The 252,396-nt window shown below is 43.0% G+C and overlaps 3 protein-coding genes across 5 annotated transcripts in view; 1 reads left to right on the forward strand and 2 right to left on the reverse strand.

Annotated features, from left to right (window-relative positions):
- Positions 1 to 5,458, reverse strand: part of sec22a (SEC22 homolog A, vesicle trafficking protein) — an 11,638-nt gene extending 6,180 nt beyond the window's left edge. The window contains exons 1-3 of the mRNA XM_041950861.1: positions 5,358 to 5,458; positions 3,050 to 3,260; positions 769 to 932 (exon numbers count right to left, since the gene is read on the reverse strand). Of these exons, the coding sequence (XP_041806795.1) occupies positions 769 to 932; positions 3,050 to 3,231 (346 nt within the window). The 5' untranslated portion in view covers positions 3,232 to 3,260; positions 5,358 to 5,458. The remainder of the gene's footprint in view (positions 1 to 768; positions 933 to 3,049; positions 3,261 to 5,357) is intronic.
- Positions 5,459 to 10,412: 4,954 nt separating this feature from the next.
- Positions 10,413 to 77,077, reverse strand: pdia5 (protein disulfide isomerase family A, member 5). Its single transcript, XM_041950608.1, has 17 exons — positions 77,005 to 77,077; positions 64,608 to 64,734; positions 62,102 to 62,189; positions 51,035 to 51,118; positions 50,841 to 50,886; positions 49,363 to 49,455; positions 48,400 to 48,460; positions 47,468 to 47,535; positions 44,487 to 44,578; positions 40,165 to 40,236; positions 37,718 to 37,854; positions 30,890 to 30,960; positions 29,973 to 30,136; positions 28,892 to 29,022; positions 24,608 to 24,678; positions 16,064 to 16,198; positions 10,413 to 12,902 (listed from the first exon to the last, which is right to left on the reverse strand). The coding sequence occupies exons 1-17, from the start codon at positions 77,068 to 77,070 to the stop codon at positions 12,822 to 12,824; spliced, it is 1,587 nt and encodes a 528-aa protein (XP_041806542.1). The 5' UTR covers positions 77,071 to 77,077; the 3' UTR covers positions 10,413 to 12,821.
- A 1,846-nt stretch (positions 77,078 to 78,923) lies between these two features.
- sema5ba (sema domain, seven thrombospondin repeats (type 1 and type 1-like), transmembrane domain (TM) and short cytoplasmic domain, (semaphorin) 5Ba) lies at positions 78,924 to 228,313 on the forward strand. Of its 3 annotated transcripts, XM_041950326.1 has the most exons (24): positions 78,924 to 79,090; positions 107,794 to 107,855; positions 138,177 to 138,404; positions 153,137 to 153,236; positions 153,751 to 153,796; positions 178,446 to 178,508; positions 179,338 to 179,436; positions 179,573 to 179,786; positions 186,170 to 186,455; positions 195,875 to 196,010; positions 197,256 to 197,463; positions 197,634 to 197,841; positions 208,913 to 209,030; positions 209,525 to 209,706; positions 210,901 to 211,044; positions 211,817 to 211,964; positions 212,852 to 213,077; positions 214,784 to 214,996; positions 217,984 to 218,154; positions 220,384 to 220,458; positions 220,973 to 221,110; positions 223,402 to 223,446; positions 224,161 to 224,366; positions 227,117 to 228,313. In XM_041950326.1, exons 3-24 carry the CDS (start codon positions 138,224 to 138,226, stop codon positions 227,291 to 227,293), a joined length of 3,384 nt encoding a protein of 1,127 aa, XP_041806260.1. In that variant the 5' UTR covers positions 78,924 to 79,090; positions 107,794 to 107,855; positions 138,177 to 138,223; the 3' UTR covers positions 227,294 to 228,313. The 3 variants fall into 3 exon arrangements, with proteins under 3 accessions (XP_041806260.1, XP_041806262.1, XP_041806261.1); XM_041950328.1 differs by lacking the exon at positions 220,384 to 220,458; XM_041950327.1 differs by lacking the exon at positions 107,794 to 107,855.
- The last annotated feature ends 24,083 nt before the right edge of the window (positions 228,314 to 252,396 follow it).

Raw genomic sequence — 252,396 nt, forward strand, 5'->3', positions numbered from 1 at the left:
TCAGGGTTAAAGCAAGATCTCAGTCTCAGATTATTTCTAAAATGGTTCATTAATGAAACTGAACAACACAACTTTTTATAATTGATTTAATGTTCAGTCATTTATAAACTTGCCACTCATTCTCTTTAGCTTTTCAAATGTAACAATTTGCTGTTTTTCCTGTTTTCATATCACGGCAAATTGAACGTCGTTGGGTCTTAAATTGTTGGTTGCTTATCCAACCAACATATCCACTTGCCTCTGAGTTTTTTAGGGATTAAAAAAAAGAATAAATTAATCATGAAAATATTAAAACATTAATCAAAAGTAGCAGTAATCATGCAGCTCCACTCATGACAAACTGTAACGTTTGGTAGGAATATTTGCAGTAAGTAATTGTGTGTTAAAATATTTCTTGTGTTTTCTGCAAGTTCGCTTTTTTACATTTACTACAGCTGTATTTCCTACATTTACCAGAATACTTTTGTTGAGGAGAATGTACCCTGGTCCATTTAGTTTTTTTTTATACATACAGGAAAAGGGAATAATTTAAATTGTAATGATAATGGGCAAATAAGCAAGAGCAACAACAAAAAGCAACAGTGGAAACTAAAACAGGCTTGAACATGAGGTTAATTTTGCAGGAGAGACTGGAACATCATATTCACAGAGGATCGATTCCCCGAACTACTGATGATCAAACACACCTTTGCCCTTTGACTCCGAGCTGACATCATATGGTTTACCATGTGATACCACTATGAAACATGCTGTAAAACTCCAACCTACCAAATTCAATAAAGGAGTATGGCCGCACAGCGCTGCTGATTCGTTTGGTGTCATAGGTGACAATAAACTCCTTCTGCAGCTCGTCCAGGAAGCAGAAGGCCAGCACGTTGGGATAGTTTGCGGTGCACACCATCAGGTATCCAACACCCAGTGAGCTTGTGAAACTGTAACACACACGTGCAGAAACATTACTACTTTTCACGCACCACACTCTTTTCTCTCAACAGAAACCCTGGGAAACTGTAATTAGGACACCAAGCTGAATACAGTGCAGATTATAGGGAAAAAAAAAACACAATAGCTGTTCTGATTTTGCAGGCTGCAGCTCTAAACACAGTACAAACACTATTTCAGCACATTTGTGCCTAAAATGTACGCGTTCACAGCTAATTAAACACAAGACCATTTTCACATTCATATGCACCTCGGCAGACGCTCTGTCTTTTGGTCCTGCAGTGCTAATTGATACACCGAGCACAAATTAAATTCCCCAGATACAAAGACTTCTACATTATCTGAACAGCTCGGAGCACAATTGGGGGGAAAGCCGGTTATCACAGCAACATCTAAATTGATGTGGAGCATAAATGTCCACAAACAGGACAGACTGATGTGATGATAATTATGTGGTTAGACCAAAAAAAACAAAAAACAAGCAAACAATAAAAACATAAGCATAGAAGATATGTGAAGAATCTGATAACCAGCATATCACTGTGTAGCTGCAATACTTCAGAAATCAAGCAACTGGCTAATGCACAAGTATGAAAGGCGAGGCCAGTGGAAAAACAGAAAATCTTCACAGTTAGTACACGCCATCACGGTGATGTTGTCAACACTGATGGGAGTGTATTACAAATATAACGCATACAGTAAAGTTGATTTATATCGTGGCTTTTAAGAGATAACATCACAAAATGCTTCAGAATAAAAGAGAGAACAAACAGACGACTCAAACAGTCCAAAGGGAATGACTTTCAAATTTAGGGGTCACAACTTTAAAGGCACTTTAAGTCTTTAAGCCTGCAAGGAATGAATACAGGCAGGTGCCTGACCATACAGAGCTCTAATGCTGATTCAAGAATCTTGAACTGGATTCTTTTAGAGGTCCTGTCAACAGGATACGTTCAGCATTGACTAGTGCGTAACCATATCTGACATCCTCTTAGTGGACAACTCTGTTTCCCATTATCTTGAAAGTCTCTTGACAGGATGCTCACAGTCTCCATAATATTTTACTGAAACCATATCAGAAAGTACAGCATAAAGTCACTGTTGAGTAAAAGATAAAGTTGGTCCTAAGGTACAGCATAACTGCAGATGTGTAAGTACATGGGTTATAGGATGAATATGTTAAAATACTATAAAATGTAAAATAGTCTACATAAAGGTGACTGCAAAGTCCCTAAATACTGACAAATACAGTATATTCTAAACCTCTATGAATGTCCACAGAGCTATTAATGTTACAGTTTACAATTGAGTTATTGCTTGCAGAATGATACAAGGAACCACTTCCAGCTTTCATGACACAGACATATAACAGAGGTAACTACAGCCTCTAAAGGGCTAACGCTATCACAGAATAGATTAACCTGTGACTTAAAACACTGCCTGCCTCAGTCTGACCTTCACTGTCTTCTGACCTTCTCTTCCTCAAATGCTTTAGGCTCTCATTGATTAAAGAGACTCTTATCACAGGAGACTGGCTATTGAACGGTATAGCTGGCTCATTAATGGTCAATTCTAAGTTTCTTTTGAGCCCATGTTCTCTGTCTTAATAAGACTAATTAGCTCCTAACACACAGTGCCTGAGAGAGTTTCAAAGCATTTCCCAAAGCACCACCGGGCCCTTTAGAAGCATTTTGACACCTTGAATGAAGGCCGAGCTGTCAAATCACTCAAATTTAAAAGCACTTTTCCTTCAAAGTTGTGTTAGAAGGGTCAAGAGGAGAGCAGAAAAACTGTCAGCAGTGGACTGTATAATCTCCCTTGACTGTCAGAGGATAAAATGCAGAAAATGATCTAAATCTCTAAAGTTAAACCTCTAAACTGTATTTTGTACCATTAATTGAAACTATGTTAAGTGAATGGACTCATACTCGTACAGATAATGCTCTTATCTGGGAAGAGTTATCCACATTTAACAGGGCATCATAACTGGATATACATGGCTCATTATGGCTGCTGAATTAATGAGTAGTTTGGAAGTAAAGGATCCCTTTGAAATAAAAAAAAATCAAACATTGGGAATTTCAAATCAAAATCCTGTATGACCTACTTGACATTGTATGGTCCAGTCTTAAGTGTGCAGCGGTCAGGGAACTGGCTGAGTTTCTTGGAGAGGCCTTTGAGGTGCCTCTTGGTTTCCTGAAGCTCTTTGTCCTGCTCATAGTCAGTGGACGCAGAGAGAGGCAGGCCATCCCCAACCCGAACCACAGAGGCAAACAACACCATCGACATCTTATAGCTGTGGCAATCTCACTGAAGCCCTGCAGACAGACGGAGAGAAGGGAAGAAAGCTTGTTGATATCTCGAGTATCTAATGCTGCTGTTCAGTACAAGCTTCTCAAATAAGTCCATATTGTGTGTCAAACAATTAACCATTCAATTTTGTGCAAATGCATCTAAACAAAGGATAGGTTAAATTTGACCGAAACATTTGCTAATTTCTGAAATGCTTTTTTAATGTTTTATATCATCATTAAATGAATAACGTGAGATGTTGGACTACTGGTGAGACAAAACAAGCAGTACGAAGGTGTTACCTTGTGCTCTCAGAAAACGAAAGTTTCCTGACATTTTACAGAATAATGCATAAATAATTACTTTAAAAAAAGTAAAAAATATCAATAGATCAATCGACAATAAATGTTAGTTGCAATCCCACCTGAGAGCATATGTTGCAATTCAGTCCAATGAATTTGGAGCAAAGTCTCTAACTCTGTTTCAGTTCTTGTTACTGTATTCATGTTTCTTTTTCAAGTCATCCTACATTGGTCAAGAAAAACTCCATTTCTACTTTTATGGCAAACTGAGAAATGAAATGGAGATCACTCAGGTACCATTTATTCTTCTGTATGGATAATGTAAAGTTAATTATTGTATAGCTGCAGTAACTGCTTATTTCATTGCTTACTTGAAAAAGGTTTGAGCAGTCACATATTTATTCTCTTATTAGTTAACATGAAATATTCAGCAGTTCAGCCAAGCACCTCAGCAATGAATGTGCAACATTTACACACCATTGTCAGTGGGTCCAACCACAAAATCCTGATATGTATATATCTCCAGAGATTTCAAAAGGTTCCTTTGGTTTCTTTTAAGCAAAGGTCCCCCTTGTATGTTTTGCAGTTCTTTCAGTTTCATGCCAAATAGACAGTTCCTCAAACCCTTTTGAAACCTGGCTGGGCAGTGAGTGACCTTGGTACACTGTCAGCACAAGTCCACAGCCAAGCATAATCCTCAAGGACAAACCATAGGTATGTCTTAACGTAAAGAAGAATATCCTTCATAAAGCCACAGCACTTTAATACAGGAAGAAGCATTCACAGCAGGTTTTGTAAGTAAATAAAGTTTTGAAAGCAAGAAATTATTAGACACCTGCATACAGCACATGCACAGTACAAGACCAAGGTGGGGGAAGGTTTTTTCAGAACAAAGCAGAACACTTCAAGAGAAAGCGCACTGACAGTGGAACAGCATGTTAGGTGCAGTTTTCTGTACTTTCTGTACTAACAGTCTGTACTTTTAGGTAGCAAACTCAGTTGCTGATCATGATGTTAGGTGAAAATGTAAAACAAGGTTTATGAAATGTTAATGTACTGGAGTTCAATAAATATGAGATATGAATCCCAGTTTTACGAGAACAGCATAAAATAGATGATAGAGTGAGAAGGGAGGGTACAGATAATATTAGTTGGGTTGCTGGGGCACATTACATTTCATTTTTTGACGTAACTAGACGAGCCTCTGCTGGCTGCTGTAGTGCCGAACAGAGGCTGTCGGTGGCTCTGGGGTCGGTCGTGCTGGAACCATGGACAGCTCCACAGACCGGAGGGGCGTTGAGAGGAAGCCCTTCTATCGTGACGTGCTTTCACCGCAATCGTGGCAAACATTTCATCGCTTCTAGGCAAACCCAGGAAATTTACACCTAGTTTAAAAAAATAAAAGAATGGCAAGACATTACGACGGCGGTGTGACAGAGGATTTCCCGTTTACGTTAGCTAGCGAAACCTCAGTAGCAGTGAGTCAGTAGCTAAGGAGTGGTTAAGTTAAAACTCAGCCGAACGCTTGGCGCATTACCTACAAGTGTAGTGTTTTCAAAGGTTTTCCTGTACTGTACGCGGCGAGTTTGTATTGTGGGAAAACCAAACAACTAGCTACACCAGACCAGGTTAGCCAGCTAGCCCCGTTAGCAGCTAACTACATCAATGTAGCTTGTACATCAGCACTTCCTTGCAGCTAATGTTAGTAGGCTAAGGAGCTAATAGCTAGCTACTTTGCATACTCAAAACTCAGGGCAAAGCTATAAGCAAACGCTAACAAAACACACGTCTGACAAACTGAGATACGTGTGTGTTTAATACCTGGCAAACGAGTGTAGCATCATGAGGACATCTGTGATATGCAGCTGTGAAACTGCACAGAGCAGAGGAAGCTAGCAGGGACAGCCGGCAGTGAGGGTTCTTTACGTTTACGTGGCTGTTTCGCTGTGCATTGTGGGTAAAGAGATCCCTCATCAGCATCAGAGAAAAAAACAAAAAAAAAGATGCTGTGCTGGAATAAAACATCTTGAATTCTGTTGGGTGCTGGACTTCTTTCCTGAATATCAAAATTAATGTTTGAGTAGAATTCAACAGGTATTTGGGTTCCTAATAAAACTGAAGACATTTGCTTTACCTAAATTAAATGTATTACATTTTTAAATGCTATCCCTGTCACTGTTTCTTCTGCTTAACCATTTATTAGTATTACTCACTTACTGGTCTGCAGGCTCCCTATATTTGCCACCTACACCCAGTTGATGATGTCTGTTCCTTCCACACCTTTTTCATGATGTAATCTCATTAACGTTTTAACCTAATCTTAGAAAGAATGGTTTTAATTTTTAATAAGTGTTGAAACTGACCACATAATAGATATCCCTCTTTTTAAAGCATATCGTGGACAAAATTGTCAGCTGATCTATTCTATATATATTCTTTATCCATTTATTTATTCCCTTCTGGTCTTAGTTTTCTCACTTTTTCTTCTTTCTTTCTTTCAATAAAATTGTTAATTTGTCTCTAAATTTATTGTTGTGATAATGATGATACTCCTACTACTACTGCTGCTAATAATAATAATTATTATTAGTATTGTTGCTATTATTATTATTATTATTGTTGTTGTTGTTGTTGTTGGTATTATTAATATTCGTAGTAGTAGTAGTAGTATTGATAATGATAATAATAATAGTAACAGCAGCACTTTTCTTTTTAATATTATTTTATGTCATGTATTGATTTTTGTATTATTACTTTAAATTATATTAAGTTTCTTTGAATTGAGAATAAAAAGAATTCCATATTTTAATCATATATCCCACAGACAATTAGTGATATGAGCAAGACAAAAAATAATTGTTATTTCAAGGTCAAAGATTTCTTTTGGAGCTTTCAGTCACATCTCAAGCTGGGGACATTGCAATTACATGGTCAACGGCTTAAACCCCTCGTCTACAAGAACACCCCATATAGCACTTTTCCACACAAAGTTACAGAATAAGGAGGAAAGCATGAAAGGAAAGGGTCAGCAAACAGTGACAGTGGGTAGGTGGTAAAAGAGATAATAAACATAATACAAAACAAAATACTACTAAATAAAAAGGTTGGTAGACAGTAAATAGTGTCCTACTGCAGTGTATTCACTCATTTCTCTTTAACTGAGATTGTTAATATTCATGAACTCATTTACTTTGTGATAGATATGATGTTTCATAATTTAAATTTTCACTACATTTAGGTTACTTGCTTCACTTGCTACTTTCCCTCTGAAAGCCAGTAACAAATTAGCTCTATTCCCAAGCTTGCTGAGATTTTTTTTTATGATAAAATAACATGAAAAATGAATAATGCGTACCCAGAGCCTGCCAAGCTTTAGTGCTCCACTCAGACCTGAAGTAGGCCATTCACTGGCATCAGCATTTTTCTCCTATTTTCATGCATTTCCTGTTAGAATATGGAAGAAAACACAACTTTGGCTAGAGGAAATAAAAACAATAATACAGACACGGTTAGTGGGGTCATCCTTCACACATACCTATGCAATCTCCGCAGAGCCTGTCAGCCTGAAGGGACCTCCTCAGTACCCTCATGGCCTGTGTGTGTGTGTGTGTGAAACAGCGAGAGAGAAACACACACACACACAGTGAAAGTGGATGATGGATGTCTGCTGCTGACAAGTTGATGAATAGCCACAGGTCTCTGCAAACGCTCAGTGCAGCGAATGTCAGGTGTGAGGAAGTCTGTGTCGTCATTCACGGCGACACAGTCTAAACAGATGTGCAAACACATCAGCATTCAAATGCATCAGTGCCAACTGTAGCTTTCCTCGGATGTCATCATTATACGTTTCATTTCTAAGCTCAGGAATCCTTGAGAACTATGGCACATCTAAAAATATACCTGCAGAGCATTCTCTTGGTTCAACCGCAGGATTTTTTGACATTTTTTACAGGGAATTCATGAAATTTAGAGACGACCTGTCTGTGGTGCGAATCAATCTGATAAGAAGAGAAAAAGCCTGAAGCCTCAGCGGTTGTCCCTGCAGACTGTGACACTCATCACATCATCAGTACAAGCAACAAACTGACAATTATGTTTGTTTCTCAGGGTAGAGCTAAAACGAAGGCCATGGGGTCACGAGAATTTAGGTTATATTTCATGAGGAGAGTGTGAATATGCCCAACAAACTCACTGGGGAACATTCTCATGCCAAAGTGTCCAGTGTCTGATGACATATCTTGATATCTCACTCTGGAACAAAATGTAGGACAAACTAACAAACACTGACAGGCATTACCATACAATGTGCCTTGAGCTGATATGTTTACATTACAAAGTTGGGACTTGGAGTTTTAATGACACGGGCATTTACAAGGCGGGGTGTGGAGGGGGTCTCACCCCAACAAAATGCATTATGGGAAGCTTATCTCAGCCTCTGCTACACAGAGTGCACTAAGTGTGTAGCTTTTATTTCTACAAACAACAGTATCAACAATACAATCAGACACTGGAGCTAATTAAAAGAATATAGAATTTGTATAATAATAATTTAATCATGTAAATTAACGTTGTGTAGTCTCCAGGGCTCAGCTGACTGCTGATTGGATCTTTACCTCAAAGGTTGTTTCCAGCAGAATGGCTCACAGACAGCCACTTGTTACCATTTAACACAGTTTATGGATTTCTGTAAATCTAGTTTACATTAATTTGCCCAGACATCTATTGTTTTTGGTTGTTAAACATGGAGGCCATTCATTTAAATGCGTGTTCATTTTCCCTTGATGGTTTCACCAGTCAATCAAGGGTAAGCGTTTGACATTTTCATGGTGCAGTTCTGATGGATTTCCTGAACTAATTTACCAATTTCTATCAACAATATAATGAAAGGGATGTTGCTCTTCTCAGTGTTGACTGACAGCTCCATTGAACGGCACAGAGAGTGAACATATGGATCTTTCAGCAAAGGATGCAAATCATTTTGATTACTGCCTCGTGAGAAAAACGCTAAGGAAAATCTTTATCTCCGCTGAGCAGATCCTCAGAGGTCTATTTATTTCACTGACTTCTTGGTGTTTGAACTAAGTTGTCCCTGCGTCGGCATACTGAACGGCAAAAAAATAACGGGATGGAACAAAAGTAAAAGCAAAATCAATAATAGGGAGAAAAAGGAAGGGTCGTGTGAGGTTTTGGAAAACGGAAAGAACAATGTGATGACACACAGAGGCAGAGGTGAGGTAGAGGTCAGGCCGGTGGATGATGGCAGAATGCAGATTGATGTCAGAGGGATAACATCCTGAACAGCTCAAAACACAATTATCCATAAAGGGGAAATGGCTTCTGTTAAGGGTGCTTGAGTCCGAGCAGACCTCGACTTTGTGTGAACAACCCTGTGCCCTCCATTTGTGCTGCTCATTTTGCACAAGTTGAAATGTCTGTTCGTCCCCTCTAAGAAAACCCACAAAGAAGCAATGAAGCAGTGACAGACTGAGAGGGTGTTTCTGCCAGCGCTCACAGGCATTAATCAGCCTGCTACGGCTCAAAGCTGCACGCGTCCCGACAACAGCGCTCTGCGCAGAGCTGCCTGACCTGTGGACTGCAAACACTGAACATAAGAAAGTTCAGTCTAAAAGTCACTCCCCAGCTAAGAGCGAGCCTTGAGGTGGGCGCTATGAGGACTGCATGCACGCCCAGGACCTTGATCCTCAAAGTAAGGATCTAGAATATTCATCAGGCCTGTCATCCTTGAATCAGAAGTTCAGACGGAGACGTGACACGATGTTCACCGACGTCACTGAGCGGGGTCACTTTTAGGTCCAGTGCCATTTTCCAGCCATTTCTCATAATAAAGCCATCAGTGTCAGATCTGCTGAGTGCTGCTCATGGTCCATTTGTTTCCCTTCTGAGAGGCAGGACTGAGAAATGTGTCAAAATAAACAGGCACAAAAACTGCTTTCACCAGGACTGTCCATCAGCCCAGCGACCCGACAAGGTCAACTTCTATTTGTTTTATTGTGGCGGCAGTGTAGCCCGCTGACGCAAACATGTTCTCATGCTCCGGACGTTCCTCAGCTGCGTTCAGGAACAAATGATCATATGTGTGTCTACAGAGTTTTGCTCAGTGGAGTTTGAACAGTGTTTTCTAACTTTCAGCACAGAAAGAGGCTCATTATCCAGAATAGCACAAAGATTTGTGGATACGGACAGGGTGGTAAACACCGGCCATTAAAGTAATCGCAGTGGCAACGACGGCTCTGACAATGACCGGTGATGATCATAGCAGTAAAAAATGTTGTTGAAACTCGTCTTTTATGGTTATTTTTTACCTTTCTGTTGTTCTCTTTATAATCGGCTTTACTGGGGTTGTTTACACTCAGTAAGATGAGCGTTGTTTAGTGCTTCTCACCCCTTTCCCTTGATGAAAAGATGAAGACTGGAGTCAACAGCCATGCTTGCTGCCCTCTACCCACACAGCGCTGCTCTGATCTACACGTTGCCATTGGCATGTTAACATATTCATAATGCCAGTCAAATGTTAAGGCTGTGATGTTTAGCATGCTCACCATCTTAGTTCACTATGTTAGCATAACTTTTTATTAGCACTAGACACAAGGACCTGAGGCTTACGGGAATGTAATTAGTTTTGCATGTATGTATTTGGCCATTAAATGATCATGGCACTAGATGAAAAGCTGGAGGATGACTTACAGTTGACCCTGTGGGGGACAGACTTTATGGCAATTGCTTGAATATGTGACATTTTACTCTGGATTTAAGTGCTGGACCAGCAGACCCTAATGTGTCTCAAAAATGACCGAATAAAGAACACAAGCAAATCAGAGATGTGTACATTTTATAATAACAAGCGAAAAATGTTTTGGAAATGTTTGACTTTATTTTCTTTTTTATCTTGCAAGGTCCTTACTGCATGGGGCAAAACTGTACGTATGGCTGGGCACAGAAAAATCAACAAAGGCAACAATGACTTCTTGGCATAAGTGTGACAAATTCCCACACAACATGGATACCTTTGGGATAAGACAGAGGTGGTCCTTCTATAAGTCAGCAAACATGGGATGTCACTGCAGAGGCTCCTAAACAAAAACTAATGGGCACGGTGAACAAAGCTTGTTGGTTCCCCTCGAGGGGAGAATGAACACCCAATGTCATGCTGTATGTCAACGTATAACTGTGAAGCACGCTTTCAAAATGCTCTTGCATATCATGAAATGTTGATAGTCACATCGAACACTGAACACAAAAAAAGTGTTTGGTGCCGGCCAGAACATTTGAGACCGTTTTACTTGGAATGAGTCCATTATGAATCACAATGATCATGTTTGACGGGAAATGGTTCAGTAACATCTACTGACAGTACAGCTTATTCAACACGTGTTGTCATGATATAGCACAGAAGCAGGAAAATTCCTTTCTCTTTTTTTTTTTTCTCGGGATACAAATGTAAACAATATTTAATTTGGTGACCTAAGGGCTCAAAATTATTCAGCTGGAATGCAAAATTACAAACAAACTAGTTCCCTTTAATTGTGTTTCGCTATCCCTGAGAACCTTATTCATAATGAAAGAAACCAAAGTCTTGAATAATAAAACACAAGTTCAGCTACAGATAAGCCTTTAAATATTTATAGTGTCCGAAGCGTGGGAGCTGAAAACACACAGCATAAAAAAACCCAAAAAACAAATTGCCACAAAAGTAATGATGATGGCTCTGAATCGATGATATGCTGCCAGAAGTGGGAAGGGGGCCAGAGCCTTCACTCACAAATTACTCCTCGGATGTACTATGAAGTCATCCCTGGGAATTTGACGGAGGCCATGGGAGAGCACTGTCCAAGCTGAACCTGAAGCCGAGCAATTCCAGGCCAAGGAAAGGCAGACACAGCCTGAGACCAAACTGCCCAGAGTGCTGTCGTTTTGGCTCCTTGGTGGCGATCAGTTCAGCGGGAAGTGGCAGACACTCGTGGGTATAAAACAGACTGGGTACCCTTAAACAAAAACCCTGAATGCACAAAGTGTACACCGCTGGCCTGAATTATTCCAGCATCTCCCTGAACAATGTGTGAGAGCACAGGGGATTGTGGGGTATTGGGTGGAATCTGTGATGGCTTCAGTGCACGGAGGGAAGGTGAATGTTTTAGACATTTCATCATCAACATGCAATATTTAGCCACCGCACTCGAGCATCTCCCATGCCTATGTAAATGAGCCCGACCCTTGTTAAAACATTGATGAAAATCCCATTCTGAATGAACAACAGAGGAGGAAGGACATGTAAAGCATCACTACAGCTGTGGATGTTGTTAATATTTGGAAATGTACGGAGCGTGAACATATCAAGGGCAATGCGCAAGAATATTTGGCATTTCATGTCATTGTTTTTCTTCTTCTTGGACTTGCTCTGGTCCATGACTTGAGGGAATTGCAAGGGCACCAGGCCTCTGATTCTCTGCAACATAACATTTTAAATTTCTGCAATTCCAGCTATTTTTTATTTTCATATTGTTAAGGCCACCATTATAAGCAAACAAATATTTGTAAGTCCTTTCTAAAAGCAAAACTAATCATGAGAGACCAGAACCATACAGAACAATGACCCTTTGGCCAGGATTTGACAAACTGCTACGGTACCTTATTGCCTACAGTAGCACTTCACATTTCACTGTCTAACTGATCTGTGAGGAGAACAAAACAATATTCTGGATGGTTCTGGACTTGAGACATGAAGGTTCTGTACAAAACTACTGGAACCAACAGATGTATGTCAATAATCACAATGTGTCTCTTCTAGAGACAGAGCAGGGTTGATGGGACTAGATTAGGACCCCCTGTGGAGTGATTGACAGTGCAGCCTCCACTTTTAACTAATGATGTCCACCACCGCCCACCATCACGGGTGTTAATCAGTCACACAGACCCCCACAGGGCTAAGCAGGGGTCAGTATTGCATAGATACAGTATAGGGTGTAGCTTTTCATGTATGCAGTCACAGTGTCTGGAAAAAAAACAAAACAAAAAAAACAACACTTTTTGTCTGTGTATTTTCTGCCCATCAGAATATCCATGAAAAAAGAAGTCTCAAGTGGTCGGTCTAACTGTAGGTACTCTGTTGGTATTATTACAAATGTGATCACCATGGTATAAAAAATAGCCTTTCGCTGAGGTCATCAAGTCTCCCACGTCAGTGCTGATAGGGCCCTTGCCAGGGTCAAGGGTCACAGTGCAATGACAATATGTGCAGTGCAACGCCCCCCTCCCTGCACGCCGCCCTCAGAGCTCCTCCTTCTTCTTGCCAACTTTTTCCTGATCACGTCCTCTTAGGCTGCGCATGAACCCTGTGAAGCCCGCCTCCTGTGGAGAGAGAGGACAGTTACAGAGTCAGCAAAGCACAGGCTTTAGTGATCATTTCACAACTTGAAGCAATTAATCAGTCTTGAAATGTCTTTCTAATCTAATAGAGATCAGACTCCCGTCATTAAACATTATCTCAACTTCGCCTGACGGCACGGAGATAAGAGAAGTAAACACAGAATGCAAACACTGTTGCTATGTTCAAGGTCAATCTGCTTAGCCCTATCCAATACATCAAGATCTGCCTGCATTATTCTCTGCTGCCAATTGTCTTCTGCTCCACTTAAAGTTGGGGTAAGTAGTGCGCATGACCCTGGCCCTTTCTGCCATAAATAATTCAGTTATTCAGTACAATATTTTTCACTTCACTTCACTTCTTCTGTCCACCCGAGAAATATTCTAGCTGTGAAACGGTAGAGCCAACATCCATCTACGTGATTGTTGCCCGTGTATCTCTACAGAGAGACATGGATAACTTCTGAAACGTGGAAAAAAAACTGCAACAGTTCTAATAAAGTGTGTCTTATTTACAGTGAAAACAACAGTGAGAATGTTTATGTGTTCACTAATATCACGTCACTTTGATGCATTTTCAGGATATGATCCTTCAGTGGAACATACCAGAAACCTGGCTCTGTATATATGAGGCTAGCGATATCCATATTGGGCTGTCTCCGTCTCATCACTCCTCCACAATCACCCACTCCATCACTTCTGTACCAGGTGAGCTCTCTCAGCCGTTAAGGATGAACTCATTTCGGTTTCTGGCTGCGTGGACACTGCTGCACTGTCATTTAGGCGCGTAGAGCAACATGCCATTCTTTCTCATTAGATTCAGTTTTACTAACTACTTTGTAACTGGATATGAGAACACACCTGTGCACATGGCAGGCCGTAATCAGAAATCTGGATATGGTTTTCACATGACACAGTGTTCCAGCACATAGTGTAGTAACCCACCGAACAAATTCATGCGCCTCAAAAAAGTGCTTATCCAGGTTTCTAAGTCAGTATATGATGTCTACATGCACAAACCATGAATAAAATACTCAATCATGACCGGGTATACATAAGCACACTCAGTGAAAGCAGAATTTTCATGCAGCATGATATAGGATCAGTTTAGTTGAAGCTGTGTTAGATGTGGCTTCAAACGGATTATGCACTTTATTTAGAAGACACATTGTTAATGTAAAAGACAATCAGGGCACTGACTCATATTACCAGTTAAATATGGGGACAGCCTACTAGCTAACACAGCTGCATGCTCATGATTAAATCTGGCTACAGGTGTATCATTAGTGTCCTAATGACATGCCATGATGTCCCTTACTCTGCTGTTTAAAGTGTCTCTAAATAACCGTAATAAATAACTGCGTGCCCACTCTGTTACAATCACTTTGCTACCAGCATGGGGGTCACGTACCCAAAAATATTTGAAACATGAAAGTTTGCCCCCCCCCCCCCCAATATTTGTAATTGACATGATGTCAGATACGCCCCAAAAGCTGAAAGAAAGCTGACATGTTGCTCTCAATATTCAGAGTTAAACCCAGTCCAAAATGCACTGGATGTGTGTCATGCATTGAACGCCTCCTGTGTCTCGTCTGGGTTCATGTTAACAGGGAACACAGGTGCTGCCAGTGCGGTGCCAAAGCTTCGGGTCCGTCCTGTTGGTCTTTAGGGCCACTGCTGTTTCAGTCCTGAAAGACTGGAGGCCAGAACTGGTGTTTTAATGAAACAGCGTGAGGGAAAGGTGGAGAGGATAGTGCTGCGCATAGCAGAGGTGTGCACACAGCTCCAACACCACAGACCTACTTCCATGCATTTCACTTCCTTTACTTCTCTATAGTACTGAAAGTATAACATTGCCACCAAATACAGCTATTAATGTGACTCGGCTTGGCTCTTGCAGGATTCAGCTCTGCTGTTGTGTTTGTTGTGCACAGCTGGCTGTGTGAGAGTTTATTAAACACCCGCAGCATCACACAACGGCTGAGATGATAAGTCCCCCTTTAAATTGAGATAGTGATGTGCACTTTTACGCATGTGGCACAGCAGCCATGGCTTTGGTCAGGATCTCACAGCAGTTAATGTACTTTCTGCTACACATCTACACAGGTCAGCAGTTACACATTCCAGCTTTATACTGTGCAATTGTTTGGAATAAAGCAGCCTTTATGGATGATTGCTGAGTTGCATCTGAGCTGCCAGGACATTTTTATTTTAAGATCAGCCTGCCACCCAGTGCACCTTGAATTTGTACGTAAGTACAGCACTTGAGTAAATTTGGTTAGTTACATTCCTCCAGTAGTAATACTGTTTGTTTTGTTTGTTTCTAGGAGAAGTAACTAGCAGTAGTAAGCTGTCACGATGAATCTCGCTCCTGTGTGCAACTCTCACGATCTCACTCTTCATGTGATTGCCACCTGACAAATATCAGTAAGATTTATACGGTGTAACAGTTTTATTAATGTTGAAAATAAAACTCTACTTTTACTGACATAAGTGTGGAAACTGGGAAAGATCATCAGAATTTCACATGACTTCACTTGACTTGATTCTCATCACAGTAGCTTGAGTCTTGGTTGCGACTTACACATATGAGACTTACTCCCACCTTTGGTGGAGAACAACAACTGTGGAGAGACTGGCTTCACACATTGCAGGACTGGTTTATAGTCAAATGTGTGTCAGCTCGACCTGCTCTGACTCTTGAGGCTCGGCTAAGAGGCAAAAACATTTCAATTCTGAACCCACGCACACTACAGGATAACATCGACTGACTGCCGGCAGCGACTCCCTCGTTTTAACTAACAGAACCTCCACGATCCTCAAAATATGTCTGATGGCCAAACCGGTATTTTAATTAGTCTTTGGGGACCTCTGGGTTAAACATGGAGCTATGCATGCCAGTCCCTTGCTTTAGCACACATGCTAATGCTGTATGTTGTATGTTTTGAGTAGGTAACTAAACCAGTTATGGGTTTTTTTTTGTTTTTTTTTTTCTTTTCAAGTGGCTTACTTTATTTCCAAAGACAGAAATGGGATTCTCAGTATGTGTTGAGTGTGTTAACAGTTTCAGAGACTGTAAGTGAAACACACACACACGCAAACATAAAAAGAGTGTTAAAGCAGGTTAGATATGTAGTACCACTTACCCCTCGATCTCCATTGTATTTTTCCACAAACTTGCCATAGTTGTAGTAGTTAAACGTCGGGTAGCCTTCCACCCCTTCCTGCTTACAAAGCTCATGGTTCTGTCCTTTTGTACAGTCCACAGCAGCATACACGATCTGAGGAAAAACAGAACAATCGCCTTCATTGTGATGTTATACAGCACGAAGTACAGCTTAGGATTTCACACGCTGCCACATCAGACGAGATGAGCAGGAGTTATCTTAATCAAATTAAATGGTAAATTGCAAAACATTAAAACAGACATTTTATACATTTCGAGTTATCAAATCTGACTGATTAAATTAACTTTCTAATAAAGCATAGGATTAGCATACTGCATGAACTGCACTGTGGGTTAAAACTCCCTAGAAAGCCTTCTTTAATCTATGTTTAAGGAAAGGTTACACAATGGTTACACAGGGTGGTCATTTACTTTGATAATACACACAATGCTAACAATTCTGAAATTTAATGTAGATACTCATTTGCCCTGCCTGTAGATATTAAAACTGGCAAGATCTGTAACATCCTACACCTCCTAAAACCTATTGAAAGCAGCTTTGTAGAAGATTTAGCTCATATTCTGATTTTAACTCACACCTGCCATTTTTATTGTTTGGGTTCAGGTCCCACAACAATCATTCCTACATAAAAACAACAAGGGAGATTTATGTTGCGAGGGTCTTGCATCGATTAGTGACAAGCCGCCCCAATGAGGCGTAAATGCCGCCTCACTGATACATGACTCACTCAGCGTGTCCTTTTGGACAGCTGAAATGTCACCCTCTCTCAGGGTGCTGAGCGCTGCACATTGAACTTGTCACTATCAAATAATCGCTGCCCGTCCATCTGTCTACTGGAGCTGAATGTGGAAATGACAGATCTGCTGCGGCAGGAGAACATATCAGACACTTTCTCTGTGTGTCCAATCGTCAAGCAACGCTCAAAACTTCTTGTCCTAATTACAAAATGCAAGTGCTTCTTGTTTTTCTTTTCAGACAAACACAAATACTCCAATGTGGAGAATCTGCATAAGCGCCCGTGTATTGTTATACAAGAACACTCCATGCAGCACAGAAATCAGGGAGCACAAAGGGAGGTTAGGGAAGAAAGATTCTTTTGCACACCAGTGGGGAAGACAGAGCCTATAAAGGGATATTCTTCTTGGTCTGTTGAGCAGGTGTCTTAAAGCAGGCCTCACTGTACTCCCACAACAAGAGAATTTCACGGACTTGCTGTAAGCTGTGTATATTCAGCAGGACTGAGGTGTTTCACCTTGGCAAAACCAAAACAGTCGACTGAAATTTAAGATGACAACACTGCATAAAATCATCCTAGTCTTCATGTTCCCCCCCAGTTCAGATCAGTGGTTGCTTTTTTTATTTGACCATCTCTAAGTTAGGACAGCTTGAGAAACAGAGAGTACTTAAGCAGCAGCAGCAGTAGCTGCAACAAGGGACATAATGTAACTACCATCTCCATCTGACTGCTCATCCCTGTGTGTAATCAATCAGAGACGCTGTGAATTGACAGGAGAAAATGAAGCCATAGAGTCATTGTTCTTCAAAGGTCTGCAGCCAATTCCATTATTGATCCATTTTCAAGTGACAGAGGACCCCACATCATGTCATTGATTCAATAATTTTCTCGAAAAACTTCTGAGGAGCAGCATATTACTAGCTGGCTTGGCCCCAGTGCACCGCCGTCACACTGAAGAGCAGAGGAGTAATCAAACTGTACTGTTAAACTCAGAACTGGTTCTGACTATGCTGGTTTTATTTATGTATTCCTGTATTATAGCACATATTAAAGTTGCCATACAGGCCTCATTGCATTCAATTAAAACCCAGGAATAAAGTGAATTAGCAGCAGGTGACTGAGCTCAGCATTACTTTGTGACAACAGACATTTTCTGTTGCACAGAAAACAAAACATAATATGGACTATGATTTATTTTATTCAGTCTTATCAGACAATGCTGATACACTTATAACAATTATTAAAGGAATGGCTAGGGTTTGTATACAGTTCACCTACAAACGCTCTTAAAAATAAGAAATGAATACTGAGTGATAATATTAATCTTAATGCTGTTCTGTCTGTTCAGGAAATGGGTGGATGGTTGTATGTTTAATGTGATGTAGCATCTGTTGAAACGGGATGTTGGGGTGGATAATTACAACTTTTTATTAAGACGGGATTTATCGTCATAGCCCTGGCCATCCTATGAATTACTTATGATAGCACTGCATGCATCCAAACTATTGCTGAAATCTAACTAACCTTTGTATATGGAGGTAGAAAAAATGCAAGTGAGCAATGTCTGTAATAACTGCTAATTGCACAGGAGGTGCACTCATCTACAGCAAGTATGTTCGGTCAAATCTGAACCAGGAACCCTGTCAGACAGACAGTTTGGGTTATATTTTTTACTGTTTGCTGTTTGTGTTACTGTTTACTGTTTGTTCTACCGTCTTGCTGCTTGTGTTTCTTGATCTGTTACCTACTAATACTAAGACTTAGACTGAAATAACATCATTGAACATGGCAGCTCAAATCAAAAACAGCTGTTAGGAAAAGTTGTATGTTCACAAGAAAGACATTTTTACTTGAGTTCAACTTAAATTTGCATACAGATATGAGTGCTGCCTTTGATACAGTAGATCACCACATTTTATTAAACAGACTGAGAAACCTGGTCGGCCTCTCTGGTACTGTTTTTAGCTGGTTCAGCTCCTATCTCACAGATCGATATTTCCGGGTAAGTTTGGATACATGTTCCTCCAGAACACATAAAACAAGTTGTGGGGTGCCCCAAGGGTCAATTTTAGGTCCAATTCTTTTTAATCTATATATGCTTCCCCTTGGGGACGTCATCAGGAGACATGGCATCAGCTTCCACAGTTATGCAGATGATACACAGCTGTACATTGCCGTGTCTCCTGAAGACACAGGGCCAATTGATGCTCTTTTTAACTGTATTTTAGATATAAATTCATGGATGGCAGAGAATTTCCTACAGCTCAACCAGGACAAAACAGAGGTCTTAGTCATTGGTCCTGAAGGCAAGAGAGAGAAACTTTTACCAAAACTACAAGATTTTAAACCAACACAATGTGTAAAGAACCTGGGTGTCATTTTTGACTCTGAGCTGAATTTTAGTCCACATATTAAAAATGTAACAAAAATAGGTTTTTATCATCTTAAGAATATAGCCAGAGTCCGCCCATTTCTCTCTCAAGCTAACACGGAGGTGCTGATGCATGCTTTTATCTCTGTCGTTTAGACTACTGTAATGCCCTGCTCTCTGGCCTCCCCAAAAAGACCATTTCTAACCTGCAACTATTACAGAACTCAGCCGCACGCGTGCTGACGAAGACCAGAGGGCGGGCTCACATTACACCGATTTTAAAATCGCTGCATTGGCTCCCCGTGTGTTTCAGGATCGATTTTAAGGTTCTTTTATTAGTTTTTTAATGTCTTAATGGTCTTGGGCCCACTTATTTATCTGACATGCTTTTATCATATCAACCCTCGCGGGTCCTGAGGTCCTCCGGCACTGGACTTTTAATTATTCCTAGAGTTAATACAAAAACCCACGGGGAGGCTGCATTCAGCCATTACGGCCCTCGACTATGGAATAGCCTGCCGGAGAGCATCAGGACTGCAGAGACTGTTGATGTTTTTAAAAGGAGGCTCAAGACTCACCTTTTTGGTTTGGCCTTTAACTGATCTCTTTTAAACTTTGAATTCTTCTATTATGCTATTTTTACTGCTTATATTTCTTATGACTTGTTCTTAGTTAAGCACTTTATCAGTATTACATCTTAAAATCTTATTACTTTTATTTATTACTTACTATTTATTAGTTATTTATTTGTCTATTTTTCCTCTACATTTTTAACTTTCTTAAAGCTTTTATTCTTGTGCATTATACCTGCTTTTATCTTTAATTTATTTGGTTATTTATCTATTTATTTATTTTTTCTTTAGTCTTTTAACTCCTAGCTTCAGTGTTACCTCATGTGGGGGCCTCCACACTGGGGTGTATGCCCAGTCTGCCCACGGGGGCCGGTGCTTGGAGGCCGCCTGGGCCCGAGGGACTTGGGTGGCTCTGCATTAAGTGCGGAGTCTGCCCCTGTCCAACGGCGTCTGGGTGGTCTCTGTGGCGGCGCTCCCGGTGCCGCAGGCTGTGGCGTTTCCCGGTGTGGATGGCTCCCATAGGTGTTTCCTCACATGGTTCCTCAGTGCCCTGCCATGTCCCAGCACTGTGTGTATGTGTGTGTATATATGTGTGTGTGTTTTGTGAGTGTTTGTGTGAGCGCATGTGTGTATATCTGGAAGTGGGATATTGTCTGTCATATTATGCTTTTATTCTCTCTGTTGTTGTATTCTTTTATCTTGTGAAGCACTTTGTGTTGCATTTTAAATGGATGAAAAGTGCTATATAAATAAAGTTTGATTTGATTTGATTTGATTTGATTTAGTAACTCAGTATTTACACACAGATAACCTAATGTAGTCTGCAATGCAGTGTTGAAATCTGAAAACATTACGTTAAGCTACAAATATAACTAAAGATATATCACATGGTGAATCAACAGAACAAAGCTGTACTAACACACATGAACATCCCCTATTACACACAGGAACTCTGACTGTAGCGGTTCTCCCATGAAACCACTGTCCCTGAGTGACCCATAATGACTGCTTTCTGTATGACATTTGAGTGACTACACCTGTCAGAAATATAACGACTCCATATCACAATCCACAGTCACGGGTACCAGTAATCCTCTGGGGTAGCCTAAAGTGGTTATGTGTTGTCACTACTGAACTACTACATTCGTCGACTGGATATTGGCATGTGTTACACCATCTCGCAATGATAACAAAAGTGAAAAACAACTCTGTGATTCTGATTTTGCAGCTAAGCAGACAAGGACACTTTCTGTTTACACCTACTGTACCTTTGCAAAATGAAGTCACATTAAACACGCATTGTTTTCCAGGAAGTGACACTGTTCGAGGACGACAAAGTCTCCATTTACTTAAACCTCCATTGTACAAAATGTGATGGTTAACAGGTAGAAACTGTATGTCCCTACAGGACATGTTCAATATTACATAACTTTCATTTAGGTCAGGACCAGGAATGAAAAAATGTTTTCATGACGGCGTTATGGTCATCAAGACAGGTCAGTATAGTTCTGTAGAGTAACTTCCCAGGTACTGTAGCAGTACCAAGCCAGGTCATATTGGGTAAATCCTTCAAATAAATAGAATTCTCTGATGAAACAATGTTCTTATTACTGCTGCAACAGACAGCTTTTGGAAACAAGCAGTTCCAGCCAATGTGGCCCTTTAATGCTGCTATTGATTAGAATTGGGGGGAAAAACAAACAGCTCAGGACAAGGCCTGTGCACAGCTCCCCCGCTGTCTATACAGCACAGAATGTGGAGTTTTAATTGTTTGCATCTTCAAAGCTGGAGCTAAGCTTGTGTTTGTCTTTGGTAAATGAGGCGAGGGCAGCTAATAGACTGTGATCAACACCGGCCTGGTACAATACACTGGGGCTCGGCTTTATAAATAGAGAGGATTGCCAAGTAAACACATGCCCAGTTCTCAGATTTACTCTTGTTCAAACACAACTTCACACCTCCACTGGCCACTGGAGGGACAACGAGAGGGAAGAGATCTTAAACTTCTGCATTTATATAACCTTCACAGATATGAGGGTCCCCTGGTTTGGCAGCTTGTGGGGGTTTCATCATAAGGATCCTGATCCAAACATCACAGCTGAATGGTGAAGCAATGCCAAAGTGCCTTAAGCTGTTGTGGCCGATAGATACGGGATCTAAAAAAAACTATTTCTGACTGTTCTGAAAGTTCTAACTTTTCTCTTCAAACACAGAGTCAATATTTTTCCCATTAGGTGGTCAAGGTCTCAATAGTTTTCGTTTTTTTTTGGTGGCCATTTTGAGAATCATTGCTCCATTAAGGATATATCAAAGCTTATGTTTGTTTGACTGACCATGTCTCATGTATCCCCTTTCATACATGCAGTCTATCCCTGAAATATTCACATTACCACCATAAGACCTTGTAACGTTTCAGAGAAAATACAGGTAGGGCTGTGTTGTGCATGAAAGCAAAACATTGTAGGGACAAGCGTTGAAAAGCTTTTGTCCGTCTGATCAAAGATGTGTTGCATTACAGCCATCTGCTGGACTATCTCTTCCCCTATCTACAGTATTCCGACATCGCCGTGGTATGTGTGAAAAGGTACGATGGAAATGCTCCTGAATGTAGCTGCATGTGTGAATAGTGAAATCACTAGTGGTGCCTGAAAGGCTGTCCTAGAAATTTACAAGGAACTATGTGTGAAAGAGTGAAAACATTTTTACAATCCTATCTTTACAAGATTACAACATATATTTCATGTTGTGGATTTTATTGCTCTTTGAGGAGTCAACAAAGGACTGGTTGAGTTCTTGAAGTTGCAGCTGAAGGGCAGTAATCAAAGATGTTTACAAAAACACTCTTAGCTCATCTGTTGAGGTTTTATGTAATCAAGAAATGTTACAAAGGATTGCGTCAGAAAAATGGATGAATAAATTGTCGAGGACACGTCACACTTTCACACCATCTGACAATGATTTTGAAAAATTCCAAACAAATGACAGAGCAGCGTTGCCTGAGCACTCTTGGCACAATGAACTGTTAGCATTAAGCAACTTGAGGAAACTTGAAAATCAAAATGTTGAAATATGACATTTTTTAAAGGTGAGCGTTACTTTGACACGATAAGTCATAGCTCAGAGTATTGCGAGGCAAGTGACCAAGTTTTTCAGTGTGTGTGTGTGTGCGTGTGTGAGAGAGAGAGAGAGTGAGTCACAGAATTACAGAGGTTTGGAAATACTGAGGCCTGCAGTCAGAGGGTATTAAGAGGAAAAGTAGGAGTGGGAGTATGTCGGGACATGGGTCCTGAGGGAACAGGAATGAGAGGGAGTAGAGATGATGGAGGATGAGGAGGAGTGTGTCCTGTTATGATTGCGCGAACATCCAATAACCCCTGAGCCCCAAGCGTGCCGAAGATTTGATGAGACTGTGTGGGCCTTAGCTAAGTGGTCAAATTCCGAACTGACGCGTGGAGACAAATATTAGGAATGAGGTGGAAGGGGTTGTAAAGTTTGAGCGTGAGCTGTCAGGATACCACTGTGTAAAGGTTATCAGCCATTTTGAGAGTGCAACATGTGGCTAAGATCACTCTGCAGGCCTCTCTGCTAATTTCACAATAGCTGCTTATTTTCAGAAGCTCTTATCTGATACCTATTGAGCTGTCAGCGAAGTCCAAAAATCCTGTGTGCTTTGAACAAAAGATAAAGGAATTAATCATAACATAATGAGACTTGACCATTTAAATCCAATTCACATTTAACTGCACTCAACACACAACTGAAAGTGTACAGTCAATAATGTAGATAATGCATAAGCACAAGGATATTAAGCTCTATGAACGCATGTATCAAGAATGCTCTGATATTTTGGGAAATTGCTTGTTTATTTTCTAACCAAGAGTCACTTGAGAAGATTGTTAAGAATTCCCCCACTGTGACTCCAGTACAGATATATCCAGGGTGTGTTGCCTAGTTTAACACTGTAACACAGAACACTGTAGAAAGGGAGAAAACTGCTAGCAACTTCAAAGCTATCTTATTTACACGCTCCACTGTGCGCATTTATAGTTATGTTAGAAACAGCTAGCTTATGACTGGAGACATTTCATGACCAACAGCTACTGGACAGCACGAGACATCTCAGACAGAGGACTGTTGGGTGTGAGTATGGCTGGAACTAAAGAAAAGCCAGCAGATGTTTGGGTCTATGAACGGTTGATCTACATTAGCAGGGGCACAGCTGTCTGTGTTATCATGATTTGGGGCATGCCAGGGCCACTATGGAAATAAGTTATATTCAAGTTTAGTACTTCTACCCTGTGTTATGCTTCGATTTGTTGCACCTTGTTTGTGTCATATGCTATTTAGAGTTTCTTTTGTGTTATGTCATGTTAGATGTTTTGCTTCTGCGTGCCCAGGTCCCATGTTAAATTGAATTTCTGCCTTTTGTTTTGGCTTCCTTCTCTTTTTTTTGTTGTTTTGTGTACTTTTGGAGTGTGTGCTACGTGTAGGTTGTTAAAAACAGAATATCACCAAACTAGACCAAAGGCCTGCGCTAGCTACACCTGAGTAGAATTGTTGGAAAGTGTGTCTTTTTTTTCACTTTTACAGTTTCTCCCTTCATCCAATCTTTTTGTGCTAAGATAGGTGACACATCCCAATCCCAACATTTCACTGGACACAGAGATGAAATCAATATTGAACCTCTCTTGTAAGTGTGGGTCATGACAGGAAACTAGTATCATTACTTTAAGTGCCAGCTTGAGTTTGAGGGATCCTTGCTACACAATACTGCATGGTGTAAATGTGCGAATGTACTGACTGTGTGAACGAGCAACACTAACCTTGCGGTCCTCTTTGAAGAGGTCTGCTGCTGTGGTGAAGTGGGGAATGGAGCTTTTACAGTGTGGACACCCTGAAAGAGGAGAACACAAAGAAGGGACATTATTATACCATAAAGGTCTAGCTTCATATCCTAAACCAGACCCGGATTGTCCATCGGGAGCATCGGGAGAATTCCCAGTGGCCTGACAAGCTGATTGAACTGGAGTGTGCTCCAGTTCAATCAGCTTGTCAGGCTAAATAAAATGAGTAATCAAAGAGAAAACAAAAAGAAGGGCAGCTACAGTCCCTCAGACCATCAGCACTGGACTGACACTGGACTCCCAGCCTGCATTACTATCCCTGTCCACCCATGTCCTAAACAGCACAGTATATACAGGCACTAACACGTGCACATTCACAGATACAAACAAAATTGCGTCCATACATCATTTACTCATTCTCAAACATGTCCATAAAGCATGTGGCCTCTTCACAATCCTGCAGTTATTCCGAGGTTTACGCCACATTAGAGATGGTTCACTTGCATGTTATGAGAGACTATAAATCTCATTATTGCTGTCATAAACACAACCACCCTGGCTCTTTCTGCTTCAGCAGCCATCCACATACAGGATGTCAATACTTACACAAACACACCTCTAGGTACCACAACATTTACAGACAGCAGGTGGACTTCTGGTGGGTGGAAGCAAGATGATTTAACTACATATGAGAGCTGCTCAGGTCATATGATAACAATCAATCTGTGAAGGAAGACTTTCTGACTCTGGCTGCATTTTTTTTGCGAGTGTTGTTGCACTGCACTTGGAATCAAGTGTAATAACTGCGATGACCTCTTTTTCCTTTGGATTTCTGTTGAAGGTTGACTTTCTGCAGAGGCTGGTCTTTTTCTTTTGTTGCTAATGTCGACTAACCAGTTCTTCTGTTCATTACAATCACCCGGTGTTGTTACTGCTGGAAATGGGAAGGGTGAAAGAGACAAATACACCTCTTGTGGGGACAAAGATTAGATAGATTTTCTAAGAAGAAAGAAAGCAGCTTCATAGTGGGGATGAACTCTTACATGTACAGAGTAAGGGTTAAATCCCCACTCAATCGGCCTGTGACAGAGTCACAAATAAAATATATTTCTTAGAAAATATTTGGATTTATTTTTTTCTTGCATGCCATCTGTGACAGTTTTTCCATAAAGTTACCAACACCAATTGTGTCGATGGGGTTGGGATTTACATATTCCAACCAACTGTATAAAAGGTACAGTGTTAATTGTTGAGCTAATCAACACTGACTGTATGTCTGGACAGTTTTTAACATGTCAATACCCAAACATTAAATTCATATGTGATTTTTAAGTGACATTCCATTAATCTTGTGCTGTAACAGCCTCCACTCTTGTAATTTCAGGCTTTTTAGCATAGCAGATTGTTAAAGATAAATTTCATCTTACAAATGCAGTTATTATGAAAATAAAACAAAATACATCCAGTTACCCATTGTTGACACTGGCCTTGTTACAACTGAGATCTCGGAATATGTTTCCAGAAGTCATTAAGAGCATTAACGATCTCACTGTGAATGGTTTCCAAAGGCTACATTGCACTAACGGATGGCAGCCACAGTTACACATATGTATTTTTACAGTTGCGTACACGCCCAGAAGCATCCACAAACACACCAATAAGTCTATCTTCAACTCAATTATACATTAACTCTGCATCTCTAAGTCAGCATTCAGCACGGCTCAGGAATCCATTACCTGCTGAAGTCGCCTTTAAGCCGCAACATTAAATGACCTTTTCTGTCACAATTGTGAAAGTGGCATATTAAAAAACCACAGCAGTGTGCCACATGCTGCCGTTTGTTCACACACGAAGAGAACAGACTGATCTGGCGGACCACTGTAACTGCTCAAAGTTTTCCTAAGAGTGGAAACGAGGGCAGATAAATGAACAAAGAGCAGGCAGCATCATGCCGCACACAACACCACACACAAGTACAGGAATATTTCACATTGTACAGTGTGTGCACCTCATCGCACATACTGTACCGTCTGTCATGCAAGCTGCTTAAAAGCATCTAAAATGTAGGTCTGCTTTTGATAATGAGACCTGCCACTCTCATATCTCTCCTCTATACTTCACAGACATGTGCACTGGCCTTTCTCATAAGCACTGACAGAGACAGACAGAGAGGAGAAGAGGAAAGCAGACAAATGAACACAGAGAGACTGTTCTGACTTCTCACCATTGCTAATTAATAAAAACAGAAGTAAGCAAAGCATCATTTAACACTACTTATACTGGTGGCTCCAACTGGGTATTCACTAAATTTGATGATGCATTAATTTAATGCTGTATGTATACAAAGGGATTTAGCATTGCCTGAAGTCAGGAAAGAGGCTAAAAGTTAATAACCCAAACCTGTTTAAAAAACTGATAGTTCTGTCTGAAATATCTCCAGCATCGATGTCTTCGTGAGCAGCTGTATTTCATCAAATGCTCTATTTAACGCAAGCTCCCTCACTGCGAGGAAACCAGTGAGCAGGGTGCAGATGGGGTAGGCGGGGTGGGAGGGCAGCAGGTTGTTGCTGCCTGATGTGCATCTGGAGAGGCTCTTTGTAGAAAGAAGCACCAAAGGGCCCAACAGAGACAGCAGCCCCACTGCTGTGCCCCGTCTGGCTTTGAAGCCCTCATCAGACACAAAGGCCAAAAAACAGGGACAGAGGTGCGTGTCTATGAGGGAACTGATAATTAAGCAAGTTAGCCACTCTGTATTCCTTCTGCATCTGTGTTGTGTTTGCGAACTCAGAGGACGAGTATCATAACTTTGGGTCCTTATATTTTAAGGACATTTTCCAAAGATAAGTAGTACAGAGACAACAGAGACTCTCACCTTTCTCTTAGTGGAGGGCTTGTTCAAAGGTTTGTTGGTGCTAACGGGTGTTCTAGAAGGTTGGCTCAAGATATTCTATACTTAAAACTGAAGTCTGCCTTCAGCCAGCCAGATGTGCTCAGTCAGACAGCAGATTAATTCAATTTCAGAAATGCAGTCCACGAAATCTCTGGATTGTTTGTGTTTGTTGTGTGTGTGTGTCTGTGTGTGTGTATGTGTTCATTAAAGCTACCAACTAACTCCAAAGCAAACACATCTGACATTATGTCTCGTTAATGCTTCATGGCGAACATGTTAGCAAGAAATTGCCCATTTACACATCCAGCATTCATTTGGAGTTGTCCTGGTGAATTTAAGTCTAATTAGCTCAGTTTTGGCATCTGCAAACTCCTGAGAAAAATGTCTTGCTCTTGAGCTTCTAGATTTCATTCATTTTGTCTGTCCACTGTGTGGTGCTGGGCAGGTAATGGACAGTGGGATAATCAGAACCTGCTGGAAACACTGAGGGGGCTTCACCAGACAGTAAATGTGCCGTAAAACTATAACATGGGCTAACAGAGGCTAAATTGTCGGCACAGATTTGGTAGAGTTGGTGGTAATTCTCTGTGGGTTCATCACTTTCAAAAACCTCTTTCCTATTACTTGTAATCATTTGATTCATCATCATTGTTAAAAACATCTATTAGTGGAGCTTTAAAAGCCATTATCAGTTGAATGCTTAGACACTGATCACACACAGTTTTAACTTTACCACGTCCTTGACCAGGCAGTGAATTAACCTCAGATGTTGCAGAGACATTGGGCAATGATACATTTTGACAGGTCAGACTATGACAGCTCATACTCTGTAGCAATACAAGGGTCATTTTGTTGTTAACGTTTCACAGGACAGATACTTGTTTCCAGGACATTTTCTGGACAATTTGCTATCTCTCAGGACTCAACTAAAAGCTGCATTATAGGAACCCTGAAATATGAGGCGGAACAGTGAATTGCTCTCTTTTTTTAACTTACACAAATCTATTCTCAGTCATGTGAATAGTTCCTGAGTATCCCCTAGGCTTAGGTGGGGTTTATATACTGCACAACGAGGAGTTTGACAGGCAGCTCTGAGTATCATATGCACACTGGATTAAACACAGGATATGACCGCACCAAGTCCAACAGCGCAGGGCTGTGATCACACTTGGTAGCAACAACTTCACACACACTTAAAATTTGAATCAAAATAGCCAACCACATGAAATTCAACAGTTTGTGAAAACTATCTAGTGCCATTGACAGAATATCCTCTCAGGAGTCATTCCAGACCTTTGTGTACAGGGTAACTTTCACACTATTTTGTTACCAGGTGTTAAGTAGAGATGATATAAATTACTGTAGACTCTTACAGGGAGCGTAGAACATAACCAGCCCATGTTTTTTCTTCTTCAGTGCCTCTCGAAAGTCCTCTGATCCAAGATGGCTGACGCTGGAGGGCTTGTCTTCCCAAGATTGCTCTGGTGGAGGAGGTGCCTGAGGACTGCAGACATGAGAGAGAGCAAATCAGCATTTATTATGTATGCTATAAGGAGGGAAATACACTGCTTTTACATGTATTGTAAGTGGTAGCAGTAGTGCATATAGAGATACAGAGAAGGCACCTATAGTATTTACCTGCCTGATTCTGAAAAAGAAAAATATAAACATGAAAACTAGTGATATAACAGAACAATCAAAGAGTGAGACTTTATTTCACTTTTACTTTAATTACTTTACTTATCTCACTTTATTGTGAATCAGTGCTTTACTTCACCCATTGTGTTTTACAACCCCATTTCCAAAAAGTTGGGACATTGTGGAAAACGTAAATCAAAAAGCTGTGTTTTACCAACAGCAGTTTCACAAAAATGAGTTCATGTATTAATCTCCGTTATAAAGTCATGCAATCACAAAGTGGTGAAGCTTGCTCCATCCTCGCTGTGAACGACTGAGCCTTTCCAGGATGCTCCTTTCATACCCAATCATGATACTATCACCTGTTACCAATCAACCTGTTTACTGGTGGAATATTCTAAACAGGTGTTTTTTGGAGCGTTCCACAACTTTCCCAGTCCATTGTTGCTCCTGTCCCTCCTGTTGTTTGAAATGTGTTGCTGCATCAAATTCAGAATAGGCAGATATTCACAAAAATCAATGAAGCTGATGAGGTCAAACATTAGATATATTGTCTTTTGCACTTGCTTTCAATTGAGCTTATGTCAAAAAGGATCAGCAAATGATCACATTTTGTTTCATTTATGTGTTTTTTGGAATCGGGGTTGTAAAAGTTTACAGTTAACTGTCATGCAGGTCAAAAGAGAGCACAGCCAGAATGTTTAAGCTTCAGACTAAATGAGTCTGTGCCTAAACAGAATTAAACTCTCACTGGCACTGTTTGTAGTAAAGTAGTAAAGAAGTGATCAAGATGCCTGTAACGTGTGTGTGACTCACTTGTGCATGAACTCGATGATCTTGTCTTTGTTTCGGAGCTGCGGCAGCGTGTACTTCTCCTCACCTTTCTCAAAGTACTTAAGAGTTGGGAAGCCAGAGATCTTGAAACGATCCCCCACTGCCTTGTGTACTGTGGCATCCACTGCTGCCAACACGCCCGGACTCTGTGGAGAAATACAGTAACAACAGAAACCCTTAAGTCATGTGGGTCTGAAGAAAAATAATAACTACAGAATAATCTGTCCAATTAGACCAATAAAGGTCCCTTGGACTAAGCTGTTACACAACCCCAATTAACACCAACTACTTTAGAAACAATCCAAGCTCAACCTTTTCAAAGCAGCACACATTGTGTATATAAAGGCGCTGCATTAGTAAAACTAGCAGAGAAGCAAGGAGGAGAAAAATAAATGATATGCTGGGTCTTAAGGGCTCATGGTGAGAGAGAGTCCAGTCCATCAATATTAGATAATGGCCCAGCTTTTCCCATTGACCTCCAGTGCCGGGCAGAGAGCCACAAGGAGAAGGTCCAAGCGCCGGGCCGGGGGGACGCTCGTGGATGAGATCATTGCTACAGTCACAAGGCTGGAGTTTTATAGGCCCTGCCCCTGGCTGGGGAGTGTTAGATTACCACAGAGGACAGAATGGCAAGAGGAGAGGCGAGGAACACACCCGACTAATCAGAAACACATCGAGCGCCGGGCTGCAGGACAGACCGACCAGTGCGTCAGCTGCATCAGCCAAAAGCCTTCAAGCCAAGAGGAGGGATTATTATGATCTGTTAACGAGGTGCCGCAACACCCGTGTAGTTGTGTATGTTCATCAGAGTGTGAGATATGAAAAATGAAGATAACAGACAGGCATGTAGAGATGCATGCCGTGTGCATGTAAACATAAGCAAAGGTCAAGAAACTTACGTCTGCGCCGTTGTTGAGTATTTCAGCAGCTTCATCATACTCTGGCTTCATCTTCTTGCAGTGTCCACACCCTAAAGGATTGAAATCACACATTAGAGGCGACCAGTGACGGATTTCTGATATTTGAGAGTCAAAAAACACTGAAAACTAATCTTACAGTCAGTTTTTTCAGCCCTTATTAAAAACTCTAAACTAAACAAACAGTACTGATAATTAATCTGGTTATTAAAATGTTGAGACAAAGATATGCACTGAGGCAGGATGTCTTACAGTTCAATATCGTACATTTTAAACAGTAAACTTCATTGTACATAGAAACTAGGAATAAAAATGCAAATACAGCAAACACATTTAAAAATAAGGATCAGAACTACTTGAACACAGCTGTAAAACACTTATGTACAATATTTTTATTCATACATTGGCCAACATATATATCAATACCAATTAATCTGTGATAAGCCAATATCAGCCAATAGTATGAGCCTGTCATCTAAAACACTCACATCACAGAGGGTAAATGAGACAGATGAGGGATTCACTTCTCAATCTACCAAACATATAAAAAAAATAACAAGCTATAAGTATATTCCAGAAGAAATTACTTCCATAAAACCTTTGCTTTTATGAGCTTTGATGGTGCAATCTTTGCACAACATCACGCCCTCAGAGCTGTCTTGTTGAATCAATACATCAACAGTTGTAATTCTCTGGTGTCTTGCTGTTTCACCCTGGTTTGTCAGCGGGTTTACTGCTGGCATGCTGAGGGTGAAACTATAAATGAAATGACAAGAGTCTCTCATGTTCACCAGGCGAGTTAAGTCATGTCTCATTACTTCCTACATGTTTCATTCTCAGACTTGGGTGCGAGTCTGTGTCTGACGAGGCATGTTAGAGACAAATCGAGTGAGCCCAACAGCTGGATATGAGCGAGTGATGAGTTCAACAGTGAAAGAAGAGAAGAGGACAAAGGTGGCAGTGTGGGTAGAGCTGGGCAATGTGGTCAAAATCAACATCATGACAACGATATTGTTAATGATGTGTCATATGTTGGCACTAACAATATTTTTATGTTCTGATGCATTTACATCATGACTATGTTTGGCGCTAACAAGCACAGCCGAAGTGGAAAGTAATGTTGCTGAACACTCTGCTGTGGAGGAGTTGGTTCCAGAAAAACAAGGTAGTCACTGTGAAAGTGTGAAGATGGTTTGGTTTTAAAAATATTTGTAATCTGACCTAAACCCCCCCCCCCTCAGATCTACATTAAACCAGGACAATATGGGAGCATTGGAAGGGGTCTGTGACAGAAAAGGGGGCTACACTAACAAAAACCATAGTTCACCATCTTCAGTAGAAGGACCTCGTTCAGTACAAAGAGAGCAAGAAATTAGTAAAAAGAAGAAGAAAAAATGTGAAATGTGCAGTCTACACAAGCACAGAGACAAACTGCATTGGCACGACCAAACATAAGCCAATCATTTGCAGCTTGTACTCTTTGACAGAAAAAGCGTGGACGGTGGAAAGAAACCACTAAAACACAGTTTTGTTTGGTTACAGATGTGATGGCAATCCAAATGGTTCAAAAGGAAGGCTTCAAACTTGGACTGTTAATACATTAACATCCCCCAAAGAAAATGTTTTTCGAAGTCAGCACTCCTGATATGAAAAAAGAATATCACAATACCTCGGCTGCGACATGATCTTCTGCAGACAATGTCTCAACTACAGACATGTGCTTCTATATCGGTGCAGTTTATGATACAATATTCCAGTACAGTACTTTGTCTTACTCTTGATCATTGCAAAAGTACCCTGCAGCATCATGACTCGATTCTAAGGCTAAACTGTCAATTGATAGGAATAGTTTTCCTGCATCAATATCTATCATGTTATGACAATAAGCAGACAGATGTACAGCATCAATTTCTCAATATGTGTAAAAGAAAAAGAGTCACTTAATGATAACATGAATTACCTCCCACCTCTAGACAAGGTTGTGGATTTCTAAACTTGAGTGCAAAAATTCAGACAATGAATTTCATTCATGACCAAACTTCACTATTAGCCAAATACTGTACCTCTCTGTCCTTTAATAAAGAAGCAGCAGGGCAGCAGTGGTGATGTTTTTGCTCTGTATAAGTCTGTGTCAGCTGCAGATAGTGGTGTTTGTATGCGTGTGTATGAGCACATGTGTGTGCAACTGTTGTGTGTGCAACAAATTTGTTGGAGCTTCAGGCATCAAGAGTGAACTCCCGGTTTGGTATGGAGGTGTGTTTAATATTGCATGAGCAGTGTGCAAACTGGCTAACATTTTATTTTTGGATCTAACGGGAATTTCAAATACATAACACAATACTTGTCTCAAACAATCAACTAGGTTTCTTGTCTTAACATATAATGAATATGCCGTTTGATCAGGGATGAGCCGTGTGTGTATGTGCTCACAGCGCTGTTGTGCACAGATGCATGAAACAAACTTGGTATATTTCCAAACCTGGTAAATTGCTCTTGTCAAAACAGTTCAGGAATTCCTTTCTTCAATATACAATGCAGGGCTGGCACAGGCTATAAATCAAGTGTGATATGACTCGTGGAAAGAAAAAAAAACTGCTTCTTTTTCAACTCAGTCACTGTAGTGTGTGATCATCAGATTGTGTTAAGGCTTACTGGAGAAACAGAGGGGAAGGCCTTTGTCTGACCCTCCAAACTGATGAGTAAGACGCAAAACCAAATGTCTGTCCTGTGCTATGCATCAGCCCTGCTTCACATTCAGAACAAGTGGTGCATGAGGGTGTGTGTGTGTGTGTGTGTGTGTGTGTGTGTGTGTGTGTGTGTGTGTGTGTGGGCAGGGGGCTTATAGAGATGTGCTGAAATATTGCTGATTCAGACTGAGTGTGGGGCAAAGAGCTCCAAGTCAAAAGAACGAACAAACTGGCCACACATCACTGTAGCTGTAATGAAAAAGGATAAAAGGTAAAAAGGAAAGCGGCTGCTGAGTTCTTTGCAGCAAATGCTAGGTTAGATGTCAGAATGTTGTGAGGTCATCTTCTCTGGGTCTGCTGCAGCAGTAAGCTGAGCCTGAGGCTACTGGCTAAGTGGCCGGTCAGGAGAGTTGTTAAAATCGGACCTAATAACTTCCTGATGCACCAGGTGCAGCGCAAACATTTAGGCAGCAAATATTGTCGTTTACAGCCAGATCTGCTGGAGCAACATTTTCTACTCAATATTTTGCTGTGCTTTCTTCAAGCAACATTGGCAGAGAGAAAGTTTTGTTTTGGTCTGGGACTTAATCAGATTCTGGGAAACAGAGCGTTCAGTTGGAGGGTTTGCCGCCGTAAGGAACTGCATGCAAACACCCCCTGCTGAGTGCTGCTCAGAGGACGGTGAGAGTGGCTGCGCAGAGGTGGACAGAAATGCTAGCTGATGGTTGTAGTCGGGAGACCATTAATCTCACTCTGACAGCAGGGCCATTAAGAAACTGCACTGAAGCAGCAAGACCGGGCATCTGTGTGTGTGTGAGACAGACAGGGAGAGAGGTGGTGTAATTGTGTGCAGTAAATGTTGTGTCACGGTGTGAAATATGTGTTTGATATGTGTCACTGCTATGCAGATATCTGTGTGTGTGTGTGTGTGTGTGTGTGAGCTGAAAAGATTTGATGCTGCTTATGTTAGCTGCCTGCCCTTGATTAGGATGTGTGGGTGACTGGCTGTTGTCTGCAGGGTGGGTGAAGTGCAGGACAAGTTTCTGTGAAGGTGTGGCGCCACACAAGGACAGAGAGGACCAGTCTGCTTCCCCCACTGTCCCAAACAGATTCCATTCAAGCATTTTAATCTTCGTTCAGTGTAAGGATCGTGAATTAATCGATCCTTAACTCAGTCATGACAACTAATCAACTAATGACATTAAAATAATTTCTGCAAATTTGCTCCTGGAGATTTTTCACTTTTTTGGCACCTTCACATCCATAGTAAGTTTATTTCATTTCATATTAGGACCTAAGCAAAGTCACATAATGTTTTTTGTGCTTTTGGTTTGACACAGATTTGAGTGAAGATGAAGACTGAATTTCCAGAAGTGATGAACCACCAGCGTTATCAACTTGTTTCACTGAAAATTAGGTAAAGCTTGCCTGTTAATTGAAGTCATGCATGGAGTAGACACGATATGATATCATTTATGATGATTTGCATTAAGCAATGATGCCTGTATTTATCTATATGTACCTATAAATTACTGGCTATCCATGGATCAACATTGGTGCATTTCTTCAAGAAAAAGTACGAAAAAAAAAAGTTTTGTGCTCTTTTTCGGAAAAAAAATGGCTAAAGGGGTCTTAAAAGTTGCCAGAGCTGGCGAGAATGTTACATTTGCTAAGAACTGAAGAAGCCTCCTGGATAAGAGGCAAAACATTTCCAAGTTTCTACAACCAAGTCCAGCTACCCTACATCCAACCCTCCTTGGATACCCATGACCTGGATGACTGAGAATCTGACACACACAGACACAGACACAGCTAGCTGTCCTTGTTAGGACATTGCTAGCTGGCAGGCTAACGTTAACCTAACCTTAATTCACATCTTACCCTAAACTCAATTAACAAGGACCTTTCGATGTTTTGCCTCATTAGGACCAGGCTTTGGTCCCCATGAGGACTACTGGTCCCCGCAATGTTGTTGTTTACACTGGAAAAGGTCCCAAAGACATAACAAGAAGCAACCACAAACAAGGGAATTCTCATAGATGTTGTCAACACCCACTTCTCTAACCATGATCTCACAGCAGTGAAGGCTGTTCGGGGGCAAGGGCCCCTTCCCTACGTCTTGCCCTCCTACTTCTGGACCAAGCCCATCTTTGAACTCTGACTACATTTTGATCTCAACTCCAACAGCTTCTGTGGTAGTTCCTGCTACAACTGGTGTCTCCAGGACCACACTCTGCCATGATGACACACACAGAGACTCATAAGGTAAAAAAACCATACCAGCCATGCCATCATGGCTGGTAATTATTATGTCACTTGTTTTTTCCTTTTCTGCAGCTCGTATTTACAGAAATGTGCATATTTTTTTCTTGCCAACTGGCAGAAGTTACTAAATATTAGCTCAAAATCAGGCAGGGAAGAATGAGGTAGTGGATATAGCTGGTCCCACTGCAGTGTGTGAGTGTTTGGGATGTGTTTTCATCACTTCAACAGCTGGAGAGTGTGTTTGCCCTCTGGGTGGAGTGCAGTGCTCCTGGCAATCTGGAGGTACAAAAGCTCTGCAGCAAAGTATGCACTTAAATTCTGAAAACAATGAATCATCATTATGGTGAAATATATATATGGAAAAAGACCCTATTGTTGATAATTCATTTATTTGTTCAGGATTGAGACTGAGATAAGCATTGCGGGGCATGTAGTCAGAGTAAAGAGGTGGCTATCAGAAAAAAAGAAAAAAGAAAAGAAAAAGGTCCAAAAATTGGTAGCAAAACGCTTCAGATTGTGTCGTGTATCTGTTGCACTCCCAACGTGCTCCTAAATGGGGTGAATCTATTTGCATGATTTTACAGCTATGGGTCGCATTTATCAACATGCAAAATCTCCCTTGGACAACTCCCTCACACACAGGAGGGCTGGACCAAAGCAAAGCAATCTGGAACTGGGAAAAAAAACCTAACCCACGGACAAAATCTGGCATGTTTACAAAGTTCTGCGTAACAATGGCAGTATGGTGCGTGAATAAAAATGACAGGCAGGCTTATGTGAACCATATGGCAACAATGAAGTATTCTGTTGTGAGGACGAGCTTGTGTGTGACTGTGTGATACAAAAAGCTAAAGTTACTGCAGCCAGATTGTCTTTGTTTTTCATTTCTTCTGTTTTTTTCGGTTGCTTTCTCCAGCTGCCTGTTAACACTGAGCATGACAGTGAAACAGTGATGACATTTGTGTGACTAAACAACAGTTTTACCCGAGAGAATCGCAAGAGAATGTTTTACACAGCAGGATGGAATGTGAAACTCTTCTCAAAAACTGCTGCAAATATTTTACAATTGAATCTGCTGAAGGCTATCTGTGTATTTCTGATAGTGAAAAGGGGTTGTTGAAGGACAAGGCTGGTGATACTCTATATTTTTTTATTTATGGACAACAAATCCCATGGAAAGACCAAAACTAACAATGAACTGATCCTTCTCATAAGTCTCGTCTATGTATCGAAAGCTGGATTTATCTTACTCCTCTGTGCCATGGAGCTGCACTGTTGTCCAAAAACTATTAAAAACATGTCAGTGAGCCACACAGTTGCACTGGGTGACTTGATGTTCCTTCATCCCATCCTACTACTGTACATACATACATGAGCACCACATATGTATTAATCTGCACTCCCCAAAAAATCCTAAAACTACAGTGACAAACTGTTTTAGGAAAATGTGGTTCTTCATGGGAGGTTCTGACAGTAGGAATGTATAGACTACCACAGGCCCTCAAATACTGATCTCACCTTCAACCAACATGCTTCTAAACTTTTTTTTATTAAAAGATGTATTAGCCAACAATTGTGGCAATTAATGATTTAAGTTATGCCTCAAAAATGCAAATATTTGCTGCTTACAATTTCTAAAATGTGAGATTTTGCCACTTTTCTCTCTTTTATATAAAGGTAAACTAAATATCTTTGGGGTTTTGGTTTGAAAAACAGCAATTTAAAGACATCTCTTGGGCTCTAGGCATTGATGTTCATTTTCACAATTATATGTAATTGCATAAATCAATCAATCAATAATTGACCGATTATGAAAATAATCATTGCTTCCACTTTTTCAGCTTGCTTTTTTACTCACAGGGGGCGTAGAACATGACCAGGGCTGCAGGATGTTCCCCCAGGAAGCTGTCAAAGGACTCATCAGTCAGGTGGAAGACCGGGGAGTCTGTCTCTGACCACGGCACCTCAGGGGTCTTTGGCTGGGGGGGCTGAGGGCTGAAACAGGAAGAGGAGACAGCAAGGGCAACATAGGTGAGAGACATTTTAAAAAGAGGACACACTGCAGCTGGCATGTAAACTGTATGGAGCAAAAATCAGACGCAGCTGTAGTCTACACTCCACCCAATATGTCTCATACACACAAACACACACACACACACACACACACACAGACAAACGTACGCACACACACACATCTGGACCGAAGCAGCCCCGCCTTGATGACAGAGCTCAGTGCTGCAATGCCAAGAACGAGTGGACACAGATACAAACAAGTGCACACTCCTTGCACTTGTGCACACATACACGCACAAATCATGTGAGAAGACACACACACACACACACACACACACACACACACACACACACACAGACAGACACACACACACACACACACACACACACACACACACACACACACACACACACACACACACACACACACACACACACACACACACACACACACACACACACACACACACACACACACACACACACACACCCCTTCCACAATCTTTTCTCATCTCACAGTCTGGCCAACATGCGGAAGCTGCATGAGATTGAATATCTTTAAAAATGTTAGAATTGTGCAACTGCAGTGCTAAAATATACTGCATCTCCTCCAGACACTTACCTTTTATCCAGAATGTCATCTGTCTAATGTGAATCTCTTTGACATATAAAAAGCTCGGAATCAGGGTTTATCAGGGAGTGAAGCTACACTTTTTTTATCAGATGACATGCTTGGTCGCTCATTTGCAACATAAGGTGCAGTTTCCTGCTGGACTGCCTCTATACAGTTATAGCAATTGTGCCCTACCCCATCATTGGTGTAACACTGCTGCAGAAGACCGATATGATCACCAAGGATACTGACTCTTAACTCTACTTCTGTGTCCACATATTGCCTTGACTTGAGTAAGTAAGGCAGGATTGAGATAAAGTAGATGTCAAGAGATGTGATGATGTGCAACACTCCAAAGCAAGGGACTCCACTATTTTAAAAGTGTGGCTCAAGAGTAACTGTCAGATTCTGACCTCAATTGCTCCTGTTGGCTAAAAAACAGCTGTAGTCTTTGCCATAGGTGTAGAATTTTCTGTCAGCGCAAATAGCAAAGGGCAGTTAGTCCCATGAAAAATGGTTAAACAAGCGAAATTGAGTGGAGAATAAAAAAAAAAAAACCAACCCTGAGACATATGAGAAACTTCATCAAATCTTGGGAGGCGAAGTAGGGGTGATAAACGAGGGAGAGGAGATAAGAAAATCGGAGGCAGAGAGTGCTAGAAAAAGAGCACAATGGACACAACGTCTCAAAATATGAACACAGCAAATCAGACTCTTCTGCAAAAACCTTTCAACACTGTTCACTGCAAAAGCCCTTTTCAGCTTTTCCTCATCTGCAGCATCTCCAGATGAAAAAGGGCTCTGACACGGCAAATGGCAGGTGTGATGAGGCTTGCATGACGCCAGGCTTCAACCTTTCTGTGCAACATATTTACGTGCAAATGAACAATCTAAATGTAGAGGTCTTAGGTCAGTCAATTCATGTTTAATTCTGATTGTTTTGTGCCAGAGGGAAAGTGAGAAACAGACAAAATTAAAAAGAAATTAAAACTCTGTTTACCAACTGCTAATCATGTTTTTTATGTAATTACACTCAGAATTATCAATCAAACATGGCAACCATTCTGTCATCTTGATTGCCTGATTGTGAGCCTGGCAACCACTTTTAGATTATACTCCCCGGTCCTGAATAAGCAGTGTCGTAAAAGTTTAGGACTGGGGAGGGAGTTGTTATGCTGGAACACATCCTCTGCCTGTCTCGCTCCGTTTCCTGTGATAGCTGTGAAAGCCCTGCTCTGTGCCCTCTGGCTGCAGCCCCATGGACACTCATGGCTTTCCTGCCAGGCCCTTAACGCAAGTGGAAAAAGGAGACGGAGGAAAAACGGTGGCAGGAGAGCCAAGCTGTGGTGGAAGACAGGAGGTTACGGCCAGAGAGTGTGAGCCAAGGTGAGAAAGAAAAATGAGACAAGAACGCAGCAGGAGTAGACTGATGACAAGGTGAGTCAGGGTGAGGAGAGGAAAGGAAAGGTGTGACGAAGACCACAACAGAAGGAAAGGTGATGCCAGACATTCAAGGTGAGAGGTAGAAGCAGTATACTTATTATAGGAGACAGAAAGCAGAATGCAGTTTGGCTCCATTCTGTCTTTTTACAAGCGAGACAACTTAGGACACAAGAGGTCTGCACTTTAACATGTCCAAATGCATCTTTAGTGGCTGAAGTGTTTAAGACCATGCTCACTTCTTCATCCAGTCGGTGATATCCTTGGCTGTGGCTCCGTAGTTTTCATAGTGGTGGAGGAACTTCCCCTTCCTAAAAAAAAAAACAGAACACAAGAACAAGATGAACCCAAAATCTGTCAGCTATATATTTACAAAATAAAATAAATATACTGTCTTTGTACTGTTTTTAATTGAGTGTATGGATTAGCAAATGATCGGATTCAGCTTCATTTGTTTTACATGGCATCCCAACTTCTGTACGTCAATTAACGTCTGTAATTGGGCTTGTAGTAGTAAAAAGGTGGATAAGACGTTTGCAGCTTTCAATTCACAGTAATTACACTGGATTTAAAAGTTTTGGCATAGAAACATCTCAAAGCCTTCACAGAAAATTTCTCCAACCACTCCTGTACTGCAATATAGGTCTCCGCTGATCCGTGTGTTCAATATGTTAGACTACTTCCTGCTCAGATTTGGAGCTATGAAGGGGCAACATTGTAATAACAGTGTTTTTGTCATCATAACAAAATTAGAATAAATAAGAGGACATGTCTGATCAAAACATAAACAAGCAAGCCCAAGAATTTGGCTTCGACCAAGACTTTGTGACAACTCTTAAGAATACAACTCAGTCAGTGCTCAAAAAGTATAGAGGTTTTATTCCTCATCGTTTCCTGCAGAACCGAGCAATCCATGCCGTGTATGATGGACAAAAACAATCATAGCAAACAATAACATAACCCAGTTTCCAGGACAAAGAGCTGGGTCAGACCATCAGAAACAGAAGAATGCAAAGCCAGAGGAAACGTTTTATGAGAGATGACAAAAGACTGTGATGAAAAGGTCTACAATGATTGATACGCTTTCCTCTGTCTGATTGTATTACATTAATTACAAAGTGCATAAAAGAAATGCCAGTGACCGGTCGATTTGGAATGACATAAAAGTATCTCCTCAGCTCCACAGCCTGAAAAGACTCAAAACATAAGCAAGTTTCTTCATAGGAATGAGTTTATCTACTCTGCCATCCGCTGTGAATAAATGAAGTCTGAGAAGCGGATCCAGTGGCTCAGCCCGGTGCTGAAGGATCAGTGTCGCTTGTAACTGACTCTGGGCAGTGTGATTCTGCAAACACAGAGGGTGGTGACGATCACAGTTAAAGCTCCTGAAACACAGAGCGGACACTATTAAAGGTGATACACGATCGCACACGCTGGATTTGGAGCTTAAAACTTGCATTTCAAGAGAACCGACTACCGTGGCGGAGAGCGGCTGCTTGGAATTCAATCAGTGAGATTTATGACCAACTCTATATTCGCTTGCTTTATCTCTGCTGCTGTAAAATAGACCGAAACCTTGTAAAATCAAGTTGAGGAAATGTGAAATAAATGTCATTTGTCCGACAGTGTTTTCTTTGGTTAAAGGACACTGCAAGGACAAAGAAGCAGAGGAATAGTTTCATTTTTATTGTTTGTGTAATTGATAGAAAGTTGAGGTGTGCTGCAGCGTTGGATAGGCAGCTTTCTTAATCTGCAGGACAGGAAAAGGTAAAAGACCTTGAGCACAGTTACAGCGGGTGCAACGGTGAGATAACTCCAGTGGTGTTGATGCCGATTTACCCTGCAGTGATTAGCTGCTGTTTATCAGTGAGGGGCTCATTACTGAAGCCAATGGGCCCGGATGGTCGTTAGCTAGCCCTGCGCTGACACTAATGCGCTCCCAGCTAACAGACTGGCTCTGGCTCAGCTACACATGAGTGCATGGGCGTGCACATGCACCCACACACACACTTACACAAGACAGAAGTGCAAGTGCACATACACCCACTGCCTATCCACAGAGACACTTAATCAGTCCCGGTCTAATTAAAAGGCCAGGCTGGAATGAGAGAGTGTTTAATGTGGGGATGATAAAGCTAGTGCAGGAGGAATAAGAAGAAGAGAACAAAGCACCAGCATACAGTTAACGACACTGTAAATATGAGGATAGTGCAGGGATGCTCAGGCTGGGGGGGCATTAACAAACACACTCACCCCTTACTGTGTATGTTGCTATAAGCTTTGGCTGTGTGTGTGTATGTGAGTCTGCATGCATATTTAGACACTAGGGCTTAACAGTACACTGAAATGATCAGATTACCAGCAGCATAAATTTCACCCAAACACAACAAAGAAATGCAGGAGCCAAGTGCTACATCAATGTCACATGTGGCCTTAAGGTGTTCTTGAAGATGAAAAAACTTTGGTAAGGTATATTAAAAGCCTTTACTTAGTCTGGCCTATTAATAATTAAAATCTCTCTGACTTGTTTTGAATCTACACCAGACAACAGCACTGCTTGAAAGCACCTCCAACAATGGGGCGACTGCGTTTGCATAGTGTGGCTCCCGAAGCAGAGTTGCAGCGAATAATGCATGGCTCGTTAAAAAAGTTTTAAAAAAAGTTAAAAAGTGCTCAATTTTGCCACAACATTGCTCCAGCCAATCAAATACGAGCAGGAGAACATTCCTGATGTTGTGAAAAGACAGCATCAATTGTGGTGACATAACTTTGTGGAATTGTAAAATCTTGTCAGTATCAGTATCTTGGTGTCTAATGAGCCTTCAAACTCATAGATCTATTACTTAAACAGGCATTCCTGGACCATATTTTATTGTTACATTATCACCTGACAAAACAACCCCTCCACTAAACCAGCCTCTTACGCTGTTTTCACTTTGCGGTTTTCAGTCAAAATGGCCAGTATTTATCCCATACGAAAACCGCTAAAACATCGAATGACGGCAAACTAAAACTTTAAACCAGCCAGTCCAAACTGCTCATTTTGTCCGACCAAAACACTAAAGACTTAAAGCTGTGATAGGCAGTTTATCTTTTCTATCATTGGTCAAAAATATCATAATAACTTTTCAGCATATTGTAATTCAAGACCTTGGCCAATCACATTTCAAAGAGAGGGCATTCCTATTGGCTGTTCTACAAATGCAGATGTGCGCGCACCAGGGGTGGGTGGTATACTGGTTCACCATCACTGGTGTCATGTCCTGTGAAAAGGATTTGACAGTGCCGTCATAACTGTGATATCAGTTTTAGCTTATTAAAAACCATGTGCTTGTGGCTGCATTATCACGCAGGTAGAGGGCTACACACAGACACACACACTCACAGACCTGGAGTTACATCCACTCGCTACTATTTTCCTTGCTGTGTATGAATGTGTGTGTGAATGCGGGAATGCTGGTTTGCTTTAAGTGATCAGTAAGACTAGTAAAGTTCTATATGCAGTCCATTCACCATGATATACTTTGGATATTCTGCTTAATAATTGCTGCTGAGGTGCCTAATCCTACCCCTTGTCTAAATCTGAAAATGAATCAAGTTACATTTACTAATTAACCTACATTATGGGGCAGGTTGCTCCCTCCATGCAGATGTGGGCCTTTACCTCATTTTTATTCCTATTTGAAGGCAATACACACATCCATCTTTAAATATGTTATTTTTTCCTTAAGATATGCTCCCTTGCATTGCTAACAGAGTGGAAATAAATAGAGTATCCCTTTATATTTTTGTATCAGTCTGATATAATATTGTCACCGTGAAAAAACAACAACCAAGACAAAAATACAGTGATATAAATTTTAGGACATATCGCCCACCCCCGGCGTGCACATCCCCTCAGATACTGAAAGCCTAGTGTTGCATAACCAGACCATCTCCACACTTTGTTTTAGCCCTGTGCCAGCGCTGGAGAGAGTGAAGGCCTGATTCAGTGGTGGAAAATCCTGCACAAAATCCTGCAACTTGCGCTAAATTTCCATACCTCCTTTGCCTATAATGGTGTAGAGTCCAGAACAGGTCCTGACTCCACACAGAGACTTGGGCTCATTATGTTCTATGCCATGGCACTCATATCAACGAATGGTTTAATTGTTGTCTACTGCAGCTACTTACATACTCAAAATTGTTTCCATCATTTTTTTTATGGGCTGTCAAATAATCATGTCAGCTGTACTTCATAGCTAACAATACAGCTCACCTGTATTCACCTGTATTTCTCCCTGAGAGTGACATCGCGCAACCTCCCATGAGTTCACTTTTTTTCAAAGGGAATACCAGAAGATCCCAAAGCTTGTTAGAAACTTCTCCTTTAGACCTGGTAGAAGTAAGTTCTGAACCTCGAGGGCCTCCATTGCAAGCTCTAAGTTTGTCACCATCATGTCTGTTGGTGCTTAAGAGGTCTGGACTGGACTTTCTGTTTGAAGTGGCCATACTCTGATGTTTTGAGTCTTGGAAGTGAGGGCTGAGCCTAAAGTGAGACGGATGACAGGACTCGACTCACTCAAAGTAGCAGAAGGTCGGGTAGCCTTTGACGTTGTACTCCTGCTTGAGGCCGTCAAACTCAGCTGGGTGCACATTCATCCCCGCCAGTACCTTAAAACAAGGCAAAATAAAGAGGAAAATGAGGCGTGGGTTGTTACGCAGTACAAGAAAAGTGAAGGCAGAGAGACACGAAAGGGAAAGAACACTAAACAGGTTAGTCATCATCAGGGGGCTACAGGAAAAATGTATCACTCCCAGTATGAAAAGAGACTACACTGACAAACAACATGGGTGTAGTGTTGATGAGCAGGCTGTAATCAAAAACGCAACACATAACTATTCATTGACATTTTAATTAAAATAACAGACAGATCATGAGAAATTTACTATAAACAATGGGCTAACACCTGACTATAGATGTGATTAAGGTACACTAGAACCAACTTTCATATTTGAAAAGTAAATGCATTTGTTTTGCAAGAGGACTACAATTGCACAGCAAAAGTGGCAATACAGCTAAGGATGTTGCCTAAAAACAAAGCATGTATCCACATTACAGTGGCCATGCTATGCTAATTCTAATCTTTACATTGTCAGACTCATTGACATTGTCATCATATAACCTGGATTGCTGTAGCCTAATCTATACTTGAATGCTAGAATGTTAGTGTTCAGCTCAATGTACTTCTAATGTTAGCATGGTAAAGTGCTAACAATAGAAGTGCATGCACATGGCTAGATGTTAACATTCTGACATTTAGCATTCTGAATTTTGGTGTGTAATCATGCCAATGTAATGCATGGTAAAAAGCTCAAAGACAGCTGAAACTCCATGTTAGGATGTTGGTTTGTTCACATTCTGACAACAGCCTGCTAATGTGTGCAGTTAGCATATTCCCCAATGTGCATATTTAGCATTTACTGTTCAGCATGTTACCACATGTGCAGTCATGTATCACTGTGTAGATGGTTGAGCAAGTTTGCTGTGAGAATTTAATATGGCAAGAGGTCCAGCTATTTGTCTTGGAGGCATGGACTAAAGTTTTGACATCTCCATGGGACTATATCAAGAGTCAGGGAATAACCAAGGCCATCCAAGAGATGAAAAATTTCATTCTGGACCAAAATGTTGCACTATAAGTATTATCAGTAGTATTCAGTCTACGTGTTGAAAAGTGATTTTCTGCAAAGGGAGGAAACACCTCTGCACAATGCATTTGCTTTACTGTCCTGTGACATGAGAGAATATTATAATAATATATGTTTCCCAATGGGATGTGGTCTCTCAGTACTAAAATAATACCCTGTGTAAGAGTAAGCCTCAGGCACAGCCCCCCCAACTTCTTGTAGGTAAATAAATCATGAATAAGTCAAAGTATTCTTCCAATGCAGACATAAATCAATCTTGAATAGAAAATCAAACAGCGTCTACTTCCCAGGTTCCCTTTGAGGAAGTATTATACAACATGCTGCTCATGACAAAAATAGCTTGAAGAACGTCCATGAGTCATGGCGGGCTCTCGATGCCTTCTCCACCTATTTCAAGTTGGCAGTGTTCTTCAACAATCACTGTTATATAGTGCATATCAAAACTGATACTGGATAGAGATAATACTGAAGAAACCAAAAATACAGAAATGATGCAATCACAACACATGATCAAAACAACTCCCACATTAATCTGTGACTTTTCAGCTATTTCAGCTTGACGAGATGCAACACTTCAGACATCCTTCCTGTGTCCATGACACAGAGACGAGAAATGTGTCGTACAACTTGGCTGACCACCAATTCAGTATTCAAACCTTTCACTTATCCGCAGCACAGTTAGTCTCTTGCAATAAGACACACACTCCCAGAAATCTATCTTAGCCTCTCTCTCACACAAACCCCTCTGTGTTCTGTACAGGGAGCTTGTATATGCAACAGTGTTAATTTCCAGTTGAGGCTTAAATTTTCACTTCTCATAAGCTTGATAATCAAACAAACATGCAGTTAATTATCCTTCCATTCATTTCCGGCTTTGTGTGAGGCAAACACGTCTTGCTACTCTACTTGACTGCTTCCTGAGGCAGCCTTCCTCTCTCTGCTCTCAGTGTACAGGACATTCTCTCCATGATTCTTCTTCTTCTGGCAGCGGCTATGAAGTTTCCCTAGCTGATCACATAGGCCTCTGGTTGCTTTTGTGTGAGCATTTCTCCAGTGCACTTAAACATTTCAACAGCTGGAAACAGCGCACTGACCGTGCCCCCTTACTATTGCTTACTATTGTAATAGCGCCTGTCTGCAAAAGACAACATGGGTCTTTAGGGGGCCCATGAGACCAGGGTGGAGAAGAAAACAGGATGAAAACAGGAGGGAGAAGAAAAGTTAGCAAGTAAACACAAAGACTTGGCAGGCTTGATTAACATTTCATCTATATAGAGGTTGTAAACTTCATCTGGAAGGACATTAGCCCTTAATTGTGGCTGCAAGTGCCAGCTAAACCAGAGGAAGAAACACATTTAATACAGTCACTGATTATGTACCTGTATGTAATAATATAAAGCCCTGAAAACATTAAAACAGAATGCTAGGCAAGAGTGTTAGGCCTTTGAATGAACTACTATAATTGGTCTGGTGGGTTCATGCAAACCAAAATACAGATGAAGTAAAAATCAAGCCCAGCAGAGAGGGGATCAGGGCTTTTGAATTGCCTTTAAAGGCCATCTGGGTTATTATCCTGCTGAATCAAAATCCATGGGGCAAAAGCTGCTGAGGTATTGTACTTGTGAGAAGTTTTGCAGGAAATACATGTAAGGAAAGCTTTCATTTAGGCCAGACTGACAGACTGTGCCTCTTGCAGATTGCCAACCATCCAGACATTCACTGCTGACACATCTCATCTAATCTGCAAACAGCGGAGATGTGTGGCGGCAGATCGGAGACTGTTAATGCAATAAGACAGTGGACCAAGTGTGTGTGTGTGTGCATGTGTGGCGGGGGGTTTAGCAGACTTACATATTTCCCCTTGGTCTCTGTGGCTGCTTGCTGGAAGATGGGCTGCATTCTCTTACAAACTCCACACCCTGCAACCAAAAGGCAACAAGGAATAGCAGAAGCTATTATAGAGAGCTCAATGGGAACCATCGCTCTGACAGCGTCGATACAACTGTCAAAAGATTTCCCATCATGTGCCAGGGGAATTGTTTTTTTTGTCAATAGCAGCTTGCAGTGTGTTATCTGCAGTGGAAGATATGATGTACTCAAAACGACTGACCATAATAACCAAGTACAACATTTGGAAAAGCTAATATTTACAGTCGCGCAACAATAGGGAGATAATGCATTGCTCACTGACTTGACACAATTAAGTTGGTGTTGAAGTGATCAGTAGGGTTAATCATTTAGCCAATCTACAGAATTTAATTGTCATCAATTTTGCTAATTGATTAATTGTTTACACCATTTATTGAGGAAAGATGTCAGCCAAACACTCCCTGTTTCCAGTTCTTCAGTCGTCAGGTTTTGCTGTTTTTTTCTGTTTCAAACTATTGCAAATCCAATATATCTGTCAATGGGCTGTTTGTTCAATAATACAAGCAATTTGAAAATGTGGTACAATTGCCACAATTTTCTGATGATTTACAGACCTAACAATGACATAAAAAAATCATCAGTAATGAAAATGCTTATTAGTTTCAGCACCACCTTTGATTATAAAACTGTTCAGTATATTTAAAGATGAGCAATGATGATTGTAGGAAAACTAATCACAGCATTGATTATTACTGCGCTGTATTGTTTTTCACATTTTCTGGACTATGATAACTGCTGTCACTTTCCCCTGCAAACTTTTTTCCAATCACAATGTGTTTAATCAGTCTAGCAAGGAGAGAGCCACTTGTCAGTTACTGCCAGCTACTGAACGCTGTGATAATGAAAAGACTCACAAGGAGCATAGAACATCAGGAGGACAGGCCTCTCCTCTTTCTTCAGCAGCTTCCTGAAGTCCTTAGGAAGAGAGGAGGTGCAAGAAAATCAAGCTTTATTATTTGTAAACAAAATATATATATAGAACATAAAATAGCTCAAAGTGTAAATGCTAAATAAGTCCAAGAAAAACATCACAAATGTTGATTAAAGCTTTACGTCAGTGATTGCATACAACACCTTGACTCCTCCGACAGCCTGCTCCAGGGCAGATTTCCCAAAGTATCTCTCTGTTTAGCATACAGAGCTTTAAAATAACTAAGCACGCTGTCATCTTTGCTTTTTCAGCAATTTATTAAGACTGTATATCACAGAGTCGTGACATCAGCAAAGAAAGACAAAAAGGACTTTCGTCCTTGGAACCCAGCAGAGCAGGCCCCATACCAGTTTCTCCTCCTCGTCATCACCTTCATGAGCTCAGCTACTTCCTAAAAAAAAACCCACTCAGCACAATCTTTTGTTGACACCTCCAACAAGCCTCCAGGCATGAGTGGACGAGCAGGCGGAAAACCGACAGGACTGCTGTTCATTAAATCAAAGACCTTTCAAAATGCTGTATATATCTACAGTGTCTTAGGTTGTCAGGCTGTGGGTGGATGTGCTGGAGTTTTTTTGACACGAGTGCTGTCTGACCTGGCTGGACGGGAGCTGTCGGGAAATGTTTCATGGTAAGTTGAAATATGTTGCTTTTATGAGTGGGATTCAGTGTTGCAGAGTGCGGACATGCTGCGTGTCAGCTTCAAAAGCTGATCAAGCCCTCGACAAGACAGGAGAGGAGAGGTGGACCCTGCATCACATTAACTGCTTCTTATAATCACAGTAAATGTCAACATCAGTGTTCTGCACGTGTTCAATTAAATTTGCCGTGAAAGCTTTTTTAGAATTTATTCAAAGCTCAAAAGGTTGTTTAGGTTACTACTTACTTTTTCTGTCTCTATGTGGACAACATCCTTTGCTTCAGGGTTCTCCTCCCACAGTGGGGGTCCTGATGGGTCTTTTAAGAATGCTACCATGGACTGAATCGAGAAAAAAAACAGAAAAGAATGATGAATAAGTGAGAGTCAGAACAAAGGCAACACTAAGATAACACAACAACTTGTCGCTTACACAAAATTACCCTGTAAACAACAGTGACTGGTAATGATTTACTTGAGCGTTGCAGAAGTCACACCTAGATTTAGTGCCGGAAACGCTGTAGGATGTGCCAGGTGGAAGCTCATATAGACCAACATGTTCATGCATCCAAGAGGTGTAAAAGCTATTTCAATACCTTTAAGTGTCGGGTAATGGGCTCAGTAAAGCTCCCTGTAAATATAATGAACCATATGTCTGCAGAGGTAACAGCAGATAATATTTCATTCAGCAGCACTAACAATGACAGCGTGGACATGAGCGGAATATTCAATGATAATGATGTTATTATCAGGACTACTTGGTAATGGTTTAAACTGAAACTTTTTGGTGTTTTATTGTTTCAGAGGGCTTTCCATCTGTCGGGGAAAGAAATGTGGGAAAAACACGAGCAAGCAGAATACTAAAATCAAAAACAAAGCAGCAATAACTGCCAGATGTCCTTACAGTGGGTTTCTCATTGACTGAAATCAACGGAAGAAGATGGTCCTACATATTTTAGAGGATCTTAATTAGGTCTCAGCAGTTTACCGGTTCCACTCTACTTCTAAATCACTGTTCAATTTTCAAAAAATTGAAATACCAAGACCTGCAATTTTGTGTCTTGTCGTGAAAGAGGACAATGTTTTAGTCGGTGACCATCGATTTCTCAGGCTTAAACGACTGCAGCCCAACAGGAAGTCCAATATTCCCTTTCTTTTCGCTCCATCTCCTTAGGGAAACAAGTACATCTTTAGCTGCTACATGCTTGTGTATAGGGGTGACCAGCCACGGGAAATCTTGGCAAACAGTGGGTGGGTGGGGGGGGGTCTCCATAAAGCCAAGAACTGCAGATTCATGTGATGATTCTATGCAAGTTCATCAATCATCACTATGAGCGTTCACCTTTCACATTGTTTTCATATCATTTGGCATTATATGCCATTAAATGTGACCTACATTGGCATTTTCCACTAAAACACAGCCTTGGTTAATTAAGATTTGACTCTGATTGGTACAAACCTATGTGGACCATCAATACAGGCCTGGAAATTTATTTAGAGAAAATCATTTACAATCACAATATTTGACAGAAAAATCACATTATATGTTTCTCTAAATTGTTATCCACAATCCTAATAAAACAGGGAGAGTGAAGTTTCTCTTATCTAACAAAATGAACAAATGAGATCAACATGGACACACTGGGCTCCACAGGAAAGTATAATATAATGCTACACTTGAGCTGAAAGCACTTCTAAAGGATGCAGAATTTCAGCTGCACACTCACCTTGAAGGTAGCAGGCCTGTTGTACTCTGTGTGGAACGTCCCATCTCTGCAAGACACACCAGGCACAGCGCTCACAACACCAGGAGTAAACGGTGAACAACGTGCTTCTTAAGGTGCAAACATGGTATCACTTTCCAGAAAGCACTGAGGTGTGGAAAAGTGTCTGACAGCCAGCTGAGTTTCTGGATACTCACTTGTAATGCAACAGCTCTGCCCCTCCACGTTTGGAGCTGGGGTCCACCTTTACTTTCTTGCAGAGCTTACGGCCCTCTGAATCTCTGAGACAGAGAGAGAGAGAGAGAGATTAAAATACAAAAGAAGGGTCAAATTCTGGAGTAATCTGATCAAAGAAATGATACAATGATTAAATTGACCCTTTACTATGGCCTGCCCTCCTCAGTTACTGTCGCCAAACCTGTCAAGCCTTCCATTCTCGCACTGCCCATATGAAACTTACAGTGATAACAATGGCAGATTTACCATTGAAATTAGGAGTACTTTTTGAAAAACTAGGTCTTTGATTCATCACTTAGAACTAAACAAAAGCAGGCTTCTCACTTCTAGCCGAGGAACATGGACTTTGTCAGCTAAAATGCTGACTCCCACAAGCAGATTTTATACATGTAGCTAGCTAATGTAAGCTAATGCTAATGCTTAAACTCTGTGAGTCAGCTGAGAAGTCCGTCTCGAGCTGACATTTTCATTTTAAAATGAGAACCCTGTAAAAGGGAGATAAAGAGTAAAGCAGGCTTGACAGGCCTGTTGATGCCTAGTTAGAGTTACTAAGCTATGATTGGACAGTTGCTGTTCAGAGGAGAGTTTAACAAAGAGTCAATTGTACAAAATTTGTCAAGTTAATCATGTTGCTCAGTAAAACACTTTAATGTTCTCATCACTTCAAAGACTTCAAATAGACCTGTGGTTTATCGATTTTTTATGAACAGACAAATTTGAAAGAAACACAGACTTACTAATCACCAATTAGCTATTGAAAAGGTTCATCATAGGAAACTGGAATTTCTCCCCAGATTCAATCCAGAGTCCTTCCTTTCCTTCCAACAAAGAAGCTTAGTTAAAATACTGCCTTGTGAAACTATCTGTGAGACAAAACTAGTGGGAGAATATGTATCTGTCGAAAGCTTATCATCTGTCTCAGCATCTTTTCATGCAGGTCATCATTTTTCTTTCTTCTTTAAATAGTAATACACATCTTTATCCCTCTGTCGTCATTAATCATTCTTTGCAATACCTATTGTTTGAGAATATGCTTTGCCAACATATTTTTTGGTCAAAATGTCTTTCTAGCAAAGTTTTAATGAACCATATTAAGAACAGAGCACAGAAGATGCTGCATGAAGACATACAGTAACTGCATTAACATTTCGTTAGATGACTCTAATCACATGTACAGTGTTAGAACAAGTCAAGTTGTAGTTTACATCCAAGTCTGTCCAGACTCAAATGTGTAATATACAGTATGTACTGAAAACATTAAAGGAATATAATAAAAGTTTTATGTGTATTTTTTGCTGAAATGGAAGTTATCGCTATTATTGACATTTATGATTCCAGTGAATAATTCCCAGGTAGAAACAGGCTGTCTTTACTTAGAGACCATTTTTCCAGAGTAGCACAGAGGACTGATAGAGAGCTTCACAACATGATGCAATGACAGTCACCTGAAGCTTAATATCAACAAAACCAATGAGCCTGTGGTGGACTACAATGACTCAAATACGGATGCTGCTGCGAAGAAGCTACACATTGTGAAACATGCCTGACACACACCTTCAACCCAGCAGCACAAAAGATCTATACAATCAGCACAGTTTCAAGGTGGACACCCAAGATTTATGGTCAAAAATGTGTTTTGTGTGGTCACAGTGGCCTTTGACCAACAAAACCTAATCAGTTCATCCTTGAGTCCAAGTGGCCACTTGTGCCAAACTTGAAGACATTCCCTCAAGGCTTTCCTGAGATATCATGTTCATGGGAAATGGGACAGATGGATGGACAGACAACCTGAAAATATAATGCTTCTGGCCATGGCTGTAGCTGCCACAGAGGCAGAAAAACAAGGCTCCCTGTTCAGTTAATAAGTTGGTTCAGTTTGCATACACATGCAAACATCTGCAGTGCTGATTACCACCTAGAGAATAAAGCATGTCAGCATACAGAAATTGTGTAAAATGTACCAATGTATAGAATGCAAAGAAGCTTATTTCTGTAATTGAAAAGGGCAATACTTGGAAGGAAATAAATATGCATCTAGCCACCTACGCATTATTCAGACTTGCTACAGTGAGGCATTATTAGCAGCATGAAGCACTCTTCCTCTTTTGCAATAAAGAGCAAGGAAAATATGCATTAATTTAGAGAGAGAAAGATGAGAGATGGCCTGATACTAACAAAGTCAAAGAGGCGGAATTCCATTACAGTATGGCTCCAAGGCCCACAGTGAGCCAAATATATGTTCAGTGTACGCTTGAATCATACAACGAAGGGTAAATCTGTGTGTGCATGTATTGACAGACAGTATTTCAGGTAATGACTGTGTCCTTAGTGCCATATTCTGCTGACTCACAAAGGCAGATGGCACCAGTCGCGGCACACCAGGAGCAGATGTGACCTCGACATGTATCTGAAGATGATGCGCAGTCATCCGATTCAAAACCAGTCTGCTCCATCCAGCTCTTTGAAACATTGCCAAAAGTGACAAAGGCAAGGAAACCCCGAACAAGAAATGTAGACAAGGGACCCTCATACAAGCAGACTTTATTATAAGAACTTCTGTCCAAAGTGATTTTTGCTGTTAGATGTATTACAACCTTGTATAAATGCAGTTAGTATATTGACAAAGTGAAACCAATCCTGAAGACTGTCAACCTTTGACATTCACAGCTAAACACACTATATGATGCCTACAATGCACTGGTTGTTTGCAAAGGGAATCTTGATTCTTCTGCCTTTGCAGAAATTTATTTGATGTGTACATGCTTCTTGACTATCATGGTCACTTGACTTGGGACATTTTTTGTGCAATATGCCATCATTTCCTGTTTCCAGCCTCTCAAATGTGAATTTTACAGCTTTTCTCCATTTTATATAAATGCAATTATATTGCCTTGAATTCTGGGACAGTGTCATGATATCTGATTTTTCGTAATTTCCATTTACCTGATATTTATAAGATTAATCGATAGAAGGGTAACCATGAACTGCCACCTGGCACAGTGAATATCATCTACGGACATACAGTCTGATCTAGTACTCTTTAAAATTACATATTACAGCTTACAGTGCACTATGGAATAGACCTTTTAAAAAATACTCACTGCATCATATCTTTGACTCTAATTACCTATAATATTTTGTATAGTGTAATTTAGTGTTTAGCATATTTGTGGAGAGGAGGGTAAGTGTGGATCTTTGTGTGGATTTTTGTTTTGTCATTTATGCCAACATACACTCATATCCTTACATTTTATGCATTATTACATATTTCCTTTACATTTTGTGCAGTATTACATTTTTTTACAGTTTTGTATTTTTCCTCTTCTGTGCAATACTATTAACACTATTTATTATCATTATTAATCTGATGGCAGCAAACATTTTTTTCCACTGTTATTGCGGCAATGCATATTTTCTTGTTTTTTTTTCTACATTTTTTTTTCTTTTATATAGTCTTGCTCCCATAATATGTGCAAATATGTTGTCAACGTTTTATTTTGTTTCTTGAATTTCTCTATCTGCTATTTGCTATTTTTCTTTCCAACTGCTATTACATGCTGCTGTAATACCCAAATTTATAAATAAAGTTTTATCTTATCTTATCTTGATGTGGCAGGAAGGTTTGATGGCCTCTCTTGATCTCCTGCATGAGCAAAATGGTTTAGTTCAAATGCACTTTTGAATCCAAAATCCAACAACAGCAGCAGCTTTAGAGGTGTGTTGGACCGTCCCAATGTCACTATCAAACTTAACTAATCACAGCTCTGCTTGGGGTGCTCACTGACCTACGTGCACGCCATTTATTGAATTGCTAATCTCAGTGCTTTTAACAGGTGTGTGATAGGGCTGTTTTGTCAGTTGGAGTTCCCAGAGTAAATGAACAACTCATCCCAAATGGTCTGGAGAACTGATATCATTGGAAAGTAAACAAGTGCCTCAAGTGCTTGATTTTTGAGATATTTCTCAGCTGAAGAAAACAGGACTGGACAAGCTGAATAACATGTTAGCCAACAGTCATAAACTGATCTAGGATGAAACCAAGATTCTTAGCAGTAGATCTGATATTTGAGTAAAATGGACAAATAAACTGATCAGCTGCCAAGGAAAAGTTATCATATATAGCTATCATTGGAGGAAATTAAGAGACGTACATTCTTTGGTGGCAGCTAAGCAATGATGGAGGGAGGACAGGTGATTCAGGTTATTGGGTTTGTCAGAGAAATAGATCTGTGTAACATCGACATGAAAGTGATATGACACGTCATGAACAAGTGACCCGGAGGAAGCATGTACAATGAAAAAAGGATCAGTCTAAGGACTGATCCCTGAGGGACACCACACAACAGGGGAGCTTAGGAGGACACATGATTGTGGATATTGACATTAAAATATCTATTTCTCAAAAAGGAATAAAAGCATTTTAAAGCTGTTCCAGAAATGCAGACACAGTCAAGTAAAAGGGCATGATTGATGGTGCCAGAAGCAGCAGTCAAATCTAGTCGGAGGAGAATGGAGTATTTTCCTTTGTCTGCATGCAAAGGAATATCATTGGTTACTCTCAATAGGACAGTTTCAGTACTATCCTTGTGAACACAGTCAGACTGAGATTTTTTGTGTCTCTTAGTCAACTTCAGGAGTCACTCTGTAAATTTTTTGAAAGGATTTTGGGTAAAGGGCGTAGCTTGGAGATGGCCTGTAATTCTCTACCTGGGTTGGGTCTAGCAAGGTTTTTTTACGAAGTGGCTGAACACCGGCAATTTTAGAGCAGTCAGGAACAGACCCTAATGTGAGAGAGTGGTTGAAAATAGAGAGCAAGATGGATTTTAGGAATTTAATAAAAATTCAGTCACATGCACTAGAGGAGGGATGTGCATGAGCTACAGTGTTTATAAGGATCTGCAGGGAGATGGTGCAAATTCAGACAGTAAGGTAGGACAGCTGAATGGTGTGGATGATAAAACAGACAGACCACAGAGCATCTATCTTACCTACAAAAAAAGATAAGAAGCTTTCACAGTTAAGAGAAGATGAAGCAGGAATGAGGAGGGGTTGTAAGCTGGTTAATACTGCTAAACAGGAACCTACTGTTGTGTTTATCACTGTTAATCAAGCCAGAAAAGCAGGCAGCCTTCCTTAAGTCTCTTCTTCTTTATTGATATCATTGTTGATCCAAGAGGTTGTATTAATAACTGGGAGAGCTCTGGAAGCAATTGGAGCAGATGTGTCAAGGGCTGATGTACACAAATCATTAAACCAACTAATGTGTTCACTAATATTAGTGAAGTGAGTGTGTGGGGCCAGAGACATGTTGCATAAGGTTAAAAGATTAAAAATCTTTGTCAATAAATGATTGCACAACAAATTGGTTATCACACACAATTTTAAGGGTCAAAATCTCAAAACTGATAAAAGAAACAAAACTAATAGAAATGCAGGTCAGATTATACTTAAAGACAGCTGTAATATCCCACACTTCCAGTTAAATAGGGGCATTCAGAAAATTGTAACTTGGTGGGCAGAGCTCCACTAGAGGGGGCACTCCCCTGGTTTAGACCAGGAAGTCTAGATTTAGGGATGAAATTTGATCATTGAGGAATTACTAAAGCAGACTGTAATCAGATTACCCGATCTAGCCATAGAAAACACAGAGTGTATAGAGGAGTAGTTAATAGATCTTGGTGTAATCCTAACAGGAACACTGTATGAGGCCAGGGAGATACAGGTGGACTCAATGCAGTTCAGGAGGCAAAAACATTTCAGAAGAGCAAAGTCAGCAAGGTTGGTTGATACAACACATGAACCTTCCTTGGAAGGTGGAGGCTATCTGGTTTAAAAAGCTGAGTGCTGAAAGACAGCAAAATTGTCAACAGTGTTTGGAATTTATTGTTAATCCGAAGAGATTCAGATGAAAACAGTGGGAAGGAGCATTTAGCATGACTCCTGCCATTCTTTATCAGGACCCACAGCTCTGAGTTGCAGGGAGTGGTCCATGTCAACACCCGAGCCAGGACCTCGGCTGAGAGGACCGGCTCCTCTCCTGAGCTGGCAGAACCAGACACGGGAAGAGTGACGTTGTTGGGTGTAACAGAGGCTGAGCATTCTATGAACAGGGGGCCGCATCTGTCGCCACTGCAGGAGGAGGCCATTGTGGTGAGATGTCTGGCTTGGGCAGTAGCAACAGATGAAAGACCAGCTAGACACTTATGCACTAAAACATTGTGAAAAAAGGCCCATAAACACAATACGCAATATTTCACCCATTTGTCCGGGACACTGAAATCTTCCAAGACATGTGAACTGGCACTAAGACCCAGACGCCCGGTGCAAAGTGCCACACATTTCAGAGATGTCAAAAATGTGATTGATTATTGAAGAATTTGGTTAAAGGTTTAAAATGGCATGATTATATACAATATTTTTTGGACAATGTTGTACCTTAGATCAAGTTGTGTTCAATTTTGAGTGTTCACTAGTTGACGAGTCAAACATTTTAGTTGTAATTTCAGGAAAATTATTCGGTAGGAACTTCCCTAGTGCTGGCATGAAATACCACCAGGTATTGTTAATTGGCCCTTTTTCCAGGAATGTGAATAGGCCACACACCTGGGTATGAGCCAGCAGAACAATGGACTGGAGATTTCAGCCTCTTACTCATACATATAGTAAAACTGAGTCAGAGAGGAAGGGCTGTCTGCCATTTGAATCAACCAATGAAACAGCAGTACTCTTCAATCACAGAACAAATGGAAACCCGGAGAAGTTAGAATGACTCACTGGCTAATGTTCAGTACAGAAAGAACAAAGGCCAAGAATGCCATTTCATCAGAGCCCCATCCACCGGATGAGCACACCTGCTGTGCATTCATCTCTTGGGTAACATCAGTTGATGCGTCAGCACCAACGCTCTGGTGCTGCAGTGAGCACAAGGGCTGTGGCTGTGAAGTAAGAAGGTATGAGCAGAGGCTGAGTGTTATAAGGTTCTGACACACACACGTGGTGAGGAGATTAACTGCGACAGTATCATAAATTGCCAAGAAAAACTATTGTCCAATCAGGTATCGTTAATATTAAAACTCATTGCTCAGAGAAGACGGTGAAACGCAGTGAACACATTATTCTTCACAAAAACAGAAGACTTAACTGGCCCATATCAACCATATTTTTCAATAAAAAAAAACTTTCAGTTTTCTCTTAAAGAAAAACTTCAACTTCTCACTCCTATAGTTCAAAGAGTTTGGTCTACAGTATAGCCATGTATTCCATGAGTTTATACAGCATCACATGTTAGTCAGTTATTAGGTTCACATGCTGTATGATTCACTGAATGAACAAGTAAACATGTTTCTTGATCTTATTTTATGATGTTTTGCCTGCCGAAGTAAATTCTAGGAGATGTTACTGTTGACCAGTGCTTTCCCTGTAATTGTACAGGCCTGGTATGCTGCAATAAGTAATGCTGAAAATATGAACTAATACCAATTAAATACCTATAAAAAAGTTTGTGTTGGTTGGGGATTCTGTGCAGCACTGCACCTACACCTGAGTCAACTTCTGTGACATTGCCTGGGAAACTTTTGACATGGTGACTGTGCCAATACCAGTGTCTTCCCTACTTTGCCTCTGCAGCTGCATCAGCGCCGCAACTAATATTTCACATTATCATTAATGTCCTTTGCCCTCATGTTTCCACGCACACGAAGCAGAGAAGAAACAGGTGAACTGAGGGTAATGTCAGTACCAGCTACAGACGGGCTTGACGTGAACGACACACTTACGTGCCGACAGATTCTGTTTTTTAATCAGAGAATATTTGGTTAAAACAGATAAGTGACGCTGTTTTCCCCTTATTGTTCTCTGTGAAGCCCCCCAGTGCATTTTATGTGGAGTGAGCGCTATGCTGGATGCATTTGAAAAATAGCCGTTTAAATGCTACATGGCTGGTCAGCAAACGATCGTATATTAACTTAGGAGGCAATTGGGTTCTGCGTGCTCTGATGAATTTGGCATGCAGTTAACACACCAGTCATAATTTTGTTTTAATGAAAACTGAACTGCCATTTGCTCCTGGTGTTCTTCAACACAGTTTTTTGGAAGAGGAAAATAATGTGAGTAACAGATATATTTTCTTTTTAAATAAGTGGTGTGCGATAGACCTAATTTATCCCGTTGTGCAGAGCGTTTTTTTGAAAAAGTAACGGATAAATATTTGGAAAACTGACAAATATTTGTTAAAAACTTTAAAGAAACTTTAAGGTGTTCAATTTTAGTATAGACTTTGATGTGTTGATAGTAAAAAGAATGTTTAATTGGATCTGCATCCTGTCACTGGGAAACAATGTCCTAGTGTTCCCAGCCAAATGTACCGAAGTCCTAATAAACCAGCATTACAGCACACTGAAGAATGTTGAAAGCCGAAACTTTTGTGCTCTCTTTGCGACCCACTTACAAACAAAAATGTTTTCAAGACTGGGAGTGCATACATTCTCTTCTACCTGTGTGACATTTCATTTGGTTAGATGTACCCAAGAAAGAATATATGCTGCAAGGTGGTTGAGTGAGATGCTCCTTTAACACTGAAGAATCATTAACATAAAAAAAGTTGGAGCCAAAATTTTGCATTAGGCCAAAGTCAACAGAGTCCCTTTTGTAAAGGATTAATAATGGATTCATCATGCAAAGAGGATGAAGCCCTGCATGCCATTTAATTATTACTCTAAACCAAAACACAAATCCTAATCCGTACTGTGCTTGTTTGCGCTCCGCTATTCCCATTCATCTAGACAAGACCATGTTTCTTGCCATGTTCTATGTCTGTTATAAATCCCCAGAAGAATGGGAGCAGGGCAGCACGGTCCTTTGCTCCTTCCTGTATGAGATCATCCATCCCTCTGGCGGATCCCTGTTGGCCAACACTCAGGTCCCTGTCATCTGTTCAAAGTGTGTCATTCTGGCCTTGGTGGCCCTCTTCCTTGGCAGGGCTGACCGTTCTCACGCTGTGATATGCGCTCTACTCTCTCTCCCCCTCTGTCCACCATGAGCTCACAGCTGGAGCTTCGATTTGGAACCAGGCCATTTGAGATGGTGGAGAAATATGCCAAATAGCACAATGCTTTGCGACAGAGCCTGGCACCGGACCCATGTGTCCTGCAGTGATGAACCCGGCTCGCTTTGGCTCCCCTGGCAAGAATCTGGCCCAGTGTAAATCTCTGCTTAGCATTAGGACACTCGAGCATGCTGGAGTTTCTGGAGGCGGGAGACAGAGATGATACCATACTCTCCCAGACAAAAAAGGGAACAGAGTCAAAAAGTAAACAGTAAAAAAGGACATGTATCATGGAGAGCCTTTGAAGAGGAAAGTGGACACCAACAGTTCTGGTAATTCCTTCAGAGTGTTTTGAGTTTAGTTTCTTTTCTTTTCCGTCCACCTGGTGATGGATCCAGAATAAGCTTGAGAGATTGTGAATGTTGCAATGAGCACTATGTGTCAAAGGGGAGTTACTGGCTCCCTCACAGTTTCCTGTTTCATGATACATTCCTTCCTCTCTGGAGAAGAAGACGGTTCATGCAGTTGATGGGTTGACAGGTGAATAAAAAAATGAAATACAGTAAGTGGAACTGAACACTGGGAAGGACAGAAAGAACAACAAGCCAAAGTAGATCATTGGGGAGCAAAGATACAGTTTCTATGCCTCGACAAAACCGTTCTTGCCTGTGTCTTGGGAATATCTAGCATTTGCTTAATGTAAACACTTGCACAGTGTGGGCTGGAGACAGATGTGCTCCAAAGAGAAAGATGACATATGTCTTGTTCTGCTGTTGACATCTTGAAATTGCTTGTTTTGACCAAGTGACAGTCCAAACTCCCCAAATAATTCAATTCACAATGACATAAAACAGGAAAAACCAGCAGAATTATAAACCAGCAAGTGTTTTTTTGACATAATTTTCCATCAGTCAACTATCATACAATCAGTATTGAACCTCAGTGTGATTTTGGTACCAACTAAATGGTGTCTGTTGTGCTGAATGTGGGCTGATATTAATTCATATTTTCATTATTGGTTAACTTCTAAATGGTTTGGTCTATAAAATGTCAGAAAATTACTTTGGACCAAAATATTGCCAACATAAGTTCAATGAGAAATTGCTTATTTAATCTTTTTTTTTTTACTTACTTAGTCTTTTATCTGAGAATTCCTAATGTAAACCCTCCAGTTTTGCACCATGTTCTGGTATGTCTTCTTGTGTTTAGACAACATTTAAAAATCAGACGGTTTGTTTCCAATGCTAAATGAAGAACGCTTTTTGTAGAAAAATGTTCATATTTCTCAAAGCAGGATATTAAAAAAAAGAAGTGTTAGTACCAAAATGTTAATGTATTGAAACAAAACATCAACATTTTCAATTGATATCCAGCCCTGTAATAGACTAATCGACAATCACTGCAGCACTTCATACATGACTGACATCTCCAGTCAATGATACAGCACACAAAGCACAAAGTGTACTCTTGATGGGAGGCACACAACCACATTTAAACAAAAACAGAAACTAAAAGATCCAGAAACCATAACAAAGAACGACATGAAGCATCGTTAGAAGACGGAGCAACGGGACACAGTATTATGCAAGTGCCTTCACTATCATTCATTGACCATTTAGGATAAAATAAAACCAAAAGGGAAAACTGAAATGATATAAAAGAGATGCAACATATCAGAGAATAAGCTTCAATTGCAAGAATAAGTGAGTGGACTCCTGTCAAATTGTTCCTGTACAATGAACCAGTGGAACAAGGTCCTTTACACCTCAGTGGAAAAGCCATAAATTGTGCAGATGGAAGGCAGCAGAAACATTCTTGGGAGGAGTAAATTGCTCTGCCTTTACAACTGCTGTCAGAAAATTCCTTGGACAAAAGAGGCCTTAATGTCAAAAGAGACAGGGAGTCAATGGATGTGATGAAGGTGAAAGAAGTCCTACAATGTGTGTTTTTTTCTTTTTTTTTTTTGAATTTTCCCATTACTTACCCACAGTTGACCCAGGCAATAGTCCCTTGGCCCTTGACTGTCTGGGCCACATCTGATAGCAGTTTGAGGTGGGAGTCCCCTGATGTAGCTACAGACACAGAAAATAAACCACAGTCAGGCTCATTACCAAAACCATTCAATAGCTCACAACATCCCAGAGCCTCGAGATACAGAGGACACTGTCATGTCAAACACAGTGAAGAGGAATTGAGTTACAGTGCAGCTCAGCGTCTTACTAAAGCACCAAGTGCTGAAGAAAGAGATCACTGAGTTTGGGATGGAGGGGTGATGGAAGAGGGTTTTCTAATACCTTTCACTGGATGGGTTCAGGAAGGGGGCTTAAGTTACATTAGCTTTCAACATCTTACAATAGTGTGACTAAGCAGGGGATGGGAGGATTATATGGTGACACAAAGACTCTGCTGAAACAGACCAACTCTCCTGCAAAATGGAGGAAACACAGCAGGTATGTTCTGGCAAACTGTAGTTTGTACCTGCTGCATGCTGCTTAGCATCATATTCTGAGCCATGATGAGCATCAAGTGTGAGCTCATTTAACGACAACATGGAGAGTTCATGACCACTGGAGACTTGCACAATCTCGTGTGTCAGAGAGAAAATATGGCTGAGCCGTGCAGTTTGCTGTCTGTTAGGAAAGAGGAGAAACTAGTGTGTAATAAACTGTACCAGCTACAACAATACACACAATAATATTACTGATTTTCATCAGATATGGCAAGTAAAATAGAATCCTGCGAATAAAGTAAACGAAGTGTAATATTCTAGTCGGTGTGTAACACAATACATCATTTTTATACTCCCCCCGAAACCAAATGTGTTTTATTCACTGCATAAAGAGAAAAACTCCCTCAGCGCTCCAGGCCAGGGCTATATTTAGATTTAGGGGTACTGCCATGACTCCCCAGGGTCCCACCTCACACCAGGTTGGTAACAAAAACATCTGGCATTCAGTGTCAGTTTATTACCATGTATGGTGCAGAAGGAGGGCAGATAACTGGCTGGTAGATTTTCTAATATGCTCATTGTGGAAGTTCGATGGGCATTAACCAGAGCAAAACTCAACGGGGATAGTGCTGACAGCAGTGGGTCAGGGGCTGGTGATGAGTAAAGACCAGGGCAAGACCTTTACTCAAGCAGGGGAATGAATGTGATGTGGCTAGAAGTGGTTAGATAAATAGTTGGTGTAGAGCACATTAAACCAGCGTGGCAGAAAACCTGCATGAGGAGGGGAACCTTTGGTGTCAGTCAGACCCCCTGCTCAATACGTGGAAGCCTTATCCAAAGCCCTTACTCAGGCTGATATGGGCCATGAATTATAAAACAAATAAATCTGTGGCTGTGGGGCTCTAAGAGTCCTCCACTGCTTACTGGCCGGTAGGAGGGTCCTCTGAATGAAAAAATTAGTAATATCAAGCAGCTCCTTTTCCCAGCCTGTAGTGTGCATTCCTCTCCTCAGAAATATGCTAATGAAAACAGAAATAAAATCTACTGGGGTACATTTGGGGTTCCCTAATGGTTAGAAGAAAACGCTGCTTTATAACTCTCTTTGACTACATAAAGTGGTTTGTTTTCGATTTTATGACTACTCTCTAATTCTGTAAGATAATTTTTTTCAAGTTCATTACTGAGCAAGATCACAGCGGTCATCCCTTTAAAGCAGGCTGCAGACTAAAGCAGCACAAAACACTCATTCTAAATACATTCTTGAGATACTGTGGTAAAATGTTTTTTTTTTAATCAATTATATCAGATTTGGGCAGAGTGCCACTGTGTGATTGTACTTTCTTATTAAAGAGGGCAGCCAAAAGAATCCAAATTAATTTGGTGTATTAATGTTACACAATTACAGAATTTTCAATTATTAAAGTAACACTTGTGACAAACCAATGAGACAACACACTGCACTAATGCATGGCTGTTAGGTTCTCTTACACTAGCTATGTGAGAGTGCAAACTGAAGGAAATGCCATTTAAATGTCATCTTACTGTAATCTGTAATTTGATATTGCTGCTGTTTTCTAAGATAGGACGTTGGAGCGACATAATACGTGAAGAGACAATCAAACGTTTCCAGGTGCAAGGGATGTTTTGTCATCACAAATGATCTTTTCCTTGAAAGACCTTAGCTGCTGGGATGCAACTGTGGTCTTTCAAACAGATAGCTGTGACAGTGACTGCAGCTAACTGTCTAACTAGCTAATTTTCACACTCACCTTCTCTGACTATTATAAAATCATACAATTATAAAATGTAATTATGTAATTGTACAAGTACATATTGTCTCTTCAGTGACAAGCTGCCTGAAAGTCACTGTCCCTGCCTCCTCCCTCAAAAGAAATAATGGATGCTCAAACAGAAAATTATGCTGCTACATATGAGACCATATGTAATAAAAACATAGCATCTGATATCATCCCCTTTAAGCAGGTGTTTTTTCAACTAAAATCAATACCCTGATCCACCATTAACACATGTCTTCTCTAACCTGTCTTGGTGTAGAGCACCAGAACGTTGGTTCTCGTCCTGAGCAGCTTCTTGAAGTCTTTGTGGTCGCTGACTTTCTCTATGAGAGGAGACACCTTCACCGCCTCCAGCAGCGACAGCAGCCACACCTGGTAAATCACACCGATAAAATCACAAAGGTTAGCAAATCAATCACGTGAATATCAGTTGGGACAGCGGCAACAAAACACTGGCAAAGTTGTTGGATGCTCTAAAAACACCGGTTTGGACCATTCCACAGGTAAACATGTTGATTGGTAACAGGTGATAGGACCATGATGTCGTAAGGATGTTATTACATGAGCTCTGGAACACTTGTTTAACTGCTGTCTGTAAACTCAGTTTGTTTGTAAATGTTTGTATTCTTTTTTTTTATGTATTACACAGAGTCTCAACTTTTTTGGAATCTGGGTTGTAGTTCCAGATTTCAACCAAAATAACGCCACTTTTAGAGACCATTATTTTGGTAATGTTACCACACCAAATACTACATTTGTATTTATCTTGTATATTCATCGTCTCCTCAGGATGATTTATAATATTTGTGATGACTTTTCCCTATCAGGCCAAAAGTTCCACTTGTAAACATTAAATATGAAAATCCAATGCGCAGATTGCTATGAAATTCACTGAGCACATTCATGCTCCCCAGACTTTAACCTGCTTTTATTTACACTAGGGACTTTACTGTAGCACCATCCTCAGGATAGCTTTACATCTTAAGCTGTAATTCTAATAAAGCCCTAATAGAGACACAATTGTTAGTATGCTGCTTGTTCTGCCTAACAAATTCATACTGTTGTCTGTAACGAACCATTAGGGGCCACTGCCACGCTTTGACTTCTTATAAAATTAATGTTTCAAGCTGCGTGGTGAACGAATATGTCAGTATCAGTTTGATATAAATGAAATGAGTTTGATGCAGAGAGGCAGAGCTACAGTCTTACCAACACTGAAGCAGTCCATGGCTGTCTGAATCAGAATGTCAGTGTGGCAGCAGAGGCCGACGGCACTGGTTGCTTGTCTTATCTCTTTACTGTGACTCATAATTGCCATAATGAAAATCAACAGGCTTAACGTGATAATTACACTTAACTAGAAAACCACAGAGAGCTTCAACACTGTAGCTATAAAATTACTAATTTCTTCTCAGCCGCTATGTCATAAGCAGGACAGGATGTTGTTTGTAATTTAAACCTGTACCGAAAGGTGTCTTCAAATTGAGAATAGGTGGGTACATCTGTATCATTTGTCTGAATAGCTCCTTCAACTTTGCAAACATCAGTAGTTGGGCTAATGGTGTGAAACACCTAATATGAAAAACAAAGCCCAGAGAGTTTGCTCTTTAATCAAAGATGACTAAGAAAGAAAAAAACAAGACTGATTACACTCAAGCCAACTGAAGTTAATTCCGTGCATTCTAATCGTTGCTGTGCTATCACCATTCATTATAAAGCCCTGCCTTTCTGCCTATGGAGAACTAAATTAGACACCAAACATCGTCTGCTCGCTCAGCAGATCCTGCCTGATGAGCGATATCACCTGGAATGAAAACAAGCACCTGTCAGGCTCATTTTCTAATTTCAATTCCCAACTGGATGCTCTTCTGAGGTGAGTCTGATGGGAATCTTAAGACACTGCACTTTTCACATCAATACGGACGCTAAAGGGCTTAGAAAAGGATGAATTTAAATGTAGCACACTATATGTCTGAGGCAAATTATCTGCCATTCAGAGTGTAATTTGTGTTGGTCTGTTCTTATTTTATCAAAGGCCAGTGCATGAGTCCAATTAGGTTCATGTGACAACAAGATAAACACGAGTTGTGTCAAATTTAGCTTGGGATCCATTTGAACCGCATTGTGAATGGTTGGCTAATTAGAGTCGGCCAGGTGACAGTTGTCTGCATAGGTGGCCATTCAGTGGAGAGCCAGGGGCAAGACTAGAAAGAATGAGAAGAGATGGTAAACTGTCTTACTTTACCAAGTGAGATGGAAAATGTGATGCTTGATAGCTGCCTAGAAAGATTTACATGATGCAAACTGAACAGGATTCTTTAAAAAAATCGCTCAGTCTCAGCCTAATACTGAGAATAATGCAAGACTAATTAATCAGTTGTCCAATTAATCGGCCACTTAAAGATAATCATCATTGGCCAATTCCTGCACTCAGGAGACCAGTTAAACAAAAAATGTCTGTAGACACATCAGAAACTATCCACATTTATGCTTTCAAATATGTTTCAATGTTTAGGTGAATAACATGGTTACTTTACTTTTCAAATTTGGCTTGTTTTTTTTGATTACCAGTGGACATTGTAATTGATGCATTTTATTTAAATAAGCCCACTGCAGACAAAATGCAGATCTACATAAGCGAAACAGAGCCAAAGCAGACAACAATATTAGTGCTAAATAATTATGCAAATTTAAATTCAGCGACTGTGTCTCATTTATTATTATTATTATTATTAAACTGTTGTATTTCATCAGATGCAAAAAACAACAACTTGATACCAGAATTATATATCAGCCATCAGCCATTGAAAAACTTGTATCAGTTGACCACTAATTAAAATAAACAAGCTGTAGCAGAAAGAGCTATCTGACCTCAAATGGTGCCTCTGGCATATCATGCTGACGGAGCAAGTGATAGTATAATGTGGTGCAATACAGAAAGGTGATGAGGTCCATCATGGAGCTGAAGATGGATAAATGATGTCGGTTTTATTGGCACAATTACATACACTTACATTGTAACTATGACCTCATTCTGGGCTAAACATATAAGCACAGTCAGTTTCTCTGAGGAAGCTTGAAGGAATACTCCACTGAGATTCATTTTTGTAAAACGCTGTTTTTTTTGCACAAATCATGCTGATGGAGACACTGCATACAGTGTCAAACATATTGTGAGCTGACCACTGGTCATGCATGAATCTGAAAACAGCCACAGGCAATTATTTAGTAATATTAACATAGAAACAGACGCATTTCTGGTACCTCCTGGAGACTGGAATGTACCCACTCATAACTACACCTACAGTCAAGGCAGCTGGGAACAACACAGATACTGTCATCATGCCAACGCTGCTGATGGCTGTGATACAATGTGATTCCTCCACCAACTGAAGCATGCGTCATCTTTCAGTGACAGACATACAATAATAGAAATAACTAGACAGTGCTGACAGTTTCCCTACAAACCATCGGAAGTGACAGGCTCATTCAGAAGCAGCGTTTCATTACCATGAAGCACACGCAGAGGCAAATAAAATAGAAAACATGAATGCTGCAGATCAGTGTTACGCAGAGTGCATTCACAAGATATGAAAAGTGGAAGTAGCAAAAATTAAATCATAATAAAAAACAGTTGAGATGAGAATCCAATTTATTTTCATGGTCCCTGAATTATCTGTTAAGTGTTGGCACTGCCTTCTTTTCTGGGGCCGCTCGCCTTGTACAGCATAAGGCAATTTTTCAACTTGAACTGCAAATGATAAATGTGAGCAAGTCATGATAAACTACAGAGCACGACTGCAATTTTATCAGATCAGAGCAGTCTTAATCAAAACACTTGTCTACTTATCTCTCAATAATTCAGTTCGCACGCAGTTTCATCACATCGACTTTTTTGGCGTTTCCTCTCTTAAGGAGACAACAGGATTCAGAACTTTGAGTTCAGGACATATATATAACTTTTTTTGTATAATAAGATCTTTTGAAAATGTACGTTTTTTGATTCGTTGTGTTACAGTTATGAAATTTGAATACATTAAACTAAACCAAAAGTGCTAGTAATTGTAAAAGTAAAAGTTTGTCATTGATGAATGTGTTGAAAACCTCATTTTCAATGCCATTTATAGTTTGCAGCTCTAGGGCCTTGTTGTATATTGTGCTCCACTTGAAGGTCTTGTAATTCATGAAGCCTGCACAATGGATCAAAAAGGAGTGGAGGGGGCACGATGGATTCAGTATATAATATTCCTGGATTCAGTCTTTCACTTAGTGATGGTAATGAAGGTCTGTTTCTATGGATTCAAGGAAAAGAGCTCATTGTGCCATCCTTGTGAAAAACAACGGCAACGCACAAATGGTGCACTTAGATTGAAGTTTCTCACATCCATTACCCCCACTGACTTCCACCGTGCAATCAGGGATGATAGCGTCTGACTGAAATGCATATATGCATCTTAATGTATACCAATGAGGGCATGATGATCTATTTTTTTCCTTGAACTTCTCATAACTGACCCTCCTTACATCAATAAGTGGGATGGCAAATTCATGAATATGTGCATGGTTTCTTGCACTGAATCTATCATGCACTCTTGTCTACCGACAAATTTCCATTAAAAGTAACCCAAGTGCCACGAAAAGACCCAAACCAAGAATAGATTTCTGAATATATAATGCAAGCCTTACTATTGCTTAATTCATTGTAATATCATTCCAACTTTGGCTGGTAATTTCATATCCAGTTAACGATACATATCACAATACAGTCATGTAGTCATTTTATATAATACTTAATTTAAAATGACTACATTTCACTATTTCTTTTTCTCCTATTTTTGAATTACATATTCGACAATTAAAAGGTACTTACTCATTTTTGCTCCTTTTCCTCCTTTATTTAGAATCTTTGTGCAAATTTTCCATTACGTACCAAAATATAAAAAGGTCATTTTAATGAATGAAATATAAAAGGACAAATCGGAAACAGTTTTCAACCGAAGTAGTAAACAAAATGAATATAAGTCTCAAATGTGAAAATGATCAAACCAAACATATAACAACATTACAATTGTTTGAATTGTAGGAGCAAACAAAAATAAATATGGGCTTAACAAGAGGGGACTAGTCTGTGGCATAATTTGCAAAGTACAGGCTCCTCATTTTGTCTTGGCTGAATTACCCCATTCTGTGTCAAGTTCACTGTTCTCCATGTTAGTTTGTGTTGCCGTCATGCAAATATTCTGCCTGCATCCGTGCCATGCCAAAACATGTAAAGAATCATCCAAATGATGAACAATATTGCTGTAGAGTGTGATTTGCAACACAACATAACAAACAATAAAATGAAACTTTTCTGAACATCTTCATGTATGTTTCAGAGTTTGAGCTTTGTAAGACCTGTTAACTCGAGGACAACATCTTTGCTCCACAGCTGGCAGGTGACAGACAGAGAGAAACCCTGCCAATGACTACCAATTATTGAGCAGTGTGCAACAGCTCCAGATGCTGCCTTCACTCTGCTATCACTGTGAGAGGGCATGAAAATGGTGCTGCGTTCAGATCAATGAAGATGACACACAAGGAGAGCAGTACGATTTGGTGTAACACACAGATTTTTCACACATTTACACAGGTATTGGGCTCCATGCTAAAATGCAAAATGAGAATGAGGAACACAAAGCAAAAAGAGAAAACAAGCAATTTCTGTCTTACAATATTTGAAATGTGAATCACTGGCAGTAATTCTATTAGATATTCACTGAATTAATGTGCGTACGATGATGTGAAAACATGCCTATGCTTCAAAAAGGCAAAAAACAGCAAAGTTATGTTCAAACCAACAAAAAACACAAAAAGAAACAAAAAGTGGGTTTTTTCTTATTTTATCACGTAATGATATGATACCAAGCTCTGATGACACCACCAGTCCATTTCAAAAGCACCAACACGATAACAGCTATTAAAATGACCACACAGCTACATCATCCTCTCTGAAACAGTTTAAACATAAACTGATAATAACCTTCATGGTGGGAGGATTCATTGCAGGGTTATTGTAGTAGACACTGCATTGGTTTTATCTCTGTGCACTAAACTGGGTGTGTTATCTGATAACACTGACTTGGTGTTGTTCCTATGACATCATAAGTAATGCTGCTCCAGGACCATCATTGCTAAAACATCCACATAGTTAGCAGGTCACAGTAGATGAATGGGTCAAGCACAGGCCTTTAACCCAGGAGACTGAGGGGTTCGAGTCCTGTGTGTATCTTATTGTTATAAGGTTATTTATTATTTTTAGACTTAGTTCACTTACAACTTTCAGTTTCTTTTTTAATTTTCAGATTTCTATCCCAATTTGTTTTTTTAGGAAACAAAAACTCCTTGCTTAGGTTTAGGAAAATATTATCATATAGGTTAAAATAGACCCTTTCACAACAGCTATTTTCTTCTATGTGCGTATTTCTCCAGTCTTTTTCCCCCAAGTTGCAAATCTATGACATCACAAAAATGTGATTGGTCAGTTGCAATGAACACACTGACATCAGATCGTGTTATATATACTGATACAGGTGTATCTAGGATAAGCAAATGTCAAATCATATATTGGCCTGTAAATATATTAGTCAGGCTCACAATGTTAAAGGCTAGAGTTAACTGAAAATTACCCCGTCAAATCTAGGGATGGGTACCAAAACCCAGCTTTAAACGGGCCCTGGGGCTAAATTATTCAAAAACCATAGCACTGATAAGCTCAGAGTCAACATTACCGGTTCTTTTATCAGTACTTCTAAACATCGCTGCTCTCTCTGTTAGGGCTGAGCTCCTCCACATACACACAATCACACACAGAGTGAAGTCAACAAACAGCAGAGGAAAGAGGCCGTATGGGAGACAGCAAAGTGAAGATAACTCAAAGATTACTTCAGTTGATGACAACTACAGTATGCTTATTACTGTATAATATATAGTATAGTATAGTATAATGAAACTTTGCAAATATAAAGCCAATACTTTAGCAATACACTTGTTCAACAACCTTAAACAAACAAACATTTATAAAGCAATATTTTAATCTGCTCTGTTCTCAGTCTCTCATCCACGTTTTACAAGTGAAATGCTCTAGCTGAGCTAATAGTGAATTTTTACACACAAGCTAAAGCGAAAGTTATCTGTAAGCACACCAGTTCAAACGAGGCGAGTTGTGCCCTGTTGCACCCAAGATCTCTGGAGTCGGGTCAGAATGCGCCCGATCGCCCCCAAGTGTATTGTGCTGACGTCAGCTTTGTCATCCTTTAAGGCAGGCATGTCAAACTCATTCCATAAAGGGCCGTGTGGCTGCAGGTATTTGTTCCAACCAGGGAGGAGCACACCAGGCCAACCAATCAACATCAAGGGATCACTTAGTTATCAGCTGAAGACTGAGATCAGCTGATTAATTGATTCCAGCCAGGTGTGCTCCTCCTTGGTTGGAACGAAAACCTGCAGCCACACGGCCCTTTATGGAATGAGTTTGACATGCCTGCTTTAAGGGATGATTCAGTGACATGTTTAAACTGCCTCGGCTGCTATTGCCAGACCTAGCAGATACTTCATCTATTTCAACTGCTTCTCAAACCAAGCAAGGATAAAAGAGAATGGCAAGTGCTGCTGCTGAACAGCTTGAAAATCCATGAATCCACTGCATGGTGCAGTAGTAAAAGGTACTAAAGGCACTGCTTTTAAATAGAAAGACAAGTGCGTCATCAGTTAAAGACACACCTTCAAGCAGGTGGCCCTGCTGTAATGGAGATGCAAATGCAGTGCTTGGCTGATGCACAGAGTCAAACCAAGTCAGTGCATGTGTATGGAAAAAGGACCCTAACTGTTCAGCTTGATTCGCCACGAATCTAAACATTTGGCACATTCTTATAAACTTTGCTGCTGGCAGAGACAAAGCAGCCCCTCCTCCCTCCACCAGGTACCTGCAGGCAGTGATTCACATCAGCAGAGGAAGGAGGACAGAGGACAGGAGGAAGGACTGAGAGTGACTCATGAGTGTGTTCTTCGTTCTTTCTAAACTTCACTCCGTACTGTGATGTCAGGAATATGATTCATTTATGGACATTTTAGATTTGTTTCCAGTGAGATGATACTGAGATTATAGAGTGACTTTGCTGTTATAAACTTCACTGTTGCTCCTCTTGAAACATTTATTCACTAAACCTACACCGATAAGCAATTATTTAGTAATGAAAATGAACTGATAAGAGTATCGATAAGCATGGTAAAATCAATAAAATAATAATGAAGCCCATCCCTAGCACAGTATTGCAACCGTGCTCAAAACCAGAGCTCTGTTCAAATTCCACAAACGCTGCTAGCTCTCTGATGGCAGTCACAAGAAGATAACAGCTTAAATGTCAACTGGTGCATACCAAGTGACCCCTCTCTCTCAAAAAAAATCAATTCTCATAATTATAATCTGATTCATCAATCATACCACGACTATGCATGTGATACCTGCATGGTTTAACTGCCATTTGCTGATTACATAATTCAGGGCAGGACAACCTCAAGACTCAGTACTCAGAGGAAACCCATTTGTGCTTCACACTGAACACTGACCATCCTTATCTGCCATAGAGGTATGTCCCGTCACGTTGCTGTAAAGAATGTGGCGCTTACTAAGCAGCAGGTACGCAGCCCCTGCCTGCGAGCCCACACCCTCCATCTGCTATGACAAATCTGCTTAATAAACGGCATCCAGTTCTAGGGGCAGTACTGAATCAGCACAAATCACACCAGTGTTTGTCAAGCACTTGCCTTGAGTTTCGTCTGACTAATGAGCCAGTCAGGTGTGTGTTAGTGTGTGTGGACTGGCTCATTGTTAAGGAAGCTACGCAGCATCCAATAAAACACACAGAGCAATGATTTAGAGGCTTCTGGGCTCTCAAATGAGCAGAGGAGCAATCAATTAGCCACTTTAACAACTATCACGTTTCAGCTATCACCACTGGAAGTCAGGGGAAAGGCCCACGATCGTGCTAAAAAGCCTGTAGTGGGATGAGACTGGTCATTGAAACTCAACACTCTTTTGGTATCAACCAAAACGTGTAGCATGAAAAAAGGGTACTGAAGTACTAAATACTGAAATGTGGCACTGAATGTCTAGTCAGATTCATAGTCATGTCATTTTTATCAGGTATTTAGCAGTTTAAAATAATAATTTAGCTCAATGTGGTATAACTGCTTCTGTTTAAATGACATTTAACATTTGAGAAGTATGACTTCTTCTGTTACATGTCATTTAACAGCAACTATATACAGTAGATAAAATTGAACACATTATCCTGGTTACTGAGAGTCACACAAGCACAATTATTTATAAGTCAAATGCAACTAGCAGTTTATATGCAAATCCGAACATGCAGTGCTTGGGACAATAACAATGTGTAACGTAGTGCACAGAAATTGGCTACAAATCCAAAATAAAAACACATGCTCATGCCCGCACACACACACACAGACACACGCCCACACACATACACACCTGCCTCCGAATATATAGCAGAGACACAAAGAGATTGTTTCCACCATTGCATGGTATAACTTGCCATATCATCCAACCCTAAATGCAACTGCATTTGCTGTTTCATTCTTCAAGACCGTTTGGATGGATGACTTTCTTTATTGCTGTGGCCAGTTTGATGGTAATCCTGAGTGTTGAGATTGACCTAGTTTGGCTCAATTACTGCATTTCTGTGGGCTCAGCAGTTCAAAGGTAAAAGCAGTATTTAGTTTGCGTGTTAACGAGTTTGAGCTTTCTGCCACTGGTTGTGGATACAAGAAGCAAGACTTGATCTGTTGTTTGACATAATGTAATTGATTGTCTGATACTGAAGTACTCAAGTAGACATAAATATGTAAATTCTGACATGTGGTTTTGTTAAACTCAGATAAAGAGCGAGCAGGAGTTAAACTGATTTTTTTTTTGTATTCACAAAAGAAGCCGACACTAGTGAACCTTTCTTCGGTGTAATTATCACAGTCTGAATATGCACAGTGTCTGAAATACATGCTGAGGACCAAATGCCAATAAAATCTGTTTTTTGGTGGGACAAATCAATAAGAGCCACTCCCCCCATGGCTGCTCACACTGCTTATTCTGTCAATCTGTAAAAAAAATGTCACTGAAAACAGGTTGGCTCACATGCATTCATTATTCTGGTCTGAAAAAAGAAACAATATGCTGCCATGGGTAAGTGAACCAAAAAGTTAATTGTGTGTGCGTGTGTGTGTGTCTGTGGATTAAATTGCTTTGACAGGCAGACCTCTACCACACAGACAGTGCCCTCTAACGAAGTGCTGCAGTGGTTATAGAATCACCTCCTTACACCTCACAGTGCTAGCTACAGTACCAGTACACACAAATACACACACGCCAAACATCAAACATGCATCCACTCATAGACAGCACAGGTGATTAGCTGTGGCTGATGACACCTTGAAATTTCTTGTTTTGTCTGACACAAATGTTGCATACCTAAAATGTATGGTTTTACAATGAAATAAAACAGCAAATACTCACATCAAATTATATACACATACATACACATATACATATACATACACATGCCATAAATGTATAAGAGGGCACAACTCCTACACCATACATCTGTTGTGGATGTAAACACTGCCAAATTAAAGCAGTGAGTCAGCACTTTAACCTCATAGTCATGATTTCATTTCAGATCCAGTGAGCTGTGGCACAATGCCAAAATATCAAACACTGCCACTGTCCAAATGCATACAGAGTCCACTGTAAACACACACCCACGCTCCACTCTTATTAGCGCCCCAATACAGCTGAAACACTTTGTCGAATAAATGCTCCCTCACTCCAAATCATGCAGACTTTCTATATTTGCAGACCATTTTCATTTTAGATTTTTTGATGATTTCTTCCTTCCTAGCAATTGTCTTCCATTTATTTATTTACAGTAAAGTTATATTATCATTCAGTGGTAATGCAGTTTAAGGGAGAAATTATGAGAAAAGTCTGCTTTGTATTACCACACAGCAACAACGTAGCTTAATGAAAACAGACTGCTCACTGTGATAGATTACATCGGGACATTTTCAAGAGGCTGCTAATTCATTCTCATAACGTATTGAAACAACTGGGAACCAATGGATGCCTTTAACAGCAGTACATTTATATTCAATTGTCTATTGGGTACACCCAGTTAAAACTAATATAATAATAAAACCAACAGCCCTGTAATGAATCTCACCTGCACAAAGGAGATGATGTTCAGCTTTTGTTTAATCTAGAAAGGATCTGATTTATGATCAGTTTGGAGGATGTAGTTTGTGATGTTGAACTGCATTGCATCATACACAGAAGTACTTAGACAACCCTCATTAATATACGTGGGGTGGACAAAATAATAAAAACACCTGTCAGCAAACAGCTCCACAGACTACATCCTCCAAAACAATCACACAGTCGAATCAACTCCTCTCCAAAAGTTTTAAGAAAAGTTAGGATTATAACCTCCATGAAAAGAGGACTGCAGCATTAGACCGGGTCTACTGGGCATGAACTTGAAATGTACTTCTCAGAGGAAGGTTGATGGATACAGTCCTGGAATATCTACACAGGTGGACCTTGTGTTTTGAATATTTACCAGACGTACACAGTCATTTAAGCCATTCATCAAGCAAAAAACAGAATACCAAACATTTGCTAGGTGAACTGGGGTGTTTTGACTGGAGCAGCACGAAGATGTCACCTTGGAATCTGGGAAACAGAGATGGGAACTTTCCACTATTTTATAGAATACACGTTGTATTAAATAGATTAGCTTCATGGGTAATATAAACAACTGCTAGCTGCAGTCGTTCTCAATCTAAACAATTTTCATTCAGCGAAGATTTATAGTGTCTAACCAGCTGAGGTCTGGCAGTCACATGACAGGGAAGGGTACTGTACTTCTTCCGCAGGGCGCTCCTGTTATACTCCGACAGACAGCAGCTTGCTCACACCCACCTGTGAGTGGCCATCACTGCTATGCAAATCGCAAAGTTTCCAACTTTCATTTCCCGATACAAACTCAAATGGCTGAGCAGATGCGTTTCCGTGACTCCGGGTGCAGCTGTGTTAGTAACAATAACCGAACCCACCTCACGGACCAAACTAAAACCAGCAGCCCTTTAAACGTGAGCGCGTGGCGGTAGGCTCGAGGTAGGAAAGGTGAGTTAGCGCCTCTTTTCTGCGTCTCGTGAGTTCACCGTTCACACTGGACGGTGCTTACGGCTCAGACACAGGGGAGGGGACCCCGCGAGCACAGGCGACCGTTGGTCAGAAAACCGGCCCGTGCGGCCACTTCAAGGACCAAACATCTGATTTTAAGTGCGCCACAAAAACCGCAGTCCACCCACATTCATACAGGCTGGTTAACTAAACCTGAGCTCCAAGTTCAGTCAAGGGCTGTCAACTTTACCTCCTGCACGGACAGGCTAGGAGACGCGGCGAACAGCTATTTGGGTTGTTGTTTTTCTCCTGAATTCCTGAACGGACACAAACGCCCTGCAGCAATGTCACATGGGGCCATTACGGCGTACACGACACACACAGAGGAGGTCCGTTTCACTCACCAGCAACACCAACATGAACATTTTCGCCTCTCTCATCCGACTCCCGGAGCGGTTCCAAGAGGCCATGATGCCGTTGCCACGTCTGGATACGCAGGCGCAATCGCTTTTCCACGGAGTGTTGGGCACGGCGCAAAGCTCCATGGGAAATGTAGTTTGGAGACATGTTCGGCGGGTAGGCGTTGCACCTGCGTCCTCCAACCAGCCAGCTACCACTCTCACGTTGTTTGGATAGCAGCGAGCGTAAGTGCCATAGTCAACACGATTCTGTTTTTAATTAGCATAAAGCAGCCGTATTGCAAGACAGTTAATTACACAAGAGAGCAATTAGTGAACTGGCTTGTGATTGAACGACTCTTAATTAGATCTTTCTATATTTGACTTCTGTCCCGTTTGAAAACTTGGTTTGATGAAACGTGCTCCGCGGCGTCTGATTTATGCAGTGCTTGGGACAATGACCCTGTGTAACGTAATGCACAGAAATTGGCTACAAATCCAAAATAAATACACACACACACACACACACACACACACACACACACACACACACACACACACACACATACAAGAGCTGAAGAACGCCCTTGGATGAGAGAAAAAAACTTTTTCAATTTTCTGCAACCAAGTCCAGTTGCCCTCGATTCAAGCCTTCATGGATAATCATGACCTGGATGACCAAGAAAGACAATAAATGTGCCCTTTTGAAAACGATGTGTAGAATAGAATAGAATAGAATAGAATAGAATTCACCTGAATTAATTTTCTTTTTAAGTTCAGTTTACCCATCAGTTGTAGTTGGAGCAACTGAATCAAACTGAGGTTTAAAGAAAGAAAACGACCTCCTAATAAAAGCTGTATACCCACCTGTTTATTCCCTATATCATGATAGTCACTGATAGAATAGAAAGGAATAGAACAGAACAGAATAGACGATGGGTTTGTGGTGTACCAAAATGATGTAGACTACAGCTGCATAAATGAATGGGTTTCCTAAATGGAATTTGCTTTATACTGATTGCTTTCCTTATCCCGATGTCACACAAGAGGTAATAATTTACACGCCTGTTTAAATCAGGGTAGTCACTAGAATAAATGATACGTGGGAGTTCGTGCTGTATCAACACATGTACAGCTACAAAAATTATGCTTTTTTCAATGGAGTTTGGTTTGGAAACAGAAAACGTGGAGGATTCACTTAAATTTTTCAGTGCAGTTTGCCCATCAAGGTTAGTTGTGTTGAACAAGAGGTCATAATTTACATGTCTGTTTAAATCAGGGTTAGTTCTAGAATAGAATAGAATAGAATAGAATGTATTTTCCAGTTCAGTGTGCCTGCCAGGTGTCATTGCACTATACGCTAAATAAAACAGTGAAAAGGATTTTCTGAATGGAGTTTCTACAGCCTACACCTGGATGAAAGAACAGAGTGGTACAGAAGGACCTTGGTCCATAGTATTACCATCAGTTGTGTGTGTTTACTGTTTGAGTTCCACTGTCTGTCTTGGACGAGAGGAGCAGCAAAGAAAACACACAGACCAAATGCCCAGTGGACTTGGATTGCCAGGTTGCCCCCGCACCTAGACACACAGCAGGTCCCGTGGAGTCCCAGACAACAACATGCGGGGCCAAACCTTTCCCAGAAGCCTTTCTGTCTCCCTCAGGTCCACGCTGTGATTCACGCTCAAACACCACCTGCTTTTGCTCCGGACGGACGCGCTGTTGCGACACTCTTCCACCTCTCCGGGTGGCGTCCATGCATGCGCTACCTCCTCCCAGCTGCTTGCAAATCGGCCCCATCTTTGCTTACTACACACACTCACACCCCACCCCTGTCCCTCCTTCGTTCGCCCGTGGAGAGAGAGAGAGAGAGAGAGAGAGAGAGAGAGAGAGAGAGAGAGAGAGAGAGAGAGAGAGCAGTTGCTGGCTGCAGGTCGCTTGGAGAGTGACGCACACGGCGCACACAGCGGCTGAGGACGCAGCGCTAGAACCCGTCTATAATCTGTCCCCACTGCTAACAGAGCGAGTCTGATTCTCTCCTCACCTCTGACGGCCACTGTCATCAACTTGGGGAATACAAACACATTTGAAGGTAAAAGGAAAACCACTTTTTCTGTCTTTTCTTTGGCAAAATACCTGAAATGACTGATGCAAAAGCACTTTTTAGGTGTGTTGTGCACCAGTTTCCAGCTTGTACCCCGCTTTAGATTTGCCGTCACGGGCGAAATGGATGCAGCTCGACTTTAGATTGAGATGCTGGAGACAAAATCGACACAATAGCCTGCTTTAGCGTGAGTAACCTGCTCGGATAGAAATAAAAATCCTCCTCCATCGTTAGAAGATTGGCCACTCGTAAGCTTTATTCAGCCATGCTGTGGGTCCGTTTTTCCTCTGGACCATTTTTCTATCAGAGCGAGATTTGCGCAATGTGGCGTTTTGATTCTTAATGTCAAATACTTTTCTGCGCTTTTGCCCACTTTGTTTCGGGCGAGGTGAGTTGTCCGCTGATAGCATGTGTTATTCAGAGCAGTTAGCAGCTCCTTTATGCCACGCCAGTTTTACTTTCCACTCACGTTTCATCCCAGGATCAGAGAAGCATTTGTGGGCTGCAGGAGCTGCCTGTGCCTGCCACATTAGCGCCTTCTCAAACTTACTTTGTGCTGCACGCTGCCCTGCAGTCCCGATCAGCACGAGATGTCAACTTTAAACACGATCCCCAGGGGAAACTTTACTCACATGAGCTTTCTGGAAAGTGGATTTTCTAAGTGTTGTGCGTCTCAATTGCATTTCCCCCACTAACTGTCTATATTCAAACGCGGTAACCCGAATTGGACAACAAATACGTGGCGCAAAATTCACCACCTTGTTGTCCCTTTTCCCACTTTGCTCATGTATTTTGTCGTCTGACCAAAGGCTGCCTTTTATGACCTCGTTGCTTATCAAATTCCAATGAACAAATTGGCTATTACGCGCGGAATGCGCAGCCTTTGCGCACATTCACGGTGTTTGTCAGGCTCTTTTGTTCTTTTCAAATCCCAGCAAACGTTCGTCGGACTAATTCTGCATGAAAACATTCAAAATCAGATCAGAACGTCATCATTCATGAGCTTGTCACTTGGTTCCCCATTTCTCCCCCGTCACACACAGACATCCCAGATCTGTGTCATTGTAAAATTCTAAAGAGCGGTTAGTGTCCAGCAGAGAGCTTCCCGGAGCGGGGATGTCGAACAGAGGAGTACAGTGCTATAAAACCGGACATTTCCCTTCTCGCCTGTGTTTTAAGTTGATTGTTGTGAAATGCATTGTTGGAGCGGGAGACGGGCCGCGGTGCGGGGCAACAGAGGGCAGTGTTGAGCAGCGCTGTGCAGCTGTGACGCCACCTTGCCAGGTGAAGTTTGCTGCATCATGCGCCGGACCGGCTGCTGTGCTCTCCACAAGTGACTTCTGCAGACCAGCTCGTCTGTGCGCCGGAGCAAAGGTGCAGCACTCACCCGAGTCCAGACTAATGAAAACATATAGGGACATTGCTTTAATGGAATATTGTTTGTTTTTTTTTCCCCTCCTTCAGCTGATTAAATGTCAAGCGCTTCTGAACAAGCTTTTATCTGCAGGCGTTTTACCGGGAACAGCTTTCAGAGACATTTACTCCATAGCCTGCGTTTTTGGAGCCTTCAAATATCACATTCGCTCCACTTAATTAATCAAACAACTTATTCACTTGAAAGCTGTTTTGCACCACCAGTAACCACCACCGCTGGGGCTTTTAGAAGCTTCTTTAGAGCAGCACTCTTCCCTCATCTGTAATTTCATTGAGCTTCAGCGGTTCAGTCTCTTCAACAGCATCAATGAAGGCAACTGTATTATTCATTAACACTGAAATGACTCTCAAATGCAACTGAGCACGGCTGGTTGGAGTTCTGGGAGATGTGTTAGATGACAAATAAGTTTGTGTTGCAGCTGAGCTGTTTTCAAACCACTTAGCTTCTCTGTAAATTATGCCATGGACAGCAAATAGTTATATTCTTGTCCTAAAATCATTTGATAACTCTAATTAGTGAGCCCATTAAGCTAATATTCAAATACAGTATTATAATTAGCCTCTCAGGAGGCAGACAAGCCCGTTTTATTCAGTCCCATTTGTTATCTAAACAGCCCAGTTCTCCCTGTCTGGAATTCAGAACAAGAGTCGGCCTAACTTTTATTGTGTTCGTTCATCAACACGTTTGAAAAGTTCCATATCTCCCCCGTCTTTTGATTGATATTCATATATTCTTGCAGGTTTTGTCGGGCCCACATGCTTGTCTTATGGATGATTAACGCCTTTGTCATATGAAGAGCTGTTTGAGTATCCTGGTTCAGCCCTTTCAAATGGAAAACAGGTTTTCATCTTTGATGAACTTATGAGGGCTCTTGACAGGTCCTGGCGGGGACCAGAGCTGCAGAGCAAAAGAGAGCCGAAACAAAACACACACTGGATAGACCCCCCCCCAACTCCTCTCAGACCACCTCCATGTTCACTTTCCCCTTCTTTCTCTGTCTCTCCTCGACGTCCTTGGAGTTACAGTGTGGAAAGTCTTTTGTTTCTGATTGTGTAGGGGTCTGTATCTTTGTGGCATCTGATGTCGACATAAATAATTCATTTTCATTAACAAATATGGTAGGTGTGAGTGGATGAGCTGGCAGCCTCTTCATCAAATTTTTAATGATGCATATTTAGACCGAGCCGCGCGGGTTATTTCTGTTGTCGGGCATCATTTGAGAGGGGACAAACGGATATGAAAGTTTAATGTCTGGAGAACTTGATCAGTCCTCTCCTCCATCCAATATTACCTCTCCAAGAAATAAGAAAAAAAACAGATGCCACGTTCAGTGTCTGACCTTCATGTGTGTGAGGGTTGGTGTGTGTCTGTCTGTCTAAAGAATTAACAGATAAAAACAGATGATGAGTATGATTTGGTCTGGTCCCCTGTCTGATGTCTTCAAGTCTATAAAACTAGAAAACACGTTTTAAGGGAAAATCATCTGTCTTCCCGCAGCTGACAGACAGCGTTGGTGAAAAGTGCAGCTTTTTACCGACCAAAACCAAAGTGCAAAGTAACAACCTCTAAAGCATATTTCTGCTGCTCATTCAGCAGTTTGGCTTTTCATGCACGTCAAACAAGCACTCCAGGACATCTGTCGCCTCTCATATGCACCAGACCTCCGTTTATTTATGCGCTCTAACACCTCATGCTCTTTTTATGAATCCTGACTTGAGAGCGGCCATGACAAAGATGCATTTCCACGCTTTAAAGCCCAGGAAGGACGCTCTGAGAACTGCTGCGAGGCAGTGAGTGCCTAGCTGAGACATGCTCCGCAGACCGCCGATCTTGATTTTGCTCCCTTTTCACACTCCCTGAACCTGCCATGTGAAAGTGAAGCGGGGAGATTGTAGACTTTTAAAGTGGCCTTCTTGAGCGGGATTCACATGGTAATTAGGTCGGGGCACACTGAGGAAAAACAAAGCTGTCCGCACGCAGCGAGAGCAGAAAACATACCGTGTTTTTGTTAAGATGTTTCAAGGAGAGTGAAGAGACACACAGAGAGATGCTTCCTTAAAGTGGCTCTATATATTCAGAAAAGTGCAGCGGCACTGGGGAGTCCACTGCTCTCTGTTATGTAAATATAATGGCAGATTTAAAACCACTGTTTCAGATGCTGTGACTTGTGGTGGCAGCCCAGGCTGCAATGTTCACTGGGGTCTTTATACCCGGAGCACAAAGCTCTGCTGCCTCGTCACCTGAGTGTGATTATGCTGTCCTCACAGTGCTGACACAAACGTTGCCATTTTCCATTCACACACTCCCCGAAGCCCGATTGAGGTCCTGCGCCTGAGTGCTGACTATTTGTCGACTTGTGCAGAAACATGCAAATTTTGTCTGGGTTTTTTTTTTTTTTTTGGAGGCTGACGTGAGCGCTCTGTGGCCAATTTTACTGTCAGCCTCAAACTGCAGCACGACAGATGCACTTTGCGTCACTCCGGCAGCACCCTGATGAGAATCTGCCATCGACTTTAGTTCAGCCTTTTGTTCGCAGGTGATGAGGATGTGGAGTTGTGATAAGCAGACGGTTTGAGCTGTCGGCAGAGGGAGGCCAGCGGCCTGCGTGGTGCGGTCTGAGCCGGTGGGTGGAAATGAATAATTCCACCGTGTCTGTCTGGGTCCCCTCAGCCTCCCCGGATCTCATTGTTTCTGAATGCAGAGTGCACTCGGCGTGGCCTTCTCTCACCGTGCCTGTCTGTTTGTAACCTGGCCTCTCTCTGCCTCAACACACAACCTTGCCGTCTGTGAAATCTGATACAGCTGCAGCGTCTCTGCACTCTGTCTGCAACCCTGCTAATTAATGCTTGATGCCACCTAGCAGACTCAATTTGTCTCTGGAACGTTACTGTCAGTGTTGTCCCTCCCTTTCCCTCTGTTGTTACTACCGAACCTTTACAAATATGGTGAGCAGAGATGAAAAGGGCAAGTAGTCTGTCAGGCAGAAAGATAAGCTGCTGAGAAAAATGTGTTATTTTTAAAACGATGTTTAATGTAATTGGAATATAATAATTTGATCGATCAAATAGTTGCTCTGTTTATCATTTAGGGCATTTATCACAGTGTCAAACTGTTTCCAGCTTCTTACATGTGAGCATTCGCTGCTTTTCTCTCCTTTTCTGATTTTAAATTGAATGTCAGACTGAACAATTTGAAGATGTCACTGTGGTCTCTGGTAATGTGTGATGGACACTTTTCATCATTTTCTGTGATTTTATAGACTATTACTTATTAAAAATAATACAATTGACAGATTAGTCAACAATGAAAATAATGATGTGTTGGTTTAGTTTAGTGTAATTTCATGCAATTGTCAAACTTGCGCCGACTGCTTGGAAATCATCATGAGAATATCCAGTTTGACTGTGTTTCTCCTCTGTTGGCCATTTGAAGGACAGCTTTTAAACGGAAGGTGTTTTCCTTGCAGCTTGAGATATTCAGCGGTTCTCCTTCTTTTCACTCTGTCTCATTGTTATCCCGCTTGGTGTTAGATGAGGTGTGTGTGCGAGTGTGTGCTGTGTGCAAGCATGCGCTCATTCGTGCATGTGCGCATGCGTGCATGTCTGAGCAATTTGATTTCTCTCTTTGTATGCGTGCGAAGCGGACGTGAAGGCATGTGCCTTTTCTCTCCCGTCCCGGCTCTGTTCAGCCCCGGCAAGGTCTGAGCGGGGCGAGAATAAAAGGGGCGCGAGAGGAGGAGAAAGTGCTCCCACAGTTGATTTGGCCATTGTGGGGGGAGGAACACTATTCCCATTGATGCTCTGGACGCATGGCTGAAACCCCCAGAAGCTTTAGGAAGGGAGCTTATTCAAGGCTTGATGTGACCCGGAGGACTGGGTTGGAAGATGGGTGTTGAGCCCATTGTGGGGACGGTGGGAACATTGTCCCCGCTCCGCTGCTTTAATACCACTCTGAACCACTGGCTCTGGGAGCTGGATGGGCTCTCAGGTTGTCAGTTTTTGCTTTACAAGACACTGGAGAGGTCTCTTATGTTAGAGGTCTCCCGAATTGAGCTGAGAAACACTTCCCAGGAGGCTCCCATCAGAGAATCTCTTATGGTTTTTAATTGAACTCTTTGGAGGGGTTGAGCTGGGTCAATATAATATCAATTTGAGAGTTGACATCCTCTCAAATCTTGTGAGAGTGTGAAATAGTTTTATGTTGCTGTCAAATTCCACGGTCGTCCTGGCTACATCGGCCATTTATAGCGTGATGTTGTTATATGGCCACAAAAGCTCCCACCACTGGTCAACGCTGGTTTTTCCTAAACTCAACCAAGTAGTCTTAACCAGACTATAACCTTTAAATCATTACATCAAATTTTATCTGACATTACTTGTGAAGTGTAATGAACTCCAAGTGCCTCATCGTGTCCCATTTAATGGTTTAATGCTGTTTTCCTTTCTCTTTTTTCTTTTGTGTTGATATCTGAAATCTGCTTGTCCTATCATCGTGTTAAAACAACATAGCAGGAGACAAATGAAAGTGAAAGCCAAAACAAAGTGTTTTAGTAATGTGCTGGAACATGTATCCAGAACAGCTCTGATCCTCCCTGTGACAGATTCTCCAAGTCTCTGAACTCCTTGCAAGGGATGAGCACAGTTCTTCCAGAGCGTAGTCCCTCATCAGGTGTTGTGATGATGGGGGTGTGTAGGTATGATCTCTCATGGGCTGTGTGGAACCACCTGCATTTCTCATGCTTTTCCACCCATATATTCAGGGTTCTTGTCTAATTTCGCTCCCAGTGATATAGAAATTCAGGAATTTGGACGAAATTGACACATAGTTAGATAATAATTTGCTATGAAACAGAAACAAAACAAACAGACTATGTTGAGGCTGATTGAAGTCCTATTCTGACATGAATGTGGAATTTTAAACACGCAATGTATGGTCATTTACACTATAAACATGAGATTTAAGTGATAATATTCCATAAAAAAAACTCTTGTGTAGTGTTGTGCCTTCATCAAACCCTCGCTCTTGCTTTGAATCCTCAGCATTCCTCTCAACCATCTCTGGGTTTCAGTTATTTTACTGTGAATCGCTGCATTGTGCACTGCTTAAAAAACCCCCTTCTAATTGAATAAGGCTCATTTTTACCCTGCCGTACCCTCTGAAATGGTTGTATCTCTCCCAAACAGAGTCATCCGGTGAGAGCTGAACTCCTTTCTGGAGTCTGTGCTCAGTGGAGTAATAGGTTTGCAATAAGCCCTTCAAACAAGGCTTGGATTAGGACATATTGACGACTCCTGCGGTATTTATCTAGCTATGTATTTACACGCTGACAGGAAAAAAGGTGACTTTATAGCACGTTTTACCAATTTTTCTACTGTGTTTGGGCTTGTTTGCCGTTGCAAGAGGCTGTTGTGATTCAGTTTGCATTATCAACAGTAGCAGCAGGTTCGGAGGCTATTAGCGAAAGCAGATCAGAGTGCCTGATGTCTTTACCTAAAGTTTTATTAGCATTGGTTTGTTTCCAGTATCAGGCTTTGATTAACTGCCTCTGGTAGCTCGTATAACTGGCTCGTTAGAGAGCACGGCACATTCATCTCCGCTGGTCAGCAGTGTGGTGTTTGTGCATGTGCCTGTTTGTTTGCATATCCATGTGCTCCATGCGTGCACATGCGTGTTTTCTGTACTTGCTGTAATGGCCAGGAAATCAGCAGTTAGCGATTGCCGGCAGCTGGTCTCCACTTTCGCTGTTGCCCACGTGCATGGGTAATTGGACAACCGCATGTCAAGCTGTGATTTGCAGTATGAGCCTGATGACTCTGCGCCACGAAATATGATGAGAGCGTTTGTCCCTTTGTCTCACGTTGGCTGGAAATATGATGTAATGGCTAAATTTGCTGGAGAGCAGAGAGTAACTGGGGAGAGACAACTCTCCCCGGCTCTTTCCCACCAACATGTTTGCCTGTTCTCCTGGACTCCTCAGAGTCTTTGTCCCAGCAGGTGAACTCTCATCCTAACCCTGATAATGAATGGAGCAATATTTTGCAAGAAAACACATCGATGCATGGTGTTTTCCTCCTCGTATCAGCTCAGTTCTGATTTGCTTAATCATACTGGATTTTCAAAAATCAATGTATTAAAAATAATCAGAATAAATTAAGATCAATGATGGTGCTTGAATTTCGTTTGCTGTCATGACATTGCCTTTGTCCTGTTGTATTTGTAACACAAACTATTCAGTGTCAGATTTCACTTTCTTGCCCCTGATGCCAGTATGACTGCCCCATTTAAGATGTCACCCTGCAGTCAGACAACAGCAGAGCAGCGGATGCATCACAAATAGTGTTTGAACTGCACAACATGGACGGGAACAGTGACAGGTGTAGCACACAGATACGCGCACATTGCTGCTGCTGTTTTTCGAGTTTCTGATAGTTTAGCATCTATTTTTTTTCTAATTTCCTCTCTTTATGACAAGTTTATCTCTCCCCATTAGAATCCAGAGCCTGTGAATGCTTGATGCCGCATGTGTTATTACTGTCCCTGACCCAAAGACACAAAGCCAGTGAAATCTGAAAAACCTCTTGTTACCTGATCTGATTATCTGTTCGCTGCTTTCAATATATTCTATGTCCTCACGGTGAAACACGCTATCACAACGCTGAATTGATAATATCTTTCATATGTCGTTCATAGTTCTTCATTGTTCCCATTCCAGCGACGATTTCCCCCACAATCTGCTTTCAGTGCCTCTAGTTGATTGTCTGAGGGAAATCAGCGCTTAGAGTTTGTGTGTGTGTAAGACACGGCCTGGGTCTGAGCTGAAGAATGAGCGACAAAGGGATGCAATAACAGAACCCACATACTCTTTTGTGTGGCACCTATGGGCCTGTTTCTCATCTCAGATGCCATAACATCTCAACAGTCTCACACAGGCGTGGGCTGGGCTATTATTCAGTGTCTGCCTTTGATAGCTTTCCCTATTTGACCTGGGTAGCAATGAGCGCCTAGCTGTACACCAGCCTAACCTGCCAGTTGTTCAGGAGAAATTATTCTGCTCCAATCTTTTGACCTTTTTGTTTGGCTCTTGCCAGAAATCTCCTGGTCTGACGCCAACGGACAGGCCGGAGTTTTTCTCCACCAAAGTGGCTGATTTGTGATTCATGTTGCGTGCGAGCTATAAGGCTCATTTCTGAAGCTGAGTCTTGCAGGAGAGGACGGCGCTGCAAGAGTAGCTTTAATCAAGCGCTCATTAGCTAACTGGTGCTGAGCATGGAGAACATATACAACCACATGTCTATGTAATGAGCGTGACGGCAGACACTTTGAGTGCAGGCCCTTCAGAATATGACCCTCGTCCTCATTTGATGTTTTCTACAAGCATCAGTCTGACAAACAGGGGTGGGACAAATGTTTAAGTCAGCAGAGTGGAACAAAAAGCGCAGCGCTTAGAAGTTTGACCCTCTCCAGCTTCGAATGTTCAATCGTAAACACATTTTTTGTCTCCCGCTACCTCGACCGCACTGCTGAGTTTGGTTCGCGGTTGGCTCCTGTTACTATGGCGATAGAGGCGGCTCTCCGCAGGGGCAGGAGGGTCTGCTTCAGACTGAGGCAGACAGAGAAAGAGAGGAGTGTGACAGTGATTAATGTCCTGGCAGAAACAGAGACAGTCGACTCTCAGGGCCCCGTCGTCACCATCAGAGTGTTAAGAGGCACGTAGGCCCCCAACAAACACGGCGCCTCGCTAGCACGAGAGCGGGAAGAAGCTTAATCGCAATCATCTGAATTATTTATTGTACAAAAATCTATTACTTTTTTCGACTTGGTGGATGAAAGCTGGAGTAAATTGAAATGTTGGATTAAGCCAAGAAGGAAATGAGATTCACCTGTGTGTCTCCTAAAATCAATCCTCGCCATTCGGCTGATTAACGGAGAAGCATTTGTCTCAGTGTCCCCGTCCGCCGCGCTCGTCTTACTCTCAAACATCAAACACGCCAATGTGGCCTTTCCCAGGCGGCGTGGGCACAGTCGCGTGCCGCTGTGGTTACCGTGCAGCCTGTTAACAAGGAAGAGAAGTGATGGAAGACCAGAGGACAAATGTCTGTATGAGAGAGATAAGTAGCCAGGCGTGCTTCCTCGTTCCACTGTCCTCCTCAACAAGAAACAAGGATGCGTGTTGAAGTAGATATGCAAGCGTCACCTAATGCATTATTTGGATAGCCTGCTTCATACAAGCACATACACACATGCATGCACCTTATACTGCCTTCATATTGGACACACCTTTGTGTAAAGAAACGACCTCAAAGCTTTGCTGCGGTACCTGTTCCGCTTTCATGTCCCCCACCTGGATCTCAAGGTCCATTAGAGCTCCTTTTGATGATGTTGGCCCCTGGTTTTCGCACTTCACCGTGCTTTCCCTCCCCTGCTACTCCCCTCCGCTGCTCCTCTATAACAGCGCAGCTGAAAGAAGCCTCTGTTGCGCTGCTGTAGTGCACAGCGTGCGTGTCAGCGCCGCATACCGCAGTTAAAATCCGCCCTCAGAGGGGAAGAAAGCCTCTTCTTCTTCCTTTCGGTGACCTCTGCACCTGCGGCCCCTGCCCACCACCTCCAAGCACTCTTTGCTCTCTGCGACTCGACCCTCTTCCCCTCCCGTCTTGTTGAGAGTGCAGAGCACACAAACTATGCGATGCCGGTGTGAGACTTAGTGAAGACGTGATGAATGAGCTCCAGACATACTTGCATTCCTTTGTGTATTCATTCAACTGCAGGAGGCAATGTTACCTTTTCGTTTTTTTCCTCACCTGACTGGCTTCTTCACTTGACCTCAATGGAATAAATGTATGTTATCGTATTTCTGCTCACAAAATGCTGAAGGGCCACAGGTGGTTTCAACAGGAAGGAAGTGGAGCACTTTCGAGCCGTGTGTAAATCAGCTGCTGGATGTGTGATGGCTGAATAAATGTCGGCCCCCCAGCAGATTGCTATTGCAAGTCTTGGCCAACGGCCCTGTTCATCAAACACCACAATAGCAGCGTCAGTCAAACCTCAAACCTTTCTCAAACTGTGGCTGAGGTCCCAATAGTGGTCGTCAAAACGTCAAATATATTCATGACACAGCACATGGTGCGTTAGGAACTAACAAATTTGTGAACTAATTTTCAGTAGGACTTTTAAAATAAGCCAGACTGCCACACTCCTGTTTTTACATTTGTTGTTTTCAACACCCCACACCAGGGAGCCCTAATCTGTGGCTGTACGTTTGACATATAGCTCCAAGGTCCAATTACTTGCTTTGGCAGTTTTTCAGTCAGGAAATAGCAGGGGAACATGCTAAGAACTGAGCAATTGATCAGTTGAAAAAAACTCCAAAACAAAATATTCCGACCTTATGAAAGGCAGCTGGGCAGCTGCTCTAAACAAAGTTGATGAGAGCACTAAATTTTACAGTATGTGTAGTAAACAATGAGCTAAAAGGAGCTTTAAAGCTCCACAGCTCTGTGGAGTTGATGATAACTCCCTCTGTGTTTGTCACTAGTCACATTAAATGTAGTAATTAGGTCAATATGCATATCTTCATGGAATTTAAAAAATCATTAAAAAGTAAATGCACCGTGAGGTACAGTAGCTCTGTGGCTCTGTAGCAGCGCCTGGTCTGTCATCTGTTAATCTAATGTGTCCTTGCAGTCAGTGTCCAGAGATGTGACCTTGTTTCTCTGCCTCCTCTCTGAACTAAATCCAATTAACTTGGAACCCACAAGGTTTCATTTACCTGACTGACCAACACTGTGGTGGTTTGGTCTGTTCAGAAGCGCCTGGCTGGTTGAGTGGCTGTATGATGAAGGTAAATAGATGAATACTTACGTCATTGCAGCAGCACCGGCAATTACCACAGGGTCAGACTGGCAGTGTTATTTAGACACTTGCTGCTCTCTCATTTTCTGCATCTCTCTCTCGGTTTCGCTCCTCATTTCGGCTGCAGTGAGTTATGATGCCCTCGGGGAGCCGTGAGAAGACAACAGGAGAGAAATACTCCCCTCGCTGCCCCCCTCGACGCTGTTCAGCAACTTTCAGGTTACAGACATTGGTGCTGAATGTTTTGGAGGCTGAAGACTTGGACTGAAGGTCAGGAGCTCAGACAGCAGGCTGGCACGACTCAAAGGCTGTTATTACATGCAGATGTCTCAGGTTGTGTGTGGAAATGCCCTTGGCTATGCTGTGCTCTCTTGTGTTGTATATTAATCAGAAAGTAGGAACGCTGTAGTTGAGTTGCATAAAGTTATAAAAGAAAAAACTTAATTCCCACTGACAGCTGAACATTACATCGGTATGTGATTGCTGAACATCTCATTCTAAAGCCACTGGCGTTAATGAGCTGCTTCAACAGCCTCCGCTCTCCTGGCAAGACTTTTATTTTGGGACCCGGCTGCAGGGATTTGCTCCCATTCAGCCACAGGAGCGTCAGTGAGGTCCGACACTGATGCCGGGAGAACGCAGTCGACATCCAGGTGCTGAATGGCCTTGAGGTCGGATCTCTGCGCAGCCCGGTCAAGTTCTTTTACACCAGACGTGGAAAACTATTTCTCTATAGAGCTGGCTTTGTGCACATTCGCATGTTCTCCAGAGCGTTGCCACCTTATTTGGCCCCAGCCTCAGCCATGGAAAACAGGAAAGCGTGCACGGCTCTGCATGTGAGCAGGGTTCCAGTCAACGTAGACAGTGGCGGCGGGAAGTCGTTTCTCTTATAGCCGTCTCTCTCAGCCTCTCTCAACCCTTCTGACCGCCCGGCGTCTCCCACAGTAACCCGCCCCCGTCACCCTCGATGCCCCTTGCTGCTTCGACAGCGTGCCGCCGCTGGCACGGTGCCCAGACACCCTCGGCGATTTACAAACCCGCGGTGACGGCGGCGGTGCCCGCACGTCTCTGACTTTGCTGAAGATATGCTCCTATTCATCAAGGTGGCACAAATGACAGAGAGCTGCTTGTATTCTGTGGCGAGAGGGATAAACAAGACATAAAACACGCAGCTGTTGGTCGGGGACAGCCAATTTGTGGTGGTTAGACTGCGTTTAACTTCAGGTGTCCTCTCTCTGGCTCTCTGATTGTCTTTCTTCCGTGTTGTGATTTGTTTTCGCATCAAAAAGGTAACCTGCCAGCGATGTAAATGAGTGTTTTCCAGTGGCTGCATATTTCTGTGAGAGATTTGTGTTAGCGGGGAGCTCAGTTCTCTGTTCTTCCATGAATTGTGTGCCTTGGATTACTTTCATCAAACACTAAAAGCGATTCTTATAATCTCCAGCAGGTAATGCATTTGGAATTGTGGCACTCTGCAAGATCTGAAAGAGTCTGAAGTTTGAACTTTTTGTTTCGTCTTGTAGCTCCCATGAGCCCTCTCTGCTCTGCAGGTGCAGGTCTTGCCAACACAGCATAACAGCTATTATACTTGAGTATACTGTACACACAGCATCTCGCTTGTGCTGTGAAGTCATACAGCGATGTATGATATCAGTGGTTTTATGAGCTGTGAGCGTACCCTCGTAACAATCCAGCTGTCCAATGCAACCAACATTTGCTCAGCACTCGCAGAGCTAACAAGCTACTGAGTGGACACATTGAACCTTAGTGTGATCGTTGGTAGCTTGATTCTCGTTTTTTTTTTTTTTTTCATAATTGTCATATTTTTAGAATTTCAGTTATCTTATTGTGATCTTCTTAATTGTCTTAATTGTGGTACCATTAAAATCAGTGATTTTTGGGGCATTATTTGTCTAAAGGAGTCTGAGAGTTGACACAGGGATAGACAGAAAACACACTGGACAACATGGAGGATTTTTGTGATGAACTCTGTTTAATAATCATTTTAGAGTTTGTTTGTTGTCACCTGAACTCACCGTCGGTCTCACCAAGGAATCAACTGGTAGCGTAGCATTTAAGTATACAGCAACTGCGATGTCTGACAGCTGATGTCAGGCCTCAGTTTTAAGCTAGCATCAGTTTCACTGCTGTTGAACAGTGTAATATCTCACAGGGTTTCTGTCGTTAATTTATGAGTGAAATGAAACAATGCTTCATATTAACAAAACTAAAAACAACTACATATCCCATCAGTCTTTGCCTCAGCAGTGCTGTCTGAACCAGTGATCCGACAGCTAACTTGGAATAATAATAAAAACATCTTTCTGTACTCCATGTAGTGGAAACAAGTAACCCGGTGAGCTTTCATGATGTGGAGGGGAGCGTAGTTTCAGATCAGCACTGAAAACCAGAATGGTGACTTTGCGATGGCTGAGGCTGCTAAGCTCTCTGATGCAGCAGGATGACCTCGCTGCGATGAAATATTCTGAAATGAGATGACCTGGCCTGGATCCAGCACAGTGGCCCTGCCTCTGCTGACAACAGCCATTTGATACTGAGGACGGAGGACAGGACGAGTCCTCTGTGCTACTGTATACGTGTGTGTGTGTTTGTGTGTTTCTGACTCTCCCTGTGATGTAGTGCGGTGGCTCTGGCCTCCAGGGACACCCAGACAGCCGCCTGGCACAGGAATGTGACGAAGACTAAAAGACTTAAGCCACCTCAAGCCATCCTCCTCTTCATCCAGCGCCACTCCTCCTGTCTCTGTCTCTGTTCCAGAGTCATACGCACCACAGGTGGACGATTTCAAAGCCTACTGTAAACCCAAGGCTACGAGAAAAGAATCGAAGATGTGCAATACTGACAAGAGTGAAGGGGGATTTTTTTTTTTGGCTGACGATAAAAGCATTACGTTCCGCTCAATCAGACGTACCTGTAAGCACCGCAGAGTGTACTCATTCAAAATATGCAGTCTGCTGCTCAGTTTTAGTAATGGATGTTGTGGCTGTGAAGCTTTAGTAAACCTTGTTTTAGTTTTTTATGTTTGAATGACCACATTCCTAAACAAATTGCTTCTCTTTTATGGGGTCTCTTGCTGACTGAGTCAAACCACTTTCAGGCTCACTGTTTTTCCTATAAACGATTCACAAGGGTGCATTAATTGTGGTGCATCTATCAGGATTAAGAGCACATCATCCTGCCTCCACGCTTGTTTGTGGCTTCGTTATTTACTGGAACGGCTTCTATACAATTCCTTAATTCAAAAAGCCCTGAAAATGCATTTCCTTTATAAGCTACTTAATAAAGGCTTTGTATCAAGTTTAGTCAAATCAGCTTTTGATATTGCCTAAAATCACAAATTAGACTTAGAGGGTTTTACTGTCTGTGTCTACACCCTTAGATGAGGTCATGAGGGGTTTTTTAGTACCAGCTGATGTGTATCGCTGCAGTCCACTACAAAACCCAAAGAAGAAGAAGAAGAAGCAGAAGAAGCTGTTTCTGCTGTCGTCGTCTTCCAGATATTCCCATAACCAGTAAAAACATGGCTGATAGCACCAACAACAGTAAAACATGGCTAGTGTCAGCTGACGTGAAAGAACAACTGCAGCTCCCAATCCATCTTTTAAAGTGCATCCTCCTCTCAGATCATTTTGTTTCTGGTTTTCAGCGTTCTTCTTATTTGCTCTGTTTATTACAGCCACGCGTAACGTAGCTCATTCCGACAACTTGTGGTGAAACCACACTTTGCAAAGCCTAGTTTATTCACTGCATTTCAAAAGTTCTCTTAAAATTCATTTAACATGCAATACAGCTAATGACTGGTCAGACCTGTGATGAATGGAGGAATAAAGTTTTTACAAAGCTGCTCCCATATTTAGACAACTTGTCATATTTGAAAATTTTTGCTTCTTTTGATTCCTCTTTCTACTCGTTTCTAGAGCTTCCAACCACATCACATGGTCTTCCCAGATATATTCACGGACACTCATTCATTATAAGTTAACTCGCTTTTAACTTCTTACTTCACCAGAGTTGTTCTGTGTGGGCTCCTGGACACTGCAGAGTGAAGCGAAGCAGAAGCTGAATAAAGGTGTTGCTTTGCATCATCGGAGAGGTCTCATTCATGCTAGATTGAATCCCAGTGAGCTTTGATCTGCTGCTTGGAGAGGCTGAGAGAACAGGGGAGCTTGAATCACCACTTTGATTTGGTCATGGAGCTTTGCAGGGAAACACTTCCTCACATCTTTCTTCACTTGGCTGATGAAACATGAATTAATGATATGTCACTTGCAAACTGTCTCCTGTTGACTTGTGCAGGTTCTGCTGAGGGCATCACAAGTTTGTTTAAGGTGTTGTCAGAAGTAAGCTAATTATGGTGCGTTGGCTCGAACATCTCTTCTGGGTGAGTTGGAAATCAGCAGGAGGCAGACATTGAGCTTGAGAATGCACACTGATATCCATGCACATACAGATTCAGGCAGTGTAACACGCTTTAGTGCTTCCTTTTATTTCCCCCCTTCCGGCCGTGCTCTCTTTGAACTTAAATTAATAGCCTCCTTTACTGCGTCACATATAATTTGAACCTGTCTCTCCGTTCTGCAATTCAATCTTAATTGCTAAGTACTTCCATTTCAAGAGTTGTTAAGCAAACGGCGCGTATGACGGATGAGTCTGTGGCAGTAAACACCAAATTACTTAATCAAAGGCTCTCTCTATCTTCCTGCTGCCTTTCAGAAAGTCAGGAACTCTTTGCTGTTGTCCCAGGAGAGGAGTTCGATAAAGGACGGGGACATTGTAAGCTGCCACTCTCTTCTCTTTAGTTATATCCTCACACCACAATGATAAATGGGGGTTTCATTCCTGCACTTTAAAAGATGGATTGGGAGGCTGATTCCCAGCCACTCATATGTTAAATGGTCTAATTCTTGCTGTCTCCTGCACCTCTTCTTGTCACACTTTCAGAATTTATCTCTGTCTTTCATTCTCTCCTATTTACTCTGTATCATCTGTATCACCCGAAGCTGCTTTTTAATTCCTGACATCTCTCATTTTGGGGCTCTCTTGTGGCACTCTTATCATTCCTCACTTGATGTCTCTCTCTTACAAATTTTCTGCTTTTCACTGAGCCGCCTTTTCACTTTTTTGGGGGCTCTTTCAGCCGCCGCTCCTGGTGGAATTTCCATTGATTAAAACCAGACGTGGCCCGCACTCCTGTGTTCACCTGACCAGGGCCGGCTCAGGAAGATGAATCACTTGCAGTCCTGTTCTATCAGTCCACTCTGTTTCCACAGCCATCCCTCTCTCCTAGCTGTCGACTCCAAAATGAAATGAGCCCCAGACTGATTGCGTGTAGGTTTAGGAGACAATAAGTTGGTGAGCTTTTTTATTTTTCTTGTCAGGTGAAGTGTTTGTATGCAGGGTTCAGGTGGGGTGTCGGTGCTTCAGGTTCGCGCAGTTTGGGTCTGTGTGTTTTCTGCTTAACTCCCAAAAGAGTTTTGGTGAAAGAATATTGACAATCAAACTTTTGAGTATCAAGTGCTCGCAGCCTGTAGGCTTGAAAGGTGCATCTTGAAAGTTTTTTTGAATGGTCCTTTGCAGAGCATAACAGCTGCAGTCAGCTTGGATTCACAGCAGTTACGATGGATTCCAACTGCAGCCTAAGATCAAGGCCAAAAAAGTGTCAAAACATCCACAGAAACTTCACTGCATCATTCACTTGTGTAGCATTGTCCAAACGATCAGCGCAAAAAATAACTAACAAGCTCACAATTACTTTCTTCTAGCGGAGCTTCTAAGCAACAAAGGTTGTGATGGCTTTGAGGTGGAGAGAGCCTCTGGAAAAAGATGAACGCGCTCATAGTTTCTTCATAAAACACTGCATCCGTGTTGCACCACTTGGGTTCACTGCTCCAGTGCTCCTCTGGAATGCATTTACTAATTTATTAGCGGAGCGATGAGTGTTTGGACCACGCTGAAGGCATGGATCGACAGTGGAGAAGTGAATGATGCTGCAGGAGTGCTTTGAGACGTTTCTGTGGCCACTTTGATATGTTTTCCAGAGGCACACAGTCACCCTGACTCTGAGTCTTTGTGAATCCGCAGTTGCCATCCTTCACAAAGGCACAACCTATGGACATGTCAGAGTCACCTTTCAAGCCGACAGCATAGAAGTGTTTGATGTTCAAAAGGTAAAAAAAAAAAAAAAAAAAAAAAAAAAAACCTGCGACAAAAGTGCTCTCTGTCTGCTCTTTTTCATGGTTTGGCCATGCCCCCTCAGTTCCAATAAATGGAAATCTGAATGTTGCAGCATGCAGTGATTTTCAAGACAATGGTGTGCTTTTAAGTTTGAGGCAGCAGTTTGGGGAAGGCCCTTTCCTTTTTCAACGTCTCGCAATCCCAAAACATTCAGGCCTGTGCTGGACCCCGACTTCAAAACCATCCAGAACCATTGGAGTGAACCGGAACACCGACTGTGACCTTATCACCAAACATCAGTGGCTGACCTCACTAATCGTCTCGTGGCTGAATGGGACCAACAGGGATTCACTCCAGCCAGCTTTAAAATCTGCTGTAAAGACCAAGAGCAGAAGAGTGGAGGCTGTCATAGCTGCAGATTAATGACCATTAGCTTTGGAACGATATGTTCAACCATCACATACTGTACTGGTGTAAAGATGGCTTGTCCACAAGTAGCGTTGGAAAGGGATGGAGTTTTGGGGGATTATTAAAGTCTCAAGACATCAAGGGTTAAAAGGCCAGACAGCCTCATGTTTGATTCATCCCTGTTAGGGTTAATTGTAATTCTCTATATGTGTCCATATGGGGAGAGTTTCTTTCTCACATTAGGAGTTGGAGCTGTGTTTCAGCGCTGCAGGCTGAAAGCTGTGTTAGCTTAATGCACATAATACATTAGGAAGATGGAGACATCTCACTCAATTTGGGCCAGTAATTTACATAGTGGTGGGTATGAAAGCATATGAGCTGTGCAGCTTCAGCAGCTGAGAAGGCTGCTGATTGCCATAATGCAGCTGATCCCCCCTCTGTTTGAATTTGCTTTGATGCAGCTGCATACAGCAGGAAACAGAAACTGGTTTTAGTTCTGTGTGAGACTTCTGCAGGCAAGCTCTCGCCCAAGGTGCGCTTTCCTCTGGATTTGCGTGGTGGTGCAATGCGCCCATCCCCTCTCGTCCCTCTTGTTTCCTCCTCCTCATCGCCCACTCTCTTTCTTTCTTCCACAGTCGGGGTGATGCTTACCGCTGCTTTGCTCGGCTCAGCTCGCATCTTCCCTTGATGGCGTCTGACCAACAGGGAAAAGACGGAGAGTTATCCTTTTTCTTCTTCCCTCTGGACGCCGGTGTCCTTTGGCTTAATAAATAATTCCTCGCCCCAGTCCTTCCGTTCCTTATCCTCAGGGCCCTACGCCTCAGAGCCCGGCGTCTGCTGAAGTAAATATGCATGTGAACGGCAGGTGCAAATGGTTTTCTTCTCCTTTCAAAGCCACATACAGTTCTCCCTCCTGGAAGTAACCACTTCAGGACTGCATGAAGGAATCAGCTCTGTCTTTCTGTGTTTTTGAGTGGAGCTGCTCTCCACCCACAAAGTCAGGGGATTTAGCTGGATTGCATCGCTGTGCATGTATTAATGATGCAGCTACTGTCAGAGTTTTTCTCGGTTGAGATGTGAGTTAGAAGAAAAGTGAGAGGGAAACGGAGATCAAGTGTTCGGGGTAATGAGGGACGGAGGGTTTGAGTGTGCACCGTTGGAGATATTCTCACAAAGCTTTGATAGGAAGTTTCAAGTTTCAGGATTAGAGATGTGGAGCACATGCTGTGCAGGTTACCTTACCTGGGTCATTGATTTGACTGCTGTGATCTAAGGGTTGCAGTTCAACAGCATTGTATGGATTCTGTATCCAGTATAGAATCTGTTATGGAATCCAGCTCCTTTCAAATCCAGCATCTATTGAGATTATCTGGAGCTGAGGTGTCTCTGAATCTGAATCCAGTATTGAATCAAATGAAGTTTTGCTTTGAACATTTGCTAGTAACTTTAGTTAAAAATAACTCAAACAAAGGCAGCACCTGAGGCGCTTCAGCATATTTGATGAAGCCGATGTACTTGCATGGTTCTTGCAGTTGCATGGTTGAATGTACTTATTGTAAGTCGCTTTGGATAAAAATGTCAGCCAAATACAGCAAATGTCATGTAATGCAATGCATCAGTGCTTGACAGTTGCAGATGCTTTGCCAGGAACTGGGTCTAAAACGAAAGCGACTATCCCAACCCCAACCCAGGTTTAGATTTTAGCATCCTTTTATACATGTCTTAATATTTTAAAAACAAAAGAAAACATTAGAATTTTATACATTTTATACATGCAATGTGCTACTGAAAAATATAGAAAAAGATTAGATGGAATCAGCAAATTTGGATCTTTTCCCAGCTTGGGCCTGAATCCAAAATGGGAGTGGCTATCTGAACCCAACCCTCGTGATTCTGCGTGAATGTGTTGTTGGTGAAGAAATGCAAAGGAATGATCAGTGGTCCTCCAGCAGCTGTGAGGATTAGGCTGCCGTTTCACTGATGTTCAGTTCTACTTTGTTTTTAATTCTTCTACACTTTATGACCAGCCTGACTGTACCATTATGCAAATGAGTGCTAAAGAATCCGCTGTTTGAATATAAAGCAGAATGTGAGTATAGACGCAGTCGCTCATTCAAACCACACTCACATCATGCTTACTTTCTTGGCTAATTAGGGTCAAAGCACACAGAGGCAGAATATGCTGTGCACCAGTTTATGCAGCAATGAAAAAGAACAGGCTGATTTTAGTGTTTGAATCAAATGTGATGAAAACAGTACTTCATCACATGTTGTGTGACACTTCAGCAGCCTCACAACATGATCCATCGCTCCAACGCCACAGTGTATCGCATGTTCGTCATGTTTGTGTCAAGGGCTGCGAAATGGATCCAGGTCTCTTTCTGCCGGCTTGGCAAGACTGGCGCGGCCATTTGGCTGCTGCACAATTTGGACGTGTGGATCAATATTCAGCTCGATAAGTATAATGTCGGTCTGAAGCTGAGGTCGCTGCTGCTGGCTGCCTGCAGACAATTCAATCCCCTCGCTGTGCACTTCGCTCTGCAGCAGCACAACAAACCGTACTTGGAACCATCAAGCCCGGTTACAGACCCATGCATGTGAGTAGCCTTTCCCACAAACAAGCACTCAAGGACACAGAAACAGAGGAGTGCACACCTAGAACTCGCCCAGATACACACACATATACTGTAAAATGTTCCATCACACCCAGACAAACACCCAGTAGTGCAACCACATTTACTCCAGTAGCAGACTAATCAACAGCCCGGGGACCACATGTAGACTCTGTTGGAAAGACTTTATCCCACAGCAAACACCTGGTGTAAATGCACTCACACAGTCCGCACACACACAGACACACACAGCAGGACTGCACCGCTAGAGCTGCAGAAGCAGCACAGATTAGCTGGAGAAGAATGTCCACCATGCTGCAGGTCTTTTGTATCTCCTCTCCCCCGATGTCTGCCTTAAAGCTTTCACGCCCATGCTTTTCTTATTTCACCTCTTTGCTGTGTTGTTTGCTGTAACTGAATTTTGAAGTGTGAGTTAAAGAGTGTCAGTCAAATCTTATGAAAACACCTTTTTTTTTCAAATCCAATATTATAGACATTAAATAAATGAAAGAAATCCTGCCTGGGCTGAAAATGTGTGCAGGATGAATGCATTATACAAACATCTTCTGAATTTTCAGAGATTTATCTAATAGGTAATATGAGGCCTAAAATACAAAAACAAACCACAGAACTGAATTAGAATTGACTGTGGTCTGTTTTAACTGTACAGTGTTGTGGTTCACTATTATATTAGTGGTCATTCCAGATATATACAGAAATAAAAATAAAGTGAAATTATAGGCTTTAAACTGTTAATAATGTCCCCTTATTGTAAATTCAAACCATTACTTTACAACATGAGAGTTTTTGAAAGCTTTAGTGCAACAGATAAATATTGACTAATGTCCATTTAATGAAATAAGCACGATGCAGAAGACGTGGCCTCGTTCATATCTGTACAATATGTGAACCTGGCCGTCTCACATGAGGTAAACATCAGGTTAATGGCACAACACAAAAACAATTTTCAGAAACCCCAGTCAGCTAACTAGATCAATACATTTAGCCAGCTCACTCATCGTGACTGTTGGAGCTTTTTAAAGAACTAAATCAGTTCTCCTCTGCTGCCCTTCCAGGTGTTAGCTTGTTCTCATTAGCAGCTTCTATTTCATGGAGCTTTACTGCTGAATGCCAGCTATGTTAGTCCACTGACTCTACGAGACGAGGCCGCTGCAGCTGGGCTGAGAAGATAAGGAAGCGAAGTGACCTTTTTCACGGCAGACATTGTGACTTTCTGTCAAAATCCAGGTATAATTAACATTAATGTTGGCTTAGTCGCATCCAAAGCCAGGTGACCCAGTAAGCTTTACCACCGAGCGATGCATGATGACGTGTGAGGACCCTGAAGCTGTCATAACTGAAAGAAATGCAGCCATTATTATGAACCGATTGTCAAATGGACTGCATTTTGCCATTTTTGACACGAGGCGGGTGCGTTGATGTTAGCCACTGCTGCGCTGCCCAAGTTTGAGTGAAGGTAAGAGAAAAGGAGAAAGTTAGTAACAGAGAGGCAGTGAGGCTGGTAGATATATGTATATTAAAAAAACATAGACATAGAAAGTTTTTCTTGAGCATGCCAGTTTTTAAGCTATGAACTTAGGTAGTCCAGCTCCTGTATCTGCTAGGCCCTGCTAGCAAAGGGCTAGTTGCTAGCGCAGGCTAATGGTCTGTGTTTAGCTATAGCAAGCCGTGCTAGCTTAGCTACTGCGTGCTTGACAGCTTGCTGTGGCAATATATATATATATATATATATATATATATATATATATATATCTTTTATATTTTTTGTAGTTTTTGTAGAAAATATACATATATATTTAACTTTATTTTGTATTTTGTATGTAGAGTGCCTGTAACACTCGAATTTTCCCGGCTGGGGATTAATAAAGTCTTATCTTACCATATAAAAATTAAGTTAAAAGTTATAACCAATGACTCAATTCATCTTCAAAATTAATCAGTGGAAAGCTTGAAAATAATTGCTTGCTGCTGCCCTAATAACAGTCTGTTTGGCTTTTTGGGAACTTAGTTTAATAAAGACTTTAATAAAAGCCATATTACATAGCTGTAATCATAATTTAGCCTTCTTGCAGCAACGCCCACTGTTACGACTATTGTCCATCATTAGCAACCAGTGCTGTGGTCGGGTAGAGTCTGGATGAGTTGATGTCACGTTTGAGGATCGTTGCAGTTAAAATCTGTCTGAAGGTGCAGACACACAGAATCTGGCTGAAAGCGCCGGCTGGAGGGTGACGTGGTGCGAGCCATGCAGTGCTTGGTTTTGTTTCCAACATGGCGGCTGGGTCCCAGAATTACAGCTAAACAGTGCATTTCTGAGAGGCAGTTTGGACGAGAAATAGGGCGTAAAGTTTCATATGTTATCAGCTCTAACCAGTTTGATAGTTTGATCTGGTCTTTGATCCTGGTGCACTGATGTATTTGGAGCGTCAGGCTTCTTTAATTGAGTTGCAGCTTAATTACGACCCATTTGAGCTTAGTGGGCAATCAGATAGAAACACATACACATGACGCAACAGGACCACACACGTTTACAGTATATAACACTAACAGTGTATATGTGGAGGTGTGGATGTGTGGGTGCGTGCTCCAGCCATTTGTCCCCACTCTTGCAATAATGCAAGCGACCTCTCTGCTAACCTGGAGAGGCTGTTTCTGAGAACAGGGAGGGCGGGGTCGGAGGTCACCCCGTATAAATAAACAGGTGTCAAGTGCTATGATGGAAAGCCAGGGACATATGAAGCTGGGCTGGAAACCCGGCCAGGCTGCCGCCACCGCCGCCATGGAGGCGTACGGGGAGGGAGAAGAATAAGAGGGGTAATGGATGACTTTGCCTGTCAACGTGATGCCATGGTTTCAGGTTGTGCAAGTGAAACCGTCTCATCTGTGAGAGTCGACCTTTTGGGAAGCGTGTGTGTGTATGTGTGTGCTGTCATGTGACCTTGGCCAACAGCCTCCAGCCTCTTGGGTGTCTTATATTATTCAACCAGTTTAATTGCCACTGTCTCACTCTTTCTGTCACTGTCTTTCAAGCCCAGTTGATTTCATTTGTTGTGTTTAATATACTAAAATTCACACATTTTCCTTTTGTCCCTTTTGTTGTTGTTGTTGTTGTTTTTCCTCATCTCGTCTAGCAGACACATATCACAGGTTGTTAAGATTGAAAAGCCCTTTTTGCGTGATTCTGTGCACGAAATTGAAACGACTTGACCTGACTTTGTTCATTTGATTGGGATGTAAACAACGTAAAGTGTCGTGTGTTGACTGATATTGTAAAAAATAAAATATAGACAGGCAGTTAGTTAATGTAAGGAAAGCGTTTGTTTCAGGGGGGGTGTGAAGTCTTCATTGTCTTCTTGTGTAATAGCGATTCCTATGATTACACCTGAGGCAGATAATAGTCTCCTACAAGTCCAATATCACGATGTAAATACTGCCTCACCTCTTTGAACAGTCATGTTTCCTGTCAGCCAGCATCCTGTCTGTTCTCTCTCAGACTGCTCTTGGACGTGATGCCTCCCTGTTTGTTTATGCTGTGTTTGGTTTCGTCTGGATTTGTCCTAAGGCTGTGAATTGTAAAGCATCAGTTTAAGTGTTAGGGGATCGCTGTTTTCCCCCCATGCTGGGACTTTAGTAGTTTAAGTGGGGGTCATTGTTTTTTGGATTTGTTGACAGAATGTGATTTGGCCTCTTCTGTATTCTGATCAGTTTCCTGCAGGACTCTGCAGACATGCTTTCAAAATGGATTTGTAATTGGACCCTGAGAATGGACTGATTCAAAAGTTTTCTGCCAGATTCTGATTGAAATATCAGCAAAAGTTTTACATTTTTATGACACCTGAAGTACAACTGGACCCATAGATTCGAGGGGTAATGTTATCAACCATGTTGGCCTGTCAAGGCTGTGCAACCTGCTGCTGTTTGTGTTGGTCAGTATGCAAAAATGGGACAACACATAATGCACCAACAGTGCTCGAGTAGTTTAGAAACAGTGTCATGACATGGTTTATCTGGCAGCCTCATTGTTTCCTCTGCGCAGTGTGAGTGGACCAGCTGAGCAGAGAGAAGCGCTGTGTGCTTTTCCTCTTTGGTGCTCGTTGCTCGGTGGAATTTTGCTGCATTTTAGAGCTAAATAATTACACCTTTGAAATGCTTAGTGCATTTTATCCCATCTGTGATGTTTTTGACCACATGAAAGTGAAGCGTATTGATGTACATAACTGATCACAAATCAGCATTTTGTTCTTTTTTCAGACCAGCTCTCTTTAGAGACATCACTGATGGAAGCAAATATCCAACAGCATCAGAAAACATTAATACCTTACTTTAGATGTAGCTTTTGTCAGGCTCCAATCTTGTGTTTTGATTTGTGGTGATGGAGCTACACTTGTGTACATTCAAATTATGTATATTATCTTTTCTTGAGACATTATATTTTTGGTTTGATGCATATTAGCTGCCCTGGCTCAGGTGAGGAACTACTGCCGTTTGGGACCCCTGTGGCATGTCACCTTGTCTCTCTCCCCGTTGTGGCTGTCAGAAACGTCACATGAATCCACTGTGGTCGGGAGCAGCCATGAAATTCCATAATGTATGAGAGATACTGGTGACTGATAATGTCATCTTGTCACATGCTCTTGAGTCTATTTGTGTAACAGCAGTTGATAGAAACATGCAATGACTTGCTTATTATTCTGCAGAATTTGTCTAAAATTTGCACTCGTATAGAAACAAAGCTAATGAGACCCTAACTGCCAGTTACTTTCACTGAATTGTATTACCAAACATGTCCCTCAGGTTAGAGATGGCATTAGTGCTAGCTGCTCAGTTAGCTGACATCATGACTTGGCTGGGGAAAACATGCACTGTTGTCCTTTTTGTAATGAACTTCTAGTTTGAGCACAGCCATTTGAACTGCAGCTGCACAGAGCCATGCCAATGTTGTCACTGTGGATTGGGAAGATAATTGTGAGTCCGGTTCCAGTCACCCACATAGGTGACAACACCAGAGGATGACAATATTAGCAGTTTGTATGACTCTACAACAAAGTGTTGGGAGACTTTTTGGAGTGCCACTGGCTCAGTTTATGTCATGTAGTGTGTCCTTGTTCAATAGGAACAAGGATGTGGTGTGTTAGACTTTGGCTGGCCTCAGAAAAAGGCAGCAGCACCCTGCTACAGTCTGATGTAAACTGAAAGCTGCAGGCAGTAATTCACTCCTAATTAGACATATTTCCTTTACTGCCCTGAAGGAGGGCTGTTAAACTACACAAGTATACACTGTGTGTGTGTGTGTGTGTGTATGTGTGCGAGTGTGTGTGTGTGTGTGTGTGTGTGTGTGTGTGTGTGTGGGTGGGTGTGCGTGCATGTTTGCACGCGTGTGTCTAATAAACTCCATGAGTTGTTGAACTCCTGCTGCCTCATAACTCGCCTCTTCACCTACTTCCTGCTACGTCTTCATTAAACTGTCTGATTCAGTCACTGGTAAATGGAGCTTAATGAGGAGCATTTGATTTGCACTGCTGGATCCGATTGCCACCATTGATAACCACTCCTTATGGACAGAAACGAGGGAGATGACCTGCGGTGAGCAGCGAAAGTTTTGACAGACCAAAAGAAAGTTCCAGATTGGAGCACACGAGTGTGATCTGAACCTCCTGACTGCTTTGTCGGCCTCACGCTGTTATCAGAGCCGCTGGTTATAGAGCATCTCAAGTTCTCCACACACACACACACGCAGGCACACACACACACACACACACACACACACCAGCACACGACTTTCAAGGACTAATTCAAGATTAGAAAAGTGGAGACAGAAAGTAGATTGCTGCTATATACAGCATATCTATCTATCTATCTGTGTGTGTGTGTGTGTGTGCATGTGTGTTGTGGGGACATAAATCTTTTAACACAATCACTTTGTGGGGACTCAGCTTTCTTATGGACACAAAACAACAAACAAAAGTTAAATAAATGCAATTCTTTAATTTTTTTAGGCTGGAGGAGCAAAGAAGTATGTGGGCAAGACTGAATTTGTGCGTTCTTTTAGAGCTTTTTTCGCGGCAGACGTTTTGACTAGTCGTGGCAGGAAAGGCACAGGCGAGACAAATCTCTTTAACAGTGGCTCAGCTCCAGTAAGTGTCTCAGTAAGCCGTGACAGTGGGCCAGCATGCCCGATACCAGGACCCTGAGGTCGTTCACCTGAATGGATTGCAGCCTTTATTAATGCTATCAAACGCACATGTGCTTTATAATGTTTTCTCCAGGTTCAGTGCCTGCTGTGAAGGAGGTTTATATCTGAGTGAGCTTTGGGGATGGCGGTGTCAGTCTGGTGGTTGGTTGGTCAGTCAGCGCTAAAATATCTCAACAACTGTTGGGTTAATTGGCATGAATATCGGTTCGGGCCTTCATGTTTCCCTGATTCCAATGACTTTGGTGATGGTGATTTTTCCACCACGAGAACCTTTATGTATGTCTAAAATCATAATTACATCAACACTCTGTCATTGCAAACTGAAGAAAGTGAGCTGTTTTTATTTGAAAATGAAAATGTTCATGTATGGGCCGCACCCTAAAACTAACAACTAACTAACTAAAGCAGCTTTGAGCAGCATCATCAACACTGAACTCTGGATAACTGGTTATCCCCGTATGGAGAACTGGCCCTGGCCCCGGCTCTGATGGTGTCTGTTGTCATCAGCTTGTGTGACCACATTGCTGCCGTGTGATTTGCATCACGCTGAATGTCACATGCCTGTCACTGATCTGGTCAGTACATTTTACTGAGCACTGTCTGCTGCAGAAGCATCACTTCAGGAGATTGGTGTGTGTGTGTGTGTGTGTGTGTGTGTGTGTGTGTGTGTGTGACAGAGAGCAGGCCTACAGGTCACAGACTAAGCAGTTTATGAGAATTCTTCCTCCTCACTCGTTGCAGTGAATAAAGCCTGATCCCACACTGACACTGGAGATTATGGGGACTTTTTTTGTTTGAGCGGACACTTCCCGCTGCTCAGCGCTAAATTCTCAGCTTAGCTCCATAGAAAATCCCCTTTACTGCATTTGTCTACCTGTCTTTGTGGCTGTGCAGGCTTTTAGCATTGATCTGTCTCTGAACTGTATTTCAATTCATTGATGCTAATTTTGATAATCGATTAATTGTCACCAATGAAGCAAAAATTGTGTGTATTTGTACATACATGTATTTAAATGTCTAGTTCCAGCTTCCAGCTAAGAATTTTCTCTTTCTTATATCATTGTGATTTGAACTGAATTAACTTTTAGATTTTTGGTCAGACAAAAAAAAAAGAAATTTCAAGATATCACCTTGGATTCTGGGTACTTCTGAAGGACATTTTTCAACATTTTATTACATTTATACACTAAAAATGGGCAAATAAGCCCTAAATGTTGTCAAAGGGATCTGCTGAGGACTCATTTGTCCTGTTCATGCTAATGAGTAGCAGCAGTCTGTATGAATGCACAGTTGATTATACTGTATGTTTAAGCAGAAGTGATCAGTCTCAGTGGAGCAATACGATGGCAATAACCCCTCGGTTATTCATTTTTGCCATTCTGTGTGGAAGTGAAGGAAACAGCAGCCATATTACGGCCGTAGACGCCGTAAGAGGGATGGCAAGTCTGAGCTGCTCTTTCAGGTTGCCTTAGAAACCAACCAGGGCTATTTGTTCCAATTTGCTTTGTGGCGTTGAGATCAAAAAGCTTGGAGCCCAAAGTGCTCTCTGCATATTAGCATCCGTGTTTGATTCAACACAATTAGGCAGTTTCACCTGATTTACATCCATATAGTGAATTTACAGTTGAACATACTGGGCTGTGCTTTCTGTGCAATGCAAGGCGTCCTGTGTTATATGGGTTTTATGTGTTTGAACTGCATTGAACTTTGGAGTTTGTTATTGTCCGGTTAGGCCCTCAGTTGACGTAAAGGCATCTTGCAGGTCCCTCTTTTGCTGCAGCCCCCAACCCCACGAAGTCTCTGTTTAAATGCCATTCCTGCACCGCCTTCTCTGCTCCATTGATAAGTTGGCGGTTTGTTTACGAGAGCGGCAGCACTTCTTTGTGGCCCTTCACTCTGCTTATGAGGAGGAGGCGAGCAGCAAGTGAAAGACTCACCCCTCCCCCTCCCCTCTCTCTCTCCCTCTCTCTCTCTGTAGAAGTTTGAAAAGGACAGACGGCCCTCTCAGCCCCCTCCCCACACCCCAGTGATGCTTAGCTGGTGAGTACACTTTTTTCATTCAGAACCTTTCATGCCACTTTCACGCTTTTCTTTCCATCAGTTTCTGAATGTTTTACCTGGATTTCTGCTTCGCCTTTGCTCCACAACTCAGTTTTTTTTCTTTTTTTTTACCTTTGAGCTCAATTTTTCTGGCAAACACCAAACTTCTCTCTGGTCTTGTGGATATCTCCACGATGAGGGATTGCTATTATTCTTCTTCTCTCATTCCCACTTTCTCTAAATGTCTTTCTTCCCTCCTCCCAAAACTCTGTGGCAAGGCAGCCTTTTTCTGGTGAAAGCCCTTCATTCTGACCGAGTGCAGTGATATGAAAAGCAGCGGCGAGAGTGCGGCAGTGGAGGCAGAAGAGGGGCGGGTAAGATGGAGAGGTGGGAAGAAGGTTGGAGGGGCTTTAGACCAGTTGCTAATGGACCAGTTTTACACCCCACGACACCCCCCCACCCCCCCACCCCTCCTCTCTCCCCCTTGTGACATCACCTCCACCAGAGCACACCGAACACTGGTAATCACATCCCTTGGCCCCCGAGGGTGATTATTTTCCGCTATTTTTTTTTTTTTTTCGGACCTCTATTAAATGCACAGGAATAAAGATGGGTGAGGCTGAGGGAGAAGACATGTAACCAAGGTCTCCAGCTGGATCCAAACCTTGGAAGTTACATGGTCAGCATCTTAAACCTGCTCACCAGAACACCAAATCAGTTTTGGTTTTTAAAGAAGTTAACCTAAAAATATCAGCACCTGACTATCAAACAGCTCATGAAAGTTTTTATTTTTCGTTGGGTAATTGTTTAATGTGAGACATCTAAATGCTGTAGACATCAGCAAACTATGAAATCAGTCTGGTATTCACAGTAATCAAGCTCTGCTTTGTTTGCATTGCAGTTAAGTCTTTATGTAGATGAACAGATCATACACATTCTGTTGTCTTCCTTCCGGCATAATTAGAGATTATGAGAATTATCCCATGAATATGAGAATACTGAGCCAACATATTGCCTGAGGCCTGTCTGTTGTTGTTGCTTGTCTATTCTAGGCTGATCAGCTGAAAAGTAATTCTTGGGAGTAAGATTTTTCATTCATGAATTGCAGCAGAGTCAGATTACAAAAAATGCTTCAAAGTGGATTCCCACAAAGCCCCCGACCTCCACAAATAAGATAATCAAATGCTATCATCTCTTTTAAAAGCCAAGCTGAGATTGAGCGTCTAACTCATCAGTCGACCCTTTACTGCCAAAAACAGGAATCTCTCAGAAGAACACAGGCCAATTTATCATGAAAAGCACAGAGCACTTCTGCTCCAGTCTCACCCTCCTCTCGCTTTCTGTATTTAATATCCCTGAAGACCAGGCCTGGCATTTGCTTGCGTTCTGTTGTTGTACTCCCTGTGCTTAGCACTCACCTCCTTCTCACTTACTCTGCTCAATTCAATTTGTGGCCTAAATGTCTTTCCCTAATATGTGTCATTGGAGCAGAGCAGCGTTGCTCCCTCTCCGCCTGCTTTGATGAAGCTCCTCTGTGTTTGTCTTGGTCCTCTCCGCTCCTCTGCGAGGAGATCAGGGTCTCCAGTCGTGGTTGGCATGTCGTCTCCTCCGGCCCCGCTGTTGTTTGCTGATATTTAGTTCAGGATGACAATAAGCCGGAAGAAAACAAGCTCCTTTCAGGCCAATAAGAGAGAGAAGGGGTGGACTGAGAGGGAGAGAGAGACCTAGAAAAAACGGGGGGACAGGGGACTCATCCCTGGATGCGGATTCTCTTTAAAGCTCTCTGTTTGTGGCCCCCGGGGCCGAATTAAGTGAGCGTCATTATCCCTGGCAAATTACCACGCTGCCTTTGTGGTCCAGCCATGGTACATTAGGGTGCCTTAAAACGTGGCCGAGCCGTGCCCATTCAGCTCACAAAGAGAGGGGCCGCTGGCAGATCCCTGGCCTGGCTCACAGAAGAAGCATTCACACCACAACAGGGGGATGGTGACGGTGATGGAGGGGGGTCTTCTGAGATGAGTAAAAATCACTCGGGCCAAGGCTGATGTGACATAGTCCGAACAGCCATGCCAGATGATGTCATCACTTGGCTTCACCTAGAGTTTGATCGGCCGCGGAAATCGTTGATCTGATAAGGAGACTCATGAATATGGTTTCCATGCCAGTTCTGTAGACAGACCCGCATGTATTCATCTAGTAACCATATCAGGATTTGGATCCAGTCTTTAGTGGACTAATTGCCAATTAGCCATGTAGCAACAAATTATCGGCTCGCCATAAATTCACTGGCCTCCTTGAGTAAACTACATCTGCTGTCTGATGTCTCATCAGGTCCAGTGAACCCTCGTTGGGGGGACCTCATGTGCACACAGTTAATCTTTTTATGTGAATAGAAATTAGGTTCAAGATGCCAATTTGGCCTTAGCATTTTTTAAATCTTGTAGATGAATCTGTTATCTTCATCTGATATTGAAAATAATTGTTAGAGAAACAAAAGCTATGATGTGTACGGCCGCAGCCATGTCTGGAGGCATTTATGTTTTGTCTGCAAGTTTGACACAAACGTCAAATTGGACTCAATGATAAACTGATAAGAACTTGCTGGTCAAAGATCACTGTGACCTCACAAAACACATTTTTGACACAACTCAAGAATTCATGTGCTAATTATGACAAGACTCCACAAAGATGTTTCATAGGATAAAATGAAGAAGTTTATGGTTTATATGAAAAAGGTCAACTTCACAGGGACATCAGAATTTTCTGCAAAGCGTTTTTTTGACCGTAACTCACGAACAGAGGGGAGATTGCTGGTTAATTTTCTCCATCAGCTGGCTGGCCCAAAACACGCTGAGAGTACTGGTCTTGTTTAAAGTAATGAGCAGGTGCACAGCCCAGGCAGGAAGAAAGACCCGGGCATCCATTATTTCATCTGCTCAGTGCTTTGGAGTTTCGTGGATCATTTGTGGTGATTGCATGAATCACAACGTCTTTTATCCCTCCACCACTGAGAGGAGGCTTTCTCAAAAGTTTTTTTGGAGCTGGTCTGAGCCGGAAGAGCCGACGCTGTCTGGGTCTGTGTGAAGGATTTCAGGCGTTGCAGGGTGCTTGCAACATATAAAAGTCTGTCAGTTATGGATGACATCCGCTACAAGCTTTGGTGGAAGTTTAGTGTTCGTTTCAAACATCAGCAGGTAGCTCAGACTCAATACAGAGCGATCAGAGTTGATCCTCTGGGCCTGAAATGGTCGAATCAAGTTTCTGCCAAACGGCCATAAATTCTGAGTGCACCATGAGCTGTAGTATCAAACTCTTCAAGGAAAACTAAGGGCTGCTGAATGCTCTGTAAAAGTCTGAGTGTGTGAAATGTTTGTTCTTGGCACCGTGCCTTTATTTATCATCTAATCAACTGGAAGCTTTACCTCAACGATTGATGTCTCCTTCATTTTGTTTTTCTTTCCACGATAGGAGGGAAATTTCATTACTTTCCGACATTGTTTCCTGGTTTTATGAACTCGATCCCTCCACCAAGATAGGTGAAGGCAGGGAGGAGGCTTTTGTCCAGGGGCTGTGGTGGAAACCCGGAGCCCGTAAATCCTGCACTGATCTTTGGATCATTAAACTGTGAGCCCAGAGTCCTTTGGTTCTTTATCACCCGGCCCGGATCCCAGGCCATAATGGAGGCTAACTGGCTAATGATTAGCTGTCTTCTGCAGTTACTCCAGAGCTGGCTGCTGCTGCAGGTGCCTGTCTGGACGGGAGGAGGCTATGAAAACACATAAATCTTACCTCAAATGCTGTCTCTGTTTATCTGTCCGACTTACTGTCTTCATGTCGAAACTATTCCTGCCTCAAAAGCTTAGTGTGTAATGTTAATGGTTCATGGTTGTGTAAAGTGATGCTGATGTAAACCAGTGGTTCTCAAACTTGGGGGGTGGGGTCACTGTAGAGGGGCATATGTGAACAGGGGGAAAAATATGGAGTGAAACTAAGTTGAATGAATATGATGCATGCATTGGGAAAGTAAACAATCGTAGTTTGCGCATGCTATCTTTCTGACCTTTATTTCACTAAAATTCAACTTGGATCCTTTTTTTTTGTCACTTTGATTGTTGATGATTGCTAAAAATTGTGGGGTGTGCAGCATGAGCTTTTCTCGGCTTTGGCATGCCCGAAAGAGTTTGAGAAGCACTGTTGTGATCTGTTGTTGATTTGTATGTTTTAAGCCGCTCTGGGCCCTGACAGGTTGTAAAGCTATTCATGTAACTAGCCCAGAAGGTGTAGTGGTTTGTCTTCATGTGCTTGTGAATTTGACAAACAGCATTCACCTCCTCTCAGTGCTGCTGCTGAGCTGATTACCTCGTCTTGAAACAGTCTGTGGGTTTATGGCGCAGACAGGAAGATGATTGGATTCTTGGAAATGAAGACTGAGAGGCAGTGTTTTGGATAATGATCTTTTTTTCTTCCCCCTTGTTTCAAAGATCTTTTATTTTCTCTGGGTTTCTGAAACTGTGCAGGCATGTCAATGGGATACATGTTAGGCTTTGAAGCAAAGATAGAAAAAAATAATCTCTTCACTTGCAAAGTTGACTTTTAGTCAGGTGTTACTGATCCACAGTCCAGTGCAGGATTTCAACCTGACTGATCATAGCACCACCGCATCACTACGTGGGCAGGTTTGCCTTGTCTAGTTATGGAAAATGAGATTGCTGCGTGATCATTCATAACCAAAGTGGTTGCATTTGCATTATTTGTTATGTAACTATGGCCATGGGGAGAAGGTTTGTCACAAAATGTGCGAAGTTTGAACATTATCAATTTTTGTGAATTGAATGGCAGCATTTAAAAAATATATTTATTTAGTTAACTGAAACTCTTTGCTGAAGTTAGGGGAGGATTACTGTGAATTAAAAAAAGACCACTGTATGTTAATGTTAATGGACATTTCATGCCTGTGCGTCCCTCATCTGTTGTTCTTCGTGAGGTTATTGCGAGTTTTAACTCCCGTGACTTGAGGGTCTAAGGGTGGGGGGCGCTGCATGCTTTACAGATTGTGAAGTGTGATTGTGATTTTGGTCTTTATAAAGAAAACACAATTGCAATTGGTCTCTAATGGGATGCAACGTCCAGTCTTAGCCATCAAAGTCCAGACTCCAGTCTGACCATATGTCAGCCTCACAGCATACGTTAGCAATCAACAGAATTTGCAGGAATACTGGGCTGCATGCCCGATCGCAGCATGTGTCTGGTGTTGCTGTAAAGATGACTGAGCCTGTCTTCAACTTGCTCCTGCATATCAGATAAGAAAACACAAGCAGTCCAAGCAGTCACAGTTCTTTTGGTCTACTCTTTGTATTCCTATAGCTGCATTAGCCCTGACTTGTGGTTACATATGGAGCCTTTAACCCTCTAAGCACAAGTATAAATCCAGCTTTAACGTGTTAACGTCTCTAAAATCCGATTAGAAACCTTTGATTTATTCTGGGCTAAACCAGCCTCACTTGACAAAGCAGAACTTAACCGTCTCCACTGTCAGATTTTTCACTCGGGGAGAACCACTTTGACTCCCCACAGCCGGTCGGTTGTGGGTTCCTGGCTGTAAACTTGCTGTTTGCTGCTTAATCATTCAGTAAGGATTAGTGGCACTGTGTGTTTTCTAATTATAGACCTGGACTGTGCACTCTCCTCCTCTGTGGGGTCAAATCTAGCCCACCAGGCCCTCGGCCAGCGGCTTACTCACAGCTACACTCAACTGCTGCTTTCACACGTTTATTTCTGAGTCGTTAACTTGCCATCTTTTTATTGTTGTTCTTTATTGTTCTTTTTATCACTCCGTGCTCTCTTTTCTGCGGTTCCTCTTTCTCTCTGTCTCTCTGTGAGCTCACAACAAAGACTTTTCATTTGGATAAAGTAAAACTCATTGAGGTAGCTGTCAAAATAAATCACTTCTCGTATCAAGGAGGAAACAAGGAACAGCATGAAAGAGAAGGACACCAATCCTTTTTTTCTCCACACAATCAATCAGTTCCATTTCACGTCTTTTCACACCTTTTCATTCTTGGAGAACAATAGGTTTGATTAACCCCTCTGGGAAAGCTCATTATCCATTTCCATTACAAAGGTGTTTGTCAGACACTTGGGTTTGAAATGCCTGAGCAAAAAAACGCAGATCAAAGGAATATATTGAAGCCCGTGAGCTCTGAAAGACAATAATAGAAAAATGATGGCTGCCAGTCACAGCTTAAGCATCTGGCTTAACAACAGGCCAGATGTGTATCCTGCATAGCTGATGTCAGTAATGTGTTTTTAATCATTGGGACTGCTTTGTGTCCAGTCTATAAACTGGGACGCTTGAAGCAGAAATATAGAATATGAGATGATGCAGAAGTTTGAGATCTGAGTGTGTTTTTTCTCCGCTGTTGTCTCCTCTGATGCCCACTGACATTAAAATGTTTTATTATGCCTCCCTTCACTTCCTAGATGAAGTGAGCCGCAACAGTGGGGCTTGAATTATTTATTTCTGAGTTTATTTTTATTATCAGACCCTGTTAGGGCCTTTTGAGGGTTCCATTGTTAAGCCGAATCAATTTCACTTCTTCAAGGGACACCCAGGAAATGGTTCAATCCATTTTTAATCAAAGCACCTTATTAAGCAGGAGTTCAAATCAGATTAGTGTGTCTATTTTCCCACCAGTCATTTGATGAGCCTGTGATGTGGAACCACATGGAGGTTGTGAAGATAACTTACGTTCTCTGAAATAACCTCAAAATAGTTTATTTACATCATGAAATGTGTGATGATGCAAAAGATTTAATCAGCACTCTGACATTTAGGGGAATACGCTTGTTTGCTGTTTTAATGGCCGCACGAGTTCCAGTGCACGTGACAGTGGATGTGCTGCACTGGCTGTCTGCTTACATGTGCATATAAACACCTGTTTTATTTGGTCTGGACAGACCCTCGTGGACATGGGCAGGTGACAAAATGTCTCTCTCATGAGCGCAGAGATCGTTTCGAGCTGCCTTTAGCTTGGTTTTTCTTTACACCTGGCATTAAAATGTGACACATTATCTGGAAAATGACAAGTGTTCTTGTTATCTCCGTTTGGCACACACTGTGATTGAATCTCCATATGCGTCTGTCCAGGGACAGATGTCGCTCACTTTTTTTCGAGGGAAGACTCACAGCTGCTGCTATCACTTTTATCTTTTGCCAAAGTTACCGTAGTTATTCTAGTTATTCTTTATCCAGATCAGATATCCACACACAGACTGTATGTTAATACCAGGGCTGAATGGGGCCTAAAGATCAAGTTTACACTATCCAACATCTCCAGAGTATTTGGTGTGAATGTTTGGCAAATCACAGAATTTGCATTTAAATTGTTAAAAGCAAAAACTGAAAGCAAAAGCAAATAATTGAGTGTTAATTTTGAACTTATGAGTTTGAAAGCTGGATTGATTTTGCATCCATCCATCCGTGCAAGATCTTCATCGATTTACCCTGAGCAGGGTCGCCTCTCCCAGCTTACACTGGGCCGAAAAGTCCTCACAGGATCAACATGTAAACTTTGTAGTTGCCATAACAACCCATGTGCAGATTTTAGGCCTAAAGCCAAAATGTTTTCTCCTCCAGTTTTTCACCTTTTCTTCATCTGCTCATTGAATTACATTTTCATCTTGCACAGACACGTCTTCATGCACAGCAAACCTGCTTCTTTTCTCGTCCACGCCGTGACTTCCAGTTGACTTTGCTGTGTGCTCTTAAGGGCCTCTGGATTTTATTTCATTCCTCTCACCTAGTTGTGCCATCTTTGAAAAGATACTTCAACATATCAGAATGGGATTGCTTGTAATCTTGTTCTTGTACAGGATGACCTCCTCTTTTTGGTAGAATTAGGTTACTTTACAGAATTAATTACTCTGAGGTTTGGGGCTGAGGAGATTCCTTTGTATTTTAAATCTCCGGGTTCTCTTGTGTTCCCCCACACCACATTGGGGAGCAGGATTGATAGAGAAGGTCTTATTAGTTCTGCTCTCTGTGAATAGTGAAGTGGAGAACAAAAAAAATCATACACGCGAATACACAAAAGAGTCTTAAGACAGTATACCACCCTCAACAGGCTGCATCAATTAGCTAATGGTTAGACTGATAATTCGATTGCTGGAAATCCCTCCTCATACTGGTGACTGATAGTTGGAACTGTTCATGTTGTTCTCCAGAAGATATCCTGGATGCTTGGATTCTGGCACATTGTAAAACCATCCACACACACTCTTTGATGAAGATATCCGCACTGCAGCCTCTAATTTCCAACTCAGCTTGATCAAATTGCTCATTTACAGAACTAATGAGAAAATGAACAAAAATTAAGGAATCATTTGGTTGTTGTATTTCATCAAGAAAAGAAGCTGCATTTCTGTTTCTGCTGCGGGTGATTATATCACAATTACAACACAACACAGTCTCTTCGGTGAGGGCGACGGCTCCCTTTTGGAATCATAAACATAGCTTTGGAGGCGTGTTGCATATCGGGGCGGTAAACAATGCCACCAGTGATCAGACTTGTTTTCATTTTCATCACCAAATTTCCTGGCATAATGCCTGGGTCACGCATCGAGACGACCGTAACGAGAAATTGTGTTGTGAGACCACATAGCAATTAAAACGGGATACAAGATGTTTTTTTTTTTTTCTAATTACATCACAATGGATTTAATTATAGCTGCATGTTTTGCAAAGCAACAGTGTTGGAAATAGTGTCAGGCTTGATCATCTGTCTTTTGTTTGTGACAGGATGCTCCCTCGCTTTCTGGACTGTAATCAGTGCTGGAGAAGACTTGGGATTTATGATATGGGACCAAACACTCGCGCCATGTGGGAGATATAGAGGAGTTTGAGAAATGGAGCAAATGATCCGCTGCAGCCTTTTTGTCCGTCTCGATAACATGAAACTGTCTCAAAAGAACAGAAGTAATTTACATTTAATGGTCTTTTAAACGATCACGTAATGATCAGTAACTGCTGATGAGCCGTCTCACAGGGGTGGACGGCCTGTTCAGAGGACTCCACAAAGTTTGGATGCTCCACGTACTCCAAGGAAGCTTTTTTTCTTAAAAGCTGAACCTGAGAGAGTTCAAAAGCATTGTACTGACATCTTATAGGGCTCCTGCAATCTCAGAGCCTCTCCCCAACACTTCCTCTTCCTCCTTTGCTTTAGTCTGTGAGAGAACAGCAGAGTCTGACAGCCCCCAGCTGAACACTGTGAAGATTGTGAAATGGAAATGACATTGTGGTTACTCATAAACATCTGACCACTTTATCTTTTAAGGTGTGTGTGTGTGAGAGAGAGAGAGAGAGGGAGAGAGACATTAGATGTAGCTACATGTGTTTGGATTGTGTGATGGACTGAGTTTGTCTGTGAATCCATCTCCACCATTAACGGGCGATCAGATTTTGCTTTCCTGCTCTGTATGCTAATAACCAAGAACATCAGTTCCATAACATCTCTGCAGAGCGGCAGAATTGCCCCCCTGGGACAGTGCAGGGCATGAGCTATTGTGATGGTGGACAAATATTGCCTTGTTTTCCTTCAGCACACATTATGTCTTGTATAGCCTCCATGTCGCAGAAGCAAAAATGCCAGCACCAATATAGTTCACATGCTCAAGAAAGGTGTCTGATTGAAGAAAAACACGCACCATTGACTGTAGAAACATAATAAATGTAGATGCTTCCAAACAGGATACAAGGGGTCACTGAATGGCTTTATGAGCATGAATGGAGTGATGAGCATCGACTGATATAAATCACAGGCAATGGCCATCACAGTCACCAGCATGGGTGAACACCTATGGTAGGTTTTATAGTAATGGAGTAATGTGTTAGACAGTGCTCTCCACCACTGTCAAAACACTGACGGAGTTTTGGAAGGATAATGTTGAATATATGAAAGCTGTTCTGCTGATTTAATCACATTTTTGTTGGTGTTTCCTTTAATTTGTCACATACCTAGACCTTGGGTTGAATATTTCCTTGAGAGGAAGTGGGTCCGGTGCGGTTCAGAAATAAACTCTGTAAGTGTTGTCTCTACGCACTACTTCACTTCACACCATCCACCAGCACAATGTGCCAGATCAGACTGAGTGTGTCGACTGTGTTCACAGTATTTTTACCTGTTTAGTTCTCATTAGATCACACGAGATGAATGTGCCACAGGATCAAGGCGTGTGTCTGTGAACAGGCCTTTTCAAATCCAGGGGATGGTGACAGGCACACAACGTCCAAAGTGATGTTGTAAATACACTTTCCCTCAGTGATTGTTTCTCATGTGCGAGTATGACAACCTATACATCTGGAAAGGCGGTTCAACATCAAACCCAAGCTGATGTCATCCATAACAGTCTTGACCTGAATTTGTGTGTTTGTGTGTCTGTAGTGATGTGAATGTGTCACTGTGCCCGACAAAAGACCTGGAGCACTGAACCATTCAGCTAGTGGAGAAAATTTCCAAAAAGATGGCGTAACAAAGTCATATCAGCTGTAAATGTGGCCAGATGTGGCTTTATTTAAAATTGAAGAGGAAGAAATAAGCTCACAGGACAAAACCAAACATGCACAGGTTAGTTAGTGGCAGCCTGGAACGACAAAGAACATGTAAATGAAACTATAACAATAATTTTGCTTTCACAGTGGGTTGAGAACATTTGATGATAGCTGTATCTGTTTTTATCAGATTTAATTTTAAAGTGATTTTCATTTGGGCTTCCTGCCTTCATGCATGCAGTACTTGTGTATATTCAGCCGAGACGACTCTGTTCCCTGCAGTTTACAGTAAATAAGCTCCTCTTGTGACAAGCACAGCTCAGAAAACGATTCTGCTAATAGGAGCTGAAGACAAACATAGAGGGAAAATGAGAATGAGCTGCTGGTTTTGCACCAGACTCATTTTGACTCATCACCAGAATTTTGAATTGATATTTTCAACATGAAATCATTCTATCTAAAAATAACGAGCTGCGTTAGTTTCGCACAGTCTGTCGGCACTGCGGCGAAGCTGTCGGTGAATGTGACTCGCTGAAAATGCGACGGATGCTTATTATATCACCGATCAGACCAATTAATGCCAAGGTGACAGGGTTTGGGTTTTCCCGAGGCGGTGCTGCCGACGCCGCTGACCTGTTGCATCTGTTGCGGCGGCGGAGCGGAGACCAACAAGAGTCTGAGGAGACTTGTTAAGAAGCAAAAGAGCTGCTTCGCTCAGGCTGCTGCATCAACGGCAATTGATTTTTCTCTGGACTGCGCAGGGACTAGAACACACACACACACACACACATACTGTACTTCCTCACAGACATCCACACGCTCAGTTGTCAGCCTGCTCAGTGTCAAATAGCGTCTTTATTTTCGTCTTTTTATGAGTCTAGTATATGGTGTAATTGGAGGCGTTTGAAAGCAGTTGCCCGCCAGATTGTTATGTAACTGTCAACAACAAAATTAATGCTTCTAAAATTCCTCATTTTAGAATCGCAAAGGTGCTCGACACAGGCCGTGTTTGTGTGTGTGGTCGGCAGGTGAGCTTTTATTAAAGTTTTGCAGTCAATCCCCAAGTAGCACAATGGTAGAGAGTGATGAATGCCCACAGCTGAAATCCAATAAGATGGATTTGGTGGGAACAGCAGCTCTCGCTCACTCACTCACACACCATCTCCCCGCCTCTCTCTCTCTCTTTCTGTCTCACACTCCCTCGCACCTCGCTCCATCACGCACGCCCAGTCGCTCATCCACCAGCGGGGCTCCAAATCAGTCATTTGTTCGTGCCAGATCAGCGCTCTGTAATCAACAGGGGAGGCGCGTTGCTGGCCTTTAATGGAATGCCTCCTACCTGGGCTGCCTGTCTTGCCGAGCCTGAAGTGGATTCACCGAAGCGGCCGGTGATCAGCAGCGACAGACGCGTCAGCTGTCTGCGGTCGCCTCCATTGTGCGTGACCATTCAGCGCTGGAAGATTACAGCCTGCTGTACAGACCACTTTGAAGCATTTGAGAAACGGCAGCGTGAATGCAATAAGCCTGCACTTAATTACATTCTCAAAAGATTTGTGTTGGATTCCAGTGTTGCTGCCTGGCAGTGAGAGCGAACGGTGCTGACTCACTGTACGTTTAAACATGCCCCTTATTATGTTTGCACTTTAACTGGAAGAATTATGAAAGCTTAAATGAATGAAATCTTTGTTGCCCTTCAGGGAATTTGACTTGCACGATTAGCCTTTACAACATAGATAGAAGAACACCAACAAAAAAATCCTCGAAGCCATGCACCGAACTCTGACTTCAAGCCGTAATTTAAAGAAATTTCTGGTGCCAAGTTAGACTTTATTAAACACTTGGATGCTGCGGGTGACAAAGGGTGTGATACCTATTGTTGTTTTTTTTCCTGGACATGATGTATCTCCACCCCAGCGGGTAAAACTGTATCCTCGCTCAACAAACGCTCCGATGGATTTGCTTTGATCTTATGAGCAAGCTCATGAATAAAATGTCGTTCGTGCTGTGCACACAGTCGCTGTACCTGTTTACCCAATCTGACAACTCAGCAACATTACTTGTTGTTGGTACGCTTAAACAACCGCTGTGTATGTTTTCCTGAGCAAGCAGCCCCTCGCTGCTCTCTAATAATGACTGATGCGTCAGTTGCAAAGGTGGATGTATCACGATGTTACACTGCCTTACATCTCAGGAGTGAAGTTTGGGTGAATTGTTAGGCGTGACTTTGACATTGAAGGTTAAAGGACTTTCTTTGAACGGAACCTTTAGTGCTAAAATCTTTACCCAACGATGGCAGATCAGAAACTGCTGTATCGTTATGTTATCGGTGCAGAAACACAGGCATCGCAGTGATTTCATCAGTGGTGTAAAGATGTAAAATCAGAATCAGGGAGAGCAGGTGTTTCAGCTCCTCTTGTGAATTCATGCTTTCTGGTTGCTTGTAGACATCCTGAGTTGCTCCGCTGCCCATTAGCGCTCCACAGGGATATCAGATATGGGGCTCGAAGGTTGTCATAGCGTTTGCGGTACCAGCTGCTCCTCTTTCCCATAGGTAATGTGAAATTTTCTGCCACTGCAATCCATACGATATGGTCCCAACTCCAAACATCTGCATTGTAATTTTAGGATGCCATGTACGAAGCAGAATAAAAGTGGAGAAACACTTAAACAGATCACAAACAAGCAGACCAGCTGCCCTCGAGTGCTGTATTTTGAATGATTGGTGCCTTTGATTCATCCAGGATCTGCCGTTCTGCTTGTTTAGCTTCTGATTGTTCTGATTGTTGTTTAGCTGTTATTTTCATCAAGAACTCCTCCCAGAAATGTGATCAGTCACAATGTCCAGTCTCGGTGCAAAGCGTCCATACAAATTGGCTCTTTTCACATCAGAAAACCCAAAGCTATTCCAAACTGTGACATTTCATTTACGGATTGTTTTCCCTTTCGGCACTCTCTATCACTATATTCCCTGACAGGAACGCAGCTGGCACACGAACAGCATCTAAAGCGCTGGAAAAGCGGTCTGCGTTGTGTCTGGATGACCGAAGCCGAGTCTGAGCTCAGCCTCCGTCCCAGCCGTGTCACTCATAACACAGACACATCACAGACACAAAGAGCTCTTTAGACACCAGCCACCAGCTTGTCATCCGGCTGCCTGTGATTGATCACTTTGACACAGTTCAGTAGTGTGTCATTATTGTGAGAGGCCTTGAAAATGTGTCTCTTTTAGATGAGCTGTCATTCCTAATAAAATAATCCTGTGGACTACAGTAGATCAGCCGAAGCTCCAGAATGACGCTTGGAAAAGGACGCAGAATTTCTATCACTGCGGTTGAATGTTTGTGGTGTTTAAAGCCACGAAGTTGTTCCGCTTTTTCCACCTTTAATTTTTGCATTTTTCCTCTTGGAATACTAATTCAAACATTTGCTTCATTCGTCCTTAAAACCCGAGGGAAGGCTGGCATTTGCGTTGATCAGTCATGCACTCAGATCGAGCCTTCTTCCACGTTCCCGTGTGCACCATGGTGTCAATTAAACCTGAGGTCTGCTTTGCTCTAGCAGGCTGGCTCTGTCTAATGGGGCTCCATGCGAAGAGAATATCCATAATAGAATTAATAATGAGACACACTTGCGAAAAGGCCGCAGTTATCATCACCATCTCATCCGCAGTGAATTCTTACGGAGCCCTCTCGCTCTCAGAAATATGACTCCAGAAACAAGTGGACAAAACCCCAAGCCTGGCCAGAAGACTTCATAAGAGTTCACGGTGCATTAAATTCCAATGAGCCCCAATTCTTCCCGGTGATTAAAGCTGCTTGTGTGTGTTTCGGTGGGGAAGGGGAAGTGTGGTGTTGTAGAGTTACAATTCAGATCTATCAGCGGAGAGAGGAAGGGAGCTGACAAGGAGCAGAAGGGTTTATTAGTGCTCTGCTCGCTGCCACAGAAATAGAACAGAGAGCAGATGAGCGATGCTGCTGAGGAAGAGAGAGATCTGTTCTCTTTCCAGTAACCTGAGAGGAGATGCAAAAAACGAAGTCAGAAATGTGAGACGTTTTCAGAAAATGAATGAAAACTGAAAATAAAATGAAAGCTTTTACAGAGCTGGAGCTTTTCTAAACATCTGATGTCAGGCAGGAGCTTATCGAACGATGTGTTTATAATTCCAGTGGCAGCGACAGTCGGAGTAAATGGAGGAACTGCGCCATTGTCAGAAGCAGCAGTTGTTGCCATGGCTGTTTGGACAAAGAAAAGAGCATCACAAAAACACAAAAGACCATCAATAGAAATTTTAGCAGAAACATGCAGTCGCAGTACTTTTTAACACAGTGAGTATACCTCAAACTGGGTCAATCCGAGTATGTTTTATTCCACGTGAATGGTGGCCTTAAACGTTTGATGCTCCATTCAGTCGATGAAAACTGCTCATGTAAATACTAAGAGCCGCTGTTTGATTGACTGATCCCTGAGAGTGTGCCGTATAAAAATACAGCAGCTGTGAGAGCATTTCATTTAGCCTATAGCTTTGAACCTCTACAGACCTGCATGAGAAAACTAATTCAGACTGAGGCCAGTCTGCAGGAGGTGCCAACAGGGAGGGTACCAGCAGGAAGACGCAGGCTCGTCCAGCAAGAAAAGACCCTGCAACACCATCCAGAAAGACGCTGCGTTGGCCAATCAAAGACAAGCACACATTCCTGAGCACCATCTTTCTGCTCTTTACTACATCATTGCTGCAATGAAAGCTGTGGAAACTTAGCAGAGTTGTAAACTCCTGTTTGTGTGAGCCACAAAGTGCAGTGCAGGTTTGTTTTAACGCAGGGCTGATTTCAGACTGAATCCCAGCTTAGCCTCTATTAAAGCAACGCAATAGGTCGTGCAACTCCAAAGCTCTACCCAATACATCCCTTGGTTTGAGTTACCGCTGTGTGCAACAACAGTAAAGTGAGAAATAGCTGTAGTTCTATTATAGTATTCATTGATTCTGGTCCCAGTATATGCTGTTTATTGCAACAACCCTTTTGTTGCTGTGTTTTTCTGTGCTGTGATGTTGTCTTGTACTCCAAGCCACCAAAGCAGCCCAATGTCACATTCGCCTGCACTTGGAAAGCTGTGGGTTTGAATGCATTTGTTTGAAATAGGGGGATGAGTTGTCTTTAAAGCTGCACTATACATGACCTCAACCATCTCTGTATGGAAAAGTGCCCTTCAGCTATTACATTGAACTGGTAAATGGTAAATGGACTGCATTTCTACAGCTCTTTTCTAGTCTTACCGAACACTCATAGCAATTTCCACCACAAGCCAGCATTCACCCATTCACACACACACATTCACACAATGGTGGCAGGGGCCACCGTGCAGGGTGCCAGCTGCTCGTCAGGGGCGACTATCATTCACAGACACTCAAGCAGCAATGGTACAGCGTCGAGCAGTCTGGATTTCAGTATCTTTCACAAAGGATATTTCGACATGTAGACTGCAGGGGCCAGGGATTGAACCGCCGACCTTCTGATCGGTGGACGATTGTGCGTGTATTTCTTGAATGGTCATCATATTTTTTTTGTTAAGGTTGTAAAAACCTGCATTCAGATCAATCAGATATATATATTATAGATATTTATCAATATAGACATAGATGCGTGACTCTAGAAACATGAGGTGTTTAGAGATTTTGGTGATATTATAGCTGTCTGAGCAGTGGGCAGACTGTGAACAAAGCTGTTGTGGTTCCTTAAGGGGACTGTTAGAATGGATGATAATACCCTCAGTGTGTGTGTGTGTGTGTCTCCTTGTCAGCATCGTAGGTGTGGGATACGGGATGAGATCTGTGATGTGGGTGTCCCTGAATGCACTCCTGCCCAGTGTCCAGGGTGAGTGATCAGGGCAGTGTGTGGGATTGAATCCAGCCAGGTCTGGCCAAACACCCGGCTCTGCAGCAGGCTGAGAGCTCCTTTCATCGCCCCCCTGTCTGTCCCCCAGCACGGCTGCTGCTGATGGGATCATGGCTGTGGATCGCTACTGCTAATAACACTCCACACCCCTCCTGTCTCTAATTGGCAACGAGTATTGCCTCCTTCACACTCACAAACAGTAGTTAATTGATATGCCAGCAGGGGGGAATACCAATCATACGGCAGAAATGTGTTGCTTCTTGGTCCCTTTTCCATCTTTTTAAGGAGAGTAACTTGTTAGAAGTAATGCAAATGAGTAAAATAATAGGGTTTTTTTCAGGCACTGTGACTTCACTTTCCTTTTCACAACTCTAACTAGTCTGCTTTCTGTTATATCTGCAATTGTTTGCTCTTGAGGCAGTAATATAACAGGTCTGTGTGTCAGTCAACTACTTTTAGACTTCCTCTGAACACAAGTGGACGTTAATTAAGTTTGTAATATAATCATGCTGCGACTAAATTATCACATGTCCAAATAAATGATGAAAAACATTTATCCACTACATTTTACTCAGTATCATGAACATAAATCATTCTTTAAGCATTTTAAATTGCTGTAATAATGATCATTACACACGTGCAAACAGTATTAATAGAAGCACAGACAGACTGCTGCAGCTGCACCTTAATAATTAGCTGCAGAAAAGTGTTGTGTGGTTTTGTATTTGTGTTTGTTTTTCATACTGTACATGCCGCAGCCACACACCATGTGTCTCTGCAGTTTTGCTCAGCATATCAAGTGATATGTTTTGATCCGCGCCCTCTTTGAAGTCGGATGTAATAAATTTGCTCATCAATTACACTGTCTGGCTCGGCCTTCTGTGCGTGTTTTGTTTGGTGTCCGCTCCAGTTAATTAGAACAGAACGTGTCGTGTCGTCCTTGAGATAGCAGCTAATAAGCGCGAGCTGTCTGAATCGCTGCTTCATAGTGCCTGCTTCGCTCTCCTGGCAGAAAGGAACAGCACACAGAACGGAAGGGAAACCCGGCGTGCCAGTAATGCAGACGCAGTACTCCTGCACTCTGTAGGTCATCTGTGCATTGGGAGGGCAGCCGCCCAGGGAGGTCCTGTAGGGTTCTGAGACCTCACATTAACACGTCGTTGTGTTGGTGACGGTTGTTTGTGGCATTCCAGCTCCTTCATGTTTGAAGTGAAGAGATAGTCTTACGCCTCTATCTTACGTTATCAGCTGTTATCAGCCCGGTCGCCGTTGGCCTGTTGTGTCTGCACCTCATCACCGAGACATGTTTAAAACACTGAGCTGTCCAAATACCACATACTGAAAGATCTGAAAGCATGGTAAGTGCCACCAGACCAGCCGGGTCCTTGAATGAGATAGCAGACGCCTCAGACAAAAGGCACTTTAGTGTAAATACCAGAGATGCACCCATGTGGACTTTCTGACCGATAACAACAACCGATAATTGTTTGTTGTACCAATATAATGATACCTGAAAATGTGAAAGGGACAATAAAGGCAAACAGTTTATTTTTCTACCATCAATACAATTTTTTTGAACCAACATTAGCAAACACAAGAAACTGCATTTTTACTCTGCTTTGTTATTTTCTGCTTTACAGTGCTGGCGGGCAGCAATGCAATTAATTTGAAGCTCTCTGTCTGCCAGTGACATGATTATACTCGCTGTGTTCAGTCACACAATAACTGCACTTCGCTGTTTACGTATAGTCAATAATTACATTGTTGCATCATTGGATGTAATTATATTGGCAACAGATTCAGTATAACTTTCATCTACATTCATTTCACTGGTTACTCTTTACACTGACTGCAGGATTTGTTCATTGCATTTACTTTACCATCAACAATAAAGACAAAGGCAACTGACAAAAACCTGCATTTGTGGACCTTGCAGCAAATATGAACTTTGTCTCTGTGGTCTGATAGACTGCAATTAATTGTTAATTGTTTCATACTAGAAGTGCCCACTGCAAGCTTCCTAAGGAGTCATCTTCCCACAGCTTATTTGGTCTTTAGTGCAGTTTAAAAAGCTGCAAAGCAGTTTGGTTAATGTGTACCTGGAACCTACAAATATTTGTCGTTTCTATTTGATAAATTGCTAAAAGTGATAAATCAGTGATAAAAATAGTTGAATCACTGTGAATCAACTGATCAGTTAATGAGCCAAAGAGATGTTTCAGCACTACTGGTCTGTGGAAGTGGAAAAGTTCTAATCATGTCCTGGAAAACTTAATTATTTTTAAATGTTAATAATTAATTATAATAATAAATAAAATGGGAAAAGTCTGAGCAGACTCTTCTCATTTTGCCCTTTACACTTCATCAGTTCTTATTTCTGAATAAGAACAGAAGCATGGATAAAAGCTCACCCCCCCCCAAACCCCCCTTTTCTTTGTGACCTTTGACTCTCCAATTAACAACCTCCACTCAGAGCATTGGATGCCCCTCTTTTGTGGCTGTGTCAAGCCAGGACTGTGTTGGACGGACCTTTTGTTTGAACGGTTACTCATGTCTCTGCCTTTTTGTTCCGTAATAGCCCATCATCTGGGCCCCGTACCTCTGACCTCGAGCCTCTGACACATTGCTCTGCTAAACGACAGGGAAAAGGCCACAGCAAGACTGGATATGTACAAGAAATTATATCAGCTTGTTCTGAATACTTAATGCACTGTGTGCATTAATAGGTTGTGTTGAAATTAACTGGCAAAGACTGGTTTGATAAATTTGTTTTTAGTCATTAGCCAATCATACCAGTGATTCTCTGCCTTTAATCCTCTAAAATGAAGCACAATGTGCAACCCCCAGAGCAAGAGCAGGTAGAAGCATCGATTTTCTTAGAGAAATGTAGAAAATATATATGGTTTGTGCCGAAGACATGTCTTCTTTCTTGTCCTGTGAAACATCTTGCGACCCTTCAGGTTCGTCTTGTTTGGCATTCATAACGCAAGAAAGCCTCACATTGGCTCAAACGTGTCGATTTTCTCCTCAGAAACACGTCATCTCCTCTCCTCTCATGCCTGATTGGAAAACCAAAGCAAAATGAAGATGTCACTTTGGGTTCTTTGAACCTGCTGGGGACATTTTTTACTAAATTCTTAAGTGTCAAATTAAATAATGAATTCGTTAAGAGTTTGGCAGAAATATCTATTCCTACTCTTTATGTTTCAGCTGGATGTAACATCTTGATTTATATATTGAAAACTGCCCATTACACATAGCCTGAAAAGAGTACAGCTGACGATGAAATGACTGGAGAGTTAGTATATAACTTCCAAGGGATGTTGACGATCTGATGAAAAATGTATTAAAAACCTGATTGCTTCCAATAAATGTCACAGGACACTGTCAACAGTAATTAGACTCACTTTCTAAGTGAATAGTTCGGTGCTGTACAGCAGTGTTTGATGCATCTTCACTGGTGTTTACAAGGCGGTTTGAAACTACTTTGGGATTGGTTTGTGAGGCGCGCTGCAGCTCGTCCTGTGGAACGCACCTGAGCTCAGCCTGAGCGGTGACTCTCTAATGTGAAACCGCTGGCCAAAATTGAAATCTCTCCCTCGCTGACTTCTCTGAACTAGTTGGGCGAGTTCAAATCAATACATGCCCGTGGGCGCCCAGGTCACACAATGAAACAGTATCGGGTAGACATAGAGAGAAACGCAGTCGATAATATCGCATTATGGTTTCAGAGTGCGTGAATGAAGGTGTGAGGCCGTGGTTGACAGTGCCAAGTGAAATCATAATAGAGTTTCTGAGGGCCAGCCAGAGTGTGTTATTACAGACTGGGCATGTGGAAAGGTAGAAAATGGCTGGTTGTTACAGGTGTGTGTTTGAAGTGGGAGGCTGGAGTTTGAATCTGTGTGTGTGTGTGTGTAAAGGAAGACACATGGTGAGGTGCTGACACATTACGACCCTCAGCAGTCTGTCACTCAAGCCATGTAATAATACTGCAGTCTTGATTTGCAATTTACTGACCATTAATAGCCATCTCCTCGGCCTCAGCCCATTATCCTTCAATCAAACTCTTCCCCAATCACTCCTGGCCATATCACACTCTTCTCCTGATTGGTACTGTTACTACGAGTGGCACGTAATTGGAATCCACTTTGACGAGAGGCATTTGTTTGGCCATCTAGTCTGTGTGGCTCAGCTGAAGTCATACAAAAAGCTGGTCATTTAAATCTGAAGAATGAAATCAGGAGCTCTTTCTTTCAGTCTGTATTTTTCTGGAAATAAAAAGCCGTTTATCAGCGCTGGTGACTTTATGGTTTTCTTTAAATAGACCAGTGTTTATTAGTGCAGTCTGTTGAAATTAGTGTAGTCAGTCAGGCTTTTACGTTTTCAGATTTTCACCACATGAAAATAGTGAAAATTGAATGATGTCCATTTGCTTTTAGCGTTTCATGTCCAAATTCAAAAGCACATCCTCCTTTCACTGATTGTGAAATACCACTTATTTCCTCTTACCAGCCTAATCAGTGTCAAGCTGATCTCAACGGTACAAACAGATTCATTTTAGGGAGTCAGTCTGAGGACGCCCCGACATTAAACCCTGCTGTTAGTCTGCTGGTGACACAACATGCAACTGCTAGAGTAACTTAATGCTATTAGCCTAATTTGAGAGAGTTAATTATGTAATCTGAGGACATGATTTAGTAAATCAAGGGCACTAGTTATACATTTGATGGAACAAATTACTAATTAGCACACACAGATTATTAATTTGAGGATATTAATTTGACTAATTTCTGTACAAAAGTTCCAGCCCCATCCCTGCCCGGCTTTTTAGAGACATAACTACAGTATGTTTTGACAAAACAATCTCAGCTCAAGGACTACTTACTCACTCATTCACAAGCTTTCAACCTAATTTTAAAGGCCCTTTACACCTTGCATTGAAATGTGTTTCAGGTGATCGGATTGCAATCGGATAGTGCTTGACCACATGAACGCAGAGCTGCCTGATGCATTGAGGACGAGTTGTGAGTGTCCGGAGGTGGTCAGGGACGCATTGTGACCACACTGAACACAAGTGTAAAGGCATCAGTGTTTTCAGTCCACATACACAACTACAGTGGTGGAAATTACACCAATAACTGGATAACACCGTTTGCAGTCTTCTGCAAATAAAATCCAGAGTTTGACGGCACATATTCACATACATACGCCGTGTTCCCGCATCCAGATCGTCCTCTGGACGGTGGCGCTGAAATAATAAAAGCAGCTGCCCAAAACAGCACTCTCCTCTGCTTTCGTCCTCGGCATTCCAGTTTTCAAAGACGGCTTCTTCCCCTGCTTCGAAAAGTGAGTCACAATATAGTAGTGCAGCTTCAAGGATGGCTGACATCTTTGTTTTGGCAGAGCACTTGGAGCTCAATGTGTGACCCTGGTCACATATTAATACCAGGTGCATATCTAGAGTCTTCATAAGCAGATGATGTTTTCTTCTATCCATGTCCGGATTCACGCCTTATTTACTCGATCTACTTTCCACCATTATTTGTCAATGTATGAAATCCCAGTGTAAAATGTATCCACAGTACAGTGCTGTCAAAACTGATCACAACATGTACAGTTCCATGCCAGATGCCGTTGTTTTTTGAATGCAAGACAAAAAGAGTTTCTTTGTATTATGTTTCTCACCTGCAGATATCAGCACACAACGTATTGGAAAATAATTAAAAGGCAAGACGAAGGACACAGACAAAAAATCCCCCAGAAAGAAGCAAACTAATGCAAAAGAAAGGCATACAGACAGTCGGGTATTATACAGAGCCAGTTTATCCCTCCCTCAATCCCACAGATTGCACACAGATACGCAAATGCTCAGGGGGCAAAATGAACAAAGTGTGCACACACATCCAGAGCCTTTTTTCTCTGCGTCCCTGTGTTTTGCCGTCCCTCACATCGCAGCTCAGCTGACAGTCCCACAGCTATATGAGTATATCAGATGGCACCTTCCCTCAGGCACCATAATGCCTTGATTCCAGCACAGCCTCTGATTTGATATCGGACGTAATCCAGACAGCTCCTGCCAACCTCACCACCTCATCAGCCCTGTCACTCACTGTTGTCCCCAAACACACACACGCACACACACACACACACACACACTGTTTTCTCCAGTCTGAGGTCAAGCCTCCCTCATTCCTTTAAAAGATCCTTTCTCCGGTTGTGCCTGCCTTCTCAAGCATGAGTGAAGGGGCTCAATGACAAGAAATGCCTTGCCATGACCCCCCCGTCACCCTTTCTCTCCGAGAAAAGAAAGAAAAAAGATCTTCTATCTCACCCTGTACCCATCTTCATCGCACATTCCTTCGTCCTTCCCCCAAGTGTGTTGCCTACATGTTTGGTCCCTGTTCCCTTGAGACTTTCATGGGGCCCCCGTTGCCCCAGCCCACCCCCCATCGAAGTGCAGGCATTAAAGAGATTGGTGGGGTTGAACTATTGAGTTGAATTAGACATGGTCAATGTAGCCTGGGCTGGACCAAGCCCCCTGAGGGCAAGAGAGGGAGAGGTTGAATAGGATGGGAATATGGTGGCAATATGCATCCGCGGGGTGGTTGTCGGCGTTTATCACCGCGTTGTAAGGCTGGTTTGATTTGTTAGTTTGATTAAAGCAGACACATGTACACACATACTGCACTGTTCTTCTTTCTGTCTTGAATCTCTTCAACTGAAACGAGAGTGTGAGAAAATGAGCTCTGCTGCTTTTCGTTGCGTTTAAAAACCTGCTTGATTTACACTCAAAATTGGAGGCATCGATCTTGTGTTTAGTTCCTTGAGGAAACAGGTGTTATTTCCTTCTGCTGTTATTCATTTTTGTGTGTTCCGGTGAGCTCCTCCGGTGAGGAGGTATTGATATTCCTGTGCCATACATGCTAATGATGAGCATGGGGAGGATTGCGGCGGGCAGGCTCTGTAGGAACAACACATTTTTCATGCACTTAAAGCTCTGGAGGGGCTTAGCTTGAAATCCCGCTAAAAGATGCTTAACAATGATGTCTAATCACTTCTAACGAATCAAAGGAAAAGCAAAAAGATTCCTCCTTTGGGAGCTTCGCTGCAGAAATTACCAATTACTTTTCTTATCTGCTATCCCTGATGACAGATTTTTCTAAAAGCAAAAACATTGATTTTTTTTTTCACCCGCCGGTCACTCAGACTTCCTTCCTTGTTCTGTATCAAAAGGCATAAAATAGGCAGTTCTTTTATTTAGGTGGCAACTGCTTCCCTGTGAGCCAGAAGCAATGCAGTCTGTGGCGTGACAGATCCTGATGAGACTGTGCACAGGGAGTTAGCATCGCGCTGTAATTAGAGGTGCTGCCCTCGCAGGCTAGGTTAAAATGTAGAAGCAAACAGCCGGCAAAGGTGCAGTGGACTCTGGAAACTCATGGTCCAGAACTGTCTTTGTAGAGTGATGGAAGAAATGAGGGAGCAGAGTGCAAAGCAAATAAGCAGTGATAAGAGGAGGTGGGGGTTTGAAATGAGAGAGGAGAGAGGGTTTTACGAGCGGTACGAGGAGGATCGACACACCAAAAGGCCCCGCTGCCCGGAGGAATGTGATGTGCTCTGTTAGAGGCAGGGACGCATTTCGATAAGCAGCGGTTATGGCCCCCCTGCTGGCCTCCTTCCCTCCTTTCTGTGGCTGAGAGCGAGCAGTAACATTTGGAGCCAGGGCTGTCAGGCTGAACCATCTTCTGACACCACAGTTTCAGCTAAATGAACGAGGGAAAAGGGATTTTTTCATTTTATCGAATGACCATTTTTAGATGCTGCATCAGCCCGACCGTCTACTCTCTAGCACCGATTCATGACTCCTTACAGCAAAGCAACAGTTTTCTTCGCCACCTCACTGTTGCCAAATGCATATGTCATATACAGTAAGTGCACATACTGTTACCACCTAACTCTAACACATATTGTTCACATTTGCGTACTTCAAGCGTTTCGTTGTCCTCAGCACTTCACTTCCTCGCACCGTGTTGCATCAGTGGGCAGCCTGCCATCCAGCTCTCCCCGGGAGACTGTTGAGGTCTGTGCCGAAATACACTCAACCTGGTTCCCGCTGCTTGACTACCAACTTGCCTCTCTGTTGCCATAGATACACATTGGCATTGGCAGGGACTTATGAGAGCCTGTGCGCAGGAAAGGTTGAGCTATACTGGCTGCAATCTGGATAAAGAGTGGAGATGTTTTTTTTTAAAAGGAGAGCGCACCTTGTTTATCTAGGCTGAGCCTTCCAAAATGATCTCAACACCAAGGCACTGTGGTCTGTTTTATTATGAGCCACTGGGAGAAAAAAACGTTTCTGTACTGCTTTGGGTTGTTTACAACAAGCTAAAGCATCCCGGTGTGATATTAATGCAGTACACCTTCACAGGAAATACACCGCCTCGAGCTTTTAAACATTTAGGTCAAATTGTGCGTCTACTGTAAACTGTCAGAGTACACAGCCAGAGGTGAGAGACTACATTTACCCAAATATTCTACTTCATTACAGTGTTTTGATAGCAGTACTTTGCATTTTATTTCCAGACGTTTAATCCACAACATGTCAGAGGAAATACACCAAATCTATCTCACAGCTATAGTTACAAGCCACATTGCAGATGTCAGAAAAATGCTCCTTTGTTGAGGTGTCAGTGTCTGATTGACAGCAGCTGGCAGGCTGAGGTCCGGAACAAGACAAAGTAAGCAAACGCGCGCTGTAGCTTAGAGGCCATGGGGCAGGCAGTGTGTTTTTAGCAGTGGCATTAAAGACTAAGGACTACAGCAGCCTCTATTAGGACCCAAATGACATTTGCAGGTACATCTACATGCTGCTTAATGTGCTGCAGCTGAGCGACTAATTAGCTGTTTATCCTGCAAACTGACGTTAGCAGTGCCCTTTTACCTGGCCGTAAGTGTGGATGTTTGTTTGCTTGCACTCTCAACAAGCTCAAATGTCGAACAAGACATGCGTTCATGTGTTCATGTTTTAGGTAAGAAAGAAGGAGGCTTTAGCAGGAAAACTAATGTGGCTCGTTGTTCAGAGTCTATGGCTCTTGTGTAGCAGGTGGCTGTTTGTCAGTCAGTGTTACTGTCTTATGAAGCAACAGTGCTAGTATGATTGGTAGTATGAAAACCAGTTCTGGTGAAACCATCTTTAAACCAAAAAATAGATATCATATACATTTCTCCCTCTTGGTTTCAGAATATATTCTTCCATAGGAGAACAGAGAACGTGTGATTTACAGAGCTGATGTGTGCTGTAGCAGACCAAAAAAGCTAATTTAATTTCAGTTGTACTTTAAAACTAGTGAAAAGATACTTCATATAAGCAATGAAAGCTCATAAATCCAGCATTAAGGTGCCTGAAATTACATTGTCCTTTTTTTCAGCTCAGTCTGGATGACAGCACTAACACGATCTGCAAGTCTCTGAAAACCATAAGTTTTGTTTCTTTATATATGATGGTGAGGGGCTCCAGCAGCAGGTTGTAACACACACAATTTCACACCCCCTCATCACACACCTTCAGTGACTTTTACACAGTGGTCATACTTTTCATTAGGAAAGAAAATGTCCTCTTTCTTTGCAAACACTGTTTACACAGCATTTAGGCTGTAAATCTCTCTCCTCACTGATCACAAAGTTATTGACAAAGAGCCGTGCCTGGACATCTATTAGTCCAATCCACACAAACACCCAGTGAGTCCTCGGCATATGGTACACCTTTAATTGACTCATCGTCTCCGGCAGGATGTCTGAATGACTGACTGACAGGCAAACAGTGAGTCTTCTCACAAGACTCCACTGTGTGTATGAGTGCATGTGCATTAGTGTTTATGGCGACAGCCCACCCAATGGTATGGATTGTCCTGGTTCCTTGCTGACAAACTGTTGGTAATCCAGAACACAGCAGGAAGGGAAATTGGATGGACTCTATCAGGCCTCTTTGGAGTGGCCTTGAAGAGCCATAGTTGGTATAAACACACACACTTGCATACAAGTGTACACACACACACACACACACACACACACACGCAGGAGTGGATGTTGGCACACAGCATGTGTCAGTTCTGCCCACTTGCTGTGACCCAATATGGTGTGTGACCAGCTGTCCATGGCTGGATTTTGCCAGTTTTCAGAGTTGAGATTGTGAGTGTATGCGTGTGTGTGTGTGTGCGCGCGCGCGAGCATGTGCGCATCTGGGTTTGTGTGAGTGTGTGACATGACTTTCTACAGAGATTTTCGAGATCCACATACTAAACTCATCCTGCTTCTGACAGTCGGTTCCCTCTGTGTATGTCCATGCCAACGTTACTCATCCACCAAAGTCTGAACTTACAGCAGAGTCCCGGTCATCTGTCATGATCTCCTGCCCTGTCTGCTCTCAGTCCAGCTTTTAGACTAATGAGAGGATTTGTAGAGTCAGCCTTTGACTTTCAGGACTCTCTGATTTAATGTGAATTAAGCACCTGCCAACTCCACTCCTGCGGATGATAGGAATAAAGAAATGGGGGTGTCCTAGTAGGGAAAACTCATATCCTTTAAGTTTAAATTTCTCAGTTTGAATTCACCCGGGAACCTTAAGTGTATCTCACTTTGATTTTCTTATTGTGACATAGCTCTCTCTATAATAAATCTGCTTCAATGCTTCTGCTGCCGATACTGGACCTGCATGATTAGCCAAAAAACATAATGGGAAGAATAAGGAAATGAGAGGGTTTAGAAAGATAACAGGTGCCAGTCTGTGCAAAGTCTTCAAATGAACCAAATTAATCATGAAACAAACAGACAACCAATCAAGAGATGCTAAAATTGGGAACATATGGTCCCACTTTGTAGTTGTAATTAAAAGTATTGCTGCAACATTTTGAACAACAGAAGTTCATCTGTTTCTCTTTGGCTGAAGCAGGTATCAGTGCAATTTTAGTAGAAAAACATCAAACTGAAGGGCCTTTCGGCAATTTACTCAAAATGAGGAGTTAAATATGAGTCACAGAATCTAAATGAAGGTTGAATATTATTGAATACATGCACAGTGCAAATACTGACAAACCATTTGGTTTTGTCAGAATTTAGTTGGCTGTTGACATCAGCTAATTAGCTGGTGCAGATTCAGTCTGATTAAAGTTAAACTTGGGAGTACAGTCTCAAAGTTACAGATATGTATCATCAGCGTATCAATTAGTATCAATTGTGCCTCTGATAATTATATGCTAGGAAGCTAAAATGGTCCAAGGACTCAACCTTGAGGGCCTGTCTAATGTGGTCCCTGCAGGTTCCCTCCCACTGTCTGTATATACTACTAAGGGCATGATAGTGGCCTATTCATGTCCTACAGTGTCGAATGCTGGACTCATGTCAACACATCTGCATTCAAGTGTAGTTTCAGTTCTGTCCAGCTAATGGAAACCTCACTGAAATCATGTCTACCACTTTTTTTTCTTTTTTGACCGTCTATAGTCAGTGGCTTTGAACTTCCAGACATGAAAAAAAAAGCCCTCCAGTCTCACTTTGTAGCGTAGACAGAAAAAAAAACTGAGCTTGACTTTTAAGGGTCATTTGATCTCAGATATCACATTGTGATGCGATCTTGCCAAGGTTTTGGTAACAGGTAACAGAACCCAAATGCAGACAAGCAGCAAATGGCAGTTGGCTAAAAGGTGGTTTACAAGATCAGTCATGCAAAGGTAGCTGGGATGCTAAGACAGTAAGTCTCTGAGGAGAACCAGAGACCTCTCCTGAAGTATCTTTCAAGGAACCTCACAGCGAACTGGTGAGCAGCTATGGAAGCAGGTAGCTGGGTGGTCAGGTGATATGCAAAAGCAGGAAACTTACCAAGAGAACCTAGTGGGCAGGTACACTCGCTGGTTCTTAATCATGCTTGACGAGAAGACGCCAAGTCTTGATCAGTTTAGTGCACATGCAGTAATTTAGCAGATCAAATAAGAGTAAAGCAGGAAAATATGAAAAGATTTGCAGCCCTGGAGGTCTTCCAGGGAAAGGTTTCAGATCTACTGGGTTTAGAAAACAAAAACTGGACACACATGGAAACGAGGAAGGAGTAGAGTCAGAGGACTTGAGAGGAAGACCATGTAGATGTCAATGGCTTCATCGATTTGAGAATCTTGACATGATGGCACAACATTTGTGCTCTCTCTTTAAACAACACTGGGAGCTGGCTCAAGTGGCCTGCGTGTGCACCGTAGTGGAGATCTAAGCTATTTCCTGTTGTTATGAGGCTTCAGCCGATGCTTCAAAACTTTTTTGGGGGGAGAGAGAGAGAGAAAGGGGACAGCATGCACCAAAAGGCCACAGGTCGGAATCGAACCCTGGCGCTGCAGTACAGGTGCACACCTTTCTGGTGCAGAAATCGAAATGGGCCTATATTTGGTGAGATGAGGATCATCAACACCAGGCGGAATAAGGGTCAAACACAAGCGTGTCTTAAAAGTCATAAAATATTCAAGCGAGCCAGAGACCTGAAACTGTTGGATCTGTCAACTGGACTTTCTGGAATGTGTCTCATCGTCTCTCACGTAACACACCAGCCAGACCTTTGCATTTTTTTAATTGCTATTTTCAGTGTGAATGTGGTGAGCTCATAGGGAGCTCTAAGACTTGAGACTGGCTCAGCCTGGCTGAGTCAGGTCTAGTGCAGAGTACATTGAATGCTTCCACCTGTTCCATCAACAGTATGTTTGTTGGCAGTAGCTGGGGGCCTGTTGACTCCACTGTTTGTAATGACAAACATGGGCACTCTGTGCATTTGCCTAATTAGTTACCAGCTGTAGTGAGAGGGATAATTGATTGCAGGGCAATATGGTTGATTTGCAACTCAACCAAGCTAATAATTTGTTATTGATTGAAGCATTAGCAAGGAAAACACTACAGAGAGATGTAACCCAGCCAAAGTGCTGCAGAAAGTTGATGCTCTCAGTTTTTAATCTACTTAAATGATATTACACCTCGCTAAGCTAACATCGTAAGGAGCGCAGAGCGGGACATGATGAACTGCTGGTTTCAGCTCAGCACTGTAGACTCATATGTTATGACTGGAGGAGATTGCATTTACTCAGGAAGCATGAGAGTGTCTGGATGTGTGTTTTGTGTGGGAACACTGTGTGTGTGTTTCCCTCTCTGTCTGCTAGCTGGATCTGCTTAAATCATACTTGAATACGGAGGTCAGACGACGGCTGGATATTATTCATGTTGCTGTGCGTCACACATGTTTTCAGAGCGCGCAGGAATCAGAGTAAACAGCGGTGCAAACATTTTTCCAGCGCATCTATGAGAGGCACACATTTTAAGTGAGTTAATTTCTGCTTCATTGACTTGTGGAAACTTCTGCCTCATTGAACAGTCCACCACTGCATTCAATTTTCTCATTTTAATCAGCCATTAAATTAACTCCCAAAGTTTAATTGCACATCTTAAATAATTATCTGGAGGTCAGAGGCTAGGTATTTCTTTGAGATGGCTCATTGCTGAAGCGTTAGAGTTTTCTCGGCAGTTTTTCCCCTCTGTGTCCTTCACACCCTCCGTCTCTCCCTCTCTGCGATTTAGTTTACTCAGCTTTATATCTCGTCTTTCCAGCCACCTTCTGGTTACCTAACATCCTTGCTTTCATCCCACGGTTATGTCCTTTTTACCAAAATTTTATACCTTTGCATTATTTTTTCATTCTCTTTCTGTTGCTCTGTGCTGGATTCTGAGCTGGAAGCCCTCAGGAATTGAAAGTTGGAGAGAAGAAATGATTTTGAAGTGACTCAGAGAGAGCTTCTTTTCCTTTTGAAGCCGGGCGTAGAAATGTTGCATTGAGGTGCTGAAGTCGTCTCTTCTCTTCTCCAGCTGTATCCCAGAGGCCCACCTTGGCAGTTAGAGGAGAGGTCATCACCATGACAGCGTCCTCGCAGGACTCCGCCCCCTCGTCTATGGCCGGCCTCTTCCTGCTCCTCCTCCTCCCGACTGCCGTCACGCAGAACTCTGCTGCCCTGACGACCCCGACAGCGTCGCCGTTTGACCCGCTAACCCAGCCAGAGTGCATGAAGAAAGAACATCCGAAGGTTTCCATCCAAGGTCAGACATCATCTACTACCACATTATGCGAACATCTGATAGTGCCATACATACTACGTTTACAAGGGCAGCTGGTTGCAGGGAAGACACAGGTTATGATTACTGTCAAACCTTTATTTACATACATCTTGCCAGTAATCACATCTCTGTCTTATTTTCTACACTGTTGAAAATGGCTGGAAGCAGTATGTTTTCAGGTTGTCTGGGAATTCCTTCGAATTGGACTTGGATTTTGGTGGTCAGACCTCACTGTGACCTCACAAAACATAACTTACGAGTTATTACGCTAATTATGACAAAAAATCACACAAGTGTCTCACAGGATAAAATGATGAAGTGATGGCGTTGTATCTCCCAAAAGGTCAAAGGTCGATCTTGGGTGTTAACCTTCTAACTGTGCTCATTGTATAGATCTTCAAAATCTGTCTAAGCAACCACGTTGCTCAATGTGCAGCTTTTTTGCAGCAGCATCCATATTTGAAACCCTCTAGTCCACCACAAGCTCATTGTTTCTGCTATCTTCTTCTATCCGGTAACACCTTTTATTGAATCCTTTCAAACGCTTCACTGCATCTATTATATGAGTCTGGTCAGACATGGGTGAAACTGTAACTGGACTGGCTGGTGGAGGCAGACAACTGTGAGGTTGTAATTCTAGTTTACAAGAGCATTTGGGCTGAAAGCACAGTGAGAGAACAGGCTCTTCCTTACAGCGCCAAATGTGTCTGATTTTCATGCAACAGTCAAGTGTTCAGCTGCTCATAGCAACTTATTTAGACTGAAGGAAACTGCTATTCTGTCTTTTAGTGTCAGTTTCAGTTTTTTTCAGACGTTTGGATGTAATTATTTTAGGGATACAGAGACCCACTGCTCTCGATGATGATGTTGACTTTCATCCCGTCGTACTGCTGCCACTGCTGTCCTTTTTCAAGTTCATGCACTCCGGTAAAAACTCTGAGGCTTCTTCACAGCATACTTTTAAAGGACAATTCCATTATAAAGCATAATTCAATATTTATAACTTGGCTCTTATTGTATGTGGGACTCTCCCCCTCGTAGTGAAATCGCTGAAAAGAAGTTAGATGGGATAAAAAACATGATCAGACAGGCTGTTAATAAAGCCAAGGTGAGCCAGGCTTCTTTGGAGGAGAAGAAACAGACAACCTGTAAAATGAACACTCACACTTGTAGTTGTAAACATGATTCACAGTTTGTAGACATTGTTCCTGCTTTGACTGTGACCTGCTGTACTTACCGTGTTTGTGCACGCTCAGTTTTCTTACCTTGAGGGATTATTACTGACATTTCAGGCGGGCTCGCTTTCAGGTGTACCTCCAAATAAAGTGGTTTAGATCATTTGGATACATGTTTGGCTGCATTGCTGTTGCTGTGTTCCCAGATCTCAGCAGTTACTTGGGTGAGTAAAATGTTGTTATAGCTGATAAGAAGAATGAAGGCCAAAACTATGAAAATAAGAACCAAGTTATAATAAACCTGAGTTGTCCTTAATGTTGAGGTGCCCATATAACGTCAGGGGTAAAAGCAAAAAAAAAAGGTTGAATTGAATATCTGAAGCAGTGAATGCCAGATTTTGGGGGCTTCTTTGCAATCACACAGGCAGGAAGAAATTCTCTTTGAACAGTATACCAGTTGAAAAATTATGTGATAAAGCCTGAAGGGGGTCAACCTTTTCTCTGGTCGTGCTCCATGCTTACACATAAACCCCCGCAGCAGAAAACAGTTCTGTGTGTTGCCACAAGTGAGTCATAGGAAATAACTGACGCGGATGCAGAAGTTGTGGAAGTGATTTGAACACAAGCCACAGAAAGCATCACAGGATGACACATAAAAGTGGAAGAGTAGCAGTGAGAATGGGATCTGCCTTGATTGCTGTTGTTGTTTAAAGCGTCTCTCATCACCTGTTAACAGGGGCAATGAAAAGGTTTGTGCTGCTTTATGTCTTTTGAATAAGATTCAAAGCATGCATCTTCAGAGGGACACTTCTCTGTATATACTGCCTGAGACGCTTTAATATCATCGTATGTGTTGTGCATGTGTTTTCTATGTGCAGGAACATATGCATGGCACTTTTCACAGCAACAAAATGAAGTGTTTTCATAAACGTATCCCTGCGCCAGCTGCAATAAAACCTCACAGCTCGGCATGCAGGCAGGTCAGCAAGCAGCTATAAAAGAACAACAGAAAGCAAGAGGGGACAAGATAGAAATGATTGTGTAGAATAATGGCGCTCACTATCGAGCCCGTTCATCTGTACAGTGGGCCAAGAAACAAGGTCTTCCTCGCGGCGTGAAATGGAACAGAACAGTTTGGGGCGCAGAATCACAGAGAGATATGGCAGAATGAAAGGTAAACACGCACAAAATTGCCGTGTTTATTTTTGAATAGGGTTGTTTGTGTTCTCTCTGCCAAGAGCGGTGACTAAGATTGGAGGACCAAAAAATCGCTGGTGGGGATCGAGGACAGAAACACAAAAATTGAAGAGGTGGCCTCAAGGTTTTCTTGTGATTAGAAATACACTCTGCCCCCTCCAAACCATATTTCAGATGTTTCCTCCAGTCTCTTTTTTGTCTTTTTTTGCACTGCAGTATTGTTCCAGGGCCAGCTCACCCATGTTGTCTCTCTGAACTCTGGCTAATGGAACTGAAGATGGACATAAGGCGCTGTGCCATTTGGTCCTTTTTTGCTGGACTTTCTGCGTAATAGCAGTTTTAAGTTTGCGATCTGGAGGCTCTTTCTATTGGATTTTCAATCCATAGAACTGGTGAAATGGCTTTTTTCATTCCCCACAAAACTGATCTGATGTCACCTATATGCCAAGTCCTGGCCTCTGTCCTGCTTCACCCACCAGGCCTCCAGATGTCCAGATTAGCCCGAGCTCCACCGGCGCTTCACTTCAAAGGCGTGCCGCTTGAGAATGGCTCTCATGGCGGGGAGCTGCAGGGCTGCCGGCCTGTCAAAGCAGGCAGAGCGGGGCATTATGTGGAGGCAGCCATATAGAAAAGGCCTGCACAATGAAAGTGTCAGCGAGAACCTGAGATTAGCCTCTGTGATTGATGAGCGTTTTATAGCAGCTTGTTGAAGCGCTACCTCAGTCACCTGGGAGGAGACCAGGGAGCCAGCTAAGAAGATTTCACTGCAGGAATGCAGGAGCGTGCACCCTTAAACATGCTTTAACAACAAGTCATTGTTTTTGTTTGTGTTTGTATGTTTGACTGTCTATGTAAGTGGGCTTTTGTGTGGCAGTTAGTGTCTCTGTGTGAGATTTCGTCCTGGCGGTGTGTGTCTGGGCAGGGTGAGGGGATCAGCATGCTATCTGCAGCAAGACCCTGCTCCACCCTCTGGTTTTAAGCATTTCTTCCTTTGCTTTGGGTCCAGAGACACTGAGCGGTTCATAATGTACACCGACCTGAATTCGTCATGTTTGTTGTTGATGCGTCTATCACCAGCACACCAGCTGTTTTAGGTCCATGGACAGACGATTAATCCTGAGTCTCTTCTGGGCCTTTGATAAAATGATGCTCTTTTCTGAAGTGAAACTTTATCTCAACTTTGTTTTCAGACTGTTGTGTCTGTAAACCTTGATGGATGTTGACAACTGACAGTTTGGGCAATAATCTTGCTGTTCACCTTCTCGCCTTTTCAAATAACTTTATTAAACCTGCAATAACAGGTGGAAACAAGGTTTGAACACAACATATTTTCACCTTTTAACTTTAAACGACAAGCTGAACCTGCTGAGGGGAACTGCAGATTCAGGTGATCGTTTTGCACAGCCTCATCATTGAGAGCGACCACTTTCACATTGTTTTCACATTTTTGCATTGTTATTATAGAAATATTGAATGCTGACTGAGTAATAATGATTGCATTTGTATCACACTCTTCTTAACATAATTAATAAGTTAAGCTTAAACAACAGCATCAGTGACAGTAATAAAATGTTTTCCAGTAAAAAGTAAAACCAAATAAATGAGATAAGATAATAAAACAATTAAAATTATGTAATTTAATCCAGCAAACTTGCTGTGAAATTAATACTGACAACATATTATAATTCAGAATATTATATTAGTATGGGTTTTACATTTTCTGCATTCATAGAAAGACCATCCACATACCAAATCCCCTCGAAGCAGCTTGCATTGTTTGTGCAAATGTATACACACAGCACTACAGGCTCATTTAAATTATTTTAATTAATGATTTAAATGTCCTTCACACAAATGATTGGAAAAGCATCTTGTCCACACGTCATTTTTCAGCCACTCTGTTACGACTCTGTCGTATCATATGGATACTGTCATTGACACATCTACCACATGGAGCATCGAACCTCTCCATCACCTTCACTTTGCCCTCGACAGCATATTGTTTTTCCTTTCTGCTGGAACACACCGTGAACACTCCAGACTGTATGCTTGTATGTCCGCTGCTCCAGAAGACGTGCCAGGGTTTTAACCTCCACCCACAGGCACACACCGTACAAGCCGCCAGCTCATGATTTAGATGGATGATAGCGGCTCTCAGCAGAAGACCGTGGGTCTGATAAGAGCGTGGCATGAGGGTAGAGAGTGGAACACTCTGAATCCAGATATGGAGTCTGTTTTTGGAATTTATGGAGCCGGCCGTGCATTGTGTTATGAGATCCAGAGAACTGGTTTTGGAGTGTGTGCAAGGGGTCGGCCTGGTAAGAGAAACAGATAAACTCTCCACCTCTATCACACCCTGCACTGCAATATCCATCAAGGCAACAACATGTTTCATAAGGGAGGATGTTCAGGAAAGTAATGGTTGATAATAAGACCTTCTGACAGATTAGATGGCTTCACAGTCCGGGTCATCTGCTCTGCTCAAATCACCCTGAAGAGCGACAAAGGAGGACAGAAACAACTAGTGTCACTGCTCATTTCCTCTTCAATTCCTTGCAAATCTTGTCTTTTCCATTTTCTTTTTATGCCCTGCCTGCCTGTACTGTTCTCTGTAGCCATCTTATCTCCCCTCCTCTCTCATTCATTCTCCTTCTCCTCCTCATGTCCCTCCACTTATCTTTCCTTTCTTGCCTTCCTCCTTCACGTTCTCTTTATTTCTGTCTTTCCAACGCCTTTTTCCTCTCTCAGCCTGCTCTTTTTATGCTCTGTAATCGTCAGAAAAATGTATTGCACGCTTTGTATGAGTCCTTCTATCTCTTTCATCGTTCGGGTAATGGTGCTGCCGTTTAGCCGTCGTGTCATCGTCTGAAGAGCTCTTGAGCAGCACAAGAGCGATGTCCCTGTAAGACATAACAGTTAACTTAAAAGAAAAAGTATTCGCCATGAATTTCAAATCTTTTTTTTTTACATTCTTACTTTGCCACCTGCCTCTGTTTCCCCGTTCATGATTACAGTGGCAGGCTTAATTGGAGCGTGTTTGCAGCCATCAATCAGGCAGCTGAATAGAGGTGAGTTCAGAATGCTGCTGGGGCCAGACTCTCACCCACTGATGGCATGTCAGGATATCTGATGCAGGCCTGAGAGATAGCAAAGAGGATCAGTGAATAGAAAACATTTAAAGGTTTTATTGCCACTTTAACTGAGAAGGAGAGAGACAGCAAGGAAAATTGCTCTCTTTGCTTTTGCCTGTCTACTGTCCCATCGGACAGCCCCTCTCAGACACGTGCCTCATTGTGTAAGTGCATTGGTGATTTCACATGGTGTCCTCGTGTTTGAATAAACCCCTGAGGTTCTTCCCCACAAAAGTCAAGGCCACAGAATTACCAGGTTGGACCTGGTAAGATTTATTTCACACTTCCTAACCAAGTGGTTTTGGTGCCGAACACTAACCTTTTCAAGGGTGCATATGCTAGTATCTGTTTCCTGTAGCTGCTCTGTGTCTGCACATAGACATACTAGGAGCGTCCCTTTCTAAGCATGTAGGTGAACCTACAGTAGCCGGTAAAAACACAAAAGATGTGACAGGGCCTCTCTCGAGCCATTGTTTGGATTGTCCATTTTGGGCTACTGTAGAAACATGGTGGACCAGGAGGACCAGCTCCCTCTGCAGAAGAAAGGGTTCATTCTTAGGTGATGAAAGCACAGCAATTCTTATTTTCAGGTGATTACACACTAATGAAAACATAACTATGAATATTAGATTCCATCTCTGCTTGTAGATCCCCTTAAACCCTTCTCACTGGACCTTTAATAAATGACGATGAGAAAGATTAGAGGATCTACAGGGTTGAAAAAAAGTATAATAACTTGCACAGGAAGCAGGAGCACTTAAGAATGATGAATATGCAGCATAGGCTTTATTCCATGAGCTGACATTTCTGCATCAGTGTGCCTTCTTCTACAGGGCGACTGAGACTAGTTACCCTCTCGATGGTGATTATTGGATGTAGTAGATCACATGTAAAATAAGTTTCAAATCCGTCTCTGATACAGCTTTGTGGACAACTCGTCAGCATTAATATCATTATTTTTTAAGTCCTCCTCTCCAGGGGCACCACTGCTGAACATTTATGTAACAGACACCTGTGTTTGGATACCAAAGACGTATCACTTTAACAGCTTGATGAACCCGGCAGTTTAACACATACTGGTGGTTCTTCTGATATCGCCCTTACCTTTGGCCGTCACACTCGCTGAGAATATTGCCCACATTTCTGTCAGTTTTCTAACACAACAACGCCGCACTGGACGCTGGCAAATTGTCAGCAGCTCTAGATGTTGTTTCACCAGCGGTTTCGTGAGAAGCAGACAGACATCTTTACCGGTTGCTGACTGAGAGGCTATTAGCCTCCTGGCCCCAGCACCATTCCTCCTGTGGCTGCTCAGTCCCCAGTCTCTCCAGGCTCTTTCTCAGCGCCGCCCGCAACCCGTGGACCCCTCTATCTGAGTTCAGTCAAGTGGGAGGAGGGGAGGGGGATGGTGGAGCGGCGGAGGGATGAAAGGACGGAGGGATAGAGGGAGAGTTGTGCTCCACTGAGGCACGGCAGCCTCTCTCAAACCCTCACCCTCTGCAAGTCAGCCGCAGTGAAAATCTGAAGTTAGAGTAGGGGAGATAGGGAAGAACGGGACAGGCAGGACGGGGTGGAGGCTGGAGTGCGAGGATGGGCGAAGAGAGATATGAGGAAGACCAAACAAAACATATTTCAGGGTATTTTGGCCAGATAAGGGTGAGGTGTGAAAAGATTTGGGGCTCGAGGCAAAAGCAAAGTCCTTTAGTAGCGAACAGCAACAGCAAACATGGGGAAATGTGGCATTTATGGTGCAGCTTTAGCTTTATTTGCACAAAAATGTGCTTACAGCAAATGGATATTGTGTGTTAATTTGTATATTGCTGGACCCATTCCTGTGCCATTATTTGGCCACAACTGTTATCTTCACAATTCTCACTGTCGGTCGGGCTAAATTTATTCAGAATGCAATCAAATATGAGTTAACACTGGAGGTGATCCTTCATTCACACAATCATTTGCCAGATGGCAGATAGCAGCGAGGTTTTGTGTGACCTGTTTCCTTAACAGTATTGGACGGACCACCTTGCCCTGAAGATAGCCATTTATAATGTTGCCTTTTTGCACCCAGTCTTATTCCCATTAGCAACACATTGGGTTCCTGTGTATCCCCCCTGAAGGAAGATGATGACAGACAGCTACCTTTGGTACAATATGTGTCATTCATAGCTCATTAAACAGTGCAGTGCTTGAGGGGAGAAATCAACTAGATGCCTGATTATAATGCTAATGATAAAAAAAATTGATATTGTTGGATATTATTAGGTGAGCATGTGCTGTCAGATTATGAACTGAAAAAGCCAAGTTTACTGAAAGTTGAGTGCCTTTAATGCTGCTATCTCTCTCATTTTGTATAACGCCATCCATCTCTCTCTCCATCTCTTTCTTGGGTCATGCAGACATGTTGGAGGATTGAAATGGTGGACACAAGTTAATTTGTACCTCTATTGTACCATTTGTAGCTGATGATTTATACGCCAAGTGACACAAATGTTCGACGTAACCAGTGGTACAACCATCAGCTGTGCCCTGCTCCTTTGTCTGTTTTTGTAGTTTACCCAGTAGTTGTTGCAGCTGCTAATTCCTATTTTAAGTCTGTGGAGGGTTTGGACCAAGACTGCTGGAACAGCACTGGTCTGGTACAATTTGGCATAGTGGCCACAGATGGAATTGCAGGTTACATAAAGCACTTTCCCATATACAGTCATCATTAAAGAAGTGACTGTAAAAACACAGCTGATTGTTTCTGATCTACAGTAACTTCTTCTTCCAAATGACTCTGTCATTTTCACAATCTGAGCCATTCGGTCAACTTGGAATTAAAACATGCCGAAAACCTGTTTCAGCAAATATATTTTTGCTCCATTCAGGGAGTCAGCCGGCTCAGCCAGAGGAGGATTCCCTGTGGGCCCAAAATCACAGAAGCCTGAGGAAGCTTGAAGAACTTTTTCAGATTATGAATATACTGAAATGAATGGCTCTGTTGTGTAACACGGTTTCCGTTTCTCCTAACACAGCCATGGTGCTAAGGGACAGTGCACACAGACCACAAGCAGCTGATCCATCACCAGCTTCCCGTCCAAATCAGTGGTTTCAGTGTGGCTCAGCCAGAGGCAGAGACTGAACCTCGGCTCCTGTCTGGAGAGGGTCATGCTAGCATCTCTGTGACATCTCTGTGTAGCTTTCAGCTGAACTCTTAATATGCTGGTGCTAAGCAGTTGTAATCTTTACCACATTTACCATCTTAGTTTAGCATGTTGTCATAAACCAAAGTATTGTACAAGTTGAAATGATGACCTGATGATGGCACTCTGTGAAAACATTTTGGGAGGATTAGATGAAGGTGAGTTTAGATCTTCATCAAACAGGCTTTCGTCTGAGCTCCAACTTGAGGGAATCTTACATTCCATCAGGTTTTAAGCGATAAACGCATGCTGTGTGTCTGTGTGTGTGTGTGTGTGTACAAACACTGCATTTTTTGAAGCCACAACATGTTGTGCATTAATTTCCTCAGCTCCTTAATATGTTGGCATTTTCCAGCTCTGACTGCTCTCCATCCAGAGTCGGTCTAATGGCAGCTCAGATCAGCCGGGGTGCCACTTGACTCTGCCCACATGCTGGCTGTGTGGGAAGAAGCCGAATGTTTAAAAACCGTAAGATGGAAGTAGATATAAAGGTTATGATTTATGTCTGTGTGAGGCGAATGTCTCAGCCACTGTCCTCATCCCTCTCCCCATCCCTCTGGCAGCCACAGGCTAACGCATTAATCCGTCTGCCTGCCGATTGCAGAGGGGAAAAAAAGAATGCAATAATCATTCATCAAGTCCAGCTTGGGGCCCGTGAGTCAACCATGAGGGAGGGGGCTTTCATATTCATCCTGCTTTATTGTCCCGTCTTTGCACCACCACCCGACCAGACAGTTATGAGGCGAGCGAATGAGCAGCACATATAAAACCACTTGTAAGCAGGAGGATAAATGTCAGTCAGTGAAAGACCCCTCACTGTCGGGAAGGCCTTTCTAAGAGGGTAAACAAGCTCAGGGCTCGCAAGCTCTCCTGCACGCTCCTGAATCAAATTCAGCCACGCTTTCTTTTTCCTTTTCCTTTCCTTTTTTTTACAAGCTTTTGAAGAGATATTCATGATGTGGGGAAATGTTTATATGCGCATAATGCTTCTCAGTTCAGATTTCAAGTGATTTATGCCCCACATTAAACTCTCTGAACTGAACGCTAACAGCTCCTGTTTTTACTGTTAGGTGCATAATGCTTCTGTGGGAATAACTCTCTTCTTGTCTATTTCTCCACTGCACTTCCTTATTTTATGGATCATGTCATGTGCTCTGTTTTAATGCTCTTATTTTATGGGGAGAGTAAGTCACTTTAACAGCCTGTCATTCGTCTAAATGGCATTATTGTCTTTTTCTGGATGTTTTCCAGAGTATATTTAGTATGTAACATGGGGGGTGGGGCTTGAGTTTGGTTTGACGGGTGCAGGTTGCCTTCTACTTTTTCGGAGTGACAGTCCTGTCTGTGTCCTCTGTTGTTGCCACAACATTTCTCCTGTTATAATCTCTGCACTTGTCTCTGCTTTCACCTCTAGCTTCTCCCTTCTTTGGTAGCATGATGTGACTTTGGAAGGGAAGGAGAAAACACGTGATAACCTTATAGGCTTTATGTTTACTGAAACATCTAACACATACAGTGTTAAGGGAACACCAGTTACAAATCTCTGACTGGTCTACTGTTACTGCTGTTTCAAGACTGGATATGAACGCTGCCCTGAGCTTAGTTTTTGCTGATCATCTTGTCTAGTAATTTTATAGGGTTAATGCAGGTGAAGGCTGGAGTTTCCTTGACATGAACTAGGCTAAGTGTTCTCCATGCAACTAGTAAACTACCAGCGCACTTCTTGCTGCCAGCGGAGTGAGTTGGTAAATCAAACCCTTGCTGAAGTCAGTCGGGAGAGGAGCAAAAACATCTTTTCCAGGAGAAAGAAAAACGAGGAACTGAGAACATGAGACTTGGGTTCATGTCACCCAGGCAGCAGCAGCTGGAGTGTGGTGATACCATGTCTCTGTTAAAATAGGACTTCAAGGCTATAATGAGGGCCTCTGATTGGACGTGTAAAAATGATGCTCCCAGCAGCCGAAACGTAAAGCAGCGTAACATACCTGGAGAGTTCTGATTGTCCACTGGTGTCATGTGAAAGTTGGATTTTTCATTATGCAGAAACTGCACTGATTATGTGTCCAACATTTCAGACGCTTAGTGTCTGTACGCCGATAATGAGCTGTTCATGTTAAAGCAGTCAGCTTGTCAAGGACACACACACACACACACACACACACAGGCTGCGGCTTTGTGCTTTGTGTGTGATCGTGTTGGATCCTTTAAGTCAGCTTCAGGACTGTTTACATAAGATTGTGAGGCGAAAGATGGCCCACACTCTCCTCTGCTCCTCCACCTTCGGCCTCTGCAGCCATTAATCAGAGATTGATGTACAGATGGTCCCGCTCGCCTCCTCGCACCGGCCTTGTGCGGTTTTTATACCCACCCTGCATGTCAACGATGGTCAGGCCGAAGATGCATGCTTGAATGTGAGAAATGGAAACAATCTAGGTGTATGTACTGTATGTAATCTAAATATTTATAGAGAGGGTAAGAGATGGTCTCGTGCAGAGTTTGAGTGGTATTAGGATTACACTGGGACGTTAAGCGATTTATTATGTATGCTGAGTTTATCAGTGATTGAATACTGTGTGTATAGACATTTCTTTCAGTGTATTATTCATTTTTAAAGGTTACATTACTTCTCTGATTTGGCTGCTTGATAACACTCATTTTAGTACATTCTTCGTGTTCCTTGTATGATATATAATATAATATATATGTATAATATAATGTTTTCAATGAGACTGGAGCTGTTGTTGATCAAATTAAACATGCATCATTTTGTTGCTTCAGGCAGCACGAGTGGTGGTATGACAGTTCTGTGCTGCCGGGCGCTAAGTGCAGCACATGTGTCACAGTTCCACTGAGGGCTCAGCAGTTTGCTGAGAATATCAAGTTTTGATATTGTAAACATTACCAGAATTGTAATTATTGTCTGTAAATTTGAATCGGTGCCTGTTTATGTGGTCGATGTAATGTTTATGCATGATGAGTTTATAATGACTGCTATCACGTTGCATGAAATGATGCGGTTGCCTCTCGTTGAGTTCAGTGTCTCAGTAGTCTCAGCTACTTTTAGAGAAAAATAGCACACATTAAGGTGGAACAGACATCATGACTGTTGAGTCAATTATGAATATGATTTGGAAGTGATGATTGATTGGACCAAATTGGACGGGGAATGTTCTAGTCTGGGTCAGCTGGTGCTGACAGTCGGCAAATAAAATCATATACAGTAGTGAGAAATATGCAAATGCAATTTCAATTTTAATTTTGTTCCCTCACCCCCAATTCCCTCTTTTAGGCCCCCGTGTCTCTCCAGCCAGGATCTCACCCAAACTTTTTTCCTCTCACTTTGGCCTTTTCTCAGCAGATTGCACTATGTAAACAGTGCAACCAGCCGGTTGCTGTCCATGTTTGTTTTGGTACAAGAACATGCGACAGTTGGCGTTCTTACAGGATTTGAGGGGTCATCTACCGCCAGAACTCCAGTCTTAATTGACCAGGCATTCAGTTTGCTGTCTAGTGTGAAAAATAAAGACTGATAAATGCACTATTTACTCCTGTTTGAGTATCATTTTACCAGTTTTTAAAGATTTATGTCTTCAGTTGGAACAAGTAGGTTTGGGTTTTGAGTGAGTAAGTAAAGTGTTATTTATGTAGCACTTTTTAAAAACACACTGTTACAAAGTGCTTCACTCACATAAAAAGATAAAATAAAAAAGAATACAATACAACATACACAGCACAATGAGAGACAGACCAGACAATAATAATAATAAAATAACAAAGCCCAGATTGGAGATGAATAAAAAGGCTTGCCTATAAAAAAAGTGTTTTTAGACGCTCCATCCATCAGATTTACGTAATGTTTGAGTCAGTAAATCTGATGGATGGAGAAGATGATTTCAGAGGGTTGGAGCCGTTTGTTTAGCAGTTGGAGCAGGAGATAGATAAAAAGCAGACATTAGAGGATCGGAGTGGTCGAGAAGTGGAATACGGAGCGAAGAGATCAGAAATGTAACAGGGGCGAGGTCATGCAGAGAGTGATGTGTGATCAACAGGATCTTGTGGTTTATTCTGATTATTTCACAGGAAAGTAAGAACAGGGTGATGTGGGACCGTCAGTCCGTTCTAGTTAACAGCCTGACAGCTGCATTCTGAACTAACTGTGAACAGTTTGGAGCAGATTGCACATATTTAATATTCTGGTTCAGTTTATGTTAAAGCGCCTCCGTTCAGCCTTCCTATAGTCTCTTCTTTGTTGTCTGACAAATAACTGGGACAGCTCTGAAAGTGTATGGAGTCAAACAGTCAAGGGCTGATGTACACACTTCATTAAACTGTCTAACTTGGTGAGTAATATTAGTGAAGTAAGCAGGGCAATTGGCCAGATTATTAAAGTAGCTGGAAGCTGTGGCTGCAGACTGCTCATCAAAGATGGGAGAGTGGATTGTATGCTTCTGGGTTATTGTAGTAGGTACTAAAGGTGTATCAAAGATAATACATCAGAGGAGAGAGGTCAGAAACTATTAAGAGATGTACACACACACTGTTTTGCATCTCATAACTACAAAACTTTGAGTCAAGTTCAGTCTGACGGCAGCTCAGTGAGGACTATCTGTTCCTAATCAACATCGGGAAAAACAGATTGTAGCGGGTAATTCTCATTCCACTCGAGTCCCCCGTCAATACAGGCACCCTTAATTACAGGACGTGTGTGTTCCTGTGTATTTCCCTTCCTATGCATGTGTGTAAATCAATGTCACCATACTGTAATGTAGCTGCAGCCTCATATCTGTAGTTATGTTTGCAGATGACAGAGCCATATGGGACCCATCAATCCTCAAACCCATCCCTGTGCGTGATGGAGAGTTGTTTCCCCGGACGCTGTGACTTTTTCCAACACTTTGATGTAGTTTGGCACCCGCCGCCTCGCGCTCATACGCACTACTTTAATGTTTAAAGAAAATGAAGGTTTGATGACTGCTTCCCTCATGAACAGGGTTGTCAGCAGTGTGGCCAAACGTTTCACCCATGATCACCACGACTTGGTGCCACTCGCTCACGTACTGAACACCCAGTTTTAGTGTATATTGGCTTTAGATGTTAAACACTTACACAATGATGTTTATATGAACGTACAGGCATGCGAGGTATCCACAGCCATTTCTTTCTTCTTTCTCAAAGCTGCTAAAAGCTATTTAACACAGCTTTTCAAGACTGGTTAAGGGAATCTGAGTTCCCACTAACCACTGTGATACTGTGTACAGCATGAGAAATATGGGAAATCCCTCCGTGCTGCGCAAGCGTCCAACATGGTTAAAGGTTTCAATGTAACATTAAAAGCCCCGCCAGGCGGCCCCCCTGCTCCGCTACTTCGAAACTTTGATTTGTAACAGCCAGTTTCAAACAGCGGTGAGGTTTCAACCTCGCACGCCATGCAGAGCTGTGTTTGTCCCACTGTCAGGTTGCATCAGGACTGTTGCAGCTGATGTGGCCCGGACACCTTGTCCCTCTCTGCAGGGGACACTATCGCAGTGCAGGAAGCTCCCTGTGCTGTTCACTGCACTTTTTACCACTGCAGCTAATCATTTTTCCGTTATTATTTATTAGTGTGCTGAGAATTATTTTAACTGTTTAGTCTAGAAAATGTCAGAAATAGAAGAATGATGCTTGTTTTTTTTCTGACCAACAGTCCAAAGTATGTTCACGTTACAATGATATCAAATGGGAAAACTAGAAAAAGTTTTAAAAAACTGGAACCAGCAAATGGCTTTGGTGTGGTGGTATGGTATTTTTACCAAATAAATAATTCAAACAATTCAGTGTCATAACTGTTGCTGATGCACTAATCATTTCAGCAGTAGTTGCACATAAAAATCCAGCACGCCTACTCTTGTGCATAAAATACCAAATGTAAAAGGCTTCTACCAGTAAACTATACTGTGTTCTATAAGTGTTGTTCCTAACTGTCCCTGCTTTTACCTCATGATCTATCGTATGCTTTAGCTTTTGCTAACCCTTTTGTTTCTTTCTCTCAGCACTCAGTCCGTGGATCTCCACATTTTCCCACCCCGGCGTGAGAGACTACTCCCAGCTCACCCTTGACCTGACTAGAAATGAGCTTATTGTGGGTGCCAGGTAAGAAACTGTAAATCCACTCAGCTTTTCACCCCACAGAGCACATTACTGAGAATGTGATACCCTTTCTGACTCACTCATACAGTGCGGTTTTCGGATAATGATACTTCTAAAGTGCTCTGCCGAGGCCTTGTTGGACCAAGTCAAGCTTTGGATTTGGCAGAGGGGATGAATTTGGAAGAAATACGTCATGCCACTGTGCGTGTGTGTGTGTGTGTGTGTGTGTGTGTGTGTCTGTGTGTGCTGACATGAGTTCAGCTCTTGCCTGGGTTGACCCTGTTAAAAACACATGTATGCACAGATGCCGTACCACTCAGATGCACACAAAGCTGAAAACAATGAGTTAAGACTGACGGACAGTGACAGTCTGGCCTTTAATCAGCTTTGCTTGAAGTTGACAGCAGCTAAAGTGGCCTGTCTCTTAAATGAGACTTAATTTGCATTATTAAACACGTTTTTTCTGGGTAAAGGCTCGCTTACTCACATATCTCCTTTCCCTCTCTCCTCTATCCAGAAACTACCTGTTCAGACTGGATCTCAGCAACATGTCGCTGATACAGGTAGGCCTGCTGATGTCTGTTTCTCTCCTCTTTCTCTGCTGAGGATAAATGTTTTCCACTGATCTCATTCATTCATTACAAATTTCTAACAACTTGATGACTTCTGGTGGGCATCATCCGATCGGGCGCTCTGGGAGAAGGTTATCACAGAAATCTAACAGAAAGAGTTACGAGAGCCTCGACCAGAACCAATAAACTGTATCCAAACAGCAGTTGTGTGTTAGTGCTTTGATGAACTATTAAACATGTTTTCTGACATTACAAAGAGCTTTCTGTTAATGAGACAAACACTAGGAGCAACAAAACAGCGGGCGAGCAGTTCTTCCGTCTCTTGACTTTTACTTTAATCCAGTTCCCAGAATCTGTAACGAGCTTCTTCACTACTGTCCTGTCAGTCGGACGCGAGCTCTTAATTTCATGTCATCCAAAGTTCTATTGAAGTTTGTCATTCTGCAAGGTTGAGACGTGAGATGTAATAAATTCAGTTTGCCCACTTTATCAATGTGATTTGATCACATTTATAATATAGCTTATATAGTCTGTTTATAATGCACATTTTGTTATTGTTGTCTTGGCTTGTCACTTTCATTCCACTGCACATCCTGTGGTTTGGTCCTTTGGGAAAAAATGGCATCTAGCATGAGTGCAGCATTACATATCAGTATGTTATGTAGCAGTTTGATGAGGGAGCAATGAAGAGTTGAAATTTCTGAGCATCTTGTTGGCTGATTTTATTGACGTTGTTGATGTGGTTAGAGGTGATGTGACGTCTCTCTCCTTTGGTTTTCTGTCAGTAACGATGAATGTCTGCGGTGCTTTACAGCATGTCTGCAGAGCCACGGCGACCATCTAGCTACAGACTTCTATATATTCCAAACTGCTGCTCACTAGAAATGTAAAAAGCACTCCCAGATCAGGTATATGGCCAAAGCCCGACTGTGCTCTAAAAGTTAATGATAGGGATATTTATTTACACGACAGTTTAAATTACCTTCTGCAGGAGAGTGCATGCTGATGTGTTTTATGAAAGGCTTTTGGTGATGTGAGTGTCGGGTATAGCTGCGGGTGTTAGCTCTAAGGCGCAGGGTTGCCGTATGGTTGCATCAGGGATCACAAGTGACAAGCCTCCGCCTCTCTATGGGACTGTGTATCTAAACTGGTATATGACTGTCACGGAGTAAAGAAAAGCAGTCTTTATGTAACCCAGACTACAGTGCGCAGTTTCCATGCTTCAAATGACTGCAGGTTGTCTTTGTTTCAGTTTGCCGAAGTTTTCCACCGCTGCAGGCGAATGAAATTAAGGTTAATGTTATTTCTTTCAACTCTGTACAGTATGCAAGGATAGGAGCAAAGCATAATAACACCATGTAGTCTCATTCAATACAAAGCAGCAATACATCTTTGGTCACTGAGTAAATCCACATTTGCAGTTGGAGTTTAAAGGACCATAGTGTTGGTTTTGCATGCTTTAGCCAGTTAACGTGTGTACTTCTGCGTTTGTGTACATTTTTCCACAGCACAGTCCATGTTATGAGACTGATTTTCCACTTTACATGCAAACACTGGTTTCAGCCGAGGCAGTGCAATCATGGAGATAGGAAAGTTGCTGTAATCCATCCCTCCGTCACTGTGATCATTAAGTGTGCTTTAGTTTTTGACATTTTTTGGAGCTCTGACATTTGAGATTTGAGAATTGGCTGCTGAAACACATGAAAGCTGTGTTAACAACGTGGTCAAGTCAAACAGCGTGGATGAAGCGAATTTGTTAGACTCTTGCATGAAAAACGTTCAATAATGACTTTCCACAATGCACCAACAAAGACGCGTCTGTAGAGGTTGTGTTGTGATTGTGGACTGATGCTGCACTGAAATAAAGCAAGAGAGGACAGGAAATCAATCAGAAAATGCACCGTGTGATCTCAGGAGCGGTTGGCAGACATATACGTGATGTGTAGGTGATAGGTTGCAGCACATTAACACTCGCTCCATTTTCAGTCTTGTTTAATGGGGAAGAAACGCAATTATTCCATCCAGATCACCAACGTCGGCACTTTCACGGCTTGTGTAACCCTTTTTCAATTTTCTCAACCTTTTTTTTTCTTTTTTAAGTCACCAAAAGTAGGTTAAGAAATCAATTTGCAGCATCGGTTACATTATTATTTCAAGGACAACGACAGGCATTATTTTACACAGCATTTCCCCACAGGACGAAAGCACATCACCAGACTCGACTTTGTCTGACAAAGTCCCCTTTCACCGCAGCCACGACTGAATGACATGATGTGTACAGCTGCCACCCGTGTGTCACTGCCGATATCAATGCGCCTTTTGTCTGCGTGTCCTAGTTGTCTAGTTTTGGAGGAGAGAAGTTGACTTATGCGGGTTTTCATTTGTTTTCACCCTGGCTGCATCTCCCAGCTCTGTGTAGCTGATCTCTTTGTCCTGATCTGCCATCTGAACATCCTCATGATATGTAGGAAGCATACACACACACACATACAAATACCCGCACCCCACACACATGCACTCAAACCTACTACATGCTACCTAAATTCTCTAAATTTGTCTTTCTCCCTCACTCGCACGCCTACACACAAGTCCTCAGCTTATTGTGAGCTATAGGGATAAATGAGGTAGATCCTTCCTCGCTCTGGCCGGTGCGGAGGTGTCATCCGTGATGCCAAGGCGGAAATCAATGAGAACATTATACAAAACTGCCCAGCGAAGCAGAGAGGAGGGTCTGTACCCCCGTGCTCATTTTGCCAGTAAACGAAAGCTGTCCAAAGAGAGAGAGGAGGGCGGCATCTTAAAATACTCCCTTTCTTTTGTTGTATAACCGAGTGGAAAACAAACCCAGATCTCCCGCTTGCCAGTCCAAGCCTCTGCTTCAACATCAAAGGCTCATTTCTCCAAGGCATATAGCTTAGATTCCCGAACCAGTGATATGTTGCTTAAATATCCAAACCACCTGTCAGAGGCTCAGGCTGTTTTCACACCGGGTTTGTTTGTTTCTGTTCAGACGTTCAGTTCTCTGCGCTCCCTCATGACCCTCAGTTTTCTTCATCAAAGTGTAGCTCTTTGATAGCAGCACCAAGAAATGATGCCAGCACCCATTTACATTTACATAGGAAGCATGTAAAATGTACAGAGAGAGGACAGGTGGACTGAAAGAGTGCGATCACCTGCACTGGCTGTAAAAAAAAGACCACCCCTGTATGATGGAGGGGGAAACTGCATTGTGCTTTTTTATCCAAAGTGACAATAAGAGCATTGAGCCCTGTGGGTACAGCCTGAAAACTGCCGGAAGTACATCAGCCTCATCAAATATGATGAAATGCTTGAAGTGCTGCATTTAAAAACAAAAAGAGAGAGAGTTTTTCTTATTATGGGTCGAGGTGCAGTCTGAGCAGATGAGTTGGATGTGTGGAGCAGCACACAGTCAGGGTGTAGCTGAGCGGCAGCCGGGCCCCCCTTGTAGTGAAGGAGGAGCAGTTATGAATCAATTGACTGGCTAATCAGTTGATTCATTTTGCTCAGTTCAGTGCAGAGATATCAGTACATGCCATCTGTTTTAGTGTTGTGAGGTGAAGAGAGGTGGTGAACTGTTGGGTTTCTCCTTAGCATTAAGTCTAACATTTCGACTTTAGGCTGGTTGCCAGGTATCAAAAAATCGTTTACTTGCTTTAAATTACCGGTGAAGCTTTCTATCGGAACGACCTTGTTTATTTCTCTGTGTCGCTGTAATACAGTTAGGGACTTTTCTTTAATCCCCTGCAGCAAAATGCACCGTCTCACTAACAAAAGAAGCTGAGCTGATAAAGTACAGCATACTGCACAGAGGTGAAGTGCAAGTCCCAGTATGTTGTTCTTTATTAAGCTAAACGACTGCATAACAATGAAATCAGTATTCACATTATTAAGCAGTCGCACGTTTACACTGGCCTCGTTTAGTGCGGCTGGCCGAACCCAATTAACCGCTCCTGGTCCTCCTTGAAGGGTTGGTCTGCTGTCAAGTGAACTGAGGAGCGGTTCAGTTCTGTGTGACCGCCATTCCGACCAATCATACTGTTTTATGGCAAATGCAAACAAGTCGTGGTGGGCCAGGTGTTTTCTGTGATAAGCTCGTCTGATGGCGGAGCGTCTACTGTGGATCAGCTGTATTATATTACTCAGTGCCCGCTGCTTGCCAGACATTCACATGTGCAGCCCTCTAAAGTCTGCTGATGTAATCTCCAGATCGTAACCAGCATGAACATAAACTGAACTTTTTTTTTTACAGTCTTCTTCTCGTGGATTTATTGGTGGTTGGCAGACAGCTTTCGGGTGCATTACTGCCACCCACCCACCGATCTGGAGTGTTTTGTTTAGTGCTCTGGACTGTTTGATTTCGGCCAATTGGAAAACAGAAACAATGAATCCTCCTCGCACTGGTTCAATTTAGGAAACAACCTTAGTCTGGTTCATTATAAAACCAGGCTTATTTAAGTGCTGTCTATAGGAAAAAATACTGTAGCTCAGCAACCACCTACTGTACCTGCTGCAGTTGTTGCATCATGATCATTATGTGGCTTTTGTAGTCGTTCGTTAAGCTTTTAACCAGGATGCATACTGTGTATCGTAGCTGAAAGTCTGACATTTCAGTCATTAGAGAGAGAAGCTTCAAAAGCTGCTGATTCTGTGCACTCAGTTCAGCTGGAGAATTTGTTAATAAAGAAGTGTTTGCTCATTCACAGAGCACATGGATGCCACAACACGCCTAGGAAAAAACGCTACCTTCTCTGCATCTATCCAATGCACCTTTACTACGTGGCAGCCCATTTGAACTCCTCTCTGCTCTGCTGATGCTGCAGCTGCTTCATTACTCTGCTCGCGTCACCACAACCATCGCTGCTCCCTCAGAGCTTTAATCTACTCTGGTCTCCGGCAAGAAGAGGTCTGCTATCATCACTCCCCAAACTTTCTCTCTGTGGAGGTTTTAGCGTATGCTGCAGGGAGTGATGAGTTCAGGGCCAAGAAGCTATCCTATTGGGGCACTGACTCTGTTCTTAATACACACAAACAGTGCCACAGTTTGACTGGAACCAATCACAGGCCACCTTGTTCAGGTGGATTCTGGTATGGTTTTCTAGTCCAGACTCAGTTTCAGGAGAAGTCATTTTTCAGCTCTTGTTTTCTGCTTTTTTTTTGTACCCAGCATGATACTGAAATGTAGAAGACAAAAACAGCTTTGAAAAGGAAACAATCTGAAGTATTGTCTCTTTACAACACTGCTCTAACGACTTAAACCTGAGCACACTGTGGTCTTCTAAAGTCAAAGATTCAGCCTTATTTGAAGGTAGCATCAATTACCGCTGTGAAAGTCAACTGCAGCAGCTCCACTCAGGAGCCAAGTCGACCTGTACGAATGGAGTCAGCCCTGTGGGACGCAAAGCACGGCTGGCTTTACCTTAAAATAAAGGGCTCCCATTGAAAGTGGGTGAAAGTCATACTAATGCTATTTAGAAACGACTTGCTGACTGATTGTAAAGCAAATCAAAGAGGGTGGCCCACTCACAGCCTAATCACAATGCTGCTTTCTCCGCTCTCCCATTCACCTGCCGGGACCAGTCGGCCTGAACTTTCTGAGTGGGCCATTATCATGGCCTGTAACCACACACCGCCGTCACCAGCGCCATCCCTCCCCGCTTTTAGTGTCCGCTTCCCTCTGCAGTGTGAAGCTATTAGAGATAGTGTGTGTTGGTGTGGGTGGTTTGTTTCTGTCATCCAATGGGCTACCCATGACAGCATCAAATTAGAGAGCTGGCCCAGACCAATCTGCCTCACACCTGAAGCCAACACAACCACGGTCGTGGTGCAAGCAGAAGAGATGAAGGGCTGGACAGATTTTTATTACTGCACATATATGTGTGTCTACATGTGTGTGTGTGTGTGGTGGCAAAATGAGCGTGCACATGCCAGCTTTGCATTCTTATGGCGGCTGAGGGTTTTGAAGGCAGAGCATGCCAGAGGAGGGAGGGCCACCGAGGTGCTGATTCCAGGGCTTTTAAAGGCTCAGCCTGGGCCGCTCTCTTCAAGCACCTGGGAGAACACCTGCCACGGCCATTAGTGAGCAGGCAAGCGTAGAGGAATGAATGCGTAGGCAATCAGCGGAGAAAGAGAGTGAGAGGAGCCAGACAGGGAGAGCTGGCCATAAAAGAGGTAGGCAGGAGCCGGAGAATGAAAGACAGAGAAGATAACAGGAAGAAAAGGAACAAGAAGCCACAGCAAACACCAAGAGAACAACACTGAAAATCACACATACAGAGCTGAGATGAAGACAAATGGGAAAGAAAAGAGGAGTGAATATGAGAGAGAGAGAGAGTGTGAGGGAGGTGACAAGCTTTCAGTCTGCTCCAGTTCAGCGTTTCCTCCGCGGACGTTTTCTCAAGTGAGCCCCCGTGCCTCTGTGGAGTCATACAGAAGAGTTTCCTCGGTACCTGCGCAGGACGTGTCTGCAGAGAGCTTTCAGAGCCTTCAAAGCCTGTTGTCGTGTTTTTGGAGAAGAAAAGCAGACCTCGACAAAGTAGCAGGAGCTTTTCAGTAAATAAGTAATTGGAACATTTCCCAGCTGCCAGATAAAAACATCAGCGTACAATGATCATGTGTCAAAGAAGTGATGAAAAGAGGACGAACAGAGGAAGCAAGCCTGTTAACTGTTTGATTCATTAAGTAGAACTGAATCTATCCTAGCTCACTATTTTAAGGCACAAACGGCTCTAAAAATACTTGAACATGGCCGTGTTGTCTAGCAGTATGCATGTCACATAGAGAATATTGTTTTTATGCCTGATATTTCTCACTTAAAGGATAATTAATAGTTTGTTTCAACCAGGATTTTGATTTGAAATTTTGGAAGTCAATTATGAAGGATGGTGTTACTTAAGGCAGAAAAGCAGAGTCAGGTTTGCATTAGTTTGCCAATGGAGCAATGAGCCTTTGCTATCAAATCAGGCTGTATAATGAGCTATAAATTGTCACTTTCGTGATGGAAGTATCTCTGACTCGGCTATCAGTCCTGATGATATTGTACCCAACAAGTTAACTGCTGAGATTTAGATGATCCACTAAAAAGAAGTCTGTGAGAAAAACAAGCAGTCAGATGATCAGACAGGTTGTAAAAACCTCCCAGGTTAGCCAACAGTGAAATTAAAACCATTATTACAGTCTGTTACAAGCATCCATCACAGTTTACAGACAGGTCTCCTGCTCCAGCTGTCACCTGTGGTGCTTACCGTAGTTGGTTTCTATTGCAGTAATGGATTATTATAGACATTTTAGGTTTTCTCTTCAGATGAAGCGGTTTAGCGTAGCTGGTTAAACTATTATCTGAACATCTCACTATATTGAATCTTGTCTTTGCCAGAAGTCTTATTATACCAGTGTAACTAATAGAAAACTATGAAAAAAGTTGTGATAAACCAGAAATATCACTTAAACTTATTATATTATACTGGAATACTGAATTCAGGGAGTGGAGATATATGTACAAATACAACATGCCCTGCACTTTATCCACATACTGTACTTCAAACACAAACACACATTTCACCATCCATCCTCCGGCTCAAGTGCTGCTGCAAATTCTTTGAGTTTTGCGTCTCCACCCTCCCTCTCTTTTCCTTTTTAAACTCCCCTCTCTCTCTCTTTGTCTGTCTTTTTTTTCTGGGATGTGGTGCTGGTATTAGTGCTGGTGGTGGGTCTGACTGCAATCCACCCACATGCTCTGTCCTAGCAGCACCCACTGAGCTCCTTCTCTCTATTGTGCTGGCCGGCCTGATCTCCACTGCAATCAGAACAGCAGCAGGAAGGTGGTGGGAGGTGTGTGCGTGTCTGTGTTTGTGTCTGTGTGTGTGTGTGTGTGTGTGGTGGGGGATAAAACAGAGGAGTGGGAGAGTGGTAAAAACAGCGGAGGTATAGAAAAGCTCAAGCATTGGATGGGTGGGAGAGGGAGCAGAGCTGAAGTAAGAGCTCTGTTTCTGTCATCGGTCTCAGTGTTTATGTTTCTTTGTGCCGGGATGCAGATCTGCCAGATGTGTGATGAGTAATTCCGCTGCTAAAGAAAAAGATAAAGAAATAACAGCAACTTTTGACAGACAAAATTCTCATGGGTGAGATTGGGATGAATGCACGGCGATCTCAGTTTTTCTTTTGCCTCCTTCCTGTTCTCTCACTTTCTTTTGTAGTTCCAAAGTAATAGAAAATAACAGAAGCAGAGCTCTGTTTAGACGGGCCTTTCTTTCTTCCACATGTTGCGAGGTACTAACAGGAGATAGAATATTGATTTGTCTCCCGCTAACATATTTGTACAAAATCGAGGAACTACAGAACTGTCTTTATGTCTTTGGTTTGTTGTTTTGTTTGTGAGTCACAGCAGTCAGCGTTGCCCTTGTCAGTTTGTGATAGTTTGTGTAGTTTGTTTCTTTAAGTCGGGAATGGCAAGAAATGTTGTCGCTCCGCGGCTCGAAGCCCATTCCTCACAGATGCACACACGCATTCACATAATTACTGCAGCCGTCATGTGGCTGCGCTCTCCCTCTTTCTGTCTTCTCCCCCCTTTTTTCTTCACGTGCACACACAGATGTGCAGTAGCTCAACGAGGTCGAGGCATCTGAGGCTCCAGAGGTAAACTTATTTGAGGAGATGGTGAAGAATGTAGCTCCTGGTATCAGCCTTTCAGCCGGTACAGGGTCACAGATGTACTGACCTTTTTACTGAGCTTAAGTACTAGCATTGACAGTGATGGATGGAAATAAGCAGAGGAGAAGGAATAGGAATGGGAAACCGGTGTGCAGCTGGTAGAAATGTAAGAGTGAAAAGGCTATATTATAATGTCCTGCTCTTTGCTGACATTTTTGAAAAAATAGAATTTATGCATTTTGTACTGTAACCAAAAATGCTTGGTTATGCATGGTCTGTAAATTAAAAAGCAAAACAGAAAGCTTAAAGATTGTTATATCATAGGTTTGAAGGAATGCTCAGAATTAGAATAAGTACAAAGAATAACGCCAATTACTTTTGCTTTTAGTATCAAGCATTAAACCCCTGCAGGTGGCTTTGAAAAGTCTGCAGCCTGCTCAGGGAGGACAGCAGCTGTAGTCGGCTTGGATTCACAGCACCAGGTTGGATAGATTCCAGCGGTGGCAAAGCTTCATGCCAGCAACAGAAAGGTTTTAAAATGTCCACAGAAACTTCTCAAACCACGTCTACAGCATGAACTTTTTGTCAGCGGTCTATTCGCCTGCTCGGTGTCTTCCAGGCGCCCGTATCATCGTCAGAACATGACGATATGAGTGTGCAGCTTTGGTTTGGTGGGAGGGTGGTTAGCTGTTAGCTGCTGTCTTTTAAAAGAATTAGCAAACAAACAACTCGTAGTTTAGATCGCTGTTATCTTAAACTGGTTCAGATGCAATTTTAAAATACGACTGCTTTCAACAGTAGAGCTGAATGAACTAAATCACGCAGCAAATATCAATGCAGATGAAAAACAGGAAGTAAAGTCACACTAAACAAATGAAATGTAAAGGAAAGATAAAAGGCCTTTCTCAGTCTACTCTCTTGTCTCTACTTCTGTTCTTGTGTCCCCTCCTGCACAAATATCCCAGCATTCACTTCGGCATTCAAGTGAGGAGCGGCAAGCAGCAGAGAAATGTTTTGTTTGTTTGTTTTTACAATTTTTGCATGCTGTTTATCACTCAAGAAAAACAATTTGTTTGTTGAGCAATAGTGCACGTGTAGAGGAGTACAGGGAGGTGATGGGAGGGGGAGCAGAGAGGTCTTTGTCATCCCATCAGATAATCCCTGCATAGGTAAGACAGCAGTGACATGGAGGTGGAACGTAAACACCACTCTGTCTGGATCCTCTCATATCTGTCTCCATCCATCCAGCTGCTTTAACCCACTGCTCTACTCTCCCCACGCTTACTTATTGTCTCTGTCGCTTCCTCTACCATCATGCATCATCTATATCCCATCCACTGAACAAATCACAGGCCTGTCCCTCCTCAGGGGAACATTTGATTCGCTCCTCATGTGGGACTGCTGTTGCATTTCTATCAGGTTTGTTCCTCCAATGAATCTTTTTGTCTGTGTCCATTCACTATGTCGCTCCACTTGTTTTCCATCGTATGCAGCAATCAGGTTGTACATCAATATGCACACCTTGTGCTCCAGACAGCGTTGCATGCGTGTACGTCACTGCCGACCATAATGGACGCACATTCCAAGGCAAAGCTGCTCATTCATCCAAACCGGCGTCGCACGTCACAGTACAGCCAAGCCGCGGTGGGCGAGGATAGGAAAACGTGTGCAGGCCAGTGAAAAAAGTTGAGCTTGACTTCTTATTTCTGTCTCTTTAAGCTCCAAAACACACACACACACACATACATCCTCGCTGCGATCCTGTAGGTGTGCTGCTGCTGAGTTGCAGTGCTCCGTGTGGCAGGGCACAGTCAGGTGTTTCTCTCTCATTGGTTTGCCCTTTTGTAAATGCGTGGGGGTTAATGGGGTCGTGGAAAGGAATGACGGAATTTTTTTTGTTTGATTTCACTCTTTCTAAAAATACAGTTCTTCTTTATACCCAATTTCAAGAGCCATTATCCCTGACATGAGTGGACCCAAAGGGGGGTCTTTTTTTTCCAGAGCCACACGTACTTGCTCTTGAGGTCACCTCTATTTTGTTGTGTCCTGATTTTCCATGTGGGAGACTTTTCCTTTTGTTTGTTGTTCCTTTTCTTACTGAGAGCATGTCAGAAGTTCTGAGACAGGAGTGGTCCCCCGTGTGTTCGGGGCCTGGGATTTGTCCTTGACGCGCTGTTTGTGTTTGGGGTTGTCTGAGTTGAGCTGCGGTCTCTGGCTCCCACAGCCGGCTGATGATGAGCAGCCCCCAGGTGGCTGTCCTGCTGTGCGACATGATGGTCTGTCTCCTCAGAACTAAAGACCGCTTTGCCAGATGCAAGGCTGGCTGCAGGCTGACAGTGGTACTCAAGCAAAACTGTGCTGTGGTGCTGCACTGTAATCTGTGGTTTTAACATTCAGAAAAGCTGAGGTAAAAGTACTACGATACATTTCCCTTTGTTGCTCTTACTGTTCTCTGAGCAGTTCTACCTTTCTGATATATTGTATTGTCAGTAATTTAACTTATTCTTGCAATATTTTGGAGTATGTAGAAACATCAGTAGTGTGATTAATGCGCTGACTCTTTGACCTTGTTGGCATTGTTATGCTTATGGGGTTGCTTGGTTTGTTTCCTGTTTTATTTTGAAGGTTGCTCTCCTCTTTGCCATGCATTATTTCACTTCCTGTCTTTGTGTGTTTTCCAGCAGTGATAGTCACCTGTCTCCCATCAGCCTTCCCTCTCTAGTGTGTTGAACTCTGTGTGTTTCCCTCAGTCCTTGGTTGATTGGTAGGTTGTCTGACTGTGTGTCAGGCGGTCCAGCCCATTCCAGTGTTGTTGAACCATTGTTTTGTTTTTCCTGGACCTTGCCTGTTTTTGGACTTTTGTATTCCTGCCTGCTCCCTGTTGAATTTGTTTGCATGTTTGGACTGTCTTCTCTGGTTTTGACCCTTGCCTGTCTCGCCATCCCGTAAGCCTTTTGTTCATTTGTAAAAAATCAAAGCTCCCCCTTCATAGTCTGCATGTGGGACCCACCTCTTATTTCCCTGTATCCTGCTTGTGACAGGGATCAGAAACCACGGTGCCACATTTCCTTCACTGATTCCTTATAGAGCTGCAAAGTGGGATAGGCTGCTGGTGTTGGTGAAAAAAGTGTTTTTCTTCATTCTGTACTCCCATTTTAATTTTTTCTTTCAACAAGTGGCCTCTGCTTACAATCCTAGATGCAACAGTAATAATTTTAACCCCATACCAGTAAAAATGAGCCTACAACGTCTATACGAGGCATACCCAAAGTAAATTGATACCTGTTCTTGAACCACTTGATTACACGCATGGATCAAATTGTGTGTAAAATCCATATTAGCATTGAAATCCTTGAAATTAGGTTTCTGGATTTTTAAATAACTGAGTGAAGTGGCACGCCGGCGTGTTATGAATTTAATTGACTATTTGAAGCGTCACTCATCTGCAAAATCAGTTGTGATTGGCTCGAACTTGGAATAATAGCAGGAGGCCCTCTGTTTCACTCTAAATACCATACTACTGCTATATTATCCATGAATCTAGCTGTTGTTGCATGAACAGGAATCCAGTCCAGAAGTGCGTTGGTGGACTGCTTTAAACTGCAGATTATCTGAACAGCTGTTCACAGCACAGAAACAGCCAATCACAGAGCTTAAAATTCTAAAACATGCACTGCTAACACTGAGCAGAAGCTAAAGATGGTGAAAGCTGATAGTAGGAGATAGGAATATTTGCAGGTGATGTAGAACCATTAAGTCCGTCAGAGGGACAGTTACTGCCGGCTCCAACAGCTGGGTGGACTGTTTGCTGTTGTTTAGTCCCAGCGTGCATCGTCTCCCTGCGGTGGATCGAGGTCAGGAGTCAGGAGAGCAGAGCTGACCTGAAGGGTCACATGGTCAAGTGTCACTGTTTGCTCCTTTAAACAGGAAATGCCTTGTGCAAACTCCCTCATCAGCAGAGATTGTTGGGAACGTCCCAGTACGCCAGAGGAAAAATAAAGGCATGTGTTATTGTAGGTGTTTCCGTGTGACATTTCACATTCCTCCGGGACAGGAGGAATTTGCATTTAGTTATGCTGATGACACACTGACCTTTTCTCATGCAGGTAGTATTATATATGAATTCCCATCTACATTATGCATGTCTCATACAGCTACAGTCGTCGCAGTGCTGAAGGGCAGAGTGGATTCATGGAGGAAGCAGAGGATCAAACTGAATGAAAGGCCACGGGACGAGCATTAAGCTGACCCTCTCAGATATTCATACCCTTGATTCGCCCACTGTATCAAGCTCCTCTCTCTTGCCCTGCAGTTTGATGACTCATGCCTGATTTCATTCACACCCTTTGTTAATTTCTGTGCTGCAATTTGGCCGGCGATTTAATTATTGATGTGGTCTTTGTCAGAATGAAGGGATAATCTGTGAGCCACGGAGCTGAGAGCAAGAGGGGGCTACTTGTCACCCTGTGATGTGCTGCAGCTTGGCGAGGCAGCTGGGAAAGAGTAACAATCGCTCATGACATGCACAGTGTTTTTGCACTGGTGCCTGCATGTGTACACAAGGCTCATCATTGGTTTTTACTAATAGGTGTTTGCTTGGATTTGTGTCCCCACTAACCAGAAAGTTGTGTTGGCTGCTGCCAGAGAGGAATGAATTGGTTTGGTTTGCTTCTATTCAGTCAGAAAGCAATCTATACATGCTGCACTTGCAAATATATATATATATACAATACATAAATACACAAATACATCTATTACATACAGATATCAGCACTTATGTTATCCACAACAGGTCACAGATTAAACCCAGCCCTAAATGCAGACAAAAGCTGATATGTTGCATCATATCTACTGTTCAAAGTTGCACCTGAACACACCACTACAGATTCCAAGACAACTGCTGCATGAGTGGAAATGACGAGCAAATAGTCTGCATTTGTCATCCATAAACAACAATGGGAAGACAAATAAGCAGGAGCATATTTTCATTGCTCTGTGAGGCTGTTTAAAAAGCCTCAGTCATTAACATTACAGTGAAAAAGGCATACTGGCACCACAAATTTGAGTTTTGCTTCATCAGCCTGTGGTGTTTGGGTTGTGGAAGAAGAAAATGCAGAGAAAAACAAAATGCACCAAATGGGTGAAATCACTGAGATTCATTAGGATGAACAGCCAATCAGCTGTCTCACACTTACTGTCTCAGACTTCAACAGAGACTCTCATGTTGAACTGAGAAGATGTAGGACACAACTCAAAGTCTGCAGACAATGGTTGGCCACACACGGCTGAAAAGCGCCACCTGTCTGCTTGGTGCGTCGTATCCCAGAGAGTCAGGAGAAAGCTGCTGATTGTGCACCGGAGTCCCTCAGCGCAATAATATATTCTTTAAGGATTGAACCACAATGCATTTGTGCTGGCATTCAGAATTTTTTTTTTTCATCTTACAAATAATCAGCGATAAATGTTCATTTAATGAAAAGTATAAGCTCTGTGTTCACACTGTGGGCTTTAATACCACGTTGGTGTGCACATTCATCTGTGTTACCTGCATCTTTATCTGAGCGTGTGTGGGCGCAAACAGTACAGTAAGTGTTTGAGGAAGAGAAGGAAAAATCCACTGTGCTGGTTGGTCGGTCATGGAGAGACTGTCTGCTTTCACCTGTCAGCCTCCTTAATGTGGAATTACAGTGAGTGGGAGGCAGCAGCAGGGCGAGTGGGCAACCACATACAGGCTGTTAGTACATATAGTACTGAACCATACAATGGATTCAACCTGAATCCATTTTGTGACTGTAAAACAGTTACTGTACATATTAAATCTCTTAAAAATCATCACTCATACAAGAATATTTCTATATGTCTTACATATTTCTAATGTAAGAATCACATTTAACTCTTCTGTAATTATTATAGAATTTCATGAACATTTCTTCCTTTTTTTATGTCTCGTTAAGCATCTCTGCAGTTCTTCACAGGGTGAACAGTAGACTGTTATGTTCTGTCATAGTTATCATGGAGGACAGTGTGTCCATGTCGCCATTTTCTAACAGATTTTAACTGCATTTTGCATAGCAAGTATCAGACAGCATCACAAAATGTTTAGCAGTAGCACTGAGTACCTGGTTGCATTGTTAGTCATCTTTTGGATCACTTATTTCCTGATTTAGTTCATAGTTCTGTTAATTACTCACTGTAGCTGTATGTATGTATTTAGTCAAAGCTCTTGTTAGGCTGAAAGGAGAACATTAACTAGTGCCTGATCAGTGTGTCAGTGTGGCTTACTTTATTTAATGAAACTTTTTGGTCAAAAACTTGTATAGAAGCAATAACAAAATATAAAAAAATAACTAAAGACAGCCAGGGTCAGCTGCTCTGTCTCCCTCTCGTCTATCCCTCTGGCCCCTGCTCTTCTCGGTTATATGCAGACCTCGCCATTCCTCGCCTGTCCACCACATGCCGTCAGAGACCCCCTTCACACCTTGCATTACAATGAGTCTCTTATCCAGATTGCACCTAGAAATGATTGAACCTGGCTATATACACCTGGTATACCTGTCCCTTCTTCTCTCATGAAGCCGCGGTGTATATTTAGTGGCCACGCTGTCTTTGTTGCGTCTTTGCGCTAGTGTTTCTGCCATGCCTGCGTATACTGTGCTGTATCCTATTCTTGTCCCAGAAGCCCTGCCAGCAGTTTCTGTCTGTATTTACACCCGCTGCCTGCATGTCAGCCTGTTCATTCACTGAGTCTCTTTCATTCAACCTGCTCTGCCTGCGTGCATGTGGATCGTCTTCCCTGCTGCTCATACCTGAACTTTGACAGCTGAGTCTTGTTAGAAAACAGAAACTGGTGCCGTTTAGATGTATTCCAGTTTGAGGAATATAAGTACGTTTTTTCTACCCTTCATTTTCATCACACCAAATGTTCCAAACATGTCTGTGGTGAGTGTTTTCTCAAAACAATCACTCATGCAAGAGCTTTGCCTAAAATCAGCTTTGAATTAATTAGTAAGTATTTAATCAAAGAATATACAGACAAACAAGAAATTCACCCAAGCATTTCAGGTAAATTTGATGTTTTTGTGTGTGTAGCTGGGTGTTGAAAGCACCTCAAAGCAAAATGGTATCCAATACCCAGCTCCGTCAGCACCACATCGTATATTGCAAAATTCAAAACAATTCTCAGCGTTAGTCTGAAATTGAATGATTTTCAAGAGGGCGGTCAGGCATGTTTGTGGACCTGGACTCAGTGGATACATGGTGTTTTAGGATGAGATGCTTGTCTAAATGCTGCTCTCAGCCCTTGAAGACGGGCTGAAATGGTACAAGTTGTCAGGAGTGTTTGTAGCTTTGTGTTCATGGCTGAATGACTATGTGCTGTTCGCCGTCTCTCTCTGTCTCTTGGTCTCTGAACCTACTGTATTTCTCAACAATGTGAACATTTAGTCAGAACTTTTCAAATGCTCTGTGTGCTGAACTGCAGACACACACACACACTCTGAACACTCCCCCAGGCTGCCTCTCTCCATGTCTGCAGCGGTGTGTAGATGAAGGTGTAGGCTAGTGACCTCATGCTGCACTGATTCAGTCTGTCAGAGAGTCGTGTTTGACAGGGAGAGAGAGGTATGAGCAGAGTGTGTGTGTGTGTGTGTGTGTGTGTGTGTGTGTGTGTGTGTGTGAGACAGAGAGAGAGAGACAGAGAGAATGAAACACAAAGGAGAGGATGTGGGTGTGTCCATGGATCAGTGTTCAGAGACAATGAGCTGCAGGACAAAGGGTTGGTGAAAGTCATGTTTCATCCATGTGTGGTTTTGTATGTGGCTTTGGAAACCCTATACGTGTGTGTTTATAACAGTGAGCGTGAACCTATGGGTGTTTATTCATGTAATTATCTGTGTGTTTATTCAGTCAGTCATGCATTCATTTGTTTATTTTGCCACTGAATGACCATTCATTCGCTGCTGAAAATGGCACGAAAATTGCTCCAAACCATGATTCTGGTGCATTGTCATACCACAGCATACCCTGATATTGTGCTTGAAAGATGTCATGCGAGAGAAGAAAAAAATGGAGTCATTCCACAGGATGGCGATCAGGGCCAATGTAGGCATTTCTTCTTTATTTCTTTGAATCCGTGCAAGCCCAATTTCTGTTTCCAGTACTGCAGTACTGTACATCCAATAATAATGCCTCATTGAGCTCCATTAAAACATTGAAATTTGACAGGGTTGTGTGGGTAAAGCAAATGAACACAGAGCTCACAAAGTAAATTAGCAGCAGTCAGCGGTTTGAAAAAATGAAATCATAGCAGGAAAGCTGAAAACAAGCATTGTAGTATTGTGTCCGTGCTGGGGTTGAAATCCTGTCCGGACCTTTCTGCCACAGCGGATCCATACTCATAGTCCGTATTGACGGACCAGGTCTTCCTTGATTATATTGAAGACACTTTTAATGACTCTGCATATCCAGGTCCAAAAAACCCAACATTCCCCCAAGTGAGGCAGAGAGTTTTCTCCAGTAATAACAGATTTGGAGGAAGCTCCGCTCCGTCCAAACTTTTACTTCTGGAGGGGCACTGCACCACTTGACAGTGCTCACTCCCACCGTTGGCCTGGATTGATTAGCAGTTTCATGCTTACAGCCTCAAGCTCGCACTTAGTATATGCAGGATCACAACAGCTGAAAATAATGATTTTATGATAAAATTTAGATTTTTCTAATGTAAGTCTAGACACAAATAAAAGAAACAGGCTGATGGAAACAACAAAACAGTTGGCAGCGAAGGAGAGAAGAGGAGAGAGAGGACATGCAGCACAGATCTACCAGCACGCTCCAGACAACGAAGCCTTGTGACATAGGTTGCTATGACGACCCACAAACAGCATGGCACACAGTGTAAATGTAAGAGAGGAATCCCACTGCCATTAACTGTATTTTTGATTGAGACAGGCCCCCAAGATAAGAAACAGGAATACTACAGAGAATCTTCACCAAGTTCACCCCCGGTTGTCCTGAACAGTGAACATCAGTACACAAAATGACTCAACAACCCTCAGATGTAACAAAACAGTCTGCATTCATGCACTCAGGGACGAGTTAGCGCTGCAGCCACAGTGGCTGTGAATAACGTGTAGGTAACAAATAATAAATCAATTAAACTCACCTGTTGCTAAGTTCAACAGCAGTCCTACAGAGCTGCCTCGTGCACTGATTGTATAGCAGCTCAGCTTGCTTTGTATGCAGCTCTGTCTGAAAGTGCTGCACACAAACGTCAGTTTCCTTCATCACTTGGATTACTCTGTGGTTCTGTGGTGAAAAATCAGCCAAATGTTCATGTTTCTCCAGCAATAGTCCTGCACTGTTCAAAACTTTCCAGAAGTCACCTTCTGTCATCATTAAATAAAGTAAAGAGATGAACCCTGTGTTTCCTGTTTGGACACTGTCAAACTGTGTTTAAAACCCAGCACCTACAACAGGAACAGTTTTGGTAAAGAAACAGCATGGGAGCAATTAACAGCAACTGTTGATGCATCTAAAAGCTGATCGCATGACAACAAACATAATCAACACCTACAAGCTACACATTTCCAATTTTCAGTTTGCTGTACCTTTAAATCTGCCCTGGGGAACTTTTGTCTCCCCCTTCTGGCAGCGAGTGTAATTACACATACATTGTCGCCATGACGCCATAGGCTCTGCCATCCTCCTAGTTGCTGTAACCGATATCATCCCTTTCAGTTCGGGCAAACCAATCGCTGCTGGTTGACATCAAACGCATCGCTACCAGTGCGTTGTGGTGAGACCGCCACCACAGACTGCAGATTTAAATACTCCTCTGTAGCACAGGTCACAGAGAGCTCTACCAATTAGTGATGGCTTAATCAACATTTGGTGAACTTGTTTGGCTTGAATGTAACAGACATGCATTTATATGTTAAAGTCCTGCACTCCAGCGTATCATCCAAAGTTCTGTAGTGTGCCAGCTTACTTCAGAGAGTTCACTAAAGAGTGTGAAGCTGAAGTGTTGAATAGGTGACTGAGGTGTTCTGCCTTTGACACCAATGATAGAAACTGAACATAATCTGGGCTTCACAGAACCAAAGAATATCAGCAGTCTGTGTGACATGGGCTCAGACAAGCACATGTTGCCTCACCTGTGAACGCTGCCAGCGGTGTTCACTCCTGTGTGGCTGCGTTGGTGGCTGAGTGTTTCTCCTCTGCACCACCTGGGCAGCAGTTTGTGCCAAACTCGGCCATATTGTCAAGTTGCGAGCGCGTGCGTGTTCATGTTGGATGTGGGTTGTTGCTTAAAATAGCAGCTCACATAGACGGCGAGAGTGAATGGAAAGGGGAGGATGGCACTGAGGAGTGAAAGGCCGGAAATGAGAGGGAAGAATCAACAGTCTGTAAGTGTAAGATGCTTTGAAGTGAGGACACCTTGAAGAGAGCAGATACTGTAGATGGATGATCTGTCTCTCGGTGAGGTGGTGGGTGAATATGCAGATTTCTCTCTGCCGGCCCGATGGTGGAGGAAAAAGCCTGCGGTGATGACTGAGGATGAAAACATGAGGAGCCTACGAGGTAGTAGTTTATGAGACATTGATGACACAGAATATTTTCCCCTTCCTATGAATATCTTCCAATTTTGTGATATGCAAACTACCTGCTTACATGAATGACAAATACACCTTTTATATTTTTTTCGTGATCCAGAGCATGTTGAATAGATACTTATTTAAAGGAAATGTTCCTCCTGAATAAAGGAAATGTTGTTCCAGACTGATAATTAGTCACACTCATTTTAGTCCGAATGTTTATAAATGTGATTCTGTCATGTCCGCTTTACATATCAAGTAATAGCTTAACTGTTACTTAAGAGCTGTTAAGAAATTCTTAACTTAATAGGCTTTCTGTTTAAGTATTTGTCATGTTTTCCATACTTACACTGAACTCACACCAGTCCAATCCCGTTGCACATGTATACAAATCTATCTTGACTGCAACAAGTGCCAGACAGCTTCTATTCAAACAGCCATTACTCCCCTGACACACTTATTTACAATATTCATGAGTTATAATTAGTTGTCACACATGATGTTAGCAGTGTGTCAGCAGCCTTATCAACACAGCGCCACATTTCAGGAACGGCCACATTAGCAGACGCCGCTGCTCGCAATCTCTCGTTTCCTTCATCAGTGTTTCCTGCTCTCCTCTCTCTCTCTGTCCTCCCCCCTCGCTCCGTCTCCTTCTGGTAAAAATAGAATTCGTTTTCGAGCCCAGCCAGTAAAAGTGCAGTAAAAGTGATGAATCTTCTTTCCTGCTACTAATTGTATTTTTTTGCTATTTTATTTGCCTATAAAAAATTCATGTTTCCCCCCCTCTTCCCTGCTTCAAGAAAGATGCCAGGGGCAAGATATTCTTATTGTGTCTAATGAGTGGCGAAATTGGGAGAAATTGGGTGTCAGGCTCCAGTTTGGATTGGAAATTGATGGCAGGGAGAGCACATAGCTGTTGGCCTTGCTGATTGATTTAAATTATGTTTGTTTTTCTTGTTTCTTCCATATTTATCCTTATGGCTAGGGAATCTATAAATGTGATTCTGTTATTTACATGGTGTCCTCAGCAGGAAAACAGCAGTCCTGCTCGCTCGTTCAAATGTCTGAAACATCAACCTGTGTTGGTGTTTGCCTGACAAGGACCTCCAGAGGCGGTGTGAAGGATGTCTGTCACGGAGAGGCAAAGACGGAAGTATTGTTGCTGCTATAGTGCCAGAAAACCCTTCACCCCTCGTGACCCCTCACCCCACTGGATGTTTCGCCTTGTAGCTGCTCCATCACACCTCTGTCATGGTTCAACATCTGCTGCAAGTGTGTCAGAAGCAGAGCGCCTTTGAGCAGCCTGTTGTTCACACACGTCCTTTTATTTTTTAATTTTTGCACCTCATTCATGATTTATGTAGCAGTTGCTTAGCATGCTGTCTTCATTCATCTCGTATGTGAATTTCCTGAATATTGCATGTTAGAAAAGGAAAACTACGGCAGTCCTTCTCCTGCTTCACGGGCTTCAGAGGAGAAGTGACAGAAACGAACAAGAACAACTAATTAGAAAATCAAAGCAGGTGGTCACTCTTCACAGATGCAAGCTGTTTTGCCAAAAAATACACCTGACGCGTAAAGATGGTGTGAGAAAAGAGCTGCTGCTGCGCTGCATGAGACGGTTCACTCGTGCTTTTAAACCTTAACCACAGTGGTGACGGGTCAAAACGGGTCATTATGGAAGGCACAAGCAATGGTGTTAGTTAGTTTGTTTGTTAGTCGTTTTGTTGTCTCTTTTTGAATTTGACATGTAACATGTGAACATAATTTCATTTTATTTTGTGGCGTGTTTTCAATGACAATAACAGAGGCTGGACACTGAGTGAACCAGAACAAACTAGAACCACAATATCAACATGAAATGGGTGAAAATATTATTTTACCTCTTCATCGCTTACCTTTCTTTACATCAGATTGTTGTTTGCACGAACACTTGTCAGTGAAAATCCTGCCCGCAAATTATACATCTTAAATTCATCCTGTTGACGGCAGCCCGGCCATTCAGGGTCCGGCACAGAGGGAAGGTATTTGAGCGAGGGGATGTTGAGGCAGAATTGGTATTCTCACAGGCTCTGTGTGAGTGTGGCTTTGTTCCAAAGTGGCGTGAAGAAGAGGAGATGGACAGAGGGAGGGGGCACTTTCTGGTGAAGGTCAGCGGGTTAAGCCGATGGGGATCCTTGGAGACGGGGCCCTGCCGAAAAGATGGTAATGCCCCTAGCCATGATTCATCGCAAAGGCATCCATCACCCTGTGTGTGTGTGTGTGTGTATGTTTACAATGACGTCACCCCATCAGTCCCCAGGCTGTCAGGGGCTGACAGGCAGGGGCTGTGGAGGAGCAGTGTTTTCATTTCAACAGGCAGAGTGATGGACTGCCGCGCGGGGGGGCGGGGCCGCTCTCTGAATGGCAGGTGCCACGCTGTTCGCTGCACTCATGGGAAGTGGATTTGAGGTTGTTGTTGGCTGTCTGCGTACTGTTTGGCCTCAGCACGAGCGGCACGACTACACAGTCGAGCTCCAGCAGAGCACATTAGCTGCTGCCGGTATTTTTATTTCGTCGTCTACTTCGCGTTCAGCGTCTGGAGCTCAAGTTTCATTTTAATCACAGTTTACTTTATATAGCTGTCCCCTGCTGCTGTCTCTCTCCCCAGTGCGGTCTGAAGCAGGTTAATTGAAGGGAGCTGCTGTGGGAGACGGGGAGATGAGCTGTAACTATCAATATGGGCCAGAGCCCACTTACCGGTGCTCTACTGGCTGCAGGAGCTAAACATAGCTTCATAACTCTAATGAACTTGTCTCAATCTCTGTCTCTATCCTGCTCATAATTGCGGAGTGCACAGGCTTTGTCTGGTTTTTATGCTTAGTTTAGCTTGGTTGAAGCTGCTCTAATCAGTGTTTTTAGAGTAATAAATGATCAGACAGCTAAGTGCAGACTTGTGTTCCTTGCAGTGACAAGCTGGACTCTGCTGCTCCCCTCAGCTCTGCGGAGCGTGTAAAATTTCTGAAATTTTGGTTTCACGGCCTGCAGCTTTACCGTTTAGGTTCAGTCTCAGCACTCTCATGAGCCTGGTGTCCAGCTGCAGCAGCAAAGTTACCACAGTGAACTTAGAATATGTAGCAGCTAAAGTGGTGGAGACAAAAGCAGAACTACAGCAGAGGGAATGCTGGTCATGCATTCATCAGGTGACTCTGCATGCATGCTAATGATGCTCAGTTTTGGCTGAATGTGTAAAAACACATTTACACATTTTTTGACTTTACGATGTTGTAAAAAGTCAGTGTTGTGGCACAGCTTCTTGTTGTCTCCCCAGAGTGGCCAAGAAGATGCATTTAAGCAGGAAAAAAGATGCATTCATCGATTATCTGGCCACCAGGGGGCAGAACAACTTCAAAACAAACTGACATATATACAGTTTTTAAAGCTGTTTTGGCTAATATACAGTTGCCGTAATAATGTGTTTCCATCCATCTGATGAATGTAGGTTTCCATTTAGGTCTGGTTTGGGCTCCACAATCTCCTGAGTAAAGCATATGGCTTTTTAGCTGCTGAATGTTCCACTTTCCTGATCAGCTAGTTGCTAATTTAGTCTATCTGCTGCTTTGTGCTGGAAAGCGAGTGTTCACTGAGCGAGTTGATTAGTGGAGCTTTAAGTTGTCTCAAACAATCAAACATGGCATCAAAAATGTGGATTTCCTCTCCAGTGTGTTGGCAGCACAAATAGTTGGCTGTGTGAACAATGAAGTAACAATCACACGCTGATTAATGTCTATGAATATAAGGTTATTAAGCAATAAAAGCAATCCCAGGACAATGTGCAGATGTTTGACTAGCTCATTAGGCTGTGGTTAGTACTGTTCAGTCTGGTGTTTTCGCTCATTAGCAAGAATTTATGCCGAGGCTAATCATCCAAAATCATGAACTTCCACTCCTTCAAGCACAGTCGGGAGAGTCCATGAGCTGTGAAATAAGAGATCTATTTATATACTTTAAAGAGAAAGGAGCAGTCAGCGAATTTCAGCCCGACATTTTGTCCCCAGAAAGAGTTTGGCAGTTCTCTGAAGTTCTCATTAAATGTGCTTATACTGTTTTATTTCCATTTAGATTCCTAAAGAGCTATAGTCTCTGCAGCGAGGCTAAAAAAATGGATCAGCTCAAAACTGTATTTTCCCAGCAGAATTCCTCACTGAGTCTTGGGGCGATATCGTCTTTAGTCCCTTCTGCTGAGCTTTAATTAAAGCAAAATGAGGATCCAAAAAAGCTGGAGTTATATCACCACAGGATGAATTAACAGCTAAAAATGAAATTGTCCCAAACTGCATTTAGGTGTTTTAAGATGAACTGCATAGTAGAATCACCCTTATTTTTCCCCTGCTGTGTACTGTTTGTTTGAATCCTCCATTTGGCTCCTGGAATACTGACCTAGTTTGGTGTTGACTTTTGGTTGGCCTCAGTTACGAGCTCCACTGAATGTGGGGTCACAGCTTTGTCCCATTGGCCGATTGGGACAAGGTAATGAGAAGGTAATTCATAAGACCTGGATAATTATCTGCCGAGCTTCCTCACAGTAATCCCTTTGGGAGGGGGGGGGGGGGGGGGGGGGGGGGGGATAAAGAGAAACAGACAGTAAGATGGAGAATCACATAGATTGATGTTACATAGTGGCAGACATTTAGGCAACCTTCCTACTTGGGCAGTGGGATCAGAGAAGAGGAGGAGATGGAGGAGGATGAGTAAAATCAGGCCAATGACACACAACAGGGGGTCCTCTGGCACCGTGCACATCTACAGTTCATGCCAAGAGAGGGACATCTCTCAACCCTCTTAACAAGAGCCAGTGCGGCTTGATGGCCAAGCAGCTTGTGTGTATGTACGTGCATTAGTGTGTTTGCAGTGCAGTCGTGCAGTGCCGCTGCCTGCATCCGTAATTAAACCCAAGTCACAACCATCAACAGGAATATAATTGGCCGGTAGAAGCGAAAGGGGGAGGGGGGGGGGGGGGGGGGGGGGGGGGGGGGGCAGCGGAGCGGAGGCGAGTGCGGCAAACTTTCTGAGCGAGAGATAGAGAGGGGAAGAAAGAAGAAGAAGAAGGCGGAGAGAAATCCATTTACATGCTAATGCCGTCCTCAGCCCTTCAGCTGCCTCGTTGGGTACCTTGCCCGCTACCCTCGAATAAGCTCTTGGCTGGCAAGCCGGTCGCCATGTTTACACAATAAACAAACAGCAATGAGGTTAAAGTCTTTTCATGCATCTTTTTGTGCGTGCCTACAGTATTAGCAACAGTCAGCCGTTGCGTAACTGTTTTGTAGTATCTGAAGGACTCAGCTGACTGCTTTTTCGGCCTTTTTGTCATCCCTGGGCTTTTTCTTGTTTTTGTCTCCTAGGCGACAGAATGGGCACCGGACGAGGAAACCAGGAGGTCCTGTCAGAGCAAAGGCAAAACAGAGGTAACCTCAATCCCGCCCCCAATTACAACACTTCATGTCAGCGCCGCCTGGCTTACAGAGAGGCCATCTTGATATCTTCTGGCTGTTGCGGCGAGGGCCCTATGGGCCTCGCGGGAGGGCTCTGTACAGAACAGCTATTTCAGACCCTTCAATCAGGAGTTGTTTTTCCTGCAGTGAAGAGAAAGGGCAAAGTGAAGCGAGGGAAAATGCGCACAAGACAGCCTGCGAGATAGTGAGACACAAAAGGACTTCCTTTCAAATCCGTCTGATAAGCAACACTGCGATCAGCTGTCTTATTTCCATTATTTTGTGAGAACTGATTGCAGCGTCACTTTTATCTCCCACAGTGCCTACAGAGCGAAGGGTGATACCTAATACACAAAACACACAATCAATTCTCTGCAAAAACTGCATCACTGAAATTACCTCAGTTCTTGGCCACAACACAAAGCACCAGCATTTACAAAAAATGATACTTACATAAAACGTTTCATTACCAATAAATCTATTTCACGGCTTTGTTAAAACAGATTCGACTCTTTTTACTGAAACGCATACTTGACTTACTGTTGAGCGTCTGTCGATGCTGAATAGGCTTCCATTCAGCTGCAAACGATTGTTCTTATTCCCGAACAATGAACTTACAAGAGCGAAAGCATGCAGACATTGAATTTCTTTGCCTTTGGTTCCATGCCAGTCTGATACCGGAGGACTTGGTCCATTGTTCTTCTGAGCAACACGTCAAAGAATATTTAGCCTGCCACCTCGGCTGCTCCTGCTCTGCTGTAACTTTTCAAAGCTTTCTTCTTCACCCACTTCTTCTCTGCAGATTGAATGTCAGAACTACATCAGAGTCCTGTTGGTGAACAAGACCGAGGTCATGACCTGTGGAACCAACGCTTTCCAGCCGCTGTGTATCACCAGAGAGGTACGCTGCAGTGTGCGTTTGTGTGTGTCGTGTTGTAGAAATCCAGTGAAAACACAGTAGACTTAACCTGCCGCTCTCTCTCTCTCCCATTTTCTCTCCCTCCCTGAATCGCCCCCCCCCCCCTCGTCCATTGTAGGTGGGCAACATGAGCAGCGTGTTGGAGCGGGTGAACGGCGTGGCTCGCTGCCCGTACGACCCCCGTCACAACTCCACGGCGGTGGTGACAGAGAGCGGAGAGCTGTACGCCGCCACCGTCATCGACTTCTCGGGCCGTGACCCCGTCATATACCGCAGCCTGGGCGGGATGCCCCCTCTGCGGACCGCGCAGTACAACTCGAAATGGCTCAACGGTACAGTAGCTCAGCCCGAACGACATCATATGACATCACATGGCTCACACGGAAACATTCATTGGAGCATCATTCATTTCAGTGTTTTTTTCTGTGCTTCAGCTAGTAATTACTTTCATTACCAATTAAGATTCTTGATTATTTTTCCAATTAATTGATCAATCATTTGATCTTTGTGTAAAATGTGACGCTTTGAGACTTCTTGTTTCGTCCGACCAACAGCCTGAAAATAAATTATTCTCATTGGAGAAGCTCAAACCAGCAGATGCTTAGCCATTTTGCTCTTTAATAACAATTAATTACTTAGACTGTCAATTAATTTTCATTGATTGCCATTCATTTTAGAGGGTTTAGAACACAAAGTTCTGTGAAGTTTGCAGGAGCAACGCTCTGGAGTTTACTGGTTTGAGTTACAGCTTTGTTGTTTCACAGGGTCATTGTTTTGTCTCAGGCGTGAGAGATCTAATCAAATAGGATTAGTAATCTGATCGAGTCTAAACTCCAGTTGGATTTCAAAATAATCCGCTCAAGGTTAGATTGTTGGGTAAAGATTTGTGCCAAACATTCTCGGAAAAATTCCTTCCGTTACTTTAAACATTTTGCGAGCCCCGCTTTGGAGCGGCAGGTGAGCCAAGTGTGCACTGCGTCCAACACAATCACTCTGTTGTTACAGCCGGGATCGATCAATCCGACGGAGGTCTTTTCAAAGGATTACGAAGTCTGTTTGGATTTGAAGTTGTGTGTAGAACACACAGTACAGGTTCGACATAGGACTTGGTTGGATTTATGGAATGGCGGAGAACATGAAATGCTGTCAAACCCGCTGGTGTCGGTGTCAATAATCTCCCTGCTGCTGACGCTGTGCCTTTTCCATTCACACACATCCTGACTCCAGCAGATCTGGAGGTGGACCCTCCGCTGAAAGAGGCTGTCATACGCCTTTGATATGCAGAAACCATTAGATTACTGAAGTCATGGAGGTGAAGGTGACTGACAGTTGGAGCCTTTGAGACCTGGATGGACAGTAACTGTGTTAGAAAATATCTTTTATTTAAAAAAGTCCACATGCATTTTGAATAAGAGCATCCAATCACAGAGCCTAATATTCTGTTGTTAATGCAGTTAGGCTCTGTGAAAACCCGTTCAAACATTAAGGTGTTTAAAGCAGCTGACAAACCCTTCCAGAGCCAGTGGCTTCTGCTGAACCCAGACTCGACCCGAGGCCACGTTGCTTTATTTCATCCTTTGCTGATCATTAATTGGTCAGGCTGATGAGCAATTTTTTAATAGCATTTGAAAATAATTAAACCCCTCGCAAGGCAGAAGCCAACAAAACGATGGTGAGGTGTGTGTGTGCGTAAGAAGAGATGAGACAAGGACAGAAAAATACAATCAAATGAAAATGCTAAAATATTGGCTAGTAAATTTGAACTAGGTCTGCACCTAAGGATTATTTCAGTTTTTCTTTATGTGTCAATGAAATGTTTAGTGTATAAAATGTCTGAAAATGCCCATCATAATTCCTCTGAGTCCAAGGTAACGTCTTCAGATTGCTTGTTTTGTCTGATCAGCAGTCAAAAAACAAAGATATTCCAATTACAATGAAATGAAAGTGAGAGAAGCAGCAGAGCCTCATCAAACACTTGACGCTTTCTGCTTGATAAAAGACTTAATCAATTAATCCGTCATCAGAGGAGTGGATTATTAGCTTTCTGTCGCACGACTAATGCATTAATCAGCCAGCACTAAATGTAACAAACAAATATCCACATATGTCAGGCCAGCCGCATTATGATGAGAAATAGGTAGTGAAAGACACTGAGGAAGAGAATAAAGGAGAGACAGGAGAGGAGAAGTCAAAATGGGAAGATCGAACGCAAGTTAAGGTGCTAGGCTGGAGAGTGTGAAAGTGTATGTGCGAGTGTGTATGTGTGTGTGTGTGTGGTGCTGGTGAGATAGGAGGGATGAGAGAGTTGCAGGGCAGGGAAGAAGATGAGGATGAGAGGGAAGCACAGAAGATAGACTGAGGAGTCAGTGAGCGATGTAATTATTCCTCACGGCAGGGAGAGGGTGAAATTACAACACACAGCATGCTTCACACCACGCAGCGACTCTGCCTGTGTGAGCATGCCAGTGTGTGCTGCTGTGTGTATGTATGTATTTAGACCGTATGCAAGCTGCATGTGCTTCCGTGTGTGTGTGTGTGTGTGTGTTTGAGAGCGACACACACACACACACACAAAGAGAGAGTGTGTGGGAGGGAAAAAGACAAGTAGCAAAGTAGATACTGTAGTGTCCTCATCAGCATAATCACCGCTGGCTGCACACACCGTCGAACACACGTGTTGCACTCCACTCGAGCTACACACACACACACACATACACACACACACACATTCATGCCATCACACACAAAGCCTGCTCTGCTTCATGGCTTCTGTGAGGGTTATGGAGTTGTGTTCCCGGTGGATTTGGGTGTGAATGAAAATCTCATTTCCAGCTCTAAGCCTCTCCAGTTCAGAAGAACCGAAGGCAGAGAGGGGGTCCTGGATCTAATCAATCTGTTCTCTTATTGGATTGGTAGCCTGCCAGGCACCGACCAACTGTTTCCCATCATGCATCTGAATGACAGAGGGAGCTATAGAGTTTCCTGTGAAATAACCCAAACAATTTCTTTATACTTCCCGCAATCCCCTGAAGATTTGGAATGTAACAGCAAATCTATTTATATATGCATAATCGCTATATTTAGCCATAGCTATACACAAACATGTGACATGTCAACCCGTCTCAGACATTCTTTATACATCTAATTTGCATTAGCAAAATACTTTTTCATGCCAACATTGTTTTTTCATCAACATAACAAGGAAAATATTTCTTTAAACCATTCACTTCTCCCAAAACCTGTTTACTATGCTTTATTATGTATGTAACACTTCTCACTAGTACTCATATCTCCATGCCAGCACTGTTTCCTGCAGCTCCCTCCACCACTGTAATGTGCTAAGCCTTAGGTGCTAAGCCCTCAGTATTGTTAATTAGATTTAATGTTCAGGTATGTGTTTATTAGGGAGAATTAGCTCTCTGGCAGAATTCCTGCCTTTAGCTGTGTAACTATTAGCTATAAATGCATATGAGAAGTGTGTCTGACTAGAATGACTCCTGTGTTTATGGCTCTGATTGGTTCTTGGTTACGGCTGCGGAAGATTGTAGGAAAAAGTCAGCACTGACCTGATAAATTCGGTGGGATGGGTTGACTTTTTCAATAACCAGAAGCATGCTTTTTTCCTGGTGTTAACAAAAGGTTTTGAGTATCTTAAACCAAGAAACATGGGACACAGAGAGTTAACCTCAGTCTCTGGTACTAAAGTGCACTGCTTTCCATGCCCATGGCAGTGCAAAGAAAAGGAGTTGACGCAGAAAGAGTGTTTTTTTAACAAAAAAAATTGGCAAAACCAATTAGAAGTAAACATTTTGTTTGTTGACTTCCTCATTCTTGTGTTCTTTGTTTGAAACACTCAAGCCTCCCTCCCCTGTCCAGCAGACAGACACACACACAACTAACCCAACTACGACAAAGTGCAACAAGTACAGTGAGAGGAACTCACAAAATATAGACTTAATAAAAATAGTCCATCTGTCCGGTTTGGACATAACGAAGCTATAAGGCAGCGGATCATGTCTGCATTCCTGCCTCGCTCCTCATACTGTAACTGAACTAAAGCGTCATGTGATGCTAGTGATGGCAGCTTCCCTGCTCCAGCACCCAACCAGCCTGCAGATTGAACAATCTGTTTACCGCTCAGCAGGATGCTGGAAAAACTCGATCCATCACATTTGCACCCACGCAGCTTCAGTAATATTATGCAGAATCTGTCAGCTCCACCTGCCCTTTGCCTGACACTCGTACAGTATGCATAAACACAGGTACGCAAACACAGAGAGCCTCTGGTGTACATCCACATGGCAGCTCTGGCGTGCTGTATACACACTCATTATCCCTTACGTTACATAGCTGATACATGTGTAAACACAATTAGCTCCTTCACATGGCCTTTAGCTGTAGGGAAAGTAGCGCTAACGCATCATGGTGGTTGTCTTTTCAGCCTCAGTTGCAGTAATTGGCAAATGGCCCAACTCACTTGTTCATCTGCATGTGTGTTAGCTCCAATTAATTTTCTCTACATTACAGTTTGACAGGTTTTCATCACAAACTAAACATTCAATGATACTCTGATACTGATACTCTTGGGTGTCATGCATAGTAATAGTAATAGTAATAATCATAATCATAATCATAATAATGAATCTGTGTTTGTTCTATTGTCTTTTATGACTTTTTTGTTTGTAAAGTCTTTGATTATCAGTGTGGATGGAGGATGCACTGATGAGTCTCAGCTTCATTAACTGCAAACAGGAAAGGTTGATTAGATCACCTGTTAAATTAGCCCCCGCTGCCATCACACCTCTGGCGTGCTCACTCCACATTCATGCAGGAAAACAGTGATTCTCAGACTGTCAGGACTCCTGCACGACTTAAGCTTCAAGAAGTTTGGAACTGTCCCCCAGCTGATGGTCTCTTTCATAAAATTGTCTTTTCACGCCACAAGTGCCTTCACCTGCGGTCTGTCCAAACCGCGGGTTGTTTTCTATCATAGATGTGAAATGGAATTAGGAGGCTGCTCTAGCTGTGTGGACAGCGGTTTTGTCTCTTCCTGCTCCATTTCAAAATCTTATTCCGTTCTAAAAAGCCTCGCTAGCCCCTGAGGCACATTCCATCATGGCTGTTAACAGGTCATGTCCGCTGTGCGTGTGTGAGAGAGAGAGAGAGTGTTTGTGTGTGACTGCTTCTCTCATTTTTTTTCTCTTCTTCTCTCTCTCTCTCTTTTTTTTTTTTTTGTTTAGGGGTGTGCATGCATCTGTGCAAATTAAGGTTTTTTCCTCCATTCGTTTTTCTGCCCGTGTTCAAGTATGTGAGTGTGTGATATCATTTGCGATAAATGGGTCCCAGGGGGAAACTGAAGCAACAGCGGCAGAGGAGCATTTTCTGTTTCGTTGTCCCTGCACAGTAGTGTGAGTAGTGCTCGCCTGAAAGAAGAAAAGACAGCATCAGAAAACAGTGGAAACAAAACTCGAGTGTGAGGAAGTCAGTCAGCTCGATGCCACAACAGCAACATGGATGTGTCCTTTTTTTTTTTTTTTTTAGAAAGTTTTAAACTACAACTTAAGAATCAGAAATGTGACAAGAAGGTTATTGCATTCATGAGCCATGTAGGATTTAAGAGCGAAACATCTCTTTATCTAATGACAGTTATCAACCTGATTTCCATCAGGGCGTGATGATCTCCAACACAGCAGCTCTTCATGAACCACTGAAAACGGCTTCATTTCTAACAATGCGTCAGTGACAGTGATGCTATATAGTTATACATAATTATATATTATTGAGTTAGTTCACTAGAATTACAAATGCCAGATCCTCAGATTTCAGTAGGTTCTGACTGTGGACATTTTGAATTTCTTCAAAGGAAAATAGTTCCAATGAAAACTGTCAATGCAAAGGCCTGTGGATTATCATGAGTAACCAATGAATTTTATCTGGAAAGACGGACTGCTTTTGAGTTTTTCGAATGTCATTTTTTAACACTGTGATCTTCACAAAGAAAATTCCACTCGCCTCGATTGTCCCGAGGTGTCCGCAGACATATCAGGCACAGATATCTTTAAATGTCAAAGCTGTCTGAATGGTTAGCGACTAAGAAAAGGCAAGAGGGGAAATGTGATTTGGGGGATCTGGGTGAACCTTGCAAAAATGTAGATGTTCAATCAGCTTCGACGTGTTCGACGCAAGACTGCAAGGACTTACGAGTTAAGCCTCCTGAACGCTCGCAGCGATGAATTAGTATTCTGCGATGAGTCATGTGTTTACAAAGGATGACAGTAACGTCCCTTTCGAACTGTTATTCAGTCTGCTTTACGTGATAACGCGCCCAGCAGGGAGGGCCATTAATCATTTCCTGTGTCACCCGGGGCAGTAAAACAGCACGAGCATCCAGTTAAACAGACATAGCTCCATGGATTTACCATCAAAACATCACACGGATTTATTAGTGACCATTTTTTCTCCTCTCCCCTCCTCCTCCCTCTGCGCCTTCTCCTCTCATTTATTTACACATTTGACTTTGAGGTTTTTTTTTTTTAAGAACATCTTACACAGGAGTGCAACAGTAGAATTTTGAAGTTCTTATTGCAATCAATAAGAGGGAGTACAGGGGTCAACGCAACAACACTTAGAAGATAAATGCTGCAAATATTTCTGTTTCCCTGGAGTCGCCATGTAATGATCCTCTCCCTCCCTCCCCTCTCCTTCCTCCCGTCAGAGCCCCACTTCATCTCAGCCTACGACATCGGCCTCTTCACCTTCTTCTTCCTGAGGGAGAACGCGGTGGAGCACGACTGCGGCAAGACGGTCTACTCCCGCGTGGCTCGAGTCTGCAAGAACGACATCGGCGGGCGATTCCTCCTGGAGGACACCTGGACCACGTTCATGAAGGCCAGGCTCAACTGCTCCCGCTCCGGAGAGATCCCCTTCTACTACAACGAGCTGCAGAGCACCTTCTACCTGCCCGAGCAAGACCTCATCTACGGCATCTTCACGACCAATGTGTGAGTGAACGCGACTCGACACGCGTCACATTTCCACATGCACAGGAAGGAGTTCTGCTCGTTAGGCTTCGGATGGAGGGAAACAAATCATGGTTTATCTTTTGGTATCTTTAATGACTTACATAAACTTACTTCTATCTACCAGGGTAAAGGTTATTTCTCCCACACAACTTTAAGAGAACTAAAATTGTGACCATTCACTCACATACAGAGCAAGGTTGAGCAAGGAGTTTATGACTTTCCCCATTTCTCACAATAATAATGACAATAATGGTAATGAGATCATGTGGTAACATCTTTAAGTAGAACAATTCCTCTGTGCACAATGCCAACCCCACAGTTAATTCATAATATCCTCTAGCTAGTTTTCATCCATCCAAACAGTCATACGTATAAGGAAGCATGTGAGACCGTCTTTGCTGCACTGGCCTGTGGATGTTGTTGTGTGCAGTGGCAGCGAAGGACCATCCCTCCATGTTTTGAGGCGTGGGAGACTTGTTGCTGGATGTTCACCTTGAACATTAGGGCTCCTCCGCGGTCAGTGCTCCGCCTGTGGACTGCTGCTCTGGATGGAGGCTCGCTTGATTTAGTCACTTGTTGAATCACTTTCGTTGTTTACAGATTTTGCACCCCACTTTACTTGTACCAACTCTGAAAAATAACTAGCCATGCTAAAATTGAGCAGATTTGGAATAAAATTCCCTGTAGTACGGATCATTCGACATCTGTAAAGGCACATACGCACACACAAATGATTAGTCAACACCTTGTTCATTACTCAAAGTCATCACTATTTAAAGAGCTCCGCTGTCACATTTATTATTACTCATCCATTATACACTGAAAACTCATTATTTCCTTTACAGTCCCCATATTTGCAATTGCATACGTCCTTAAAGGGCTTGATTAGATAATTAATCTCAATGAGCCTGAGTAACAGCGGTAACCTGATACAGTGTCTATCGCCGGCATTTATGTTACAATTCACATTCAGCAGAATATAGCAGAGGGAATACTTACAGCTAGAAAAAATGTTTTGAACTTTTCTGACATTTATCATCTAAATTAGCTCAGTGTGTGCATGATGAAACCAACTCAGGAATGAAGGTGGGAATATTTTTAGAACGGCTCATCTTGAGTCTGCCATTTAGCCACTGATATGTATTTAGAGTGGCAAGACATTTAAGAATAACTACAAACTTTCTTTTGTACAGCAGACAGGACTAACAGATATGAAACGTGTTGTAATGTAACCCCTCTCCATGGTGTACTCAACGTTGTCCTCACCGTTGAATAGAAAAGATGAACTACTCCACCAAAACAGGCTGCAGCTGTGCTGAAGAGTCCTGTCGACACCAACAAGAATATTAATGGGGGAACAGTGACATACACACCAAAACACTTCAGCTGCGGCTTCTTATCATTTAGCCCTCAGACTTCATCACTTCATGAGGTTTGGTACGGCGACGCTTTCTCACCTATACAGAGAGACAATTTCCCAGAGTTTAGAGCCTCCCTGCTGCTGCTAATGATCAGCGTGGATGCATGCAGCTCTCAGCCAAGCTGGATGTGGAGACTGACTCACACTCCCTCTGGTGTTTGATTGCTCCAGGTGGGGGTGTCACACACTTCATTACAGAGAGGAAGCACTCAGAGCCAAAGTGTGCAGATCGGAGCTCTTGTTACGCGTTTTTATGTCGAGTAAAAGCATAATTGCATCCCATTTTCGCTCGTGCCTCGTGACCTTTTTTCTGGACGCGGTTAAAAGTTTCCCCTTGAGTAACTCTTTGGCTTGAGACAAATAGCAAAATAATACGAATGTTGTGCATTTGGTCCCAGCTCTTTTCTATTTTGCAGAGTAATGAACATTGCAGCCTCTGCAGTCTGTTTTAGCAGGGCATTGAAGTAAAGCAAGAAGACTTAGTAGGAAGGAATAGTTCAACACTTTGTAGAATATGCTTATTTGTTTTCTTTCTGAGAGCTGGATGAGAAGATCAATAACAGGGGAGTTACCCATGGATTTGACTGAATCTGTGGTACACCTGATAGATGATATTGCTCTCTCCAAGCCTTATCAGCGCCCTGGAAAGGCAGTTAAGATACAGGGTTGCACATTACAAATCATGCATGTTTTGATTCAGGAACGATCCCTCCCTCTACATTTATCTCCACAAAGCAGAAGTACAAGCCTCACTACGGCTAAGAGACAGAGAGGAAGAAGGGAAGGACAGAAATAAAGGACAAAATCTAAATGAAAAGAGAAATAGCTTTATTTAGTCTGTATTTCACTGCGGTTGCTTACTGAATAAAAATGTACAGCTAAAACGCTCACTCAACACCCCGGTATTGGCCAAACAGCAGATTTCATGTACTGCTGAAGGCTGAAATGTCATGGAACTGAAAAGTGTAGCAAATATCAAGCATGTTTGATTTACGGGGCTGCAGTGCAAGCACATGTTCACATGATTTTAAACTTGGCAAGTGGAATCTAAAGCTGTCAGATCAGCGACTCGAGTCTGACTTTAGTCCACGTCACTGCACTGTGTGTGCATGTATGGTGTGTGTTTGCGTGGGCATCGGTGCGTGGTTTCGTGTGTGTGTGTGGGAGCAAGCACGGTTGTTGGTATTCAGATGTATTCTGTCAGGGGAGATGCTGAATCCTGCCGCTCACCTTCTGCTTTCTCACCTGTTAAGCTGCCGGTATTCGCCACCACATGGCTGCTCTCCATCAGCCCGCAGCCATCTTTACCGACAGAGCGAGGGGTGGTAAAGAGACATAAAAAAGAAAAGCCACAGGGATAAAGGGAGAGAGGGGGGAGGAAATGAGAGGAGGTAATGAGAAAACTCAGCAAGGTCCAAGCTTTTGTCCGTCGTCCTTTGTCTCCGCCTTCCTTACCCTTCCCTCCTGAAGCAGCTCACCGGTCTTCCCTCCAAAACCGCCTTCCTCGTCGGGGTTGGATATGTTAATGCAATCACCACAAACACTGTCTCCATCTGTCTGGCCTAAATTGAACAGGCTCACAGCTGCTCCCAGGAGTTTGGAGCTGTAAAACAGAGCAGAAAGAGTTGGAACAGAGTACTTATCCTCTCTGCCTGCTCACGATTTGGGCCAGGTCTCAGTACTGTACAATGATCTCCTCTTTCTCTCCACTCTTTTGACATATCACACGATAAATGACGAGGATGGCTTTTTACATATGTATTAACCCGCCCACTGTCTTCAGATTATTGGTGAACTGACCTGACAATTAATCAGCTTTTAAACCACCACGTTTTAATGACATTTTTTCAGTCAGCAACATGCAAAAATGACTCCATCTTGTTAAATGTGAGGGTTTGATGTGTTAGTTCACTGTGAGTTAAAGATCTTTGGGTTTAAGTTGGACAAAACCCAACTCAGAAGCAATTTGATGATGGCAGCTGAGGTTCTGGGAAATTATGATGAGGATATCTTTCTATTTTCTCACATTTTACCGAACAAAACAACTGAAGGACTACTCCAGGGATTTAGTATCACACCATGAAAAAAGTGTTTCTTAGTTAGACCGATTCTGCCTGACAAACAGCCATGTTTTCACAGCCCACACCTCCAGTTTGTAACGCAGGCTTTCTCTTCTAAAAAAAAACATCACTGGTTTTATCTCTTCTGGCTTCTGAGAGCCAAAGATCTGCAGAAGATATTATACAACTGTTTTCACTCGCTGTATAGTGACTGATCTTGATGTGTAAAATTGGTGGCATGCCCCTTCAGTCAGTCAGTGGAAAAATAGCATGCAACAGATAAATCAATAATAGAAGTAATCATTCTGGCCCTAGTTCAGAGGAGGAGTGGAGGGAGAGGAAAAAGGAAGGAAATGATTCAGCTGTAATTTTATTGAGAGGTGCACCAGCCATCGCAGCCCGTCGAGCCGTTATGTAGTGGAGGGTTTAGCATTCCATCAGAATAAGGACTCTTAAGACCTTAGAGCAAGGCCAGGTCTTTTAATTAACTCGAGGCCCTTATTGGCAGGGTCCTTCTGTCGTGGGCTCGGAGCAGCGGCGAGATTCTCCTGCTGAGGTGTCTAACCTGCCATTACCAACTAATTATGAGCCTCCTTATCTATTTCTGGGTGACTTCACTGACCCTGCCACTTCCCTAGTTCTTATAAGATCTCACATCGGAGAGGTTGGGCGTGGGGTAAGGAGAAGTGCTAAAACAATTGGCGCATTAATTGATTAGTAGATGGACATGAAATTATTTGACACAATTATGATAAGTGATTTATCTTATAAGGCTTTATTGAGTGCCATTTGCTCTGAAAAGTGAGGATTTGCTGCTCGTCTTTGTTTTGTATAATTAAATCAAATATATTTGGGTTTCTGTTGGTCTGACAAAGCAATTTGAAGACACTATTCAGAGCTTCTGGGCACGATTACAAATGTGGACACCATCTTCTCTCTGACAAGTGTGAATGAAAGGTGTGTGTGTGTGTGTGAGTGTATGAGGGTGTACAAGCACCTCTTATGGAGTAAACTGGCAATTAGGGGTTCAGTATCTTGCCCAACGATACTTCAACACGTAGACTGCAGAGACTGGGGATGGAACCGCAGACCTTCTGACCTAATGTCCCTCTTATCCATAGAAATTTTGTGCTTTACTGTAAGTGAGGTGAGATTTGACACGTATGAGAAAAGTGAAGCAAGCCACATAACTGTACAATATTTCTGATTTGACGTTTTCTTCCCGTCGTTATCAACTTGCTGACATCAAATCTACCTTGAAATGAATTGCGGGCCCCCGGCGGAAGCTCGGCCTGATCTGAATACAGTATGACAGAACGTGCTGCTTGTGTTTATCATTCCTTTCACAGATATTATTTAAATTGAACCCACTGTATGCTCTCTGTTTGGTTTTCCTCACTTAGGGCCAATTTGCATTTGATTAGAAATACTGTGAAAATAGGTCAAGTCAAGCTTCGACTCAAAAAATACTACACTGATTACATTTTATCTGTCGAGTGGTTAACAGTGCCATTATAATCAGATGAACTGTGCACTTCTTTACAATAGCAGCAAACACCTGGCTTTTCATGCAACCTACTGAACCTGCGGTGTTGCTTTATTGTTTAGTGTAGGTGTTGCTGACTCAGTCTGCCTCTGAATGTGACTGTTTGGGGCCAAAGCTGTTGCTTTTGCTGGCGTATTGTTGTGCAGTATAAAAATATGTATGGATAATCCTGGAAGCCTCGGTTCAATTTCTGGTCCCTGCAGTCATGTAGCTCTGCTGAGTGGGCCCTTTTCCTTTTCTGCTGCGATGCAGGTATTCACTGAGGTTGAAACATTGGCTTTAATGTAGTTTTAGCTGTTTCCTTTTTTTCACATTTAATAGGGTTAGGTGCTTTAGATAAAAACCTGGGGTTTCAGCTGGACTCCACTGGACTCTCTCTACGTTGATGTGCATGTATGCAAAACATATGCAAATGTATGTTTTCTTGTCAAAGGACATTAAGAAGAAATGTTGACTGAAGTGCTTTTCATGAGAGGTTAATGTGATCAGTAGCATAAGAAAAGAAAGAAAACATAAAGAAGTCACAGATAATATAAAATGCATATTGCACAGAATACCTCTGAATAATAAATATGTTATATGACAAATTATGTAGTAATAATAATAATTGAAGAAAAAAGAAAAAAATGTTAGTTTTAAGAATGAACAAGGAGGATCATGAACAGAAACATCGAGGGATCTGGTTTAAAAGGTGCAGGAGCAGCTCCACCAGCATCCAGCCAAAAAAGATGAGGTTACTGAGTGAGATGCACATCAGCCACTTGTGTTCACCAGACAGACTCCCTGCTCTACTGATCTGTACTGATCTGCACTGATCTGTACTGATCTGCACTGACAAACAGCCAGGCTGACTGAGGAGTTCATTAACTTTCTAATAACTCTTTTTGGGGCTGAACTTAGCTACACCCGCCATCACTGCAGCGATGTAGCGACGTGGTGAAACAAGCGTTCAGGTCCTTTACTTGAAGAATAAGTCTGACATTATTCTATATTGTTCTTAATGTCAACAAATCTTGCAAGAAGACGAGAACCAACAACAATGTGTTATGGCACAGAGGAATAAGATCTATCAGTACATCAACACACATAGTACTTGTTAGTTGGAAAGTCTACTTTGTCCACTTCAAAGTGTTATGTAACTAGACATATTGTAGGATTATTATTACAGATGCATTCATGAGTAAGCAGCATTTTAATGTTGAATCTGGGACTTATTGCTTATCTGCCGCTGGGTAGAAACATGGGATGTGAAGATTTGATAATCAGTTCAGAGCACAGAAAATAAAAAGGAGAGAACGCCAGAGAGGTGAACCGGGATGAGTTCTGTAAAACAAGACGGGAAATCAAGCAGTATTTCAGAGGACAACCAGTGACAGGATCAGGCTGTTGGGATGAGATGAATCACTTGAAGAAGCTTCGCTCATAATGAAAGTGATCATCGTGGTGCTGGGCCTCCGAGAGCGGCAGCAAACAGCATAGCAGATGTCAAACAGCTTTTCAATCACTTTCCTGGGCTTTTAGGCAGACTCAAAACATATGGGTTGCATCCATTAGTGCAATAGACTTTCAGTGCTCCCTTCCACTCTGTTCTCTTGGTATTATTGCAGCAACCCTCTGTCAGCGTAGAGATCTCAAAAAATCTGGACAGCATCAGGCTTTCTGTGGTACAGCTTGTCTTCAATGCAAGCTGTAGTTCCAGTGCAACCACAAACCCACAGTTTAACTTCCTATTATGTCAAGCTGTGTGTCTGTCTGTGTGTGTGTGAGAGTGTGAAAACTGCTGTGGCTGCCGCTCACTTATTGCAGCTTGTTTGCCTGTGGTTTCCTTCAGTTGGGGTTTGGTTGCTGCCGCTTCACCACAGCACTCCCTCTACATCACACACTTTGTCTCTGCCTCCCTGTCACAATCGTCTACACCAGAGCTTTTGAAAGAAAAAGAGAAAAGGTCCTTTTACCGCAGTCCAGATGCTGTTCCCTTCAGCAGCCTGCCAGACAGTCAGTGAGACACCTGTTTGGCATCCCACCATTGTTTAGCCAAAGCTCATCTGGAGCTGCACAGCAATTTGCAACCCTGCACAACACATTAGTTTTCTAACAATGCTGAACTGGGTCTCTGAGAAAGTAGGATTCAAAGCAAAAACCAGCAAAAGCAATCACAAACTTCTTAAGCAGGCTGAGAGACATCTTAGAAGTAAAAAATAAGGATATAATGCCCAGAGGAAGATCTATAGAGAAAAGGAAGAAAGACCTTCGCGCTGAAACTTTCCAAAAACTGGGTTTCGAGTAAGCGTACAAGACTTTTTATTCATGTATTTTATTTCAAAAATCAGCCAAACCAGAATGTGCAGACATCGTGCACATGCGGCCTGGATCACGCACCACAGAACACACATGAGCAAGGCACGCAGAGGGGGAGGGGACATACACCTATATTACTGATGTATGAGTATTGCATTACATTACACCACACACCGCCAAATCTACATACATGATAAACATGCACAATATGAAATACGCATTTTCAGATCAACCCTTCGGATCTGACACTAAAATGCGGGCACAATAAACCAAGCATATTTACACATAAGTTGCACAAATAAAACAATAGCAAACCAATCCAATCCATAACCAAAGCGCACCCTGCCGCAAGTCTAAATCAACATCATGTTCATTTTTTATCACGAGTCAGCACTCAGGAGATAAATATCTTCCACACACAGAGACTGGCAGGGTGTGCACGTACCCACACTCTTGAGACAAGTGCAGAGAAAGCCTCTGCAGTGTGTGGCTGGATCAGTGCAACTTACAACATCTCGTTATTAGTTAATTTTTAAAGGTCAAGAATGAACGTCCATGGGCAAACTCATAGATAAACTCGTAAAAAGAGGTGCTCCTTGTAACTTCAGATCTTCACTCATGCTCATCAGACTCATGCCAATTCATATTCCTGTTTGCATCGGCCAAAGCATGAGTGGATCTATAGTGTCTAAAACTCAGAACACAACTTTGATAAATGGCAATGAATGAATCAATTAGATTGTTTGGTTTGAATTTTCTTGACATTACCAATCAATTACCATACATTACCATATCAATTCTTTACTCTGTTCTGTATCATCTGTGTAGTAGCGTTACCTTCATAATCAGTGAAGTGACAAGTAGCACCGTGTAGTGAGAGGATCATAGAGACATACTGCTGCCTGTAGTATTCCTATATTTCTATGATCAGTCAGTAGCGTCCGTGCTGCTGAAAATACATTCTCAGACCAAACTTAACCTCAGGGTTCAGGGGTTAAGGGGTTGCATTTAGAACCATCCCGCCTGTTAAAAATGAACAAATCAGCAATTGTATACAGACATTTGCTGAGTGGTGAAAGGTATACCATTTCAAATTGCTTCAGACTTTCTTTCAGAAACACCGCCCCAAAACATGCACAGAGCCACTGACCTGTCAACTGATGGCATTTCTGAGTATCCTGTGACTGCAGAGGCTGTGAATAAAATACAGTATGACATGACTCCATGCCATATGACCGTTTGGGGGTTGATAACCCCGCACTTAGACCTCACCAAAACCATTTACCAAATCCTGATGCACAGCTTTTTCAGCAAGTAGCTGCCTTCACTGATTTATGCTTTACCCAAGGAACCGAAACGGCTCGCAATGCACCGTGAAGAAGTACAATAGTCTTTCTCTCTCTGCCTGGCTGTCTGCATCTCTGTGGTCCTCTCTGTGTTTCTGTCTCGCTCTCTCACTATAATGTTATCACTCACTATCTTCTAACTGATGGTTTATCAGCATCCCACAAGCCATGCCAAGGCAGCAGGCTGTTTGCTGTGTAGTAAAAAGTGTGAGTGTGGTGCAGGGTGTATGGGGAAGGAGAGGAAAAATAGTCAGCAGTAGCAGGCAGTTAAGAAACTCATTACCTTGCAGCACATTATGGCTGAAGAGCGTCACGATAATAACTTTACTCACACTGCCAGTTTAGCCGGGGTTTACTCTCCTATGTGACACCTGTGAGGCGGCTGTGTGTGTGTGTGTGTGTGTGTGTTTGCACATAATCTAACAACTGCCTCCCATATCCTCAGCTTAATACTGTCCCCATTCACTGTGCAGCACTGATAGCATAGCTTAGCCTCCAGCTAAAGCAAGCCAGCGCCGTAGTGCCTGTTTAGTGCAGGTATAAATGATACACGCTGCCGAATGGCTTTATAACACAGCTGCTCGCCACTGATTTCTGATTTACTGCTAACATTTAAACTGCTCTGAATATTATTGTTGAAATAATATATTTTATTTTTTTACCCTCTCCCCTCTTGCCATTTTCTCCCCTCTCTGCTCCCTGCTATCTCCCTTCATCTCTCTATAAAGCAACAGTATTGCAGCATCTGCGGTGTGTGCCTTCAACCTGAGCGCCATCACCCAGGCTTTCAACGGGCCCTTCCGCTCGCAGGAGAACCCTCGCTCCACCTGGCTTCCCACGCCCAACCCCATCCACAACTTCCAGGTTAGTTCACCACTTAAACTCATCTGAGCTAACACCATGTCAGTCTTAACACAGCTCAGTTGGCTAACTGGCAAAAAAACAGGTCATATTTTATGATGTTGCCTGTACTATAAGAAAAAACTAAGCACTGTGATACAGTATGTCTATATTTCCTGATTCATGCAGTTTTTCCACAAAAAGTCTCAAACTGTAACTGCTTTGTAAACATAAAAACATAATCCAATTCACATATCCATTCACAAGACAAAGTCAGTTCAGTTTCAAGCCTCAATCCCAACAAACAACTTTCCTAGTAATTACAGTGGAAAGCACTCTGTTTTCCAAGGACATGTCTTCTCAGGCAGTTCTTACTCAGTCTGTATCGCTCCAATGAAATCAGTAAACCGAACCATTACCTGAACCATCTGCAGCTACAAAGCTTGGTTGGAAGCACCAAGGTTACATTACAGACTGAATTAAAAAAAGAAAGAAAAGAAGTTATTTTCTCTTTTCCTGTCTAGCTAGCTGCACAGGTTGGCGACTATGATCAGAAATGGCCACAAATAGGACATATCTGAGACCCTAAGAGACTCTTAAACTCCTTTCTACTCTCTCTAGAACTTATTGCATGCTATGATTGTCAATAAATAACAGAAAAATGCTCACAAAGCACAGTGCAGTGCAGTTTTTGAAAAAGCTGTTGCAAATTAATCCTGAAGGGAAAAATATAAAAAGTGAAAAAAGTGATTAGAATGTAATAATATAGATATGAGATACGTTCTAAAATTGAAAAATCCTTAAACTGCCAAAACTATCTACCACTCTAAACATGACCCAAAAATGGAATTGACGAGCAAATCAATCTCTCATCTCAAGTCCCAAAGAAGGAGCAGAAGCTGCAATTCACAGCTCAGCTCTGCAACCCAAACAAAGCTTTCACAGCGCTGTCATTTCATATTTATTCTCCTGCACTGTCTCATTAAAGTGTTGTTCCTGTGGTCACATCACAATCACGCCAGAGTTTTGATCCCTTGAAAAAGTTGCAATTACTGAGAATGGAATTAAGAAGTGAAACAATCTCGGCAGACACGGTGTATTGATTTGATCACCACAAAGAGTGGGTGTGTGATTGGCTACTTCTCCATGTTTGTTTTTTCTTTGTTTCTTCCTTTTCTTTCTTTCTCCTACATCCATACCACATTTTCACGTCCTCGTCTGACACCTCACCCTTCTCTCTTCTCTCACCATATTGCCTTTCCTCTCCAGTGTGGTACTATAGACGACGAAGGCCCCAATGAGGGTTTGACGGAGCGCAGCCTGCAGGACGCCCAGCGGCTCTACCTGATGAACGACGTGGTCCAGCCAGAGTCTGTGGATCCGCTGGTCATGCAGGACGATGTTCGCTTCTCCAACCTGGTCGTAGATATTGTTCAGGGCATGGACACCCTCTACCATGTTATGTACATCAGCACAGGTTTGTAAAGGAACAAAACTATGACTTATTTTTAAACACCTCACACATAGAAAGTACAAACTTTAACTCAAATATATCACCCAAAAGGAGAGATGAAGTAGAGGAGGTTTATTTTAATTTACCTGTATACAAAATCCTCAGATTTCTTCTTGTCCTTCTTGTCCAATCAGAATATGGCACCATCTTAAAGGCACTGGCTACACCTAACAAGAACCTACAAGGCTGTTACCTGGAGGAGATGGAGCTTCTCCCACCGGGGGTGCGGGAACCAGTCCTGAGCTTGCAGATTCTGCACAGTGACAGGTCGCTCTTTGTTGGGCTGAACAACCGAGTCCTGAAGATCCCACTGGAGAGGTGCTCCACCTACAAAACTGAGACGTGAGTGTTGCACACAATCTCCACATCGGGTGGAGAATTTGATTTAGGCCGATCATACAAGTAGTAGTCCCCAGAGCTGTCCAAACATCAAGCAAATCCTATCAAATCAAAGGAGCAACTGTACAAGTGCTATTTTTCTGGTCTTTCCACAGACTACATACTACTTTGGGTTCAGGCTTTGTTTTCAAGATAATGATAATCCATACAAATATGAAGTATCGTACCTTCTTATAAGATCTAAGCATTGGTCATTTCCATAGCAACAGCTAAGGTCTGTCTGTCTAAGTCTCATCAAAGTGCATTTTATCTCCTCACAGTGCAGCACTGTCACATACTGAATGTCCACAAGATGAACATTTGGATTCATTTTATGTTAAATTAAAGATGGCGTAATATTTCTTCCTTGTTCAACCACTGGAGTGCAGTTCAGTGTCAGTGTGCTCAGTGCTGTCACTTGTGGTCGGAAGTTTTATTACAGTAATCTATACTTCTTTCTCAGTAGTGTTGCAGTACTGCTTGTAGCCAGTAGTGGCAGTACTGAACACAATGCTACACCTTTGATAATTAGAATCATGGTCCTGGATCAGGGCTACTGACCCGGGCTAGCTTTAATGAGGCATCATGCTGCATGCTGTGGTTGCAACGTCCTTGGTTCGATTCTAGAGCCTTTGTTTTCATGTCATTCCTCTCGTTTCTCTCATTTCCTTTCACCTGTGCACAGTGTGCTCTAATTTCTCTGACTTCCTAAGCCACGAGCCATGCAAGGGACAGTAGTCCTTGCTTTGTGAAAGCAGCCATATGGTATACACAGTGTACGTTTAATTGTTCATTTCACACGCTTTGGCAGTAGATTCATTTGAACCTGGTTGGTCCTCTGTTGAAGGTAATTATCTGTCCTCAACTAGGATTAATGTCTGGAAGATCTCACCTATAATCATTAAAGTCCTTATGGAACCAGACAAATGACTGGGGCGGTATCTGCTTGGTGGAGGAAATCAATTTGTTGTGCTTTTTTTTTCTTTCTTTTTGTAGTAATGAAGTTCTGCATAATACAGAGAGAGCGCTGTTCTTTCTTTTGTTTGTCTGAATCAGAGGGTAAACAAAAAGTGTGTGTGAAGCGACCTCGTACACTGCCAGAGAAGTTTCTCTGAAGGCACGTTTGTGTGTCAGAGAGCTACAAAGACACAGGGAGAGAGAGAGAGAGAGAGAGAGAGAGAGAGAGGGACAGAGAGAGAGAGAGAAAGTGAGGCCTTTTGCTCTGCCGTCTCCAGTTTCAGTGGTATTCATGTGAAAATCTCCGTCTCAAGGGTGAGCAAGGGGAGAAAAGCTCGCTGGCTGTTTGTCCAACTTTCTGTATCTCATCAGTGCTCCCAATCAGATCCTCAGCCGGCCACCTCAGCCCTTCAAAGTCAACTTCATTTTAGCATACAAATGGCTTGATGCTTTTTTCACTCTTTGTGTGTTTGTGTGCATGTGTGTGTGTGTGTGTGTGTCTGTATACGGAGGGCAGTCTACTCAGTGTGATTTGTGTGTGGGTTGGTGCTTGGAAGAGTTCTCATATGCGCACTGCCTGATGAGTCAGCTCGCTATTTCTAGTAAATCCAACTTCTAGACACATAGGAGCAGACACACACACACACACACCATCAGGTAGGGAAACCACTGCATTTAATAACATGTGAGTGAGATAGGCGAGATGAGAGAGAGACACAGACAGTAACTGGAAGAGAGAGAAAAGCCAAAAGAGATACGCAGATCTGGAGAGGAAAGCAGAGAGAGCAGCCGTGGTCCTATTTACGACACAGTGGGGTGAAACGATAAGAGGAGCGGCCTCCAAGGGCACAGGAGGAGGGGGTGGGGTAGGACGGGACATCTTTAATCCAGTCTGCGATATTCTGCTCGCCTCTGTGGCTCGCTCACTCTTTCAAATGCACTGCAGCCGAAGGCAAAGTGAGCTGCAGTATACGACAGATGTCAACCTGTCCGTCTGCGTGACAGGTGAGCTGGTCTGGAGGGACTCAGGTGAGCAGAAAAGGGCAGATGGGTGACGAGATCAGGAAAAAAAGGAAGCCAGGTAATGAATTAATGCATGAGAATATGTATTCAGCTAATATTTGTCTGTTGATTAGTGAAACATGCCAATCACAATTTCCCAGTGCCAGAGGTGACAGCTTAAAGTAGCATATTAACAGTTCAAAACAGGTCAGAAAACATTGATAGAAAACAGAGAAAAGCAGAAAATCCTCACATTTTACAAGGTAGTTTTCAAAGAGAGGCACTTTTACTGTTGTGTCCTCTACTCACCGCAGACTCATTCTCACAGCAGAAGCAGCAACTAGCCGTTAAGGAAAAGTTATTATTCCTCCAGTTGTGCAATAGCTGGAGCCATAGATGCTATGTTTCCAGGATGTCCGCTCTCAGGAATACCTTGAGGGAATTTCTTCAAATTAGTACAAATACTCACTTGGACTCAAGGATGAAATGGTCAGACTTTGATGTTCAAAGGTCACTGTGACAATGGAAAAACATTATTGGCCATTACTCATGAATTCACATGCTAATGATGACAAAATTTCACACTCAAATGTCTGGGTCTAATAGGACAAAATGACCAAGTGATGACATTTTATATCCAAGAGGTCAAGGGTCAACTTCACCGTTACATCATGTTCTGCAAAAACATTTTCTGGCCATTATTCACCAGAACTCAGGAGCAGAAGGAGAGATTGTGACCATATTTCACATTTGGTCAGATGCTGAACTGATGACACTAATCTTCCACCCCTTGTAGAGATCTTCTGTGCTGCTGGGTTGAAGATTTGTGTGCATTTGCATGCATGTTTTACTGGAAGTTTTTCACTGGAACTTCCCTTTCCCTAAAAAATCAAAGTATACAAGAATTTGACAGGATGCACTTTTGCTATTATCGCTGCCCTGCTTCTGTGGCACAAGGCCACACTTCTCGCTGAATTCGAGGGGCTAGCAGAACTAAACTAGCTTAAACTCTCACCACGGTGTGAGTGTTATGGAGCTGGAAAGCATTTGTTCCTACCTATGCGTGAAATCTAAAGCTGCTGATCTGGAGGAACATAGCAGGAGGCAAACTTTGTTGATGACTGACTGACTGGAATCTGTTGAGGGAGCTCGCCCAGCTGAGCTTTTCTCAGGATGTTTGTCAAGACCTTCCCTCTGGAAACTGAGACTGGCCTCACCACTAAACAGCTCCTGAACCTGGTCCCAGTGTGCCCTGTACTGCTACGTGTGCAGCTGTAGCAGATTAAAGACTTGTTGATTCAAGGCTTGCAAACATGGGAAACTGAAGAATCACAGCCACCATATGTCTATACATAAATATTACACTCCAAGATTAGCAATTCAGATCAAGTTTCAACACAATTTCTCAGATAAAACTGCTGTAAATTCATTCAATTTGGTCCACAATTATCCCAAAAACCTGCATGACACCACCAAAGTACTGCGATTGCTGTAGCTTTGTACCACATTACCACCAAGCTCTGGTCCAGCTCTAACTACATTTTCTTCCTTTCTTTTTTTTTAAACTTTCTTTTTCCGACTCGCTGGGAGTTCTGTTCAGACTTGGTGAAAAACACCCACCTGCAGTCCTTCTCTTTATCTGAACACACTCCCTGTCATTGTACAGCTGACTGAATGAGCCATTCTTCTCATCGCCTGTGCATTGTGTGTGGTCGTCCCATTCACATACAGCCATACATCCATTCACACGCTGATAGCGGCTGAATAAACTCAGATGGTTTTATAGAAGAACGGAGGTATTGACTGTGCTGTGACTGGCATCACAGCCGCAGAGAGGAGGTGAGACATGATTTATGGACTAACTTATCTGCTTTGTTAGAGAATATCAGACATGTAATGGAATAGCATGGACTGTGCCTGTAGTTGTAATGCAAAAATGCTTCATGTATGTAAGTTTGTAATTGCTTAAACATGGAGCTAAAATGCAGGCAGTGTGTTTGAATGAATGCTTACAGTTGTTGCAGTCTGGAAACACAATTACGTTAAAGTGCTTTTAACGTTAAGGTTTCCTCTGTTATTGATCCGTATTGGCATCTCTGGCAACCCCTGCAATCCAAAGAGAAGAGTAATATTTGCATCATCTGAAGTGCTTTTTTTTGTTTCAATGCTAAACCATCTCAGCAGCCGGTGATTTGTAGCCTTTTAGCGATAGCAGACAAATGCTGCAGCTTTTGCTGTTGTGTGTGTGCAAATGCTCGTGTGTGTTTGTCCTCTGCTTGTGGTAATTATATTTGACCTGGCCAACCGGCACCTCTGGCTAACCGCACCACTCTGTCCTCCACCCAACACCTATCTCTCTATCTTGCTCTGTTAGTGAAGTGATTTATTTTGGCTGCAGTAGCATGCTAGCTTGGCTGCGATGTTGCATCCATCAGAGTTTTTCTTTTCCTTTCACTGAGGGAATAAAGGTTGTCCACGCTGCCAAATACAAGATGAAACTATTGGTCAGTAGCATAGCGCTTACACCCCCTGCAAAAAGCACTACATTCAAAGCAACTAATTGACGCTATGCTAATTTTCTTTACTATTAGTTTACCGATTTGCGGTTTATGTTTGGCAGATTTCGCTTCTCCCTCTGTGTGATCTACTGAAACATGTGTGGCATATTTAACAAAAAGCACCTCGACTGACATCTTCATTTAGTTCGGGTAAGCCTCCTCCCGTTTGGTGAGATGCTTGCACAAACTTTTAGCCTTTCTGGCAGGTACTCTTTCCCGCTCACGTTCACCCATCAGCCTCTTCTTCTTCTTCCATTGGAGGGTGCCAGCTGAGTGATGACTTCCTGTCAACATTACAGCCAACCTTTTCGTGGTTGTTTAGAAAGGTTAAAAATACAGGAGATTTACAGGAAAATATCTAAGCAGGAGGACAGTAGGAGAAAAGGGTGAAATGGGGGGGGGGGTCCTGGAAAAACGAGAGGGCTGACAAGTCTGCATTTGTGGAAACTGAAGGTGTCAGACAGGGAAGCATTTCAAGTGAATTATGGAAGCTTTTCGGAGTGTTTTTTTCACACTTGCTGATGAGGAGAAAGAGGAAACAGCATGAGAAAGGAAAAGATAAGAAAAAATATGGAAACAGAAATAACTACAAGAAGGAGGCAAAGGAGGAAACGCTGAATAAATTATGAAGATACTGGTGAGGAGGATGAAACGGAACAAATCAGGCTTTCTGTAGCTGTTCCCGCAGCCAAACCACCGCTCACACATCTGCTTACGTGATCATTACATTTTATTACAAGAGGCACAATCGTCCTGTTGGTGATAGTTGCATTTCTGCCTGAGGGGCTTCGGTTCAATTTGCAGTGTGTGTGTATAAGTGCGTGCTGGTGTGTGTGTGATTAACAGTGACCTGGCAGCAGCAGTTTAAAACACTAAAATGGCCGCTGAGGAAAACCACTGACCATCAGCATCCCTGCCACAGCATCTGAGTGGGTGTGTGTGTGTGTGTGTGTGTGTGTGTGTGTGTGTGTGTGTGTGTGTGTGTGTGTGTGTGTGTGTGTGGCCACTTGTTAAACCAATGTATATGACATGTTGCAGTGCAGCTTTTGTTGTACTGTAGCATTAGTCCCTATAGGGTCCCTATACCGGGATGTGGGCTTCCCTGTGTGTCTCTGTGTGAGGGGAGCTTACAGGCCCGTCCCCAACAAACCCAATTTACTGCCGGCCGGGGCTGGCAGCCTGTCAGCAGGCCTCCAGAGCTCACTGCTGCTAAGCCTGTATGACCAATCAGAGGAACACTTCACCAGCCAAGGACTGAGAGAGAAAGAGAGATGGTGTTCACACAGTGGATGTATTTATTACTGCTCCAGAATGCTGTTACTTTTATTACAGGCTTTGTTCTGGCCACGGCTCAGTGTAATCATTTTGCTCTCTGTCCCTTTCTCTCTCCCTCCAGTTCAGTCTATATTGCTTCCCCACCCTCCTCTTTCAGCCATGTCTTGGACCGGCACTGTGTGGCAACCTCTGGCTAGCCACCTCTTAAATCCCCTGATGCTGCTCTGCTCTGACCCCTTTTCAGTTTAAAAACAAGCAAGTGGCTACGATGTCCACCTGCATTTACAAAGCTCAGAGGATAATGAGTATCTTATCAAACCCAGTAATCTTCTCTGTACACAAACAGCAGCATCCCAAACATCCAAGTTGCAAGTGATTGCTGCTTTCATGGGTGGAAATGACAAACACGTTAATTCTGTGGGTAAGCTAATTAAAGACCAAAATGAAACCTCTGAGCTCCTAAAGTCTTTTTTTTTACTTGTGCTCACAACATAATAATAAAGATTTTAAAGATTTTGATGGCTGGATGTAGGGTGCACTGTGTGTTTTTGCAGTTCAACGAGACCAACAGTGAGTGATGAGTCTCATCCAGAGAAACAAGCCGCATGATTGTGTCACCCCAGTTCCAGCTGCTGGAATCTCAGAGGTTCATATGCATCATATCAGTGACTTCAGCTGATTATCAGGACCTCCAGTATTTGATGAAAGTAATTTCTGAAATATATAGTTTCAGGTTCCATCTACAGGTTGTGAACATTAAGGCCTCAGACAACAAGAAATCATTACATGTCTCAACTCAATCTTTCAGTTTTAGTTAGTCGTGACTCTAGTTGGTTACGTATCTTGAAAGATGGTTGATAAGGGACTCAAAAAGAAGGGTGGCATGGTGGGGCAGAGGTTAGCACTGTCACTTCATAGGTTCTGAATTCAGACTTGCATGTTCTCCTGGTGCCTGCTTGGGTTTCTTTCCACAAAGACATGCAGGTTCATCAGTGAATCTAAATTCTCTAAACTGCCCATAGGGATGATTGTGAGTGTGAGGGGTTATCTGTATGAATATGTCAGCCCTTTTGCCGGGAGTGCAACCTGCCTCTTACCTTATGTGACCTGAGATAGGCTCCAACCCACTGTGACCCTGCAAAGGATTGCATAAGCAGATTCAGTTCTGGATCCAGGTGAATTGACTACATCGATCCTGTCAAACTCCACCTGCAGTCATGAAGTGACAACAGTTCAGTGCTGCAGCTTCACCTTCTCTTGTCCTATTTGTCTCATCTTTCTGCTGTCTATTATCCTGCCTGTGAAAATGCTTACATTTCCTTGTTATCCCTCTGTTTTGTCGCCTGCCTCTGCCTCCTCATTGGCTCTCTGCGATGATGCAGCTCCTTTTTATTCACCAGGGGCTAAAATTGCTCATGAAGGAGAGTAGGCAGTTTTTGGCAGACAGCCACCTCACTTTTGTTTTCTTGATTTTTTTTTGGACACGGCACCATCAGTCTTCAGCCTGGCTCCAACTGGGTCTAATTGGATGTATTAGCGCTGAGTGCTAGCAGGAGTTCTCTGTGTTTCCAATTCATCATGAGCAGACTTCCTGAATGGCCAGCTCAGCCCAGCACAGCGGGGAAAAAAACCCCAGGGACGGGCTCTCTCCCCTGGAGAGAGGATGAGGAGCGAGCACCTGTCAACGGTGGTCTCCTGGGAGCGGCTGCAAAAAATGACATAGCTTATGCTGAGAGATGGAGGGAGGCCTGCGTATGCAGACATATGTTTAACTGAATCAGACCCTCCAGACAGTCTTTGCTAACGTATTCCCAGAGTGTCAGTGCTACAACTAATAATGGCTGATTCCAATCCATAATTTATCAGCACTGGTGATCATATTTGCAATTATACACTGACGGCCTGCCATTAAAGGCGAGGTGAACTATTGTCTTTATGTCTAGTTGTTAAAGGGCCTGTAATAAAAGGAGACGCTGGTTTTTACAACGTTCACAAACGATTTAAAATGCCAATTACACCCCCACAGAGAGAATCCAGCAGATTTATCTTCCAATGCCACTCGTCCAGACGTATTGTTATGTAGACTGGTGGGTTTTGCAGCTCTCTCTGTTTAAAATTTATGTTTAAACCATGTTCCATAGCTTCTCTGTTTTGATATACTGTGCCACCGGGCATGCATGCTGCTGAATTCAGTATCAGCCAGTGCGATGCAGTTGTCAAAAGCGATGCTCTCACACATGGTGGCACACACACAGTACAAAGACATGCCTTTACAGTGTACACAATAAGACGGACATTCAGAAAACACTTGATGACGTACACACACTCTCACACTCACACACTCTCTCACACAGTCTAGATGCCTACATTCCTGTGTATCTGCAGAGTCAGCCTCCTGTCCGGGCTGACATCCCTCTGCACTGCCTGTTACAGAAATTAGCTTTTTCTATTCCCATCACACGGCCCTCTCTCCACCCACGCTGCCTCTAATTGACTTTTACAGCGGCCCTGTTTTTAAAAAACGGTGAGCCGTCAGGACAAGAGAGCAGAGAGCGCTTGGCTAGTGTTTTATGCAGCTGCAGAAAGGTCAGAGCGGGAGATAAACGCCTTTGTACGCCCTCTTTTTTCCCCTCAAATAGTAAATCCTCGTTTATTAAATGGCCCTGTGTGAAGGAAATTATTGGAAAAAATACTGAGACTGCAAACCCGTGCTGTGTCCCAATTCAATACCAGTAGAATACATTATGTATGCTATGTATGTCATAATACACTGTTTTTGCCATCAGGATAAAAGAAATCAATGTACTTTACTGTTTTGCACCAGCAGAAAATGATGTGATATGTATAGATGTCATTCAAGTGTGATTTGGAATACAACTGTCATACAGAGTGATGCTTTTGTTTTTATCTCCCAAGCATTTTTTGGCTGAGTGTTGGTTAGCAGAGAGCACACACATTGCAAAACGGCCAAGTTTTATTTTGGCCTGTCTTCAACTTACTCTCAGAATGAGCATTAACTGGCTGATTCAGCGGCTCGCTCGCTGTTTTGTACACTGCTCTTTGCTAATAAGAGGAGAAGTAACGGATTTGTAACCATCAAAGCTCAGCAAATTTTGCTTCTTGCCGTACATTGCCCCAGTGACTGCCGTGACTGAGCCAATGAAATAATTTTTCACATTCACACTCAGTGCCCAGCTGGAGAAGACAAAACACAGTAGAGCACAGAGAGAGCACTGGATTTGATTGGCCAATACAATCCATTACAGACAGACATGCGTGGATTAGCGTACCTCATGTTGTTGGTGTGCGTGTTCTTGTGAGCCCTCATGCGCCTGCAGCTGTGTGAACATCATGCCTCATGGCAGTAAGCGCCATCCGTACCTGCACTGCCATCAATTGCCAATTTGTCAGCATTTCAGTTTTTCTTGCCTCGAGAGCTTACAGCTTGAGCTGCTCAGTAGATTTCGACCAGCGTTTTGCTCTAAATGAATGCAAACACGAATCCAGAACTGAACTTGTCTTTCCCTCAGGTCAGAAGCCTCCCAGCCTGCGTCTCAGCACACTTTACCTCCAGCTAATTAGGCCTCACATCTCTCATTCCTCTCCCTTTCTTCTAACATTACCTACTCCATCCTTGAAATACACACTTATTAATTGTTCCGCTTTCCTGATCTCTGTAATCGTGTGTGTGTGAGTGTTGAAGGTGAGCCTGTTGGCAATCAGAAATCCAAATGAGACGCTGCCGTTGACGATGAAAAGCCACACATCAAACCGTCACAGATACAATATAGTCGACCTTGATCCAAAATGGCAACTCGCTCCTCCCTCCGCCCTTTCAAATGAACTATTAGGTTCACTGAACTGTGACTATGTGGCCAACCTCATTATGATTATTGTTCCATCTGTACTGGAGATTGCATCCGGCGTCGCTGTAATAGTGCCGCTTAATTAAAGTGGCACACAAGAAGGTTAGCGATGAAAGTCTCACGCTCATGAAGGAAGTCGTCCTCTTCCGGCTGCGCCGCAGATCACCTACGACCACGGCCTCTCTCTCCCTCTCTCTCGCTCTCTCTCTCTCTCTTCGTCCATGGGGTCACCTCTGATGTGCTGGCTACGCGGTAATGTCTTTATTGGATCTAAGCCGACCTCGGGTTCACCACGGAGCCCCAGACCTGGCACAGAAAGCTATATCAACACTGTGAGATTCCTCAACCTCCAGGCTAAAACGCTACAGGGCTCTTCAAATAAACCATGGAGGTCTGTGCCAGCAAAGAAAGCAACAACAACAAGAATCTCTCCTTTCATCTAAATGGAGAGAGAGGAGGAAGAGAACCTACAGGACTGCGATGAAGGAGTCGAGAAGGAGAGGGAGTTGGATGAGAGTGAGGGTGGATAGTGGAAGAAAGAGAGAGGCAAAAGAGGGATATGAAGGAAAGGAGAGGAGGCAGGAAGGAAGGGGGAGTCTTTGAGAGAGAGGGACGGTATTCAGTTGATGCCTTTATCCTGCATTCCTGAGGCATCCAGATCAGCTCTGGTGGCTTAGCCCCGTCATTAACAGCTTTAGATTTAATTAGCCATCATTAAGCCTTTGTTTTACTGGAGGAGCTTACAAATATTTAATCGCTGTTTGGGTGATGTACCGTGTTGTTTGTGTGAGCGCTGAGGGAGGAATGTTACACTGAACAGTCTGATTTTGTCATCTTTCTGTTTTTTAGAATGAATGTACTGTACAGCAGATCTGAGACCAGTGTGCTCTGCTGTGGCTGAGTCACAGGAGTGGCCTGGTTTTTAACTCTGGACTATACATTCTTTGCATTTTGGCGTCACTGGTTTATTACTTTTTCTTTAAGTTCCTCTCGACATTTATTTCAGAGTAAATAAATGTCAATGAGGATGTAGTCTACAGTGTTCATTGCAACAGCACTTCTTTGCCTTTTTCTATAGAAAATGTGGTGAATTTCATGTCTAGAATCTGTGAAAAATCTATGACATTGATTCGTACTCCACACCCCCGGAGTGCAAGCCAACATCATGTTCAGTCCAAGACTTGGGGCATATTGAAACTGTGTGTAAAAATATTGGTTTATTAAGTTTATTTATTTATTTATCTTATTTTTAGGGTGGCTATGGGAAGTCTGTGCAGGGAATACAGATGTAAAACAGACTAATCTGGTACATTCACCATAATGTAAATGTGTCTCACTTTGCACCGTCCTCCTCCTCCTCTCTCTGGTCCTCTGCAGACTGTGCTTGGAGGCGAGGGACCCCTACTGTGGCTGGGACTTCAGGCAGCGCAGATGCACCACACTGGAGGACAGTTCCAACATGAGTCAGTGGAAGCAGAACATCACTGTTTGTCCGGTAAGAGGAACGTCACGGCAGTGTTTACCGCGAGAAAGGCTAACACAGCATCACATCTGTCCTCATGGGGCCATTAGACTCGGGCACCCTGCTGATGCCATCTCTCACATGTCACAGTGGTTGGCGTCATCCATGACTGACGGCTTCTGAGTGTGTGCGGCACAGGATGCAGGAGTAGTAGAGGAAGAAAGATAGGTGAATTGGACTGAAGTGAAATGGATTAGATTACACTGAGATCAACTGGATTGAATTTGGCTCAAGTGAAGTGAATTGCTGCAAATGTATTCCCCTATAATCCTGTGAAAAAGCTTACTCTCCATCTTAGAAGGAAAAGTCCTGTCTGGCAGCACAAGTCCTGCAGCACTCTAAATCTACTTCACTACCTCTGCTGCACCCTGAGCCGTCACTGGCTCGTGTGCTGGATGGTTGAATAACCCAGACTGATGCCGGCTGACCTGGTCTCCCTCTCGTCACGGCTGATGTTTGTTTTCCAGCTGCGGAACCAAACCACCAACGGTGGCTTCGGACCCTGGGCGCCATGGCAACCCTGCAACAATGATGATGTGGATGGTGTCAGCTCCTGCTTGTGTCGCTCCAGGTCTTGTGACAGCCCTGCCCCTCGATGTGGAGGCAAGAACTGCGATGGCCCCACCATCGAAGTCTCCAACTGCTCGAGGTAGGAAGAAGGTTGATTGACTGTTACAGTGATGATGGTAATGAAAAAACAACCATCAATCACCATCATGTATGATAAACCTAATGATCTTGATTTTGTTCAAGGCATATACAAAACAATATCACTTGTCCAGTCGGGTCTGTGGTATTAAGAAATAATAGTATGATGTTTTCAGTCAATGGAAAAAAGACAAGAAAGTCATTTTTTGTAAAGTGGAGGAACCAATATTACTCCTGTTGTTGTTGTTTTTTGTCTATTTTATTGTGTTATATATATATATGTTTTATAAATCATAAAGCATTTCTGTGCTTCTCTGCGTTTGAAAGGTACTTTACAAATGTGTGTACTTTGCCTAAAGCAAAGCTGAAGCTGTGGATTTGCAGCATACTAGTTGCAAATGATATATGACAATAAGATCTACGGTATATCATAAGTAAAAAAAGATAGTACGAAGTGAGGTTTGGTGAGCTTATATTGCATTCTGGCCCAGTACATTGGACATAATGAAGTTTAAAATATATCTAAAAATTCTATGACTGAGTACATTAAGCCTGTCATTTTGAAAATGAGTCTGGTCCAGGATCGGGAGAACTCTAACATCTTTTCTTTAACTCCACTACTCTAGCAGCAATGTCCTGATTGACTTTGAAGCATCCACCACAGGGCACAATTTACACGCTGACAGAACATGAGAAAGATCATGAACGTGAGGGGTCTTATTAGAAAACGTAGGTGACATCCAGGCTCTCCTTGTGACACCTCTCACCGCCTCTGTCTGCAGGGGAATGGGCCAATCAGCATTACAGAGAACAGAGCGGAGACAGAGCTTAGGCACCTTCATCCCACTGCATAGCTATGCCAGATTTCATCCTTGGTGTCGAAATTGAATTGTGCTTTTGCAGAAAGTGGCAATTAAATCATGAGAAGTGCTACCCAGGAACAAAGCACTTAAGCAAATTGAATGAATGTTTCCCAGTCAGAATGAGCTCCCTGTGTGTTTGCATTTCTGTTTCCAGGAGCTCCGAATCAGAGTAATGATTAGACAAAGCTAAAAAGCAATATTTTTTCCCCCCTTTAGCATTAGAGAACACCCAGCGAAAGAATAACACTAAAAGCACTGGTGAATAATTGTGCAGGTTTTGGAAGCATTGTGAAATAGGTGGCTAATACTTTTCCACGTATCTGTTGCCATAGAAATGGAGGCTGGACGCCGTGGTCGTCATGGGGACAGTGCAGCACAACCTGTGGTACAGGCTTTGAGCTGCGCCAGCGTTCCTGTAACAACCCCTCACCCCGACATGGTGGCCGCGTGTGTGTGGGACCGAGCAGGGATGAGAGGTGAGGATAAACAGATACGTTCATAAAGTCACTCTGATACTCCATGAAAACATGATGCAATTGATCTGTAGTGTAGAGTAATGCAGTAGAAATTAGATTGATCCTGTCTTTACTCAACCATATTACTCAGTTGATACCAAAGCTTTTGGGTGATTTTATGTCTTTTGGGGGGAGTTAAATCTAAATAGCAAATTGGGTTGTATGTCATTGCCTCCATGTAAATGTTAACATGCAAGCCATTTAATTGTTTTCTCATGTAGCACCACTATCTGCAGGACAAGTCTGTTTAGGCAAGTAAGATTACTTGGTTAATGTTTGGAAGAAGCAGTAGAAGTGAGTTTAAAGACACTAGAATCATCACTGACCATCAATGGGAGATGGGCTGCAAAGTCTGACGTTGGTGTGCCCAGCCATCCACCATGCTCCATAAGACATTTATATATATATATATATATATATATATATATATATATATATATATATATATATATATATATATATATATATATATATATATATATATATATGTGTGTGTGTGTGTGTATGTGTGTGCGTGTGTGTGTGTGTGTGTAGGTCAAAACTTGAGACTGTTTTTGCTTTGAAATCTCAAATCCTTTAGGCAATCAAGTCTCAAGTAGGTCAAGTTCAAGTCAAGTCTCATTCATCATTTTTGTGACTTCAGTCAGACTCCAGTCCAAGTCACAGTCTACAGCAGCTGTATTTTTGTTTCACTCAATCCTCTTACAATCTCCCACCACTGCCGTCTCCACAGGTTCTGCAATGAAGGGGTGTCCTGTCCTCAGCCAATCTTCTGGTCCCCATGGGGCTCCTGGACCAAGTGCAGCACTGAGTGCGGGGGAGGCGTCCACTCCAGGGTCCGCACCTGTGAAAATGGCAACAGCTGCCCGGGATGTGCACTGGTAGGAAACACACACACACACACACACACACACACACACAAACACAGCTAAATGCCTAAATGCCTGACCCCAACCTTTACCAAACCCTAACCTAAACTTAATTCTAAACTAACCCTTAAAACCAAGTTTTAACCTTCAAACTGCCCTTTGAAGTTGTGAGGACTGGCCAAACTCTGTTTGTTAAGAACTTGTACTCACTATGCAGTGAGTACATGCACACACACACACACACACACATAGACAGACACACAAAGATAAACAAAAAAGACATAGACGATTTGTCAGCCTTAATGGAATCTGTCTCCACGCCTCTATGACAGAGCCTGCAGGCTTGTGTGCAGACATTCAGTAGCCTGAGGACAAATGAAAGTTTTTTGAAGACCTGCTGTTGCTGTGGCTTTGTCAGAAGATGTTAATCTGTACGCGTAACTGTGTGTGTAGCTGAGCAGCGACACTAACTTAGTGAGGGCAAAATCATTACAGAGGTGAGCAGGTGATGATGACAGCACAGATATACGCGGTATTGATTTTCTCTCCTGACCTTGAATGGCTCAGCTGGAGTCAGTCTCGTCACAGCATGCTTACAGAAAAATGTCTGTTAAATGTCTCGGAGGACCACCTGGAGTTCAGTTTGGAACAGTAATCAATATTTCAGTATCTCCATACACATAGCACAGGCAGTTGTGCTTTTTCTAGAAACAGTACAGTAGTACAAAGTCACAAATGACCATAAAATTCCCTCATTTGATTTGGTTGGTATAAAAATATCCTCACAATCAACACTTGTTGACAGATGTCTACAACATTTGTTATGGGTGTTCATGTTTACTGAAGGATGCATTTTTTTAAATTATGAATAAACTGACTTCTGCCACCTTCTCCTTCAGGAGTACAAGGCCTGTAACCTGGAGGCGTGTCCAGAGGTAAAGAGGAACACACCTTGGACCCCCTGGATGCCCGTCAACGTGACTCAGGGCGGAGCTCGTCAGGAGCAGAGGATGCGGTACATGTGCCGGGCCCACCTGTCCGACCCCCACGAGCTGCAGATCGGACGCAGGAAGGTGGAGACGCGCTTCTGTCCCAACGATGGTACAGCGGCCTGCGAGACAGACAGTGAGTTAACAGATCCGGTTTAATAGGATAATTTCTACCTCCAAACGAAAACCTACACTTAAATAGACTTCACGTATTGGCATGACGTCTAAGAGGCCGCATTGCGCCGTTTGAATCTGAAGCAGACTCTCCTCCAGCTGACAAGCTCACTGATGACTTTGGTGATGAGGATGTTCTCCAGAGACATGTTCTGGAGCTTCTCTATAGACAACTGAGACTGTAGCGCACTTTTCTAATTAGCATAAAATTGACACATAAAACAGCAACTCATTCACTGCAAAACATTCTGTGAACCCTACCTCACATTCATTAACAGTTCATTAACAGCATTAATTCTTTTATGTCAATCAATAATCATTGCTATCAGAGAGTATGGCCTTTCTCACTGACCCCTTCCAGGCCCCCCAACCCGACATCTTTGATGGTCGTTGCACATCTGTTTGGTCAACATGGTTCAGTAACATGTCACAAATCTCCCCGGGGTGCTTTGTTTCACCTGATACTGCACTGCGCTCTTCGTGCTCTCTCTGTGCCGGTTATCCAACTGTTCCTACAGATAGAACATTTGCTTTCCGAGCTCCCCTTCTGTGGAATAAGCTCCCACTGTGAGTTTGGCAGGTGGGCTCTTACATGATCAAATGGAGGCTCAAAGCCTGAGTCTTTTCTCTGTGTCAGAGCCCTCCTAGTTTCACTGGCTGGGTAAACCTTCAGAAGACGTCCACCTGACAACTGGTAACCTTCACTTGTAAACTGAAATTACCTTGTCACTGCTGTCTCCATTAATCATAATTCTTATATGATTCTGTTTGTGTGTGTGTGTGTTTGAGTGGCTGTGGTGTGTGTCTGATGTTTTCATTTACTCATCTGTGCAGAGACTCCTTGGGGCGACGCTGCAGTGTAAATAAACTGACGTTCAAGTGAAAAAGTCACTTGATGACATTGTCAGTTCAAGTTTAATGCTCCTGTTTCTACCTTCGGGACACAGCTGTCTGAATTAATATATATGTGAACAAATGGTAATAGTCTCAATTCTGTGTGGATTTTTCCTTAAACTTTAATTAACTGAGTTTTAAGTTGGAGTGGATAGAAAGGAGCAGAGAGTCAAGAATCAAAGTCTAAGCACATCTCTTTAGTGATGCTTGTGGAAATGTCGATAGGATGATAATCTGTTACAGTGCTGCACAGTTACCACACAGAGAAATACTCTCTATACGTACATGGAGAGGAGGCAGCAGCGTGCTAACGTTCCAGTAAGAGCCTGACATGTTGAAAGGGCCCCCCTGTTAGAGCCGTTAGCTCCCCTACATGCTGTTAGTGACGGGGTCACAGTCCAGCACTCCCACATACACACTGACACAGGGAGAGCGACGCAGGGTCACAGTCCACTGCTCCCCACTGGTGGCTTTTCCACGCTCCCCTCTCCTGAATCGATTACCTGTCTCCCCCTGTCAGCCTCGTGGGGGGCAGCATCGACTCTGACAAACAGATGAAACACTGACAGCCTGGAACTGTGGGATGCATGAGAGACACAGAGCTTGAGAGAAGGACAGGCACAGAAATATGCCTGCTGGCAAAGTCATATACACTGTGTGACTTACACACTGAAACAATCTGCATGCTTCATATCTCTTCAAATTCTTTAAACCCTCAGTCTGACAGCTTTCCATATCTAACCTGGAGCTGTGTTTCTTCTCTTCTGTCTGTAGCCCTGGTCGAGGAGCTCCTGAAGACACCGGTGGTGAGAGTGGCCGGCACCGGCTGGTCGTCGTGGGAGACCTGGTCGACCTGCTCGCAGAGTTGTGCCAAAGGTTACCGCACCCGTCGGCGAACCTGCGGCGGACCGGAGGGGAAGAGCGCCCCCGTCGCATGCCGTGGCTCGCCTGTGGAGTACCAGGACTGTAACGTGCAGGCATGTCCTGGTGAGTGAAGATAGCCACGATTACTTAGAGCTCATTACTTCAGCACAAATATGACTACGATTTAATTGGTACTTATTACTCAAAATACAAAAACCTGATTTTTAAAACACCACTTTCACAGCAAGCACTCTAGTTTCACCTTCTATTTGCATTTTTTTATTTTTTAATGGACTCTCAACACATGATGTGCATGTTTTCACCATTTGTTGCTCCATTTTCTATTATGTGAAGTATGGTGAACTGTGGTGAACTGTGGGATCTTCTGAGAGCAGAAAACATGACAATTTCTTCATAAAATCTCTGCTGGTGTGTAAAATCTGATGGATAACAGATCAGATGTTTGTGGGGTTTTTTTTCCTTAAATGTGTTCAAACAGTCTCTCCTAAAAAGCTTGAATGCAGGATGTTCTTAACACTCAAATAGAGTGCCAATAAAGCGGGTTATTGGTCCTTTTTTTTAAAAATCTTTTTCAGTATATATGGCTTCATAAAGAAAGGACATGCATACTGAGAGACAGAGATGAAGACAGAGAGCGAGGGAGGTCAATGCTGGTAGTAAAATACTGCTGAGTGGATCATTAGCTTCATTAGCTAATGGTTACCAGCAGCTGCAGCAGTGCAGCGAGAGTCCTTGGACAAATGAAGTTATCTGTTCCAGGCTGCTCATCAAACCATAATCAGCCGACCTCGAGCTCTGCTGGCCACATACTGACAGACTACACTTATTAAACCAGACCGAGGAGAGGTGTGTACATACAGACACACGTCCTCAATGGCTGGGATTAGAAAAGGAACAAACTCCTCTTAAGAGCTCAGCTTAAATATTCATGACTGGTGCCTTATGATTTAATGAATTATGATTAGTTGGTGCAATGCTGATCAAATTCCTGTAATGTATTTAAATGTCAGTTGTTGGTATTCACATGACATCCTTAGCAATTAGCTTAGTAACTGACACAGTAACCCAAGGAAGCCCAGAAGAGACAGCCTTGGCTGCCTCCCACTGGGAAGTAGCCAATAAGGAGGCCTTTTGCCATGAGTGTCACGTGTTGCGCTGGTTTCACTGCGTCTGTCCTGGGTAGACAAGGCCAGTGACAAAAGGGAGAATGAGTGCAAAATAGTAATTGATGATGAGATTAGAGAGAAGGATGGAGGCAATATAGATTCCCGAGGAGATTGAAATGAATAGTGTGCTAGTGTGTGCGGAGGAAGTAGGTGTGTGTGTGCGTGTGTGTGTGTGTGCGTGCGTGCATGTGCACGGATATGTGAAAAAAAATCAGGTCCTTGAGACAGTCAGTAAGTCACAGTTAGCCTGACTGCAGTTACACCATCTCAAGAAGTTCTGATCTGAAAAACAGTCCTTTAAGTTGTTTGTGTTCTGGAAGCCTGGTTCCTGACGTGGTGTCAGATGAACATGTCTGTCCCTGCAGACAACAGTCAACATGCAAAGTGATGATTCGTTCAGGATTCAACAAGTTTTTAATCAGTCACTATAGCACAGAGCAAGTCACCACTTGTCAGGTGTGACAGTCCAGTATGAGATATGATCAAACCAAGTCTCAAGCCAAATGTCAAGTCTGCATTAGCAAACTGCAAGTCAGTTGCAAGTCTTCAGGTGTGACGATTAAAATGAATTTGAACAACATCTTAACACAGAGTTGTTTTTAAATCTTTTAAAGCAAGTCCAAGTCAAGGAGCAAGTCACTATACATTAAGTCTCCGGTCTGACAGCAGAAGTTCAAGTTAAGCCTCAACCCCGGTCAAGAAAGTTACATTTTTTTGACCAGTCAAGACAAGTCAAGACTCAGGTTATTTAACAAAGTCAAATCTCAGGCCAGTCATGTCAAGACTCAAGTTGTCAAAACTAGTCTTGAGTCAAGTCTTTCTAGTCTAAGTAAATATGCTAGGCCTGCCAGCTGTATTAATTTTTTATCATTCCACTATTTTTGTGGCTCAAGTCAGTCTCAAGTCTGCAGCCAATAAATTAGGTTCATCCAATTCAGACAAAAGTTTCTGGAGTTCAGCCCAACAAACATGTTCCACACTTCTCAGCTTCATTTCTCTGAACATAGATGAAGTCAGTCACACAGGAGGCAGACAGTAAGGGAGTCATAAAAACAGTGTGTCAGTCAGGTGGTCAGTGGGCCGTTCAGTAGCTGAGTGAGTCGCAGACTCAGCCGGTCAGCCAGGTAAACAGCCAGTTAGTCAGAGAGTCGGTCGGGCAGAGCGGTGGCCGGCTGGAAGAGCTAGTCAGAGTTAAGTGGTCACAGCCTGCTTCGCTCTCAGTGTCACACTAATCCACTCAGCTAATGGAGCTTTCTGCGGCACTGTGACGTTACCAGGCAACCTCCCTCCGTCAGTCAGACGGACATCAGCCAGTCAACCAGCCAGTCAGTTAGTCAGCCACGCTCTTCTAATTAGATCAGATGAACATTAACAGTCCCCCTGGGAAGATTAAATCAATGCAACAGTACCGGAGGACAAAGCAAAGATGACAGAGGACATGGTCAAGAGGACAGCTACACCCCACAGAGACTTATTACAGCAGTAGAACACAGAAAATATATGAATCATAGCCACGGATAATGAGTATAATATGAAAAATACGACATTTGAACAAGAATGAGAAGACAAAGAGGAAAAGGTGTGAAAAGAAGAACACATCATTGTGTTCATTGTTTGCAGGACCTACGTTTCCCCAACGTGGTTGTTCTTCTTGAGGCCGACATAACCACAGCTTATGTTAGGCTTAGCTTTGTCTGGCCTTGTAAGGTCTGCATATTCAAAAACAGATAATGACACCCAGGTGGTGCAACAGGTATACATTCTGCATCAGGTCTAAAACACGCAACGCAACACAAACTCAGTGAGACTTTTCAACTGGCCAAATATTAAAGACAAATATGAAATGATATTTAAATTAATGGAAGACCTGCCTGCAGCTGTATGTCTTATTTGTACGTGTGTGTGTGTGTGTGTGTGTTACAGTAAAGGGTGCATGGTCCTGCTGGTCGTCCTGGTCTCAGTGCTCAGTGGGTTGTGGCGGCGGTCACTATCAACGCACACGCTCCTGTAACAGCCCTGCACCCGCCAACGGAGGGGACATCTGCATAGGCCTCCACACTGAAGAGGCCCTGTGCAATACACACACTTGTGATGGTAAGGTCACACGTAAATTCAAAACTCCGTCACGCCACCACCGCTTGGGGCCCTTTCATCTCGTCTCTAGTCAGGCAATCATCTACCGCCGCTGTTTTATTTTTGTGTCGTCCCCTTTGCTAAATTGCATCTTTCATCATAATGAATAAAGCAGGTGTTAGATATATGAAAAGATAAACAGAATCATAATGACAAACGCCCATCCTCCCATCGTATCATTTCCTTCTGTGCTCTGAGCGCCATGGCAACCTCGCTGGAAAGGTCTGAAAAGAGATCCACTTCTGTTGTTGGACTGAAAATATGGAAATCTTGCATAATACGTATGAAGCTTTGGCTGCTCGTGTATGTGTATGTGCGTGTTTGACAGAATGCAAGCAAATAACACACAAGCAAGAGTATGTGTGTAGTTCTGCGTCCTGATGATGGATTTATCAACACAATTGTTAAAAAGTTATGTTTTTAGTGCAGGACAGGGTAACTTTTAACCATCAGTTATTAGCCCAGGTTTCAGGATATTTATTTCTGATACTTCTACTTCCACCAGTGTTGTTTCAGTCATGGACCTTTTGGCCAGGATGCGAGGATGCTTGACGACGGTCCATCAGCCTCCAGTGCATTTTCTTTCACACTTTGATATCCCTACACAGTACACCTGTCTTCCAGGTGTGCATTGGATAAAAACAATTTTTGCTTTCACCAAAGTTATTATGGGGGTAAATGAGATTTTGTTTGTGCTGTTCCAGGCACTGAAAAATTAAAATCTGAAATTTCAAAATTAAAAATCCTTCCAGAAAGAAAGAGACGTGGTTACTCTCTACATCGTAGAGCGACCTGCAAATGAAGTACTGAACTGCAAAGGTCTTGTAAGAGTAGTGATGTCATTACTTTGGCTAAGCTGTTGTCAGCGTATGTTAACGCTAATGCTGCAAGACGTCATTCTCAAAGTTTGCAAAGAAAATCAATCAGCTTTGTGGACTTTTAATACCTGTAAAAAGTGTGGGTACAGTTTTCATCAGCACTGTTTTAATGGAAAGCAACATAAAGGAAACTGCTGACGGCTGAATGCTCGGCGACGTATCCACAACTATTCACTGTTGTGAGCATCACAAATGTCATTTCTTTTACCTCCACTGTGGAGGATGTGCCAGCAGAGTTCAGCTTTTCTCTGATTTGGAGGTTGGCCTTGCTTCCCCCGAAGTCTCACACCATGTGATGATGAGATGTGAGTGTATAACAACACCCCCTGTGCCCCCCTCATTCCCTCGACTCCCATTCTGCTTCCACAAGGACACTGAAATATTTATGAGAGATCAGCCTGCTAAAAAGTCCGACGTCAACTCTCACAATAAGGCTTCAGCCTGACTCTGATTCTAGAGTTTAATATCAAACCGCCTTCAACGTTTTGTCGCCACAGTGTGATTTTCATATTTTCATTATTCATTGGAAAACAAAAATGGCCAGGACGAATATTGTCTGGGGCCTGCGTGTACTAAGTGTGTGTGTCCACTTGTGTGTGTGTGTGTGTGTGTGTGTGTGCAGTGGTGCCTTGTAGTGCAGACAAATTCTGCCTAAATTAAATACTTGTTTCCGCTTAACTGTCATCTTCCTCAGCTGCTTTTCATTTTGAATCAGCCCAGCCGTCATTCACAGGGAGAGTTAACGCTTACAGTCAGGCTCCCTGGTAATTACAGACAAAGAAAGGTAAATGGCTTTTTTCTCTTTTTTTTTTCTCCCTTTGCCGAGATGCTAATCAGCCCCTTTATCAGGTTAATGTTTTCCTGTTTGACGTGGTCCGACACGTCCCGTTGGACCTGCGCCGATCGACTGCCTGCTAACAACCTCTCCGGCCCCGATCCCTCTCCTTGTCCATTTGCTTATTGACAGGCGCGATATCAGTCATCTATCAGGGTCCTCCTGGTGTCGCCATCCTCCCTGCATGCGTAATTAGAAGCTAGCTGGTTGTCAGTCACAGGGATATTTGATGCCCCCGTCGCAGGTCATTTGATTAAAGTCTCCACCAGTAATAGAGGACAGCAGGAAGGACTGTAGGGACAGCATGCTAACGAGGAGCCTCAGGCCTGATGGCGTTCCTTCTGACTCAACAGTACGATCACGCAGGTTGTCTGGGTGACAAAAATAAATGGGAATAAATGAAGCAATTAAAGCAGGCTGTACTGACGCACGGTTATTAAACACATTTGAGGTGGTCGGTGTGTTTTGTGTGTCTAGATGGTTGTGCGGCGAGAAGGGAGCAGATGGTGGAGACTGAGCAGCCTGTCGGTGAGCAGCAGACTGATAGGAAAGGTAAAAGCGGCCTGTCCTCTGCCTCTACTCGGGCCCTCTCTGCCAAAACTGCACACTTGAGAGCACCCTGAATAACAAACCCGCTTTTTCATCAGCCTTTCATCGCAGGAGCCTGTGCTCCCTCCACTCCGGTGCTCTTAAATACAGGGTGAAAGAGTGCAGCAAGTGCATGGCACAAAGGGAGGAGCTGAGAGTTGGGAATTTTCTCTATCCTCTTGGGTAGGAGCCTTTGTTTACTGCTCGCTCGCCTGCTGCGGGGAAACAGCACCGAAGCTTGGCTGGGGAGACAAACGTCTCCGCTATGCACTAAACAAACTCTCCACGGGCTTACTCCTCCAATCCTGTTTACATCACAAACACTTTTGGTGTGTTTGGACTGTTTGGCTGGCCGGGAAGGTTAGTGGCCGCGGGTGGTGACAGCTTGGGTGGGCGCGCTGGTTTCCAGGCCGTCTGAGTTTGATGTGGTCTTGTGTTTGTCTGGGTTTCTATTGATTGCTCTTTTTTCTGTGTTTAGGTGGCTGGATGGCCTGGTCGCTGTGGTCAGCCTGTGATGATTCAGGCTTGCAGATGAGGAGTCGGGTGTGTGGAGCTCAGGGCAGCACCCCCTGTGTGGGGAACGGCACTCAGCGCAGGGACTGCAATGAAATACCCGGTGAGTCAGTCAGCTCTGAGATACAGATGTTGAGGTTGGCCGTTCGGAGGTTCCTCGTGTGCTATGACCTCTTGCCGGGAGACACCCCGTTTCCTTTGCAGCCGTGAATATCGCAGAATTCACTGCATGCTTTCCACTTGCCTGTGTAAAGAAAAATGGTGTTGAGGCTTCAAATGGAGACTTGCGAGCTTGTATTTTGTGATGCAGAAAGCAGAGCACATGCCGGGCTTGCCCTTGTGGTGGTTCAGCTTCGTTCACTTTTTCAGAAGAAGTTACAGATTTTGTGTTTTCCATGTTAGCGTCACACAAGAAAGAGAAAAGGGTCCAAATTATGTCTTTACAGTCTGAAACTAACACAAATAACACAATAACACAAAATTAATGTCACTTTACAATCATGAATAGGGTCATTCTGTGAATTTCAGTTTGGACATCTGCAGATACTGACACTGATACCAGAGCCTTGTCTTGATTATTGCTCTTCTAATAAGCGCAATTTATTAAAAGATCAAATAAACTATACAAAATGCATTAATTTTAAATGTATTCCAAAGCAGATTATTTGAACTGTAGGTTAAGTAGGTGCTTCACATGCAAACAGGTGTGGGTGTGCAAATTGTCAGAGCAATTCCTTTCATTAAAAAACTGAGGTGCACAGCTGTGCATTATCAACTACTACTAAACAGATTTCTATATGTGAGTTCAAAAGGAAAAAGAGAATTTCTACACAAGTGGACTACAGAATCTGGATTGGTGCGTGAATCAATGATGTCACTCCAATATTTGATGAGTGAATGACGGATAACGATATTGGTCAAAAGTTAGAAAAAAAGATCTAAAATGTGAAAAAAAACCTCATTTAATACGATTGCTAAATGTTTGCACACGTGAGCAGTCAAACAAAAACATCACCAACTAACTTTGTTTTTAATTCCGACTTGCTTGTAATCATTAAATCTGACAACATAAATCACATCATCCCAATGTAATTCCACTGAAAGTTAAGAAAAATATAGTATTGATTTATCTACCGGCCCTACAATCAAGTAATGATTTTATTGATTGAATAAATCAGCACTGGTTTTTACCACGATGTTTTAACTGCAAAGAAATTAAACCAAGATGTAAACGTGGAAACTGAATCTGCTTCTCATCAAGCTTTTTTGCTGCTTTGTCATCCATTCAAGGGTCGACCCAAACGCACTTCTGGCTTTGGTCTCTGCAGGTCAGACCATCTCATGTTAGAGGGAGCTTTAGGTTCAGCCACAATCCTTTAGTCCTTCTTTACGCCAGATATTTGTCGGCAGCATCGTCGGAAAGCAGCAGCTCCTGATTTTGGAACACAGCTCGTCTGTCATCATCAAACATGTACATAGAATCATAATCGTTCATCATCACTCCTCATCCTCACCATCATCCATGCACACAAACGTGCTTTATTTGTGCGTGTGTGGCTGACATCCTCTTTGCACACTACAGTCATCCGCTTCTGTTAATTAAGCATAATTAAGTCCACATGAATCCAACAAGTTGGCGGTTGACCCCTTCGGCCTCAGCGCACCTTGTTATGCTGATGTGATCTCAGAAAGTTTCTCCTGAAATGATCTTTCATGGCCTGCCAGCGTCGGCCTCTCCATGCTCAGAATCCTTAATGAGACCAGGCGATGGTGATTAATATTAATGGCTTGTCACAACACCAAATCACATCTAATTTTATTGCAAATTTCAATGAGGCGATGGATAGATTTGTTAGGGTCACTGGCAGAGGGGAAGCGGCTGTGAGGAAGCTAAAAAATTAGGCCAAAAAATTAATCAGGAGATGTGGCACTGCAATTAAGTCTGCTCACACACGCATACACCCTCCCTGCTCACTTCATAGGATTTGTGGGGAACAACACGCGCTGTAGCTGTGAATTACTGTCCTGCCTGTCTCTAACAGCAGCGAGGGAGGTTCAGTCTGACGGAGCAGAGCTGTTTTTTCATGCAACAGTCCATTTTTCTCTCGAAAGTTTTGGAATTCATCGATGCAAAAAACTCTCAATGGACCATTTATGCAACATTTTAAACAGCATTTCAATTTCTCATTCGCTGTTTTTGTTTTGTGCATGTGTCGAATCCCCTGATGTCACAGTCAGTGGTCGTTGTGTTCTTAAGACTGGTTCTCCAGTGAGTGTGTATATATGTGTGTGTGTGTGTGTGCATGCCTGTGTGTGTGTGTGTGTGCATGCATGTGTGTGTGTGTGTGTGCATGCATGTATGTGTCTGACCCTGTGTTCCTCTCCTCTCTGCAGTCATTCTCCCTGCATCTGGTTTTGATAAGGACCAGCACTGTGGAGGTAAGTGGATGAACAGCTGCCCTCTCTTTGTCTCCGTGTGCATGCTGAGGCTCGCCCCCGTGTTTCCGCAGATGTCTGTCCACGATGTGTGTCTTCATGCATCATATGTGCATTTTCATGTGCGCGTTTATTTCAGACTGCAAAGTTCTAACATCAGTTCTAACAGGAGGGAGAAAATGTTGTACGCTGCGATGAACCTGGAACAGGACCCAAGTTTTCCAACTGCTGGATAATTGCAAATTGAGACACATTCAAGGCGGCAATGTGTTCTGCATGTGCCAAGAAATGGCTGAGGCACATCAAAAGTGAAGCGTTTTTTCAGAACATTTCAAAATTACTGATAAAACCAAAAATTCAAAACCAAGTGCATATTCCTGTCCTCGAAAAGATAGAGGCTGAAATCATTGTTGACTTAAAGACATGACAGACTGACCCCGTGCACAGCTTAGCAGTCCTTCCTGTCATGACCTTTGTAACCTGGTGCTCTAATTCCATCATAAGAAAAAAAGATATGCACAGCCAGACAACATTTCGTGAGCCCAATTTAATCAGAGGCACTAAAAAATGGTCTGCTGGGAAACTAACCCCCGTTTAACACAAACATGAACATGAAATTCAGGCATTGTGGTAAATTCAGGGTGTGCACAAAGCCAGGCATGCAGTAATGTACGCTGAGACTCGAATAACACTCCAGTAATCTTCTTCATTTCCCAGCATTCACCTCCATCCACCTCATCGCCACCGGAGTTTCCTGCTTCCTCGGGGCGGGGCTGCTGTCCTTCCTGATCTACGTCTACTGTCAACGTGTCCATAAGCCTTCGCAGGAGTCCGCCATCATTCACCCCACCACCCCGAACCACCTCAACTACAAGGGCAACACCACGCCAAAGAATGAGAAGTATACGCCCATGGAGTTCAAGGTGATCGTCGAAGGGCTTTGCAGCTGCGCTTCTTTAAAATTTAGATGGATAAAAGTAATAAAAATGGAAATAGAAGTATTATTTACCTGATGGTTCTCGTGCACAAACACACACAATGTAAATGTTGGAAGATTCAAGGGCAGTGAATGTGATTCATGTTTTATTTAGAGCCTTTATTCGTGCATTTATCTGGATAGAGCACTAACCACACAAGACAAATTGCTGTTCATTTTTATTCCTCCTCGCTCTTATACAGAACCTATAGGCTTTAAGCCTCCCAACCTGCCCACAAACCAAATCCTTGTTAATGGGCCCCATTAGCTTTCTAAAGCATTACTTAGCCCTCGACCCCCCACCGCTGTGGGTCTACTGTGCATTCACATTTATAGCAAGTCTGGAAACGATTTTCACCAGACGTTCATAAACTTTTAGTGCAATTCTGTGCCCTATTCTCTACAACTTTTATTTTCTGCTCACTAAGTGATTGTTGGTAATTCAACTCTGGGAGATGATTATTTATTGTTGCTTTTTCTTTCTCTGTAAGGTGCCCTAAAGCATGATTGTGATAATCAGCTGTACATAAATGGACTTAAACCAGCCAAAGCTGAACCAAAGGGCTGACTTTGAGTTTTGTCACCTCCCCCTCACCTTTTCACAGCACAGAAGCTCCGATCAGGCTTTAGGGCTCATCCCAGCCACTGATATGAGTTCAGTAGAACTGGCTGATCTGACACCAGCCACTGTTTGTGGTGCGGCTCTTTTCGGCTGAATTTGATACTCCAAAACACAATCTTCCTTTCATCCTGTTATATTCAGTTACATCCAACAAAGCCAGCAACTGCTCTCCCTCCGCTGCTGCCTCTCTGGGTGATCACAGAGCAGCTCAGATTATTAAATGATATTACAAACATCGCTCTCAGGCACACGGTTAACTTATCCAATCAGGAGCAAACACCACATTCCCTGCTGACACTAACCCATCACACCTAAGACAGTCGTTGCATGTAGATCAGGCGAGTAGACTGTTTTTGATGCTGGAAGACCGCCATCTACCTCGCAGTCATCATGGCAGAGGATAAATTCAGTGTCACAGTGGTTGCTAACTTCTTTGTAAAATCCCATCTCTGCCTCCAGTTTATAGATGCATTATTAAACTGGACTTCCTTGATTGCATTTCATCTTGTCAGTGGCAGCCCCGGCATTTTTTTTAAGGAGGAGCGGCCTCTGAACATGGCCTTTATTTGACTTCCGCAGTGATTCATCTTAACCTTTCCTGTCAACCTGACAGTATGGAAGATCCTGCCAGAGCCTGGCAGGAACATGGGGTCCAACCACATGACCCGTCCATGTGCTTTTGATCAGGTCAGCCTCCTGACACCTGTTGTCCTCGCTGTTATTGTTGTTTGCTGTGTGGACACTGTGCTGACAGCCACAGTGGTGCTGAGAGCCTGAACTCATTAGCTTTAATAACCAGAAGGAGCCAGACTCTGCTGGATGTGCAGCCGATGTCAATGTGCACCACTACATCTCTGTTTATCTAGCAGGTCCCCTCTCCTCCAGGCCAATTTATGATGCCCAGCGTTGCGTATTTCACCGACTCTAACCTGATTATCTTCCTGCCTCTGTCCCCAGAGCTGTTCAGATGGATTACATTAGTCTAATGCCTCCCCTGGAAAGTGTTTCACCTTATGGCCGGCTTTTACCAGAGACTCGGCAATTGCATTAGAATAAAATGTGGGTTTTAGATTTGTTTTTATTTAACAGCTGCAGTGAATCCCCACCACCTCATATATTAGTGTATTGAGTATGCTTGACATGAACTAAATTAAATTTGTTAAATTGCTTTGCTTTGGTAATGAATACACATAGAGCACACAAGCTATAACCTCAAGGCTAGTGGATGCATTTTATTCACCTGCAGGCAAGAATTACTGATATTGCTTGTACCTCTTAGAGAAAACACAGGACATGGTGTCCTCCTGCAGAAAAACCTTCTTAACAAGTCTGTTCTGTCTATAATTGAGTCCTCAAAATAGCTGAAAACATCTTCCAGTGAAGAAGAGCTATTTTCAATGAAAATCTGCTTGTTACAGGGATTCCCTACAAATAACAGTATGTATCATAAGAATAGAATAAACAGAAAAAATCCACTTTGGAGAGGATACCTGACAACAAGCTGATTTGGAACCAGGTCTCGGTTCTTTCACTTGTTTTAAAGGCACAGTTCAACATTTTGGGAAATACGCTTGTTCGCTTTCTTTCCAAGAGTTAGAAGAAAAGGGCGATATCACTCATGTATGTACAGCAAATATGAAGCTACAGCCAGGAGACAGTTAGCTTAGCTTAGCATAAAGACTGGGAGCAGAGGGAAACAGCTAGCCTGGCTATGTCCAAAGTTAAAGACTAGTCTATTTACCAGCCTCTCTAAAGGTCACTAATTATCTCTTTTTATCTTGTTTGTTCAATTCATACATGAAAACAAGTGTTCTGGGACTTATCCTGGACTATTTCTTGGCTTGGAGGAGTGACTTCCTGTAGTGTGTGCTGGTTACCTGGTAACCTCATGGTGGTAAAAGCATATTTGTCAAAATGTTGAATGATTCTGTTAAGAAAAACTTAAAAAATTGAATTAGAGACCAAAAACAATGTTTATGCAGTACAGATAAGAGTTCCTTGTTTTTTAAAAATATTCAGTAAGCTGTAAGAGCAGGAAGCTGAATTCTTCATATTTCTCTCTGCTGTCATTCTAGACGCTGAACAAGAACAACCTGCTGCCAGATGAAAGATCCAACTTCTACCCGACGCCGCTCCAGCAGACCAACGTCTACACGACCACCTACTACCCCACAGCGCTCGGCAAATACGACTACCAGCCCAATTCCTCCCCTTCGCCATGCAGGACCTACAACCACAGCAACAACAGCTGAGACACGGCCCGCGACTGGCTCTCCAAACCCCCCTGCCACTGCCCCAAACGGACACCACCACAACACCACGGCGACGTAGCTGAACCGACATGAACTGAAACATTTCTCAGAGCTCGGCCCGGCTCCTCTCCTCGCTCCCGTAGTCTCCTCCGAATGGTAGGGTTTGTGTCTTCAAGGGCGTTCCTGGAACTTTCCATCAGGAGCTGCAGGTTTGGACGACAAGGCCCGTGTCCTGGTGCATTCAGGGGCAACCAGCTGGGGGTGTGTTATTGGAAGGGGCCTGACTGGACACAGCAGTGTCACGTCAAAGCCTCGTGTGGGGACCTGGTGGAGAACTCTAGCAGGATGAGCTACAGCTTCAGACAGATTGTTATGACCAGAACACCTCAGCGCAGGTGCTGAGTCGAGCATCCACAGTTCCGGAGTGATGAACATGAACAGAACGTTATAAAAATATATACTACATTCCTCTGGATCTGGGTCACCATTTCACGCCTCTCCATTACTAACCACGTTCTCAGCCTGCCGTGAACTTTGAGTCCCTCTGTGACAAAAGCAATGAGAACAAATGGTGCGTATTGTTCAAATGTCCAGACTGGCGCAGAGTGAGAGAACAACAACAAAAGAGTAAACTCATTGAAGTCGAGGATGAAGTAAATTAGAGCTCAGCTCGGTTGTTAGGAGCGGATGCACATCCTCCATTGTTAGTATTTCATGCGAAAGAACAGATAAGAACTTCAGAGTCGATTGCGTGTTTGGAAGTCACAACATTAGCATCAGCCTGAGGTGGAGAAATACTCTCTGAATCTGCTTATGATTCACACACATTTTGTGGATAAGGGCATTCGCTCCTAAGGCCGGAGCGAGGGGGATTGTGGGAAGCGGTCTGAACTGTACATAAAGCTTTGGGAATGCCTCGGGTGCCTGTATGCAATAGAGGGCAAGGGCGAGATTTGTTTTCTTTCCATTTCTTCTGTTTGACTTCTTTTTCCACGAACAATAAAGACTTCTGAAAGGGAATTGATTGATTCTCCAATTGATTCTCCAATGGATGCATCGATTCTACTGAGTGCTAAATAGCTCGGTGGTCATATCAAATATGGCCAGTGCGCTGAACAACTGGATTGGGTTTTCTATGATGGTAGAATAAGCTAGTAGACTGGCACTTGTACTTTTTTTAATGTTTGTTTTTTAAGATGATATTGGTTTTATTCTCAGACGAGCCGTAGCATAGGAGGAAATATTTTGTTAAATAAGATATAGCTGATTAATTCTTGTTTCTCTAATTTCACATCGTCCTTTGTTTTCTTGATATTTTGGTAACCGTTGCATCTTCTCCACACGAAATGTTGACACGAAAACAAAACAATAAAAATGACTCACGTGGTTTTTACAAAGAATGACAGTAACAAACCCACCCGGCCCCGCTCGAAGAGAAAAGAAAAAAACCCTAAAATATGCTCGCATAGAGGTTTGCCTGTGTGATCAAACGAGTGCACGTATGTGTGGATGTGAACACATGTACTCTGTCTCTGCGTGTCTGTATGCCTGAATGGACAGAGGGGGGATTGCTGTATTTTGTACAATGTAAATGCTTTCATACATATGACTATATATGAGGAGGTCTGTAAAGGCGATTTTTTGTGTGTGTGTGTGTGTGTGTGTGTGTGTGTGTGTTTTCCACATTCTGTCGTGACACTCCAGGCGTTCTACAGTTGTTTTCTATATTTCATGTATGAGATGTTAATCATTGTAAGTTAAAGCATTGCGCCTCTGGTTCCTGCGGAGTTGGAACGGACACTATTTATAGTCAAAGCTTGGTTTATAAAGGGCATTTTCACACATATATTTTATTATTATTATTGCCTGATCGATGAATGCTAACCCAGCAATGCTTTTCAGTTCAGCTACTGTACATGCACGAGATGAAAGCTCTATCTGTATATAGGAGCAGCAGCCTTCTGCGGCCCATTTAATGACCCTGCAGAGGATCGTGTAAATGTATCTGTATATTGTATAGCTAACACTGTTTGTTTAAAAAAAAAAAAAGCCTTATAGTTGTTTAAAAAAAGTGCAGCAGCTAAGTACACACCAACCATGAGGTTTGTTTGGGGACAGAGCTCCATGATGAGACCGACCGCCTGTGGCTTATGACCTTTCCCAGCTGCTCAAACATCAAATTTCCAGAGACACATGAATCGAGAACGAGAATAACTCTGCGTAGCACTGATGATATCAAAATTAGAGACGGCAAAAAGTCACACACAATGGAGGAATGGAATTTAAAAGAAGTTGTTTTGATCCAACCAAGCCTCTATTGGCCCGATCTGAAAGCCAGTCATCTGATTGGTCGATTTTGAGCTCTGTCCCCTGCGATGTGAGGCTCTGTGCCCTTCTATGCAACTTACCAGGTGTACTGTTAGACCTGTCATGTAGACTGTAATCACTGCCTTTTAGACACTGTGAATTTTTTGGTACCCTATATTTTTGTATATTGTACATTATAAAGGATAATAAACCTTGATGCCAACACAACAGCGCGGCCAGTGGGCTCTGTCTGAGTTCCAGTTTTGGGGAGGATTTGAGGCTTTTTGAGATTCATGGTGTTTTTAAATTAGAGATGCCAGTGGAGAGTGGAGGAGGTCACCTCTCTCCTGATCTCTACAAGTTATTCTCAAAGACAGGTTTATTAACAGACTTTTTGGGGAATAAACCGTGTGCTTTTGGTCCAGCGTCGACAGATTTGCTGGGTGAAAATGCACTGCCAGCTGCGGAAAATATGTAAATAAGGACCTGGTGTGTGGTGAGACTCTAAGCGATGTGTCCTGCACTCTGCCGGTAGCCTGTGGAGGAAATCCTTCAGCTGCGCAGGAGTGTTTAAAGCTGATGCCGCTGCGAGTCGACAGAGAATATCTTGTGAAGATAAAAGTTCAGTCAGAAAGAAAAAAAACTCTCTACTCTCCTTCTGTACTCGCTACTTCGTCTGAGCCACATGTGACCTTCTTAGCACAGCAATGATAAAAGTGAGAGCCTGCATTACATTTGTTAGCAGCTACAGCACAGGCATGGATACCAAGTGAGAAATGAAGGCTAAGGCTGGTGTTCAACAGGGTATCAACACTTGAACTTTGATGAGCCCAACAATTCATTTATCTTGCTGTAAAGTATCTGTGCAGTGACGCACTGTTCAAGCTGTTAAACTCGTAAATGCATTGGGTGATGAATTTCTTTATTGTTATTGCCATTAACAAGTGTAGCTGGCTGCTCTGAAGCAACCGGTATCAGTATTTTTAATCTGTGGAGAGCAGGTCAGCGTTGGGATGATCTTAACGAGCTCCGTGTGTTCTCAGGAACGTTGGATGAGTGGAGCTCACATTAAAGCAGACTGTGGCTGCAGCTGTCCAGCCAGGCCAGTAGAGTCACACTTTGAATTGGACACTTGTCACAGAGGTGCATTCTCTCCCTCCATCTCCGGGACAAATGATTGCGGCGCTAGAATCACTCGCCGTATGAGAACAGGGGAGATGGATGGGGCGAACGAGCCAAGTAGTCAGGGTGTGTCCAGCAGAGTGCCCGTGGATCACCGCCGGTGCCAGTGAGCTCGACACCAGCGCTTCATCACCACACCAGAAAAAAAATCAAGATCAAAGCCGGAGAAGAGCTGCTGTCACACAGGACAGGAAAAGACAGTTAATATAATGTGTATGCTCACATAAATAACCGAGCGTGCTGTTTGTATTTCACACTGACGCAGCTATATCATTGGTTGTCAGAGGCGAGAGCGGTCAGCTCTTCATCCCCTAAAACAAAAGCACCCACCCATGATTTCACACATCCCTACTGTACGCGCCCTTCGCATTTGGTTCAATGCAGCTCGAGCTGTAGCTCTCAATTAGAGAGAGCAGCCTCTCGGCAGCTTTATTAATGGTCGCAGTGAAAGCATTAATCAGTCGCTATTCTGCTGACAGACAGATGCAGCGATCGGCAATCTGGCAGGCGGCCAAGAGGAGGTCGCCAGGAGGAGGCTGTGGGCTGGAGGAGGCCGCTCAGATAAAATGGCGTAGGAGTCGGGGAGGAGGCGGCGGCGAAGGGCCGGGAAGGACGCGCGCTGGGTTTGATGATTCACCCTCAGCGCGACATTGAGGGATGAGAACAACGTGGAGGAAAACACTGGCGTCGTCTTTCTGGTCATCACTGATACTAATGGGAGTTTTGTTAAAAACAGAGATAGCTCTGTGAAAAATGCGTCAGCACCTCAACAGAGGGGGCGCTGCACTGAGAGTCACATTCATCATGAATTATCTCGGAAATTATTGGATACCTGAAAGCCGCTGTTTACACATCTGTTAACATTTTGGATGGAAGCTTATTTTTTAAAGAAACGGCAGAGCCAGGTTTTCCTGAGGCGTACTTTATAATGGGTGTTTTCATTGCAACTACAGGGTTGTTGAGTGGTTAATCACTATTTATGCTTCTTAAATTAATAATTAGCCATTAATCAGAACTGTTGGTTTGCTAGATTGCAAAACATTTGTTTGGTGCGCATCAATGGAACCATAACCTTGTTTGTGCTTTTATCTCGTTTAATTAGCGCAGCAGACCTGTGATCACTCGCTGCGTTTCTCATTCACCTCTGCTGCAGCCTGGATGACGGACACATCAGAGTTTCCTGTTTCACTTCAGCTTCGTTCAGCTTTGACCAGGTGAATGTGCTTGATCAGCCAATAGAAACAGGGATGCGCTGTGTTATTATTCCAGCACGTTTCCTTCTTTTACTGTTTGTATGTTATTGTATGGCCCTGGAGGATGTACACCAGCCAAAAGTTTGTCTCTCATTGATGGATTGTTCCTGATCTAAATGATGCATTATTAATAAATCCACCAATAATAGTAAACCTTATGATACAGAAATCCCGATGATAAATGCTGCAAGACGAGAGGCGATTTTGGCACAACTTCATCTGCTTGGAAGCTGCGGGGGGGCGGAACAAGTCTGAAGAGGCTGAAAGTCCAGCAGCACATGTTGTATAAAAACAACGTGTTTGGGGTTGAGGCCTCCATCGGGGTCATCCATGTTAAACGGCCAGCACGGCAGCAGCCCAGCACTCAACCCTCAAACACCACGAGCACCCGGCACTGATCACGGCCGCACAATACCACCAGCTGATGTTTATGCCGTGCTTTCGTGTTTACAGATGGAGCGGCGGGGTGTTTTTGGTGCGTGTTGTGCGGCGTCCCGGGGGGGCGTCCGGCAGACAGACTGTCTGTGTTCTCGCATAACGAGGCAGGATGGGCAGATCACACGGCGTCTGAAGTCGCAGCCAGAAAGCGAGCTCGTCGTCTGCCGGGACTGAGACTTTGTCGCCTCCCCCAGCCCTCCATCCTCCTCGACGGGAAAACAGGGTAATTGTTTGATATGACTCATCGGCTTAGCATTAATCCACCGGCCAGTTCTTCTGTGAGTGTAAGTGTGGTCTGTGCAAAGGCTGCCTGGGAGGAACTCCGAGGGAATTGGCTGCATTGGAAATGCAATCAAAGGAGTCAAGAAGCCACCAAAGTGCAGTCTGTTGTAGAACAAAATCAAACTGCCTATTCAGGTCTGTCGCTCTAATCTGATACTGTTGATGTTTCATTCACTGACCGACAAAACAAGCAGACACAAACACACACACACACACACACACACACACACACACACACACACACACACACACACACACACAGAGAGAGAGAGACACCACACCTTCCTTACTTCTCTATCTTCTCACTTCAGGCTGAGGATGCTTTCACGAAGACCGTACTGTGTGACTTCAGATAACAGCATCCATGCATAAGAGGAAGAAAGAACTGTACTGTTCTGTTAGTCCACAATGTCTTCAGCAAAGTACAGATCTGGGCTGTTGTGCTCAGCAGGTGGCACTAACTGTTACTATGGAAACACAGTTCTAAGCGTGAAGATTGGGTGTGTGTGGAGAGTTTACTTTATACTCATACCTAACTTCACTATATTCCACTCTGTATCCACTGGGCCACAGGCACAGCAGGTGACCCTGTCCACCAGATGCTCTGGACGCTCTGGGCGGGGCACACGTGTGGTAGCTGCAGGGTTCACGAAAATAGAGCCCCGGGCCCACAGGGCACCGCACATCACATGACACGTGTCATGATCATCAATTTCACATACATAAGACAAGCACCAGTTCAGGTGTGTCTGTCAGGTGTGTCATGATGCAGCAGAACTGTGTGGAATGATGCCATCCTGGAGTCCAGCAACCAGTTTCACAACACGGGACACTGGCTTTTATGACAAATAACACAGACTTCAAACAAACTAATTCTGCCTCCACTGCTTAAAGGAGTCTGCGAGGCGAGGCCGGCGCTGAGACGTCAGGAGGTCACGTAGCTGAAGGAGAAGCTGGGACGCTCCCCTCGCATTTCCCTGTAGGAGAACAGGGTGGGTTAACGGTGCCACCAGTTAACCCCGGCTGACAGAGAGAGATGAGAGGGAGAGACGGAGCCGGCAGTGATGGAGGGTCCTCTCCTCCTCCTAATAAAGCAGAGAGGGGAGACCAAACGATGTTAAATCACCTCCAACACCTCCCTCTCACACTGAGCCAAGCCTCCGCATTTGGCTGTTAAAGTAGCCGCTACAGAGTCAGCAGGGGGGGGGGCTGTTTCCAAGAAGCTCATTTGAAGAACATTGGGGTTTATGGTAGTTGTGCAGCGCAGAGCTTGAGTGAGCCATTTAATTTTTATTCAATCTACTTAACCAGCTGACGGAGATTGTAAAGGCTGGCAGCCGCACGGAGCGGAGGCAATACTGATGACAGCGCCGTAAATAAAACTGCTGATGGCACGGAAATATTGATGGGGACATGGGTACGTCTGGGTGTGAAGCAAGGTAACGCAACCTCGCAGCTCCTCCTGCAGCTTACGGAGGTGTCGGAGTCATGTAAAGGAGGAGACCACCGCCTTTTCATCGTCACACTGATGCATTAGGATTACACTCCGCCTGCTCTCATATGCCTATAAGGCTTAGTGCTCTCTTTATGCCTGACATCCACAAACACACTGCCATTGTCAGTAAATGCTCCTGGATTTACACTCAAACCAATGGCGTGGCAGGTTTGTGCTGCGGTGTGGACGAATGGCCCGCTCTCCTTGCAGCAGGGTTAACACAACACGCACCGAGAGAAGCCGTTTATTCACGCTAAGATTTGCTTTGCAGGTGAAGCTGTTCATCGTGAATCATTTCTACAGCCCAGCGTCGGTTTGTACGATACAGTCCGTGCTGTGTATGGGCCTGCATCTGAAGAGTGGGGGTTCAAATGTGCCTAAACAAGAAAAAAAAAAAAGGTAACATGGGTATTAACATTTCAAAAAATGAGAAAGTGACGAGGTAACTGCAGAGCAGTTTCAGGCCGCACGCTCCGACAGGCTTTTAAGCAATTTCCCTGTCCTTGTGCTTGTTTGATGCCTTTTGCCTGCAATGTCATTGAAACACAAGCACACACACACACGTGCATCAAAGCCATTGTGTTCCATTAGCGGACAATTTATTTCAAGGAAAGGCTGTTATAAGAGGGTTAGAAAACTTTTCTCTCTTCTGTGCCCTCAAAACTCAGACATTACCACAGCAGACAACAACCGATTAAAGGCACATTTTAATCATACAGAGACCACAAGGACAAAAAAGTGGAAAGAAAAAAGGGAAAACTTTAATTCGCAGCGGTGAAAGCAGCGCTCGTACTGACCTCTGATGGTACCAGGGTGTGTTACCAATGCTCCCTGGTTGAATAGTCTGTTAACCCTCCTGTGGTGTTCAAACTCTGACCCTAAAATAAGGAGCGCAGGACGGCTAGTTTTAATGGCACAAACGCTGCAGATAGACGGGCGATGAATGCACCACCAGGTCATTTTTCTACATCTCTCTTTCCTTCCAGCCTCAGGGCATCATTACTTCCAGTACTAATTTAGCGTCACTCCTCCACCTCCACCGCCTCTCCAAACCAATAAGTCAAATGCTCAGTACAGTGATCAGTTGAAATGAGTCATGGTGCATCTCTGTACCTGCCGCAGAGCAGACCGGGCCTGTGCTGTGGAGGAAAGCGCATAAAAACCGGATTTCTTTTTTTGGTCTCGTTCACGAGTGCTGCTCTGAGATCAGCGCCGCGTGTGGGCGTTGAAGGCGGGAATGCGTAGAATTACAGTCTGGCTGAACGCAGTTTTGCTCTGCATCCCAGCTGTGAAATCAGTCAATCCGGAAAATAGCTGCAAGCTTTTGAGGAAGATTTGGCAACGGCTTTCATCTCTGCTCCCCCGCCTCCGTCCCAGGTAAAGCCCTCCCTGAGCCTGTGGCGGGGAGGCAAAGCGGGGCTCCGCCGTGTTTACCCCGAACACGACAAACGGGTTCATTGTTACGAGGCCTCTCGTCATGTTCATGCTCCGCTCTGGCTGCCTGTTGGCGAAGGGATCAGGAGGTTCACAGGTTTACAGCACCTTCCCAGGAACAGGCGGAGCACTGCGGTGGAGTCGACGCGCCAGGTGTGAACATGAAGAGTTGCACCGCCGAAATGAATCTAGGTCAGGGGTCACCAACCTTTTTGAAACTAAGAGCTACTTCAAGGGCACTGAGTAATGCAAAGGGCTACCACTTTGATAATAATGTACTGAAGTGTCTCTCCACGTTGTGCCGCTTAGCCGTCGCCACAGTCACAACGCAAATGAGACACACGCAGTTTTCTTTCACGTTAGTAAAAAAAGAACTCTTCCTCCCATTCACTGTGGAAATGATAAGTTTTCTTCCTTTTTTCTGCCATGTTTTTGTGGGTAGAAAACGCGTTCGTCTCCTCATCTTTGCAGCGCTCACAAGCTCATCTCAGCACAGCTGGTTTGTCATGCGCACTAGACTGACCTCACACCCATACTACGTCAGAGTTCGTATATTAAACTTTTTTTATGATATACATTTTTTTTACGTTTTTATGTATTCGTTTTTAAATTTACATCACTGTAAATGTAATTCAAAAAGAATAGCAACACAATTCAATAAAATTTTAGACAGAGCTAATTCGTGATTAGTGCTATTTTTAGAACTGGCTTACGGGCGACTGATGTGGATGCTGCGGGCGACCTGGTGCCCGCGGGCACCGGGTTGGTGACCCCTGATCTAGGTGAACGCACAGTGTCTGCTGTGAGTCTGACTGAAGAGATTTCTGGAAAGTGGGGACTTAAAAGGGGCTTTCTGAGGGTTAGGGCTCTGTTTTAGGGTTCTAGGTTTAGGGAAGGCCTACAACTAACAATTCCCAGAGCTTCACAGAGCTACAGTGGCATCTTTAATTTCCTTGTTTTGTCTGAGCAACTGCTCAAAACCTTAAGAAATACATTTGCTACAAGCTGAGACCAGAGAACATTTTGCTTGTTGGAAAATGATCAGTCATCAAAATAGTCAACTAATTGATTAATTAACTAATCATTGCAGCCCAAAGGTTGCGAAGTTGATGTTAAACTGACAAAGCGTGGAGGTACAATGTTTCAGCTTCTCTTCTCACACCAAAGGAAACAATTGAGAAAAAGAAGCCAATTTTCTTCTCTCCAGCAGAGGATTTAAGACTGGAGTGTGTTTTGGGTGGGTCACTTGGCTCCAAATTGAAGCTTAATTTCCTTTTTTTTTTCCCTTCAGCATTCATCACCCACACACACACTCACACCGTTCTCTGTTTCTCACCACACGTCTCTCTGCCACGAGGCTGTCTGGCATCTCGCCGCAGCTCTTTGACGTCACAGACGAGCTCAGGCTGACGCCGATGGTCGATGGCGTCTGTCAAGATCAGATCGGGTGGTGTTTCGCTGCACCGCAGGCCCAGGGTCGGGTTAATGAAACCGCCGACCCGGCCTGGACACTCATTGGCAGGGCGCACCTCTAATTTTCTGCCCAGTGGGGTCACGCAGGCGTAGCTCACAGGTTTCAAGACGACCACGGAGAGGTGACCATCGCCGTGATTTGTGTTTTATTTTCTGTTTGCCGCCGACACAGATCATCATAACTCAGTCGGCCAACTCACACGGACTCTCACCATTATGCTGACAAAACTACTGTTTGGCGTTATGCACGTATATTTATCTGACTGACTCAACTTCCCAGCACACACTCGGGCTACAACAGATCAGACTGTATATACAGTAAGAATTAACACATGCACAGCTCGGGATGGGAAGCGATGAGATTTTATTGCAACTGATGCCATTATCAATTTCCCCTTATCCAATTCTTTGATTCCCTTATTAATTCCTGATGTATTTTCTATGTGTGTGTGTGGGCGTGCAAGCATGGGAGGGTTTTACTGGCTGGGAGCTGACGGGCAGGTCGAGCTGGCTGCAGCATCAGTCTGTCATCTCAAATGGATGAAATCAGACAACATTAGTGCAGCATTGCTTTTCATTTAGAAAAAATCTGCTCGGCCTGCCTGCGTGGCACTAATGTTGTTATAACTCAGGATATTTACCCTTGGTGACGCGCTGCTCGGCTGAAAGCGGCGCCACTCGTGCGTAGAGAGTCAAATGCATGACATTCAAGTTGGAATTTATGTTGCATAGAAAGATGTTTCAGGATGTTGTCGGTGTTTTCACCCTTACTTGAAATGATCATTTTACAAACATTACAACAAACACTGTTGTCTTCTTTCTGTGTGAAGTGAAGCTTTGGACCGTGACTTCCTCTCTGCCATGACTGCTTCTTGTTGCAAGTTTCCAGCAGCGCAGAAGCGCAAATTTGACGTTAATGTTTTGCATAATCAGGTGCTGAGAAGCTTAGCCGCAGGCATTGAGGAGAGAAGGAAGCAGGTGAATTCTGGAAGTTCTAGAAAGGAGAGGTTAGATGTGCAGTTTGTTCGAGAGGGGGAGAAAAATAAAGCTGCTAAGTCAGGGAGAAAGCAGGGAGGTGGCTGCCTGGTAGGGGCTGATGATTGGCAAATGCAGGTCGACTTGGGAGGACAGCTAGTTGTGCCCCAGGAAATAGTTTATAGTAATCTGAGGCCAGACATTGTCTTATGGTCCATGAGTAAAAAGACTGTGTATTTTATTGAGTTAACAGTCCCTTGGGAAAATTCAGTGGAGGCAGCTTATGAAAGGAAGAAGACTAAGTATGCAGATTTAAAGACAGAATCTGAGCAGAGGGGATGGAAGACCAGGGTCTGTCCGGTTGAAGTGGGGTGTAGAGGTTTTGTTGCAGGGTCAGCTGTTTCACTGTTGAGGGAGCTGGGAGTGCATGGGCAAAATTTAAGAAAGACAGTGAGGGAGATGTCAGATGAGGCTGCTAGGTCTAGTCAGTGGATATGGATCAGGAGAAATAATAGTAGTTGGGGGGTGAAATAGGGACAGTGGGGGGGCAGGCAGAGGACATGCATGCCTAACCCGGCAAGAGAAGAGGTTAAAGTCTGAACAAGACACCTCTCCTCTGCTCTGCTTTCCCCGCCCCATCTTCTCGCTCTGCCAATAGGAAGAGAACCAGGAAGTTTAGATAAGGTGGGGGTGTGGCCAGCTAGAGTCTCTCTTTGTGACCATGCGGCCTGTTCAGGTGAGTTTGCGTGGTAAGACACAGAGTTGGCTTGTTTTTTGATCTTTTTGGTTGTTTTCCTGTTTTGTCTGCTTCTTGAAGGAAATGTTAGGGTTTGTTTTCCTGCTCTGTTTGCTTTTTGAAGGAAATGGTAGGGTTTGCTGCTTCTTGAAGGAAATGTTAGAAGAGGCTGTTAAATCTAGTCTGTGGTTTAGGCCTCCACCTTCAGCACCTTCTAAATTTTCCACCCCCTACCCGAACAAGGGTCTGTATCCAATCCCTACTTTCATCTTTTGACTCTACCTCTTTATTTTCTATCCCCTACCCGAACCAGGGTTTGTATTCCCACCCCGCTTTTTCTTGGTGCAGTTGGTGAGAGGCAGGGGTAGATGATGGTAGTGTGGCAATCGGCAGTTACATGTGGCATCTAGGCCTGTGGTAGCATTGTAGCAGCTAACAATAGCTAAAGCGGTGAGAGTATGATAGTATCTTAGCAGTTAGTATTGGTAGCTAGCAATTAACATTAACAGTATAGGTGAATCTAGCGTTATTGTCTTCTTCTGTTTCTCGTAGCAGGTAGCGGTTAGCACATAACATTAGCTAAATGGTAGCATCGGAACTGTATTGTCTTCTTCTGTTCTTCCTAGCGGTTAGCAGTAGCATTAGCAATAGTTAAATGGTAGCATCGGTACTGGCCACTACCTGGAGCATCTCTGGGTCAGTTGAACGTGGCGGTGCTGTTTGGATTGTGTAGGAGCAGTGTGAACTGGCACTAGGGGGGGTGACTCTGGGACGCCGGAGTTCACTGCCTAACCTCCTGGAGGTGTAGTGGGACTAAGTAGGCGAAACACTGTTGAAGGGAGGTTTCCACCTGATGACCCCCAGAGACGTGTTAGGAATCACTGCTCTTTGGCAGGTATAGAAGCAGATTAGAGCTCCAAGGTTCTTCACTGAGAATGAATCCTCTTTTTGAGCACAAGTATCTTGTGTTTAAATTAACTCACAACTAGCTTGGCTAGTGACTGTTGTGAATAGAGCAGCTGACAACATGGGAAAGACCATGTGACTGCTTGGAAAGACAGCTGACAGGAGGGAAAAGACCCCACAGGTGCTGGTATGGGCTAGCAACCCATGGCAGCAGTGGCAAGCCTTAACCTTGCTACAACCAGACTTAGCTACAACCAATATAAGGAAAATACCCCAAGAGTCAGCGAGAGCAGGGGTGGAAGATGACTCACAGGTGGATTGCATGGTAACGAACAGGATAACGGATATGACTATGCCTTGGATACATGACTCAGTGAGGGATGGGGGCACGGACCCATCTCTTAGGGCCAGAGGTAGCAGTACTCAGGTGACAGGGAAGGCAACTAAGGAGAGCAAAAATTGTGCAGCAGAGGATAAGAAGCTTCAAGTTTGCCCATGTGGCTGGCAGAAAATAACATCAATCCGAGGCCTTAGAACTCATCAGGGAAGGAGGAAGTGTTTAGCGGTGGAAGGGCAGAGTGGCCGCATCGACCAGTATTTCTTGAGAAGTCAGTCGAATCAGTCGGATGAAGTCCAGCGACAGGTAGAAAACCACAGTTCGCAGGATATCAGTAACACTATCCCTGGAGAGGAGGAGGTACGGAGAGGGGATGCAGTTGGTGTTGAGGGCAACAGGCCAGCCAAGGAGAGAAGCATGGAGCAGAAAGCTAGAGTTAAGTGGCCGAGGGCTAATGATAGCAAAGAGTGGGAGGCAGTTGATAGAGATTTATCAGTCATATTAAGCAGGCTTAGAGGAGATGTAGTGGAGAAATTGGATAAAATTGGAGATGTGATCTACTCCTATGGTCGAGAGAGATTTGGGGTGCTTGTCAAAAGGAAAGGCGAGAGGGTGCAGGTCGGCAAGTCTAGGCGGCAAAGAGAAATAGAGAAGTTAGTAAAGGAAAGGAGGCAGTTAAGAAAGCAGTGGAGGAAGGCGACAGAAGAAGAAAGGGAGGGAATTAAGGTGTTGCAGGAGGAACTGAGAAGCAGGTTAGCAGTACTCAGAAGGGCAGAACACCTTAGGGAGAAGAGAAAGAAGAAGGAACGTGCAAGGTCAGCATTTTTTAGGAACCCCTTTAATTTTGTGAAAGGCTTGTTTAATCAAGAAAAAGGAGGGCAACTTAAGGCAACGAAATCAGAGATTGAACAGTATTTGAAGTCGACGTATTCAGATTCAAAGGAGAATAGGAACATAGGTCTTCCACCTGACATGCCACCATTAGGGGAAGTGGAGCAGGAGATGGATGTGAGCCCACCTAGGTGGAGAGAAGTGGTGGAGGTGGTTAGGCGTGCAAAGGCTTCTTCGGCCCCAGGGCCTAATGGAGTCCCCTACCGTGTCTATAAGAGTGCACCTGGCATCTTAAGGACACTATGGAGATACCTGAGAATAGTTTGGGAGAAACAAAGTATTCCAAGAGCATGGCGCAGGGCAGGAGGTGTCTTCATCCCTAAGGAGAAGGAGTCATCGGACCTTAGCCAGTTTCGGATGATTTCTCTCCTAAATGTTGAGGGAAAGATTTTCTTTAGTATCGTAGCACAGAGGCTGGCTAAATACTTAGAAAGGAATGGTATGATAGATACGACAGTGCAAAAAGCAGGGATACCAGGATTTGCGGGATGCTTAGAGCATACTAGCATGATTTGGCATCAGATTCAGACAGCTAAGAGGGAGAAAAGAGACTTGAATGTTGTATTTTTAGATCTGGCTAATGCGTTTGGGTCAGTGCCACATAACCTTATTTGGAGTTCCTTTGACTACTTTAAAGTGCCGGAGATAGTTGTTAACTTGGTGAAAGCATATTTCCAAGACATCAGACTGTGTGCAAGTATCGCAGAGCTCACAACAGGCTGGCAAAGATTGGAGGTTGGTATTATGGCAGGATGTACAGTGTCCCCGCTAGCTTTCACAATGGCTATGGAGGTAATTATTAGGGCTTCCAAGTGGGTCGTAGGTGGAGAGAGACGGCAGAATGGAATGCGTCTTCCACCAATTAGGGCTTATATGGATGATATGACACTGCTAACTTCAACAGTGCCATGTACAAGGAGGTTGTTAGATAAAGTCAATCAGAATCTCAAGTGGGCTAGTATGAAGATTAAGCCTAGTAAGTCAAGGAGTATTTCAATATACAGAGGGAAAGTAAGTGATAGAAAGTTTGCTATAGATGGTGAGGAAATCCCAACAATTAGGGAGAAATCAGTTAAGAGTCTCGGACGGTGGTACAATGTGGACCTGAATGATGTTGAACAGGTTGTGCAATTTAGAAAGGATGTTGCAGAAGGGCTGGAGAGAATAGATAAATCAGGGCTCCCAGGAAAACTGAGGTTGTGGTGCTTGCAGTTTGGCTTGTATCCTAGGTTAATGTGGCCAATGTCAGTATATGAAGTCCCATTATCTGTAGCAGAGAGAATGGAAAGGCTAGTTAGCTCTTATATTAGAAAATGGTTGGGTGCTCCCAGGTGCTTAAGCAATGTAGCTTTGTATGGGAAAGGAATGCTTCAGCTGCCAGTATCCAGTCTAACAGAGGAGTTTAAATGCACTAAGGTTAGGACAGAACTTTTATTATCTGGGAGTAAGGACATGTTAGTTAGCAATGTGGTTCCGAATCCTTCTGGGGGGAGGAAATGGAACCCAAGGGCAGCAGTGCAGGAGGCAGAGGCAGCTCTTAGGCATGCAGAAATAGTAGGAAATGTTCAATTTGGCCGGGGAGGCTTGGGGCTTGGCCCAGGCAAACCAGTGTGGAATAAAGCAGGTCTAAAGGAGAAAAGAAAGCTTGTAGTGGAACAGGTGCGTAGGCAGGAGGAGTTGTTAAGAGGGGCAAAAGCAGTTGGTCAAGCCAAACAGGGACAATGGTTGAATTGGGAAGGTGTTGAGAAGAGGAAACTTAGTTGGAGGGACCTGTGGAATATGGAGGAAGGCCGTATTAAATTTCTGATAGGGGCGACATACGATGTGTTGCCAACCCCGCAGAACCTAAGTCTCTGGGTACAGGGCGATCAATCGTGCCCACTCTGCTCAGGTACAGCAAGTTTAAAGCACATTTTGTCAGGTTGTAGAATTAGCTTATCACAAGGCCGGTATACATGGCGGCATAATCAGGTGCTGAGAAGCTTAGCCGCAGGCATTGAGGAGAGAAGGAAGCAGGTGAATTCTGGAAGTTCTAGAAAGGAGAGGTTAGATGTGCAGTTTGTTCGAGAGGGGGAGAAAAATAAAGCTGCTAAGTCAGGGAGAAAGCAGGGAGGTGGCTGCCTGGTAGGGGCTGATGATTGGCAAATGCAGGTCGACTTGGGAGGACAGCTAGTTGTGCCCCAGGAAATAGTTTATAGTAATCTGAGGCCAGACATTGTCTTATGGTCCATGAGTAAAAAGACTGTGTATTTTATTGAGTTAACAGTCCCTTGGGAAAATTCAGTGGAGGCAGCTTATGAAAGGAAGAAGACTAAGTATGCAGATTTAAAGACAGAATCTGAGCAGAGGGGATGGAAGACCAGGGTCTGTCCGGTTGAAGTGGGGTGTAGAGGTTTTGTTGCAGGGTCAGCTGTTTCACTGTTGAGGGAGCTGGGAGTGCATGGGCAAAATTTAAGAAAGACAGTGAGGGAGATGTCAGATGAGGCTGCTAGGTCTAGTCAGTGGATATGGATCAGGAGAAATAATAGTAGTTGGGGGGTGAAATAGGGACAGTGGGGGGGCAGGCAGAGGACATGCATGCCTAACCCGGCAAGAGAAGAGGTTAAAGTCTGAACAAGACACCTCTCCTCTGCTCTGCTTTCCCCGCCCCATCTTCTCGCTCTGCCAATAGGAAGAGAACCAGGAAGTTTAGATAAGGTGGGGGTGTGGCCAGCTAGAGTCTCTCTTTGTGACCATGCGGCCTGTTCAGGTGAGTTTGCGTGGTAAGACACAGAGTTGGCTTGTTTTTTGATCTTTTTGGTTGTTTTCCTGTTTTGTCTGCTTCTTGAAGGAAATGTTAGGGTTTGTTTTCCTGCTCTGTTTGCTTTTTGAAGGAAATGGTAGGGTTTGCTGCTTCTTGAAGGAAATGTTAGAAGAGGCTGTTAAATCTAGTCTGTGGTTTAGGCCTCCACCTTCAGCACCTTCTAAATTTTCCACCCCCTACCCGAACAAGGGTCTGTATCCAATCCCTACTTTCATCTTTTGACTCTACCTCTTTATTTTCTATCCCCTACCCGAACCAGGGTTTGTATTCCCACCCCGCTTTTTCTTGGTGCAGTTGGTGAGAGGCAGGGGTAGATGATGGTAGTGTGGCAATCGGCAGTTACATGTGGCATCTAGGCCTGTGGTAGCATTGTAGCAGCTAACAATAGCTAAAGCGGTGAGAGTATGATAGTATCTTAGCAGTTAGTATTGGTAGCTAGCAATTAACATTAACAGTATAGGTGAATCTAGCGTTATTGTCTTCTTCTGTTTCTCGTAGCAGGTAGCGGTTAGCACATAACATTAGCTAAATGGTAGCATCGGAACTGTATTGTCTTCTTCTGTTCTTCCTAGCGGTTAGCAGTAGCATTAGCAATAGTTAAATGGTAGCATCGGTACTGGCCACTACCTGGAGCATCTCTGGGTCAGTTGAACGTGGCGGTGCTGTTTGGATTGTGTAGGAGCAGTGTGAACTGGCACTAGGGGGGGTGACTCTGGGACGCCGGAGTTCACTGCCTAACCTCCTGGAGGTGTAGTGGGACTAAGTAGGCGAAACACTGTTGAAGGGAGGTTTCCACCTGATGACCCCCAGAGACGTGTTAGGAATCACTGCTCTTTGGCAGGTATAGAAGCAGATTAGAGCTCCAAGGTTCTTCACTGAGAATGAATCCTCTTTTTGAGCACAAGTATCTTGTGTTTAAATTAACTGCAAAGTGCAACTGTCAGAAAAACATGCCGGCATTGAAAAAAAAGGAGCCCAGAGGCAAACGATTCAGATGGACTGGACAATTTAGAAGCTGTCCCTATATACAACAGCAGAAGAGATGCAAAGTGAAATGAATATGCATGTGGCACACTGAAACAACAGGCGTAGCCTACCGACTGGCACAACTTAATTTTCACAAGCTGTTTTTAAACATTCACTAACATATGCACTAACATGCACATGTAAGTAGAGTCCCGCTGTAATAAAGGAGAGCAGCTTTGCAACACTCACTGGCTGAGCTGGACCAAATATTGTTTAGTGCAGTGAAGAAGCTATCTGCATCACATCCGGTTTATCATGGTCGATACCAATCCATTTAAATATCCTCAAACTGGCCCTGAAACCGATCGACCCGATCTCTAATAACCTCTCCAAACCATAACAGACACAGTTGTGTGGAATCTGCTCTGTGTGGGCTGGCAGCAGCAGCAGCAACCACCGAGTGGCCATTACCCCGCTAATAAGAGATGTACCAGCATGAGCAGGAGGAAGACAAGTACCGACAGAGCTTCTTCCTCCAACCAGGACTCGAAACGCCCTCATCATCACTCAAACTGCAGCTTCAGTTTTCTGTTGCATCACACTGTGACAGTTTGCACATTAAAAAAAAATAAAAATAAAAATAAAAAGTTCTGCTTTTCCCTGTTACTGATATAATTTATTTGGAAAGGATTATGCAGGTATAGACCCATGTCTTAATTTGCTCAAATTAAATAACATTTAATTTAAGGAGATGCAGCACTCATATTTTCACTAAAATAACACAGATTAAATGGAGTGAATGATTGGAATAAACTTCTGCATTCAATAGCCAAACCAAGACTGAGTGGATTATACTGACGGCTGTTTCCCCTATTGGAAACTTAACCAAGCCAATCAGAGCTTTGTAGGCGGTATTAAGAGTGAGGACGTCATTTAGCTGTGCCAGAACCAGAATCCATCACAAACTGCTCACACGTTTTGGAGCCATTCATACAACAGTATTCCTCATGGGGATTACAGCAGAGAGCTTGTTTTCCCTCCTTTAACTAACAAATGATTTTTGCATAAGTAACATAGTGACTAGTCACGTAAGTGTACCGTAACTGCTCCGAACATCCGCTGCCACAATATCAAAGGTGGTGTTAAACACATGTGACTGACTGCAGGATCCCCTCTCCAAACAGAAAGCTGCCAAACGGCCTGACAAAATCAAACTGGCCTGCACGCAGTTTTTGGCTTTACTGTGTTGGCTGTATGCATACGTGGATGTGTTCACATGGAGTAAATCATATCAAACGGGCCCTTACAGCAAATTGCCAGCTGCACAATCCATTCTGGTATGAGTTAAAGTTTCAATCATTAGATTAGAAAATAGCAACAAATACCCATCACAGTTTCCCAGAGGCCAAGGTGACATCTTCAGATTCAAGAATCCTTTATTGTCATTGAGCATGTCAACGCAATTTGCATTGCAACCCCTGTGTACATAATAAGAGAGATGAGAAAGAGAATAAAATAAAATAAAGATAAGAGAATAAAATACAGTAACATGCAGTAAAAATATGCGTAAATGCAAAAAAACATATACCAGAAATAAAAATATACTAAGACAATAAAATATACCAACAACAGCTGAATATATACTAAAATGTATATACTGAATGGAAATGGCTGACCATTTAGTTAAGCATGTGTGTACTTAAATGTTGCCTGTGAAGATTCTCATTCATCCAGGTCATTGTAAGCTTCAGGGCCTTCAGTCGTTCGCAACTGGACTTGTCGGTTTGTCTTGGAAGACGTTTTCGCCTCTCTTCATCAGTTCATGCACACCAGACTAGATAGGAAACGTCTTCAAAGACAAACCGACAAGTCCAGTTGCAAACGACTGAAGGCCCTGAAGCTTACTTAAATGTTAACTGCACAGAAGGTGCAGGTGGAGGTGTAGGTGTAAAGTGCAGTGTGCAGTGGTTCACAGTTCTCACAGTCTCTCACTCCAGTGAGGGGCTGCTGGGGGTGATAGCTCTAACAGCTCTGCGGAAGAAGCTGTCCCTCAGTCTGTTAGTGGTGGTGCGGATGTTCCTGTACCGCTTTCCTGATGGAAGCGGTACAAACAGTCTGTGGCCCGGATAGCTGGGGTCCGTGGTGATGGATCTTGCCCTCTTCCTGACGCAGCCTTCATATATCTAAGTCAGGAAGGGGGCAGCCCACGATGCCCTGTGCAGTTTTAACCACCCTTGCCAGCTGTTTCCTCTCCTGTGCCGTGCAGCTGCCATACCACACTGTCACACTAAGGCAGAGGATTCAACAGACCAAAACCCCAAAATATGCAATTTACAATGAATAGAAATTATAAATACTCTAAAAATGTGGTAACATATAATTATCATTACTGATTGGCTAACAAACAAGATTGACAGCTGGCTAACTAATGATGTGAGAGGTTCAAACGGCTCTGAAAGATCAACAGCTGTGTAAATAAGAGTTAGCATAAAAGATTTGGTCAAGCTAGTCAGTTCACTCAGAAATACACATTTGGAAACTCAACTGAAGTAAAACAATAGATTTGGACACCACATTATAGATAGTTTGATCCATTGATTAATCTATCCTGTTAAAGTCCACACATGTTCACAGCAGGCATCTTCTATGAAGGAGAAAACAATGAACTTTCAAAGACAAGGCTGTGGTTAGTCAATATTTTTATTATTGTCAACAAATCCCATGCAAAGACTATGTTAGTGGACCTCTGATTACTTTAGCACATTTTTTTTTTTTTTTTTTTTTTGGGGGGGGTGTAAATTATGCATTTGTTGGGGCTTATTTTCAGCCATGGATTAATGCACACCGGGTGATATAGTAGTAGAGTTTCTGGACAGTGTGTGAGGGATTGACTCAAAACAAACTACAGTGGCCGTGTTCATGGTAATGTCCCTCAGTGCTGTAGCTAACTGATGTGCTCTTGATAGTACAGTTTAAGTACAGTATATAATGTATGTATATGTGTGTGTGTATATGCAGCTTTTACTGTGTACATGAAGCTCACAGACAATGACTGTTGGGATATCTGTTTGTGTTAGACAATGGCGGAAAGTGGCTTTACATGTTCAGCTAAGAGCCTTGCAGCACATCCAACACGTTATAAACTAACCGCAGCAACTACCTCAGTGACGGATGAACACTTAGATGAAATTTGCAAGTTTCACATTATAAACTGCTGTTCTTTTTCATTAACTACACATGTGAAATAAGTTGGAAAGGGCTTTAATCAAACTTCTGCAACCTGTACCTTTTCTCTAATCTGACACGTTGACATGTCACACTTCATTAACTCCTCCCCTCGGTGCTGCACTCTGGCGTCCAGAGACGTGGGTCGAACAGAGTGCCATCCTCCTTTTTCAGGCCTTTTCTGTTGGAAAACATTTTCGTTAGCCCGCCTAGCACGGTCGGGACAGTCCACGTCCAAAGCTGGGTTTTCTAAAGACCTGGACTGTGTTCTGGTGGAAAGTTAATTGAGCTATCTGCTCCCTCAGCGCCTTCGTGGTGCTTCAATGTGCCTCCACAGGCTATGCTTCTGAGGCGTACTGTCCAAATGGCCATGAAAGGAAACATCACTCAGCAGTCTGCGCTAAACAAAAGTGCCTTCACTCACCTTTGATGAGGAGGAAGGGCAGGAGGAACAAATGCTGTTTTAAGGAGCACCAGCAGCATACCATGACAGAGGAGCCCACAGGAGCCTGAGACCTGGGCAGGCTCCCTTTTAAAGGCCCATCTACATTAGCTGAGCATGGCGTCTGTAGTGGAGGTGAGCTGTGATTTAAATAGGCAGCCTGCCGGATCAAAGCCTGTATCGCTGTTCTTCTGGCTACAGCCTTTCCGCTTGCATGGTTATCATAATTGCTCTTGCTCAGAGGACATGCTGCTTCCGTCAGGGCCACGTCCTCCTGCATTAGAGCCGAGGAGCCTCAGCCAAGCAGAACTTGGCTTCACAGGTAGATGCTTTTTTTTTTCCTCTCCTCAGAACGTCTCAGGAAGTTTGACACTGCTGGTTCGAGGAATAATAAGAGGGTACTAAATCAGTGACAGCATCATGGCTCATCGGCTTTACTCAGCCAATTCTTGCCTGACCTTCCGAGATGTTTTCATTGACCTTTGAAATTCCATTTTATCTGCTGAATATCAAAATACCCAATTCTGTCGTCTTGCAAGCTGCAAAACTGCATTTTCAAAACAGATCGCAAGTAATAGCAATGGTATCAAGATTTTAAGAGGAAAAAAAAATGAAAAAGGTCCATAGAAATTCTCACGGTAATGACTTTAGCCATATCTTGGGGACTTCATGTGGTCTGAGGAGTTTTGATGGATGTTTCTTCCTCAATGAAAACATTTAAATAGAAATAGAACAGAACGTGTAAAGGATGCCTGCTGCATAGGGTGGACCAGAAATTAAAACACTTCTACAATACACTGAAAAGATGTGACTGATGTATCAGTATATGCTGAAGTCCTGCAGAGTATCTTACTCACTCAGCTTAACAGTTGTTGAACTGTAATCTATAAGTGTGTGTGAGTGAAGCTGATGTGTTGAGCCTTAGCACCTGTTGTTGTGTATGTGAGCGAGTGCTTCGTTTGCTGCTTTTATGTGCACTGTGTGATGCTGATGCTTTCAGACGAAGCAACTTGCAGTTAATGAGCATGTGCGAGTTTGATATGTTGCTTGGGACACACGGCTGTCTCACAATAACTGTCACAGCCCATAAACCTGTGACCAAAATGCTTTGCCAGCACTAAATCAGCCCGCTGTGAGCCCGCAGGCGTGTGAGTGTCTTCCTTACATCTCCCATAACTCTGTCTCTTGGTTTTTATTAATGCTGGTGGAGCATTTATATCTTAATATATGTTGTGTTTTCCCGCAGGAGCGGCCAAATAGCTCAAATTCACCAGTGATGAATTGGCAAATTAGTGGCCAGCTGTCAAATGCCGGTAGCTTGGGCTTCTGCAGCCCATCGCTCCTAATCAAGAGCACCTAGCCCTTTTTAATATGTTGAAGATAAAGTAACAGGCACTGTGATAGCAGTTGTGCTAAATGAGCCATTTGAAAGCCTGGCTCATTTTTCATAATCCTGGAGAAGTCAATTAAGGGACTTGTGGAGCTCAGGGGGGCCCAAGGAGACATTGAGGTGCGGCACTAGAATAGAGACACAAGTGAGTTTCAGTCACAAGAGGAAGACAGACATGCAGAGATTCAATGGAGACACAGCGGGGAAATGTAAGAAGCACCGTCTAAAAGGAGGAAACAAAAGATGGGGTCTGCAAGTGTCAGACGCAGTGACAGCGACACCAGTTTCCGTCAGCCAGCCAGCTGCTTTCAGAGCTTTTGACAGGCACGGCAACAAAAGCCAAAACACCCAAATTGCTTGTGGGTAAAAGAAAAGCATTGTTTCACTTTGTGCGGCTCCGTCCTCTCCCCAGAGACCCCAGAGCGCCTCGGTGCCACGTCCCACACTGACAACGAGCCAGAGGAAGAAATTGGAATTGAACTCCTGCTGAAAGGCGGTTAATAAACGGTTAGTGCTGCGTCTGTGAACAGTGGGAAATGTATGCATCATTACCTTATCTCCCTCTGACAAGAAAACACAGCCACCTCTTTTGTTCCCGGCTTGTTGGGAAAGTTGAGTGTATTTGCTTACACTGAGGCCTCATTGTTAAAAAGAAAAGTGTTTTCTCCTTAATAACGTCCCTCTGTGTGAACAACGCGGCTCCTCTCTTTGTTGTAATTTCCACATCAGATAAAAGTTTCTACTGTGGGCCGCTGCCTCCTGCAGCTTCACTTTGTCTCTGGCATGAATTTAAAACTCCTACAAGCAAAGATTTGCTTTAGTCCACTTCAGGATCTGATTGGCTGACCCTCTGATGTGACAAGTGAGGCGCGTTTGGATGTGTGTGTGTTTCTGCATCATGTTTATCTGTGGGAAGGATGGAATAAATCTGCAGAATTAAAAGGTTGATTCATGAGATCTTTTTTTTGTTTATGAATTTAAATCCCCTAAGACCTCTTTAAGATAATGCCACAACAATGGCTGTTTGGACAGCCATTCCAAATTCATTATAAAGTTTCATTGAAAAACAAAAGATTTTATACAAACAGCCCGGAGTGTTTGGCTGCCGACCATCTGAAGCAACTCAGCAACCTTTCCTTGGGACCACTTCTTGGATTCCCAACACCGCAAATAAACAAACACACCCACAATAAAATGTATCAATTATTAGCTCTACTCTGTTTACTCTTCTGGTGGGTTGACATTGTTTATTTATGTGCAGAATTAGCCTTCTTCTAGTTGACTTTACATTGTATTTCTGAGATTTTGGCTTTATTACAGGGCACAGAGCTCACGGGGGACAGAGGCTGGAACAAAGAGGAGAAAAAAGCTGAAACTGTGCCAATAAACCCAAAAGCCAAAACAAAGCACATCTATTTCACCCCAGGATTTGAGATTTAAAACATGTAACAGCTCCTCAAAAACCAAACAGATCGCCACAAACCAACAGTGGATTAATTTCACATCCCTGCAGGCCTGGCTTACAAGTGCTGCGCAGTAATATGAGGCACACCTCACGCATCAGATCTGATCTCATGCAGGGTCACATTCATGGAAAAGAGCAGGTACTTTTTAATGACATTTGTGAGTTTGAGTCTCGACAAAAGTCCTGGCTTATGCCACGAGTTCCCGCCAGCCTGAATGGCACCAGTTCAAGGGATCAGGAACAGAATAATTTTGTAGACGAGGTGACATTAATCTCAGCATCAGCGTAAGCTCTCACACACACGGCCACTGATACTAATTGGAACCAGGCTGAAGACTTCAGCAGTCTTTTGCACGCGGCCTCGCCCCGGAGACCTTAGTTCTCCAGCCAGCAGTGGAGCATGAGCTCATCTCCAGCTGGGCCACCAGGAGGAGGCGACGGTAGGTGCAGGAACTTAAGGGTTTAAAAACAGTGAGTCATGCCTGTAGGCCGTGCATGTAATGCTGATTTGCACCCAAAAAAGAAAACTAAGAGATTTCCTAGAATGCAGGTGTCCTCTGAGGGCTTCCTCTACTCCTGTCTCGGGATGATGTGCGAAAATGTTACCGTGCTGCCAAAATAACACAGCAAATGAGTTCAGGCCACACCAGAGAGTGACGTAAGCTGCTGCTTAAAGGCCCAGTCTGTGATCTGAATGGAAACAAACAGCTGCAACTCAAGACCTTCCATCAATCAGAGGTCCACTGACAGTCTTTAACGACGCAGAGCAACACTAAAGAAGGTTAATGATGATTTCTGGTGGTGTTAAATGTTTGTTTATGTCAGTGATATTAGAAAAACAGGAGTAACAGATCAGTGTTTTCATATGTGATCAGTTAAATACAAAAATAATTAAAAAGTAAACTAAGATTTCAGTCACACTCTTCAACAGGAAGTCCGTGTTCGAAAGATGTAGGCATTTACCAGACAGGGAGGATCTATGGAAAAGATACTGTTGGTTGCATTATGGGAAATGTTAATGTGGCATCCATTGTTTTGGAGCTTGACCCATAGGGACTCAATGTCACGCTGCCTTGAGTTTGACCATTCTTTTTTAAATCTGT

The sequence above is a fragment of the Chelmon rostratus genome, chromosome 13, assembly GCF_017976325.1.
Source record: "Chelmon rostratus isolate fCheRos1 chromosome 13, fCheRos1.pri, whole genome shotgun sequence".
Lineage (NCBI taxonomy): Eukaryota > Metazoa > Chordata > Actinopteri > Chaetodontiformes > Chaetodontidae > Chelmon > Chelmon rostratus.

Coding starts and splice junctions, on each gene's coding strand:
- pdia5 (XM_041950608.1), bottom strand. CDS start 77,070: ATGGCCTCTTGGAACCGCTCCGGGAGTCGGATGAGAGAGGCGAAAATG. Junction 51,119..62,101: donor ATTGCCTGGGTCAACTGTGG/GTAAGTAATGGG, acceptor TCTCTGTCTCAG/AGATTCAGAGGGCCGTAAGC. Junction 29,023..29,972: donor ATCATCGAGTTCATGCACAA/GTGAGTCACACA, acceptor TCATGTCTGCAG/TCCTCAGGCACCTCCTCCAC.
- sema5ba (XM_041950326.1), top strand. CDS start 138,224: ATGACAGCGTCCTCGCAGGACTCCGCCCCCTCGTCTATGGCCGGCCTC. Junction 178,509..179,337: donor AGAGCAAAGGCAAAACAGAG/GTAACCTCAATC, acceptor TCTTCTCTGCAG/ATTGAATGTCAGAACTACAT. Junction 223,447..224,160: donor TAAGGACCAGCACTGTGGAG/GTAAGTGGATGA, acceptor TTCATTTCCCAG/CATTCACCTCCATCCACCTC.